Genomic DNA, 220,000 nt, shown 5'->3' with positions numbered 1-220,000 from the left:
GAAGTTGATCCAAGGTCAGAATTAGATTCAAATGACAAACCAAATCCGTGCCACTTTGCACTTTAATGATGAAGTCGGAAAGATATGTAATCCAAACTGTTACATGAATACTGCATGTCCTTTCATGAGACATCCTCGTCCACGATATTCTCTCTCTCTCTCTCTCTCTCTCTCTCTCTCCTCTCTCTCTCTCTCTCTCTCTCTCTCTCTCTCTCTCTCTCTCTCTCTCTCTCCTCTCTCTCATCTCGCTCTCTCTCTCTTCTCTCTCTCTCTCTCTCTCTCTCTCTCTCTCTCTCTCTCTCTCTCTCACATAAATCGTACTGTCATAAATTATACTAGTAATACTGATGAAAAGTTTAATACCCGATGAATTCTCGGTAATTACAGAGACAAGGTCGATCTTTTTAGTTGTTTTATAAATTTTGTTTGATATAAAAAGTAGTTAATTCTGTTTGATTTCTTGGAACACACTGAAATATTGTCAACTGTGCACAACCTCAACTTTGATAGAAGCAAGACAAGAAAACACATTCAGTGAAGCATCTTACAGTCTGCACCAAGAAATCAAGTTCCGTTCACAAGTGTCACCATGCATGATGGAACATTCATTGCTACATAAGTTTTGACCCCATGCAAGCTTTTGTAATGAAATTAATTGATGGTGCCTTTTATGTAGATTAGAATGAAAGCTTTCCCTTACATCTCAGCAATGTTTATTTGTCATAGGAAAGCATCGGAAGATAGGAAAATCCATTTTGTCTAGAGGTTGAAACGAAATCATTAATTTGCAGTCATTAAATAGCTAATTTTTGATACGTTTGCGGTTATGTACAGTCGTCATTTTGTACAGTGACTTTTATGCCAGTACTCCATGTTTTCTTGATGTCACAAAAAGGTAAAAAAGTAGCGACAACGATCCCTTCCAGGGTAGAATATTAAACCATGACAACAGTGTGTTTCTCTCTGTTAGATGTGGCAAATTTATACGTCAGATACTACAAGCAGAACATAAATAACGTGTAATCGTTTTATATTTTTTAGTTCAATCGCATTGCCGTGTCATTTTGGATCTTTTTTTGGAGAAGTAACAACGCCTAAGAGTCGTGCATTGTTAAGGCTGGAAGTGATCATAAAAACAAAAGAACTATTTGGAATAGTCAACGTCACAGCAGTGTACTTTTATACTTTCCGTTCTTCTTTTCAGGTGATTGTAAAAATCTGCTTGAATATTGCGAACGCATAAAGGAAAAGTACTGGCCTGACTGGAACAATTGCATCATGGGAGACGGTCCCATCAACGCCTTTCCGGCGGTTCCCGAGAACGACCCGACCGTACTGAGACCAGCGAAGGAAGCGGCAAAGAAGGGAGCACCAGCAAACGACACCAAGGCTACGGTGGACGGAGAGCAAGACGAGCAGGCGAAAGAAGCGGACGCCCCCGCCGACGGTGTCGTCAACGGGGATGCGGGAGCGGAAGAGGGCGCAGAGAAGATCGAGGCAAACGCGGAGGAAGACAAAAGTGAAGTTAAAGCGGAAGCGGCTAACGGAGAGAGCGCAAAGGTTGACGAGACTGCAGACGAAAAGGTGGAAGATAAACCGGAAGAAACGGCCACGGAAAACGCCGCCGAGGAGCCCAAGGAGAGCGCAGAAGCGACTGAAGAAAAGAAAGACGAAAAAGTCGAGGAAGAGGCGGAAAAGGCCGAAGACGCACCGGCCCCAACGCCAGAAGAGAAATCTGAGAAACCTGAAGAGAAGCCAGAAGCTACAGGAGAATCCGACACAGTCAATGATGCAGAACCGAAACAGGACGAATCGCAACCACAAGAAAACGGAGACGCCCAACCTGATGAAAAGGCGGAAGAGGAGGCGGCAAAATAAGTCTCCGAAAGATAGTGAGCGTACATCATCAATACTGCAGCATAATTTTTCAAAAACGAAACACTGACAGCTCTCGAAGCAAATTACAGCTTGATGTTATATCATTCCGATGGTGCTTTCCGGGTAGTTCCTCTTTTCCGAGGCTGTACAAAGGCAATAACCAAGAAGTCGAATCATGCTAATCTTTTTGTCGTACATTTTTATTTCGGTGGCACCCCTTAGTTCCATTTAAATTTTTTCAATCAGTCTTATTGGCATGGAGTATTAACACCGGAGGGAAACGCGTAGTTCCCTTTTCCCCCACCACTTCTGTAGATATATCGGTAAAATGGCGTTTTCGCGCCAATTCGCTGGTCAGATCTTCCCGCCAATTTTCATTGCACAGAAAACTATTACAAAGGCGACTGTAATACTTCAGAGTTATTGATGGAATAACCATTGAAACATTGTACAACACAGACATTGCTATTTGCAGTCTGTTTCTATTTATTTTCAATTTCGATGAATAACTATCGTCGGAAAAAAAGAAAAATAAGTATGATATGAAAACCCTTGTTACGTTTGCTTTCTATTTTGTCATTTTTATAAAGGAAACTTCTTTGAATTGTAATCGGCTGTAGAGAAAGAAAAGTGAGAGATATTTACCAGATTGAATATATATATAGTTCCATTTATGGTCCTCTAACAACTGGTGTCGATAGAACCTGCTGTTTGTTAAATTAGTGTTTCATATGTCACTGGCGAAAAGGTTATATTTTTGTCATTCCGTTCAAAATGAAGGTAGGACGCATCCTACAGCGCCGCCAAGGGCTTTGCTCGGAAACTCCACTGGCAGTGCTGTACCCGTTACTGAGGCGACAAATGCTCCACTTCGTGGAACTGAAATATTTCTTTATACGGAGCAAGATGTTTGCTGATTTCATAATCATAAGGATTCGCACTATCTTTTATTTGTTGCCTCGTATAACATGGGTACACTATATATATATATATATATATATATATATATTATATATATATATATATATATATATATATAATATATATATTATATATATGAGTTTTTCCTTTGGAATATTTCGGTCTGTTTGAGTATACGAAGAGAATGTATGTTAAGTTGACAAGAACTATGTTTGTAAGGGAAGTTAAGGGAAGACAGGAAATTGAATAACATAAGATAGACAAAGTTGGAGTATTGTATTTCAAGAAACACACGTGGCAATTCCGTACTTCAAGGAACACAGATTGTTTCTTATATTTAGAATATTAAAGTGGCGTTTTATGACACAATTGTAAGACAAACGTAGGTAGAATTATCTCTTTCCGTTAAGTATGACAGTTTAGACTCGTAGAAATTGTGGATATAGGTTTAAGCATCACACGGATATGTACACAGAACCTCTGTCTCATAAGCTTGTGTTCAATGAACTATATTGTCTGCTTGTTGTGTCACACGGTCGTGACATCACTGCCTCTCGTCTCTGACAGCAAAATGCAGTTCAGTTTAGACGGGAGTTTATGAAATTAGGCTGAGATAATTTTCAGTGTATGATTGTTACGATTAAAGTCCTTATGAGTATGTCATTACAATTTCTTTTTGAAGTTTATCACACGACAATGTGAACGGTTACGTTGTATGATTCTAGTTGACCTCCCATCATACCGCAGCGAAGAACACTCTTCCTTCAAAGTCCTGCGGCCTTTTTTTCTAATTTCAACATATTATGTACTATTCCTTATGTCAAATACCGATGCAGGATACTAACTTTGATGACTCAAAAATGAGCCGTTATGTAAATTATGAAATAAAAATTTACATAAAACGAAGGTGTTGGTTTCATTTTGGAATGAGCGTACTCGACATGATGGTTACCTAATGACGGGGATGTGTATGTGAAAGAGTAAAATTATGTATCAAACAAGTCCGTATTTTGTTTCACCTCGTTTGTTTAGTATTTCAACTTTAAACTGACACTGTTTGGCATGTCAAAGATGTTTATTGACTGGCTGACATACCAGCGCCCTCTACGTTTGGAACAAAGTATCCTATAAGGGATACCATCACTACGGGAAAAGGAGTCTGGGCAAATTTTCGCTATAGTCTACACATTTTTTTCAAAATCTTTCATTTCATATAATGGTTGAGGTACACTGCTGCAATCCACGTGTCACGTGACGGCAGGTTCACCGATCAGTTGCATATAATTTATCCAATATTCATGAATCTCATATCTTCAAAGCACCGACGAAGAAAGCCTGGATAAAACAAACGTTTCAAAATGACATTTCTACGTCTGCTTGACCCTTGAAAGACGTGGTGTCAACATCAGAAAATTCGCTGGAGAACAGTGTGTTGATGTCAAGGACTGTGATACGTCTGCCGTGTCCAGCTGCCGTGGACATCAGTCGTGCGCCCTCTACGACAATACAGACCACATCTGCAAAGACTTTCTTTTTGAAATGCATGTGTCACCGGAACATTTTGGTCTTCGGTTTACGTTCAATACCCGACAATTCACTGAATTCATATCGGAAACAAAAGCAACATTTCGATATGTGATGATAAGTATATACATCTTTAGGTAGGATTCAATTCGTACCAACAAGGGTATTGGGCAAAGTTGCGCGGCTTCTGTTTGACCTAATTTTCAGTAAAAAAGACTCAAAAAACCAGTGATATCCTCTCACACCAAACTTTTGATTCCACGTTTACCTGGAAACGATCATGTGTACTGGAGTGCCATAGAAACCAAAGACTATCACGACCAGACTTTCAGGAATATCCCATGTCAGCAAACTCGCTGTCCATATTGTATCTCATAATTCGAGTTCGCAGTGATTATTTTCAGAAAATCTACAAGTAGACTGCTAGATGTGTTTGTGTGCGTGCCTCTTTCTTATCAATGCTAAAAAAGTATGATTTTGTAGATGTGACATCTTCTTGAAAGAGTTGTCTGCATACTGTCGCGTCTAGTGTACTGGTTGTGGCTCCCCGTGTGATTAGTGCCAGTCTGACAGCGGATTGAGGCGGAACGCACCTTGGGGACACAAATTTGGACTCTTAAACTTTTGCAATTCTCTTCTGATCTACCACTTGTGGGGGTTCATTTTAAAGCTCTTGGTGTAAGAAAACTTTTCACAGGCTTAGTATTTTGAAATTCAAAAAATTTCGTTTTTCTCCATAAAGAAAACACAGGGATGGCGGCCATGTTGAACTTTGAATATCGTTAAATCTTGAGCTGTTTCCCTAGTACCAATATTTCCACCTTGACCACCAATTTTCGTTTTTGATTATGAAAGAGAATGGTTGAAAGATTCATCAAAAAAAGTTTAAGTAAAAGTTTAAGTTTCACTTTCGAGGCGAGAACTACCTTGAACACAGAGAACAAAGTAGAAGGGACGCTCACAGTAAGCTTAGGCCAGATCAAAAAATATTCCTCGGACTTTTTTTTTTTTTTTTTTTTTTTTTTTTTGGCAAAGCCAGAGAGCTAGAGGCGACGAGTAAAAAGTCTTTTTGTTATTTTTTTTTATTAGCCAGCAAAATCTGCAAAGTACTTATATTGTTACTGATGACTTTGAGTTCAGATTTTGCAAACTGTCCACAATACTAAAGGCTTTACATAGACAGGCAGCATCAATAGAACAAATTCTGAGTATTTCCTCGTGCTCCCAGAAGAAAACAAAACTATAAGAAAATGCACGACAAAAATGCCTTAACAATTGCAATACGGATGTTTATATTTGTGCCTCAATGTCGAAAAAAGATCAGAATTTGCTAGAGTCGTTGCGGCGATTCCGAGGAACAATTTATTAATTTTCATAAGCTTAAGTCAAAAAGTATTTGATGAATGGGGAAGACATTCCAAGCATTATGAATTCAAAGAACTGTGCAATTTTCCGTGCTTGGTAACTAAACGAAAGAATGTTCAACTTGCCGGGTGGCTCTTAATTGCTGCCGGAGATCAAGATGGCGTCTGTATGTCATGCATGAATATAATATTGCACTGGTATGTATTTCCTTGTGACTGCGTGTCTACAATGCAGTTTATACAGTAACATCGACGAAGGCACCGAGCAGCAAGAATTCAAACGTGACCAAGTAACGCTTCATATTGCAGAATTTCACTTCTTTTCAAATGGTTGAGCACATTATTTGGGGGTTGATTGCACACAAGTATCTCTGATACTCATGAAAGAGATATCTCTATTTCATCTTAATTTTTTATCTGCGACCACCCTGAATTCATTCTATGCTGGGTATACGGTACTGTACACGTCAGAATAATTGTTGTTACTCAGTTTGACAAATCAAAGCAGTTTCCATAAATAAAACCTTGTCTGGTTGCCGTGAAATTATTTAACCACATTTGAACTTTGTTCTCAATTAAAATTTTCCATCGCTTTTGCTGCTGTTTGGTTTTAATGAACTTCAACTTGTTTAGATTTACTTTTAAAATCCATTATACCAAGATGACAATCGCTTCTTCCTATTCTAATCGTTCTTTTTATTTCTTTTCCTTTCAATTTTTATTTCGTAAGTGTTTTGTTTTCTTGTACCATGATGCCGAGTGCAAGAAGAAAGTCACTTTAATATTTTACCCTGGGGACACATGATTCGCTGACAATGCAGTGTTTGCACAGATATAATATGTGTGGTCAATCTTGACTCGGCTAGTTCAGCTGGCGTAGTGGAATTCACCAATTCATACCGTGCTGCACACCTAACACCGGATTATGGCGTGCTTTTTCGCAGACGGGGTCAGCTGGAGTCAAGGTCGTGAAAGAGGACATCTGTGTCAATTTATGAAGTGGGCTTTGAGAAAAAAAGTGTCTCAAGACGATAAATCTTAGAGAAAGTTAGCCTTTCTCACAAGAATTCAAGCAACTGGAGTAAGGATGAACACTTATACGAGCTATATGGTAATTCGCGATCCGCGTTAAGCACTTCAGGACGCTCACAATCATACTCGGGCATATGTGTTTGATCCACATCGGCTCGTGCCTTTTCATGAGCACACTTTGAAATCATTCTAACTTGTACAAATTACATGTCAGAATTCTTTAAAGTGAATTACTTTAAATAACTGACGGTAGGAAAATTAAGTACTCGCGTTCCAAGTTTAATAGAGGCATTCGTTCTGACGTGAAGTGGAGGTCACGATCTGCTATTTTCCCTTCAAACTGTCGAGCTGTAAACTAGATTTAATGAGAAGGCCATTTCCATAGTAACTTCTCTGTTCTTTTCCTCACAAGCGTTTGATGACAGTCCTACTCGTGGAGATTAGTTGCCGGGATAAAGTCACAGGGTTTCGATTTATTTGAATTGATAGTGGTCGAAAGACCTCTCTCTAATTTCGTACAACTGATTCTTGTAATTTTCTTGCATCTGTGGGTCTTATTTTTGACTGACCGATTATAATAGCGTATTTATTTTACATGGCTTACTGCCCAAGGTAAAGCTGTTGCTATGTAACCCCTCCACAAAAAATAATAATAGTCGCAGTTATCGTAGGATTCAATAAAACAAATGATAACGAACAATCGGCCGTTTTTGCAAGAACTCCGAAAAAGTTACTGCTCTAGAAGAAAAAGGAAATGTATCAAATGTAATACAAATCTATCTTTAGACTTCTTTTCCGCCATTTCCTAAGTATTTGATTCATGACAATATGATCTTCAAATCAATTACGTCAGAGATTACGTCTAATATGTGGTGACCAATCACCGGTATACCTTTTTTGTGCACATACTGTAGATTTTCCACGGTCTTTGTGCTTGTATGTTCTCAACTAATGTATTGTTCCTGTTTCGTCTCAGCAACTCGACGGCACAGTAATATCACCGGAATTCGGATTGTTCATGTCTTCAAGTCGAATCATGGCGCAACAAAATTTAACTGCATTTTTGCGAGATAAGATCTGGGTGCGCAGTACTAGTTTAAGCGGCGTTTGCAAAATTGTTCAACGTATGACCTCTACTGAGAGAAGCGATTGGCTGGGTGTACTTAAGTTTTAGTAGAGAGGACACGGATGTACAAATTTCTTTCGAAGAAAACAGAATTATAACGAGCCATTATCCATTTATGATGTTGCAAAGATATTTTCATATATTATCACCTATCTATAACTTATGCAACGATGAAAATGTTCACAATACCCTCGCTTTGTTGTGCAATATTGCCCGACACACATTATACCGGTACGTGGTCATCAGTGTATACGTAACTTGCCTGTCCTTCGTTTTCTGTTCAAATTACTCCAATTCCCATTATCAGGACAGAGTGAAAAACATTTACCCATAATATTTTCAGTTATTGGACATCAATGAACGCATTTTAACTTTTTCGTCCACTGCCATGGTCACATTCAATCTTTAAAAAATGTTGGAGAGAACCTAAATTACAAAAATGGTTTTAATGTCATTTACCTTCTGAAAATTGTGCAAGGGTATGTGTCAAGAATTATTAGCGCTCTGAAAGTCAAAGGACAAAAATAATAGGCAATTTTGAGTAGTTCCCTTTTTTTTATTAGATCTTGGAATGTCAATTCTATAATCGGACAATCGGACAGTGTGCAAAATCTGCGTAGACCGTCGAGAAAGTTCTCGAAACTCGACAGAAGCTGACTCTGATGGTTTAAACATTCAAGTTTTAGTGGAAATTTATCCACAAAGTGCTGTGATTCATTGACTGCATTCGACCATCTGAATTCACTATGGGTCTGAGATACCTTTCCGGATAAAAACAGCTGTAATTAAGCCAGTCTAATTCCACAGGCTTGTCACGTGTCTGATAAGAAATGAACGACGAGCATTCCTTTCAAACTATACGAGCCCGAGGCGCTTTACTTACAATCATCCAACTTGAACCAACCTGCATTTCTCTTCTCTATCTCTGATAAAGGCACTTTAAAGTGATTTTATTGGGTCGATAACTTCATAGTCAATTGTCTGTTTCGGCCTGGTCGGGTAGTTGTTTTAATTCCGTCACATTCTGTGAACACCTGGTACAGAATGTCCGTTAACGCTATTTAAAACACACTGAAAATAAAATATTATAAATAGCATCATTCTGGTAGACAAACAGATGTTGAATGGTTTGCAAGTACACGTAAGACTGATAAAACGATGAATGCATGGATTGGCAGGAGGCTGGAGGGAGGAATGAGCGGTGCGGTGGTCAGGTCGGTGGATGTGAGTTAGGTCATCTGTGTGCGTACCTACGGAAAATATAACTGTCAGACAAATATTGCATGCACTTCTTGAAAGTCTTATTTTCACACACAGCCGATGTATTGTTTGACCCGTTCGTGTTCACTGCAATATTGTTCCGTAAAAAATTGATCTTGTTAAGTTTAATCAGCGATGCTAAACTGTCAACTTGCATCTTTTAAACTGGAATGAAATGAAGCAAAAAATGGGAAAATACAGTGTACAGATATAACGCAGAGGTTGTTGGCAGTCATTGCGTAGTAGTATACAGGATATGAGTTCCAGTACAAGGTCATTCCATATCTATTCACGATCCTCTCAGTATAAAACTAGTACTTGCTTTCCTTCCACACCGACTGATTCTTTGCATCCGGGACATGCATGATACTGTGGCAGTGATTTCACCCTCTTGCGTTTTTTAATTTGCCGGTGCACAGACGCACAAAATCGAACCTTACGGGAACGACGATGTGAAGCACATAAAAGATTCAGCGAGCATTGCGAGCGATGCTGCATGATACTTTCGTTAAAGTTTATGACAACCGGCTTTCCTCATTCTACATAGCCTAATATGAATATCGATTTACTACGCTGGACGATAGTTGCTAAAATAATTCAAATCTGCACTCTATACAAAGAATGTAAACAGAAATATTATGCTACGCAACTTATATTTATAGTTATAGATCAGTTGAGGACGTCACTTTCTCAATTGCAAGTACAATGCTAAATATTTTCTTTATAAATTATGTATCCATTTCAAATGCCCAATCAAGTAATCACGTGTATGTTTGATAAGGTTAGTATCTCCTCTCGATTGTTAATGTTTCTTTTAACATTCTTCAGGAGAAATGATTGTATGCTTGACCCATTGTACCGTCGAGCAAAGTTGGTCAATAATTGTTTTTCGATTCAATTTTTTTGAAACAAGATACCCGTCAGATCCGTTTTAAAGGTCGCCTTTTCAGTCCTACGGGCGATATCAAACTACATTCGCGTAAAATTTCCAAATAAGCTGAGAATAATTTATTTATATTCATGAAACGGATGGCGACCAAGTCACGAATGTATTTCTGACTAAATTTTATTCACAGTGAGACAAGTTCGGCAGAGTCACCAAGCGTACGTATCTTCAAGCTTCTATGACATATCGCGGCATATTGTGCGTCCGATTGACATCATATAATGACTTGAAAAATGGCTCGGAATGGGACGAAACATTTTGGGGTAATTGGAAATTAAATCAAACACGGGGTGTCTCATAAATGACACAGCGTTTGGCAAAGGCGAGGGCCCAGCGCTTACAAGTAATATATCCTGGAATTTCGTCATTATTGACAAGAATGTCGCATCACCTCTGCACCATTAAGGGACGGACCGGGATTTCCATGGAGAGATGGAGGGCTGGGATGTCTCTTTTTGTGACAAATTCTTTTCATGGAGTCATCGTCTACACAGTTCTTTCACTTCTACAGATGACGGCGGTTTTAACTGATCACAATTGTGTTTGCTTACACTTTTTGTCAGTCCAAAACAAGTGTAAAAACACGAGGTCAATTGATAGAATAATATCAAGAAGTTCTTCAACAACGATAAAATTTGAGTGTGTCAATGCAAAATGTCGTATTATTTTCAGAGCAATTTAGCATTGGACTTACCCTCAAATTTGTCGCACTCGTCATCATTGCATCAGCTAAATTTGATGGAAAAATCTGACAATATTGGTAAAGCTTGTTTGTAAAAGAACTTGCAAAGTATTTGGTTTCGATTTCGAGGAATGAATGAAACCATTTTTTCCAGAATTTCGCTGTGGCAATAACCCTATGGAGAATTCTGCAAGGACTTTTTTGGTAAGGCTGTACGTTGTCTCTCCGGATTTTTGTTCAAGATAACATTCATTTTAAATAAAGCTTGTGCTATCAGAGAGGTCATCAAACTGTCCCCTTAAGGTGCATTAAAATTAGTACATGAGTCACTTTCTGATGTTCCTGTTTCAAAATTTCTGTGTCTGCGTCGCAGCATCTTTCAATTCTCCAATTCTTACGTCCCACAGACTGCATCTTGATTCAGTTGAGAGGAGTCCATTAATTTTTCAATATATATTTTGGGGAGGGGGGTTGTTCCAAAATCTTCAAAGCCCACACTTGGATATCCTATGCCCCATCCCTTTAATGCGACGTGCTTGTTATTTATAGAAATACTGAGTTTGTCACCATGACAGGCATTGGCAGGTTAATGCGTACTGTGTCACAATCCCAAAAATTTGAAAGTGATTGAATCTGTCACTCTTGTCTGCCAAGTATGAGATCTCGCGAGAAAGCAGCCTAACCCGTTAGCTGCGCTAAGCTGTGATATCGTGTCGACGATCATCGACATGGCAATCGACATGTAAAAAGCCTTGACTTCAAATAGTTATCATAAAATCTAAGAGAGACTCTTGCATGGTATTCTGGGAACATGCAACGTGCACAACTATTGCTGCAGATACATCCATAGCTTCTCTACCAATAAACGGTTACCATGACATTTATTTCCATTTGATAAATGCTTTTCATGAACGCTCGAACATTGGCCAGAGTGAAAAATGTCTGTTATGCCGCTTGTGGTTTAAAAGGTCAATAGTCACTCATCGAGGGACACAACCAGGTTAAATGTCAAGCGACGGCATCTCTCTCTCTCTCTCTCTCTCTCTCTCTCTCTCTCTCTCTCTCTCTCTCTCTCTCTCTCTCTCTCTCTCTCTCTCTCTCTCTCTCTCTCTCTCTCTCTCGTCCTTGCGCTCAGCTCATCTTTTGTCAGGAAGCCAACGACTGATTGCCCAGCAAATGCACTAGTGACCTTTTTGTTTTCGTTTAAAGGCATTCTTAGTTCGTAGATTGAAATTGAACGTAAAACTGAAGGCTCTTACATGGAGCACTTTAACAGACAGATCAGGGTGAGAAAACTACCGACTATCTTGCTCTTACGGGTAGCTAAAGACAATAATTCTATTTGAGGTAGTTGGCAGAACAAGTGGCTTCAATCAGCCAATGATATCGTCACATTACAAGGCTTTACAATTTTTGTCCTCTTCTAGTCTCAATGCTCTGTTTCCCAAATAGATATGTTCATTCTTACAAAGTGTGGGAATGAGCAGTGCTTGAGTATGAAAATGAACTGAGAATTATTTATTTGAAATGAAGGATTGTGATTGTCAAGCTGTGTGGTTTCCATTTTGCCTGGATGTATGGCTCAAATCATATACTGTACTTTATTATGATTGAACGTTGCTATGAAATAATTGCGCTGCCGACGACTTGCCAGACAAGGTAAGAGTGTTTGTTTGGGGGATCATGCTAGTTTCATCGTCTTAAAAGTCTGGTCAACATTCTTAGTGGTTTGAGGCGCACTAACTTTGACGGGGTGCAAGATATTAATAACCAGCCATAATAATTGAACACTCCCCGATGATAGAGTTGATGACAGAGTTGTCAGTAGCAGTGACAGTTCGTAGGCTTAACGCAGACCTCGATGTCAGTGCTCATACAGCTTTCGTCTGTCAGCGAATGTCGCTCTTCACTTGTCCATATGCCTGTCATGTTTCGTGTATTTTTCCTTCACTCCGGCTGTATGTCTCTTCCTGCTTGCCTGTCAGTTTGTCTGTCACTATGCATGGCTCTATTTATCCATCCATGTTTCCGTTTGTCCTCTCTCTCTCTCTCTCTCTCTCTCTCTCTCTCTCTCTCTCTCTCTCTCTCTCTCTCTCTCTCTCTCTCTTTCTCTCTCTCTCTCTCTCTCTCTCTCAATCCCGCTGGCATGTCAGCAATTCCATCATCGAAAAGCGATATCTTGACAAATAATAACTACTAACAATATAACAATCTGGCAGATATGAGTGACCTCAGACTCTTGGACTTTGGTTCAAGAACATCAAATGAATGTCATTATCCGTTACATGCATTACAAGCATCTCTGCAAAAATGTTAATGTATCATACTGAAGGTCATTAACTGATTTTTACTGTCATACAATGAAACATTAAACGTTTTAAACATTTTCCCCAATGCTATGTCACCATTGATGATGATCTCTCTGGAGATACCGTTCAGGCATATGTCAAGTCACAGTAGAAATAAATTGTGTCATGTAAGTTCACTGTCGGAATGTCAAATGACAGCACTGAAAATTACCTCCGAGTGACCTTGAATTCTTTTTTACCCGAGGCGCAAGATAATACATAATTGAGCTGGAGACGTTGCATCGCTGTGACGTTCCTGTCATTCTGTAGCAGCCGTTCACGTGACGTCATCACCTCCTTCAACACTTTTCACGGTATGTGGACAGCTGTTACGCCCGCTCTAGTTGAAGTTGGTGCCTGTGTGCGGACGAGTACAATTCTGATGACGTCGCCGTTCACGATTCTGGGTCGATATTTCTATTACGTTCGGCGTTGACTATCACATTGATGGATGACGTTGACCTAATTGAACTCCTCTTGCCGCGCTCCGTCGAGATTGGCTTTACCCGAAGAGAATCGAACCACAGCGCGCACTTCTCCGAGAGCGTCGGGACTGTACATGTTGCCTCGCAGTGATAGGTCAGACTTTAGCTCTGATAAAAACACATCTCTCAGGTCTTTCGACACGTCCACTTGACTCAGGCAATCTTCTCCAGTGAAAACATTTTTACAATTGCAAGACTGTTCCTAATCTCGGACCTACGTCGTAAAGTGCGTTTGTGGAAGAGCGTATATTTTTATTAGTTCGCTGGTGGCATGATCACTCGCTTCCTGCTGAAAACGGGTACCTTGGTTGCGGAAAACAAAACCAAGCTTGTCAACGATTCAGCAGTGCGTCATCTACGGCAACGAAAGTCTAAGTTCAAGGTGAATCTCGCAACGATCCCCTCATCACCACCACAGATAAAGTCGGAGAGGTTAATTTCTGCTTTACGTATTGCTTGAAGTGATTCTATTTGTAAACCGACGTGTGACGCTGACTAACGGTTGGATCAATCTGGTGATGAAAACGTTGCAAGGAGACGCTCTCTCTTCGTAGGCGAGTATCCAAAGCTTGGCGTTCAGACTCGAACCCACACGGGTGGTGTTGAACACCGACGGTGCTGTGGTGTGGGAAAGGGGGCAAAGACCTTACACGTTGATCGACTGCGATGACTATACGAACTCGGTGACCGACAGAGTGGCACAATCATGGCTAGTTTGTGGTTGGAAATCATACTAAACGCCGCCCTGGTGATTGTATATTCCACTCAAGGTGAGGTCTCTATCACTTCAATTTATTTCACTTCGCTTATCATAGATTTGTCTTAAATCCAACAGCCAGCCGTCACCCGCTAGAACGTGTGCGGTGGCTTTAAAGCCTTCTGTGCGACAATCGTGCTAATGGGTTTGATTCTTGCCGCTTGAAGTGTGGTGTGTTAAAGTCGTCCAGTCGCGAAGACTGACATGCCCATCCAGAGGGTCAAGATGCACGGCTTCTACAATGACACGATGAAAACAAGAGTGCAAAATTATGGGAATACTTTCTACGTGACTTGGAAGGGATATGCCTTTCTTGCAATCTGACTCTCACCAGAAAAAACATGATCACTCGTGATAACCTAGTCCTTGCTAAACAGCTGTTTCTCTAATCATATTAACGAAGCTGCCAGTGAAGCACACATAACAAAAGAAATTAGATTTTTTAAGATGAAACAGTCTGTGCATATATATATATATATATATATATATATATATATATATATATATATAAAATATATATATAAATCTGAAGATTGAAGGATGCATGAAACTTAAGTAACATATTATTATTACTTTGTACTTGAAGTAATTGGTGTTATTATTTATAACGTTCTGCTTTTGGCATCGAACACTGTAATTTCCCACGAGATATATTATATATATATATATATATATATATATATATATATATATATATATATATATATATATATATATATATCAAATATATATCATGAAATTAGAAAATTATACGCTTTCTTTCTGGTATGCCTTTGACTGACAAAGAATCGTAAAAATGTTGAGATTCCGAATCTAAATATCTGGCCCGCAGGGCCTATTCTGTCTTGTCATATCGTAAACAAGTGACATGGTCAGTTTCAAAAGATAGTTGGTGGCTACAACAATCGATTTGACAAAAAGTAGAAATGGAGAAAAGGCATTGCCATTGTAATGAAATTTTTATCTGTCGGAGTATTAAAAGACCACATTATATTCCTGAAGTCTGTGTACAAGACAGGATTGAAATGAGACTGACTTGGAAACAGAAATCGAAAGTCGGTGGAAGTTCACCTGTCATTGTATGTTATCTTTGTAAAGTCTTCAACTAAAAGTGATAAGGGAGCCAGACAAGTTGCAGGGTTTGTTTTGTTTCTCATAAACCCTTTGTGTAAAATTCATAATGAAATAAAGTTTACAGATAAATCATATGAGTAAAACTGCTCGTTATACCACTGTGAGAATTACGGTAATATTGTTCTATAGAAGGACGTAAATAGTAATTTGGAGTGTTCCCATATTGTACAAGTTCATCGGTCTCCTTTACATCATGATACTGTAATCGACAAAATCATTGCTCCTGCGGCCCCTGTGAAATTATATTGTCCATATTTATGTTCTGAATCCGAGAGTAGCATTTCCACTGCTTGAAGATGGAGGAAATTTATATTCAGAGTTGATTAATAAGGTCTGGTTAATCATGAATGACAAAACACGTCCATGGATGCCGCTTAGTGCACTAACTCGGACCAAAGTTCAAACAAAAATCTACTTGGAAATCTACCACTTTTACATGATCGCCAAAATATTTTGTAGGATCATATAAATAGTTCAGTCGCAGAATGCCGCCCTGCTTCCTCATCGGGTTACAAGATCATAGTCAAATTCGACGATGCAAGTTATCAAAAACTGGCAGAAATGTGTGACATACCGTGGTTCTCACGTTGAATACTGATGAAGCCTTTATAAGCCTACTCGCAAAATGTTATCGAAACGCTTTCATCAGGGAACCAGTTTTTCATCAAAAGTTTTATTCGCGCTCATCTCCATGCAGTTGCGAGGCACATATTACTCAAATAGAAATATGTCATAGGAAATTGTAAAAACTGAATTGCGCTGCTTATATCTCTACTTCAAAACTACTGGTATGTGTGTGTAAATTTTTCGCATATTAATGTTGGTAATGTCAATATAATAAAAACCAGAATCTTTTAAATCAGACTGGCACTTAACTATACCACTGCACTTCAGAGCTGAACATACAGCCGCGACGAAAGCTCTATTTTCTAATGATTTATTGTCTTAATGTCCATAACCATTAGGCCTGTTTAGTTATTCGAGATAGTATCTCTGTGATTCGCTTTGGAGGTACATGCCAATAACAAAAACAAACATATTTGACCCTTTTGAAATTAACAGTTGAGATTAAGATAAGTGAACAGAAACTGTAAGGAAACTAACACATGTCAGGACCCCTTGACCCATTTTTTAAAGATTTATCAATCAGGCAAAATGTATCGTTGAAGTGCATGCATAGTAGACGGGCACCATGTCGTTTCTGTAATTACCTTGAATGCGTTTGTCGATTTCGTGATCGAAATGATAATTTATGTCAAACTCAATTTGTAAACTCTAATACCACGGCTATGACCAGATCACCTTGGTGAAGCGGACTTTGAGACACTACGTCTGCTGAACTGTCTGACGAGTCCGTTTGAAGTGTCCGCCGGGAAAATGTGCCACGAACTGTAATTAAGTCTTGAGTCACATTGGCGCTGGGCGAGAGGGCGGCTTGTGTTGTGTTGTGCTCAAAAATACCAGGTGGTTGATTTCGAGTCACCCACGCTCTCTTTTACAAAAACGGCGTAACACGACGGGGGAAAACATATATACCAATGCACTTCAAGGCTCGGGTTCTTATGATTGTATAATACACACGTGTGCCCAGGTAACTACCACACGCCTCAGCACGGGCCTCCTCATGAGTGTCTCTGTTCAGGTCCGTTACAATATCAACAGCATTTATTTGAAAATGGACAGTACGTTATAATACTGTGATTCGTTGTAATTTTGAACAATCTCTGAATGATATAGACATTTACAACGCAAACACACTTTGATGTTCACATTATGAGAGGAACAATTTTCAATCATAGAAATTGATATATCAATCTCTCAAAGATTCCCTTTTAACTTAATGCTCAAGTCGAAAGTGCTTTTGTGATAATAAGTATCGTATATGTAGACTGAGGACGTGACTTTTTGACAGATTGCCTCTTTAAGAAACACGAGATAAACCTCAATGACCCTTTCATAACGTTACACGGGCCGTATAAAGTAAATTCTTTATCTGAGATCCACTTAATACTCTTTCTCAGCTCGCAAAAGCTAAAAATACCGAGAGTAGACGAGACGAGCAGACTAGCAAGGATTTCACTGCTCTAATCTGCTGTCATGGAGCTGGGTGAGATGATGCATGGCTGGTAAAATCGCCAACGTGCTCAGTTATCAGCGTGCCTCCTTTCATTTTCCCCTCTTCACGTACCAACACAACCACTCTATCAACGGTAACCATCATCATCATCATCATCATCATCATCATCATCATCATCATCATCATCATCATCATCATCATCATCAACAACAACAACAACAACAACAACAGCAGCAGCAACATCATCATCATCATCATCATCATCACCATTAAAGTAACAACAACAAAAACAACAGGCGAAATTATTCTTGACACGTGCCGCCTTACATTCGACATAGATTGATTGTAATTTTCCAAGCCGCCCGTGTAATTTATAACGGTTTATGCAGTAAGTCATAATGGGGATTAAAAAGTAAGGAAAAAATCGTAATCCCACGCATGACAGCTTAAATCTCATTAATTAACTGTGGGAAAATTGATAACAGGAAAATGCTCATTTAAGCGTAGATGCGACGTAAAACCGCAATGCCAAAACTGACGTGTCAATTTCCACCATCAAAATCTCGGTGTACGATGATTTGGAATCATACAACGGCACTAACCGTTCCGGGTGTGGTTGCACATGCAGCCGGGAGGTAGGAAGAGACGTTTTTACTGGTTTCCTTTCATTGTAAAAGAAATCCAGTTCAACGAGGAAACTATGCCATGCTGTTTGTATGTAACTCATGCGTGTAATTATTCGTAGTTAACGTTCCATGTCAAACCAATCCCCGTGCATCAGTGAGCTTACGTACAGCCCTACAATCTAAAAAAAAAAGATGTTGTTTAATGATCATTAGCGTAGAACACCTGCATACGCCTTTAAAGCAATCTATTTTGTAGGATGAAGCACAGATAGAGAAAATATCCAAATTGCAGATTAAAAATTATGAATTTGTATCTTTCAATATATGTTTGTATGTACTTACCTGCATAAAATAATTATATTTATTTATTTATTTATTTATTTATTTATTTATTTAATTATTTGATTGTTTGCTTGTCTGTTTATTTATTTGTTTGTTTATTGATAATTCATACATTCGCTATTTCATTCGAAATCGCCAATTCTGCATTTTACGCTTTGTTTTTCATTTGGATTTGTGTTTGTATGTCGATAGTGTATTGACATCGACCAAAGCAATGTGCTCAGTATCTGTATGTTCCTACTGTCGAGGAATCCTCTCAACAAACACATCACCTTGCTAATACACGAGACAGATTCATTGAAATACATCGTGAATTTCAATATCTCACTCTCTAGTTTGTTCATCCACAAATCCTTCCGAGATAGTAATCACTCTCAGTTTCCTACTTTTAGTGTGCGGCAGTTATATGTCATGAATCCGATGGTCTGATGGTCTTGTAGGTGGGTAAGGGAGGAAGGGGGGAGAGAGAGAGAGAGAGAGAGAGAGAGAGAGAGAGAGAGAGAGAGGAGAAGAGAGAGAGAGAGAGAGAGAGAGAGAGAGAGAGAGAGAAGAGAGAGAGAGAGAGAGAGAGAGAGAGAGAGAGAGAGAGAGAGACAGACAGACAGACGACAGACAGACAGACAGACAGACAGACAGACAGACAGACAGACAGACAGACAGAGATAGACAGACAGACAGGTGACAGAGATAGAGAGAGACAAGACAGGCGGACAGAGATAGAGAGACACAGACAGAAAAGACAGACAGACAGACAGACAGACAGACAGACAGACAGACAGACAGACAGACAAAGATAGAGAGACATAGACAGAACAGAGACACAGGCCGATGCAGTTCTCCGGAAATTGGCAGTATGCCCACATCGTTAATGTACGTTAGTGTTTCAAGTGAGCGATTGAACCTTAAATATCACTGACCGTAAAACGGAATTGCAAATAACAGGTTTGTCATATTTTACGCTGATATAATAAGCTTAAGCGATTACCATACCAGCGTAAACTGCCCTGAAATGACAGTGTTAAGTAATATTCCCTCCATTGTGACGTTCACATCGACTGAACCATCAAATGTAGCTTAGATTTGCCGGTCCATTCTTTACCCTTCAGTTGACATCCTGTTTTCCATCTCGTGCATACCCACAATTCCTTGCGGTTTTAATCTTCCCGGTTGCAAAGTGTCTTTTTTTCTAACTAACAAAGCTACCTCTTGCTATGTTATTTCCGAAGTACAGGAAATTAATGTTCGTGCCTAAGGCGAACCTTGTGAAGTGTGATTTGTTCAGGCATTCTTTCCAGATTCTGAGCATATAAACGTGGACAAGACCGGCTAATGTAGAGGTGGTATAAATGATAGCCGTTGACCATAAGGTGTACCCTGTACATTAAAATCACACCGCTTGTTATAACGTTGTCTTTTAGAATTACGGTCAATTTCTCTGGACACAAATATCCGTGTTTGACGCACGTAAATTTAGTCTCTCGCTTCTCACAGGCGAAATTTTAACACTTAGTATTACAGAAATCTGTGACAGCTGTGAGAAAATGAGGCCATTTTTTCTGTCTAATATCGGTTTCTTGACAATCCCGAGATGTTACATTCACATGACAACTTCCTTTCCTTTAAGCTTTCCGGTGATTGCGATAGGTGTAGTCACATTTGTACCCACTCCACTTAGCTAACATGTATGTCAAATGGTCAAGAACCTTTTCCAAAGTTTCGGCGTATGCTAACTTACGTTTTGGGGTAACTTTAATAGAAACATGTATGCCGAAACTTCGGAAACTTCCAGACTTCATTTGAAAGGGCAAGAAAACCCAAAGTTACTGTAAGAGCAGACTTTCGTGCTTACCAGTTGGAAACTGCTCAATATAATGAAATGCTCATTTTGTTGTGTCAACATGACATTAACCACTGGAAAATTGCATTATTTCTGAAATGTTCCTGACAATGCTCCAAATTACGCAAGTGTCAACATTATTGATCCATTTCGGAGTCGACGAAAAAGAATCAGTTAAGAATTCGTAACATACGCTATGTTAACCAACATATACAAGTCAGGATGTAATTAACACATTTTCTTAAGACAACACACATCAGAACAGAAACCAAAATATACAAGACACTACGCAATTAATGAATGTTTCTTAAGATAACAAAAAATCCAAACAGAACTCAATCACCAAGACTCGTTCTGGAGGTCGTTAAGTTATGTGTTGCCAGAGCAAGTGTTTGGCAAAGTTTGAAAAGTAAAGCGACTAATAACGAAAGTTCTTTACATACGCAAACTGTTAATAAAACGTCGAATTGGCGTCCATTTCATACAGACACCACCATTCAAGTCGACTTTCACCACCTAAATCACCCGCCCAATAAGGATATATAAACATGGTTCAGAAGCAATACCGGCGAGGACACCGTACAGTCAGAAATTTATGACATTCCGATAGGTGTGTCTCAGATTCCACCTCGTTCGAATATATTTGCAGATAAGATATCTGCCTTTCGAGGATAGCAGTACAACTACTTGAGTATACTCACTGTCGTATGGTTACAGTGTTACCAAAGCCGAATATTTGGAATGAACTACTGATGAAATTGACATTGTGGACTGAAACTTGGTTTAATTATGTTCATGATAAAATGACATGTCTGTCCGTTTTGAGATATATGTTGATTAAATTTTCCAAATTGGCATATTTTGTAGTCTGCTATTCACATGTAAGCTCTTTAATAGTGCCAATGCGTATCTTCGAACGGTTACGATTAATTTTTTTTGTCCAATCTTACTAAACTTTAGTGAAAATTGAAATAGTGTCTTTTTTCAAAACCTTTACTTAGGCCAGCAGCGTAACAGTGCAAACTTTTGTCCAAAATCATTCATTTTTATCCGATTCGTCTGAGCACTAAATTTTACCATTTTATTTTAATCTTAGCCACTTATTAAAAACTATGACAGACAAACATAGACAGAAAGCGACTAATTCTGTCGTGAACACCTTAGCTAAAAATAAAGCATAGTTCAATATGTTACTCAAGATGGATGTGTGGACATTAAAGGTATACAGTCACCTGTAATCTACCCATATATGGTCAAAGGGGTGTTCCTTGCCATTCAAAATGCCTGTGTGAGGGCGCTGTTTTTAAAAAGTGGCTACCCGCTTAAAATCTGTGATTGGTTAGATTTTCTCTTTCCGTGGTAACTGTGGCAAAATTGGAATAGGTGACAGTATACCTTTAAAGTTGATAGGACATAGCAATTACATTTTATTTTCAACAAAGGGAGCTGGTCGATGTTTAGCACCGGAGGTAATAAGATAACAAACACTTGTACACACAGACACAGACACACACCCATACATATATATATATATATATATATATATATATATATATATATATATATATATATATATATATATATATATATATATATATATATATATATATTCAACTTACACATATATTAGTACGGATAAAGGGTGGAAATAACAGCATACCAAGTTTTGAATGTAAAAAGCGCAAATAGATTTATTTTGGTTATCTTTGCAATAAAACTTCTCTAACAACAACTGAGATAACAATTTAATATCTATATGTGTACAAGTAACTTATCTAGATTCGATGCGTAGACATGGTCTCCACGTCTTTAATATACACCCAACACTCTGAAACAACACGGAGGTCAAGACGAATTCACAAGTGTCGTTCTGTTCCACGTTACAAGCTATTTACGTTCCGTTGATAGCCGTCACTGTTCATGTTACAAGCTTTGTCAGAGAGAGAGAGAGAGAGAGAGAGAGAGAGAGAGAGAGAGAGAGAGAGAGAGAGAGAGAGAGAGAGAGAGAGAGAGAGAGAGATTTATGTAGGAATCTATGATTGAACTCGAACGGATGTAAAATCTTCCTCAAATAAAGACCACATTGAACGAAACATAAAATGATATAATTTATTGTACGTATAATTATGTTGCGACAGTTAATTTTTTAAAAAAAGGTTTATCACGCACACAACCACTGGTCTTATAGTCCACGAAACCAAGCTAGGTTATTCATTTCAAATATCGATGTTTAATTATTAAAACGCCTCGGGAGATTTACGTGTTGCAGCTTCCATTCCTTTGGATTGGACAACCAAATGTATGCCATTTGCTTGACTCATTCCGTAGGAAAGGGCAGGAGTTCAAAATCGTGCGATGAGCATTGATTTTTAATCTTGTTAAAAGGTGGCTTTGGATCAATGGCGCTCTTAGAGTGGAAGTCAGCTACACAAACCTTGAAGTCAAAGTATCAATATTGGTTTCCGACTAAGAGATGGTGTGAATTCTCTCGGTCTTCTCAAAGGTGATGACTCAATATGCCGTTTTATTGGCACTTCTACTAAACTTTCTCAAACGATTCTGTACAAATTGACGTGTTATTTGTCATTCAAACAATTAAGAGAATCCAATACAGTACCCTTTAAAAGACGAAGCGTTGTCACGTTTTTGCGACACAGAAAGCACAGGTGCGAATTTCTTGTCTGCAGAAAAATTTTAACTCATCTTTCCCGCCCAAACAAATGCTGACGTTGTGAAGCGAACTGAGCAACCGTAGTCAGAATGGCAAACAGAATACAAGGCGTTCAGTGCTGTCGGTCAGAAGATCTGAGGGAGAATGGGTAGTTCATACAAAATAAACAGGTCAACTTGAAATATGTTTAGTTATGCACCAGACTGTCATGATGATGGCAGGCGATATTTTGCTCGGCCTGAGGACCTACAGTCTGGTGTCGTCCTTGAATTTATTTTAGGATGATAAATTTGAAAGAGTAGTCGTCGGTTTTATAGCTTTTGCAGGACATGTTGACAGTCGTCGGTTGCGTTGACAGTGTCGGGATTAGTGGTGTGGCGGTACAGAGAGAAGGCAAAAGCTTTTATTAGGCCTCGAATCCACTTAGGAATAAAATGTTCCATAGCAAAAGAAAGAAACATTAATACTCAGAAGAGGCTGGTACAAGAAGTGTAAAGTTACTAATGGACCAGTTTAACTTCGGTCTGTCATCCCCGCGTTAAAAAGCGCATCTAAAGACAAACCGTAAGCAGACAGGATGTCACCGACGAATGCATGGTATCTTTCGTTTTTTTTATAAATCACAAAAAATTGTTGAGTCGACAAGTGCGTGTCGCTTTGCAAATGTACAGTGCTCCACTGGCATTATGGTAGAATAATGAAGCTGTCTTCGGCGTCAAAACTAACGACAACAACGATGATGATGGTGGCGGTGGTGGTGGTGGTGATGATGATGGTGATGATGATGATGATGGGGATGATGATAATATTGATGATGATGATGATGATGATGATGATGATGATGATGATGATGATGATGATATTTGTGATGGTTGTGGTTGTGGTTGTTGTTGTGGTGGTGGTGGTGGTGGTTGTGGTGATGATGATGATGATGATGATGATGATGATGATGATGATGATGATGATGATGATGATGATGATGATGATGATGATAGTGGTGTTGGTGGTGTTGGTGTTGGTGGTGGTGATGATGATGACAATGATGATGATGATGATGATGATGATGATGATGATGATGATGATGATGATGATGATTGATTTTGATGGTGGTGGTGGTGGTGGTGGCGATGGTGGTGGTGGTGGTGGTGGTGAGGTTGGTGGCTGTGGCGATGGTGTAAGAGATAGCCACGACATTGCACTTTCTAAGCTAAGCATCTATGATTTCGTCAAGTTGGAAGAGCTACATCTTAATTGTTTCACGATCTCTGCTTCCTGTAACTTTGACGACGGAAATGTCAAAGGTTTGTTCATATTGACGACTAATTGCAGAGCAGTTGCTCATCAGTGTTGCAGGTGTCCATGGCAACGTGACATGCGCGAATCGCGACCCATACATCTGCGCGAGTCCGTTATACCCATTCTTTGTGTATGACGGCGTTGATCTCTCGATAGATTTATCTTCAGTGACGTAACCATATTCGATTTTTCCCGTTCAATGGGAAAAGCGTGATCACAACAAAGAAAGGATAAAAGTTAATTGCACGGTGGTGTTTACTCAGTTATTCGCTTTGCAGATACCTGTTTATCATGTCCCTTCTTGCATTAAATGCCGCCTTTGTTTTCAGCGAGTCGGCTTCATTGACTTTCAGCTTACCCTTTATTAATATTTTCACTGATTGATCATGAGAATGTCAATATCCTCGCACAAATAACTCTCACCCGTTAATTGGTTATTAATTGAGTGACGTCACCAGAGTCCATCGACCTTCGAGAAGAAGGTTGAAAAGTCAATATCGATTTTTGTCACTTTGAGAACTACTTTCTTCTTAACTTTTTCTTGTTCTCAAAATGATTAGGAGCGCAAACTGTAAAAGTGGCATCTTCGCGTTCCGTTATACGCAGCTGCTTCATCTGGTACGATGAAGCCGGAAATTCCATCGCTTTGATCCGTGCTGCCGGGTCACTAAATCCAGCTATCTCGTCAGGCGGCTCTCACTTGCCCGTGCTATTTGCAATTACCGAAAAACTATTTCAGTAATCGAGATGGGGATCGTTGAGGCGGGTTTTATGCGTTTGAGCCATGGCGCAGCTATGGTTACCCTCTTTAAAGTTGAATTAATACAGTAATATCTTCCTAGCGATGATGGTTAGACAGATTCCTTCTCGGTTAAACACGCTTACTGTCTTGTCAGCATGGAGGTAACGGCAAAAATTCGTAGTTACGATTAAAAAGCTGCAGAGATGTGTAGTTGCATTAACGCTTCACCCTATTTTATTTTTTCTCTTTCTTCCTGTTCTCAAATAAAGGCTTTAAAGATTTATCCTAAAACATGGCTCGGTCCCCTTTCGCATCCATTACTGGTTAATGCAGCCATCACTCATAGCAGACCCAAGCTCTATTTCGCCGTTTCACGATGCCCTAACACGCTGAGCATAGAGCACACGCGTATTTTATTCCATCGCAATATTGACAAATTTTAACTGGCCATATCGTGCGGTTTACAGCGATAACGATTAAATATTGTCGACCGCGTGCGATAACTGATAAATATCACCGACTGCGTCAAAAGTCGGCCATCTGTGTAGCAACCAATATGTATGCGTGGTACGTGCGTGGAATGAATACATGCGAAGTGGAAGCCGTCCCACCAATTGAGACGTATTATACCAACGTGCTGGTAATATCTAATACCGAAGATAAAACTTGACGAGTGGACAGATCATACCATTTGTATTACAGCCAGTTTATTTAAATAAAAAAAAATCATCAGACCAAGCCGCAAATGAAGTTGGAAAACAATCTTTCCGAGGAAAGTACGCGGGCTTCTACCCTTGGGGAAAAAGAACGTGAAGAAGCCATGTCAAAGAAGTAATTAGGGCAAGTGATGTGAAGATAAAATCTTATCCGATCACTCTTAATGGTGTTATTAATCATTGATTTCGCTAATTGGAAACGGCTAATTTGAATTAACATCTTTACAAACAGAATGGAATGCTCGACGTGACGTCGGTAATTGACGTGTCGCCTTGGTTCAGTTGCACATTTTAAAACCTGTATGCAATTCTTTCACCGATCATGACGCGATGGTTGAACAGAAAAAACTGTTTTCAACCTCCAACTACTCATCTGATTGTTATTCAAGTCGCGTACAGTTGAAAGACCAACGAGCTTAAGGGAAATTCGAGTTATTAAGTCACATTTTTCGCTTACGGAAGAAATAAGCCCTGCATATTGATGGAGATAAACCGCACTCCTTTACGGATCTCCTGTTTGTCTTGAATAACACGGTTCTTGCCAAAAGGGGAACGACTTTCTGCACGATCTAAGCGATGAGAAGTTTTACCGATTTTTGACTTCTGTATGAATCTCGTATATTTGTCGATAGGCTATACTCGATGGCGTCCCCCACTCTCTCATCGAGAACAACCTGTCCTTCAAGTTTTACCGAAAGGGGACAAATGTCACACCACTGCATGCAATACTGTACATAATATCTTACAATTGCAGTAGACATCTTTGATTACGTCTTCGGCAGAGAAAACAACCGTGAAAATTAATCCTAAAACAGTATCTCTGAATATATGATTCTGTTCGGAAACGTCCTACAATTGGCTACAAGTAAGGTTATCTACAGCAGTGAGCTGACTAAGATGAGCGAAGCGGGAACTTGCGTTTTCATATCAAAGCATGATTGTTTTAGTGGCTTTCCCTGGGGTCCCTTATTATCCTCGCGACAGGTAGCTACATGTACACTTCTGTACAAATTAATGTCGTAGAAAGGTGGATTTTCAAATTCATGGCAGCAGAGTTGTTCATCTCTCTCTCTCTCTCTCTCTCTCTCTCTCTCTCTCTCTCTCTCTCTCTCTCTCTCTCTCTCTCTCTCTCTCTCTCTCTCTCTCTCTCTCTCTCTCTCTCTCATATATGCAGTTCTGCATGCGCAAACAACATTAACGTTGATACATTTGCATCGTTAGACAGTATGTTCAAGATAATTAACCTACCATGGGTCTCATTACAATCGCAGAATTGTCAAATGGCGGTTTTTTTTCTGTTGCCAAGTTTATGCTGTGATTGAAATTTGAAGCGACACAAAATGAGGTGAAATGTCAAGTGCAACTGCTAGACGTAAACTCCAAGGGTTGCTCTGTTTTGTTTCTTTGTTTTTATTGTGATTGCAAGTTGTTATTGTTGTTGTTGCTTTGTTGTCATAAAATGTTGAAATTGCGGTCATATGTGATTGCAACTACAGTTATGTAGTAGAGTTGCTTAAAAGTTGAAAGTTAGTCCAACCATCTCTTCTGTTTTTGAAAAGGAGTTTTCTGGCCAATACACCAATATCAAATTAAAGCACAAGAAACATAATCTTTCTATTGGGAATTATTCTGAATTTTGATATCCAATTGATACTGCTACCGCCCTGTGTGTCGATCGATACACTACTGCCGCGCGTGCCGATAATCTTCACCAAGTGTTTATCCTGTGTACACCACGCGTGACAACCCGCGTGACATCGGTCTTTAAGAATTGAAATGCGCTCGCATTCAACATTTCTCCGGAACCTCTCAGCAACACTTATTGTGCATATGGCGACAGTTGTTATTAAGTCCAAAAGGTGCACGGACGACAGATATACAATGCATCGTGGCGTATTAATTACAGCCGACAGACTGCGATGGCCACCCAAACAAAAGTCGGTCCAGCTGTTTGCGTCGGCTGCGAGTCGGTTTCTGTGACTTCCTTTTCACAAAGACAACGTAATCGCTCCCCATCAACAATGATGAATGCCCGGATGCGATATGATATTATTGACATTTATCTTTCATATGACAGTTATTGTGTTCTCAATTGTTCTACTCGCCATTCATTCAAATTTAAGCGTAGCCACAAGCGACAACACGGAACAGTTACTGGCGTTTTTTGATTCGAGACACTGTATAATTTTGCCCGCTACAAGGCTAATAGACACCTTTTCGTCCTGCATCTGTGCGATAGCGGACCCCTTGGCATCTTCTTGTTGGTAAATTGTACGGGAATGTTCATTTGCTAAATTGCGTAGGGGAAGGGATAAAAACAATATCAAGCGGAAGCAGTAAAAAAAGAGTATTATTGTACATCCCTGCTGGGAATTTGGCAGTTACATATTTTTAAAATGTGTAATATTGATTGAATGGTTGTTTGAGCACAGGCTTCGAGAGGTTGTATACTGAGGTTGCATCATGTGACGTGCAGCTTGTAATGCGTCTTGTTGCTGCTGTGCAAAACAAATGTACTACAACTCCTTACAGCGTAAACCATTGGTTGTAGCTTTGTCGTAAAGCAGGGAATGTTGTAGCCCGTGATCAAGCGGCGTACCCAATCAAGGTTTACTCTTGATTGATCGTGTTCATCTCGAGCAATTGCGCCAGTGCTACTAAACTGGAAAAGGGACGCAGGGCAACGCTGACTTCGGCAAATAGCCCCAAACATGTGACACTCCATTGACATTTTGAAATGAAGTTGACACTTCTACTTACAACGGGGCCCCGTCAGACAAGGCAAATATTGGTCGATGTAGAAGCAAGTTTGGAACAGCCCCAATAAAATTCTGAGGAATATCAAGGTATTGGAAAGATAATGATAAAAGTGAATGAAATTGGTCAAGGAATAAACAGAACGGTTGGCTTTATATTACTGACACGACTCTCTCGTCTGCCAGATGATCATTTCGCGCCAGCAAACTCGAAAGACACCGTTCATTGCAAACAACACACGTATAGTAAAGTACCAACTTGATAGAACAACCCCGGTTAATCTAATTCGTTTTGCTCCAACAACTTGCTGAGTAATTGTCTCCCAATATCGTGATATATACTGCATGTAGTCTCTCGAACCTTTCCGGAGCATGGCCTTGTCGTTTAATTTATGTTGGCATTTAGTTTACCGATATCTGCATGCAAAACGTGTCGTTGAACGTTATCGGATCGAACACGTAATTTCTTTATTCACATACCGTATAATTTATGTCATCTCCGCTCTGAACGAAGATAAAATTTAGTACCATTCTTTTGCTATGACATAACAACCTTTGAAAAAATCCTGAACTCCTTATTATTTACGAGAAATTTATTGCCAAGTATGTTAGGTGATTATTTCTTCAAGAGTAAGTGTTACAGGAGTAACATTTGAAAAAAGCGTAAAAGTAAACTATATCTGACAAATGTCATTACACAGTGAGACTAGGATATTGGCTGCGGCACTGAAGCGACTGAACCTTTGTGTAGACTCGCTGAAATGTTTGATAATTGATTACTCGACAGATCGCTATGGCAAACGCGCTGCAAACTCGTAAATTTTGAGAACAATTAATTAAAAGTAAACGACACGTTTTTGTGCTGGGTTAATCCGCCTGTGCCAAGAATAGCCAAATATTGCCGAACCCGCTTTGAGTCGAAAATTTGGGACTTTCTCCCGCTGCCAGCTCAGCTAGTATCAAGACGAAGCAGCTTTACGTTGAGGACCATGAATACTGGTGTAGAGAGCGATATATGTTACGCACGTACTTGTAAAGTGCACTGAAATCCTTGCTAGTTAATCGTTTTCCGCACTGTCTAAATGCACTTCAGCCTCTTTTCATAACTCAGACTCCGATCGTCTGGCGGTGACATAACTGGAACAGTGGCCTCCATTCTAATGTCAAAAATACTGTACATTCGCCCTTTAATATTTTAGAATGCCCTGGTCATCATTTTTTATTGATGGCAACTTGGCCTAAAGCTTTTTTCCATGTTCACTTTGCTAGGTGCTGACTCTGTAGACCTTGGTTTGACTCCTGGTGTTGATTATCCTGAGGAGCAGGGTAGTACATGATTTATCAACATCATAAGATGGTGATATTAGTTAAGATCAACTTGAAACTGCCATTTTGAGGTTTCTTCAGTGTTACAGAATGTGTAAACGTAAAGGCCCTTGATTACGAAATAAGTCTGACATACTTTCATATCTACCTTTTCTTGCGGACAGCCATGACGTTTGACATGACCAGTGTATTCACAACGACCGTGACGCCATTGAGAGTGACCAACTTCATCATCACACAATATCAACTTCTCTCGAACATTGTACTCAAGAAAATAAACACCGTACGTGATAAAACGTTCTCCAAACAGAAAGTTGCAAAATAATCAGAGAAACAAACAGTGAGTCTGTTAGACGATGTTATAGTACAGAAGTGACAGGTGGTGAATGCGACTTTGAACGCAATAGTGAACATTGCAACTCTGTCCAATGAAGTCTCATATTACACCGTCAACCTTTCCTTGCCATCAAATTGAAATCGCTGCTGTAGCCTTTCTGTCATTAATTCAATTACCCTCCTTTTCGATCTTAAAATTTGTAGATCGCATTATTGTGTCTAGCCAGGGTACGTACCAATAATCAGATATTTTCGCTGTATTAGCTCCATCCATATTGAGATCTTTACAAACCTTCAATCACAGTCAATGTTGTATGTTCGCAAAAGCGGATGCCTGATAGGTTTTTCTGTTCTACATTTGTGCCCAGTCAATTTATCTTATCGCCAACAATCTCCCGATTTATCTTGTCCACCTGATCAACTCCCTATGGTCACTTAACCGTTCCATTATCGTCATAATTTGTTTTGCTCTGCAGAAGTCACTATAACTTATTTTTTCTGAGCTACACTGTCCATTCGAGTAAAATACGTCACATTGTAACGTGATAGCGCGGTTCAGTTACATTTCAAAGGGGTCCGTGAATCGGGCTCGCTTCTGGTAATCTTGCACCTGTATGATCACATTCTCTTCTCGAAATCGGGCCATATTTTATTCTGAATAGGCTGAAATGCTGGTATTTTTTGCCATAACAGTTGGATAACATGTGTGTATTTTATGTTAGCTATTTATTCGTAAGACAGCAGTATATCACACGTCACGGTGATCCGGGGAATCGAAGCTGGCTCTCCAGCTTGAACACAGCAGAGGAAATTCTTTGCAAGGGTAATATTCGCTGACATAACCCCCCAAACATGACAATATGCTATTTACATTTTCAAGAGACTGAACACCATGCCAAGCGTGATATATAGTGTGATAATTGAAAATAAGATTGCATACATGCTTGATGCGTCAAACAAGATTATAAATTTATACTGATGCCCAGTTGCCGCGCCTGTTTCTACCAAGAACGACAGAGCAATGAAGCCGGAGAGATACGTGTTTGTAAACTTGACATAGGGTTTCTTCGCTGGGATTGTTCCCAGAATCAGGCTTTTCCTTCATGGGAATGCACCAGAATCCCACCAAGTTGTTCCCTAGTGATTTTGTGTGAAGGATGTTCCTTGGACCGTGCCGTGTCTACAGTTTGAGGTATATTCGGGATCAGGATTCATCTGTAAATACCATCCCATACCGAGGGTAATACCATCGGAGCCCCAGAGCTCCCTTAGGTTGCAACGCAAACGGGAATCCCCACGATCAGATCCAAGTGTAGGGTTTACATTACGGCAGCCTGAGGATTCATCCATAAGGATTTGCACGTGTTAGGGTTTTGCCACAAAAATGTCCCTTGGGTGGGTTTCCTAACGGACGGGATGTCTGAGGTGATCTGGGGTATTGACAATAGGTTAAGTAAGTATTTCGAATCGCTCGTATCATTGTTGATTTCTCTCAGGTAGAGATTCCTCTCATTTTTTAGCCTGGTACATAATCCGGCTTCCTTGCAAGCGACACAAATTAAACGTCTCTGTCCGGTGTTCTGAAATGAATGCTACAAGTATAAATATTTAAATCTGGCAAGTACTTCATCCAACCTCACAAAGCCTCTCCTGCTCAAGATAGTAAGCCCTTTACGGGAACTCCGGGTGATTGCACAATACAACATTTATGTTTTCATATTTCTTTCCAGTTGAGAAAATACCATTTTTGTTATGTTACTGACAGCATATAATCAGATAATTGCGTTTCACGATTTAAATGATACTGAAAGTTGCAAAGTGTGTCTCAGACAGGCATACGAACGTCCGGGGTACAAATCACAGGACCAAAGTCAAACCCATCCAAGGAAGTTATGTGCGTCCTACTCAGTTAGTGATGGCATGCATATGATTCAGCACGCCTTACCCCCTACCCACGAGTTAGTAACCTCAGAACAATAAGTAAACATAATGGCAACATCTTTCTACCACCTAACCTCTAAATAAGTTAATGCGGGGAGCAAGAATTTGCAGAATGGGTTGATTCTTGGCGTAGATGTGTACAACTTCATCTCGCTGTATCGATGACGTCGATGTTGTATCGCTTCTCAAAATCCTAAAGTTCAGCGACTCAGAAAGCCTAGAATGCAGTGCCGTTATTTCCTCATCGATGCATAAAAGCGTACTTCCGATGTGTTTTCACGCCAGCTGTGTTCGATGTTCGCCTGACCAAGGTTTTCAAGAGCCACTTGAGATTGCCGAATAGGCATTCTTGTATGCATAGTTTTGACGTTGGCATGACAACAGTGTCATTTGTAGTGGATCTGTCGTCCCTCAGTCGCTAACGAGGAAATGTCTGTCAGACTACTTTTGGCGTCACTTTTCCTGATCTCTCTGACAGTTGGTACGACACACTCAAATAATATACTGGTCCAAGGGTAAGTTATTAAGGTGGCTGGAACTTCTGCCTTTAGCTCCAACGTAAACGTGTGAACACGAAAGCTAATGATATACCTTATATATATGTATGTCTGTTTAAATAACTTTTTACTACGTTTAACGTGTGTCTGTCTGTTGGTTCGATATTTTATGAACGGTTGATCAGATTGAAATGAAATGAGTTGCCCTAGTGCATTCTGGGAATTACTAGAAGTTATACATTGGCTTGCATAGCAATGAATTTTTTGAAATATTTTTGTACAAGAGTGTATGATAATAATGGCCGATGAACTGTAGCACCTTGCGGATAATTTCTTCCGTAAATGAAGGAATCTGGTTTATAGAGAGTTCATGCAATCTAATTAAAGGCCTGTGTTGGCACCAGATTGTCTCATCAGAAATTTACCCACAAGATTACAATTTTAATGGAAAACGAAAGGCTATCACACCTCTTTAATCCTCTTACAGACTAGAACAAAGGCTATCCAGTGCCTTTAAAATGAGATTGTGGAGATTGTACCATTCCACCTTGCTTCTTCTTTTCTTTTCTTTCCCTATCTACACGTGACCAACTATTGTATTAGGTCCTGTTTTAATCTGACACTTCGGAGGAGTCAATCAGGTTGTACTTTTAAGTACGTTTGCCATCCTTGGGGAACAAAAAATGGAGTGCCATAGTTAAATTCTTCAACACTTTGTAGTTTGTTAATTGACTTGCAGCAGATGCATTTTGAACATGTGCGATATGTTTCGGGCAGCCAGGAAGAGGGCTATTGCAATAGTCTAACCGAGATAGGACTAAAGCAATGACGAGAGCCTGACCGATGTTTTGGATTTAAGCCAGGTCTTATATACATATATAGTTTCGGCCAGATTGAACGCCATTCTCAACATCTGATTTGAATCAGATCTAGCACGTACGTGTGATGTGTTGTTATTCCGCATGGTTGTTCATGATTCAACCCATTTTGTTACATATTTTGATGGCTGTAATCATTTAGATTCTTGTCTGATCTAATTATGTTCAAAGCGGCACAAGAACAAAACATGGCACACATAATTATACTCACCAATTTGATTGGAGATACGAACCTATTCGGCCGCAAGGCGATCAGTTTGTTACAATTTTTTCCATGTTTCGAGTCACTAGACATCTCCAAGTAGGTTCGTTAAACTTTTTACAAGGACGCCGATTTGCTTCATTTTTCCTTGAGAACTGGAGTTATTACTCAGACATACCTTACCTGATTTCGTTCAAATGTGTCATGATACAGTGACAACATATTTATGCACATGGGCCACCAGATGTCATTGTTACAATTTCGTGTCTGATTAGAAAACAATTCTTTCGGGTGAAAATCCGACTGGTGTGCTTGTTTATACCAAAACACGGGAGCGCACCAGCTCAAATCTGGTCCGTCTATTCTGTGATATACACGCTGCCTAAAGCGATTCGATGTCGTCAATCTCAGTAGAAGCACGCTGTTGCCAGCAAATATTTGTCAAATAAACTTGCCACTGATGTTACGTCTTTAATTATAACCTGTCATTTGCAATTGTCAAGTTGGTTAATGCGGTCAACAGAGGCAGAACATCTTCAAATTACCACGTAATTAGGTATCAAGGTAGCATTTATAGTACTTGCTACTCGCCCGCCCTTTTAGTGCATTCACCGATGTGGAAAATTTGTGTTCAAGTAGGCTGTGAAAACGAGCGCTTTCCAATAAGCTTATGAAACGGAGAAATGCGAAAAAGGGCAAGAGAGAGCCGTGGCTTGAAATTTTGTACTACACTTTTTAGCCGGATAATTTAAGCTTGATTCATTGTAGTGGTGTTGGTGGTGGTTGTCGTTGCTCATTGCGCAATACCTCAAGCCCACAGAAGATGAAAATTCATGGTGTCTTTGTAACACGCTGTTTGTCACTGCCGTCGCATCTTTTTCGGTGTGATAAATTTGGAGCCATTTCAAAATGATGGATGTGCCCCGTACTTGTGTATCCAGTCTGCTGCGAGCTCTCTGTTTCATCAGTGATGTGTATTTTCACCTGGAGAAGTGCCACTGTACGTTAACGTGTTCTTGTTGTAGACGTGGTCTTCGGGTTGTTCGTGAGTCATGAGAGGGATGATTCTTGTGTATCGTCGTTACGAGAAATCCGCCCCTGGTGAAGAAATCGGAAAGCAAATTAATGGAATAGTCTGTGATAGGAAAGTCAAATTTTACTAAATGCAACAGTATAACAAGTGAATAAAAATTTCAATGAAACTGACCGACAACGGACAAATGTCCATAAATGACCATAATTATAATATAAGAGGCAGTGTGTTATTCATATTTTTATCAAATAAAATTTATTTTATTCAAAACCGCAGTTTGAAAAGTAATTTTGGTCAGTGCATTGCACATATGGTGTGACTAGGGAATATAGATGACATACGAAAATATAGAACTGTCGATGAGATGTACAACAGATGACACGTTCACACACGGTTCAGTTTGAATCAATGATTGATTATAATATCATTGACATTAGGAAAAACGCCCGGTGCGGTAAACGCAAATATTGCTCGATCGGAACATGGAATAACACAAATATCGCCTTAGAAATGGTGTTCCCATTTGTCTTTCTGGGATAATATCGTACATACACTGTGTATACACTGTGTACACTTAGTCACGGAAGGAGTATAATCATATGAATTATGGTATACTATACGTATATCGACCCTCGACTAGCAAGCAACAAATTTGGGAGCATGGCGTTAAATTTTCATGACCGAGAACAGGTATCCACTGAAATATCGATGCAAATACGGTTCCTGCGTGAAGTGCAGACTATATTGCGTAAAACATTATATGGCGGGGTTGAGGAAAAATGCAAAATTAAGCTTAATGTAGAAGGCGCCTCAGGGACAAATATTCGGACTGTCAAACTTTACTAATTCTTTTCTGATCTACCACTTGTGGGGATAATTTTAAAGCTCTTGGTGTAAGAAAAATGTTCACCGTGCACCGTCCTCGTTAAATCCTTAGGGTTAATACAGGGATGGCAGCAATTTTGAATTTCAAACATCGGTAAATCTTTGGTAATTTGTTCTAGTACGAAAATTTGCACGGTGACCCCCGATTTTCATTTTTGATTCTCAAAGAGTATAGTTGAAAGATTGCTTGGGGAAAGGTTGGAGCAAAAGTTTAAGTCTTTCGCTTTTGAGGCTCATGGTATGATGCTCATCTTAGCTGTACACGTTGTGTCGTTGAAGATCTGGGCGACGAAAGTGCCTACGGTAAGCTCGAGCTTGTGGCCGAGGCACGTCAGTAAGGGCAATGAACTCTTTAAGTTTTGATTAGTACGTTCATATTGGACAAAAGAAAGTGGTCTCGGACATGTCTGACGCTTCAAGTTGATGATTCCATCCTACAAATGTGAGTTCTTGGATGATGACAATTTGCAAATGGCACTTATGTTGCACGTCACCTTTAAATGTTTTATCCGATTAAATCTTTAATTTGATGGTGCTTTGTCACAGCTATATGTGTCAAAAACAGATATTTATTATTTATTTGACTTGAACACTAGCAAATATTCTATCTGTTATGACTTCCAACCGACAACGTCCGTGAGCTTTGAAATGTGCAGACGAACTGTGGCTATATGAACCAAATGGAAGACATGCTAACTCTCAAGCGGAATTCGAAATAGGGATGTCTTCGGTGACGACTTCGTGTTCATGCATCTCTGTGCTACACGGCGACGAGGTGAAAGTGTTTACCCACATGAGCGATATTGGCAATCGTCTCAAATTCATCGAGCGTTCAATCGGCATAAATGGAAAATGCCTTTTTGAATTTGAGAACGGAGACTCGACATAACATGGATACTATCCCGCCGTCGAAATTGGATCAAAGTTCTGCAGGATGGTTGATTGCCCAGTGTCATACTGTGTAACATTTGAAACTGACTCATATTTCTTCATTTGCATAGCAGATATGAAGTGCACTGAAGCGATACATCGCTTGAATCTGCCTCAGATGATATTCAAATGTCACGTAAGCAATATCAGAGTTACATAGCATCTTCATCAAACTTTCAATCCTGCAAATTAAGGCGTTTGACATTTAATCGACTCGGCTAATGCCTTCATAATTGCAACAGTAAGCGATGTTCAGCCACCGAGTTGCCTTCATTCTTTCACTTTTACTACTTTCCACTGGGTCCTCTGAACTCGATGAGCACTTTGCCATTCAAATTTCAAATTTTATCGTGAATGGACATCTGCTGTTAGCAAAACAATGATATTCACCTATATTCTGTGTTATCGCGGTACAGATATCGGATTTCACACTGATTAAAATAAAGATTCGCTGTGTAGTTAGTGATAGAGGTCTGTGTACACAACAACAACATAATAATAATAATAATAATAACAAGGCAGTATTGCTGAAGGCAATGAGTACTTGGGCCGTGATAGAGTAATTTTGAGGACAATATATACTACTATTCAAATATGGTCTTGAATTTCCTCCTGTCAATTAGGCATTTGATTAACTGGTTATTAAACGAAGCAATGGCATGACAACGGCAAAATATGTCTAGCAACTTTTGTGGAGTTTGAGGCAGGGGTTCTTTATTTATAGTGGAAATTGCTTAAACTCCTTAAATATTCAAATTACAGCAAATTTCTTTTGTTCTCGATGGTAGATGTCTAATATTTAGATGGGCATATTTAGATTTCTACCCTATTGTTATCCCTATATACCAAAAATCGGACATCAAGCTCTATTGGCTTGCTCAGAATTAGATATGCACATAATTAATGAGGTACAATATGTGGTGTCATAAGGTGTCCCATCATACCAAATATGAAGGGTGTAGCACTTGTGGTTACTGAGTTGTGGACAAATATATATATTTGAGGTCAAAGGTCATTGAGGTCACGTGACATTTTGTCAAAATAATTGTATTGCTAAGTTATTCCTATATACCAAAAATCAGACCTGTAGCTCTATTGGCTTGCTCAAAATTAGATATGCACATAATTAAGAGGTACAATATGTGGCGTCATAAGGTGTCCCATCATACAGAATATGAAAGGTTTAGCACTTGTGGTTACTGAGTTATGGACAATAATGTATATTTGAGGTCAAAGGTCACCAAGGTCACATGATATTTTGTCAAAATGTCTGAGATATCTGCGTGAACTGATGGACTCACTGATGGACTCACGGACGGATATGACCCAATCTATAAGCCCCCTGGACTTTATCCGTGGGGACAAAAAACTGTGTCACTGCATCCTTTAGGCAATATGAATACGATGAGAAACCAAATATTTATTTTTCTTGGCCTTATACATGGGATTCTATGGAGAACTGCTTTATACATGGGAGTCTATGGAGGTGTTAACTAAAAAGTCCTCTAACACGGCCAAATTCAATCGCATTGTGAAACAAATCGACGTGCATCTGTATGGGGTTGGGTACTATTCTTGTGCAAAGTTTGAAAGAAATTGACCAGGGCATGTCTGGGGTATCTGCGTGAACGGACGGACGGACGGACGGACTGACATGACCAAACCTATAACTCCCCCAGGACTTCGTCCGTGGGCACTAAAAACAACGCAACAGTTATTACAGCTACACCGGCGGTAGGTTCATATCCAGAGCCCCGTACGGTCTGCCGCCGTCGCTTGAAAACAATCTCATAAACCTGGCCATATGGGCTAGACATAGACGGTTATTTACGAGAAGTGAATAAAAGACTGTCATTTTTGGAAGCGATCGAGTAGCTGAGGTAGGCTGGGATACGACTTGGGCCCAAGAACGCTGAATTTCGGCAGTAATTTGGCTTTTTACGTCAAGTCCCAAAATGGACTTGAAGTCACCGACCCTACGTGTCTTTGCAGGGCTGTGGTGAGCGGGGCGATTAGCTGTAGCGGAACACTCAGCATCATACGCAGGGCTAGTTGACCCCAAGTGAAAATGTGTTCGCGATCAAATCTTCCTATATTTTTTTCAGAATTTTCGACAAAATCATTGCTTCTTAAATCTTTTGTAAAGCATAAAATACTAAAATAAAAATGCGATGTGCCATGTCTCCAGATTTCTAAAATATCGTTCGTTGACCGTTCGACGGAATACTGATCATTTCGCAAACTTGTGACGCAGTTGAAATTCAATGCTGACCGCCAAATAATCTTAATGAGACGAGATCATTCTAGACATCCTCCAAATTATCCAACCATTCGCGTTAGAGTTCAGCTCGCTTAGAGTATCATAACATTCTTCGGCCTTCGTTAGATCGACCCTAATCTCTCCCATTTAGGAAATAAATACACAAGCTACCTCGACAAAACTTCGTGCACCATCCAGGACCAAACGCACTACAAATCTGTCTTGACGTCATCATCTCCTTACATGGTAATCGGCATACCGTATTTTTTAGCAAAGGAGACACAGAATACGTCGGAGTATTCAGTTTCAAAACGTATTATATTGTGTGATGTTGTCAAAAAAAGGTAATGTTACTGCAGTGGTATAAATTACAAAACACAAAAGTTCAAATCAGTTTATTTTGGACTGGCTTTACCCAACATTTCATATTGTTTCTTATGCCAGATTTGACCACGTGCTTACTGGCGACCCCTTTACATGCAAATTTTGTGTCAAATGGTGTGTTCTCCTGGAAAAACAAACGTACGATTTCTATATGAAGGAGGCGAAATTTGCACTCAAAACTCGAAACCACCCCTTATGGGGTGTACCTAGCTATTTTGAACGAGCTACTCGAATCTGCAACTCTATTTCGAAATGATGGTCTGGTTTTCTCAGCTCAAGGATAAGTGTTCTCCATCGCTGTGGGCATTACTATTCTCAACTGGGGGTACACTTTCCAGTCGTAATGTTTTTCATTGTGTCCGGGATATAAAACCTTTCCTATTCACAATTTTACTTTGATTAACACTAGTCCACATATTGTCAGCGATTAAACATGTTTCAAGTTTAAATGTTAAATTCTGGTCTCGAGCCCTCTTGTTCGACCAAACTGAAATTACCCCTCCCACTTTGGCTCGTCCAGTGGGTGTAGCAAGGGTCGTGCCATCGCCTAGGAAAGGAGGGTGCATTAATTGTTGCATTTCGATGCACATTTTGATTATATTCAGAAGATTTTGTGGCAAAAACTCAGATAGAGAAGCATTAATATTCACATCTCTCTTATTCAAGACTGGCTGAGAGCAGCACTTCCATTCAGTTAACATCATTACGCCATTTATTATGCCAAGAAAGATGAAGCCAAGACATTTTGCCCTCCCTGGTCTCAGCCAGAAATGGTTATACCTTACAGAGTTTTTTCCCACGGAATGAAAACAAATGCACTTGGGCTGAGGCCCAAGTACAATAATAATAATAATAATAACATTTATTTCTTATAGAGTGCATTACATTTTTAAAAATCTCAACACGCTTTACACCACATAACTTGATCACTTGGTGAATGAACAGGCTTACGTGATCATGCAATCTCCATGGCAACGACAGGCGTATTATAAAAATGTTTGTAACTTAAGCAGCTTCAGACATCTTAGGACGTCAGCATATAACGTTAATGTATTGAGAGATGGATGGATGGATGGATAGATGGATGGATGATTGGTTTGGTAGCTGTAGATTTGATGGATCGATCGATCGATAGCTGGAGGGGTCGATGCATTGATAGGTCAGCAGATGGACAGAGACATAAACAGAGACAGATGGGCCGACGGATAGATAGATAGATAGATAGGTAGATAGATAGATAAGTTAAGTAGTTAGACAGGTAGTTAGAAATTTAAGAGACCGTATGTGATATCTGCAAATTAGTAATATGTTCACTTTAATCGATATGTAGTGTTTAATGGGTTAATGTGTTCATGAGATTGGTGAAAACGACCAGTACAGCTTTAACGTATTCTTTACATGTAATCGTATCAATTATCCAATCTTGCGCTGAGTTGACAGACTATCTTTACCACTTGTCGTGACTGGCACGCAGAAAATAGCTTCAGCTGCAGTAAGCGAACAGCTGAGGGATACTCGCAAACGACATAACCAGAATGACAAATGGCGTTAACTTCTATCACAGGTTAAGTGTGGTATCACAAACACATTATATGACCACTTGTCTCTTCCAGTCTTCGATCAGTTTTAACGTATGACAGCCAACAAGGTATCATGGCCAGGCAAGCTCTCATGATGCGAGATATGTCCTCAGGCCAGCCAGCCTGGCGTCACGTTTTGGTCGAAAAGGCGAAGCCTAATTCTATGTACTTAATATTCAAACGCAATTGATGTAAATGGTCGACGTCATCAGATTTCGTGTGATCACGACATAACTTTTGTTTCTGTGGTTCTAAAAATGGCTCCTTGTTTTCATGATTCTCTTATTTTTCGATTGCAAACGTGGAAATAAAATAACTCCACAACCAAGCTATATCGCTTAAGATTTAGCGACTCGCACTTCTTCTACTCCCAAGATATACACTATACGTAATAAATAGACAATGCATCTGAGTCTATATAAGGCCAAGAAATATAAAAACTTTTAAGTTTGTTTCTCATCCTAGTCATATTGCAAAAATGATGCGTTTTTTTACGCTTCTCATTTTTTTTTTATTCTTCAACCAACAAGAACGCGCAGAAAACCATGAAAACAACATAGAAATGCATGCAGAGATAAATGCACAGCAGTGTTGCTTTAGTATTTTTGTATAGCAACAGTTCTGTGGTTTGACTTTTAGTGCAGCAATGCACAGTTTTGACAGCTTAACATAACAATGACATATGTGTACAGTTCTGAATGGAATGTTAGTGTCAGTTATTTTGTTTACAGTTCTGTTTATACAGCCCTGTGTTATGCCCTATCGTCGCGTATTTTTGCTGTTTTTTTATAAATTTGATTTCGTCATGAGCACACAAAAAGGGTGACGCGGCGGGTCTGAATTGACGCGCGCGAGGATGAGAAACAATTTTTTTCATTTTTCTTGGCCTAAATGGCAGTTTGTTTGACTTTTGATAATACTAACTATATAAAAGGACCATTTCAGAATAAGATAGAAGATTGCTAATTTGGCGTATTATCAACACAAGTGGAACTAACTTGGGATAATTAATGTCAGTAATGTCAGTAATGCCAGTTTAATCTGCAAATGTAAGCTCATCTGCTTAAAGTTATTCACTTGTTTTTATGAGTAATTTGTAACATTGCAACATTCAGCTATAAGACATCTAACACTTTTTAGAAATTTAAAAAATACAAAGATCCAATTCTCCCAAATTAGTTCCAATCGCGTTTACTATACCCCATTAAAGCGCGGCCAGATTTCATCGCCATCTGTTTAATACTACTCCGCGCTATTTCACATGCATTTCCCAGTCACAATCTCGGACTTGATGTGACGGCTTACCGCTGCTTGATAGAATAGCCCTGAAAGCTGGCGAAAACTACACCAGACAACGCTACATCGCAGATAGGGAAAGTTGAAAGGGTCATGATCAATTGCCATTGAATTTTCTGGATTACACCCACCGTATATGTTTGTACATCGAAGACAGAATAAACAGCTGTGTATTTCTTTCAGTGCGAGACTTTATCCAAGTGAACTGTACCTCTTACGGTATCAACTTACCTTTTTGTAAGTGATCGTCTCAGGTCCTTCTGCACATTTTCACAGCGAGACCAAACAGTAGCGCAGATGATACTTTTTTTACGCGTCCGTCGATTTAGCTTATTTGACCCGTCAGAACGTTAACTATCATAGAAGCTATCATTTACACCTACCATGCCGCTATGTTTACGATTCATGATAAAAAAAATCGGCATAATCGTAAAATTCCGAATATTACAAAATTGAGCAATGGAGCGTACCTGTACTAGAAATACTTTAATACGAACTAAGCAGAATACATAGGTTACGGGAACTATGATTATTACTAGTAAGGGTCTTTGCACTTTTTACGATCACTCTATCTTGATTATATAGCCAGTGGTTGAAAGTCTTGAACATATTCAGATGACCTTTTGGGTCCCTGTGCTCAATTCTGTAATACTCTGAATTTTTTGTCTTGCGAAAGAATGCGAGAGAATCGGTAAACTATGCGTATGACTCTCTGATAAACCGTACCCTCGTACCGACGATCTCAAGTGCCAGATGATCAAGAGAGCCCATCTGACCTGCATTTGTCAGGGTGATTTGTCTCGTTGAAATGCGCGGTTTTTAAGGAAAGACCGGTGCAGAACGATAACAGTTCATGATATTTCACTATGCACAAAGGGGAAGCCAACCAATTACAAATCAGTGTCTGCTGAAATCTAGCGGATTTAGATTAAAATCTACTTCCCAACGACACTGGCCGCAAAAACACCCTCTTGGGATTAATGACTTCTTTCGTTGGTTCGTAAAAGCACTGGCTATCCAATGCAATTAATACCTGTGTCATCGAGTCATCTGTCCAGAGTAGGTTCAGCTTGGCATATTTATGACAAACTACGTATTTGCACTAAGATATATTACAGTTTCGGCAATTTCTTACAAACAGCAACGTTTAGGTGAAACGCTCTGTCGTCAGTAAAGCAGCTCAGTGGGCCATTTTACCCATCGAAAAATGAATATCCAGTCGCTGGTATGGGGATTGCTTTACTTGATCTGTCATGAGCTCGTGACGTTCCTAAAAGACTTGCTCAATCAATAAAAGTGAATACAAAGTGCAAATGGCTGCACTTTTTTCCAACTCGGTAACGCATCACAGTATTATAGCACATAATCTGTCCGATAACCATCAGTGAATCAAGATTTTAAACCTTGGTAAACACCTAGTCTCTGGGTCTTCAGAAAGAGCCAGCAAGTCAGATACATAACGCAATTACAGCAACTTTGCCAACAAATACACTTCCACCGGGTTTCACATAGCTATCACTGAAATTGCGCAAAGATGTCTGGACCTTTCCAAAATTGCGAATCGCTCAGTATAGGTAATCTAATGCGGTTTCAGGGGATCTAGTAAAACCATGTTAATCATCCAACGTTTATCATGAACTTGAAACCAAGGTCAGAAGGTGACTTCATGCAATAATAGTACCTTGGCCGCTTTGCTGATCTTGTGATTGTATTATCTGTAATAGAAACGAATTGCTTCTTTCTGTGTCCATACCTTTCATGAAGATTGAAATCAAACTGTAACGATAGTTTCTGTGAGAATACAGGCACTATGTGGCTACATTGCATAAATGGTTACCCTTTTATATTATTTTGATTAGTTTATTGAATTCCATGTGAAATGTTTTTGATCTACTGACTAAAATACAAATAATAATCGGTCATCAAATTCTCCTCCATTTCATTACCAGTCATTCTTCAATGTATTCATTCATTCATTCATTCACTCACTCATTCATTCATTCATTCATTCATTCATTCATTCATTCATTCATTCATTCATTCATTCATCCATCCATCCATCCATCCGTCCATCCATCCATCCGTCCATCCATTTCTCCTTCGTTCCGTTCGGAGGCAGCAATTACGCATGCCTCTCAATATTTCATTCCTACATGTACAGTATGTTGTAGAAGAACATTTTACGGTCACCGTAGCATTACACATTAGCCTGTTTTGCGATACAATCGAATACGGTGGCAAGGCAGTCATATCTTTTGGGGCTATTTTTCCATAACTACATATGCTCATTGCAACTTTCATAGTTGTCAGGATTCAATATACATTCGACCGTCCGTGCGGCCTTTTTGCTTTGATGTTTTAAATATCCAGAGAAATTTATTTTGTCCAATCTTGGCTCAAGGATAATATGTTACACCATGGAGGGTCTATGGTTACACATGTTCAATGTCTTGTTTATGGATTTTACCATTACCCAAATGCCAACATTTCGCAAATTGCTACATTATCCAGAGCCATTACTTTGTCGTGCCTTCTATAATTTTATTCAAACTGTGACGTAGTCGTAGGTCTAATGTCACATAGCACACATCGTACCAATTTTTCATCCCTTTCCTACGGCAAAGAATTTGACTTCCTGGTGGTTGCTTTAATATATCACTTGTCGTTAGTCATTACTAGTGCATTCACCGACCAATTTTGCACAAACTTTGTAAAATTGCATTGCATATATTGCATAACACGTACAGTGATTTTGTTCCTCGACACATGAAATTATGACCGCCAGGTACCGGAGCAGAGGACGATAATATTCATGGGCTCTTGGTTTGTTTGTTTGTTCGTTTGTCCGTTTGTTTATTCGCTTGTTTGTTTATTGGCTGGTTGGTTGGTTGGTTGGTTGGATGGATGGTTGGTTTGTTTGTTTGTTTGTTTGTTTGTTTGTTTGTTTTGTCATGACACATGTAATTATGTCCATTCCATCTTTATTCGTGTATGTCCAGAGTTATTATTCAGACATCGATGAACTTAACCCGATTATACTGAGTAAAAGCACCTATAATTGTTACATGAGCATAAATGTTATGTTTTATCAAGCAAGTTGAAAGGACATGGACAAAAACATTCATTCAAAACTTTGTCGTCTCTGGATAAAGTCGTGTTTGAATACCAGTGTTGAATAAAAGCATTAACAGTGGGCTAATATTTGCCTGAACGGTGTCAAGGTAAAACATGTCAATGAATAAATGTTTAAAAAACATTGTTGTACATCGCAAAGTATACCTCCTAATATTCGCCGTCTATTTCCGTATCTTTTTCTTTCAATCAAAGTTGCGGGCTGCCGGAGGATTTTTGCGGCTACCTCCATCAAGTAAAGAAAGACGATATTGCGTCGTAATCGCACGAAAATCGCAGGCACCATTTTCAAACAGTTACATGTAATGGCAGCTGTAAATCAAACAGACTTCGGCCAAACATCTACCCGATAGTGATGACGTATAGGTAATGGTGACTACTTCCTGGAAAGACTTGTAAAATAAACCCACTCTCGGATGAATACAACAAATACATTCACGGTCCATAAAATATCTGAACATTAACAAATACAAATTACAGGGACTTCTGGGGCACGTTTCCTATAACACTGTATGAGCTATGCCTTGATAATTTAGATTGGCTGATCGCAACAAACACAGTGTGCATAAACATACTTGATATAGACCACAAGTCCCACATGACATTCTTTCTGGATCAGGAGTTTAAAAGTAAAACAAAATATCACACCGCTGCACCATATGAAATCTCGTCATTAATACATCATTTCTGTAGCATTTCAAATTAAAGAAGGATGACTTTAACGATAGTGAAATAAAACTTTAAAAAGTACGCACGCCTCCTTCGGCTGTCTGCTATGAATTAAACCTTCGACAATCTGCTCTGGATGACACAACATGATCAGCTCCGGACGCATCATACAGCTTCCAGCGAATCAAATTCCAACGTCAACATGAGTTCACTGTACTTACTCGTCTGTTGACTGGACATATTGAAACCAGTTTGTCAACTTCTAGTTTCTCTGCTCATGTTCTGTGAGACAGCATCATAAAACCTATAAATTAATCAAGCTATCGACAAATTTTACTTTCATGCCGTTACATTGTTCTATGCAATTGATAAATAGAATAACATGTTGAATCTGTGACGACATTTCCCCCTCCCCTCTCTCTCTCTCTCTCTCTCTCTCTCTCTCTCTCTCTCTCTCTCTCTCTCTCTCTCTCTCTCTGCGCTCAATATATCGGCTTCAACCACTCACACATTGATATATTCAACATACGAGTGAGCCTACTGCCTGACATACTGACATTGATGTGCGCATAGCCTTTTTATTAACATCCCTATCTCGTCGAGCCATCTATTTACACAGCTTGTGGACTTGTGAAATACAGCGCTAAAATGCTCAACTGTGATGAACTCCATAATGGAAAAAATAGCATCTCTTCACCAAAAACAAATTTACAGAATTAATAGGCGTCACGTTGATAGGAGCGCAATGTCATCTCCGTAGCGCTATTAAATTTTAAGTGTGCCTTATTTCATCGCGATTGGTAATGCTGCGAGTTTCCTTGTGCCATCGACCTGCTTCAGTGACACACACCTTGATATTCCCAAGTTTGCAACCTAGAAAAAGGGAATATTACTGTATGCACACATAGCGCATAAATGTGTAATTGTGTATGTATGTGTATGTATGTATGTATGTATGTATGTATGTATGTATGTATGTATGTATGTATGTATGTATGTATGTATGTATGTATGTATGTATGTATGTATGTATGTATGTATGTATGTATGTATGTATGTATGTGTGTGTGTGTGTGTGTGTGTGTGTGTATGTATGTATGTATGTATGTATGTATGTATGTATGTATGTATGTATGTATGTATGTATATGTGTGCGTGTGTGTATGTATGTATGTATGTATGTATGTATGTATGTATGTATGTATGTATGTATGTATGTATGTATGTATGTATGTATGTATGTATGTATGTATGTATGTATGTATGTATGTATGTATGTATGTATGTATGTATGTATTCATGTGTCTATCTATGTATCTATTTATTCGTATGTATGTATGTTTTTCTTTAAGTATTTCTGTATGTATGTTTGGATGGATGAATGAATACATATGACGTATGTATAGTAACTGCATGCATATATTTTCAAAGACTTCAAAATATAAAGTGTAAACAATCGTCAATCGTATTCCTCTAGGGCATAATGGTGGGACAGATTAAGCTGACATTTTGGTGAAATATTTCACATTACAATGCAAAAATGAAATGTGTTAGGAGTGCGCTCACTGATGGTGGTTCGCTCGAGGAGAGAACAACGTTAGCCATGAAAAAATAAAAAATGGCCACCACACAGCCGCCATTTTGAAAGATGGCCGCGGGAGTAGGAATGGAACATTCGTTTAGGCTTGTAAAAACCCAAATTCGGTTACCAATTAATTTAATTTTGTTTTCAACTCTAATGTGCTTTACTTTTAAAATCTGATTGTGATAGTTTTTTGGTTTTTATTTTGTCATTTTATGTAATTTATTATGGAGAACACGCGAAACCTGTTAACTATTAGCGCCTTTTTCATTTATTATCCCATGCAAAACAAAAATGATAGATGTTGTCAATTCATCTACGTAAGAAATATTCTTACATCACAGTATTTCGGTAGTTCACAAATCGGGTCTATTTTTGTCAGTGATACGATGTTATCAATCACACTGGTCAAGGGTTATTTTTCGGCGTTTTAAGAATCCATGTCTTGTCGGAAGTCATTGTGTGAAGATCTTATAGAATCCAAGAGGTGAAAGGTTATCGCTGATAGATGGTTGACTTGATCGCCATGACTTTTTATCAATATGGACAATGACGTAAACACTTGAACACTGGCCTGGCGCGATGGGTTCAAGGAACAGCGAAAAATATTTTTCTGTTTGTTTATATGGTTATTGGATCTATGTAAGGATTACAAATTTACACCTACGAATATTTTGAGATTCGTATATGTATGGTTGCATCTGCCTCTCCGGCATTCTACTCCATCATCCATCGCCGACTTTGAATGTAGGGATGAGAGCAATCTCTTGTAAATGAACGTTTGAAACAAGCTTAAGCCGTGGTTTATTGAGATTTTCGTCAGCACGGTTCAAACCACGAGGCTATTGGAAGTCCGTTCACGAACACGCCAAATCTGTTAGCTGGTATGTCATCTGATTGAAACCAACATTTTCCGTAGCATACATGCAGGACACATTAACGTTAACTCAATCATCAGTCTCCACGGACACATTTAACATCTAATTTCCCTTCTCCTAAGCGCCAAAGTGACCCGGAAGACGATCTTTGTGTGCAAGTTTGAGACAAGATAAACTGTGATACCAATCGGAACTTGGACATTACTCTTCGCTTTATGATTACTAACCCAGTAAAGTACTTGGATTCCATTCCGTTCCTCTGATAAATTTCTATAAATAAAAAAACATGAAATCAAATGCTGGATGGACTGCGCCCTCGAAACTGACAAAAGACGTGGTTTTAGAAAACTTTCTTCGAAAATCCCATAGCGGTCTGTGCCAGTGGATCAGTAATCTGGTGCCTTTGCGTCGCTTTTAATTGAACATATCAATTCAGTGCAATAATGCACCATAATTTAACGACATTTCTTGAAAGCCAATATGGACGGGAGCAATTCCTGCAGCGTATTTTTTGAGAAATGCATGACTATAATTCATCGCCAGAGTTTGTCTTTTTTCATGCTTACGCCAACATTGAAACGTTTGAGGCCTTTGACGACGCATTGATCCGTACTATGTATAAAGGATTGGTCAACTTTGTATCGTTTACGTCATCCGGTCGATGCGACTTTGCTGTTGATGATAATAATGACCGTGTAACAAAAACAAGCTAACGACCGCTTTTTTCCGTTAGCTGTACATTCATACGACAATATTCTTCACATTTTCACAAGCTGAGTTCCCAGTCACGGCCGTACTTCTGTTTATTTAACTCTTGGCACTTCGAGTGTTTCACCACAGACAAAGAATGAAAAGAGAGATATGAAAAGGCTATAGTGTACCGAGACGACCATGGAACAAAAGGCATGCCGCGTTGCTAGTCTGTTTCTCTATTTGTCTGTGGTTTCACACATACGGGTACTTTTGACACTCCCTGCAGTGACAAAGCGGGGTAGTATTAAAATAGGGCTTTACCGGAAAACAAACACTGTATTGACTTCCATTTAAGAAATGTATTGACGTAATCGTTTTGAAATTATTCAGTACATTATGACAATTTGCTTGCCTTGAGGCAAGTATTAATTTGTCGGAAGCAGATTGCAGACGATTATTTTTCCCCTCTTATTAGAAATCTACATTATCGTTTTGTCAGCAAAATGATACTTTGAAAAGTAATATAATGCCGATATCAAAATTTCATCCCTGACATCAACAATTAATTATTGTCTAGTACAAAATATCTTATCTGTCAGCCTGTTTGCCAGTCTCTGTCTCTCTCAATCTCTCTGTGTCTGTCTGTCTGTCTGTCTGTCTGTCTGTCTGTCTCTCTCTCTCTCTCTCTCTCTCTCTCTCTCTCTCTCTCTCTCTCTCTCTCTCTCTCTCTCTCTCTCCTCTCTCTCTCTCTCTCTCTCTCTCTCTCTCTCTCAGTGTGTGTGCGCGACCAAACGAAAACCCAGTTTTAGATCTGTAAATTACATTTGAACATCTTGATTCAGTGTTTCGTGGTTTCAAAAACTCTTGTTGTAACAGAGATACTACTTCTTCTTGTTCTGTAGCATCTAGTGATGATCGATGGAGATATTGATTTGGAAAATATTTGTTGAGTCGACTTCTACGGACACATTTCTCGGATAATGCACCAAAGTCTTGTCCATGCGAATATTTTGACTATTAACCTTTTATTTATATCGCGAGGACTAAGTTGTCAGAATTTTAGATATTCGCCCAATATATTTGAATGTCCGTAAAATTAATCGAAGCAAATGACATTTCTGACATCGAAACTTTCCCAAGTATTGACAAGGTCGCGACCCGATGGTCGTTGAAAATAGTTTAAATGTCCCCCACAAACTCCATAGTGGATGTCATACTGGCTAAAAGTCTGCACAGCGTGGAAGGTGCATGCGTCTCTCTGCTGCAAAATCAAATTTTCATGGGACGTTGTCAGCGTAGCCGACGGCCATCGTAATGTCGTGAAGCCGATGCGTTGGGAAAGTGTAATTGAAGTCAACCTGCAACGATTTCCGATATTGGAGTGATAAAACTCATACACCAATATAACATAGCAAATCTCGATTGAGGGAGACACGATAAATTTTATTTGCATTCCGTTACTGCCGAGTTCGATATCACTATTATCATTTCATAAAGCGACAGACGCATGCGCAGTGCATGTACGGCGGCTTGGCCTGAAGCTGTGCCCTTCAATATTTGCCGATGGCACAACGAGAGCTTGATCGAGTTGCCATAGTATACTGACGTAACAACATCTCTTACACGTTGTTGATGGTGAAATTACCGTGTCGTCGCCTTGGTAACTACCATCGTCAACGTCATCATATATCAACACCTTAATCTCCGTCTTAATCCACATCAATCATCATTTAAAAGTATAATTATCCTATCTCAAGGTCAAATTCATTATGATATCCCCAAGTATTGTATACTTATGATGTTCTAAAAATCATGCACCTGATTACATAGACAGAGTTTGAACAGTTGGGAGCTGTTCTCATTTGTACGCATGACAATATTCGTGACCCGCAAAGCCCCGTCACATCCCGTACTGTAAATTAAAGCAAACCTTTTCTCATCCAAGTGAACAGTGATATGTTTCATTCGAAGTTTAGTCAATATCTCCTGACAGAAATGGATGGCAAAGGAATGGGCAAACATTTGTCGGGACTAGAGTCATATTTCAAAGCTGCTGCTCTTCCGCCTTTTTGAAGTAGCGCGTACTTTGTGGACAAATTCCGAAATACTTCGGAATTTTTAGAGCCGAATCTCACTTGCAAAGGCATGTCATTGTCGCCCTTCGATTGCATACATTGCTCCCGAACTTTTCTCCAGATCTCTAGTTCCCTTCTTTCGGCGGAAAAAAATACAATTTGTAGATACATCAACACAGAGACAGAACATCCTTTCGTTATTGCTTGCAATGTGCCGTCCTGAGGATTTTTCATGGCGTACCGAACACCGTTCCTTCATAAACGGTACACCAATAAGACTCACACATCTAGAAATGTTTACAGATGACAGAATAATTTACAGCTTAATGAGGGCGCTCTTCCCTCGTAAACTTGTAAAACATCATGTTCCCATCGACATTGCTGGTTCTTCCTAGTGAATAGCGCTCGTTTCCGTTAATGCGACGACGAGATTTCATCCCCTAACGGCCGTTCGAATAATGCTTTGGATGCATGCCTGACATCAGCCAGTAGAAAGGAAACCTCCAACCGGAATACGACACCTCACTGAATGCCATCACTTCAACAGTCAGCATACGCGCCACCAACGACGGTCCGCTCGGGATGACAAACAGGTTCGGAGGTGTTTGTTTTCTGTTTGTTTCCCTGCTTTTCTGACTGTCGCTATGATTTTTTGGCAACTTCGCTTTTGGCCTGTCATTTATTTTGAGCGATTGAATTTCATCTGTACACCGCTACTTCCTTGAATAAACTGTTCCTGTCGCATCACCCTGTCCGAGTCTTGTCGTTATTTTCGCTTTTCATCAGCTAATAACCTCACCTCTTGCGAATAAGTTTGTGAATTGGTGTCCTTGGACAACTCTTAGGGTAGTATGCGCCTCGAAAGTGAAAGACTTCAACATTTGCCCAAACTTTCCTCAGGGAATTTTTCAACCATTCTCTTTCAAAATCGAGAGTAAAAATCAGGGGTCAGCATGCAAATTTTGGTATTAGAGAAACAAATAACAAATGATAAGATTTACCGATATTTGAAATTCAAAATGGCCGCCATTCCTGTATTAACTCTATAGAGAAAAATAAAATTTTCGAATTTTAAATTTCAAAAAAAAAATAAGACGGTGAAAAAATTTTCTTTCACCAAGTGCTTTAAAATGAACCCCCACAAGTGGTAGATCAGAAAAGAATTGTAAAAGTTTGGGAGTCCAAATATCTGTGCCCGAGCTCGAGGCGCGTTCTACCTTAATGGAAAATAATTGACATGTAACCTTTAACTCGCTGCAGCACGTGAAAAGTGATGTGTATTCTTAGTTGTCTTCATTGTGCATGGCATAACCCGAAGCAGTCCCCAGCTAGATCTAGAGTTGACATGATTTGCGCTTTTGTCTCCACTGTGTGTTTTAGATATTTACTTGTGAGATGATATATTATTCTGTGCGATGATAGACGGTGTACATTACGAAAACCCTCACCTACCTGTAGAAAACATCCAATGTGAGTCTTTCTAACAATGCAAAAAAGATGAGGTTGGAAAAGGGACAACAATTGCCTTTAATGTGAACATGCAACTCCCGTTGAGGACTTTTACCACCCCCCCCCCCTTCCCCAATACCGCACAATTCTGACTCTGTTTCCTTAAATGCAAAGCCGAGGACACAATTTTCGTACCTGTAAAGCATATAACTAACAGAATTACATATATAAAAAAAACCAAGAGAACTCGATCACTCGATGTTTGACAGACATGGAACGTTGATTTTAATTCATTATTTGTGCCTGATATTCAATCAAACGTTACCCCACTAGAATTACCAACAACATGTTTACGACCCAGCGATTGAGCGGGTCGCCGTCTACAAACTTTCCGATCGTCTGTACTCCCCGTACCGCTGATAAAAATATTACTTAGAAAACTTGTCAGGTAAAATACGATGTTCCTGATCCTTTGCCCCCGTTTTGAACAGCCTGCCACAAAGCCTTTCAGTAAATTGTTCCAATCTGTCACGCAATTATACTTGCAGGCAAGGTTTCGAACCCCATATTGTCAAATGATTAACACATTACTTTACATGACGTAGCAACAAATATCATTGATAAAAGTGACTCGCGACAAATCGTCACCTACAGTTTATTAAAATGGTTGCTTCTTAATCATATAAAGCAATATTTAAACATCTTTCACAGGAAAACTGAATTTGCCATTAATCATTGAGACAGTGTATCTGTTCTTTTCACAGATTCTTTTGCTACCATGGACCATTCACGGCTGAGGGAGAGTTTATTTCGTAACCAGACGTACGATAAATCTGTGAGGCCCGTGTATGACCCAAGCACCACAACAAGACTCGAACTCCAATTATTTCTCGCTCAAGTGCTTAACGTGGTATGTGTCCGATGCACATAATATCTACATCGTTTTGGTTGCCCACTTTCTACTCTGGGGTGGACAAAGAGAATGTCTACAGTTGAGAAATTGAAACAGATGAATATGACAATATGAAAATTCATCAGATTTATTTTACTCTGAGAGAGAGAGAGAGAGAGAGAGAGAGAGAGAGAGAGAGAGAGAGAGAGAGAGAGAGAGAGAGAGAGGCTTTGAAAAAAGTGATCTAACGTATACGGTTCGTCGTGACATGACGTCATTTTTATTTTGCAAAAAAGAAATTTTACCAGTGATGTTAGATTCATCGGACGACTCCGCGGAGTTCTGTGCACGTTACTCACATATGAATGCTGTATTGGACATCCTAATCGTTTAGGGAGTTTGGTTAAGAATATATAGTTGATTTGCGTTCAACAAAACTTGCTTAATGGGTTCCAGCCAATACATTACGAATGCAGAAAAATTTGCAAATATCCCCATCAACATTTATAAAACATTTGACCCTTTTTTTTATCTTTGACATGATGGATGTTGTAAGCATTGTATCGGTACCTCTAAGAATATTAATTATATTTGCGTTATTTTCCTGACAGGATGAGCGATTACAGACGTTGAAAATGAATGTATGGCTGACAATTGTAAGTCAAGTCGACATTGTTGAACCTCTTTCATTCAAAAGCGTTTTACCGTACAACGATATTGAACGCTATCCAAGGGGTTAATTGTCAATTAACGAGGTAGACCCCGAGTGTTTGCTCCTGGCTTATCCTTCATGTTAACGTTCTTTTATCTGTTTGTTGTCATTGATTTTTCATGTGAACATTAATTATCTGAACCGTAAACCATACATTGCGATATGCTCTATTATAATTCAAATGTAACAAACGTGGAAAGGGGAAAATGTATCTGAGAGGGATAACGATCTGTTAGGGTATATTCTATTCTTTGTCTACGAGCATGTTATTTTTTAGCCATAAATTAAAGCGTAATTCACACCCCACCTTAAAGATCACGCCAAAACACCGAAACAAATAATTCCAAACTTCTGCATAGAAACGTATGTCGTATGGTAACTTAGATCATTGGGCGAAAGAACTCTCTTCTTCTCCCGATGAGCTTCATCTGATTATGAATTCTCGATGACTTTTCGCAGAGGTGGACAGACGAATTTTTAATGTGGGATCCAGCTGATTATGGAGGCATTGAAAACTTCAAGATCGATAAAGAATTCATTTGGATGCCGGACGTGTGGCTCTACCAAAAGTAGGTGACAATCATATTTGCACCCTGTGAACTCAATTCATTTCTATGGATAACAAGTAACGTCAGTATACTTTTGGATGTTATAATTTCCATAGATTCGATCCTTGTTTTGTTGAACGTCCATGGACATACCCTCTTTCCTCAACGTAAAGACTTGTAAGTTTTAGAACGCTAACACTCATTACCGGCGATCATAGTTTGCTAACAAACACTTTATTGCGAACAATTATGTGAAACAACAGAGAGGTCTGAATGTAAAGTAAGTTTTCCGTCCACTTTGGCAGTGCCGATAACAAGTACGAAGACTTTACACTGAACTCGCAATGCGTCGTTCGAAGCAATGGTCAGGTGTTGTGGGCCGCCCCGGCAATTATCAAGTCACACTGCAAAATGGATGTGTGGAATTTCCCCTTCGATAAGCAATCTTGCAATGTGACCTTTGGACCTTGGTTGCACAACGCTTCGGAAATATATGTCCAAGGAACAGGTAAGTATGGAAGGAGATAGACCAGATGATATTGGAATAAGTTCAAGTAAAAGAAGTGATGGTTTGTAACCCGTGTATACGCACATCATCAAAGGCAAGTTCAAAAGTCTTCAATAGAATACATCTTTTGGTAGAGGTTACGGAACAAGTAAGGATGCCTTTATTAAACAAAGAATATTCCGTCTTTAAGGGAGTTTACAGACCCTATGATTCATGGTGTTAGCAATAGTAGTGATCAGAAACACCAAAAGGCACATAATTTGTCGTCTTTATTTACACAAAAATCACTCAGTAGAAGGTGCACAGAAGCTGTAGTTAAAAAACCCAGTAATTTGATGACTGCTTTCGAAACACTGAAATTTATAGTTGAAATTTGCGCTAAGTGAACTACCGATATATATGTGCTTTTGAAAGAGTAATAGGGATTCGTATCGGCCTAGAGCAATCAGTACTCTTTTTTGCAGAGAAAATGATCGTCGAAAGTCATTGAACCAAATCTTACTCACGAAAAATGACCAATAAAATCGCAAATGCTGTCGCTGTTGCTACCATTACGCTTAAGAGAATATAGAACAATAACATGAAAGCATGTGAAGTTTGTATAACGAACATGTCTTACCGATAATCACTACCTAAATATGGTTTTCGAGTGGCTTACATAGTCCACTGTGGACAGAAAATACTCGAAAATTACAACACGTTCTGCAGAACTGTAGCATTCGCATCCTCTGCATGACAAATCTCTACCGACCCTTTCCTAAAAAATTGCAAAATTAAACACACCCCATTCGCTATTCTCAATCAGGTGACCAATCCTTTTTCGAAGGAGACACCGAATGGCAACTCTGGGAACTAACCACTTTGAACGAGAACGAATCCATACGCTACTACCCGGACTACCCGTACGAAGACTTCTCCAAAGTCATTTATGTCGTCTACCTGAAACGACTTCCCACCTATTATGTCTTCTACCTCATCATGCCCTGCTCGCTCATCTCGGCGTCCACCATTTTGAGTTTTTTCCTCCCGGTCGAATCGGGAGAGAAAGTTGGCCTAGGAATCACTGTCTTGCTGTCTCTGACGGTGTATTTGCTGCTGTTAGCCGAAACACTCCCACCTATGAAGAACAACGTACCTATATTAGGTAAGACCTGACAAAGCTACACTAATTAGCAATGTTTTATGTTGGTCCTCCTACCAACTTTCACTGACCCCATTTGTCTTTCATTGTCTTCGTTTCTTGGTGAAAGCTGTACATTTATATTTAACAGATGCATTATCTTGTTGATAAGGCAGGCACTTGACATGGAAGAATGTCCGAAGTCCAAGTATTACAACTCATGAAAATTACTTTGGCAAACTTTCGACGAACGTTGAACTGAGAGGTGATGATGATGATGATGACGATGTTGTTGTTGTTGTTGTTGTTGTTGTTGTTGTTGTTGTTGTTGTTGTTGATGATGATGATTGTGATGATGATCGTGATCATGATCATGATGATTATGATGATGATGATGACGACGACGACGATGATGACGATGACGACAAATACGACAAAAACGACGAAAAAGAATGACAGCACCGGCTTTGTGAACCCCAAGTTGTAAACATTACCTGTGAATCAACTTCAATCTGCTTTGAACTTGGCTTTGCATATCTTTGAATTTCATTGAAGAACGTTCTCTCTTCTCTCTTTCTCACTGTCAGGTCAATACTATGCAGCCGTCATGTTCTTGGTTTCACTGTCAATTATGATGTCGGTGATTGTTCTCAATCTCCATCACCGAGGACCTGAGAGTCGACCGGTGCCGCCATGGTTACGGCGTCTCGTCCTCGGCAAAGTCGCTCGCTTCGTCCTGATCAGACAGGTCTCGGCCAACACCGATAATAGGAAAATAAACAAACGTGACCAGGCGAGAATTCGCAAGAAACTCGAATTCCACCCGATGATCGATTTCTCCGACTCCTCCGACGGGTCCTTTCGGGTCGGCGTGAACGGGTTTCAACAGGCGAGGCGTCTTGCTAACCACTCTCCGAAGCCAAGGCTCCGGAAGAGTATGCAAGCCTCGGGCCCTGGGGGAGCGGCCAATTCAAAGCCGTTCATCGAAGAGAACATATACTTTTTGAGAGAAATTATTCAAGAGGTGAAGCTTCTCAGGGAGATGTTTGAAGAAAGACAAAAGGAGGACGAATCGAGCTGTGAATGGAAACAGGTGGCGCTTGTCGTGGACAGAATTCTTCTTTTCATCTACGTTCTCAGCACCATCGGATGTATGCTTGTAATCTTCTTACAAATCGAATACGATGATGGGCCGAGTCCATTCAGAAGCAGTATGAACTACATATGGCCCAGCAAGCCATGGCCGACCTCGGCCTGTAATCGCCTATCGCCCTCTAGAGGGCTTATGACGCACAGGAGGTAGATTTTCCGGGTGAAAACGTCTAGTTTTCCTCATGTTGACGGAAATCGTGGGAGGTTCACTTTGCGATGATGGCATGATAATTATATATGAACATCGATTACCTCAACCAAGGAATTGCGTGAAAAAACGGTGACCTACGCAAAATTTGTGCTGTTGAAACTTTCTGACGCGGACATCTGAAAAACAAAATCTGGTTTGACATTCTACCATTATCCAGAGCTGAATATGCAATGCACTTTATCGGTGAATGCCACAAGTGACGCAGTTCATTAAAATAAAATGAAGACAGCCTCGTAATACCCTTTATACGCTATTAAACTTCGAATATTTCAAGGGCGATGATACTAAATTACCAACATGTATCAGAGATATTTACTCATACTTCTAACTTAAAAAATGACATCGAAGCGTTAGATTTCTGAATATGAACACATTAAATTTCACGGAATGTGCCATGACTTCAGTAAAGACACTTCCGACAGCATTACCAAGATTAGTTTCCAGGATAATCGACGTACAATACCGCCCTCTAGTGAAATATATGCAAGAATGTGCTCATTCCTTTACATATAGAAATCATTGCAATACCCTTAGATTAATTACTAAGCTGACTGTTTGAAATCACTGTAAATCGTATACTGAAAGAATACAAAGCAAATAATATTTGAATGCGTTTTCTAATGATTATTATTTAACGACGTATACATGTATCGCTATCAAAAAGACAAGTTTCGTTACATTTAGATTTACTACAGCAGTGGACATGATACTGCATACTACCCTCACCAATTCCCGCGGCGTGTTAGAAATTTCTCCAATGTACGATGTAAAACCGTAAAAGCTCTGAGGCATCACAATCTGCGGCTCGAGAGTACAAAAGAAGAACAGCTCGATATGTCTGCTTGAAATGCCTATTCGTGAAAGTTTCATTTGTAGTGGAAAAGGATTTCGTATTCAAGATACACGCGAACATGTCTGCGAGTGTACATCCCCACGTCCGATGTACATGAAAAATAGCTTCGCATTTGTTATCTGAAAAATCAAACGGATGTTCATTTCCGCACTTTACTTATTCGGAGCGCATTCATTAAATTTATTAGGGTTTTTTTTCTGCAGCCTTCTAAACTTTCACAGTGGAGGGATGTTGAAACAAATGACCGGGGCCTCTTTCGAACGTTTTCACGGTAGTAGATTATATTTATAAAATGCTTTCTAAAAATAACCCTGCATTTTTTTTCAGTAGATCGCCAATACAGTTAAAGTTTACATTTTCCTTCCCTCGTATAAGTATATAATGAAGTATACGTTGCCTAGACAACAAATCTCCCCTTTCTCTTCATGAAACGTACACTGCATGGTTAATCACAAGTAGTTTAGAGTCTAGTATCTCGCAGCAACGGCCATTTCACAAAGGACAATGCCAATTTCTCCTAACACGAAACTTTATATCAAAGTTTTACGACATTTTGCAGGATCGTAGAATTTGAATATGTCTATAACTCTGCGTTAATAAATACTAATATCAGATTAGTCAAAAGTAACTTTATTAAGCGAAGCCTATCCTGTCGGTTGAGGTGAATTTACGAAAAAAAATGAAATGGACAAGTTAACAGTTTAATCATAGACCCTCGAGAAAAACGCCCGTTCATGACCTCAGTATAATATTGCAGCAGTCAACTCTTTTTTTCTAATGTAATACGAAATTCGAAGCTCTTTCATAGTCTCAACAATTTCAACCCGCTTTCTTTAGGAAACTAGGCAGGTTTCTTTCTGCGATACGTATTGAAAATATTGTATCCTGTCAGAGGTCATGACCCCTAGACGTAGAGGTTAAAATAACAAAACAATAACATCGAAAAATAGTTTGCCTTTCTTGTCCCCCCCCCACTTCAATAAATTACTCTGTTGTAAGAACAAATGAACAAATTCAATTCTCAGTGTTGAAAGGGTATGAGTGATCATTCTCCCATACTGTTCAATGAACAAAATATTCTAATAAATAATTTTTAAGCATCGGATATGTATATATTTAAGCGATAGGATGTGAATGGCGTCCCTAACCCTGAGTACAGGTAAGGAGCCGATACGTTTGCTCGGTAAAGATTAATCTTGAATATACAATGCTCTCAAAATTTACATCCTTGTGATAAGTTATATTCAGGGAGCAGAATGTGAATTATTATTTATTTAGACCTGGCAGTGATAGCTCAGATTTACTGTAACCCACTGTGCATATGGTCTCTTAAAATGATGTGAAAATGTCTAACTTTTTGTCAATCTCTCTGTGTTTTTTTTGCTGTTTACCGATACTTGTCAAATGTTCTCAATAAAAGTTGGTTTTATGACTATAAATACCGGTTGGGTCATTTGTGTCATTTTGTGCGTCACTGTATATCTAAGGACCAAACCTGTCCATAACTTGTGTCCAAAGTGTGTCACTTTAACCGGGAATGGTCAGGCGGGGAACTTTTGGCCCTCAGTGAACCCACTGAGCTTGAGGCTAATGAGAGTTGAAAAGACGAAGGCAGAGGGCTAGAAAGGGGTGACGACAATGAAGGGCAAGGGAAAGGCATGAAAACGGGAAGGCATCCAAACAGACAGGCTGGCGGACAGGCAATGCCATGCAGATGGACAAAACAATAACAGGCGTGTACACAAGGGACAACACAAAGGGCAAATCATGACATTATCAGTGCAGTTCAGTTTCAGAAAATAAAGCGGATCCTTGACCTAAGGTTGAGACGAAGAGAGAAGCGTCAGTTAGCGTGTGCCCATCGACGTTTGGTTTCTATTTTCGTTTCATGAAGTATAAGTTATCTGTTTATGTCGTCGTTACAAGTTAGCTGGCCTTCGTTAAATACATTTGAGAGCACCATCCAAAGTTCATAAATGCCAACAATAAAGGAAAACGACATACTTCACAAATCATATGCAAATCATCAATAGCGCCCTCTATGACATGATGACCACGACTCCGATTACATCAAAATGAACTCTTTTTCTCGCGCTGTCCTGAGATTGTAAGGACGACTAGTTAATGCAAGCATTTTGACTGATGTTGCTGAACTTTTCAGGTATGACGTTGAGTTATATTTGCATTTTAAAAGACATGTCTCGTAGTCCCGCTCCCGAGTAGATGAAGGTTCCCTTACATATTTATGGCACTGAAATAAGATATTTTTACATACAGTTAGCATTTATTATGTAGATGGTGCAGTTGATCCAAATACCAAGTAATTAATTGTCTAAATGCCTATCTTGAGTTACCATCTCGATATGTTGTTCATGACAGCTGTATATGTTACACCGTACCATTTTTCTTATCATACAAATTAAACGATCGCAAGAGGCTCGTGTGTAATAGATTCGAAGTGCCTCCGCTTCTATTAACGGGCATAAAGTGATATCTTTAGCACTTTTCTTTGCTTGTTTCTTAAATTGCTCGCTGTCTTTTAAATTCATATAGAAGTACAAAACTACAACTTTCAGGTTAGATAGTAGCTGATTGATAGATAAATGGTTTAACAAGTATCTAACCTATGTAAGAATCATAACATTGTGTAATTTATTCCTGTTTGTAAATAGTGTTGTGATTACGTGTTTGATTTGTTGTGCATTTTAGTCCCCACGGACACCGTCCGGGGGGACTTATAGGTTTGGTCATGTCCGTCCGTGTGTGCGTCCGTCCGTGCGTCCGTCGTCCGTCCGTTCACGCAGATATCTCAGACATGCCCAAGTCAATTTCTTTCAAACTTTGCACAAGGATAGTACCCTACCCCATACAGATGCACGTCGATTTGTTTCACAATGCGATCAAATTTGGCCGTGTTAGAGGACTTTTTAGTTTTCATCTCCATAGACTCCTATGTATAAGGCAGTCTCCATAGACTCCCATGTATAAGGCAGACCATAGACTCCCATGTATAAGGCAGTCCATAGACTCCCATGTATAAGGCAGTCCATAGACTCCCATGTATAAGGCCAAGAAAAATAAAAATTTAGTTTCTCATCGTATTCATATTGCAAAAAGGATGCAGTGACACAGTTTTTAGTCCCCATGGATGAAGTCCAGGGGCTTATAGATTGGGTCATGTCCGTCCGTGAGTCCATCCGTTCACGCAGATATCTCAGATATTTTGACAAAATGTCACGTGACCTTGGTGACCTTTGACCTCAAATATATATATTTGTCCATAACTCAGTAACCACAAGTGCTACACCCTTCATATATGGTATGATGGGACAGCTTATGACGCCACATATTGTACCTCATTAATTATGCACATATCTAATTTTGAGCAAGCCAATCGAGCTAGAGGTCTGATTTTTGGTATATAGGGATAATTTAGCAATACAATTTTTTTGACAAAATGTCACATGACCTTGGTGACCTTTGACCTCAAATATACATATTTGTCCATAGCTCAGTAACCACAAGTGCTACACCCTTCTTATTGTATGGTATGATGGGACAGCTTATGACGCCACATATTGTACCTCATTCATTATGCACATATCTAATTTTGAGCAAGCCAATCGAGCTAAAGGTCTGATTTTTGGTATATAGGGATAACTTTGCAATACAATTTTTTTGACAAAATGTCACGTGACCTCGGTGATCTTGGACCTCAAATATACATATTTGTCCATAACTCAGTAACCACAAGTGCTACACCCTTCATGTATGGTATGATGGGACACTTTATGACGCCACATATTGTACCTCATTAATTATGCACATATCTAATTTTGAGCGAGCCAATAGAGCTAGAGGTCTGATTTTTGGTATATAGGGATAACTTAGCAATACAATTTTTTTTCAAAATGTCATGTGACCTTGGTGACCTTTGACCTCAAATATACATATTTGTCCACAACTCAGTAACCACAAGTGCCAAACCTTTCATATATGGTATGATGGGACACCTTATGACGCCACATATTGTACCTCATCAATTATGTGCATATCTAATTTTGAGCGAGCCAATAGAGCTAGAGGTCTGATTTTTGGTATATAGGGATAACTTAGCAATACAATTTTTTTTCAAAATGTCACGTGACCTTGATGACCTTAGACCTTGATTATACATATATATGCATAACTCAGTAACCACAAGTTCTATAAGCTTCAATTTTGATAGGATATTAGACCTTCAGATTTCACATCTCGTACCTCATTTATTATGCACATATGTATTTCTTGGCTGGCCAACACAGCTAGAGGTCTGATCTTTTTTCCCGATTTAGAACCATAACTTAGACATGCCTCTTGTTATAAATTGGGAAAAATGACATAAACCTATGTGCCCATAGATGTGAACTTATACACTCCAGCGATACTTTTTAATGACCACATTTCCCTGCCCCATCAAGACTAATACTCTTTTACTAGTGGGGACTATGTCATTGACAATGACTTGTTTTTTGTGTGTTGTAAGAGGTTTTGATAAAGCTCCAGTATACTTGAACTGTGTATGTATTTACCATTATTTTCGTTCCGTTTGTTAAAGAAACACTTCATGTTCAACGTACGAACAAAGCCTGTACGTGTGTAATGTTCGATGTTGCCGTTGACAGTTGAATTCAAGTCTGGACCAGAATTAATTCTCTAACAATATAATTGCATATTTACTCGATCCATTATGCTTCGAAAAATAACAATTAGTAGTTTAAAGTTAACGTAAGGAGTATTTGGTTGCCACAACAAATATTGTTGATTATAAATGTTAAATAATTTCAGATAAAGAGACATAGTTTCCTGTATGAGATGATACCGTCACATGCTAAAATGTGTGGCTTTGCATGTTTTTAAGCTTCGATATAGTGCTAGTATGAATATTAAGTTTTGCAAAACCAACATGCAGAAAGTATACTTTCCCTTCATTTCTTTCTTTCGTTGTCCTATAGTTATAAGACGTGTTTGTCTCTGTGATTTACATTTTGGCAAGACTGAGAAACACTCAGATCACACTCCAAAATGTTGCAAATCAAAATAATTCTAGGGGGTATATTTGCTTTATAAAGCTTTTCGGGAGCCCCTAAGAAAACGAATGTCTTCACATGGGTATAGGTTGGTGCAAGTGCTAAACAGATGATGTGCCATTATAGCAGCTACAAAATTGTCTGTTATGTTCGTTTCGACATCTTAAAATCTAAGATACCTCTATTTAAGAATGCTGGGTAGTTTGAGAAAATAAGCTCACGTTTTGTCATACGAGATGCAAAGTTGCCCCGTTAGGCGTGTTTCTCGTCAGAACAGGAGAGTCTATGTGTGTTTTCAATTTCAGGGCTCGCATGGGTGATACCACATTATAGAGAACTTTCAATAATCAGAAACAGACAGCGGGATTCTTGTTCATTTCGTCGGTCAAAGTATCGGTATGTTGAATTGAATCGTTTTCTATTGCTGCCCTGATAGCACTTACAAATGAACTGAATTTTCGTTATTTAAGAGAAGCACTTTAAACTATACACCTCTGGCTCTGAACGCTGCGGTATTATTTGCCAAGAAACAGCGGTTCGGCCGTCCGTAACAAGATGTTCATCTATTTCTCAAACAAGATGTTAGCAGTGAGAGAAACATGGCGTACCAGAGTTGACAACATATCGACCCAACCTTTGCCCCTCGGTACAAGAGATTTAATTTCTTCATAATGTTCAACGACGATCTCATCGTTGGAAGTTATGATCAAGCCATACCTCCCACCTCTGTCAACCCAGAGTCGAATTTCGAAATGCTATTTTTAAGAGGGAATGTAAATTACAAACACCGGTATTTTACGAACATGTGTCACACTGAAGCCTTTTCGTTGTGCCTTGAGAGCTTTGTGCCGATTCTTCGAGTACGTGAAATATGGACCATGACGAATTTAGTCTCTGGCTGACTCTCTGTTCCACGTCTTGCATTTTTATTCGGGAAGCACATGAGCGTTTTACAAACGCTTGTATATTTGCATTAAGTCACGAAAGACGTAGCTCACAGAATATTTCTGATACAGGATTAGAGGAAATGTGCTGGTTCTCTTAAGTAGGTGCCAGTTTTCTTAAGAATAAACTTGGAAAATAACAGAAATGCCACCATTAAGGTGGTTTGAGCATCGAGAATGAAGAACTTAAACTATTGCTCAAACTTTCCGTATGGAAGATTTAAATCCTTCCATTCAGAAATAAAAAATAACAATAAGTAATCACAATGCAAAAGTTGGTACTAGAGAAACAAATTACCCGATATTTACCGACACACGAAATCCAAAATGGCCGCCATCCCTGTGTTAACTCTGTCGGGGAAAATTAAATATTCGATTTTCACAAAAGGTAAGCCGATGAAAGATTTAGTTACTCCATGAAATTCATAATTAACACCCACAAGTGGTAGAGAGAAAACAAAATAGGTGTAAAAATTTGAGTGTCTGAATATCTGTCCTCGGGGCGCATTAATTTGATTCATAGGCAAAGCTAAACATATGCTGAATACTATGTGTGTATGGCTTTAGTATAAAAACACCCTGGCCAGCTTGAATCCGAAATGAAAATTGAAAACTAAATGAGCTTTGACGTATCCATTTCAGGATTCCGTCTTGATGACAGACTAATTATCTTAACGTAGGGTTTGAACTTGCTAGGTGGAGTGTTAATTCTGATACCGTGTTAAACCAGTCAGAGGAATGACAAGGAGAGAACAGTTTAAGCCCAGTCCATGAGAAAACAAATGATTGACCGATATAATCGTTTCTCCTGATGCCATAGTTGAATATGCATATCATGTGTTTCGGGGATGTATTTCAAAGCACATCTTGTAACCAAATTTGCTTGCCAAGGGTGTTTACTCAGGCAGGAATCGTCCCTCCTTTGGTTTTGGGGACTATGCTACGCTCACCTAATAAAGCCATGCGGACCGTGACTTGTCACATGAAGAAATGCCGATATACACTGAAACCTTCACCTGTCGAAATTAAACAATATGTTTCCGGTCAGTGCGCTCTTGAGAGTCTGAAGTTAGAGCAGGCATTTTGTGATAATAAACAGTCATTTCATTACCGCCATCGTCCGACAGTTCCAACGAATTGTAAATGGACATTTTGGAGACTCGTGATGTGATGTGATGTGATGTGATGTGATGTGATGTGATGTGATGTGATGTGATGTGATGTGATGTGACGTGATGTGATGTGATGTGATGTGATGTGATGTGATGTGGCGTGGTGTGATATGATGTGATGTGATGTGATGACCGAAGGTATTGTACTTTCCATATAAGTCCTTGAGGCAGTACCTGCCTTTTGAAAGCCTTAAATTATGCTACAACTTTCAACCATTGATTTCCGTAATCAATAAAAATTCATGGGTTGGTCATGTGCAAAATTTGATATTAGAAAAACAAATCAACCAAGTATATCTACCGACACTTGAAATTCAAAATAGTCGCCATCCCTGCGTTAGCTCTGCGGGTTGTTCACAAAAATAACCCGGTAAAACTTTATTTACTCTATGAGCTCCAAAATGAGCCCCAATGAGTGGTAGATAAGACGAGTATTGAAAAGGTTTATATGTCCCCGAGGCGCATTCTACCTTAAAGGTATACAGTCACCTGTAATCTAAATATGCCCATATATGGTCAACGTTCCTTTGTATTCAAAATACCCATGTGAGGGCGCTGTTTTTAAAAAGCGGCCACCCGCTTAAAATCTGTGATTGGTTAGATTTCCTCTTTCCATGGTAACTGTGGCAAAATTAGAACAGGTGACAGTATACCTTTAACACAACATACTGAGCGACAGCCATTGGGAATTGACAACGTGAATAACACAGCGCGGTGACAATGAGTTCAGTAGACCACGCGTCACGCCATTTTGAAAACTCAGTATCGACTTTCCGAGTCATTAGAGGATCTCAGCATGCCCGGCACTATACCCTCTGAATTCTCTCCTTGCGTACGTCATTTTCGACCTGAGCGTAGATTTACTTTTCAATAATGTCTTTCGGCAGCTTGCAATGACCGCCAGGAAACAAGCAATGTTTCGCAAACAAAACGGCGAACGCACCTGCGCACCACTGGCGTGACGTTGTAGTAACTATCTGCGTACCCGGACGATATACTACGTGTGGTTTACACATTCAAAGATGTACTACTGCGCGTTCTGTTTTGCACTCACAACTCAATGTTAATAAATAACGTACTTCCATTGTATTCAGTTGTTTTACACATTTCTATATCAACATTAATTTGCTTTCATTTTCCCATAACGAGACACGTGAGAATATCTTCAATGTGCATGAACCTAAAAGGAAACAGACAAAACAAAGGGGAAAAAAGACTTTTCAAAAGTGTTTTTTTTTTCACTTGTGCGCCATAGTCTAACCATTACTCGTTTCAACTCCTTTGTATTACTTTTTTGTTGGGAGCTTTCAGGTAAACGGCATTCCAGAGTCTGGTTGCGATACTTTGCCATGGTCGATGACTCGAATAAAACAAAATACTAAATATGCACTGCAAATTATACTGTGCTCTCGACTATCGAATAAATTCCATTGGTCGTGTCTGTGTATTCATCTATGTATGTATCCGTTTACTTTATGTAGCTATCTCTTTTATTTTATATATCCATGCACACATTAAAACTTTTAAAACATACCAGTTCTCGGGATCCGAGTCTATTACTTACAAAAACAGACATCCACATATTTAGCTAGCTACCGAGATAGCTAGCTAGCTATGCGTCTGTCTATTGTCTGGTAAGCTAATCGGTTGCCGGTCTGTCAGTCTGTTTTTCTGCTTGTTCGTTCCTCTTTCTATGCGAAGATTTCTCTCTGTACATATGTGTGTCCATCATTTTCGGTTTTAAAATTCTCCTATATTCGACATAGTGCATGCGTGCCAACTGGAATTTTCGTTGGATGGCAATATTTGCTGCCGTGGTATGATAAATACTTGTCCAACGTGTTGGTCTCTGTTGATGATAGTTGTTGCGCCCACTATGTGGAACCACCATGATCTGAACTATGTAATGACGCCAACAGAGCGCGACAGTATCTCCAGCTAATATTTTCATTTTGTTTAGCGTTGTTATTGTGCGTTAGCTTTGTCGCACCTCGGCGTATGCTATGCAAGCCTGCACACCCATCTCCTCATCGCTTCCATGTAGTTTATAAATTATGTTTCAAATTCTAGAGATAGCAAAACTTTAGAAACAGTCCTTGATGAACGATAAACCGACGTGCATGTTAAAGTGGAAACTTGGCGTCGTAAAATGCCAACATGTAGGCGTTTGCGCCCACGATAGTCACTATATATTCTGTGACTGTAGCATGTTATACTGTCTCCTTAAATATGACGTTTCTTGCCAGGTGCCCTTATCTAATGTCCTGATGCGTGCTTTCTATCATTTGTGAAATATTTTTGAACACCAACCGCTGTGACAAGTGTATGTCTTCACAGATAAAGTTGCCAAACAACGATACGATTAACTACAAAATCTTAATAACTTATTTGATACATATTGCCATAAATTAAACTCTAAAATACCGGTATGATACCATTGAATTGGCAATCCTGGGTATGGTGACAATGGTGCAAAATGTATCGAAATTGGATAAGAATAAACATTTCTGACGTGCGACATAAGTGAATGTTTACAAACGATAACTTTCCAATCAAATGACAAAATCGTTCTTTCCTCAGAGAGTCAGGAATACGAATATTGCATCTGCAAAAGGATACGTGCCGCACAGTCCGGTGATTGCTCAAAGAACGTTGAACTTTTACAGTTTGAATAATATGTATGGTGCAGCTGTCGATGACATAACTTTCTCTCTTGTAGAGAGAAAGATTGGTACATATCAAGTTGACAACAGTTATCGAATGTTTTGATGATTAACGTGCATGTATACCACAAATTGATCTATGGTTGACGCGTGCAAGTACTTTAACCACAATGAAACCGCAATTCTGTAAATGTGAGTCAGCATCATACGTGTATGTATGTATGTATGTATGTATGTATGTATGTATGTATGTATGTATGTATGTATGTATGTATGTATGTATGTATGTATGTATGTATTATGTATGTATGTATGTATGTATGTATGTATGTATGTATGTATGTATGTATGTATGTATGTATGTATGTATGTATGTATGTATGTATGTATGTATGTATGTATGTATGTATGTATGTATGTATGTATGTATGTATGTTGATGAATAGATCGAGGCAAATGGATGGAAGGATTAATAGTTGGATCATGGATGGGTAGGTCGGTAGGTAGGTAGGTAGATAACTAGGTAGGTCGATAGGCAGGCAGGTAGGTAGGTATATGTGTTGGAGAAATGATTGATAGATTTTTGTAAATCTATGATATGTTTCGGTATAGATGTGCATATCGATGCATAGATTATCGCATAGAAATACTGGTATATTTAATAAAAGAATCGATGGACGGATTTATCTATATGTAGCATATTACCTTTGATGTAATCCTCATCTGAATGTATGCGACAGTATCTTCCTTTGGATTTTAGTATGACCCGAGTTTCTACAATATAGTACATACACGTTTATTCGCAATACTTCTCTAAAACTGAATCACAAACTGCAAGTTCTCCCTTTTTCAGAATAGTGAAATCATAATGAATATGGCTACTGTCAATCATTGAACTTTTGATCTCAACACGTTAGATTTTAGTCACTGAAATTTTCGGTTGCACCACTACAACCTTCGTCAGCAGAATAACCAGAATAAATTGCCAAAAGTCTACGACCTGATTTTGATGTCACCTGTCCGAAAGGTCAAGGCATTGAGATCGAGTTATTCTGCTGACGAAGGTTGTAGTGCTGCAACTGAAAATTTCAGTGACTAAAATCGAGCGTGTTGAGATCAAAAGTTCAATTGACAGTAATCAGCTACCAACACAGATGAATTTCCATGCAAAAACGAATATGGTTGTGTGATGATTTTATATCTCATATTTCAGGAAAGGCATGGATCCTTCCGATGATGATGAAAATTAAAAGTACTGATGTTTTCGAAACAGAAATTACAACATTTGAACTAGGCCTCGGCGCTCTACAAACAATAAGTTCAGTAAAGGGGAGAGACAGGCTTACACATACGTTATATTTTTAAAACAGTCAAGTTGACAACAGTGAACCGTGCAACAGTCTGCAAAAATGAGATACTTTATATCGATGGTCCAGCTGCCTTTAGAGCTTGCCAAGCAGATGGAAATGAAAGGATTTGAACCTCTGTAGAATACTGAGAATGTAAGCACTCTTCATCTACATCTGGACAGCATCCCATGGCTATTGGAACTTATTTGCCTTTGAAACGTGAGCGAAAACCCAAGTGATAGTCTTGTTGATTCACAAATGCACTCGTCTCTGACAAAGTGACAAGACGTAATAATATTTGGTGCTTTGCAAATACAATCAATCTATTTTATACAAACGTTTGTCGTAATTACCAGGCAGGAGCAAAATCCTTGGCTATCGATTTTCCTTCACTTGGCATGCGTACAGTGGTTAGTTTTGTAAACGTTGAAAGACATGCTATTTATAACACCATCTTAAGATTCTTGCAAGAGGACTTGGCGAATTGATACATTACACCATTAACGTTAAATAACGTTCCTGTTTGCTTTTACTCGACACCATAATTGTTGGATCAATTACAGCAGATCAATTAACATCATCTTAATTGGAAATGGCTTCTTCATATCTTGAAGCTGACTGTAAGAATTACCTGTTGAGGATAGAAAAACAGTAATCTGCAGACGTATCCAAGAAATTGCCCGAGGGAAGCCAATATTTGCAATAGTAGTATTGTAAATCTATGGCTCTATCCTGAATAAAAGTTACATGCAGTATTGGCTACCGTAGTATTCACAAAATAAACAAAATGTATAACCAGATTTGCTGGTTGTGCTTCGAAAAACAACAATTTGCATGAATGAACACTAAATTAAGTCTAACTCAGGATATTTACGATGTCAACAGCTTGAAATGAAATGAAGCCGTTATTCGTTTTGTTTACGAAATCTAAACGTGAAAAAACTTGAACCGACAGAGATAAGGGGAAGACAAAGTCTTTTTGTTCTATCATAAGACATTGGAGTATCTTTACTCTGAAAAGAAAAGCTGGATCAATCACTTTCCATCAAAGATTGATGTTACGGTCTGTCTATCAATGCAGAATTTTTTTCTTTCACGTCGATTGTGAATATTCCGCTCTACAAGCCAGTATACATCTCCCTCTTTATGCCATTACTTACGTCATATGTCACGTGAGACATGATGCCATAGACGTCTGCTCCCACACTTGGCTGTTGTATTAGATGATTAGGCTATTAGGTAATACCATCGGTGCAGTATGGAGTCTATGCATGAACCGTACAGAAATGGCCTAAACTTAATTGCGTAGGTAATTCGACGGAGAAAGATTCCAGTGAATTCGTATGTCTGGTATTACAGACCACTCGTCAATCGCTCTCAATGGCGTACTTATCAGTGGTGAGCGTCGATTGTCGCTAACGATTACGGCTTCGATTTGAAGTACATGTCATCATCGATCTCATCATCGTCGTCATGGGAACGATTTCCCTCATTGTCATTTGATAAGCTACCAATCATTGCTTATGCAAACATATAGTTTGTATTCATTATGGTGCCGACAAGTCATTAGCGTGATACCCAGAATTGCTTATGAGCAGTATATTGCAGAAAATAACAATATGTAAACTTTAAAAATGTCCATTGCATTGCTGATCAGTGAGTTCATTCTTTAGATATTATATCTAGTTTACAGCAAAAACTATTTTAGAAATTGGCATTTCTCTTCTTACATCATATCCATGCATACAGTAAATTAATGCATTCTAAATCAGGTATTTACTTCTCATTTTGTTTGATTGTTTGTGTGTTGTTGTTGTTGTTGTTGTTGTTTTCCTTGATGTTCCTCTCAGCCCTGCCCTTTTTCCCTCTCAAGAACTTCAACAATGTGAAAGACGATCCTTTGACGAGCACTGGCAATTATCAATTCTGTAATTTATAGACGGTCATGAGAGCCGATCGAAACAACTTTTCTGCTAACGGTCACACACTTAAAAGTCAAGAATAGATTTAAACATATAATAATTTGTATCCGTTGCGCCCAGTTGATACTTTAAAGACCCTGACAGTATCTGCTTACAGCCTTTATTTAATATTCAAGCTGCAGTTTTCTGTGCAGGCGGTTTATACATGTACGTGACTCAAAAGCTATAAGGGTCTCTGATTGTTCAAGGTGGATAGATTTGAAGAAATCGCTCTATTTCGTCAAACAATCGAAAACGAATATAAACTGATAGGCTAGAGCTTTGGTTACTTAATACTCCAACCCAACCATGCCCATTCCCGTCTTGAGGGTGAAACCAAACAATGGAAGACAACTGGGTTAAATCAAAGTTTGGAGAAAACAGATTCATTAAACAGATTCATTAATCAAGGTTAAAATTAGTTTTGCCATTGTTTTGATATTTTACATCGTGTGAGTGATGACATCTACAAATATCGAATCACTATCAAATCTTCTTCATTCGTACACGTGTGTCGTGCGTCACAGAGTAAACGGAGGAAGACGCTGAAAGATACAACACTTCAAATTGGTATAAAAAAATCAAGTTGCACGAAAATGAAAAAAAACTCATTTGCATTGATCACTATTGTCACTTGACCAATTGCATTACCATAAAGCGATCTTTACCGCGCAGTAACAAACCTGACGTTGGCAACGTAAATCAATTCTTTACAACTCTTTTTAGGTCGATGTTCCCAATCACTTGCTTCTCTTATTTCACGTTTTGATTACTAAACCAACGAGATAGATTCAAAATTATATTAAAGAAGAGCGTAGACTCACATAAAACAAGGTCAAGGCAAAAGTTAGGACTGCCATAAAAACTGCAACAAGGTTGTATCAGTTCCCACAAGACAAGGCTTGCTTCGTGATGCCAGTCTATGTATAGTTTCTATGTCGCAGAATGTTTGGCAAGCTATACTCGGCGGCGGCCTCGGACTGCCTGTAGCCAGTGGCGAAGTCACGATGTTAATTACATACCTTGATTGAATTGTTATGGTGTTGCCAGGACGTTTCTTTGAAACTCGCCGTGGTTCCGTTACACATCAACAGAGAGTTGTAAAGTTCAACGTCACAAAGGTATAAACTAACTGACAGGAAATGGACAAAATCGTTTCACTGTGGATGACCGCACATTACTTTCCAATCTCTTGATTGGTTGAGCAAACACTTCCATCTATCGACAGTCAATGAAGATCGATCGGTGAAAATTTCTCTTTTGAAAAAAAAACACAACTACAACAAACTCGCACGAAAATAACTTTTAATAAACAATAATCCACTTTCGGTTTATCAATCAATGATCCACGTCAGTAGATAGGGATATTTTCTTGGGGAATAATAATGCCTCTGGCGTGAAATTGAAAAAATACCTTTGAATGTTCCGAGTTTCTTTCAGGACCAATAGCTGTCTTCTTCCGGCATTGCAGAATGTAACGCTGATAAAATTGTCAATTAAAAACCTGTAATAATTGTTAAAAAAGTGGAAATGTTTTCCTTTCATTCGCATTTCGCCCAAGTGATTTGTATTAATTACAGGGTTAAAGGTCAAGAAAGTCACGTCATTTTATTTTCGCTGAACGGAAACTGGCGTTAGGGATGAGTGTGGTGATTTATTGAATTCCGCGAGGACGGATAGTTGAGGCTTAAAACTCTTTGCAGGAAATCGCCAAGACACTTTCGAACTTTGGCAAGGGACTGACGCGAATTAATCAACACGAAAAAAATGAGCGTGGCGACTGGCCTTGCATATTTTGAACAAGTCAGGTGCTTTAAGGAGTGAGCTAATTGTTTTAAAAATTACATCTACCTCCAAAGGAAGGAAAAGTCTTCGATACAGAGTTACAGCTTCGTCTAAGATTAACCATAACTGTTTGTAAATTTGACGTTTCTCCCGCTTATGATCATTATCATTGCTCAGCTCGAAATTTCAAATTACGAACATTTGCAGTCTGCAATTGAAACTAATCGAAAATATCTCCTTTCTTGAACTATGGCTCTTTTTTATAATAAACTTAAATACAGATGATTTTTCGGAAAAGGACAGCATACAACAAACGCAGTATAAAAAGGCACAACACAAATTACTTCAAGTACAAAGTAATAATTTCTGTTACTTAAGTTCCATGCATCTCGCAATCTTCAGTCTGACGATTGCACTCAAGTAACAGATATTATTACTCTGTACTTGAAGTAATTTGTGTTTTTATTATTAGCTCTGCTTTTAGCATCGAGCACTGTAAAATTAACAGATATTATTACTTTATACTTGAAGTAATTTGTGTTATTATTTTTGACGCGCTGCTTTTAGCATTGCGCAATGTAATTTTCCACGAGGACATTTGCATACTGTGACATATATAATTTATATAATTGTAATAATATAGATATATATATATATATATATATATATATATATATATATATATATATATATATAATGTATGTATGTATGTATGTATGTATGTATGTATGTATGTATGTATGTAATGGCTGCATGGAAGCAAAGGTTTTAAGTATATAATAGAAATAAGAACTGCAAGGGTAAATGTAAGTTAATTGCTATGACTTCTGTCTTTCTTAAACAGTGAAATCTGCATTAAGGTAAATCATCAATGTGAAGGACAGATCACTTAGCAAAAATTTAGCGGGAACTTAATAATGACATAAAGATTAAGGGCAGTCAAACAGGTCAAGGTACGCAGGCTGTAATTAATTTGCAGAGCTAGATACAGTACGATGAATTGCGCAAAAATATCACGAGCACCATTTGTAACAGATGCGGCAAACACGAGCCTGCAATTAAATTATAGAATGCCTACATGTTTTCAACGCCCACAGAAAACCATCGATGGCAGACACCTTGCGTTTCAATTATGGGTAAACAGAACACGTAATATTCGAGATGTCGTTTTTTTAGCGCTGACGGCAAACACGATTCCTTTTCGCAAAGTAGCTCAAAACCCGTCACTGGACATTAACTTCAAAAGTGATGGAGGTCGAAAGTGTATGCAGAGCAATCAATGCGTAGGCTTATATATATCGTTCAACGCCGTGAGTTATTTGTTTGCTTGTTGGACCTTTGTGTATCCGGCATGAGGAGTTTGGATAACGAAAGAGCGTCTAACGACACGTTATTGACTTCACTGCATGTAAATTGGCATAGCTGAAGAAAAAACAACGAAATACAACGGGCCTGAAAGATCAAATTTCTGAGTTTTTAACAGTCTGTAGGTGAATGCCTTTCTTTTAAATAAATTTTCGCTTTTCTTCTATATCTCATTTCAAAGATCAGATTTTCCGTTGCACAGCGTATGGCTTCAATATCATTTTATATGTATTAAAATGTAAATTTATCCACCGCTCACCCTCTTGCACTGTATAATCAATCCGTCATTTAAATTTTGGAGGAGGCTGAGGAAGTTGGATCAGGAAGTTATGTTGGGGAGAGAGAGAGAGAGAGAGAGAGAGAGAGAGAGAGGAGAGAGAGAGAGAGAGAGAGAGAGAGAGAGAGAGAGAGAGAGAGAGAGAGAGAGAGAGAGACAGACAGACAGACAGACAGACAGACAGACAGACAGACAGACAGACAGACAGACAGACAGACAGAGAGAGAGAGAGAGTAGCTCATGCTATATAACTTTTCTCAATTATAGTGGTTTCAGGATGGAACCACTGAGAAAACACCTCTACATACAAACTTACAGCTTGGCATCTGTCGCGACATTGAAGCTTTCTAACAGCGGTTGTATCCAACCTGAGTATATTCGGTTGCTGCGCACGAAGATGTTGCAGAACAGTATCATCTTACGTTATTATGTGGATACCATAACCGGCCCCTTGTACGTGAGGTGTGTAAAAACGTTACCTAATCTAAATGAAAAACATCGGTGTAGAAAGGTTAGTTTACCCTAATTTCAAAGAAGGTTCAGGGATGGTATTATTGCTTTAAAAATATTATGTTACTTTCAAAAATATTTTTTCTGGTCGGTATTTAAAAACACATTACATAAACATCAATAGCTTCTACTGTTCATAAAGTCAACTAAATTCTCAGGCTGTTGAAGGATACATTATACAGTAACTAAATCAGACCTTTGTAGAACACGGACAGTAAGTACAGTAAGAATGGCTATTCACTGAGACAATAGGAAGATTCAATAACGTTTCAAGCATAACCAAATAAAAACTAAATTTAAGCACCTTATAAAGATGATTAGACACGAACACGTTCCTCGATATTGATCATCCATTTTAACTAATGCACACTTTCTATTTGTCAATTGACAAAACTGATGAAAACTATCCACTTCATTTAATTCTCATGAATAATGGTATGGTATCTTATTTCTCATTGAATATTCATGATCGATACAAACGATGTTATGTGCTGGACTCCTGTGAGATGACCTTAGCGGAGACACTTGAACATCACGCGTTTAAAGAGATGTTCTTGTCTGTAAGATTTAAGCTTATGCTGTGTTATTTTTCAGAATTAAATTATTGCATACACAGCCGGTTTGATGCGGACGGAGTCTACAACTTTGTGCTGGCATTTTATCAAATGGGAGCTTCTGTGCACGTAATTTACCGCGTCATTGTAAAGTGCGCATGCACTGTCGTCTGAAATGTTCCCTTTCTGTTCACACGCGGACACTCATGTTTTACATTTTCGGTCAGTCTCAGAAAGCCATGGTTTGAAATTTGATACAGTTTGTCAAATTAATTAATTTGGTGTAGAGTATTCAGACTCACATAATTCAAAGCAATTGGAGTAGGGATAGTACAATTTAATTTGATTCACATTTCTTGATTTTTTTCCTGGATCTCTCAAAAGCCTCGCAGCGTGCAGATATGTGTACATCACATTGGTGCATTTCTGGGTGTTGCAGGTCTATCATAATGTGAATGATGTCGTTCTAAATGCAGATTTCAATCAGGGGGTATTTTCAATTAGGCGTCTTGTTAAACCGAATAGTTTTGTGCTTATATAAGTCCGGAATTCTATATATGGAAGAAATTGTGCTCCAAGTCACACTTGTATTTCCAATATTCCCGAGTTTTTCATGATGCATCTTGCCGATCACTGTTTGAAAGAGACAGATACGACGTTGGTGATAGCATTGTACTGTTCTTGTCAGTCGCATTGTTGAACTCTGGAGAGTTTAGTCGGCTTTTTTTAACCAACAACGTTCAAGAAGTCTTATAGGCACAGAGTGATGACGTAACAAGCGAGTGTGTTTCTATCAAGATCGAATGAATCCAGAGACGGCGCGTTTTGAATTGGACTACAGCGTGGTTAGGAAAAGATTTCTTAATGTAAGGGGTTATAAATCTCTGAGGAAAATTCTTGAAAAGTTCCTCTGAATCATAACTTTCAGACTTTCTCCTCTGGTTTATCAATTCACGCTTTGCTTATTCCTTTACACCCGCAGTGAAACTTGTTAGTCTACGAGGAGGGAATAACAAAATCGTGTGACTATCCTAGGTATTCAAAAACCAGGCACTAGCAGCATTTAAAAAAATTGTCTCTGAACGTTCGGCAACAGAACAAGTTAGTAGGCAAGGGCTCGTGGGTAATATAATACGGACTGTACTGGCATATTAATTAAGAGATAACTGTCAGAGACTATCAAGAAACAGAGTAAGTTTTGTATACTTTTCACGTATTAGAAAGTTTGTGTGTGTGTATGTGTGTGTGTGTGTTCTTATTGAGTTGACGCATTGTAGTCCTTTTGTTATGTTATAGGACATCTTGTCGTTTGATTCTTAACTCAGTATTTCTTCCTTCTCTCATTGAAGGGCTTCCTACCTTTTATTACTGCATTAACCCTTTGAGCACCAAAGTCAATTTCTGTCGCCTTTATAACATATACCCAAGTTATTTTTTTCAGATTTTTGCCTAAACTTTGATAAAAAATTGTAGCCAATAATACGGGTTTTTTTTCCATTTGGTCTAAAATTATCAAACAAACTACAGAAAATTCATAAAAATTGGTAAAATGTTGCACTAAAATTTCGGTGGGAAAAATTATAGCACTCAAATGATTAATGACATCGAAGATCTTTCCTTTTCGCTTTCTTTTGTGTGTGTGTGTGTGTGTGTTTTGACTAAATATGATTGCACTTCTATTAAAAGTTTATTACCTGTAAGTGTAATAAATTATTGAAAATGCGAGTCTTGCGTTCGTCGTTAGTGAAGTGATCAACATGTAGCTACACAGAATCTTTAACTTAAACTTGCCTCTAAATCAGTCTTTAATAGTTTCGTACAATTTTACGAAAACCCTCTGAAACTTGGGTTGGGTCTATTTTTGGATATTATGCTAACTCCATATGCAATGGAAATTGTTCTATAGATAAAAGCTAAGATTACTGACGACGCCACAATTCTGCGCGTCGCAAAAAGGTTGGAATGGCAGGTCACGGGGTCAATCGTGCCATGATCGTGGCATCAGTCGATGGGAAAGGGCTGTTCATCGTATTAAACTGCAACTCTTGTATATGAAACATCTATGGTACAATTTACAAAGAGAAATCCTCGAGATTGGTTTACCATGAAGTCAAAGGAGATCCTGCTCGCGTAAGTTGGAAAGGCGAGTTCGCAAGGATACAGTAGTTCTCATCTGCGATGGAACCGTTGACACTGAGACATTTCTGGAAGTTTGAATTCGTATACCGCAAACTGATGTCGACGATATCATGAATAATGACCAAATCCTTCATTCTCTAAAACAATGCAAGGGGAATGTTCAGATAAACCACCGAGTTGTTTTGCGCTCTGGCAAAGACGCCCCTGATTGGCAAATAATTCCGCGCGAGGTAAATGTAAGTTTTAAAACAGGTGCACACCGTATGGGTGATATCATAGATAAGGTTTGACGTTCCGAAAACCGCTTCACGTCTTCCCTCGTATTACTCCGCCGACCTAAAGTGGCATTTGAAGCATGCCGCCCATTAACATGAAGATACGAACTGTGTTGCCTCTACTACATGGTTTTATTTAGTAGTTCAATTAACTGTTGGATTGGGACTTGCTCTGAATAATCTGCTACGTTTTGATGTTCAAATTGTGTGCCATCAATTTTAGAACCAGTTGCACTGTGTGCGTAGGAGTAAGGATATCATTTCACAGATTCAAGTGGTGAGGCAAAGAATCAATCGTAGTCACCCTTCCACAGACCAATGTAAGTCAGCTTACGTAAGGTAAGATATCCAAGCTCCTGTAACGGACGTCCCATCGCGAAATGTTTGATGGCAATGCTTAGATTTGAGAATGGAAAAGTGTAATTTGGTTCCCGAAAAAGCAAGGTCAATTAAAAACAGCGCGTATAACCAGAGAGATGACATACTTATCCATTATTGGTCACCATGGCATGGCAACCACCCGTCAAATGTTAATGAAATGACACCTGCAAATGAACTGACTCTTTGTATCGAGCGTGTTTGTCTGTTTGTGTGTTCATAGCCTCCTCTCCTACAAGATTAATCGACAAGTATGGCTATGCAATGAACGGTGTCCACTGCCGGGGTTATTTATCACAGCGAGTCGCCTCCGTAATTGTATCTTCTAGACAATTTATCGCAGTGAAATTCAAAGCATGATTAAAAAATATCTGCCTGGTTTATTTCGGTTTGTGAAATTTGAGCAAATGCTCACGGTCGGATGATGATAATGATATCAACGTGACAAAAGTTTTGGTGGCAATAAAAAGCGACTTTATTTGTTTTTGCCACGAATTTGACAACTAGATCTAACGCTTTTTCGCATCTCATATAATACTATAAAATATTCAAGATTGTTCGTTGTACGTCTATCGAGTGAAACGCGGACGAGTTATCGAAAGAACGGTTTGTAGTGTGTTTCTCGGGTCATGAAGTCACGTGATAAGTATGAGAGCCAATTAAAGGGTTGTAAAATTTGTTTTTCAGTCAATAGTTAATACAAATGCGAAAAATTTACAGCGGAAATATGAGCAATGTATGTGAGGCAAACTTCATGATTGTCAGTAATGAATAACAGAATGCATCATTTATTGGACATGTTACACATCACACAATTTTTCCTGTTCTGAAAAGACATTTTTTAAGAAAATGAAGATTTCAGATATTTAACTATCAACCGTTGGTTTTACGCGTTCAACAAATTACACAACACTCGACCTTGTGTCGTTTGGAAACCTTGATCATAGCGAGAACGGCGAGACAGATGAGTTTATCATCCGGAATATACGAGACTTCACGGGATCTTGAGTGGTCGTTGGTGTCGAACAGGATGTTCTTTCGTCATACAATATCAGCGACACGTCATCAACATTTGTTAGACTACACAACTTTCTATGCGAGTCTGAGATTATGCTTGGTATTGTGATGACTACCGTCTGACACATTTTAGAACCAAACCTCGCGAGATCTCGTAGGCTCAGCGGAAACAAAGTCCATGAAATACACGTATCTTATCTAACAGTTATTTCCTTATCGAAATATTGTACCCTGCGTGCTTAACTTTGTGTGAGGCAGGCAATGAAGACAAGTTCATGAGACAGACAGTCGTGGCGTGGCTTGGCGGGAAACTGCTCCTCCTTCTGTCACTCCAATTTGCAGAATTGGTTTATGTTATTATTACTGGCAATAATCAGATTCGACTTAGACGATTGGGACTCTTTGTATTTTGCTGTTTTAATGAGAGTGATCTCATTTTCACCGTAGGCGCCGTAAGTTGCGACAGTACTCGTCACTGATTCGTTGAAAGTGATCTTCTGATAATGCACGTCACAGCAAGGGAATGTTGTTTGGCGGACTTGTGACCAAAACTAACAAAAGTACATTCATGTCGTGTATATCTCGTTAATCAATTGAAAACGTGATTTTTTACGCTCGATATGGCTTTTATATATATATATATATATATATATATATATATATATATATATATATATATATATATATATATATATATATATATATATATGTAATATATATATATATATATATATATATATATATATATATATATATATATATATATATATATATATATATATATATATATATATATATATAGTTGGTTTAAATTTGAAATTTGATTAAAAAAGAAGTTTTAAGATATAAAAAGATGGAAGGATGGGAGAAACACGAATGCTGAGAAAAAGTATGTTCAAAAGTATTGGAGTCGCAAATCTTACAGCCCTTTCTCAATATTTCTCGGTGAGAGTTTGCTTGAGTTAGAGCATATCTGATCATTTGACCTTTATTACGTCATCTTTTCACGATCCGATTGCTCGTGAAATAATTGGTTGTCATCATGAATGCTTGCAGTCACTAAATAGAGACACTGAGGGAGCGAATTTCACCCTGCTGGATAGAAGGGCTGGCGCGGGAAAGCTATCACAAACTTTATGTCATAGTTGAAATGGTAATTAATCAAAGATAAGTGAATTAAACCAATATACCTGAAAGAATTTAATTACATAGACACACCTTGGTAACCTTTCAGTTTACTTTGAATCAATGAATCTTTGCACCGTTTGCCAATATCACCGGCGATTCCTGACATGATAATATGCAAATCAATTCATTCTCACGTGACTCTAGTGCGTATTTTATGTTTGTGTTGAAGTGAATCCGGAACGTTTTTACGTTTGACGCATGCATGCAAGGCAAGGCCAGTACTATGCCACAGGGAAGACTTGGAGAATTTCGCATTCAGTCGACGGAAGGCTGAAAGTAATTACCGCATCCATAAAACGATCAGGACAAATTTTAAATGCCAAATTTGACATGGTCTTGGGGTTTTATAGCGCAAGTCGCTAATCCGATCGGAGATAGCAGACGCCATTAATGCGGGATAAGCCAGGCCGATATCTCCATTTCAAGAGCACGAGGTAGTGTAAGTGAAATTCTTCAAAGTCGATTTAAGCTATAACCTCACAGACCTTAGTAAAAATTACACATCACAGCACATAGTCTGTTGGCTATATTCCTGGATGAAACGTCGTAAATATTTGCACGAGAGCGAGAGAAAAAAGTAAATTCCTTTGTCGAAATTTAAGTTCGGTGACTAGTATTCTCTGTGTTTTTGCAGGTTGAACACAACTGTTCTGTAAGAAGTGGTTGCATTTTGACCCTAACATTGACGTCGCAGCTGAGTCCATGAATTCCCTCCGACGCGACTTCTGCCAAATCTCGTATCGGGTTGCGTTGTCTGTCTCTCTCTCCATCCGCGTTAGTTGATTAGTAACAGTTCATTTACCAGCCTCGTCTTGGTTACGGCGGATTCCTGTCGCTGCAAGCTTTACGTGTGCACACGCCCATCTATGCAGGCAGAGAGATCACTCAGAGAAAACATCGAAGGTAAAACAGGAATATTTTCTGGAAAGTGTGGACGGCGTTCGCGACTGGGAAACTTACACGCACAGCCATTGGAGCTACGGAGATTCGAGAAATTGGAGGCGGAATACGCCACCATTGTCCGCTTTGGAGCAATTTTGCTCTGCGCATTTTTTTTCCAGAAGCATTTTGCCCAGCGACGGATTTACACCTCCCTTCGCTGTGATGGCATAGAGCAGCTGCTCGAATCGCCCGAGGACGACAAGTCTCCCGTGAATTTTTCTCCCTTTTTAACAGTCGCCACTAAGGAAAGTTATGACAGATATTTCAAGGAAAGTAACGCGAGGCTGGCAATTTCTGATCACTGAATACAAAACATCCACGGTTCTCCATCATCACAACGGAGTGTCTCTATACAGCTGTGGTGTTGGTGTCACGGGAGCCAACGACCAACTTTGGGGGATCTCTGTGATACTCAATGCATGCGGTGCTTCAATCTGCGAAGTAATCGAATCATCCCGGATTTGTTTGTATTAGAAAACCCCGGCAACAATCGATCACACGCGAAGGTTGCTCTTCGTCTCTTTCGTCTTGTACTTCTCTCACCCGTCGGATTACGGAGCAAGCGGGAATCCTGTCGCTAGATAGTCGCTCTTGCCATTTCTGAAGCCAAATTGACGACTCGCTAATCTCGGAACCTGCAGACGGAATTTACACTGACGAGATATTTTTTGATATCGCACCACCAGGATTTTTTCAGATGAAATAATGATTTGTTTTTGCAGTGGCAGATGTGATTGCACTAGTGTGACACTGACAAGGTCTTACAGACGACAAGACTAGGAGGAATTATCAAGACTTTGTAAAAACGTGAATAGAAGCAATCAGAAGCCTTCAAGGAGCCGCTACGATAAGTCATGGCAGGATTCGCGGGCATTGTTACACTCATCCAGTTTGTTATTGTTCTACTTCCTTCAGGTAAAACACGTTTTGTGTATGCATGTCTTTGCAGGTTTCGGTTTGGATCTTTTCGCACATGTGTAAAATATCAGGGTTATTTTTTGAACTGGATGAAATCGGTTCATTTATGGATAATGAAGTGCGTATCCATGAATTATGCGACCTTTGACTGTAGATAGATGTACACTTTTGCAAATATTTTCATCAGCGTTTGTGTATGTATGTATGTATGTATGTATGTATGTATGTATGTATGTATGTATGTATGTATGTATGTATGTATGTATGTATGTATGTATGTATGTATGTATGTATGTATGTATGTATGTATGTATGTATGTATGTATGTATGTATGTATGTATGTATGTATGTACGTACGTACGTACGTATGTATGCTATGTATGTATGTATGTATGTATGTATGTATGTATGTTAGAATTGTGCGATGTTTGTATCAAAAATATTTACTATTTTAGCCCATAAAACAATTTTACAGAACATCATAGAAGGGTTTTGAACAACATCAACATTAACTTGGTATGTATTGTAGCCGGTTACCTTAGTGTTATGTCTGCTAACAAGGCAGAACCAACCATCAAAGTCTCCGGGGGACATACTGAGAAATGAATCTGCTCGGCAAACCTCTTCATGCGTACGTTTTTCCGGTCTTATCTATAACCACCGGTGCTTCTACTGCCATTTGGAAGAGAAAGGGGTTACAAACACGGACTAAAAGCCTCGTTTACGTCACCTCAGGTACTCCAGACTACTGCTGCATTGCTCACCCTGGGTCTGTTGAGTTGATTTTTATACAAGTATTGGAGCAAAGCGTAGATGTGTGGATTCGTCTGAGAAATCAGGGATTGTTGAACTTATAAATTAACCAATAAATTAGACAGGTGATTTATTTTTATTGACACTGCATTTGTACGAGACGCCGAATGTAAAATAATTCATTTTCACATCACAATTTGACGCTCATGAATATAAATATATATATATATATATATATATATATATATATATATATATATATATATCTAGTATACATAGACATGCATACATACATACATACATACATACATACATACATACATACATACATACATACATACATACATACATACATACATACATACATACATACATACATACATACATACAAACATACAAAAATTGTCAACGAATACATCTCATTTGTCCCCTGAAACGTGTATAGTTAAAGACGTCGTCCAATTTCATTAGAAGCTACGTGGAATCCTGTGACAGGGCAATTACATTGAAGTGCAGCATAAAAAGGCGAAGACCCTTAATGTGGCAGATAGTACAAGTGATAATCAAGTCTATTACGCTTGTGACACTTGGGCAAGAAGGCGAAAAAGAAAGAAAACTCGAGGCCCTGTTAGACCGAATCAGGTTCGAGATTCTCCGTGTGTCACTACAGAAATGTCAAAGTGTACCGTTCTAGAGTGGTATCGACGATGCTGTATCTGGTTGCGTCTGCCAGCGGCATCGCCATTTCTCTTCTACATAAGCGGATTATTACACGCGTGTAAGTCGACATACTGACACTGATGTTTTGAGTTCTGGTAAAAGTTCGCAAAAGCCTGTAAGCATTAATAAACGAGCAAACGCATTGTAAATCCCTCCGGGGCTGTGAAGGTATATTACAATACTCAATTAAACATCAATTACGACCAACACAGCCTGTCACAGTATTCACCATGGTGTGAGATCCGATGTGGAATATGATGCGTTTGTCTTGTTCAGCATGGTTTGTCGCAAGATATTCGCATAATTGTCAGTAACTAATTAGTGAACGCAGGGGAACGCAATCGCAATTGTCACACCATTGTGCTTAATCTAATTGGTCAATAATGAGGTAGAAGGCACAAATTGATAAAGCAATTCATATGTTTATATGATTATGCAATATCAATTGCGGGAGAATGGTTATTACGTGTTGCCGCGCAATGCCCTTCAACCGCACTGTATCATTCTGGCACATGTGGGAAAAATTACTGATGAAACTGCTGGGCGGCATAAGGAGTACTTAACATAACATGGTCTTACTTTAGTTGGAATAAAAAATCAGATCAAAATTATGACCAATGTAATATAATTAAATATCTTTATCGAACACGCGTGGACTAGTTCGACCGTATATTAGCATAACATTCAATGACGTCATATTTAAGTTCAAGTACCGTTGTACTCATGTAGAGACACACTTAAGATTGCATCTTGTCGTCGTTGATTATTTTTCAGACAGGATAATTGTAAAATGTATTTTTTGCATAATTCGTTTAATGTATTACAGTTTTCTTTTCATGGCAAGTCAGTATAGTTGCTTTAGGACGGAATTCTGCAATTCATTGAAAGAAAGGCACACGCCTAAGGTAGAAAGACTGAAAGATAACAGAAGATTGAAGTGTTTGAAAGTTAATTTTCCTGACTGACTCTAAGGTCATTGACTCAGCTACCATGTGTATGAGTTACCCTTGACATCTAAAATGTATCTTAGCTGTGTGTAAAAAGCTACTTTTCAGTAAAACAAAACTTAATATCATTTCTATCGCAATGATATGGCATTTAAATTTTGGCCGATAAACATGTAAAAATCTGCAGAGACTGACATTCAAGTTAACCTACGAAAGCACCAAAGCCAATCGGAATTTATCAGTCATGAAGCATCATAAAGTGGACTATTAGACCGCAAAAATGCTGGGAAACAGCTCCCAAGAGTGCCACTACAAAATTACCATCATCGGGTTACCTCGATAAGGACTTTGGACGTAAATTATTGAATCCAAATTTCTGAAAGCGCTAAGTTATATAGTTACAGATTTTAGGTGTCCTCGGAAGAATTCCTGCTCAGCTAAATTGCACAGGAGGCGAATGTATGCACGTTTGATGTCAGGTATGCACACAGCAGTTGAACCCTGACCTTTAAGTACGCAAGCATTTCTGATTTTTCGTCGAGTATTTCAGAACTCGCACTTTGGCGAAACGTTAGTGATTTTTTACTCGTTGATGCATATTCATCGCTGTTATCAGTAAATTTGTTGGAGCTTTTCTGGTGACCTCAGTTTAAATAGCTGACATCCATCAGCATAAATGTATATTTTAGATTCAACTGAATCAAACTAGAGCTAGATAAATACCGTGTTATTTTTACTATCTCTTGGCACAATCTTTCCCGAGAACGGCGATGCACGTACTCAACGCAGGGAATTCAATTGGATGGAAAACAGCGCACCTGGCGGAACGCTGCCTTCTCACTGCCTGTACTGAGGAAACTTAATTTTATTCTGTCCGACAGCTCACGCACTAGCGGTGAATGTGATAAATGGTAGACAGAAATTTAATCAGCCAGGAGTATGCTTTCACCGGAAAGTGTATCATAGATACGAGGAAATAGAAATTATTGGGTCTGATTATCAAATTCCATTAAACGTAATATCTACATTTTTCTTTTTCCCCTCAAAAACCTCAAGCGTTGTTGCTTCATATCAAAACCCATAGCGCTTAAAGACGAACAAAAATAATTTTCAATTTTGATTTTACTCTGACAGTTAACCGAGCATTGCGGTTGACTTTCAAATTAAACAGGAAGTTAGCTTTGCCTTTAGGAAGAGTAAAAACCTATTTTATGTTGTCTTTTTAATCAGTTTCTTCGCTCAGCCTTCTGGTTTTTACAACCATGGTACATTTTATGGAACTATGATCTAACATTACCGCGTTAGTTTTAATCTGTGGTTTAAAACATCAACATGTAATTGCGCTCTCCGGAGACGCGTCATCGAGATCCACGGTCAGGACAGCGTGACTCTGCATCGGTTCAAATGGCACGTCCTGTCTTTCAATGAAGGACGCGTGTGTGCGGTTAATGACAAGCTGTTACTTTGAATTGAATTTCACGGATATTTCTCGCAGACAAAGTGACAATTGTAACACCTTTTTTTTACCGGGAATCCTGCATAGAGGAAAATCGACAGTTTTTATGCACTCAGTGGATTATAAAATTAATCATGTTAATTGGCATGAAAAATGATGTACTAAGTAGTTATTTTTCAATTGCCCTTCTGAATTGTATGCAAATTGATCTGCGCCCTCTTGATCTCGTAAGTTCACATCTGCTCATCTTTGGAAATCAATTCGAATTATATTAATTTAGGTGTCAACTACAGCATGTGCTGAGGGTCAGAGGTCAAGAGGAATGTACATAAAAATAACTATTGGAATGGCGTAGCGTAGGATGTCACTATTTGTCTTCCAAGCTATTCATCTGTAGAGCGTAATTACTTCCTTACCGTTCTGAGTGCAAAATTAAGAACGTCTACAGCATAAGACTAAATAGCCCGAACCTTGGGTGTCTCAGACCATCTGCACATATGCGTAAGCGAGGGATATATATCAAATGATAAAATAATTGCTAACCACACATTTATTGACCTTACATAAGCACCCTGAGATCCTGTACTGACGATGGGGCAATAAAAAGACATCTTGGGGCAACATTTGTGAAAGAGAGGTGCATGGCTTGTTGGCATGGCAACATTTTCGTCACAGTCCCTACACGGCTTGAGAATATTTCCAATCAACGAATTATTGTTGCGATTTTCTTTTCTGCGAAACAATATAGCGTAGATTATACTACACGTGTACATGAAGCTGACGCGAGAGTGGCTAAAGGGTAGCGCAATGAGTCAGTATGACCATTCAATGTATTGAAACATCCTCTCTTATTGCTTTACTCTGTCACGTTCTATACATAAGTTTCCTTGCATTGTAACATGTTTTTTTCGTTATTAGTGCGAATGGGACTACTTGCTCTCAGATAAGTACCCTGGAATATTTTCCAATCAGTCAAATTTTTTATAGCAATTTTCAAACGACAGAAACGTGACTTAAGCTTGGTAATTTTAAGATAGGCAAACTTTCAAGTTGGATTGCTGAGTGATCTTAAAAATGTACCAAAAATGCAACATTTTGCTAGTTTGATTCGATACTTTGGAAAGCGTTTTACGGAATCGGAATACCAACTTCGCGCCCTTGACTTTAAGTGTTTTGCACGCAACTGTATCGCATCTGTCATATAACGATTGTCAGTACATACATTGTCGCATATTTCAGTCTTCATCGAATCGTTTTTCTTTTGTTTTGTTATTTTCTTTCACCCTTAACACAGCCTCTACTTGATGAATTTCTCAGCCGTGCATCGAATCTACCCTGTGACTTAACATTATCATGCTCCATTTGACACAGCCGAGGTACATCAGTCGCTACACATTCCCAGGTTACCGTCCGCTCTTTCACCTTATCAGTATTAGGGAGTATTCGGTCAGGTTCGTTGGTGTATCTCTTTTGTCGCATAGACATTAGATCGCTCATAGACAGTAGAGGGGGTACTGTCTATGGATCTCTTGTAATAGTTGTCACAACTCTGTGTGTGTGGTCTTGTACGTTTCTGGTCGAATCATTACTCTGCCTAGCTCACCGAAAATAATCACCGAAGAATTTGCTAGGTTTCATTTTGCCATGACTACGCTCAGGGGCACGTTGTTTATCAGGTTTATCTAAAATGGCATTCACCAATCTGAGAAAAGTTTCAATGGGAAACTAAGGGCTAACACCATGTGAATACTCAATGTCAACAAGAACTAATGCGAGAACCAGGGATTGAGGACTGTCCCTTTAAAATACTGTTAGATTGAATAAAAATGAAATTGTAACAGCGAATTTAATACCAAACATGTTAAACAATACTCGTACTTTTGAAATTGCGCCAAAATTTTTACTGAATGAATGATAAAGTTCAATTACTGTTAATGTCTATATGGTACAAAAAGGGCAAATTGAATCCATTGTCCGTATCCGACGTATATAGTCTAGTCGGAAGGTAGGGTTCCCATGCACCCCATGGATGTATTTTTTTAACCTACTTTTTGTAATCCTTAGGGTCTATATTTAATGAATTTTGATGTTCCCAAAATCAAATCGTGTCCCATGGGGTTCATTTGGCGCCATCTTTGCCGCCATCTTGGCCGCATCTTGGATTTCAACAATGGGGTAGGGGTCACGTATCTACCGCTCGACGGAAACAGAAACAATAAATACTATAAACGTTACATTTTTAGAAAGCCAAGATCATGGCCTTTTCATTGATATATAACTTAATAGGGATTAATTAATATTCGAACGTCGATTAGACTTTATATCGGCCATTGGCCGTAAATCGTAAAATTTGCTAAATTTCACACCCAATAATTAAGTTCCCGTTCCTCCAAACAATTTTTCATAAGGTATTTATATATTTTTTGAAAGAACTCAGTGCAATAAACAAGAAAAACAACATTAAAAGTATGTGTCTTGAGATTTAGTGGGTGTATGAGCTTGTTTTCTTATTACGCGGTATGCCACATATCCGTGTGTAACATAAGGGGTAGGGGTAATGTTTCCTTTCTGTTTCGAATCATGAATGATGAAAACATAAAAATGTTACATTTTTGAAAGTGCTGCATCAGACCTTTCTAAAAATATATAGTTTATGGGGAAAGTTGCATAGTTAAAAGTTACAAAGCTTAAACCTTTCGGTTTGTGTCGATTTCAAGTAATTTTTAAGAACGAAATTACAACATATGGGGTAGGGTAATGTTTCCCTTTCTGCCTCGAATCATGAATTACGAAACCATATAAATGTTACACTGTTTGAAATCTTTGAAATTGGCCTTTCCAAACATGTATAGTTTTATTGGGAAAAGTCCATATTTTAAACTTACAAAGCTTATGCCTTTCAGCTTGTGTCAATTTTAAGTGATTTTTTAAGAACGAAATTACAACATATGGGGTAGGGGTAATGTTTCCCTTTCTGCCTCGAATCATGAATTATGAAACCATATAAATGTTATACTGTTTAAAAGCTCTGAAATTGGCCTTTCCAAACATGTATAGTTTTATTGGGAAAAGTCCATATTTTAAAGTTACAAAGCTTAAACCTTTCAGTTTGTGTCAATTTTAAGTCATTTTTAAGAACGAAATTACAACATATGGGGTAGGGGTAATGTTTCCCTTTCTGCCTCGAATTATGAATTATGAAACCATATAAATGTTATACTGTTTGAAAGCTCTGAAATTGGCCTTTCCAAACATGTATAGTTTTATTGGGAAAAGTCCATATTTTAAACTTACAAAGCTTATGCCTTTCAGCTTGTGTCAATTTTAAGTGATTTTTTAAACAAAATTTAATATAAGGGGTAGGGGTAATGTTTCCCGTTCTGCCTTGAACCATGAATTATGAAACCATATAAATGTTATACCGTTTGAAAGCTCTGAAATTGGCCTTTCCAAACATGTATAGTTTCATTGGAGAAATTGCATATTTTAAAGTTACAAAGCTTAAGCCGTCCAGTTTGTGTCAATTTTAAGTGATTTTTTGAACAATATGCACAAAACAGTTAGTCCGTTGGCCAGGTATCGAAATCATCCCCTTTAAGGCATTTTACCCACTATGATTTTCTGTTAGCTAGTATTCTCAGCTGTCATAATCTGCTTATTTTGCATTTAACTGATGGTGTGTGAGAGTGTAACGACTTGTTTGTGAAGGGCTGTCATGCCCTCCGTAGTAAAATAGGAATGGGTTAGGGGTAACATATTTACCGCTAGTCCGAAACAAAAACAAAAAATACCATAAACAATACATTCTTAGAAAGCCCAGATAATCCCCTTACCATTGGTATACAACTAAATGGGGATAAATCGATATTCAAAAATCGATTAGATTTTATATCGGACATGAAATGTAAATTGTAAAATTTGCTTAATTTCAAACCCAATAATTAAGTTCATGTTCCTCCAAACAATTTTTACAAGGTATTTATATATCATTTGAAAGAACTTAATGCAATAGAGAAGTCAAATCATTAAAAGAGTGTATCTTCTTGAGACTTATGGGGTGCGTCGATTGTTTACCTAATATATGGTATGCCGTACATCCCTCTATAATATACATTTAAGGGATAGGGGTATGGGTAATGTTTCCTCTCCTACCAAACGCAGCGAATAAGGAAGCCACATAAATATCATATCTCTTAAACACTAACGCAGTTGTTTTTCCAACAAGATATGGCTTGATGGGGTAAACTCAAAAATGATGCAGTGACAATGCCTAAACTCAAAAGTTTGTGTTACTTTACTGACATTTACTTGTTAAAAGGAACATAGAAAAATACTCTATGAGCATTGAATAGCACTAAAAAGCTAAAATAGTGGTTAATAAAGACGTTTCACTCATTTCAATAACTCAAATTAGGGAAAGAAAGTTAACAGCTATAATATGTCAAAACTTATATATTCCAAACCCACAAACACTAAATTGGATGTCATAGTCGTCATGCAAAGTTGATATGACAGCAGCAACAATCAATCCCTTTTCTTTAATTGTATCGCGAGAGATATATAAGCAATAAAGCACCACTTTGAAAGGATACCACACGGTTTCGACCGGTAAACAACATATACGCACGAACTTCAGTCGTGTGTATAAGGAGTGAAATGGTCAAAACCGAGCTCGAGTGGTGTACCCAACTTATAGGGTTGTTTATCGCTATATTATATCAGTATATTGAAACTTGTGATGAAAATACAAACAATGTGAAAGAAACCCACTTTGGAGATAGGAATTGCCAACTTACAGTATATCGTAAATACATGCACAGTCACGTGACCGTCTGGGCAAATCAGAGCTCACTATTAATAGTGTTACTTTTAATACCACACGGGAACACGAGAGAATCTTTTATCGCTGAAAACCAATCACCATTAATCCACAATATAGCTTCTCCATAATAAGATAAGATGGATCGACAACACTTTACCTTCCTTACCAGAAAACAAGAGATCATAACCAATTTTCGAAATTATTTTACAACGCAGAACACTATATACTCCCAAGGGGGATTACATTTTCGACTAGGTACTAAAATTCAATAGCAAAATAATTCTGGAACTAAAACCCGAAAAGCCAAATGTCACAGAACGCATTCAAATTACGCAACTAAATAGTAAACAGAAGGCGAACAAACACTCTCTACACCAAGCAATAAGAAGGCGAGACAAACCTCAGAAAATGACTAAAAAGGCTTATATTCCCATTGACACCTCAATGTTTAAAATGCCTTGTGAGTGAATCTATCATTAGTTTCTTATCATGGATGACATTTAACAAATGTTAGACCCTGACAGATTTGAAGAAAGACCCTAAAAATGGACGTTTTATTGTCAATGCTTGAAGATACCATTCCTACCAGCATGATCGAATCAGAGAGACTAGATTGATCTAACTTTCGAGTTAGATCAGCCACCAGCAGCTGAGAAAAAAGAAGTCAACATAATCATCAGAGTCAAGCGAGCTAGACAACGGCTTCACAAATTATACTCAACAGAGAGGACATTCTTACACAATTCACAAAAAGCGTTCAAAAGCTTCGTTAAAGGCATTGTTCGCGATCCCAGGGACGGGCATGGCTGGTTGCGTGGCAAATGCAAAGTATTAGTCATGCTGAATCAAGGTGTAATCAAGTAATAGCTTATTTATAGATTGGGAAAATCCTAATCCTGATAGTAATGATGGAATATAAACTTTGTGAAAAGTGAGAAAATTTGCCACTTCTTTGATTTGTATGTTTACATTCCATGTTGTACTAGCCTGTACTATACATGAACAGTCAACACATCCGGCAAGTGTTCTGTGCTGTTCTTTTATAGTTAGGTCCCCGCAATCCGAGATAAGTCTTTCTATAGTGTCAACCATTCTCTTCGATTACTGTAATCTACTCAAATAAATTCCCATTTAACTCATTTGTATGATTACAGGGAAGCCTAAGCCTATCTCTTACAATCTAAGATTTGAGATATTTGACAACAATATATATGCAATTTTCATATTTTTCATAGGCCTAAATAACACACAGAAGAAAGTCATACTCAATGTTTTGTCCAATTGAAAGTCAAATTTTCACCGAAACAAGTAGAGGTGGCCATCTGTAAGCCAAACGAGAATTAATTAGCAAAGATGGATATTAATTAAGCCTTTCCCATTTCCGATCCCAGTTACTCATACAACGGGGTATAAGCGAAAGCCAAGAATATCGAATGTGTTGAAACCTAAGTGGCCCCCATTCAGTACCACGTAGCCTACAGGTACACCTTAAAGAATACTTACCAGGCCAAAATACCGAGTGTTGAATTCCTTCAAAAGTGGCAACACCTGGAAAGACACTGCGGCAACCAATTTATCACCCTGATCTCTAACTATTTACCTCTACACCCAATAAAGCACCGGGACTCAAGACAGTTGTACATCACAAACTTAAGAGAGCGATCGAAACACTCGCTACACAGAACGCAGGATGGAAGGCTGCAAAGACGATTCTTCAAATAGGCAATAAAAGAGGCTAAAAAACAACACAAACATTCACAGCAACGACGACAGGTCGGGTTTTCTTCCTATACTACGGTACAAAACCAAACCAAAGGGTCTTTCAAAGGCCACTGCACTTCCCTTAAAGCCCGGCTCGAAATGGACTGGGATCATGATTAGTGCCAAGTATGGTTGGGCGTTTTGGGGCGTGGCTCTGCATAATGAGTCTGTTGGTAACGGTTGCGATCGTTCGCATTATCTGCGGATCTGTTTGCTCTCAGATCACGCTCAGGCTCGGACTAATATAGATACGTACAGCCTTCGTTTCAAGGTTCGTTTCAGTCATGCCTGGCAAATACTCGAAATAAAAAAGAAAGGAAAACTATCAACTTAATCAAACAAGATTTGCTTGAATGAATTTACCGAAGTTTCAGGCCATATCAACGTTTGTTATGTGAATGATTCAGCTGCTGACCGCCATGTACATACGGAATATTGGCGCCATCTAAAGTCGAATAATTATCAAAAAGTAAAAAGCTTATATCTGGACTTTCTAAGAATGTATTGTTTATGGTACTTTTTTGTTTTTGTTTCGGACTAGCGGTAAATATGTTACCCCTAACCCATTCCTATTTTATGTACTTTTTGTTGTTGTTTCCGACTAGCGGTAAAAAATATTTACCCCCTAACGCATTCCTATTGACTACTGAGGGCGTGACAGACTTCACAAACAAGTCGTTACACTCTCACACACCATCAGTTAAATGGAAAATAAGCAGATTATGACAGCTGAGAATACTAGCTAACAGAAAATTATAGTGGGTAAAATGCCTTAGAGGGGATGATTTCGATACCTGGCCAACGGACTAACTGTTTTGTGCATATTGTTCAAAAAAATCACTTAAAAGTGACACAAACTGGACGGCTTAAGCTTTGTAACTTTAAAATATGCAACTTTCCCCAATGAAACTATACATGTTTGGAAAGGCCAATTTCAGAGCTTTCAAACAGTATAACATTTATATGGTTTCATAATTCATGGTTCAAGGCAGAACGGGAAACATTACCCCTACCCCTTATATTAAAATTTTGTTTAAAAAATCACTTAAAATTGACACAAACTGAAAGGCATAAGCTTTGTAACTTTAAAATATGGACTTTTCCCAATAAAACTATACATGTTTGGAAAGGCCAATTTCAGAGCTTTCAAACAGTATAACATTTATATGGTTTCATAATTCATGGTTCAAGGCAGAACGGGAAACATTACCCCTACCCCTTATATTATAATTTTGTTTAAAAAAATGACTTAAAATTGACACAAACCGAAAGGTTTAAGCTTTGTAACTTTAAAATATGGACTTTTCCCAATAAAACTATACATGTTTGGAAAGGCCAATTTCAGAGCTTTCAAACAGTATAACATTTATATGGTTTCATAATTCATGCTTCGAGGCAGAAAGGGAAACATTACCCCTATCCTATATGTTGTAATTTCGTTCTTAAAAAAATCACTGAAAATTTACACAAATTGAAAGGCATAAGCTTTGTAACTTTAAAATATGGACTTTTCCCATAAAACTGTACATGTTTGGAAAGGCCAATTTCAGAGCTTTTAAACAGTATAACATTTATATGGTTTCGTAATTCATGGTCGAGGCAGAAAGGGAAAACATTACCCCTACACCATATGTTGTAATTTCGTTCTTAAAAAATCACTTAAAATTGACACAAACCGAAAGGTTTAAGCTTTGTAACTTTTAATATGCAATTTTTCCCCATAAATCTATATATTTTTAGAAAGGTCTGATGCAGCACTTTCAAAAAATGTAACATTTTTATGGTTTCATCATTCATGATTCGAAACAGAAAGGGAAACATTACCCCTACCCCTTATGTTACACACGGATATGTGGCATACCGCGTAATAAGAAAACAAGCTCATACACCCACTAAATCTCAAGACACATACTTTTAATGTTGTTTTTCTTGTTTATTGCACTGAGTTCTTCCAAAAAATATTTAAATACCTTATGAAAAATTGTTTTGAGGAACGGGAACTTAATTATTGCGTGTGAAATTTCGCAAATTTTACGATTTATGGCCAATGACCGATATAAAGTCTAATTGACGTTCGAATATTAATTAATCCCTATTAAGTTATATATCAATGAAAAGGCCATGATCTTGGCTTTCTAAAAATGTAACGTTTATAGTATTTTATTGTTTCTGTTTCCGTCGAGCGGTAGATACGTGACCCCTACCCCATCGTTGAAATCCAAGATGGCGGCCAAGATGGCGGCAAAGATGGCGCCAAATGAACCCCATGGGACACGATTTGATTTTGGGAACATCAAAATTCATTAAATATAGACCCTAAGGATTACAAAAATGTAGGTTAAAAAAATACATCCATGGGTGCATGGGAACCCTACCTTCCGACCCGACGCATAAGGCAACTTTATGGTAGAGAGAGCTTATGATACAACACTGAGCTTTCGTCAGTCGCGTCTTCACAAGGACATTTTTGGTAATTTACGGGATATTTACGATGCGGATTTTTCACAGGTTTTGGAGTTTTTTTCGTCTGAACTATCAAAATTTATTGTTCTCGTCTAAGCGATAAAAAGCTGAAGGTTTGTTCAGTGACAAAGAAATAATCTATTTCCGCCAGACTGGTAAAACATGTCGATTCAGATTTACGTGTTTTATGGCTGCTCAAGTCTTTGATATTGTTTCAGGGTTGTTTACATGGTGCCAGTTGTTCCGAGTGTCGTTTGCGCAGAATCACAGATGAAACAGCTAGCTGTGCTGGCTTACCTACAAAACCCGGGATTAAACATCAGACACTTATAGCTGTCGTCCAGGCGTTACTCACTTAGTGAATTACGTGTCCAAGAGAAGCTGAAACTTTTTAATTATTTATTTCCATGCGCGTTATTTTATTACAATGTAAAGTCGTCCGATATTAATTCCATTTAGAAATATTGTATTCTTTAGATTTCTGTAATAGTTTGTTGTTTTTATCCAAGATAATCTCTAACCTGAACAAATAGGAGATTATACAGCGTGCAACACCATCATTCTCTGAATTTAAGTTTCTGCAAGGTTTCTGATATATTGTCTGAATACGATTTTAGTTAAGACATGGAAGTCACTGTCAAGGTAGTATGCGCCTCGAAAGTGAAAGACTTAAACTTTTGCTCAAACTTTCCTCAAAGAATATTTCAACTATTCTCTCTCAAAATGAAGAATAAAAACCGGGGTTTCACCGTACAAATTTTGGTACTTAAGAAACACATTACCCAAGATTTACTGATATTTGAAATTCAAAATGGTTGCCATCCCTATGTTAACTCTATGGGGAAAATTTCAAATTTCGAAAAACTAAGTCATTGAAAAGTTTTCTTATACCAGGAGGTTTAAAATGAACCCCTACAAGTGGTAGATCAGAAAAGAATAGAAAAAGTTTGAGAGTCCGAATTTCTGTCCCCAAGGCGCGTTCTACCTTAAAGCATTGATTTCCAGTCAATTTCCTTGCTCATGTAAGGAACAGTTTGATCCACTCCTGCAGGACATTTGTGTGATGTCAACACTTGACATGCCGAGCGGTTCGAAATGGACTAGGAGGTGGCTGTATTGCGAAGTGTAACGGGTGTATTCGTTTGCACCATTCAATACCAAAAGAGCCATGACCTTGGTGACGTATGATATCGTAGAGATGACAAGTGCAGGTTTCATATGTGGCGATTACCATGGTGATTGGTGTCGTCAAAAGTCGATCGATCACCTCACGAGACAGCGCCATTCATTGTCTAGTACCACCCACTTCGTAAGGTTCAAAACTGACTTTGGCTGAATGTTCAATTATCAGTAGGTCACACGGGGAATATGTTTTGAATCAATCCGTTCACACGCCTTCAAATTGTTCAAAAGTGTTTCTCGAGTTTCGTGATGTCTTCCCCACGGTCGTGAACTCGGACGAGATTGTTTTATACCTCTATTCAAAGTACGGTGATCTTCTTCAGTGATCACCCTGGTTTGTGTCGTCGCAGTAGTCATGGTGATCGCATCGATTAAGCAGTATAGCTGAAGCTGAAGATCCATTGTACATTTTACCTCAGACAGTCGATAGCGATTGCTTTGCGATGATTGCACAGATATGCTACGGAAAAGCTCAGTGAACATAGTTTTGTACAATTACTGGATCAGCGTAACACGACTATTTCCATTTCGACTAATCTCAGAATATTGGATTTGCATTTTTCGGTCTGAGACTTTCAGAAGTGTGTCCTAAGTTTACGAGAGCGATTCACCACAAACCAAAAGCACAAGAAACACAAGATTTCTAATCTAAGTTCTAGTGTTCATACACAACTTCAAATACCCACTAATTGAAATTTGGTGGCAACGATTACTAAAATCGACGAATCCTCCTAAAAACGCTGGTATATGTTCGTATCAGACATTCGGTTATGAGTAGCAAAAGTAGGCAGCTCATTCAATAACACTTTATTAAAAGATCGTAGTGGTCGACATAACACGCTCACATTCTACATTTTTCGACACCCGAGCATCCTAGCTGTGTTGTTTCTAACATAAGAAGAACAACAGTAAATGTCAAACGGACCATTGTGCCGAGAAAGTGGCTATTGTATACCCATCATGCGTCTATCGAAAAGCAAAGCAAAACGGGAGAAACATGTTTGCCATCAGCTTTCTGTCCATCAACCGTATCATCAGTCAATTGTTCATAAGCAGAAGAACATACAAATGACAGCTGACAGCGGCGTCACGCCGAGTCCAGAGTATTTATCGGAACCGAACGCAAATACGACCAGGGTGTTGCACTGTGGCGCATCTAATGTATTGTTTGTCTTCTTCCCATGACGAAAAGGCTACACAACATTAGGCCTGTATGGCTAGCAGTTGTTCCGCTTGTGCGTTCCAAAGGACTCTGCCAATCTTCCAAAACACATACCTATAACCTCGATGCTACGTTCGTCCTTACTGTATGCGCCGCATGTACATATACAGGGCTGTTTTGACTTTGGGACAACCTAGCAGTCAGTGATACATTTACGTTCAATAGATATGTGTGCGCACGCACAAATTGAAATTTTGTGCCTCCGGTATAAAATTGAAGCCCGTGATAGTGCGCTACTCAGTTATGCTGCCATGGCAACCGGCAGAAGATTGATATAAAATCGATTTATTCTCTGTCACTTATGTCGAGACGAGTGTTTTATGTTCAGTTTGATTCAGTGGGATTTCCCTTCCACTTCAAGCTGGGTATTAAGGGTACATGCTCTCAGCAGTGTAAGTGGTATTACTCCAAACATGCACATACATGTATATGCTATACTTCATAGTTTGGATGTAAGTGGATGATGCATGGTTACTAAAAGTGAAACGGTAGTTACTTTTCTGAGGTGTGCTTAAGCTACTAATATTTATTACGACTTAACTATTTCACAGTTCGTTGAACTCAACATATGAATACTCATTAGAGGATCTCCATCTGGGTTTTTTTTTCACTTTTTTATCGTAGTGATCTTCATGACGCATTGACATAAAGGTGCAATTCCGATGGCAATTTTGCAAAAGATGTGTGATTTGCGACCGCTATTTTGCACGACCAAAAAGTGAACGACATCAAAGTTTCGTTGGCAAATTGACCTTACCCCATAAACACATAGAAATGCCATGACTTGCTCACATAAATACCAGCTTGCTCTGAGTTACACGTAAATACGCTCGTTAAACTTATTAACGATTATATAATATTTAAAGCATAATTTGAACGTTGGTGATTTTGAATAAACACCCCTTCACAAAATGTCACAAACTCTTGTGCATGCCTTCAGAGGACTCAATGACGTAAAAGAGACGATTTGTTTCGTCCTTGCATACAGCAGGATATGGTTACGTTTTGAACGTTCCATGTCCAACTCACATTGATTTCCTACTTTCGACTCTAAAATTTGGAAAAATTGTAATGTAGATAAATTACTTAAGATAAGGAAGGGGTTATCAACATTTTCCCACCATAAGACCAATACCATTCCCGTAAACTAAATATGTACATAAAAGAGGATATTATGTGCAAATCCCAAACTCAGAACACTGATCTACCGTCGGCAACTGCCAGTTTTCGCGAACCTCACATAGCAAAAGAATGGGGCACAAACACCACAAATAAATTATCTGTCATGTGGTGGCAAATATATTGTAAGTAGAAGTCCCATTGGTAATTGATACACTCTGTATGCATCCTTAAATCCCTAAATAAATTGTGATTTCCAAATTTAGTGCTTAGTGACCATGAACTATCGACACATCTGCTGTCGCATATTGCCTTCAGCAAATATTCCGTATATAGCGAGCGTCTTGTGACTTTGTCGAAAACCTCCAACATTGCAAGGGGCGTCGTGCAGCTATTACAGAAGTTCGAAAGCATTCATCGTAAAATTTGTAATTACTATATAATAAATTGAAGCATCTCTGAAATGTATGCGGCGAGCACAGCATGGTGTCACACAAGCCAGGAGTTGAGTAGCGTGATTGGAATTCACCGATGTCAGCCATTCGGCGTTTATTGTGTTCATACATGTTGGTGCATAAAACCTAACGACTCTGCCATCCGAAATCCACCACCAGGGAACCGTGCCATCATTTGTCGCCAACAAAAAAGCTAATGTCATAGCGGTTCTTTAGACCTACATTATCGTCGGAATAGTTGCAAGGGGTCGTTCAGTCTTCGGTGAGACTTCGCTGCATTTTTCCGAGTAGGCTTTCATCGCACGCATTTGTAGTGTAGTCACGAGCAACGACAATTGGCAGTATTAGCCGTGAATGCTGTCTGATGGTAACCACGTAGGTCGGAACACACGCAATCAACACCGATCGACTGTGAGCTCATCAATCAATCTAAAACCCAATAAGAAAGATATACATGTGTATTCTGCCTATAAAATCCACCATTGAAAATGCTGAAATTCCTTTGGGCTCGTTCACTTAGTGTGTAAAGCCGTAACCGTCCGTTTCCAATACTAATGGAATGGGATAGAAAGCGTTACATCCATTATTTCAATAATCCGTGCGCAACTGTATTATCGCTCTAATAAAGGCTTTTCCACGTTATACCCCATGCCCGAGAACAGAATACCAGTTGCATTTTTCAGATTATTATCATTGATAGTGGAAATTAAAAGCCTTTTCGCAGATTTGAACAGAACTGAGCATTTCATTTTTATACCGATTACCTCGTTGCCGGCGTGATAAATTCTAACCTTTGCTCATAAAATTCTGATAGAGAAACTAAATCCGATGAACTGACACGCTGTTGAGGGGTTTCTCAAAGTTACAAAGTGAATCGAAAGGGAAAAAGTTGCTTCCTGAAGACATTATCTTCTCAACCTTGTAATTTGTTTGTCTTTTTATCATTATTTTGTCAAGGTCATTTTATCTAACCAATGCATCTCATGACATGATCAAGCCGTGATTAAACCATCTACTCCAATGGCATGAGAATAGATAAAGCAAGCAGTGACCTGTGACGTAATTTCTTGTCCGGACTTATACGGTAATGAGTATTTGCCACTGTACGGAACTGAAAGCGAACATTACGATAGGGACTGATATCTTCGAAATGATCACGGCTAAATCCAAACTACTATACTGTACTTGAATTACGACAGGTTTGAGTAAGTGGTTTACCATTCGTTTGCTTGATTCAAAGTCAAGCAAAAAAGAGCGACTTTAGTTGACCCTTTGAGGTACCTCATGTATCATGAAATTCAAGTGCAATTAAATCACAAATTTTCCAATTATTAGGCACGGTAGAGGGCGGTACCTGTTTTATTAAAATGACAGGGCGTAAAGTAATAGTCAGAAGTCAATATGTATAACAAGATTACCGAACAGAGAAATGGTGTTTACTTAAATAATCTGCCTGTAGTAGCGCTATGTTTAACAAAACAGTTTACATGTACGCTTTCAAATGAGAGTTGCTATATCAAGTTGTGACCAGAAAGTTTCGCCACTGGACAGTAACTGTAAAACAAAGCAAACTGGCAGAACGACGAGTAAAACTCGCTAAATGTTACTATTCTCACTTTTTTCAGTCAATTTACGCGTATTTTGTCGAAGTGTTTACTTTTTTCATTTCCAAAATAGACGCCAGATGAGAGCAAAAATTATATGTAATTGCGAAAATATTCATTAGTGAGTCGCTGTATCTCTCTGTGTCATGACCTGATTTTAATAACAAATAATTTTCACCATAATCGAGTAGAGAGACTATTCCTTTTCTCGATAAGGACAGTCTATTTGACGAATCCCTGGATTACCGTCAAGCGCGTTATTGACATCATGAAAAGCATTGGCGTTTTTCCATGAATTGATGGCTAATTATGAAGAAATGGAGGGAGAAAGGCTAGTCGTTAAGTCCATCGGATTCCCATTCTGTTGCCTGGCAACCAACCTGGGAGCACAATGTTGTCGATTCTGTAATGTCTCTGTCCTTTTATGGAGACATTTTGGTGGAAATTCGCCATTTAGTATGACAGACAGAGCATTTTCGAAAGACCTCCATGAAAACTAGATTTGTTTTTGGAAATTGATATTAGCCGGCATTTGGTTCTTCCAGTTTATAATGCTACTTAACATGGCGTCGACGCGGACTCCTCGCCGAAAATTCATGGGTTGGTCGTTTCAGTAAGGTTTTTAAAATTACAGAGACCAGACAGACTGGCTTAGCTCTTTATCAGCACGAAGGGGAAATACTCACGAGGCACACTCTTTAAGCCTACGTGTGATTTGTTATTCCTCCGGAGTTCGAAACCTGGTGGAAATGTGTTTCCAGGGCTAAGTCGAACTACGATGATATTTCTAGCCCCCGGCGGCAAGATTAACGTAAGCTGCCAGGCACTTGGAAGAGACTTGCTTGGAAGCAGGTTCGACCGCTGAACACCTGTCCAGTAATTGATTTCTTATCTTCAGTTTGTAACCGCTTAAACCATCACAGAACTGAACTGAGAAAAGTAAACGGCAAATCTCACAATATTGGAATATTGGCAATGGAGAGAGAGAGAGAGAGAGAGAGAGAGAGAGAGAGAGAGAGAGAGAGAGAGAGAGAGAGAGAGAGAGAGAGAGAGAGAGAGAGAGAGAGAGAGAGAGAGAGAGAGAGAGAGAGAGAATAACGAAAACAAAAAAGCGATGCCCGCAACCTCTGTTGATAATTGATTCATATCGGAAGCTTAAATCAACGGCATGGAAATCGTAAATTTCCGTTTCACATCTCATGAATCAGAAGCCTAAGGGAGCATTGGACATTTAATTTCGTTTGAATAATTTTCCCATTAAAAATTGTGACAGAATACAATCACAGCATGGCGATGATATTCTCATTAGTTTTTTAGTTTGGTGAAACTCGAGGTCATCCCTTGGCTAATATTTCACCATAGATGGGACACCCTCATTTGAGTGAGTTATTACTGACGGCAAAAAGGGATCGGGCACTGTCTTCGAGCGACTTCGATGATAAATTTGACACCGTGGGCAATAAGTCGTGGTGTACAGTTACGCAGTATAACAAGTTGAATGTATAACGTCGCACTTACGAGACAATGTTCACACTCGTATTACGACGATTTCTGTGCTCCGTCTGCGAAATATGTGATAAATCTTCTCTGACGAATGCAAAATTTCTTCATCCTCAGCCATACATCTTAACATCACGTGACCCTCTAATGTTTTGGAATGTCGCGGTGGAAATACAGAAGCCACGAGTTAATATTTGAAAACGGTTGCAATACAAAGATCCGCACTGACCGCGAGTTTTGTTTAAATATGCTGGATTTAACTTCACTACATTAATTGATTGAGTGTAAACATACCTGCGCGAACAGATTCATTGCTTGATGTGATATTGCTATTCAATTTCCCACCTCACTACCCTCCCTCCCCCCGCCCCCCAAAGTTTGAATATGATGTTGCGGGGGTTATTTTCGGTAATAGGAAACGTCCTTAACATAATTTGAGTTTAGTGTCTGCCGATAGGGTTTTCATTATTTCATTGGAATGTTTTCATGAGCTATGGTATTACTTACTGACTTCAGCACGGTAATTGTATTACTTAAGAATTGTTTCGATAAAGCAAGAAATGAAATCCTTTTTTACTGCAATATATGAAAACCTTTATATCAAACAATTTGATATGAATTACCAAGGTTTAAGAGAACCAATTATTTTTAGACTAACATTCTCATTATGACATGTTTACTTGCTTTTAAAATCGCTTTCTTGACATCAAGTCCTAGATAAGTCAGTTAACTTGGCCTAATGGCGCAAATTCCTTATCCATCTTAATCTCTGTTGGCGTACATGGAACAATTGACAGTGGTAATTGTGAAAATTGTGACAACGTCGCCATCAGTGATTCTCCTTACGGGAAACATCGCTCTCTTGATGGGATACCTGTCAAAGCTTTACACGAAACTCTTAAATTCAAAGTCGTTGGATGACTTTTAGCAGAACGCCGATTGGGAAGGGATTTGCTCGGATGTGAAGTCAAATTATTTCAAGCTAATTATCGCTGAAAATCTGTCATGTACGAGTGGTTTCTTCGGTCGCGCCAATTTAAAGAACCCCTTTGACAGCTTCGGTCTGATCATGCATCGTATTTTGTATCGACGGAACTCTCATTTCAAATTAACTCCTAAATTAACATCAAGGGTTCAAGAAAGCGTTGTGACAGGTGAGTCGTCGATTTCAGACCAGACTTTACGGTCAACGCCGGGAAGGGATTGCCCGGAAAATCAAGTTTGACGCGTTCAGTATTGCATGGGTGACCTTCAGCGTCTCTGCCCTGGATAAGTCTGTCATTCAGTGTCGGGTCATTAACTCGATGACATCTTGCAGAGGAGTCAAGTCGAGTCTGTGGCTCTCCCTGAGCAACATTTTCAAAGACGTGATGATCCTAGCTTCAAGCTCCATTAGCTGCGAGTACTGACGTATTTTCTACTATAACTCTTCTCTTCGTAAAATACTGTTTTCCTGTTGAACTCCGAAGATATTCAAATTTTCAGTACAGCCTGCATTCTAGCCTGAATTAGAATTCATTTGTTAACGATAACAGTACATCGAACGCATATATATGCCGGCGAAGCTACTACTTTGTATCACAACACACTTTATGGAAAGGAAAACGATAAATGCTTGTTTTATGGAACAAAAAAGATGAAAGTATTATCAAATTTACAGCTATTATCCCTCCAAGATGATTGCAGAACTGATGTGAAACATTCTTGATCATAACTTAAATTCCTGGCACACACCCATGCTTTTTATGATGGGGTAGCAATTAATAACTACTATGAAAGATCACTTCCAGTATAATAACGTAGAAAAACGATTAATTCTAAACCAATAGAATTTCTCCACACAATTTGTCCAATTTTCCCAAATGATACTTCCGACACAGTATGATGTCTAATTTCTATCACGCGTGTTTAACTCATTTTCCCAGTGTGCGCTTTGCTCTTTCGTCATTTATCGGAACCGTTGATGTATGGAATGTATATTTTAAGCTCCATCGCTGATGAATGATAATTCCTTTTTTTCTGAGTGACTGCATCGTGAGATTGGAAACGAAATTAAATGTTTGCTGAAGCACAACGTGTTTTATTCGGATTCCGAGATCCTCCAATTAACAACGCGGGATATGTAGATGTTGGGCAACAGCTGTATTCACGGGCGAATAAAAGTTTACCTTTCAGGGAAGATTGCACTCCGCATCATGTCGACTGACTATGATCAAACAAATCACACCTGGCGTCAAGTTCGCATACATTTTCAAATACGAAAGCGAACAAAGGTTGGCCTTTTGAGCAGAGTCCTACCTACGGCCGCTGCATTTTCAAAAGAGAAGTCAAACGCGGTCTTCTCGTATGAGAACTATCATAACCTGTCCACAAGATATTGTCTTGTCTTTTGGAGGGTCTATGTCTAGACGACAAAATAGAAAAAAATAGTTATGGAAAACTATATAAATGACGTTTAAAGGAGTATCTTGGAAAACAACCGACAAAAGATGTCTTTGCTGCCGTGATATCATATGTCAACAGTCAAACCGATTAGTATCTTTTGTCCGTGTTCTATTCGACACGTTGACTTCAGCGACTATTCAGCCAAAATGAATGAAAAGACAGCTGCAAAAAGAAATTTGCTTGCCCTTTTTAGTACTAATATCACAGCCGAAGAACATAGCGAGTCTGCTCTTTTTGGATGATATTCATAAGTTTACGATGCGCGAAACCGAACTGAAAGGTTTAAATTTGCTCTGGAAATATTTACACACTTTTGTGTAGGCGACACAGAGCTTTGCATAGAGAGTGAAATTCAGCAGCTTTAGGAACTGACCTTTATTTGTAACATTTCACTAGTAGCCTGAGTTCTTAAATGTTTCAGCTGATAGCTTTATCTTACTTATCGATAAGACGGACGTGACCATAGAATGGCTATTCCGAACACTTTGTAGTGTGTGTTTTTGAGCATGCGTCGATCAAATATATTAGACCTGAATGCTAACAATTCTGTGGTACACATCTGAATGTAGACGAGCCCAAAAATTAAAATGTTTATGACATTTGCCCATGCAGAGCAAAGTAATACCATCACGGTGATCTACTACGACTGTATATTGTCGATAATTAAATTTATTACCTAGATATCTAAGAGATGGATCACAAATAGATTATGTAACGCTGTATGCATTATTATGCTGGTACACGTTGACACATATTATTCTGTTAAATCTAATTTTTTATGGAACTTCTAGTCTGTTGTCACGATGAAATACGCATCTTAGATAGCCGAGGCACATTCATGGCCTTGCCAAGCATCTTTTAAACATGGCGTAAAAAGTGAAATTGTATGTTGACGACGAACTTGCGACATATAAGGAAACAATATCGAAAGCAAGACCACCTTAGTGAATTAAATGTGTTGCATCTTTAGTGTGAATGCCAAATACAGTTGAAATTCGGATACAGCTTGGTTGTCAAAATATGGTATCTCTCCAAATCAACAGAAAACGACACTGAACTAATAATCGTATTCAATCGCCAACCAGATACACAGACTTCCGTAAATTATCCGGGCGGGGGCAATTTGTATCTTTCATTCAGATTTGTGGCCGGTTGAGTGGCCGCCCGCCAGCACTACAGAACTATGCAAGCACAGTTGCCTAATAAGTAGGTCTTTATTAAGTGCCTTTCCGAATCTGACAACGGTCTTCTGGTTTGCTCTCTCTTGGAACTAACATGGCGCTCTAATGACGGTATTTTCAAGTCATAAGTAGGGAAGGCCCTGACGAAACGATAATATTTAGGTATTTCGCTCACATGCTGCGTGTCTCTGAAAGCCAACAGTACGAAAGTAGATGAACATCGAATCGACATGGCAAGCTGCCAAGCCATTCCACACAACTTTACTAATCAATATTTTCTAGGAAAAAACTTACAACAGCTACTTTCAACGTAGGAAGGAGAGACACTTCGCCTCCACTGATTTAAAGATGACCGTTTAGTAAATAGGCACAGTCAAATTATTATATTTCGTCAGGCAGTGAGCTTGCAAGGTTTTCTCGATTTTTGAAATATCATTGACAGTGATCATTTCAGTAAGGCTCGCTGATCAAGATCAATATTTCGACATCGTCACGGATATGAAATACTTTGAAATGAACATATATATGTATGTATGTATGTATACATAAAGTGAGGTTTAAAACTATGAAACAAAATATGTAAGGTTGTCAAAGATATACTGACTCCTCCGTGTGTTTAAGGCCCGTTTTCACTAACCTCTTCACTCTCTGTCAAAGAAAATTTGCATTATGTCAGACTCTACGTACATATTGCATATCATTGCCTGCATGTTTCTGGTATGGTCAAGGCATAAAATTATATCACGAGTTTACCTACAAGTATACATAATTTATTTGTCTTAGTAAATAATGTGTAAGTACAAATTACCTTCATTTGCGCATAGTTTACAGCGACTTGCCAATTCGGACTAGAATTTTGTCTTGCCAGCATGAAACATGAGTTCGAAGGTCAGTAGCCTGCATATACACTTTTTCGTAGGTCTGTGAAAATGTTTTGCTATTGCTCGGTGAAATAGTGAATTATTTCTTTGACCGTGGAATGAGTAAATCGCAACACCAGATGCTGGTTAGGCCAATCAAGAAAATATAAAAGAATGTCACATCTGCTCTGAAAGCAGGACCGTGAATGCAGGTAGAATACAGAAAACGTATGAGGGTGCACACAAAGGCAATTTGGGGTCAAGAATACCTAGTATTTCAACAAAATGCATTATTCCATTAAAAGGCAGATAAAGTCCAGAATACAGTTTTTTCAACAAAATTCATTATTCAAGTGAACCTATCGCTTCATTTGCCAGTTTAAAGTTATACAGGCAATAAGCCATTACACTGGGTATTTTAGCCGGTCCCACTGACTCGATGAAAGCAGCGTCGTATGGCAATCATATCTGACATGTAGGAGTCCTTTAGTTTTGCTCTGAGAAATGAGACGTGTATCATTGCAGTAAAAATGAATGAAAAGCTCTGTTTTTTAATTACTTCAAATGAATTGTGAAATCAGGGCGTGCTCATCAGTTTTGCGATGGGAGGATCCGCATGCTGGCGTTTGCACGTTGAAACATAATCGAGTACAGAAGTGTCTCTACAGTGTACGTCAATGGGAATTTTTAACGGTTTGGAACCTACCAATGAACCTTAATTTGCCACATAAGCCGTTCACTAAACTGAAAGTCGTTCCGTAAAATCAACAACCCGCTGTGCTGTCACGTGCCAAATTAAAAATTTTATGGAAAGCATGTTTTTGATACGAGAACTTCAGGTAAATCATAATGTGTGTCATTATTGTATAAATTTTATAAGAAAGGTATACGAGGGGAACGCGTGCCTGATTTGAATGAAAACTCGATATATCGAAGAGATGGCAAGAGAACTCATTCTGCGTGTTCAAAAGTGTGATGTATGTAGCGACAGTTGTTCGGTTGAAAATATTCAGGAACAATAATAACGCTGTGGTTGATGTGAACATACATGAATGGACACCATATGGTACACTTAATCTCAGGGATATTTATGTTGACGATAAGCGTATAGGATAATTTTAATTTTAATTCAATACCAATGACAGCTTACAATATGATGCATTCAGACTGGCAGCTTTGTCCATCGGCAGCGTCATAATTCATGTTCCAGAATCTTTCCCCGGGGAAATTGTATAAATATACGGAATGATCGGTTTTTATTACATTATTATTTTATTCGCTCTCTCTATCGTCACAGAATTCAATACGTTCACATAGTAGAGGGAGAACGAACTTTGTCCCACAACGTCACGTATGCTGAATGGCATTGTTGCCTCGAAGGAAGTGGTGGTTTTGCAAGATATCATCGATTATAATGGCAGCTAACTGCCTCAAACATTTCTCCGACAGACTAGCTTGCTTTAGACGCTTTTTATGAATTGGTATCATTTAAGAAGGTTATTTGCACGACTTCACAAGAGAACGGCATTTCGTATGGCAATTCCTAAATATTTACCTGGAGGATGTAACAAAATTCCATAAGGATAATCTCTCCAGAACATTTCATAAAGGGGCGACCTTCATATCGAATGTGAGGGACAAGTTACCCGTTACGTCATCAAGAACAGAATTCTTTGACAGCAAGAGTGACATACGGTATGATGTCGTCGACACTGTTGAGTGCGTGTACTCATCACACGATACAGCATTAAAAAAGGGATAGTGCTTTGCAAAGATACATGGATTCGTTACCCTATTCAAACTCCACTTTCCCAATTGCCTAAAAAGAGTATGTTTTGTGCACATTCAGTCCCTCCACCGTGTCGGAAGAACTGTCTTTATACCAGTATTGTCCGAAATGGCAAGCATTTAAGAGCGAGAAGATAGTTCAGATCACTTTGCTTAAGTGATTTCACACCATGTCTGCAGTTATTCAATATGTACGTTGGCTGACCTTTGTATCGTAGCATAGTGGACAACAAACTGCGGTGATAAATGCGTCCAGCATACAGGAAAATATTCAGCGATACTGCAGCCCATTCACATAATTCATGAGCCAGGCCATAAGAATAATACATTCCATCGAACTCATGCTGACGCAATCAGCCTCTGTTGTCTTCTTTTGATATCGACTAAATGATTAAATATTGACACTTGAAACAATTTATCATGCACAAGGCATCTCAGCAATGACACTGTGGTAATTTATCGTCTGAAGTTAATTGTTGTTTCATATGCTCAAAGTTTTACATCATCGGAAAACTGGAGAAGTTTCCACTGTTAGATAGGATTACTGTGGGCGATAAATCATATTTCGGGTGAAGAAGGGTTAATTGGACGGACACAGCTGTTGAAATGCACGGAGAAATAGCATCACGTTTGCCTGATAATGGCACACAGAGAATTTTCGAGAAAGATCAGGCGATTCGTTTGGACTTAAAATGGTTACGTCTCGCGCACCTAGAAAACGGCGATGGCACAAATAGTCGCAGGAAAAATTGGCGAATGTGCGCAATTTGGCTGATTTGACGCATACTGATTACGCACAAGATTGAAATCACCAGTGATTTATTTTCCACACTAGAAATACCACGATTTTGTTATCGTTGATGGACATGCATCCGTGGCTAGGTGATTGTCATCTTTTGATAAATTTCGCAAAAAGATTACAATCTCCATCACTCTGATCGCCTTCAGAGTGCTTTCATAGTGTGTACGAGTGGCAATGCCGTCAGTTAACTAGAAATGCTTATCAGAAATGTTACTGTATTTTTAGTCGAGCTTTTGCAAGGACATCTGATTGGTGACGTAATACAACAAGTCGTAATAACAAATACTAGCATCACGCAATCACCCTAGGTATTTTAGCTTGATGCTAACACTTTTTGAGAAAAGGGACTGTTATATCTTCAAACAGTCAATAAAAGAAGCGACATCTGGCGTTGCGCTTTTTCTTTTTGCAAAAATAAACCTTGCGTTCATCGATCGCATTTGAAACAGCAAGCCAACAATGATATCTGACCTTAACTGTTGGTGTTTAGCTTTACCATCCAATATTCACTTACCCTAGACTTTCATATAATATGATATACTATTTAATATAGTGGTCTTGCAAACACGCCAAGCGTGGCTGGTAGGTTCTGACCAGCCTAATACATAAAATGTTTGTGGTGAAGATTCATTAACATGTCATCATGCAGACCTATTTACATCTTGATGATAAAGGTCCTCTCATACCGGCCGTATTGCTTCCCTACACACAACAAATTACTTAGCATTGTAATGCTGATTTTTTAACCTCCTGCCGAGGCCAGAATACCGGCAATGGTTGCCATGGTGTTATATCTGTGTGAAAATTACCGTTCTCGTGCTCATCATTCACAGCTACGTTAATTATTTCTTTGTGACACCATTTCTTCACACTATTTCGAAGAACATGCTGTGAAAGGTATCGTGCGTTTTAGTGTATCTCGAGGTTGTGTTACAAATGTTTGCATTAGTTTGAATGAAATATTGCGCAACGTTTCCTAGCACAAAAACGAATGTCTCCTTTTACAGCCCTGAGCTTGTCTAGACAGCTCTTAGATGAGAGCAAACAGAGAAAGTACATTTACTTCCGTTTCAAGGAGACTTATAGGATTGAGTCAGTCTCAAACTAGGATAATCGACTTATTCTAAAAATGTAAGTCATAGACGTTGACAAAGTAACTGTTGAGAACTGAAAATACCCAAATTGAAGACATGTCATTTGACGGTCACTAGTTTTGTAAAGCCTAAATGAATGGTATGGGCATGAGCAAATAAAATGAACTTATTTGATAAGGCAATGGCACACAATGATGGGCAGGAAAGTTATATAATTAGCATAATATCTATGCATAGTATAATACCATGTCTGCGTGCTAAGTTTGAACGAAACATTTTCCTGGATTTTCTGATAGACATAGCTCTTGACTAATCAACAATTTAGGTCAGGATGAATTATAAAGCTATTTCTCGCCTCTACTTTAGCCAATTTGGGTTCTTTTCTTAAAAGTGAGGCAAATGTGTACATCTGTATTGCAATTTTAGGGCATTTTTGTCATGCATATTTTTTTTTGTTTTCTTCTAGGAGCATGTGGAAATGCTCAGCACTTTTGTTCTGCCAACACTGTATGTATGTAAGGCTTGTATTGTTGTGGATAGTTTGTAAAGTGTGACTCAAAGTCATCAGTAACATTGTAATTGACGGAAGATTTTTCTTGATGTTCGTAAAAAACTAAGTCATTCGCTGTATATACAGCTTAAAGCAAAATGGATATATGGCAACAAAATTTGATCTGGTAATGAGACAAACTGACCTGCCTTTGAATAACATAATACTATAATCATAACATCATGATACCATCACCCAGTTCATGCCAAGAGGGGCCGGTAATATCTTTTCCGGACCTACGTAACAAAAATTATATATAGTGACAGGCTCATCAGTATGCAAATATTTCAAACCTTCTGACATCTTGACTACGATCTACTCCACCCAGTTTCCTTTCCCCTGAGATGATGCAAACACAACAAATAATCGGCATCATAATGTTATTTTTCTACCTCCATCAAAGACCGCACATACTCTACCAACAGTGTTTCTCGTGTTCGTAAAATGTTGAAACAATATTAGTACAGGTATCAGTTCTTATTCGCTCCAGGCATGTTACAACGCAACGCAAAGGCTAGCGCTAGTTCACGTGAATATGCAGCACATTAATGACCATGCACAGATCATGGTACACAAATTTTGTTCAAGGCTCGAACTTCTGTTCGGCCACATTAACGATTCTGGACAATTGTATCGGATCCCAAACAAAATAAGCATTGTGTAATTTTTTTGTTCACAACTCTTCCGGTAAGCCTGAATAAATTATTTTAGCTCAGTTATATATGTAGGATTGTGCTCTAAACATGCCTAAAATGAAATAAAGTGGCTTAGTTGCTGAATCGCCAAACATTTAATTCTATGCGAATACAATCCTGCCAAGTTTAAGTAAAATCCATACAGATATTTCATATTGTTGGATCTGGACATGTTCGTAATTCAAATTAGATCTCCATGACACAAGGTTGCAAAATAATGACTAGAGATCGTATTGACTGTATATTTTATTTAACCAATAGTTCTTCCACCACTACAATTGACCCGCCGACCCCGATCGGGAAACTCCCTCCCTTCAAGTGAAAAATATTGCAGTAAAACGTCAATATTTTCGTAAGTGTAGAAACTTCACATTTCAAAATCTCGTGTGATCAGGAAATAAGGACTAAAACCTTCGGCTGAATTTCATGATGAAGACAGCAGCTGTTGTTAATATATATCATTCGACACAAACCAATCTGATTTACCACATGCACCCAGACATACAAACACACATCTGCAGTGGTTATAGGCTGACGCTAACGTGTACCAATAAAGACTATAGGCGTCTTCATGTACAGCATGATAGATTATGCTCTCTGCGTGTTTAATATAAGGGTATAGAGGCCAAAAATTTGAGTGACATATCTATTTGTAAAGACGTCACCGGTTATTTAATATCTGGCGGCAAGGACGCAAAATGTCGTAAATGTTTAGGTCGCCTTGAATCATCAGCCGCCCAATTACCAGTATTTTTTGACAGTTCAATAGAAAAGAATGCGCTAACCTTGACTATTGGCACGCGTTCTTAACTGAACTTTACGATACAACTAGATATCTCTCTCCTTCTATGTTGTCTTATTTGTGAATGCCTCGGCTGTTGTGTGCTCTTAACTTTTTCCTCTGCGCCATGAAAGCCTAGTACCCAATATTTCAATTTATCTATTCAAGAATCCCCGTTCGCTATCCTTGATAATTTAGCCCAACTTTTCGTATCTGTACTTTAGATTATGTGTCAGTATCAGCCTGTCTTTCTACGATATCTCTCCAGCTGCCTGTTGATAACTACCTGACCGATCATTACTCTTTGTCTCATGCATCTGGCATGCCAAATCAACTAAAATCAACTGATTGTACATGACTTGGCTCGGCGCTTGTCTTTCTATAGCAGTGTGGAGCTAGTTTGGAGATCAGATGATCAGATATTTACAATTAGAAACGTGTTTATATATATATATATATATATATATATATATATATATATATATATATATATATATATATATTATATTTACATATATCTTTATACACAATTGTTCATGTATGTAGATAGACAGACAGACAGGTAGACAGGTAGGTTGACAGGTAGGTATAGACATAGATATTCTCTTCCAATAAGATTGTGATTTACCATTGATATAGTGAAACCATTCCCATCCGAATAATCCTAAATACACTTATTTTTTGATTTAAAACAGTCCATAACTGGGCGAACCATTTCAATGTGATGTGCAACAGAGGCATAGAGTCAATGACAATGACCATTTTATATCACGCGCCTTATCGATTGGCGATTTGATCAAGGAGGTATTGCGCTCCTGGGCCACAAAACAACATCAAAAGAAGCAAATCGTGTTAGTATTACCCCTAAATACGTTCGCACATTGGAAAAAGTAACGCTCTAAGAATCTGAGCTTTCTTCACAGCTGGCTGTCACGCCCGTGTAAGGCAATTCCCAAAAGCTGTAATTCGCTCCTGTAACATAAAAAACGCGGGAACAAATGACACCGCCCGCTATCAACATTTCATAGCCATATACTCAATAAAAGCAGAATGGGCCAAGCGCATGCAACTTTAGAGCGGCAACGTGCGCGAGGATATTGAGATAAAGTATTCATTGATATAGATGGGGCTTACAGCGAGGTAAAAATTCGAGGACTTCTTTGACAAGGCATGACTGTGAATGAATGTTAGTGAATACAACGGTGGCAAAGAACGACACATGGCCATGTTGTCGCGCAGAAATACGTGACTCAACCAGTCATTCATTTCAAGCACCAGTAGTGCGCATATTGGCTCAGTGAGTCAAAATACTGTCTCAACTTGCAATCGGAATTTAAAGCGAGTGTTATCGTAAAGTATATTTTTGCTGGGTGCGACAAACCAACAACTAGACTGCCTCTGTTCAGAGAATTACGATTAATTTTCGAGAGTGTGACTAATTGAACCGTTCTGTCCGTGAACCCGATGACGTCACGGTGGTGTAAAAAATATACATGAATGAATGAAATGAAAAATTTTACTTAGACCTACAGTCGTGAATAAACAGTAGAATTGAAAATTACAGTTTGTCTAGACTTGTCAATAATGTTAAGGCCGAACACAGATACCTTTTATTGATACTTGTGCCCAGACCAAATATCTAGACAACAGAAGACAAATATAGAAAGAAAACAAAAATTAATGAAAAAAAATTACTAAACGTTGCAGAACGTTGTAAGGATAGTTCTGCAGAATGACGTCACATGTAGAACGCACTCCAAGTACTCAAGTACAGTTAACGTCTTATCTTCACCTAATACTACGAAACACGAATTTGCTGTGTTACATTTCTTACGTCAGCATCTACCTACTCTTGAACCTTTTCACAGTGTAAATCACCTTGGACGGAGATTGCGTTTCACCATCAGCCAATGCTTGTGTACACATTGCCCTGAAATATTGATATCTATTACCGATGGGTTACCTGATACCAAACGCTCCGAGGCAATTTTTCATGGTACAACACTTGCAAGGACATGTTTTACAATTGTGCAATACCCCAGGAGCAAATTCCATTGCGCATTTAATGTCGTTGTGTGTTTAAGATACTTCTTAATTTGTGACGCTTCACAACTCCAACAAATCGTATATTGGTATCAATGCGCCACTTTGCTGAAAAGAAACACAGTTCTGTGTAGACATTCAAATATCGTAAGAACATGTTTACGCTTAGTTATTTCGTATTGCAAACGCTTAGAAATCCAATCTGATGTGTTCCGAAGACTTAGGCCTGAACACCCATTGTAAAATGAACAGGGTCCAATACTGTACGAACGATGTCTGTAAAATATGCAGATGCTCGCGGACTCATCTATCACGATCCGTTGACATTCTGTTCAAATATGACCTCGTGACTAGAAATGAAAAAACTCTTTCAAACTTGTAATGCTTAGGTGCTCCGGTTGTACAGATACTTCACGGTACTAATCCTGCAAAAACTTTTTTCTAGTAGTTTAAATGTTCATTCCGAAATTTAAGCCATTTGGTCGAGAGAAACATACCATAAAGTTACGTCATAATTTGTAAGTTCCCGCTTCAAATTCGAAGACTTTGAGCAGATAATAAGTGATTTTACGTTTGTCGGGCAAAGTTGGCGACAATGTTTGTAGTATTTACTCGGACATTGCAGAAGAAGGGCTATATATCCTGCGGTATTTAAAACATCTTTTCGAATCCTCTTGGTGCAATTAATAACAAAGTCGCTAGTGTAGCTGCTTAAACAGACTATTTAGGTTTTGATGCGACCTGCTTGCTTACATGATAGTCTGTTTAAGTTTGAACATGGCCAATCACAAGTTAAAATATACGCCTGATGTATCTTAATTATTTGCAGGATGTTAGTTTGTGTTTTTCTTATGCATTTCCTCGGTCAATGAGGCACAGTGCAGGAGTAAGAGCACGTATATGATGAAAGAGGGATTCACAAAGGCTTGATAAGCAATGAGTCCAATTATGTAAGTGTCAAATTTGATGAATCGGCCTTTTTTAATTCCAAACAAACGCTATATTTAGCTAATAATATTCAATCCTTCAGAGGCAGAATCTCACTGAGCTGTGGATATTTCTGCTGTGTCTGCTGGAGATTGAAGCATTGAGAGACCAGCAGGGTTTTCATTTACGTTGAGATGTCACTGCATGCCACTGGCTACTCAGTTGATATGCTCAATAGTTTGAAAAATGGCATAATTTGCCAGACACTGAAAATACATAGCCTCTAAATAGGGCATTAGTCCCTCTACCGTCTGACTTGTCAATGGTCTAACTTCCCATAATCTACATGGAAACTCCTACTGTAGATGTGCAATTCTTTGATATGCTTTCAACTTTGAATAAACCAAACGCTTGCGTGAGATTGTATGATTAAGTAGATAGCTGCTTGAACCGAAAGGTGATTGAGTATCAGCGGTTTTTGAGAAAAATGATTTCATAAATTGTGTAATCGCCAATTTCCTCATCAAAGTCATCGTGACTATACGAGGGTGTCGAAATGTTTCCTGCGCCAGAAATACGTCATAGAGTCAAACAGGACTTGAATGTGTGGTCGCCATTGCCTACTTCTCAATTTAATGTTTCCATGGAAACTTCTGTCAGTCAACATCTCTTTCCGCCAAAATAACCCTGAATAGTCTGTCTGTCTGTCTGTCTGTCTCTCTCTCTCTCTCTCTCCCTCCCCCCCCTCTCTCTCTCTCTCTCTCTCTCTCTCTCTCTCTCTCTCTCTCTCTCTCTCTCTCTCTCTCTCTGAAGATATTCCCTTTGTATCAAATTTCAGAACAGGTAATATGCTTTGCACAGTACAGTACAGTGCAGTGCAGTGCAGTACAGTGCACAACACTACAGTGCAGTACATTACAGTACAGTACAGTACAGTACAGTACAGTGCAGTGCAATACAGTACAGTACAGTACAGTACAGTACAGTACAGTACAGTACAGTACAGTACAGTACAGTACAGTACAGTACAGAACAGTGCAGTACAGTACAGTACAGTGCAGTGCAGTACAGTACAGTGCAGTGCAGTGCAGTACAGTACAGTACAGTACAGTACAGTACAGTACAATACAGTACAGTACAGTACAGTACAGTACAGTACAGTACAGTACAGTACAGTACAGTACAGTACAGTACAGTACAGTACAGTACAGTACAGTACAGTACAGTACAGTACAGCGCAGTGAAGACAGCACAGTTGTATTTTACATGTGCCGAGACATTATTTTTGGTCGTACTGATGATAGGAAGATCTTCATTCCTTGTTTACGTAAAAGATACTAAACAACATATTTTGCAATTCTATTCTGTTCTTTCCGTAAGTGCGACTGTTGGCCTTGTTTCTGTATTCCTATGTGTTTCATCTGCCTCCGGAAGGGTCTATATAACTTTGCTTATCTGTCTGTCACAACTCCTTTGTTCTCAGCCGAAACGAATTGGTTTGAACAAATAATGATCAGTCCTCAATTAAACTGGGCTTTTAAATTCCTTGAGCGAGCCTTTTGAAAGCCTGATTAAAATCGAGTGTCTGTGGTCAGCCTTAGAGTGCAAATCACAAACCAAACTGCGTGTCTAGAATTGGCAGATGCAATTGAACATTGCTACACTTATTTTAAGATGCTTTGCTTCACCCTTGTGTATTTTCTTCATTAAACAAAAAGTCATGCGGTCCTTGATGTTAAATATGCAAACACACTGGTGATCACTTACTTTAATAGAACACGTTTTACTCAATCCGACAGCCGTTTTCGTTGTCGCCATTCAAATGTTGCATGCTCGATAAAACATGGAGTATTACTGTCATCGTGCTGTCCTTGCAAATGGTCCGGTGTAAATTCCCTAAATATGTAAGGCTTCGTATTTTGTCGATGATGATGATGATGATGATGATGATGATGATGATGATGAAGGTGATGATGATGATGATGATGATGATGATGATGATGATGATGAAAATGATGATGATGATGATGATGATGATGATGATGATGATGATGATGATGATGATGATGGTGGTGGTGGTGGTGGTGGTGGTGGTGGTGGTGGCGGTGGTATAAAAAAAGAGTCGTATGCGCCCCTTAAAGTAAGAATATATTTTAGCACAAGGTGTCCAAAGTGTACTTTGAATCCATTTTCTTTAAGTCCAAAGGATTGAAAACTTAACATTTCCGAATAATGAAATGGATTTTATCGCGACATTCAATATTCTGACGTCTTTCATAGCTACATGATTGAAGAGTTAGCCTATATGAAAATGTCTGACCCCTATTAATCCCAACAGAAATGTACGGCGATAAGTGTGCAAATGCCCCATTATCCCAATGCGAAGACCATTTTGTCGATAACGAAAAGTTGCTCTTAACTTCATCACACGTGCTGCATAGTTTGTCATCATGAAAGTATATGTCCATATCTGGAGTTAATATGATACCATTGATTTTCCATTCCCTCCCGAGTGTCAGTTTGAGACGGTTATGTTCCGTTAATCTCGTGAAATATTGTTCAAGGCCATGAAAGGTGTCAGCTGTCACAGTCTCTTATTAGAACATCGCTAGCTTGTCAGCCAGTAACATTATCTGTAACATCAGAGGCAGAAGCGTCTTCAATGACAAGTATAATCCCTCCATTTTGATTTGATAGCTTATATTTAATCCAAGCAAAAGCAAAGCAAAATGGGTTTTAGACGGCGAAAATCCTTCTTGAAAGGAAAGTGCTCTTTTTAGCCTATGATTGATGTACTGAAAAAAGGAAGATTTCAGCAAGGAAATCGCAACTAAGACGTTATAATTGAAGCTTGCTTGCATAGGGAAGATCGTGTGACATCAATGAATGCATGTAGATATTAGATTCAGACCAAAATACATATTTTAATTATTTAACATGTACCAGTTTCCGATATGACGTACGACACGATTGTGTAAGTTAAACAGGTACGTCCGGTAAATCAATTCCGTAGTCACAGCGGCGTGTTCGCAGAATTCACTTTGCGGGGCATATCGAATATTTCGAGTGTGAGATTCCAGACGTAATCTAACACTTTTGACACCACCATGACCATTTCGTGTATGGATGTAGAAGATTGTTATGAAATGAATGAGAGAAACGTAAATTGTGTTTAGGTTTCCCTGTATGCTTTGTTGATAGGGCATAAACGACGATACACTATACTTTTCTCTACATAATATTTGTTCCTATATTGACAAATTTGAATACGAAGTCGAAAATTTACTAACTGTACGTTAAGAATATTTAAAATCAATTTAACATAGTGTGATTGACATGTTTCCACTCGATGTCGACAGTTTTACTTGAAAAAAAATCAAGTACCTTTGAAAGATTTATCCACAAAGCGCTGAAGTATTTACTAGCTCACGAAAAATGGATTTCTGTCATTTGAGTAAAAGTAGAATGAATAAGAAATAGAGATGTCCAGACTGTGTCGCATATAAACGATAAAACACAAGGTGGGACACTGAGATAAATCATTTTCTTTGAGTTTAGCTTCGCGGCATAAATGATGCACAGACGGGTGTCGGTTGTTCCTTTGAAGGCTCAATTGGCTTCGGAATAAAATCCAAGACTTTAGTTATTTATTTGAACAGTCTTTGTCTCTTCAAAATAATTATAAAAAACGGCAAGATAAGACCCAGCCTAGACTAATTTAAGTACCTAAACTTGACATATCTCTCGTTAACAGACATAGCTATGAACAATGATCGATGATTGGTGTTTATGTTGATTGCAATGTATGTGATATCAAATCAGGAAGGGCTCACTCTCTTCGAAACATCTGACATCATTGATTTGTAATGTGCGCTAAATAGAACCATTTGGGCGGGATTTTTTGTACTGCACAAACGAGCATGTTACTTGTCAATCGACTAAACCAGGAATTTGAATGGGCCATTGTACAAAGAACCACGTGTACAAACGCGCATACAAATGCGTGCCATTCCACACACGTTTTACACACATGGGTTTGTTTGTACCGTCATCACGCAATCTGTTCGACGTACTGAGTCTATAGAACGTCCATTTTTATTGTCTTCTTACGGGTTTCATGATGCTTTTTCTCGCCTGGATGAGTAACTAATGGCATTTGCGGTTGATGATGCTACCCTCGGCGATACATTTGTCGCCAATCGAAATACAAGGCATCAAACTGCTTTTAGCATTATGGATGATATTATTGGACAAATGTGATATAACATTTATACAACAAACAACATCAAGTTTCGTTTTAAGTCCATAAAAACGTTTAAACCGTCACAGCAAATGCATTGTGGAATAATCGGAAAATGGCCAAATCCCAGAGAATAACCATTGTGTTTCGGTGTTGTGCCACTAAACGTGTAAATATTACGGGATGCTGGGTTGTCTCGTGGACAAGCGAGTCCTACTGGACCTCGACCTGTAACTATTATGGGATGTTGACTTGCCTCTGGGAATGGCGAGTACTACTTGACTTGTGAGTGTTATAAGATGTTGACTTGCCACTTTGACTGACGAGTGTTACAACATGTAACTATTAACGGATTGGTAGAAACCATGCCAATCCTTTATCCAAAAATCATGGGTCAAAGGTCGTATTACACAGTTATTGTATAGTACAATCACAGCACGGAACAGCAAGACAATGGACAAGCACCTGAACATATAACAAAGTCAAAGTCGTGAAAGAAAGATATTTAGACCTCTGATAAACCAACCGATATCAGGCGTTTCGAAAGGGAAATCTCATCCTGTCACACATGTGGCACCCGCCATATACAAATCTGTCAAAATAAGTCAAAGTAGGAAGCACATGTTGGGATCTTGACATGCTCCTTTGACTTATGAGTATTACTGGACTTGTAACTATTATGGGATGCTGACTTTCTTTTGGACTGGCGAGCGATATTTGTAACGACTATGTAACAAGTATGGAATTGTGGGATGCTGACTCGTTTCTTGGACTGGGTTATGTTGTTTATTTTGTTCTTAAATAGTTGTTAACTTGGAATTTTATGCAAATATTTATTTGGGAAACTATTGTGTACGCCTCAATATCCAGTTTTTTAAAACTTAGTTCTCGTCCGGCATTGGATTCGTCTAAAGTTCCAGTCATGCACAACACCTTTTGAGTTCATAGGCATTACAATGTACAAAGTAAAACAGTAAAGTGTAATTTTTACACTGAACAAAATTCTCGAAAACTAGATCAACAGCCAAGCTGTTTCCTGGCGTGGTGCGCCAAGGTCCGACTTTAAAGTCGAAATCAATGAATCATACTTCACTGCTGGAGTGGAATGAATGAAAACGGAAACGCAATAGGATAGCAAAAAATGGTGGTTGTGATGTTTGATAACATACTTGACGTGGTTTCAGTATCCCCTTCTGTATTTGTACGTCCCCATGATTTGAATTCGCACTCCTTATGATTAACACCCCTCAATTATCCTGGCCGTTTGTTACCCTTGATGTGAATGCAGCCAGACTCCGTGTCAACACTGACTGATGTATGAGTGTTTTCTGACAGTTCTTCAAAAAAAGTATCGACATTGTCCAGCGCGTTTTAAATTCCCCGGATATGTACATCTGCTGCAAGTCAGTAAATACTAACAGTATCACGACCATCATTTCAAAAATCACTAACAACACATTTCGATCTTTCTTTCTATTTTACATGTATCAGAGTCCCCCCAAAAGTATAACGGCCCGTCCCTGGCATAAGTGCAATATCAAATAAAACCATTTCCCTGCACACAATTTGATAACTTCGTTTTATTTAAACCAACTCAATAAACCTTTCGACACTACCAAGTGATAAATTATAACATTCCGTCACGGGGCATGCCGAGACACCATAAAACTAACACTGAACAAACAATATTAGTTTTATGTTCATTTGGGGAAATTTTTCTGAAGAAAAAGATAACGAACGTTATTCATATTCACATGGCCCGACTTTATGCGATAAAATCTATGAAAGGGACGAGTGTAAAGATTGATACAGGGTCAGAAAAAATGAGAGAGATGCTGCTGTTGATTGAGAAACGGAAACTATATTTAAATGCAATCCAAAAAATTTGAAGAAATCACGGATCAGCGATCGCGAAAATCTTAATCAGAGAAGTAAAAATACGGTAGATTGCCGGCGCAAAGGTTTATTAGCAAAAGCTCTTGCTCATTGAGACGTATAATATGACAGGTTCAGCACTTATGTGCCGTGGCTGAATATATCAAGATTGAACTTTTTTATTATACTTGCTGGAGAGAAATTACTTGAATAATGTGGTGTGAAAAAAAATGTAGTCAGTGTCTCGGAAAAGTTCATTTTAAATTCTAAGACGGCAAGTAGATACTTTGCGGTACCTGTTTTCGAATACCCAGTTACGTTAGACCATGCAGTCAATACAGGGACGTCGACAGAAATCATATTTTTATTTCGTAAAGTACATTCAGTATTTATTTCATATTGTAATATATGTGCATCGAATGCGTCCGTTTAATCTTCTTAGTGAGTAGATTGTGGTCCGGCTTTAAAATTCAAGATGGACCGAAGAATGGCAATGTTTTAAAACTATATTTATTATAATCTGACTTGATTGTAAGGATTTTGTGCAATGTATCAAATCATTGAAGCCACCCTGAGACTATCGATTTACTATCAGAAGAAGAAGATATTGCTAAATATGCTACAGGTATACCACTGTTCGTTTCGACAAAGTTTTTACAAAATATTATGGATGCACATCTACAGACTGTACGAAACCATGGAGACATGCCAGTGCTTTAGCAAGTAGAATACAATATTGAGTTGATGAGTAGGGGTAGCATTTATCCAGGAAGATTTTATTGACGCCGTCCATTTCTTCAAAGGAAGCGGTGTGAATTCCGCACAAAGCTATCTTCGGTCGGACAGATCGGCTGGGTAGTTCTCCATCATGAAAATAACCCCTTCGGTAGCTGATCGGCCAATTTTGAGAAAGCATTATCAAAGATGTCTTCATGTCAACATGTCATTCTAATGTATTTTAACAACATTTCAATTTGGAAGGAAGAGTGAAAGCTGTTCGCAACTGTCTCTTGCGCATGCTATGTTTTGAATCACTTCCCTTCCGACCTTTATTTTTCCCTGTTCCCATTCTACTGCCTCTCCATATGACAAATCCCAGAACTGTCCTCTCTTTCTCCCACATATCTCTGTCCTCCTAATCGTCAAATTCTCGAAAACAAACGAATCATGTTCTCTTCCCTCACTTTTGGACTTTTTGACACATTCCCTTCGTTTCAAAGGGAAAGCTTGACCGCCCTCAGCTCTCGCGGCTTCCTGCTCTTTGTTACGAGAAACAATTTACCCTTTGCTCGCCAAGAAATCGCTTGCAAACACATTTTTTGTACGAACAAATTTTTTGATTGCCTCTATTAAGTTTAGAAATGTCCAGTTGAAAACTTTTAATACAGTTTACTTCTTCACATTAGACAAGAACGAGATTTTCTAGGGCGGTAATAATTGACGATTTCCACAGCCATTGGAGTGTTTTGTTAACCTGTACACCCCCATTCCCTGTAAACAGGACCACAGTCACCATTGATAACAATCCGTGTGGGCTAAACCATGATGGTGAAAAGGTTAAAACAGTTTGTTATAAAGTCTGGAGTGTCTAACGCTCAATGCCCCACTTTAACTCCTCAGTTTGTGCCGAGAGTACAGTTTCTTTCTTCCGTAAATCTTCAAAAAGAGGCAACAGTCAGACTGTACTTGTTTCGAATTTCTGTTTCATTACAAAGTCGATACTCGCTGAAATCTTTGTAATTGTAAATCCAAAATGCCTAATTTCAGTCATCCCCGATAATGGTCAATTTGATTAAGCTTTTTACCCCCAAGTTAACAATTGTTCCGGGTTCAAAATTACGACAATGTACTGCCAAGTTCTCTAAAAATGTTTTTGCGAAAACTTTTGGTGATCAACGCAGAAGGAATTCCAAGTACGTGTACTGCGATGAGAAATGATCGCGACTGTGTTGTCCCAACTGATTCATTATCTTTTGAAAAACAATTCAAACGTTCCGGCCTTCTATCGGAATTCTTTATCTTTCGCTGTTCAAGAGAAGTAGAAAATGGCTCTAGGGTACGGTTAAGTCATCGTTGAATGAGAAAAAAACAAAAAGTTTTAAGAGATATGTATTGAATTCTATGTTTCGCCGTCCAGATTAAGCAAGCTTTCATCAATTCTCCCCGCTTCGCAACAGCAAATTTGTTTACAGCAAATATTTGGTTGCCTTTAACCCTTTGAATGCTGTACACAGTACTTTTCCCACCAAAATTTTAGTGCAACATTTTGCTAATTTTATGAATTTTTCTGTATTTTGTAGCTACTATAGACTATAGTCTATAGAAGCTATTGGGATGGGTATCCGTCCGGCGTCCGTCGTCAGTCTGTATGTATGTATGTATGTATGTATGTATGTATGTATGTATGTATGTATGTATGTATGTATGTATGTATGTATGTATGTCTGTCTGTCTGTCTGTCTGTCTGTCTGTCTGTCTGTCTGTCCGTCCGTTTGTGAGGCGTCCGTCCACTCAAATATCTTGAGAACTGCAGTACTTACTGATTTGATATTTGTTGTGTGGATAAAATATATGATTTTGAGAAACTCTTTTTATGAATTTTTGATATTGTTGAAAATATGCAAATTAGCGCCAAAAAGGCGATTTTGGTAAAAAATCTTCTTCTTCATAACCACTGGTCAGACAGCTTTGTTATTTGGTATACAGGTCCCTAGGGATAACCCAACTTAGATTTGTTCAAATTGTGATGAAATATGCAAATCTGTATTTTAGGCCAAAAAAAAAAAGAAATGTTTCTGGTCAGCGCGCGCGTCACTTGAACAACAGCGCGTCACCCTTTTTTTTTCCTGGTTTGAGGCCGGCGGCTGTGGCAAACTACATACTGATTACTATAACCATGGATCTCTACTCCCGGGATCTCTACTACCTCCATGCTATAACACCAAACCAAAACGGCTGAAGAGAAAGAAAATTCTTTGGGGCACATGATCAGTGACTGCATGAACAGTTTAAATGTTACTATATTGATAAAACTACAAAACTTAGTGTTATCCCCAGGCCATAGCGGTCCCGCTACGATTTCGCCTCCCCCCCCCCCCGCTACGCTTTGATTCTCCCCGCTACGCTTTAAAATATTCCCGCCATCCTGAGTTCACACGCTCTGCGTAGCTACCAGCTGATGCCTGCATTGTCTACACATAAGCGCTCACTGCAACTTTTAACCTGGTGAAAGAGTGGAAGGTGTGAAGTATGGTATGCATCAGATAAGTTGTCCGGAAGTGTTGAGAGGAACGTTAAAACAATAGAAGAATCGGCTGGGTTGTTCACAAATTTTCATTCCAGAACGACTATTACGACCAACAAAGACAGTATACATCGCGGACAAGTGTTCACAGAGGTAGGCGGTGTAGCACTAGCAGGGCCTTTGATCACATTACCATGCTTTGATCAACGAAATGGACCGCAAAAGAAACAAGAGTTGACTGGTGAGGTTGATTATGATTGTACAACGATGAGTTTTGTCTGAGTACGATCACGATCGCGATCGAGTTCACATTGCATAAATTTCAATATGGCGGCGGCCATGTTGGTCGACAGGTTCATAACGTGTTGACATTGATCCTGGCGTCGCGTGTGGTTCCTCTCTGACACGTTCTCTGAAAGATTTTACACCTGATTTTCGAGGGATTCTAGTTGTACTTAGTTCATGTCTTGTGATCATCTTGTTGGTATTTTTAAAATCAAGAATCGAACGACGATGTTCAGTGGAAGTAGAAGTTATGCGGGGAGGGGGGCCGGGGGGGGGGGGGCCGCTGGTTGAAATCTATCCCCGTGATGAAAAATTATTCGCGGTGTTTGTCGTTCAAAAATGATATAAAATTCAATTGCATTTGAATCGTGTAAAGCTTAAACTTGTGAATTTTCCTCTTTGTTGGCAAGTTTTGACAATTTATAGCAATATATGTATTAATGAAACTCCAATGAGACGAACCATTTCTTGCTCTCAAAGTTTCAATCTGAATCTTCTGTTTTAATTGCAATTGTAATTACAATACTGTGATGATTTATTTAAGTGTAATAAAGAGTTTCCATGATGTTCAAACTGCACACTTTTGTGTTACCATTGCATTTTGTTGTGAGTGTACATGTATGTGTGGATGCATGTGCAAGCTTACATCCATATGCAAATATAAATTAATGATATGCAAATGATTATGCAAATTAGCCGCTAAGCTTTGGCGCTTTAACTGACCCTGCTCCCTCCCTTGAGGAGGAGGAAAAAAAAGAAAAAAAAAGCCGCGTCGCCGCACCATTTTTTAAAGAAAGGCCTGACCAGAAACATTTCTTTTTTTTTTTTTGGCCTTAGAATGGAATTTTTTTTTTCCATTTTTGGTCAGGCCATCCTGAAATGAGCTATCAAAGATATCCACCTTCTTCATCAATACATGTGTCACAAAAGGTTATTCTCTACATAACACAGCAGAGCTCTGTCAACTGTTGAGTCGCTTGTTTTTTCAAAACTGCTGGTCAGACAGCTTTAATATTTGGTTTACAGGTCCCTAGGATGACCTTAGTGAGATAATTTCATACAGTCAGGAAATACTTAATTTTGTATCCATGTCTATAGTAGCTTCAGGGACTTTGGCCCTATGTTTTTGATAATTTTGGGCCAAATGGATATCATATTTTATTGGCTATAGGTTTTTATCAAAATGTTGGCAAAAATCTGAAAAAATTGACTGGTGAATATTTTAGGAAGGCGACAAAACTTTGACTTTGGCGCTCAAAGGGTTAATTCACGTTTATCCTAATTTACATGGCTTCCCAACTACGGCAGTAACCAAGCACGTTCACCAGGGTCATGCTGTTAACGACTGATAGGCGTCCCTATTCGCAGTGAGATAATTCAACGGCACCATTGCTTGTACGCTAACCCGCATCCGTCATGTACGGCAAAGAACGTCAGTGCGTGTACTGCATAATCTGTGCATTGAAACAGCTCTACTGCATTTAATCTATTCAGACATGAAATGGCACGGTAATTGATAGAAATGTTGACGCCATGGAGGGGCAATGCTAAGGAAAAAAACACCCCAATTAAAAACGACGTAAAGCTGTCCATCGCATGATGACCTCAATGAAAACAGGTTGAAGGTGCTCAGTTGTCTGTCTGGCGTGATTGAAATGTCATAAAAATGCTGACAGTAAAGTTTCTGTAATCCTTAGTGATTTAAGTCCCTAGAGCTGATGACCCTGGCTTCAACCTTGCACTTTGTATTCCTAACACAGCAACGACACAATGACTCGTCACAACAGCTTCAAATCGTTTTAAAATTTTGTTTTTATACCGGTAAATACACAGCAACCCTCATAATTATCTTGGCGTGTTTACAAATGTACAGAATATTTTCACATCGGACTCATCCCTTATCAAAAGAATGGAAACCTATCCGAAATAGCTGTCCTAATTTTCTGGTTTTATAGCAGTAATTGAACGGTTTTGTTCCATTATCTGCCACTTCTTTGTGTAATTTTATCAAAATTGTACCGCGGCATGTCGCTCGCCTGTTTCGTTTAGAGATAGTCTTTATTTAGATCACTGCTGACAAAATAAAGTAGGACCATCACGGTCCGAAAGGAGTTAAATAGCCCTGTCCAATAGGAACATGATGTCTGTGCTAGATTTTCTGCTTCGAAACCTAAAACTTCTTAATAATCTCCAGTCTTCCATGTGTTTGATGGGAAGCTGGAAAGATGCGTTTTTGGGGTTTTGGGGTTTTTTTGTTTTTTTCACGGGCCTTGCAAGGTTGCTGTGAAAACGACAACGATCGGATGGTATGATGCATCCAGTCTGCAGAAATATTTATTTTGCCAACGTATCAAGTCACAATATCATGCAATCAATAATTAGGGATTAAGTTGTTGACATCCCCTCTCTCAGTCTGCCTAAAAGTTCTCAATTTCTGTTTACATTTGCCATGCGATTATTTGCAGATGGAAATCGTATTCATCATCTTCTTGGCAGACATTCGGCAGCCTTTGAAGCCACGCCATAAGGGGTCATCTTCATTGGAGACACGTCTGTCATCAAACATTATATGTCAGTGTACTTTGAAATTAACTCAATTTTCGCGTCTAGGGTGTACGCGAGAGGTAGTGAGTGTTCATAATCATGTATCTGCCTCTTGTCACAAAGCAATATCTGCAAGAGAGATAACTGGTGTAATTTCTTTTTTAAAGATATATGCTTAGTTCTCCCCCCCCCCCTCGATATTATTTAAAACAGGACGACACTTACAATAAGTAGGCGCAACCTAATTATGCACGGACTCTTTCTAAGTCTGTTCTTGCAGTAATGTAGCGAAATCGACACTTCAATGTGTGTGCGAAATCTTGCAGCCATGACTCTAACCATTTGCTGGTTCAAAGTGCAGCTGCAACAGAGAAGTAATAGGAAGCAATCTTAGCTGACCACGTGTGACACAATCTAATCGTAACTTTGAGAAAACAAATTGACAAAGATACAGCTGTTGCCATATTTTGTCCTTAAATCAGAAAGACTAATTGCTGTGTGTAGCGGTAGTCACTATTCATCATAGTCAATATAGGCCATGATTGACAGACCGAGATTTTATCGGGAATATTTACAAAATAATCATAAGTTCGCTGACAAATAAAGTTGTATTGGTTTAGATTTGTCATCAGGCAAATTTCACAATATGGCTTCCCGTATATGGCAGAATTAGCTCGCAGTAAAAGCGAAGTTTTGCTCATTGTGTGCATGATGCCGTGCAAAGAATGTGTACCCTAGACGAACATTCAGATATATAGCTGCGTCCTGTTTCTTGGTGCCGAGTGTTACAAAGCCTACGATGGAGGCACGACAGGTATCTCATATATTTTCGTTATCACATAATTAATTTGTGTCAGTGCGCAACAGTGATGATACATTTCGACGGTTGTGGTATCGAAGACTTTTGTTGTAAAACTGTTTGGTGTGAAAGTATGCCAGACAGCTGTCCCAGCTATACAAAGGGTGTCAATTACACGGCAGATGGTACCATTAGTCAACGTGTCACCGAGAACGGTGATGGGGTGGTGACCGTTGCTCCCATTGGAAAGGAGAGAGAGTGTGTATTTGTCCGCGCTGGATTCCGCGCTGGTTTATCAACTATGAAATTTGCAGCGCTGTCCTGTCCTCTCTTGTCTACATGAACACTTGATTGACATATCACTCGCGAAATAGCATGTCTGTAGTTGGCATCCATTTCCTTGCGATACATATTTTTATAAGTCTTCATCCTGAGAAGTTAAATCTGAAATATCTCCCTCGATATTATTTTGTCGTTCGTGAAATACCACGTCACATATTGGATTCCTATCTGCACGCTGTGTTTTTCTTCTGTTGCTATTTCCCGATCGCTATTTGCTAAGAATCAAATTTCCTTGTCTGTTATTTGCTTAGATACATTTTTATCTTTCTATATTTATTTGATATTGTAAGGCTTCAAAAAATGTTAGAAATGCCCTAGTCGTCTGAAGAGAACCGTAGATTACAGAGCCCCCAACGTAGTCAATTTTTCAATCAATCGCGTAAGTTCTTACGTCCAGGCTTTACCCTTCTGAGAACTTTTAAGCCGAATTGAAAAGGCAAAGGGTATATGAGTGTATAGAGGAAATTACACTGATGTGCGAGACAACATTTTCAATGTACTATGTCAACGTAAAGCACGGTGCATTAATATCTCGGCAGGATGTACTTTCAACCCCGTAAATATCTCCCCGTTGAACCTTTCTTAGCTCTCATCCGATTTGATGGTCGAACACAGATTTTCTATTAACGGGTATCCGGGTCTCCGTAGGTTTCGCTGTTCTGCGAGCTAGCGCCGGAATCCGCAGCGATATGCTCTTCAACATCCCTACTTTAAAAAGACGCGTTCCCAGAAGCCCGCCAGTATTGCAGAGCACATTATGTTGAATGGCTGTACGGCTATACGGTTGTGGCCATTGAAAAACCGAACGTCTACTTCACAGTACATCTCCAGTTAGAAAAAAAATGTTTTGACAGTTTTGAGATTTAAAATAAAATTTAACGGATTCATATATTTAATTGCTGTGCCCTTAATGTCCTCTAATGGAGATATCTGATAGTTTGACAAGATAAACCTATTTTGATGTCGTACTTAATTCAATCCCGCAAGCCTTTACAGATACCGCAATTGATAGGCGTATATGAAATTGACATGAATATACGGTTCTTACGCACATGCGTCGATATACACGTCACAGTATCTACTAACTGGGGTCTTAACGAGAATCTTCTGCCGTTCATTATGCATGTTTGTTCTTCGAATGATTCATTCAAAATTATTTGTAGTAATTTTTAGGTTCCGTTTCACCATCAACTGTCCGTAAGGTCGTTTAAATGTACATATTAAAGTAGTGTTTAAACCCAACGGCTTAATTAAATCTACTGAGAGTTTTTATTTATTTATTTATTTATTTATTTATTTATTTATTTATTTATTTATTTATTTGAAGAGTCAATAGGCGTATGACAAGGCCTAATTACAAATTCCTACAAATACACAATATACAAACAAGCAAAGCATAAACATAAGATTATACAACTAATGAAAATAATAGTAACCGATGCGACGCACATGAATATATTTAGTCGTTAATGAGTCATTTCATAAAATTTGCATATAAAGCAATACTGATTAATAACCCTGCATAAAAAATGATTCTATGTCTTAGTAAAAGCATAGCTTAAACGTACATAGACTCTCTTGGAATTTCCCAAATTACCACTATACTAGGAACAGACAGACTTTTTCCTATCAATTTCTTCTCAATAGCGCTCGTGACGTACTTTCGTCGGGGAGTGTGGATCTAACACAATGTTTGACATGGAACTTGCGTCACAGAATTTCAAAGAAAATTTGAATTTTTTTACTTTGATGCTCCTAACAGTTTTATAAATATCGACAACACGACGGTTTTCGTGACTTCTTGGCCGAACACATCAAGATGGCCAAAAATGGCCGAATATCGTCAAACTGGCGTTTGCCGGAGTAAAGCCTCAGGCCTACAATAGAAGAGGTTTTCTATCATTACAACGTATCGACTGTAATATCTACCGTATCGGTGTGTTACACCCTCTATGGTTGACAGAAATCAGCGTACTCTTTCAGCATGGACGTTTGGTTTTGCTGGTGATGTTTACTCCGAGTCACGGTCAACACACCTGTTTTTTTTGCGTGATATTGTAGTATGTGCATAGCAACGATCCCAAAAACTCGTCTTACACGCTAGAACTCAATTGCAGATCTGATGAAATTCACACCCGCCCAATTTCCCGCTCGACAAAATAAATATCGAATCAGCTGTTCTATGAATTAAACAGTATCAACAATAACAGCGGATTTATAGGTATTTTTTCCGTCATGAAATGGGATTGTGGTCCTGGAAAATTGAAATTTTGAAGTTAAAATCCCTGTACATTCAATTATGACCTGGGATCGTACGGGTTCTATATAGGGTTGCATTCTTCAAACGTTACTTTTACCTAGGAGTGGTGTAGGTGCGGCAAAGCTAATCATTCTTTCAACGCTAACAACAACTCAGCAAGGTAGAGTGAATAACTCTTTCATTTCTGGGTAATTACTGGCAAGGCGTGGCCATCAATATTTGCCAATTACTACTCCCATCGCGTGTAATTATTTGCCAACTGTCATACGATACCTTTTGTGACCTTGTGCATGGTCTGTATCTAATCTCGTGGTAATTCAAAATCCTTGCATTATATATTCCCACGAGATTAAAATTATCAAAATAACAAGACGCATGGTGAAGGTATTAACCTAGACGGACCTATAGTTGCTGTGGCCCGGCTCTAGAACAGTGCGACAGTCTTCACATGGAGGACGAAAAAACCGCCCACGTGAAGACGTACTCAATTGAATCACAATTCATGCCGTGCAGACGACAGCTCGATCAGGATGTCTTATTCGTCTATAGCTGAGAGCACTGGAAACTAATTCTTAGCCAACATTTGCCCTCTTGTTATCTCTTCGTCGACTGAGGGCAGCTCATCCTTCAGAAGGCAGCTACTTTGAATTTTCATTTTTGCGATAGGCAGCTCCAACCGTTATGAGTAAAATTTTATTGCAAAGTTCCGAAATGTTCACGTTGTTTTCCAGTTGAATGTCCAACGCGATAAAAATACATTTTGTCGTCTAAGAATTTCGTTCAAAATTTGCATGATATTTGCAAACTGCACTTCTTCTTAATTGTTTCTGACGGGAAATTTCACATCCTACGGGCGCTCAACAAAATTTGAGATTTTTCATGCTGTCTTCTGATGTCATTGATCTTAAATATCATCATCAATTCGTCCTGTGTAAGGGATAATCTTTTGTATTCAAATGTTATCTATTTTTTGCAATGGGTAGAGTGCAAATGATACATCAGGTATACAAAAGACAAACCGGTTTAGTTCGTAAACAGTAAACATGGCGTGTGTTTACATGCTAGCTTGTCATCTCGAATATCAAAGCAGTCACGGTAAGAGTCACTACAGAAATATTGACCGCCGTAAAAGGGTGGGCTCTTAACAAGTTCTTCCGGTTTGGCAAGGAAGTTGTTTCAACTGAATACCTACAGTGTTTTTGTCAATGTCTAAAATGATGCCGTTAAAAGAAATTCAACTATGTCGCAATTTACGACACGTTTTGATTTCAAATCATCCATGAATTTAAATCTTTTATGAGACATTTTACTTTTAAATCAATAATGAAGATGAGCAGACAGCCCTCTTCACAAAACAAGCTATAGGTTGTAAACGTAATATTCATCAGTGCATTGACACTGCAACCCAGCTGGATGTTTACCCTTAGATTGATATCGTCGGTAACGTTTGATTTGTGGATGTTATTGAGCGCGGTAAACACGTATAGGCAGTCAAGTGGGGGCTGCTGTGCAGTCGTGCGTTTAATTGAAGAAAATATCGCCGATCGGAGGTCGTAAATACTGTAGCGATGTTGATAGTGAGGCCAAGGAGAAAAATCAGTGAGTTACTCGTCGGAATTGTCGTATCTACTTTTGACGATATACTTCCGCGTCGCGTTGTTTTTAGTGCAACATCAGCGACAATGATCTTTTTGTTTTACTACATGGTGATTTAATTTGTTGGAAAATATTTAGGCTTTTTACTATGTTCAAGCTGAAAATATGCCAAAACAACTGAAAATAGCTCTTTGCTTTTTGTGTTTTAAAAATGAAACCTCCAAGGCAAATGATCCCTCTCCCGCTGATCTGAGGAATTAATCAGACGATGTGATTTGAGCTGCAATCATTTATATTCATCTACGGTGTGAAACATGGACACGACGTTTGAAACTATCCGCTTTATGTCGTCTACCCGCTCCCGTTTTGTGAACATGTCAAGTGCGATGTAGCTCTGTCGAGACAGCGTCCTAAATAACATTCCTCAAGGTTGCAGAAAATGAAGCAAACTGGTGTTTAGTCTTATTATACCGAAGTTAGATCAAGACGGAGGGATTAGACATGGAGTATTATAGGTCTTCAATATTTATGAACTAACTTAAAGTGAGCATAACGAACCAGCTCTGAGCGATGTATATTCATCAAATCTACCCTTGTATTTAAAGTGACTCAGTAGTGCACTTCTACGGTTATAATTTAATTGAGCTGTCCCTTTTACGGCACACTGTTTTACCATCCTCTTTACGACATTTCTCTTTGAGTTGCTGTGTTGCGTCTTGAAATTTCAAGGTAATTTAAGTGTTTGGTAAAATCCCCATGGTTAAAGTTTGCATTGTATACGTTCTTACTGCTTTTGTCGGAACAGATATTCCCCATGTTGTACATGCTTAAAGACTTTGATTCTAGGAATGATAGTGAAAAGGGTAAACTCGGTGATACATAGCAGTGTCCCGTATAAAATCAATAGCATGATATAACAATATTACAATATCTATTACGTAAGTTTCCCTCCCTGACCAGCAAATTACCTCAGGTACTTGCTGTAAGCATGTGTTTATATAATTCTGCGTTTATCATCGAGCACTTCAGTTTCGTGTGAAAATATCTGTAGTGAGTTTTGATGCGTACATACATACATACATACATACATACATACATACATACATACATACATACATACAGACAGACAGACAGACAGACAGACAGACAGACAGACAGACAGACAGACAGACAGACAGACAGACAGACAGACAGACTGACTGACTGACTGACAGACAGACATGCTTACATACATACATACATATATACAGACAGACAGACAGACAGACAGACAGCAGACAGACAGACAGACAGACAGACAGACAGACAGACAGACAGACAGACAGACAGACATACATACATACATACATGCTGTAGGATTCTGCATGTTTGTAATGCATTTCGTAATGATTTACGATGGTCTAATTAAAGGCACATGAGCTAAAACTTTTGCATTATTTTCGTGATTTTATATTTAGATTAAAATTAGTTCATAGAAATGTTCTTACTCAGAGATGTTTACTCAAGTATAAATTATCCACTTAGTGGGAATGCATGGGGAGGTTTCAGTAAGACAAATAATAAACGCGTGCAGCACCAAAATATGGCCGCCTCCATACAACTACATGATAAACAGCGTAAATGGTGCATGTACACATTTGAATCTTTACAAATACAACATGATGCAACCCACTGAAAGGACGGGAAAGGGATTCACTCCACTTTGACAAAAATTATCTGCTTTCACATAACATGGCAAGATTATGAAAATGGCGGGAAATTTAAAATACACAAAAATCTGTTCAATTTCTTGCCTATTCTGCCACAAGCAAACGTTTTTGAGGTATAGATAATGACAAATATGTCGTTCAATTTACAGATTGCAATGAATATCTGAGGAAATTGGAAGTACCTTTAGGTTGGACAAATTTCGCAGAGTTGCAGCTCATGGGCCTTTAAACAGATTCGATCTAACTGGCACGATAGACTGCTCCATGTATGTCAAGTGATATTGAAGTGTAAATATAGTGTGAAGGTCATAGGTTTTTTCCTAGAAAAAAATACCGTGTATTTTACCAGGTGGTGAAAAGGGCACACGAGAAAGTGTCGTTAATGTGTGAATTTTTTCCCGAAGTGAAATTTTATCAAGATTTATTGGAATGACGTGAAAATCGTATTCGGCTCATTATAATGTATCGCCATTAGTGCAGGTTTTGCTGCACTATACCGTGTTGTTTTTCAAAGTTCGAGTCCAGGTGATCATCAATCTTGTATGAGACTCAGACAGCCACTCACTTGAATGTGTTATTTACCCGCCAGCATCTGTCTCAACCTTCGTTTCCAAATAATATGTTTGTGTTTCTGCAGATCAGTGGCAATATCGGAACCCAGACGGATGTTTGCCTAGCAGACTGAGTAACTTTCACAGACTTGTGACAATTCCTTGACTAGAACGAGCCCCGGGGACAGATATTTAGAGGCTATAAACGACAAGCGTGAATGATCACCTCGCCCCTCTCGGTGATTTCTTGCCGCCAAATATGCTAATGTTCCCCGTGAGGTCTTTATATCCGCTACCAAAGACCCAAGCGTACCGTTAATAACCTCACTGAAATATGACAAAGTGTGATAAAAGTTGGGTAAAAGTGGTTTTTTTTCAAACGCGATGTTTTCGAAGGATATATCATACAAGTTCTGGAACCTTCTGTTTTGGAGCATGTCTGTAAGAGCCGCGCACACTTGTGCGCTCTCTCTTTCCCCTCTTTGATGTCGAAGCTGGTCGCTGCTTTATCGCCCTCTATACGAGCTCACCATGGTTAGGTTCATCGACCGGGTGTAAACTTATGAAAGCGGATCTGAGTTTTAATGCTTAAGTTTTGTGATTTAGAAATTATGCACTTGTGATCATGCCACAGCTAATCCGATGCTTAGATTTTCAGTTGTAGTTGGTAATTCACCACTCAGGGTCTGACACTTCTAATTGATAACATCATAGAGAAACATAGATAGAGTGGCAACGGGTATTGTTTAAGGAGTGAAGCGGTTACGTAACCCATCCATGTTCGCCTCGCCTCAGGTTGCTCTCGCCTCTCTTTTCCAAAGAGTGCCGACCATGAATCCTTCGGTAATTTTCGGATTTTCGCCAATTGTTAAGCGAAAGTATGTTCGGCAAAGTTTGTGTCGTTGTTGTCGTGTGGTGCTGAGCAGAATTGACGTGCTGGACGTGCGGGAGTGTTTTGAGCTTCAGGAAAATGACTTTTACCGTTTTAAAAATTCCTTTTATATTTTTATGAATATATAATGAGTGTGTTTGATCCAAATTTGAAAGTCTTTTATCGATACTGTCTGGTTTTACTCAATGGTTTACGGTCAGTCATACCCTCTTTACACGTGCGTCAAGGAAGGACATGTTTATGAAACTGCTAGCGTGTTATGTTTTGATTGGCGTGAAGCAGTGTTTCTGGCCTGAGAGCTCACAAAGTAACTATGGTTGCTACGCGACTGGCAGTACGATGCCATCTCGTCGTATTTTTCGCATAATCTCGTGTAATTATCAACCACAAACAAAGCCTCCAGAAAGTTTAACACCCTTGGAGCTCATTTTAATATGAAAAGCCAATAGTCTACCGAGACGACCATGAAACAAAAGGCATGCAAGCGTTGCGACTCTGCCCATGTTACTCTGTGATAACATTAATCTTTGCACAGGTGACCAGGTGACCCCTCACTTTTATACTTCGTTATGAAAGAGAGTGGCTAAGGAAAGTTTGAGCAAAAGCGAATCTTTCAGTTAAGAGGCGCCGCATTATCTTACGTTTACGGACGGCTACTATGACTCTTGCTAAATCAACAAGTGTCAAAATCCCTACCGAGATATTGAAACGTCCAGGGGAATATTGGATAACACGATATGCGTAGGATGTAAAAGGGCATTGGTCGAGGAATTTTACGTCCAGCATCTTTCAACTTTATGCCCGAACGTATCTGTGTATTCGATGACGCAATATTCAAGGTGCCGGGCGATCCGCCAAGTTTCCTGAGATAGTCCGATTATACTTTCTTAAGGTAGTCTGCGCTCGAAACTAAAAACGCTTAAACTTTTGTTTAAAATTTTCATCAAAGAAACTTCAAACCTTTCAAACCGTATTATGTTCCTGAGAGACAGCAAATGACAATAACATTACTCTAAAATGAGTATATTACCCGGCCATATTTACCAGCTCCTTTGCTTCTTTTCGGGGACAGACGCATTATAAAAGTGCAGCTCGGGCAAAATCGCGGACTTGATGTTGTAGTGGCACTAAACAATGTTGAGTGCGTAACACTGACACGCGTCATAAGTGAAAGGTCAATCGATGCCTCGGCGCTGAAGATAAGTTTAACATAGTAAATAGATTCGAAACCGCGGACGGTGTCTTCTGATAAGAAATGGCCTCGGGTCTCAAGGATGAACGAGGTAGAAAAAAAAAGACGAGCAACATTCTATCTCGTAATGCAATTGCATTTCCTAGATTAATCGCTGGAGCCAGTAACTGCTTAATTCTCTTCCGGAATTGTGATTGACGATAAATTTTACGGAGAAAAGCGTCGTCAGGATGCGGCGTGTTACACTTCGAGGTAACATCTTTTCGACTCTAATGCGCGTTGGTTGTTCACCCTGAGGCGCAATAACAACGGATATCGTCGATAATGCTACAAGAATGTTAAAGTTGTACTTACGGTGTCTTCCTTTCGCGTCTTTTTCTCAAACAACGACTTGGAATCGATTGTGAATTCTAAATGAACTTTTTTGTCGTGAAAGTATGTCAGTGTCATCGACCCCCTCAGTTTAATTCATGGACGTGATATTTTTTTCGACCTATCAAAGGCAGCTGGTATGCCTCAGTCAACTGCACGAGTTGGCTGAATTCTTTTACCACCCTTTTGCAATAATTGATTTACTTTATAAATACTCCTGTTTTCGTCATCCTTTTTCAACTTTACATAACCATTGCATGTATCGAGCAGTACAGATACCCTGTGCATATCAATGGTATCTGCCTCTGTACCTCATATTCTCTTAATTTCTAAGTGACGCAAGTAAATGCATTTGTCTCTGTTTATGTCTGTGATCCGAATTACTTTCCTACAAGTACACGTTTTGATGCATATCTTCAATGTCGAATCGTCTACTTACCAACGTTTCTGAGGATCTTTGTTCTGTTGTCCTGACAGCCGCACTGTTTAACTCGAGTACTGACGTGTCTGCATGCTCACTCGTGCATCTATTTTCCATCCATGTCGGTACTTACTGACTCCGTACCCAGTCGTCAAGTCTATACTCTCTTTTTTATCTCTGCCAACGGATTACCTTTACAGAGAAAAAAAAACTGTTACAGGTAGCTCAGAAATGAGGTTGGAGAAGTAGCACTTTAATTCAACAGAGACCGATATAATAAAAGATAGGAAATACTTTGAGCTTGATCTACGGACTTTTTGAACTCTATTTGTTCAGGCCGTAGAATGATGAACGTCGAAACGTCTAAATGTGTTCAGTTAGTTGACTGCACGGAAAATGTGAAAGTTCACAAATTCACTGTTGGCTTAGACAGAGATGGATTCCCTAATACTGGTGCTTCTAATCAGTGAATATTCGTAAAGTGGCACTTTAGCCGATGGGTTGATAAATGCCTCCCATAACGTCACGAATGCATACCTAGATTGGAGAAATCTTCATTACGCCAACCTTCGGTAAAACTCAAAATTACACAGTATAAAAGTGCCTAAAATCAATCACAATGAGAGAAGGCTCCTTCCGTGTATAAGGTAGTGTACGCCTCAATATTGAAAGACTAAATAAACTTTTGCTGACTCAGATTTTTGACGAGGAAACCTTCAACAAATGTTCAAAATCAAGAGTAAAAATCAGGGTCGCCGAGCAAATTTTGTCGAGCGGGGAAGACAGTCTATTCGCTCTGTCACATAAATATCTTTGACTGCATCCAATCACCTGATACAGTAAATTTGACCCTCTTTAATAATTTCAAACTAGACGCTGCGAATGCATTTCTCACTGCGGAGAAAATTGCAAACCACAAGATTCACTCGTTGGTTCTCGAATGAATTCATAACGAATTCATAGCTCCGTTACAGAACTATGCGATTGCTCGTGTTAAATTTCCGTCTACAATTATACTGTTCTGCAATGCTTTGTTTCAGGAAAGAAATAAACCAAGCCGTTAGCTCGCTCGCTTCTAGGGCAATATGTCATTTGATCTTGGGGGCGCAATTTGCCAGATTGTTTTTGTTTTGTTTTGCTTTTGGTTTTGTTTTTTGAAAGACCAGAAACTGTTCCTCACGTTAACTAATAAGAATTGCAGTAATCTCTTATTGAAATACTTTTTAATGTCGCCATATGAATTAACACAATTCAGAAGGAAGACAATTTGTAAGACATCAACATAATCCTGATGTAAATCAAAACGATATTACCATGGCTAGATAGTGGCAAGTTCAATGTTTTCAATTTCAAAAACATTGGCCATCACAAAGTCTAATTTTCTGAAGTTTGTTCGTCTTGTCGAAACCGTTAATCCAAGCAGATTTATGTTTGTCCCAATCATTGCCTAAATTTCCCATAATTTTTATCGGCTTACACTTTAATAAGTATTATGGAGAAAAAATTATTCACAGATTTTGCATCGCTATGTCGGGACGGCATTATATACACGTGAAACTATCATACTTATCCTGACGCCGCAAAAGGGTAAACGGGGTTCTCTTTAATGGATTGAAGCAAAGGGTGTATGCGTATGGACTTGCGACAACAACGTATTCATTCAAGTGCATGGGAACCAAATAGTAATAAAGTCATAAGGAATCCAAAAGGCCTAACAAAATAAACATCATGCGTATTAAAATATGATCACAATTGTTTGATGATAGCAATTAAACCAGGCCAGTCGTCGCCGCTTGAGGCGTGCTTCATCTATCAGCTCAGACATTTCTCACCGTTTTGAAGAACTGTGACCGGAGCGAAACGTTCTAAATGTTGTTTGAAAGTAACAACTTTATTGTGTGCTTCACACCTTGACCTAAGACGAAGTCATCTGGGCCCAGACTTAAAGAAGATGTGAGCCAGATTTGGGCCAGAGAGCAATATTAGACTTATTCACTTCTGACAAGCTTTCCGAAAGACTGCTCAAAACTGAGTCACAACTATCCGGGTATGACAGTCTGTAATACTTCGCGCCATTTTACCATTGAACCATGTACACAGACTATTGCTGTCGCTCTTAACGTGACATTATTATGACTTTTCATCCTGCAGGGGTGGTCGGGACATTAGATAACATTCGACTGCGACGATATCTCTTCGAAAACAGGACGTATGACGTCACGGTACGACCAGTGTATAACACATCCACCAAGACGGTACTGGAGTTACAGTATTTTCTATCACAAGTCCTGGACGTGGTAAGTTCCGCATATTTAGAGACGCATGCGTAATGCATGCATACAGCCACGCACTGCTGCAACTTACTAAGGCAATGGGCGCCTCGAAATTGAAAGACAAATAAAACCTTTGCTTACTTTAAAAAAGCATAACAATCGGGTTCACCGCAAATTCTGTTACTGAAGACACAAATCACCTAAGATTTAGAAATTCAAAATGGCCGCCATGCCTGTCCTATCTTTATGGCAAAATTAAAATTTTCGATATTCGAAAAAATAAGACGGTGAAAACTTTACTTACCCCAAAAGCTTCAAAATGACCCCCGCAAGCGGTCGACCAGAAAAATTGTACAAATTGAGAGTCTGAAAATCTGTCCCCTGAGCGGATTCCAAGCTTTAATTTGTTTTCGATGCCCACTGCCTCCGGTGGTGGCGTCAATCGCATATGAAAAATGATCAAAACTTTGCTGGAACGGAAAACAGGCACCTTGTGATACCCATCTGACGATAATTTTATTCGGTCATTCCTTTCATTTTAACCAGTCAAGTAGTCCCATGTGTACCGGCACGGATCTAGTGCGATTAAAATCATAATCTAGAAATCCTTATCGGATAACATTTCCAGTTAATTAATCCAGATTACAAGCCATGGGCAACCACATTCCGTCGTTATCAGAAACAATTTGAAACACGTTTCCATTGAAAACAACCAATTAAAGTATCCGGTAATTTTATTTTGTTTACACTTTCGTGTATTGGTGTCTATGTATACGCAAGTACTGTATATCTATGTGCACATAGATATGCAGTACTTGCGTATATACATAGACACAATACACGAAAGTATGTGTGTATGTACGTTCATGTACGTATACGTGGGTGCATGCACGTAATTATGTGTGCCTTAATGTGAACCCTGTGCCGACACAAATTTGACGTTTTGGTCACTTTAAAGCTTGATATAAACAGTCATATGTTCTTGGATATTTCTTTATATAGTATCTGTACCTTTGTTTTAATGATGTATGTTGAGTATGGTTGAAAAATCGCACACAAGTTTAATCCTCATAAAATTAAAGTTTTCTTTTGTCTGTTTTTTTGTCTCTGAATGCTAGGGACAAGTCTTGTCAGGAAGTGAAATCAGATCAAATCATGAAAACACCCCTGATGAGCCTTCCAAGTAATAAGATGAATGTTGTCTGATAATACCAGTTTCGATAAATGTTAATGAGATAATGTGTCAGATGGGGTACATGGTTAAATTGTTATTTCATAAAAAAGCAATGGTGATAACTGTACAACCATAGTCGTTTATGGCGTTTGAAATTGCATGTGCACATGGTAGCGTAGGCAAACCCGCGGAATTTGACAGGCTAGACCAACTTTTAAGCGCTTTTAACGGCTTCGAAAGCAATTATCCATATAACTGCTGCATCTGACGATACAAAATATAGATTAGGTAGTGAATAAAGATTAATGCAGTCTATTTATATACCGAATGTAGTAGGAATATTTACTTGCATATCGTTCACGCTGGCGCCCGGATGCGAAATACATATTGAGAGCAAAATTCAGGTTACCATAGCGACTGTAATGTTATAATTGGTTTGTGTGTTAACTTACATAACAACTGTCTATATATTCAAATTAACGTACTTGCGCCCCACTGAATTCTTCGTATTCTTTCATTTTTAAACGACCACACATACCAAATGAACACAATATGAAATGCTAAATGTTGCCTTTGCTTGTTAAATCTGGTGAAGAGCAAGTCAGTTTATCAGCTGTTTCGTTTACATTATCCAAAATGAAGATTGTGTCCTAGTTATATGACTTGTCTTTCACTGTAAGCATATCGAGGAAGACTGCCCAATCCAATGTTCACTGCGGTCAGCCATTTCGTCCTGCGTATCGATTTAAGTGTTTCCGTTGTCTACTGTCAAATCATAACATCATAGCTCCGATGATCTGTTATTATCTAGTTCTGAGTGTAGAAGTCGAAATAGATTTTTTTTCAAACGACTATTTTCCAACTAAATTTGCACTAAATAATTTAATCTTTATTTATATAGAATAAACAATTATTATTAAATTTATAATTACAGAATTATCGTTGTCATAAAAAACTATGTTTGGCAAGGTGATGTGCCCCTTAATAGGCGATGAAAACTTTGTTATAACCTGGGAGCACTTGGCGAGATTACGACTTGAAATTAAATGACATTATCGCGCTGCATCCGGTGATTATACAGAATATCTAAATATGTAAAACGTCCTGGCTGAATGCCTTACCATGATCCCTTCTTCAGTTTATTTTCACCCTGGAGAGATTTCAGACAACTTCAAACTTTGATGACAACTAAGTGCAGAAATTGTAGATCGGTCGGGAGTAGATAAATGAGTCCGCATTACAGGCGGATCGTTTCAAGGCTGTATGTGCAAACGTTTTTGACTTGTTCATGCGACCTTACGGTTAATCACCAATTTTATGAATGGAAGTTCGTTCCCTCGAGTACATTTTGCTCACTAGTGGCCAAATTAAGAGGATGTTTTGCATCTCAGGGGAAACACTCTGTTTGTTGTCATGAAGGTAAAGTGTCCTGGAAAAGGGTTTTTGTATGCTTATATTGCCGAGAGGAAATTAAGTGAAAAACCACATAACACGTCGCTTGGCTAAAGCTAATCGGACCTTGAGCGTTATGTCCGAATGCAATTTGTATTGATCTATATTGCATTGTAAAAAATTCTATCCTACTAACATCATGTAATACTCTTTGGCTATTCTAAACTTTGCTCAAACTTCGCATCAATTAATATCATTTCGAGATTTGACGAGGAATACTGTAAACAGGTCAATCCGCAGTAGGCTCACTTATCATACTTCTTCATTTCTCAAGAGGGCGCACTAGTAATAGTTGGAAATCACAACGAATGGCCAACTGGCCCCGTTGCATCCACCATGTGTACAATAAACTGAAGGAATAATTCGCTGAATTGCATTGCCCTGACATTCTTTGACATTGACTCTACCAATAAAGAATATCTGAAACAAAGGCCGTAACACATTTCTAATACTTTGCTTCTACAGGACGAGCGACTTCAGACGCTTAGGATGAACGTGTGGTTGACGTTGGTAAGTAAGCACGGAAAATCCTTCAGTAAAAAACGTGTTTTCCATTTCCCAAAATAGGTATGAAACGTCCAAAATAACGAGACAGTGGGTCTCGGGTATGTGTCTGGATATTAATTCAGAAAGAATAAACTAGTAACTTACACTAATAAGAATTACGTGACAATGTACTCTCTAAAAGTGTGACTCAACCCACCGTCCCTTCACCCGTCCCTCCACCCATTCCTCCACCCATCTCTCCGACCATCGTGCTCTTCTAGAGACGAGAAATGTTACCCTCTGAAATTCAAGGAAAAGGTCATTTGAACTAAAACTATGTGTTGCTTGCAATATTCACATTATTTGCACTCTGAAGTTGATGTTTTAATTTTTCTCAAACTTAATAAATTAAAATTAGCGAAAACGTATATATCTTTGATAAACTTTTTAAGAATATGTACAACGAACGTTTCCGATCGCGTTCTGGTTTCCAACCTCAGTGAGCACCCTTTACTCTTGCCTCTCCAGAGATGGTATGACGAATTCTTGACTTGGAATCCGAAGGACTTCGGAGGAATAACAAACTTCAAGGTGCCGAAATCAAAACTGTGGATGCCAGACATCTGGTTGTACGAAAAGTAAGTACCGTACGTTTGCTTTCGAAAATGTATGTACTTGAAGGGGCATCATTAAAAGCAAGCATATTTGGCCAGCATTCATTTGATAACCGGCGCTTAGATTGGCTTCTTTATTCATAGCGCTCAGATGAAAATAATCTTCGATTTAATATTGATAATGAACATAAGAAAGCACATTTTGGCACATGTTACCTTGTTTACCATTTTCAATGCATTTCCTAGTTTAGATTCGTGAAATATCAGACATCTTTCTCGCTATTAATATGAGCTGGCTCGTGGTGACTTCTAAATGCTGTCAATATCAAGCTTTGTAAACGGAAACTACACATGAAATATATTTTACTTTGTTTGTAATGAGACAATAGGGCTCTGGGCATGCTTAGTCTGAGGAAGAGAGACATTGAGATAGACAGACAGACAGACAGGTAGACAGACAGAGCCAGGCAGAGAGAGACAGAGACAGAGTTTCCCTTAGAATTGTTAAGTCTATAAATCAGAATGTTCTTCAAACAAGTACTTATTGTGTCGCTTTTTTTAAAAACTCTCAGGAGTTGGCACTTTTATATTCACGGACATTGTGTAACCACTTTCCAAATGTTGCAGTGCCGATATAAAATACGAGGACTGGACATCAAACACACAGTGTGTTGTCAATCATAACGGACAGATCATGTGGGCGGCTCCTAGTATTATCAAGTCCCACTGCAAGATGGATGTCAAGAACTTTCCCTTCGACAGGCAGACTTGTAATATCACCTTCGGACCCTGGCTGCACAACGCGTCAGAAATCACGGTCAACGGTACAGGTAAGTTGATTTCGCCGTTGCGTAACTGTCGTTGCCCAGCGGATAGTATACGTAATTAAATTTGTCGTAAACCACTTGACTAGCAAGTTCGGCCACCCTATAAAAAGAGTCATTGTGGTATGGATGAAGATTGGTGGACGCAAACCTTTAGTTACTGAATGGATTTTCCAGTGTTCTGTAGCTGATGACTCACTGGGTTCCTATTGCTTATTATATATAAGGTAGTATGTGCCTCCGAAGTGAAATACTTAAACTTTTGCTCATCTCCATTCTCTTTCAAAATGAACAATAAAAATCGGGGGTCACAGCGCGAATGTTGGTGCTAGAGAAACAAATCGCTTAAGATTTAACGATTTGTCTCCGAGGCGCATTCTACCGTAATCCAAAAGTCAGTCTTGGCCTACATATATCGTTGATGATATATCATGATATCAAATACAATCCATAATAACGTGACTAATAGAGAGGGTATTTTTCATTTGAACGAAATTTCAAAAATTTTATGCAAAAAATAAGAAAGGAAATACAACCTATTTGCATCACTTTTCTGCCCTTAAAACATCGCCGATGGTATTGTTCCCAGTGGTGGACAGATATTTCAAAGAGCAAAGGCATAGCCGGCTGTTTCTAAAATAATTAAAACAATACTTAAGAATAAAACATTGTTCAAAAATAATTCAGAAAATATAAATCATGATGAACATCAAAACGTTCCTGTGACACTGTTATGCTAATTCTAAATGTTATACTTGCAACAGGTGCCAATGACTACTTCGAGGGAGACACGGAGTGGGACCTAACGGGCTTCTCCTGCCGCGATGACGTCATCGAAGTGCAATACTACCCGGACTATCCGTTCGAGAAGTTCTCCAAAGTGATCTACTCTGTGTACTTAAAGAGACTTCCAATGTACTATGTCTTCTATTTGGTGATGCCCTGTTCTCTGATCTCGGCCACTACGCTGCTGAGTTTCTTCCTGCCTGTAGAATCCGGAGAGAAAGTGGGACTGGGAATCACCGTCCTCCTGTCGCTCACTGTCTTCCTTCTGTTGTTGGCAGAGACCCTGCCACCGATGCAAAATAGTGTACCCATTCTGGGTGAGCCTTGATATATTTATTTTAGGCTGCCTTTTCCTGTCAGGTTCATCTTTCCGCTACCAGCTCAAGACCATTCAAGCATAACACAACACAACTTCCCATTTTCATAGAACACAAGTTGAAAGTTAACATTTTTCAGTTGAAGAGACAAATGACCCATTCATATGAAGTATGTACGATACAAAAATGTCAAGAATGTGTGATCAAATCAAATTACGGGCATACGTCGTAGTTAGCATCTGGAAGTATTTATATAATAACATTTATGTTCGATGGTAAACAAATGATATCTCACAGCAATTAGGATAGATGAGCTCCTTTAAAATCAAGGATAACGAGTGACGTAAAGTCTTCAAGGTCACGATAACTTTATCTTGTTAGCACATGAAACGCATGCAATCGTTTTATACCTCCTGAGAAGGAAGTTCACTTATTTTAACTGAAGCAAAGTACATTTTCTTACCCTCTTTTTATCTTTCTCCGATAGGCCAATACTATGCAGGTGTCATGGTGCTCGTATCGCTTTCCATATCCATGTCGGTGGCCGTGCTCAATCTGCATTTCCGTGGGCCGGAGAGCAACCCCGTGCCGCACTGGGTGCGCAAGCTTCTTCTGGGTAGGGTGGCCAGGTTCGTGTTGATTCGCCAGGTGACGTCAACACAGGTCGCGCGGACGAAACGGAAACCTAGCTTCGTCAGGCCGACAAGAAAGCTGGAGCTACTGCCAATGATGGACCTGCACGAGGAGCTGGACAGACCGAATGGCGTCCAGGGAAAGAGACTGGCTCACCACTGTCCCAAGAAGAAAACGGGCTCGACCAAGCAAGGAGGGACAAATGCTAACAAAGTCTTCGATGAGCATCTGTTTATACTTCGGGACCTGCTCGGGGAATTTCGTAGCGTGCGGCAACTCTTCGATGGTAGAACCAAAGAGGGAAAAACGAGTTGTGAATGGAAACAGGTTGCCATGGTCATGGACCGCGTATTTTTGATAATTTATGTCGCGGGGACGTTAATAACCATGCTTATTATTTTCATTCAGATTGATCTTGACTCGAAATTTACCCCGACGCCGTGCACGCAGTGAACATCCAAGAGTACTAGTTTGTATTTGTCTCTCTGTACAACTCAACCACCGTTGATGGCGCTCTGTACGATTTCCCACAGCAATCTCTACGAATGTTCGGGGAGATGCGCATCCTCAAGAAGTTATCGTGTGTGAGGTCGCTTTGAAATTGAGCCCGATCTTCCGATTTTCTGATTGACAGTTAAGAACTGGGTAATAAATGATATGAAAGAGACATTATTCCACTTGGAATAACGGTTAGCGTGACAGGCAACACGTTTTTCTAATTCTGCTCATGACTCAACTGTCATCGTCAACCTCACGGTCAACGAGCAGTGATGAATCCACCGACCCATTCAGGAAATCCATCCAAAATTGAACTATATCGCTTTTGAGCGGGTTATTTGGGTTTCAATCTGAATGTAATCCAGACAGTGCGCGATATTGGCAACTTTTGGCCTAAGAAGGATTTACTTAGCCAATCCGAAAGCCTGGAAATGGCTTAAAGACGTAAAATCGTCAACATCTAACGGTTCACTTGCACGTTCGTGATTTTGTTCTCCCGTGACCTTCAATGTAACCTTTGAACCCCGACCCCCGTGTGACCTATGACATCATGCGGGGTTTCGCTCCGCACATCGAAAGGGTTCGATAAGGGCGGGAAACATAAATATTGTTCAACGTGCTTGACATAGTTTACGAAATACTAAAAAGCAATATTGATTAATCATTTTTTAGAAATTTAAATTCAGTATCGTTGCATCTCAGGGTATAATCCTGAAATGCAATTTGAAATTATACACGACTATTTTTTCTGAATCGAAAAGTGTTCTTAGAGTCTTATATATTTCAGTAACTTTTTTTGAATTTTGGCATGTCAAGTGCACATTTTAATTAAATCACTGTAAAAGTGGCTCTTCAAGGCTACCAGGTTTTGTGTAATAGTAGAGTGAATGTAGGTAATTTTCTGTTTTATGGCAAAATGGGTCACGTAACCATGACATCTACTGAATCTATTTGAAGAATGGCTTTCAAAAAGCGCCCTCACGCGAAGAAAAACAATAAATTACAGTACCGTCATATACAGTACATCAACGGAAACAGTCTATCGGTAAAATATTAACCTTCGTAAAAAAATTGTCGGGGTGATTAATTGCAGTTTTCCTCTCAAGAGTTTTTGTGTAGAATTTGACTGATCTGTTCTTCATAGGACATAGTCCGTTAAAGCCCAGATTTAAAGAAAAACATGGTGAAAGTAGAATTCCTTGCTCAGGTTAAAGTTAAAGCTTAAAGATGGAATGTGATCCATTTAATGTCACATTTAAGCATTGATGTCAAAAAATTGATAGCCTTCAGATGGAGCACGCCACCATTGTCATCATAACATGGAATCTTCCAAAATAATGTTCGAATTATTGAGCGCAATATCTGCACCCTTAGAAATGTTTACAATATCATCCGATTTTGATATTTTTATTTTAATAAGTTTTGGAAGCGAACTTAATTTGGTAAAAAAATTGTCAATTGTTTTGTTGTTGCTTTGAAATTTTATCCGATTATGGAAAACAACACGCTGTGCCGCGACTATCTAGAATGCAAGACATTTACACATGACTCTCGTTTAGAAATGCACTAGAGTGAGATATCACGTGAATTGTAGGTATTTGCATACTGATTTTGTTGCTTATATCCCTTTTCTACGATTCTGTCGTTCTGTATATTCTAAGTGTTGTTTGTTTGAGATTTCACGTATTCATGGAAACGTATATTTTGATGATTCAATTTTTTTTCTCATGAACATTGAGTGTACAGAATAACTTTCAAAATTATAACTCTTTTGATGAAGCATACTTATAACACAATGTGGAATTCGTCTTTGCGGACACGAAATGGAGCAATGAAAGAATATGTGTATTGCTTGAAATCGTTCTAACATTGGTATATATAAAAAGGCAAAAGGCACGGCAGTGCTTATCAAGACGCACTGCCTTTTTACATGTTGGCAAAGTGCCAATTTCGTCTTTATTTTCCATGACATGAAGTATTTTTGAACTGTTACAATAATCATTTACAAGGTCCTACGAGACTAATTCAGAATTCAATATACAGTTTGGATGAAGAAGAGCCTTGAGCGATGTCAGTGAGCACAACTCAAAGTTGACGACAAAGAATGCATCAATGACAGTTTCTCCAAATCTAGACAAATAAAGTGATCAATAAAATGATTTATAAAATGATTTTCTATCACTGGTGAATATCAAAACTATTTCAAGCTTAAGTTGCTTTGTGATATCGTAGATTTTTATTAGTAATTTTGAAATGTGAAACGTTATCGTTTGACTCTAAGATTAAGGTAGAACGCGCCCAGGGGCCAGATATTCGGACTTTCAACTTTCAAACTTTGTCAATTCTTTCCTGGTCTATCATTTGTGGGAGTTCATTTTAAAGCTCATGGTGTAACAACACTTTTCACCGTCTTAGTTTTTCGAACATCGAAAAGTTCATTTTTCTCCATAGAGTTAACACAGGGATGGCGGCCATTTTGAATTTCAGAGTTGGAAAATGTTAGGTAATTGGTTTCTCTAGAACCAAAATTTGCACGGTGACCCCCGTTTTTTATTCTTGATTTGAAAGAGAATTGTTGAAAGATTCCTTGACGAAAGTTTGAGCAAAAGTTTATTTTTTTCCCTTTTGAGGCGCATACTACCTTAAATCATTCTATCTGGATGCGCGATTTTTTTCCGTTTTTGATTATCATGATTGTAATAATTTCACGACATGCAAAGAAGCGATTACTATTGATAAAGTGTGCGAGGAGATCAGATGTTTTGACAAATCAAATAAAACCCGACGATGAAACTTATTCTGACTGTAATATTTGCCGTAAGAATGAGTTTACTCGAATTACCTGTGTGTTTACATCTATTGTGTACCTGTGTATGTATGTATGTATGTATGTATGTATGTATGTATGTATGTATGTATGTATGTATGTATGTATGTATGTATGTATGTATGTATGTATGTATGTATGTATGTATGTATGTATGTATGTATCTATGTATGTATGTATGTATGTATGTATGTATGTATGTATGTATGTATTTATGTATGTATGTATGTATGTATGTATGTATGTATGTAGTATGTATGTATGTATGTATGTATGTGTGTATGTATGTATGTATGTATTACGTACGTACGTACGTATGTATGCAGATTTGGAGTTATGATCGATGGATAACTGTAACTCACCAATTTTTTACATTTTCTCAGTAAAAATTAAAGGGACATTAGCTGTAACTGTTGACTAATTTTTCACTACTCTGTTTCAATGTATTGACTACAGAATTTTAATATAATCCGATCATCATGACCAATGACCGGTGTCTTGCTCGCCAACACAGCCTGTATGCGTGAAATGACCATTGTTATTGTTGATAAATGTATTATAGTCCGGACCTGAATAAAAAAATTAAACAATAACAATGCAGATCTTACTCATGTAGGGTAGATTTATGAGCCAAATATTAGGAATGTCTCCATGGTTCAGGGATCCACACCAGAAACTGGAGATGATACACAGAACAAACAAAATTTTTAAAAAATGACCAAAGTTACAGCTAATGGATCTTTAAAGTAACATAATGAAACTACATTACTTACGCTCATTGCCGTATCTCGAGTAATAGCGAAACCGTGGGCTCATCATCTGCACTCGGACAGGTAGGGATACCATTCTTTGCTGTGCCTGTATTTGCATGCAGCACGAATCACACAGGTGTTTGAAACAGTGTCAAATTTTACACAGCGGGTCAGGTTTCTCGTTTTGACATAATAGAGACAGCCATGATCATCTATATGCCTAAAATAACTCTTAACATAACGACAGATTCCAAAGCGACATCATTTCTGATGTTTTCAACTGGTATACATCATTTTTACTGATATAAAGTGTTCTATGGTTCTGAAAAATTTACACGTTCAGAAATAGTATAAAAGGTGATTTGATGTGTTATTTCTGCGACAGAACATATTAAATTTAAGGTTTTAATCTGAAATACTAGGTCAAGGACACACTAGTTTAATAGTTAAACTAAGCTGGGGCATATTGTGTGACGTTTTCTTTTCAAGTTATGTTAATGCGCACTCAGCGCGGGATCTCTAAAGAAAAAATTGGTGAGTCAGAGCTTAAAATAGCATCCTGAAGAGTATCACGACTGCGTATGCGCTGTTTGGTGTAAGCCTGTCATCCTGGCTGCAAATAAGGTAAAGTCACACTTAAAATTTCGAATTTTTCTGTTGCGCGGTTCACGTACGCTCATTTGTCAATCAGCTGTCTGAGGTTATTGCGGAACGGTCACGATATGTCCTAACCACCAGTGCTCGCGCCAGACGTTTGCACCGGTGTCGACACCTCTAAATTTGGCATAAACAAGCTGTCAATATCCGTGCTATAATTTTGCATTCTGTGAAATACCAGCCGACCTTCGCGCAGTGGAACTTACTAGCAGCAGAACTTGCCTTTAATTGGTAGGAATCTACCTCTTTCTTGATGACCACTAGTCCTTCAAGTTGAAGTAGCTGTCCATGATAGGTAGTATTGTGTAGGTGAGTTGTATCTAATTCAAGCCGATTACGACAATAGCCGGCGCTTAAGTAGGTCATTCGGTTGACGGCTCCATGACATTCACCTTACTTCAACCATAAATATTATCACAATATTTAGTATCAGTCAAAACCTACTGCTCAACATTTATCGTGCGACGTTCAAAAAAGACAATTATTGCAGTTCTTTTAACAATATCCTTTTATTTTGCGGTATACAATGATATTCATATGCCGCTTGATTGTGCCAATAAATACTGCGTCATGGCGGTTTTAGCTACTACTCATTGTTGCTTGACTTAGGGTCAGGTGCCCTCTCGTTGGCGGGGAACAGCTATTGCATAAAGAATGTTGACAAGATTAAGAGGGCATAAGAGGCGGGAGCGCGTGTTGCTGGCTTTTAAATAAGATGAATTATATTTGGCTGTTGTTTTAATATGTAGTTAATACCATAATTCAGACATGGTTGCCCGTGAGACAAGACTGTACAGTCTCCAGTCCTAAAGTTAAGAGTTTTCTTCCGTAACCCAAGCATTATCGTAGGGTCAATAAATATAACAACTGTTTAGAAGTTAGCAATGGTACAATTAATGGCGGCTGCTCAACACAACCCAATAGTCTCGAAAACTACCCCACATACGTACACGTAAGCGGTGTTGGATACCTTCCGAAAAGAAAATGTACGCATGTCTGAAAATTGGTGAGGCAGAAGCCAACGCTCTCGGGAGTGTCCGAAAGCAACTGTTGCGATGCACTTGCAAAATTGCCATAATGTATAACTTTACATAGGTAAAACTGAGTGAGAATTTTCAAAGTGAGAGAGCATAACAAGAAACTATTCCCGACGATTGAGTCACTTTTTTGCCTTCCTGATGGTTGACGTTGTCAAAACGTGGAATCACGATCATATTTTGCCTTCAAAATTATTATTTATTCTAGGAGTGGAGTTGGTAGAGTATGTCTTACTTCTTCAGAATTTCACACCCTTTTCTATCATGTGGACTTTTTTTTTCAAATGGGCAGGTCTGAACTTCTTAAATAATTTTTTTTTGTCATATTCATTTCTTTTTTGTCTATCCTTTTGGATGAATACTTTACAGAAACGTTTTAACTGGAAGTTGACTCTATGGCGCTGTTACCTCTACTTGTTGTGGAGTGTTTGGCACTTTCATTGTTTACTGTGTTCCCATGATATTTGCTCTTTGTTCCTAGATGACAAGCTGATGGCAGCCTGACAGACGTTTCCGCTGCAGGATTCCTAAAGCTTTTAGCTGCATTTGTTGTACCCTGATATTACAAATGTCGCGTAGCAGGGGAAACTTAAGCGTAAGTGTGTTAACAACTCAACTCTGTTTATAGAGTGTAGTTATCATTTAAAAACAAATATTGTAAAATTCGACTGATAATCTTTGTGCTTTATTTTTTTCTTCATTGTCGTCATGTAATAATTTTTGAAAGTATTTCTGACTGCTTGCAAAGTTACCACAGGGTATAGAGTGAGAGGGATTTAATTCTTTTCCATCTTGCCTTGATGTAGGTCAATGTGACATTACCCATGTCCACTAGCGAATACTGGTCAAGCCCTTGTGAAGGTGAAAATTTCACAAACATGAAAAAGATCGATGACCTCGTCGCCAGGGGACTTCACCTGACGCCCGACGAGTATGGAAATGTCGATGACCTTAAAAAGACCCTTGAAAGGCGCACCAACATACCAGCACACAGCTGGCAGGTTAGGGACGAACATGGAAGAAAAGTCAAGAAAACAACACCTGGAGGGCGCTACTCAGCGTCACCCGTCAATCCAAACGAGGGTACGTTTCGTGATCAGATCACTAATTGACAAAGAAAGGGCGACCTCCCATTTGTATTAAGGTATAATATAATGTACCTTGGGGAGACATATTCGGACTGTCAAATTTTTACAATTCTTTTCTGATCTACCACTTGTGGGGCTCATTTTAAAGCTCTTAGAGTAAGAAAAATTTCCATCGTCTTAGGTGTTTGAAAATCGAAAATTTTATTCTCCTCATATATTTAACACAGGGTTGGCGGCCATTTTGAATTTCATATATTGAGTTCAAAATGTTGACAATTTGTTTCCATTGTACCAAACTTTGCATGGTGACCCCTCAATTTTATTCTTGATTTGGTGAAAGAATGGTTGAAAGTTTCATTGTGGAAAATTTTAGCAAAAGTTAAAGTCTTTCACTTTCGAGAAGCATACTACCTTAAAATACTGCCGATCCAAAAGACATGAGCATAAAAGAAGTGTTCTCCGAGGCGGGTAAAACTTTTCCCAGATTTCGAACCATTACAACCTGCAAAATAACATAAAAACTACACGATGCATGTAACTGGTTACTAGAGGCCATGCTACATTTTAAAGAAAAACACATTTGTGTATATTTTTTCGTAATTTGTGATCATGCCGATCTTCCACAAACATAAATATAACTCAGCATTGATCATATATTCTTGGTTCAGATACAGATTCTCAAGACGAAGACAGCGATGCAGAGGCAAAGGCTTTATGTCACATGTATGAAGATTCACTTCGACTTCAAGATTCAAGTCATGAAGACCTTGCAACTTGTGAAGATTAGACGTCAGCTTTCCGAAAGTCGGTGCGCCTGTCAGCTGAAAACGATTTTGGAACAGCGACGTTCAAAAAACTACCAACGTTTTTGTTCAAATTGCCCTTTCAATATTTTGCGGATAAAACAGGGCATATGCTTTTAAAGCATGCCACTTTTGCAGCTTAGAAGTGGTCTATACTCGGTATCAAACCGTTTTCATAAATCAATTCTCCTTGTTTCATGTGTTTGTTTTGTTCTGATTTCTTCATGACGAAGGACGCCCTCTGCCGCTGGTCAACAAAAGATATGTTGATTTGATATGACACTGTTTATCGCTTATATTATTTACATTTAACTTCCGTCCAAGACAATATTTACAAGTCTGACATTTTATTTCATTGCTACAATTGCTGATGGAGATGTGCCACAAAATATTCACACGTTTCTGTTTCATATAAACGCTGAACACGGACATCTTAGAGTTGTGCGGAAACACCAAAGATTTAAATTTTAGTGTCGAGATGTTTATATAAACTAATTTACGATATGTAATCTGGTATTACATTATTGTATTTTTTTGTACGTTAAGTTCTATATGTTTGAGTGTGTTGATTTTTTTCTGTCAGAAAATTCCTTTTTGTCCAGGAATTTTCCATGTTTGTTGTAGAAATCCGTCCATATTCAAGCCGTCGATAAAATCTTGAAAGAAATAGTGAGTTGAAGTGTGTGTTAAACTTATATTGCAACATTTTACAAGTGGTATGGCCACAAACTGATGACGTCAAAGATGTGTGTGCGTATGGTAATGAGGTCAAAGGTTACGTTCTAAAAGGTGATAGATTATTTTTCGGGGTAAGAGTTAGGAATTGGGGCTTGGAAACGTAGGGGAAATGATTGAAAAGAAGGGACCCAATTTTCACTATCTTAACTCAAAATTGTCGGAACAGAACGAGAGTAAGCCTTCGCTCTGTTCCGACAATGTGGTCAGTTAACCTCAATTCCTTGCTCCTACTGTGCTTCACCCGACACAAAATGTAAGCAGTCAAAAATTCTGAAAGCGATTGGAAGGAAGTGGAAATTTATTTCATTTTAACATTATATGTTAGTCAGTGCCGTAATCACAAGGCATCTATGTTTTGTGTACGGCGATTTTGACATCATCAGTTTGTGGCAATACCACTTGTAAAATAGTGCCTCAAGTTTACCACCAGACATGGTGCCACGCTTGTTCATAAATAGCGTGTGTTACGTGAAACTGACAGCTGGTAAACAGGATGACTATATATATATATATATATATATATATATATATATATATATATATATATATATATATATATATATATATATATATATATATATATATATACATATATATATATATATATATATATATATATATATATATATATATATATATATATATATATATGTAATTTATAAGCAAGAATTGTCTTCTGTATTTCAAAAATCAGTGTATAATGTACAAGAGTGTACTTTGCCTTTTTTGTAACGTATCTGTGTTGTAAATAATAAAGTTATAAGATATATTGATCGCACTATGTTCTTAAGTATCCATAGAAAAAAGTGCACTCATATATATATATATATATATATATATATATATATATATATATATATATATATATATATATATATATATATATATATATATTGTGTATACAGAATATACATAGGCAGACACAGACAGACCGACAGACCTACAGGGACACTGACAGGGAAAGAAGGGCAGACAGACAGACAGACAGACAGACAGACAGACAGACAGACAGACAGACAGCATGCAGCAGATAGATAGACACATTGATAGGTGGATGGATGAACAGGAAAGGTAATAGAAGATTAGTTGTATATGTGAAAAAATATGATAAATGTCGAACTGACTGCCAATCGCTCTCAATGTTCAGACCTGGAGTTACCGCACAGCGCCCCAACGCTGAATTTAAAAGATTCACGTTACAGCCCCTGTCCGCGACTAAAATAATCGGATATATGACAGTTCTTAGATTGCGTCTACTCAAAATTAGAAATATGGTCATTTTCTTCTTATTTTTCATATTTGGGATCTGATGAATTATGACAACAAAAATAAACAGGAAAAGGTGTTCCCGTCCAACTTTTTGAGTTATAAACTGAGGGTTCCGAACTACCCCTAACCCAGATTTTTTTCAATTACAAACAGGCACTCATTTCGAACGATTTAAGCAAATAGCATGCCCAAAACTTGTCAAGGAATATTGTCATTTTTCTGATTTTAGTATATACTGAGTTTTTTAATGTTTATTCTAATGACAAAAATAAACAGGATAGGGAGTTCTCCTCTTACTTTTAGAGTTAGGGGGTCATGAAGTACCCATACCCCGTGCTTTTTCAACTGCAGCCGGGCTGACGATTTAGTAATTTTTCTTTAATTTCAGCAAAACAAACGGCTAAAGGTTGTTAGGGAACATAGTCCTTTTTATGATTTTTGAATATGATGTTTAGGTAAGTGAATAAACAAGAAAAAAAAAGACGAGAAAGGGTAGTGTTCCATCCTGCTTTTGAGATACATCAAAACTGCTGACTCAGCATTTTGTTTACAGGTTCTTTTGTACAGAAAGGAATAATCTTTGCATTTTATCTTTCAATGTAGCACAGTGACACAACATTTTGAATATAATTTTCAAAAAGATTTCTTATTCCGAGTCTTTTGTAAATGTTTCAAGCCAACATTGTAAGGATGTTTTCTTGCACTTCGACATGAACACGAATGGAATGGACTTGATTGCGCTATCCATGGGTAGTCCCCTTAGTACCTTAAAATAGCGCCTGACGAATATGTTTTGCACATGCGCAGAAATATGCTCTAATGTGATGATTGAGCGGGACATCCTTGCTGCAAATGAGGTAAAATAATCCGTAAGTTCTGATTTTTTTGTGCATTAATTTTCAATAACTGTGAAGAAACGTCACGAGACGTTCACCCAGGATACTGAATCCGCCACGCCCGCTTGTTGCGTTGCTCACCGTCGTATGCGCGTACCCTCAATATTATTGCGAAACTTCTCGCTCGCAACTCGCTAATGCACACGTTGACGTCACGCGCTATATTATTGTGTTCGGTGAAATACCAACTAATTTTTCGCATCAGTAGACTCCACTCAGAACTTATAGTAGCAGAGCCTAGTGTGAAATCAGCTTCTGTTTTGGTGACAAACGTCATAGAATTTGCCGTCCATGTGATGTTTTTATATTATTATAGACGAGTTCTACACATTTCAAACCGGCTGTATGTCCGCAGCCAGCGCTTAAATAACTAGGTCAATCTCTGTCGACGTTTGTGTGTATATTCAACTGACTTCAACCATGAACTTTAAAGTGTGAGTCAAAAGAAACTGCACAATATTTCTCGACGTGAAAAAAATTTAATTTTGCGTTTCCTTTGACATTAGTTTGTTTCTTTAGAGTTGTGTCACGATGTTAAATGCTACTTATGCGAATAACAACTGCGTCATAGCTATTGTCCTGTTCAGTCTTGCGTGAATTGGGGTCAGGTGTCTTCTTGGTCCCTGAGAACACCTATTGTCTATGTTGAATAGATTAAGAAGGCAAAAGGTACTACAGCACGTGTTTCGGGCGTTTGAAAAACGGTAAATATTTGAGTAGGATTCGCTTCATTAAGTAGTAAATACCGTAATTCACACAGCGGCGTCCGCGAGACAGAATTATACAGTCTGCAGCCTTTAGGTATAATCCACCTCGGTGACAGATATTTTGAGTGTCAGCTTTTTAGCGTTAACACAGGGATGGCGGCCATTTTGAATTTCAAATATCGGTGAATGTTAGGGACCGTTCAGTTTTTACGGCCGGGGGGCGGCAAAATCTAGGGGGGGGGGTCATCGTAATTTTGGAATCCGCGAAGGGGGTCATCGCTTTTTCACTGGTAGGAAAGGGGGGTCACCACATTTTCAAAAACATAATACTTACAATAAAGTTCACTTTATGCCATGGTCAGACCGCCTTCGGCGGCCCACTACAATAAATATACTTTATGTGGCGGCCCACTACAATAAATTGACTTTATGTATATACCGGCGGGCCACCTGTGGTGGCCCACTAGAATAAAGTTGACTTTACGTAATGGCCCATGACCCTCTTAACCGGAGGGCTGCCTTTGGCGAACCACTCCAATAAATTTTACTATATACAATGTCCATGGACATGAGTTGTATGAGGAAATGAAGTTAAAAATTGCCTTACAGTCGTCCTAGTTAACAGACGTTTGCATGGATTTGGCTGAGAAGTTTTTGCACTGGAATCTCTGTTACAAGAATAAAGTGCGCCGCGTACCGGAGTTCAAATCCAAACCGTGCTGGTAAATTTGACATATAGGTTTTGGTTATTTTTCAGCAGGGGGGGTCATCAAATATTTTCGTCTGACAAAGGGGGGGGGTCATCTTTTTTTCACGAAAAATGCAGGGGGTCTATATTTTTTGAACACCGGCGACAAGCTTTTGCCGCCATCCCCCGGCCGTAAAACTGAACGGTCCCTTAGGTAATCTGTTTCTTTAGGACTTAACTTTGCACTGTGACCCTGATTTTTATTCTTGATTTGGTGAGAGATTGGTTGAAAGTTTCACTGTGAGGAAAGTTTGACTTAGGAAAGTCTACAACTTTCGAGGCACATATTACCTTAAACTATAGAGTTATTTCATAATCTAAAATATTCAAATCAATGTTAAAACGGGTATGATAAACAAAAGAAATGTTCAGAAACACAACTTATCCCCAATTAATAATGCAGTAATGAGTGCCATCCACAAAACGCAAGTGCGCATGTCTGAAAACGGGAGGGGGTATGTGAACTCCCTCTGGTAGTCAGAAAAGCTGCATTTGAAATTACACGTCATTTTAGTTCGCATTGGCGAAATTCCAAATCTGTAATACTTTACATGGGAAAATTTGGCTGAGACATTTGAAAGGAGAGGAGATGGACTACCGTTTTCCATCGTCGCCTCTGAAATCTCATTTTCTGTCCAAATTGATGACCATTGGATCATGAGAGAGATGTTGAGGAGGAAAAATTCCTTTTAGCTTCTAATCTTTGATTTATTTTTGGCGAGGAAAGTACATGTAGGGTACGCCATAGTTTTCCGAAATTTCTCACGTTTTCCTGCTATGTGATCTATCCACAAAACGAGCAGGTCTAAACTTCTGAAACAATCTTGATTCCATACTTTTCCTCGTTTTCACTACTTGCACCTGTACTGTGAGTCACCCCTAATCAAGAGAGTCACCAGAAGTTCGCTGTATCCTGTTGTGTTTATTATATGCTAACATCAGTGGAATACTTGGTATTCTGTCGTTTGCTTTGTTTATGATATTTGTTCTTTATTTTCATTTTAGCTGACAGGCTGATTGCGAGCGGACAGACATCTCCGTTGCGGTTTTTGTGTTGTCAAAACGCTGCATTGGTGCTGTTCTGCCCTGAAATTACAGATGTCTTGCAGCGAGCGTAACGTTTATGTAAGTGTGCCATGGAGTGATTTATTCAACGAATAAAACTGTACAAAATATCAATTGATATTTTGGATTTGGAGCAGTCCAAACAAATTTCTCGGGTTAATTAATTATCAGAGTGACACAATCGATAGGTGAACTTTGACATAATTGGTCGAAACTTTGTGATTGAATTACAATGATGAAAACGTCAATATAGGGACTGTGACCTTTGAAATTAGTAACCATTTATTTGTAAATATTTGTCCCTCACAGCGCCATCTACGTTCAATATGTGATTGAACGCATGATCTCACAATAAAGTATTACGCTAATGTCTAGCGTCTGGCATGAAGAAAGTAATACAGACACTGGCCAATCTATTGTGGGTCTAGCTCATTTAATTGTAACTGAGTCATTCACTGTTAGAGTTAAAGTATATATCCCTGTTAAAGTTTAACAGGGATATATACTTTCGTGTACTATAGATGAATCCGTAGAAATCGTAATTTTCGTTTTCTTTATGAAATCAAATTTCGACAATGAATACTCGGCAAACGTAAACGTGCAATCAAAAATAGGTAAGCGAGTATTTCAGTAACCTTTGAATGTGATCGTCTGTCATCTTTATGATTTATCAGGTTTTTATTGACATAATTTATTTTCTTAAAGTACTTCTGCAAGCTTCTTAAGTGATTACGAGATAAACTGAGAGGAATTCAAACATTTCTCTGTCTCTCTTCGGTGTAGCTCAATGTGACACTACCAATGTCCACTTTGGAATACTGGTCGAGACCTTGTGGAGGTGAGAATTTCACAAACATGGAAGGAGTCGATGACCTCAGGGCTAAGGGACTCCTCCTTACATCCGACGAGTACAAAAATGTCTATGACCTGAAAAAGACCCTTGAAAGGCGCACCGCTATACCAGCAGACAGGTGGCAGGTTAGAGACGAACATGGAAGAAGAGTCAAGAAAACAACACCCGGAGGGCGCTATTCAGCATCACCTGTACAACCGGGCGAAGGTACGTCTCATGATAGTCGGAGAGCGGGCACACAACTCTTTATATTGAATATTGTTGATCTAACGCTTTTGTGTATACAGGAAAGATCTTTCGAAGCTGCTCTGTTCATCGTCTAAATTGCTCATTGAAGCTCTGCCATGGGAAACACACATTTGTGTTCATTTTAGGGTTATTATATAATAACGATTATCCACACCATGACACAAAAAGTTGACTGAGGATTGATGTATTCTTATACCAATTTCAGAAACGAGTTCGGATACGGATTCCCCGGACGAAGCAGAGGAGGGTGGTTCATACAAAAAATATGAGGAGTTTCTGCGACTTAAAGATTCAAGTTGTGAAAACTAGACGTAGGATTTCTCAGTAGACAATGTTGGTTAGACTAGCCGCCAGTCGCCTGGCTTTTTCTGGCAGCTGAGTTAATGGCTGTGGGTCAAGGCGTTCATCCAACGATATATAAAACAGCCTACCACTTAGTGAGACAGTCTGCTGAAGTTTAGTCCTTCAATTTATTCTGTTTTTGATAAATTAATATGCCCACAGACTTGAAGCAAGTGTAACTGTTGGTTTAAAAAGTTTCGTATCAAGAACGCTCGAAGACAAGTATTTTTTGTCCAATGGCCTCCAAAGTATTTTCCGATTAAACGAGTCATGTGTGCTCAGTCAACGTACCATATAGTATTACATTTAGACTTTAACATTAGACTTTTCGTCTATCTCTTTACAAAAAAAAATGCGGGAGCTTCTGTGATTTCATTTTAGAGAATGGCGCCCTCTACCCCTGGTTAGACGCGACACTTTACACTATTTACATTATTTACATTTGACTTCCGTCCTGGTTAGCATTTACAGTTTTTGACCTTTCATTGCCGCCGTTGTTTGAGGAGATGTGTTATGCAGTATTTACAAATCTATATTTTTCAAGTGCACGCTGTACGCAGATATTTATGAATTGTATGAATGCAGCGAAGATTTTTTTTATTTTATGATCAAGATGTATCTATATTTAGATAAATTATTCAAACATGTTTTGCTTGCCATGGCGTGATTGATTTTTCTTCTCGAAACATACTTTTGTGACATCTGATTTGAATTTGTTTATTTTTAAGGTTTTTGAGGATAACGCTTTTCGTGAAGGTACTTTTCATGTTAGTTGTGGAAGTCCGTCCATATTGAAACTGCCAATGAAAGTATTCAAAGAAACAATGAGGTTGGAAGCATGTGACAGGCTGACTTTGTATTTATATATGGTGTGATTTTGTGAAAAGTTCACCCATTGTATCGTGTCCAAAATTTTCAATCTATTGTAATGTACAGTATATATCTTGTATACGATAAAATCTATTGATTTATTGACAAATTGTGTTCTTATGTATACATAGATATTTCAATATTCAATTCGAACGAGTTTGCACACACACACACAATATATATATATATATATATATATATATATATATATATATATATATATATATATATATGATATATGTCCGTTTGTCCATGTGTCCGTGTCTGTCTGCGTCTGTCTGCGTGTATGTGTCTGTGTTTAGAGAGATCGATTGATTGATATATAATATAAATACTTTGATTGACAGATATGGATAGTACAGAAAAGGTACTAGAACACAAATTCAAATGTCGAACACACGAGCTGCTCGATAATCGCTCCGAAGGATTATCCCAGGAGTTATCGCACAGCGCCCCCAACGCCGAAAGTCAAACACTCGCTTTACAACCCCGTGGGCCTGGCCGAGACGAACAATAATCATATTTATGACAGTTCTTAGATTGCGTCCCTTTCTACTTGAAATAATCCAACATTATTAAGTCATAGACAGAACGGAAACCCCTACGGCCCGGTCTTTCTCTGTGTTGTAATTGTGACTTGATAGAGCAAATAGACCTTTAATAGACCTTGTCTGTCACTAAGATGACACTTCGTTTCTCGGTGGCACTCAGGTCCACATAACCACGCGTCTCTAAGATATCAACCCTCCCCCTCTAAAGTAAACGCCAAACCCATACACAATCATATGGGGACACAACACAACCAACTCACATCACAAACAAGGTTTTTGTTAAAATAGTCACTGGTGCTTCCTCATCATGCACTGATTATGAATCAGTTACAAATAGCAAATACTTGTAATTAAATTTTTAAAAGAGTCAACGATAAATTATCAATATTTATAATTTAAGTAATAGTTTCATTTGTTATGTCATAAACATACAAGCAATTATCTGCTGTATACATATTCGCACCTAAATTAAATGTAAATAATCTTTGTCTTAAAATTTCAATTTGCAAAAATTCATTTCTATCATTATGATTCTGTAACGCCTCATAAAAGTATTCTGATAGTCACTAAGATAGTCCTGCGTTAGTCGTTCTAGTTTTGGCGGGAAACCAAAATCATATTTTTTCTGACGGAGAATTACCTACAAGCTGCAGTAAAGAAGGGACAACAATCGATTGCCGCCACGAACAATATTTCAGTAGTTCACGGAGAAAGGTAGAAAGAAAAGCTTAAATATGATAGCAAGGTAATAGAAATGTCATGCTATTACTACCATGCTGTTTTCTAGACTTGCTCGCCTCAGGCTTCTCTACATCTCCTCTATGCTGTCTGAAATTCAATTTCCTGACTGTTCAAAAGAGACCTCGTCACCTTTGCATCATGGCCTATCCAATTTCAAAATATGATCTTTCTCTCTTGAAGACGTATTGGCGATGAGCTGCCCCCGGGGCAGATTCTCTTGTTGGTCTAATTCTTGCTTGGTTTGGATAAGTGGCCCGCCATCTATTTATTTTTCACGGCTGTCATTACCGTTGAGTATACACGCGGACACTTTCGCCTGGCAATAACGAAGGGCCACAAGAGGCGCACTATATTTCAATCAGTTATATTTTCACGACCTTTGATTCTCAAAGACTGCGGTGTGAGGACAATTAGAGTACTGACGTCGTCAACCTGACCTTCAAAACGATAAGCACCATAAGGACAGTTTAACGACTCGTGTAAGCATGCTGTATTTCTTGAGTATTTTACTTCGCATAAACAACTTTTAGGAGCGACAAAAGTACAAATACACTTTGCAGATCATTAGCGGTAGCTGTCAATGTATTTCGATCATTTTTCTTCATAAAAAAATTAAATAAAATGCCATGCATGTTGTAACGCCTGATCTTCAATTTGCAAATCAAACTACGTATAATGTCCAATATTATTGTTGGCAGCGGAAATCTATCGTGGGTAGTATTCAAAATTATATATCAACAATAATATTATATATTGTACACATTCGTTGATTGCAAATCTTATAATGTTTGATTCAATCTCCTTTCAGGGAGAGAAGGAGAAATGTACTTTATATTATAGCATAGAAATTTTATCAAAATTTATAGGTATTGTCTCTTTATGAAGTCTGAATGATAACTTTCAATATGGTCATTTAATATTTCAGGTGTGTATTGCCGAATAATAGTATTTTGAAGTAAACTTTGCCATGACGTAAAAACATCGCTTCGCGAACGAAATGGACTTACTCGACCACGTCATAGAGAAGAGGGCCCTCATTTGACAAACTGCATTGGCGTCCAATGTCAAGGTGAGTTTACTTGACTTTTGTTATATGAGGTGATTTGAAAATCATCAGCCAATTATATTTCAAGTTCCTAATTGTAAAAGCCATCATAGCCAATCAAAAAGAGGCAAACACATCTATCTGAGAATCCATAAAGCTGAGGGCTCTTCCAACCTTGCATATAAAGCACAAACAACAAATATTAAAACCAACAACACGAACTTTAAGGTGGAGGTAGGGTTGTGACGGTGGAAGTGAATATGGCAGTATCTGCATAATTACTCTGTATTACGCCAGAAATAATTTTTGCATATTTGTAAACAACAGCAAAACAAAACCCAACTCTTTGACCTTTCATCTGTTGAACACAGTTTTCTCGTTGAATGTTTGTTAGGAGCTAGATGATAGCAAGTAGCGCGTCTCTCCTGTGAACGCAGAGATATTTATACCGAAGCGTTTTATTCTAATTGTGATGGGGCAACATGATATTTTTTAATTATTGATTACACTATCGCATAACCCTGGGTGTTAAGCGGCAGATTTTCCTAATACTAATAATCAAGAGCAATATACACCAAAGGATGGATAATGTCTTTTCCCATCGCGATACCCGTGTATTTGCTACGCTGAGAGAATCTCTCAAGCTCTGCTGTTGAGAATTTTTCAAACCCGTGACCTTTGAACTGCGGGAGTTTTAATCGCGAACGCGAAAAATGAGACGCGTCCCTTGAAATGTGTTCGGTGGTAAAAAGGCAGTAAATATCACTTATAGTTCATTCCAAGTTTGTCAAATATTAATTGGATTGTTACCTTTTTGTTGTTGGCATTCAGCGTCGCCGAATAGATTGCCGTAAACGATAGATTGAATATCGCCCGTTTGACACTTAATCAAAGCAGAGCACAACGGCAAGCGTTAAATAGTGTAATTGGAAAAACTTTGACTAGACAATCGTAACATTTCATTGCCGGCAGCTGATGGAAACAGCGTGCTGAAACTTTGATGTCGATTTCGCTCCACACTCCCCTGCTATCAATTATTCAAACCATGAGCCTTTTTCGCGGATTAATTATGGATGACTTCAGGACGAGTTAATTATATCGGCATTCTAGGGTCATCCTGTGCGCGCCAATGATAACAGACACTCATCCTGAAATTGCTGGGCGATACAATCGCCTCCCCTTCGTCCCATCCGAACAAACTACCCGCAGTATGTTTCTATGGTCTGTGTAGCTACTCAGTAAAAATGACCGAAATTAACTCTAGTTTTAATGTCTTAATACATGTGGTATGAACGTTGCTACCGATGGCTTACTGCTGGTGGTCTTTGATGCAGCACGCAACTCGCATTGTCTTCTTTAAAATTCAATTTCCCTGGTGTTCCACAAAGCGACAAGAAAGAAAGCAAACAGCCACATCTTCGATGAAACGTCTCTCTTCCGAAGTCTGTAATTCGATAACTCCCCCACCTTGAAGCCACCATGAAACGAGCGGCCACCTCCAGAGCCACTCCTCGCAGGGTTGCGTTGGAAAAGGCTACACTTTCCGTCTTTCTCGGGGCGGGACATCATTTTGACGTGTTTTGTGCAATTTTGTAAATTGAGAAGGGGCATTATTCGTCATTTTCTTTTTAAGAAGAAGGCTGGCGGCTCTTCTTAACCACCATGAATAATTGAGAGTTTTCCTATTTCAATTGGGACGACTTTTTTTCCTCTTAAGCAATCGCATCTGTCAGAGTACTAAGCAAGGCGAAGTGAACTAAAAGGTTTAAAGAGGCTCCGCTAATTCCGAACGTAAAATATCTGAAGATCAAAGGTTAACCTCGTGCTCTTTGTTTCTCAATTTCTGACACAAATTTCAACCTTTTACTTCAAGGACTGAGATCATGAAACAGAGATTTGTCGGCAGAAATGTCGCGTTTGATTTTAATTCAGGATTTGATGTTCTCCCACACACACAGAAATAGAGATGTACACAGACACACAGACAAATCTACACTCACACAGACACATACAGATACAGTCACAGGCATATATATATATATATATATATATATATATATATATATATATATATATATATATATATATATATATATATATATATATATATATATATATATGCTTTCTTTGTACTTATTATAGTAATTTTATATTATTATTTATAACGCTCTGCTTCGGCATCGAGCACTCTAATTTCCCACGAGGACACCTGTATACTTCGATATATATATATATATATATATATATATATATATATATATATATATATATATATATATATATATATATATATATATATATATATATATATATATATATAACCGGTAATTATGCATCTTCCGTTTAGTTTGGCATCTCATGTGCCGATATCTTGCCCTATTCATTAACAAAGATGTCTGTGTACTTTTATATTGATACTCAGCAAAGCCTTATGCTACTTGTAACTTCACGCCGATATTTGAACTGTCCTCACTCCGAGAGCAACCTACTTGTATCGTATCAATAGTGTAGATGATTTTTGAAGTGGAGGTGTAGGCGCGCTCGTTTTACACATGCCTTAGTCGTGAATGAAGGGCTCCAAATCAGGATTACGGTGCACTCCTTGTAAATTCAAATTAAAAATTAATTTCCATTAACTCGCACCCATTAAGATACGTATCCAAATTAATAAACCATATGCATTTCTGTGCTAAATGTGAGTATGAATAATTGATAGCAGATGAAAACATGTCATGGCAAGGTCGATGAATATTCGATAATTCCGGCGTGAGGGCTCTCAATCTAATTGATGGATTTTGAATCTTTTTTTAGTAATTCTGAGATGTTAGTTATTATTTTTGTCGCGTTTGAGTCGCAATAATGGGAACTGGTAGGATGGTTCACCTCCAGCATTACGTGTGTTTGTATCTCCTGTGTGCCATAGTGGATTTAGATGACAATTTTATGTCGAAAACGGTTTGTCTAGATGGCAGTGTCTGACTCTCAGCTCTTATATTTGTTTGTCAGTTTGTCCTTCATATATATATATATATATATATATATATATATATATATATATATATATATATATATATATATATATATATATATATATATATATATATATATATAAATTCACACTTGCAAGCGGTCGTAATATCAGGCATATTGAAGACGCTATGCATTGACACATGCATACTGCTGTACCGGTAGTGTTAAGGGAATGTATAAGTGACGAATCATAGATAGGCATACAAACTAAAATCGATAATTCAATTTGTGACATACATGACACGCGAGATAGCTTAATTTACTGCCAGTCATCCGGGGTTATCGCTGATCACGGCGTTTGCTATTCAGCTAAGACCTTGGACATTATAGCTTTCAAATCGCTTGTACGCAGAGACTAAGAGCTCCCTGCGGTGCGTGCACCGAACATTTCAACTCCAAACAAGATCATTGGCGTCATTGTCTGCAAGGTATTAAAAGTGACTCGTGATGATGGATGAATAGGATAGCTTGTTACATGCTCTTACTTTGGATTATTACCTCCTTATGCCATGTCCCTTAATCGACCTCCCTCCTTTCCTCCTCCTAGTTTTTTTGTCCCTCTACCTGCAAACATCGCGTCTTCCTTTCTCTCTTTTCATAACACTTTATGTTTGTCTTTCTGTCTATTTCTTTGTCTAACTTTGTCTCTGTCTGTCTGTCTGTGTCTGTCTCTCTTTCTCTCTCTGTCTCTGTCTGTCTCTATCTGTCTGTCTGTCTGTCTGTCTGTCTGTCTCTCTCTCTCTGTCTGTCTGTCTGTCTGTCTGTCTGTCTGTCTGTCTCTCTCTCTCTCTCTCTCTCTCTCTCTCTCTCTCTCTCTCTCTCTCTCTCTCTCTCTCTCTCTCTCTCTCTCTCTCTCCATTTTTTTATTGATGATACAAGGTTAAAACACTGACGATCCAAGAAATTTAAATAAAAAATAGAATTTAAAACTCCATATGGAGTCTACTAATAACACGAATGAATCAAAATAATGTATTTCGATTTTATTTCATTTATCAATGTACTTTTAGTCTGTAAAATGTTGTAAAATCATAAAATGATTCAAGGAATTGTTGAATACGTATGAAGACTTCGTCATAGAGTTTTCTTTCACTTCCCGCTATAAATCTTTCTACTTTGAAATAATAGTTGATACAGCAACAAATGATCATAACATCGAAGAATTCGCATAAAATTGGCCAAAGAAGATGAAACTATCGGTAAAGTGTTTCCGGCGATCCACGCAATTTTATTAATATCATAATTTTTTTCTAGCAAGACTTCATCACGCCTGCAGTTGTATGACTGACGAAACAATAATATCATCATATTTTCAAAGTCATTTGGTCAAAAATTAAGAGAAATTATAGGAAGTTATCGTTATTCGCGGTATACTGACTCAAATATTTTCGTTGATAACTAAAAGTCAAAACATAACAGTATAAAAATAGATGCTGGATTTAAAGTCACGCAATTCTGACAAAAGCATCGTCAAAGTCCTTTCATCACATAGTTTACAGGTTGCTAATCAGTGGGAGTGACAATCTCGTAGCGTAGACGTCATCATTAAAAGGAATAGTACAGCGCCAACAACGACCGGTCCTTGTGAATAATTGGAGTGAATTTTATTCGCTATCTTAAAATTAGCTCTTCTATTTCTTAGAAATGACATACGCACCACAAGTTTGTGTCAGAGTTCCTGCCAAAATGGCGTGAGCGCCATGTATGGTACTTGTCTGGACGGTGTCATCGCCTTCCGGTATTATGTCCGTGTCACAGTAAAACCACTGACCCTGACGATATTTAATAATCAGGCATTCTATCTTGATCGTCGTTTGAAACATTAGATATGGCCTCTTGATTGACAGCATTGAAGAGCTTCCTTGGTCTTCATGTTCTCTCATCGGGGTCAGTTTGAACCGGTCAAAACTGGTCAAAACCGGGATCGTTACGAATTGTTCATCAAATGTCATGAAGTCTTACAACTTACCTTTTGAATATCCGGAAATGTTGACCAATGTATGCAGAAATAGCATATATAATGGCATCAAATCATCTCCGCATGAACAATAAGGAGCAAGCACTAGACGCCGTATGTTATGCTATTTGCATCGTTTCTGTATTTTCCCTGGTTTCGCTTGTTTTGCTTAAAATGTGTAAAAGTTATTGTTTGCGATACAGGATCTTTCACATTGTCTCATTTTAGCCTTTACCCAGCTGTCGGGCAGACACACTCGACGATGAACTAATAATGACGTTGGTGTTGTCTGTCCGCATAGTAGGATATAGACACACCGATTACAAGGCTGCTAGAAACTCCGAACGTAATTCAGTAGCAATTCGTCGGATTTTATTTGATTAGTGAAAAACAGAAGCATTTTATAGCAATGAGTCAATTAATGAGTATTGATGTATCAGCTGTGAGAAAGCGTTAACGTTTTAAAGGCAACCGAGATATTTTGGAGAGGCCGTAACCTCACGATACCATTGCTCTCGGCAAACGGAAAATCACATCTTTCTCATTGACTTCTTTCTGGTCAAATTAACGACGGTCTCCCACACATAATTTTGGCAAAATTCACACTATACCACGACTTATGCTAGGCATTGATGAAGACGTCATGCATGTAGCATCTACCAACTACCGTAAAAATAATCATATTGTTTTGCATTTTTGTTTCGTGTTGGTCGTGTCGGATGTTGTGATTTTAAAACGCAAGGGATCAATCCTAAGAAAACGGGAGACACAAAAATAAAGATTACAAATTGTGAATTCCTATCGGATGTATGTATGTATGTATGTATGTATGTATGTATGTATGTATGTATGTATGTATGTATGTATGTATGTACGTACGTACGTACGTACGTACGTACGTACGTACGTACGTACGTACGTACGTATGTATGTATGTATGTATGTATGTATGTATGTATGTATGTATGTATGTATGTATGTATGTATGTATGTATGTACGTATGTATGTATGTATGTATGTTGTATGTATGCATCTATCTATCTATCTATCTATCTGTCTGTCTGTCTATCTATCTATCTATCTATCTATCTATCTATCTATCTATCTACAATATGTATATGTATCTGTATATCTATCTATGTATCTAATGTATTATCTATGTATTCATTTATCTACGTCTCTGTTAATGTATGTACAGTAACTCTACACATACTTGACGTATTTGTATCACATAAAGCTAAGGGTCGTCACATCGACTGTCGATCATCTGTCTGTGCTTTTAGAATCAGACGTCGATCTTTATATGCTACGACAATACGCGATGAAAGGTGTTTGAAAAGAGGCATCCCAATCTACTTGAAATGACAGTAAAGTCTTTCGTTCGACGAAGATGGCAGTCGCTGTAGCGACAGCATAACAAGCTTGCTCCCTACTGAAAGCCCTATATCGCCACGCATAATTATATTGTAGAAACGCAAAGATGTGCGAGTCTTTCTTTTATGAACAACACTGTTAGCCATTTTCTGAAGTGTAATCCAGCCATATCAGACAATTCTCCCTTTCCTGGCTTCAAATTCCCTTTCCAATTTTACGTTTTTGTGTTCCATTTTGTCTGTTGATTGTTGGGTTTAAAAAGGAGTGGCCGTGAGCTACCTCCTGTGATGAGCTCGTTGCAAATTAAAGCGAGACTCTCGCAAAGTTTCATTCCCGCTTCAGGACAGAACTGAATCTATCAGCGAGGAGTGTGGAGACTTCCAACTGTTCCAGAAAACGATTGGGCTTGAATGCTCGCGGACAAAGAAATTAATAATTTGCTCTGAAATTGTTGTCTCAAAGCCAGGGCAGTCATGGAGAAAATTCCATATTCTCTTATTCGTCAAGGATTGAGGTGACTGAACACTGTAAACTAATTATCGCTTTCCGTGATTTGTTGCCCTCGGGTCAACTTTTGCTAATGTTTTCTGAAGTTCTAACTTATCTTCGAGTAATTTGCGCAATTCATCAGGAAAGCCACGGGTAACGAGAAAGGGGATCGCGCGAAACGGCATCGTTTCGGCCTGAGCGATCGATATCGTGTTGATTTTGTCCTGAAATGTGTACTCACTGGAGTATATTTTGGGGTATCCAAATGTCTTGGAGAAGGTATTGCATTTTAATGAGTTTCTGTGGTTGTCAGTCGATTCAGCTGTGTGATTTGGATCAACCACAAAACCCGCCATCTGTACTGAAAGTCGCCAGCTCAATGAAAAATTCGCCTGCGACGTTCGCTTGCGAGTCGCGTGTAGTCACCTCGTGACTGAAACTTATCAAAAAGTGTTCCTACACTGAATGTATTAATCGGCAGATTAACATATAATACGTAGCATATTAACTGAGGAATTGTATGTATAAATATTGAAATTAAAACGGAATGAAATCGTTCACAAGGAATGCGGCGCCGTTTGTTTGATTTCTTGGCTTTATACGGCGCGCCAAATGTTTCAAAAATATTTATCGATTCAGTGCAAAAATAAACTGTCTTTCTCGATTGAAATAAAAATTCGGTGTCATTAGGAAGAAAATAAGTAAGAAAAGTATAATTAAAAAACAAAAGACAGAAATGTCATTTAATACTTCATTTTAACTTGAGAAAAAATCTTTAAAGCGTAAACAATTTTCAATGATTTGAAAAAAACATACATCCATACTTATCGACATACATACACGTATAATAGTTCGCGTAAAAGGTGCAATGAGTGCTGATTTTACAAAAAAGAGTAAAATATGTTATACAGTGGTACGTCCACAAAATTCACAAGAAAATCACTAAAAACCACTACTACCACACGGAAAAAATATTACAAAAAATGAAAATGTGAACCACATACAGAAAATCATTATAAAAGAATCAGACAAAAAAAGAGTCATGCATACATAAAATTATTTATGTACTTAAGAAAATTAAAAAGCGCTACGTCTCATAATAAAGTATTATAGATAATCAAAAATATAATATGAACCACCAGCCGCTTTGACAGTAAAGAGAGAAAATCAGAGAAAAATTCGGCAGTGATGGCTCTATACAAAAGTGGACATCATCTACAAAAAATAAAATAAAATAAAATAAAATAAAATAAGATAAAAATAAAAAAATAAAAAATGCCATGAACACAGGAAATACAAAAAAAACGCGTGGGCCTGTGGAAAAAGAAAACAAGTGAGCACTCGCCACAGCCAAAAAAAAAGAAAAAAAGGAAGAAAAAAAACGAGCACTCGCCACAGAAAAAACGCGCGAAATTACAATTAATTTATTCAAAAAACTCATGGTTCACGTTTCCTTCGATCGATGAATCCCAAACAGCCGGGAATCCGATCACCACATACTCCAATGTTTGACGAATATTAAATGAGCATTTCAGTGATAACTTTGACATCTTAAAACCTAGCTCTGTTTGGCTGGGCCCTGCCACGCATAGCTACTTGAAACCGTACTTGATGAAGTGAAGTGGGCAATATCACCTAAAGAACGTCCAGGTTAACAGTGAATAGTTCCAGAGAGTCAAGTTAACTGAGCCAATTTTAGGCAGTCCACAGGTCAGATCACGAGCGAGACGTACAAACCCATGACCTTTCATAGCAACACTGCGAACATAAGCTTATCTATGCCTTAAGCGCGGTATGGCAGGGGCCCACTGCAGGCCTTCCACCGAGCCGCACTGTCATCGCCGTTACATGATTTCTACACAGTCTAGTATACGTGTGGTTCGATACATCGGGTTCCAATACCATAATAATAAACCACCTCGTTGTTTGGTAATTCCTCGTCTATCCTCAAAGATCACCCAAATCATGATAAATTGAATAGTTTGAAGAAATCTGCCTCGTGTTGGGAGAACGTCCATCTTTTTCCGTGTTCGACAAGATGAGTGACGCAACTGCCCCTACAAGCCTTACGAGTATGAGAGTACTTAGTTACACGTAATTACGTTCGATCAGTACGCGTAGCGTCTTTGTCACGTGATAACCAGACGTCGCGTACGTGAAGCACAGACGTTCAGAACGTCAAACAACACTTCTACACGTTGTCATAATGACGTGTAGTATTTTTGAGATTTGCTCAATGATTTCCACGAATTTAGACAAGCAAACTCAAAAGGTATCATTGTAAATTAGCAAACATCTTTGATATCAGAATATTTCGTAGAGTTTGCAACTGTACAAGGAGTACTTGCCATAATTTCCTTACATGAACGAAATGTTGTAGTCGCATTCCACTTTTTGTCTGACGCCGTCTAAAAGAATTCTCTAAACCACATAAATAACTGTATCAAAGAAAATCGGCCGATTTAAGGTAGTTCGAGGGTACAACGAGCTACTATAAGAGTGGTCCTCACTTATCGAAATTCATGTTTCTTAAAAATTACACGAATTTTGCATGTTTCTGAGAAAAATATGCAGCAAAATAATCGGGAACGCACAACTAAACCTCTCTATTCACACGTGAGCACGGATACGCGTACGCCACTGCGCGCCGTCAGACGTACAGGTAATTACGTGTAACTAAACCTCTCTAATGTCCGGCCTTCGCAACGCCAGACACTCTCACTATACTCGCAGGGCTACCCAGCTAGACCGGCACATACAAGACATGTCGATCCCCATTGCAGAAAGCTTTATATCCACACAGTCCAATATATGGAGCTACGATATTTGTGCAGTAGCCTATATACACAGCGCTGGGTGGCAGGGCTGTGAGTTACCGGCGTGCGTTATACGGCCAGGCCGTATAACGCCGGTAACTCACAGCCCTGCCTCCCAGAGCTACAGAGAAATAGCGGCTGCTTGATCAGTGTTTGTCAAGACGGGCGCGTTCGCGTTTTAAATGTACAAGTGAAAACGTTGCCTCGAATTTAAACGGAGTGTTTTAGCCTGACTATTTTTGCCTAGCTTTGCCACACTCCATTTAGAGGATAAACCCAAGGGATACGTGTGTGGTTCGATACATAGCGGCCGCTGCGCTGCGTGGTAGGCCTATGCAATTTTACTATGCATACCCACACGACGGCCGCTATGTATCGAACCAGACGTAACCGTGGGCTAGCAGCAGCCATCGTTTTGTTGGGGTAGGACTCCATGGTTTGGGCACAGACTGTCTATGGTTTGGGAGAGGCGGCCCTACACTTTACAGCGAGGGGATCGCTGGTTGCCGGCGTGTACTGTACTAGCGACGGGACCGCCGGCTGCTAGCTTACCATCTCAAAGGGTACATTGAGGCACGCCATGAGCGAGGGGACCGCTGGCAGCCGACGAACCACCACGAATGTTTTGTCCACTTGTAACTGTTTAATATAGAATGGGACGTGTCGGTAACTTGGACGTCCATGAGATGATATTGAAGACTAGAAGCTGAGAGTTATCGCTGAAATACCCAAAATATCTTGTCCAACATCCGAGTGTGATGGTCCAAAACCCTCTGGCACTAAACTCTAACAATCAGATTGAGAATTATTTAATTTACATGTTGGGCTTTTTCTGCGGGGTGTCCCACTCTAAATTCTTTTCTCGAACGGGCCTCTTTTTTTCTACTTTTTTTTTTTTTTTTTTTTTTTTGGTAACCTCGTTTTCGTTTTTTTTTTTTTTTTTTTTTTTTGTAACCTCGTTTTCGTTTTTTTTTTCAAGCTGACCTCGTTTTGGTTTCTTTTCAGCTTCAACGCCAGCGCGATCTCGGTCGACTTTTCAGTTGTGATTTTCTTTCTTTTTTTAGTCAGACCTGATGGTGGTTCGCTTTGTTTTTTTGTAGTAGTGAAAGTACTATTTTTGGTTTTGTTTTTAAGCAGTTCAATATTTTTTTGTGTGCGTGCTTGATTTTTTTTTTTGCTTTTTCCCTTATAATCAGCATTCATTGCACCTTTATATCAAATACACGTGTATGTACGTCAATAAGTATGGGATTGTGGTATTTTCAAATTTTTGCAAACAGTTTATCTTCTCATTACGGTTTAAAGGGTATTTTACAATTAAGTATTACATAACATTCTCCCCTTTTTTGCAATAATACTTTTCTCGTTTATTTTCTTCCGTAATTCCATCGAATTTTTATTTCAATCAAGAACGACGGTTGCACGTCATCTTTATCTGTACAGACACATTTTAATATTTAATGACACATATTTTCAAATGAATGTTATTTTTGTGAAAAAGTACATTAATAAAATAAAATGATATGGACGAAAGAATTTTTTTCTTTGTTATTCATACACGTTTAAGACTTTATTTAGAAGGAAAAATTGACAGTGTATTTTACTCTATGACAATAAATATTTTTGAAACATTTGGCGCGCCGTAGCTTTATCCAAAGTGAAATATTGTATAGTGGTCTAACTTTTCAAAAATGCTCAGTCCGCTAATGTTCGAAGCGGCTCTCAACAAAATGCACAAAAAACATACCCGTTCATGGCATCCAAATCTTGATATATATACATGTAGTTCCTATAGTAAGAAGGGCTACATGAAATTTTAACAGTGTTGATATACAGAGAAAAGATGTCTCTCAGAAATGTCACATTCCTTCTAAGTATGTCAAAAGAACATCTTAATTCTAAAAGCCAATTATATCCATATAGACAGTGCAAGTGGTATTGCACCAAGAATTGTGTGTATAGTTAACTAGTATTATCACAGGGAAAAGCACGAAATTCATACATTGTTTTTGATGATATACGTGATATTTCCAATAAAGACATATACTTTCTGTCAAATGTCCACTCTCTCTCTTTGATGATCACATGACCACACATTTCTGTTAGTCCACAAACATTGCCGAGTCGGCTACAGCCTTGACGAGCACGTTATTGGTATATCGCGAGATTTTGACCAACTGGTTTAATGCCCTGATGAGACCATCACCATATGCGATAAGGAAATGTTTGTTGACTAACAAACGGGCCATTTGACTGACAGCAGTATGTGGTCACGTGATTAGAGGTTGCAATTAATATATTCAGTAAAGGGAGTAGACAATGCAAGATGCAAGGTACATTATTCCACATTGAAAAAGAATCATTTGCATAAAATTTCCAATCCTAAACAACGCTCATTGATATAATTTGCATAAATGAATACCAATCCATATCATAACTTGCTCCAAGAGAAAGGAAGATGAAACTGTCTTTACTAGAAATGTCGCAGACATCATCAAAACGATGAATGAATTCGAACTTCATGCTTTTCCCTGTGGTATTATGCAGTATCTTACAACTATCTGTCAATGAGAGGACTTCAACTCCCATAAATTGTCCTGCTGACACCAACTTTGTCAGAAATGTAATATTCTGCTGTAAATGATTTTGCTATATTTTGTGCTTTGACCGTAGTAACGTTTAACCCATATGAAGCACAGTGGTTTGAATTATGGTAAATATGCATGTCAGGGACGGTTGATACATGATAAAAAAATTGACTCAATACCTGGAGAGGTTTGAGGAATCACTGAGTTAGACTTGTAGAATGCTAACCCTAAAAGTGAATAGAAAACGAGTTTTTCTCAGTGCGTTACTCCGTCATCTTGTCGTATATGCCAGTCAGACAACCGCCGACTCGGCTGAACATTCAATAAGTTCCCCGAACCGAAACAGTACCTCCACTATTGTACAACTATTTTTCATCAAGGGCATTCACTGGCAAACCGCTGTACAGTATAACGTCTAGTCGCGTTGCGTTTCAGCGTAATTAACCGCCTCGAGCAGAGGGTGACTACCGTCGAATCTCGCACAATGCGCAGCCATAGAATACCTCGGCCTGCATTGTCCAAAGCCGATTTGTTGTCCATTTCGGTGCCTTTAATTTTCCCTCATTGAGGTATTCGCTTGTCAGTAATTCGTAATATGTAAAACGCCGCCAAAATCAACTCCGGAATAGCGGAGAAACGGACCCCCGAGTGAAAGTCTATATTCCCCTCTCTCTCAAGAGCAATCAATTTGAAATGATTGTGTGCCTTCTTTTTCTCTACATGATACCGCGGTCGAATTCATACCATTCCCGTCAGCGTTGAAGATTAGAACGGACAAGAAAGAGAACTCAACCTCTCGCACAGTCCCTAATCTTCAGTTGATCTTATTGCATAGAGCTTCATGCTACTCAATAATATCATAACTAGTCTTGCCAGGAGACAGGTTTTCTTCGGTGTGACATTACAAAAAATGCAGAGTTATAACCCTTGAGCGTGTTTTTTCTCGGTTTAATTTAAATTGTTCGTGTACGTGCTGTGTCGAATGTGACATATATCTACGCGAGGATCGTTATTATTATATTCCCGTCAACGATGAACTTATAAAATTGTGCAATTTCTCTTTCCACGGTGACCTCTTTCTTGCGTTGGTTTTCTTTGCTTGTTTTGGGCGAGGGGGTTTGCTTTTCTTGCATCTTACTTTCAATCAATTTTTGCTGTTTTAGTATTGAAGTTACTCTCTGTTTCGACGTACTTCTTTGTTTTCCAATCTTTACTCTCTCCCCTTCTCTGTCTGTCTGTCTGTCTGTCTGTCTGTCTGTCTATATCTCCCCTCCCCCCCCTCTCTCTCTCTCTCTCTCTCTCTCTCTCTCTCTCTCTCTCTCTCTCTCTCTCTCTCTTCAAAATAACTTCCTCATCAAACTTCCACAACCCTGACCAATTTATGCCCTCTTCATTTCTTCGGCATACTCCTCCAAAATACATATCACGGAATTGATAATACAGTGCAAGATGCCAGGTAGACGAACATTCCGCACTGATGAAGAATCATTAGCAAAAAAAATTAATACGAAACAATGTTCATTAATACAATTTGCTCAAATGAATGCAAAGTGACTTCGCATCTTACACTAATTGTACGACATGGCCTCAACATCTACTTACCGTCAACAGTGTTACTTTATTAATTTGGGGTGATTTTTGAACGCCGTTAGTCTCATACTAATAGGGCACGACAACTTCCACAAAGCCCATATTCTGCTTTTGTTGTAGCCATCCCCTTATTTGTCGGTAACCTTTGACAATATTTTCATATCATAAAACAAATACATCTTCTTGTTCTTCTTCCTAAAGCACCTTGACATATGAAGTATTAGCCTGGCCAACAGTGTATCATGGACAATACGCCATATCGTTGTTCACAAGAGAATTCTGGCACGGGGCAGACTTGTCAACAATAATATTGGGCACTACAGACGTAAGGCTATGTTGAAAAGGTGAATAAATGGGATTTCCTCATAATCTGGGATTATAAAAGGAAATATTTTCAGGCAAAAACAAAAACAAAAACAGTGGAAATGCTAATGGAACTTAAATGATCCCTGTCTGCCAATTGATACATCAAGCAATTTAACAAATCACAATTTACCGACACTCAATACAGCCAACCCTGCACTTCTCTAAGCATTTCTGATTATTAATCCTACTACCTATCAAAAGGTCTGCCCTCTATCTAGCTAGCCAACAGTCTGGCTAGCGAGCTGTCAGTCTGTCTAGCTAGCTATCGATCTGTCTAGCTAGCTAACGGTCTGTCTAGCTAATTATCGGTCTGTTTAGCTAGTTATCGGTGTGTCTAGGTAGCTATCAGTTCGTTTAGCTTGCTATCTGTTTGATAAAGCTGTCCTTACCCGCTTCTGCCTTTTGTTTATATCAAAACGTCCTGCAATCGTGATGACAACATTGGTTTGTCGAGCAAGTTGTTTCAAGAACAATAAGTGACCTGATGTAGGGTATAATACCTACATACCTACTCACTACCTACCCGAAGATCTACCTTCATGCCTATTTCACCTAATTACAATTCTACCTTAATATCTATCTATCTACTACCTACATACCTACTCACCCGCCCACCTAACTACCGACCTACCTACTTGTCCCTCCGTCCATCCATCCATCAATCCATCCATCTGTCTGTCTGTCTGCCTATCTATCTGCCTATCTATCTGCCTATCTATCTATCTATCTATCTATCTATCTATCTATCTATCTATCTATCTATCTATCTATCTATCTATAATCTATCTATCTATCTATCTATAATCTATCTATCTATCTATCTATCTATCTATCTATCTATCTATCTATCTATAATCTATCTATCTGCCTAGGGATCTACCTACATGCCTATTTAACCTACCTAACTAATCAATACTTATCATGCATACTTAACCTAACCACACACCTATCTATACCTGCACACGTAGTGATCACAAAAACCATTATGTATCACCAGCTGACTGGAAAAGTCATGATTTCAACCGTATTTCATAAAGGCAGAGTTAGCCTGGAAGTTGAACGGACAACACGACCAAAACTGTTGGTTCAAAAACGCAATTTTTACTATTGTTGCTTCATCAATAACAAGCAATTCCTCGTATCTAACCTTAAGTTTGTTAAGATTGTGTGGCACATAACACAGAATATTTTGCTAATAATCATATTTTGGCAAAGATTAATTCAATTGTCATTAATTTGTTAACCCAAGATTAAAATATTGGTTTGGTTCACCTTTTAGCAGTCGTAAGTTTGGGGAGAAAGAAATGTAAATTTATGCAAATTTATGCAAATCAACCGATTTCGTGGCTTCTTTTTTTATTGTCAACATTTCAAAAGAACTTAAAACCACTGTGGTAAAGTTAAATTTTGTGAAATTTTCTCAGCATGTTCTTTAAATACTATATAACAAAATGTCGATTATTTTGGCAATTAAGTTCCTTTGAATAAGAGTCATTGCAATTTTGCTTATCGTGATTTTAATCACTTTTGGTGAATGTCAGTCTTTCAAGCCCTGCCATGTGAGAATAATAAGATATAATGCAAAACAAAATATTACTGTTGTTTATTTCTACAGATACTGTAGTTTCAAATCAGATATTAAGATTCATAAAGTACTATCGTTTTTTTTACTTAAATTAATTATCAATAATACCAAAATTTATATTTTCTACCCAAAATATGTATCCTTCATCCCTCGAGTGAACTATTGCTACCATAGTAAACTTTAGATTTTCTGCTTTTTGAAAATATATAGTATGAAGGGATTTCCATTTCATCTTTGATGAGAAATATTGCTTTGAAAAAATGTGTTAGTCAAGTACAACGCCATCTTAAAGTACATGAAATCAAGTGTGCTTGCTGTTCCGTTTCCCTCGTAACACTGATGGACTCTAAGACTTCTTGTCATTTGCCGATATCACGTTTTCCTTTGCCTTAACCTTCTGAACTTCAAAACCGCAAACTTAACGTTTTCGTTAGCCTTCATCTTCTGAACTTCAAGACCGTGAACTTAATTAGTAAAGGGAAGGAATGCCAAAAATGGCAATGGGAAGTGACCTTTCTCTTGTTGCTGAAGCACAATTTGTGTCACTTTGAATTAGTCATCAATGATAGCGACAGCAACACTGTCCAAGGTCAATTTGTCAAAAGATTTTGGTAGTACATTAAGTTACTTGGTCAACCGAAGTAATAAATAAATGATGTGTTATTTAATCGCATATGTCAGCTTTTCGACTGCACTGTTTTTGTTTGGTTAGAACACTTGTTATACCCTATATTGTCATGAAGGATGCATGAAATATGCCGCTTAGTCATCATTTCCGGTAAACAACTTTGTTCAAAGGTTCTTATATCAGAGTAAACGTTTATTGTAATACATGGTTGGCAAGACAACCAACAATGCAAACGTGTCTTTCTGAATACCCTTTTAAGGTTTCTTGTTGTGATATTTGCACATGCGCTGTTCTCTGAAAATGATCTCACGCGCTTTAAAAAACTGCCGGGGACATTTGAGGTCTGTGTGAGTTGGAGTTTTCCCGTTATACTGTATATTCTCAGAGTTTAGTTCACAGGGATAATACAATCAACTGTATCAGCGACAGCAGTTCGACTGCTTGCTGATTCCTCCGAAGTTTCCTGCAGTTAGAATGACTAGATTGACAGTTATGTCAGTATTTGAACACTACCCATAGCTTTTACGCAAACTTACGAATTGTTTGCATTCTAAGACCTTGATGAATGAAGGACAGGTTGTGGTTAAATGTGATATTGACCCTGGTGAAAAGTGGGATAGACTGTGGTAAGATTAAGCAATAACCCCGCCGCAGGCAGGTACACACGAGAATTTGGTACAATTCACTCCATAAGGCCCAAGCCGATTATGATATCAACGATGTGTACCTCTGTCTTCTCATTGGGTTATTCTCGTCACTTTCAGACCCTGGCAAAATATGGAATAGACCATCAATATGAATTGTGGGGTGGACTTTGGAGAAATGTTCTACAGTCTAGGATAAGGTGCAGTGTGGATAGGCTGTGGTTACACGGGGTTTTTTTTCAATACTTTGGTGACATGATTTGTGTCTAGTACAAGCAGAGCGTTCGATTGACCATTGTGCAACGTGACGAACAACATGACATACATGATTAACTGATAATCTGGAATCTTGGTTAAGTTTCACACAAATGAAAGTGAAATGATAGTAGTATGAACGATGAAGTAATATGGGATAGCGGCCACTTGTGATCAAATTTCTTAGAGTAAGTAAGAGTTTCAAAGATTGTCGGGACAACTGTACAAATATTTCCCCTTTATTTTGTTCTTCGAGAATATTCCCAGGTACGTTGTATTCTGCTTGTAGTGCGCACTTAAAATTTTGCTCAAACTTTCCTTTTCCTCGAGGAAAATTTCAACAATTCTCTTGCAAAGTCAATAATAGAAATCAAGGGTCAACAAGCAAAGTTTGGTACTGGGGCAACAAATTACCAAATACTTTCCAGCTCTCGAAATTCAAAATGGCCGCCATCCCTGTGTTAACTTTATCGGGAAAATTTAATTTCCATTTTCGCGGAAATAAGCCGGTGAAAACTTAAGTCACCAATTAGCTTCAAGACGAATCCCAAAATGTGGTAGATCATTATCGTAAAAGTTTGAGATTCCGAATATCCGTTCCCGAGGTGCATTCTTACCAGGACGCAAACAAGCAATTGTACGAGCTTTTAGGCGTCTTGTGTGTTTTATACATGGTTATGAATCGGTCTTTCTATAATTTGAGGAATTTGGGCAAGCAACTGGTCATTTATTTTCGTCACCGTAGATGGGGTCAGTAGGATTAATCGAGTTAATCTGTTCTTTTCTCGTTGTTCACACTGGAGATATAATTGGGCGGGGAGCATTTATGTTAAGGTTTGCACCAGATCAAAAACTTTCTAAATCCCGAAACGTAATTTCGTCATCACCTCCCTAACATTAACTGCTTCACCGTCTCGTTTCTCTTGTCTCCTCAAGACATCGTCCAATCTAGACGCAATTATAAATGTGAAAGAGCTCGTGTATAGGTCGAGGAAAGGTCATCAGGGAGACGCCATGTCAAACGGTTTGAGGTTTCTTCATCCTCGTGTGTGTTCCTCGACATCTTTCACGAGTGACTGTCACACTGTAGACTAAAACAAACATAGTTAACCTGGATGTCTGACCTGGACATCGACCCTGAAGAGAAAGCTGACGTGTTATTACCTTAATGCTGTATTTTGCCTATAAACCATCATAGATGTAGGAAAACATCTTCTTAGTGATCACTCTGACTTCTGTCATCGTTGACCAACATAAAGATGTCGCGGGTTGACCGCTTCCAAAATGCACTAGTTGATGCAAACATAGCTCTGCTACAGCTCTGTACTGTAGCTTGAAATTGCCTTGACTTATGATTTGTCTAGTCAAATGCATGCATCCCTGTAGCCATGCTATAGCCAAGTCTCAATATACAAACCAAACCGTGTATGTAAGTATGTATGTATGTATGTATGTATGTATGTATGTATGTATGTATGTATGCATGTATGTATGTATGTATGTATGTATGTATGTATGTATGTATGTATGTATGTATGTATGTATGTATGTATGTATGTATGTATGTATGTATGTATGTATGTATCTATGTATCTATGTATGTATCTATGTATGTATCTATGTATGTATCTATGTATCTATGTATCTATCTATATATCTATCTATACATCTATGAATTTAGGAAGATAGGTACCAAGCAATGTGTGTATGTTTGTGTAAAGGTTTATGTTTCCTTGTTTGTCTATCTGTTGGTCTGTCTGCTGTTCAGTCTAGAAGCGTCTGTCTGCTTGATGTTTGATGAACCGTAGCATTGCGTCCCGATAGTAGGCTTGGTTCAACTTGACAATTCGTAAACTTGTCTGAGTGTGACGATGGCCCAGCCCGTCAAATAGCACTTTAGTCGCCATTTAGGTATCGTCCATTTACTCTATTATTGTTTAATCATTTATGACCATTGAAACCGGGAGACTCATTAAAACCTTATAACTCGGCTCTGCGTGCATTTGCCTTTCCAATGACATGTAATTGACAACTTATCCTTCTTAATAGTGCTCGTTAACAATAGTCGTCAGCATATTTCGCCTGTTCTTACTGAAGCTTGTGCTGAATTTTTTGCAAACATTTTTTACTCTCAGCCTTTTTCTTAGATATTCTCTCTCACTGCTATGCAATTACGATATTTCTTCTCCCGTTTCATAGCAAGAGGTGTTTATGCATGGCGTACAATGGACTGTGTCAGTGTTTCACATATAGGCGCCCTCTCGAGGATTGTGAGACTTTCGACCGCTGGAGGCGCTTTCTATAATATGCATCGCCAGCTGCGATTTTCTCTTCTTCGTAGTGTCTGTTGTCCTCATAGAGTTTCACTATATTTCAAGGTTCATAAGCAAGTCAGTCGATCAGCCCACTTTGATGAGGAGAAAATCTCTTGAACTATACGGATAATTCCCATTACACTGAGTTACATAAGAACAGGGATCCCAACCAAGGAAGCTTGTCTCCCTACCACGGCCAATCTTGACGCCTCTCCGAACAAACACTCGTGGAGAGATATATCACAGAAAATAGTGCGTCTGCTGCCAAACAGGCCCAAAGTTCCTAGACTGGTAAAAAAAGATTCTATCATTCATCTTGTCACTAAATGATGTAATCTCCTTTAAGGGGGAGGGCGATCGGGAGATAAGCGGTTTTTTGTTGATTCAGTCGTGAACATCAGAATCCATTACGGATACATTGTCCACTGCACGGGTCTTATCGCCTCCCCGAATTTAAAAAAAATGGATCTCATTGAAGTACGATTAAACCCATTTTGACGGTGTCATTATAAATTTTGTACCGTGCTGCCCTAAGATGACCCGTTCGATAGCACGTAGTCAAATATCGGGTGGCATTACCCACGAAAATCTACTCAGATAAGGGGGGAAGTGGCGGTATTTGTGCACATTTTAAGGTCCCCTATTAAAAATACAAACAGTTTGATTTCAACTTCTGCAAACACGGAGCACGAGATGTGCCTATGATCCGATCCGGCAAGGTACTTTGAAGATAGACAGACTGATAGGGTAGACTTGGCACTCCCAGTTTACTTTGCTTTTTGTTTCAAGAGATGTTGACTTCGGCTTAATCTGACAGAGGACGGGTTTTCTCTGATATGAATAACATAATGAAATAATACATTTTTCCGCGTTTGTGGTGTAGTATTACATGTATGCCTTCCTTTCCCCCAAGAGATTTCGGCTTAACTCACTTACGGTTTAAAGGATTATCCATGTGTATCATGGGACGACAAGGAAGCCGGGATTGTAAAATCTTGAAAACGACAATTGATACCTTGTTATTTGAAGAAAGGGTCGATTAACATCTTTTGGCGCAACAACTTGTCATGGCATAGTCCTTCTCTCAGCAAAGACATGAAGAGGGGACGTGACCATCCCTTTCGCTAAGCAGGACTCGTGGGGACATACAACTGAAAACCCAGTAGTGTTTTCCCATGTTTACACTTATTTTTCACAGACATATTGGACTCTTCATATTTAGGATTAACCAAAACTTGAGGCGCGGGAGGCATTTCACTGTACATCGGAGTTGCCGTGTGCTAGAGGTATTATGTTTGGGTGAATTCAACCAAACGTTTATTGAACGCGCGCTGTATTGTCAGGCTACCGACATCAGAGAACGGCTCAAGAAACATGTACACATTACGCAATGATAGAGTCGTACTGATATGAGAGAAAAGAGGACCTGTTACATTGCATCCTTCGCGAGCGAAGAAAAATATCCGGTGATACAGTTACGTTTGTATGACCGACTACAATGGGCTTAGGAAGGCAATGGATGTAACACAAACTTTTAAAAGGACCCCTGGTAAGAGTTTGCGGGAGGATGGTGATACGCCCGTACCTCCTCATTAAAAAGTCCCGTACTTGAATTTGGAGTCCCGATGCCACACACTCTTCTCGGGATTGCCTGATTCGTGATGTGCTACCGTGTATCAGGGTCGCATCAAACTCATAGAATTTTACTATTTGGCAATTACGCTCCCCTCTGGTAATTACACGTCTTTTTAGCGTCTATTGCCGTCGGCATCGAATAAAAGTCGAAGACAACACCGTACACGCTGCAGCATAAATTCGACTAATTTGCATGGAAGTTATTCAGACTTTCTTCTTTTAAGTCGTCAAATTATATAACGATGGAAACGTAGAACGCGTGATCGATTCGAGTCGGCTAAATTACAACCCTGCGTAAGTATTCTGTTTGCGGTCGAATGCGTGACTTTTCCGTTCTCGTCGACATGATTAAAAACCTCATGAAACGTGCATCATGTCAAAAATCGAACGCGAACGTCATTTGCAGAAGAATAAGACGTACTCTAAATACACAAGGAAACAAATCAAAGAAAAACGCGGCTTTCGATTAAAAAGCACTGTTTGCTCCTCGGGACAAGACTAACTCTTAATTATGCTCTCAAATCGTGTCAATTTTGGAAAATACAGCCTAAATGGGGACTTCGTTTGAATGCAGATTTACCTCTCAAAGGCTCTTTTTGATGTTCAAAAGGCACTTCTCCGTTCAAAAGTGAGATATTCTCCATAAGTCTAATAAAGCACTCTCGCCTCTTCCGCGGGCAAAATGAGATTGTTTAGAAGCGAGATCCACTCCGTGGCGCAGTTTTGGTCACGAATCGCAAAAGCTTGTGAATAAAAAAACGAGAGATACCAAAGTTGCATTCTTACTCGTCCTTTGTTCAAGTGAATATTGAAAGATTAGATGCTCAATGACCGACTTGGTCTTTTTTCTCAGACTTCCACTTTGCAAATGCACAAATTTAAACAGATTCGTCCGTTTTAGTCCATGCTTTCCATTTCATAATGAACGTCTTTCAAATTTCTTTTACCGTATTGACTGATTTAACTCACCTTTCTCTCATTTGGAGTGAGACGTTTCATTTCAATGCCATCAGTCTATTCCTAATCCTACCAACTCATCTTCGACACACAAGTTGGCTTTCTTACATTTTGCTTTTTTTAATATTTACATAATGCAAGCAAGTCAAATTTAACGTGTGTACAATATTTATATGTCTACATAATGACAATTTTTGTTATGCTTGTTTCTTCATTGGCCTTGTACATTATTACGATCTCTTACTCAATGCAGCAACCTATGAGCTTTTAGAATAAGTTTTAAGCCAATCAGTGAATATCTGACCTTGACTCGTGATTACGAATAATCGTCAATATGCAACAAATGATAGAAAATCGCCAGTCTGCCCTACAACGTTTCTCCAAACTGTCTCTGTCTCTTCATTTCTATCGGTCTCTCCCTATCTCTCTGTGTTTCTGCGTCTGTCTGTCTGTCTGTCTGTCTGTCTGTCTGTCTGTCTGTCTGTCTGTCTCTCTTTCTCTCTCTGTCTCTGTCTGTCTGTCTGTCTGTCTGTCTGTCTGTCTCTCTCTCTCTCTCTCTCTCTCTCTCTCTCTCTCTCTCTCTCTCTCTCTCTCTCTCTCTCTCTCTCTCTCTCTCTCTCTCTCTCTCTCTCTCTCTCTCTCTCTCTCTCTCTCTCTCTCTCTCTCTCCCCCCAAGGATGCAACAGGAAGCACAGAATCCTAATCTTCCGTGTCATTCAGAGGGTGATTTTAGTGCTCTGTCGACTGACAATACTGCATGTATTGTTTATTCAACCGATTTTCCCCAAGCAAAAGTTCAGCAAACTAACGCCCACTGATCAAGAATGCTGACCTTAGCTTATTTGTCCCGCTGATTTGATCCTCGAGACAGCCCTGTGACAAAATCAAATCAATAAGGAGTTTTAGTGCACTGAACAAGGCCAAGTAAATTTTTATTAAATTTTCATGCACTGTATTATAGTAATTAAGGATCGATGCCGGGTCATGCTTTTTCCTCGGGGCGAGTGCTTGGTTGTAAGTATAAGTGTGGAGAAAAGACTATTAAAATTTTAAAAATCTTGATTAGTGTTTTTCTCTGGAAGATAGGCACTTCTTTCTTACCACGTGACCGTCGGCAAAAAAGTGAACGTATAATTTATTCACATTACGCTTGTGGATGGTAATCCACCCTGCACAGTTTCCATGTCTAGATCATTCCAAGAAGAATAATTCCATAAACTCTCTTCTTATTTCTCCTATTTTAATGTTCACTCACAATAAATAAGCGGTCATATTCGAAGGGAGCAGCGACATCAAGGAGAGAGAGAGAGAGAGAGAGAGAGAGAGAGAGAGAGAGAGAGAGAGAGAGAGAGAGAGAGAGAGAAAGAGCTTAAAATTTTAAACAATATTTTCTGTCTCTCTGGCTTAAAAACATTATAAAGTCTCTCTAACATGAAACAATGCCTTGTTCATTCTTGAATTAAACTACAACAGCAAGTCATTGTATGTACAAGAAAACTGACATTACATACTAGAGTGCACGTTATGTATTCTCTTTTCGATTTTTTTTATTAATCGATCTTTTATTTGTAGTGTATTATATGCTTTATTTCGCGCCAACCTCGACAGACCAACTTGAGTTTGTCTGCATGAAAAATATGAACAGTCTTAATTTTCATAATATTACTTCCTAGTATAAAACCATGCCAATCCTTTTAGTAAGGCTTCTAAAACCGACATAATGGCCAAGGCCGTCTTCAGCTAAAACGAAGCCGAATTGGTGATATCTGTTTGGTTGGCCAAATGAAACGCGCAGAATCAAGCGTAATGGTTAATGTGAAAGCAAATGAAATCGACTACTTGATTGAGGAAGATATTCTTAAACTTCAGAAAATAATTGCTTAAGGACAAACCGCACAACCTTACTGGTGATTTTAGCCCAGACAAATATTAATGCAATGACTTTGAATACATGACTGAACCTTCTTTGATGTTTACAAATAAGGCTCCATTGCTGTAAAACAGATATTGACATCCGAGATGGATACAGTGATGAGGTATGTTTGTTTCAAAAACCATCCGTTTCATTCACTTTGTTTCTGTCGCGCCCTTACTTACTGTTTCTGTCAGCGCATTTACTGGGCAAGTATCACCCATGTAAAGAATGTCACAAATTTCTGAAGAATACACGTAGACTGTTACTTAAATTGACAATGACAAAAATCGGTCCGTTTTCTCGATCCTTAATACCGAGACGTTTAAGAAATGACATTTGTGATTGACTGGTTTTTTCGATGGCCTTGACGTCTCCTGTTATTCTAGCGAGTGGTTCTACCTACCCACGAGCGACCTCTTATCTGCCAGTCTTTGTGTCGCGGCACAGAAAGAGAGAAACAAGGCAACCACAGTCGCTACCGTGTTCGATCCAGAGAACACTGACTCCAGACACCCTTCGCTACTCGCCAGACAAATCTATATATTCAATTATGGAGAGGATCGCGGCTCACAAGGATGGCAACATTCGTATCGAGACGGCATTCAATCGTCAATTGTTGATGACTGCGAAAGGCAGTCACCGAATGCACGCGTTAACATCATCCGTATGTTTAATGTCTTTAGTCGGATGAACATGGCGCGAACAAAGGCGATTGCAACGAATTTGTAAACTTTATTCAGGGATTATCGCTTCGACTTAATCTCATTTCAAATGCGAATTTCCTTTGTTCATGCGAGGTTTTTCCTCAGTCCCTGACATTAAAGGGCTTTTCAGAAGAAGCTCGTCGATAATAAGTAAAAAGCTGTGAATTATGCACTGTGTGACTGTTTAAGATTTTGAATTTCAAACGCGATTTATCTAAGATTGTCTTCTACCTTCGCTGTGGCTCATCGATAATTTTTGATAGACTTTTTTCAAAATATTACCGTAGCCCTTCGGTACTAGCCACGCAACCTTGCCTATGTATAGGGGTATATTATAAACCTACATGTAAGATTGCCAATAATTTCTTTGAAAACTCTCTCTCTCTCTCTCTCTCTCTCTCTCTCTCTCCCTCTCTCTCTCTCTCTCTCTCTCTCTCTCTCTCTCTCTCTCTCTCTCTCTCTCTCTCTCTCTCTCTCTCTCTCTCTCATGTAAAAGGCTCACGATATTTTGCATTTGTACGAGTTTATTATTTGTGATAACGATTAAAACGTTGCTTTTCGAATATTTGACCCCGTGAAAGAGTTCACAGCTATATAGTCTTACACTTTCAGTAACTGGGTGCTCTTTGTACCAAAGGGGCTTATTTCCATTGTCTCTATTTGGGTAAATAGTCGAGAATATCGTTACAGTTATGCAAACAGCCTTCTGTCAATTGCTGTCGAGTCAACAAAATGCACGGTGAAATCGATCAAACCGGGTCCATCCTCATGTTTGTTATGTACACAGACCTCTGTTGTTCCGTATTACATGCTGATATGGTACAAGCAGAAATCAAACACAGGGGGTTTGTGTATGAAATCAGCTTTTCACCGATTATTATGACTACTTGATGTCGCGTGTCCCTTTGTAATCGACATCGTATGAATGTGAAATGAACAGGCGGGACAATGGGGTCGCAAGCGCGAAAAATGCTCGCGCGAAATTGTGTGCCATCGACAAAGAACTCACCAGTGTTCACAATGGTGAGAATAATGAGAGGCGGCCGGTTGGGGCTTTGCTGTTTAAAAAGTGGCGGATGAGCGGACGCAAGGAAACATTGCAGATTAAAAAAAACTATACTTATACCGAAATATTGTGATCGGAATGGCCAAATGATGTGCCGTCTTTTTTTCCGTGATTCTCGTTATTAAGAAATATTGTGTTTAAAAGCCCTCGATACGTTCTTATCAGACCATTTAGACTTAATGGCTTGTACCAATTTCCGCCGTTTGCAGCAAATCGCCATGTAATGTGCCGGAGAGAGCCCCGTAATTGGGTACGCTCTTTCTTTCCAACCATGGCAGATCAACGTCTAGAATACGTGAAATCTGATCCCGCGCTGATCGTTTAAGATTGTGAGTGCATGCCGTTTTTCAAGGAATATTTTCGCTTATTCATAGATCTTAATAACGGTATTAGTATTGAGAACCTGATCGCTGGAGAAGAAAAAAAAAATTCTAATAATTTCTTTTTTTCTTCCTCAAATCCAGGTTAGTTTGATGCCTCAAGTGGACGAGCTATAACGTCGACATTCGAACCAATCAGTTCGACAAAAAAAAGATGACCGGAAAATTAGTAGAATCGGCAATTTAATGAGAACGACCGGCAATCACTAAAATGTTGTCCTTGCCAATCACAGATCACGTTTCAAGGTGTAGATAAAAGGTTGCCAATTAGTCGGATTGAAAGCTCTCCGAACCGATCCCGTGGGACGAGAAGCTTTCGTGCGTGTCCCTATTGTTAATTTCGTCTCAAAAGTTGCCGAGCAGTCCGAGGTATCTAGTTACCGGGCTGTTAGTTATTGACTCTGGGACACCGACGAATGAGGTGTTATTTTGCAAGAAGACCCTTCACCGACCAATTATTGCCGGGCCTCTGAGCTAATTAGCAAGGAGTGAGAACTTACCATTGAAAAAAAAACTTTCCCGTAGACCTTTGCGCCATGATATGTTACATCGCCAATCTAAGGTAAACAAACTATCGATGGCGCGTTGAATAAAGGAAGAAATATACACGGACGTTTTGCAAACATACAAACATGGAATGAATATGGAATGGAAGGGAAAGGGAACTGGGAATGATAGCAATCGCCATATTGAGTTACATATGTTCATAACGTGTACCATTACGATTGAACAGGATCTGGCAACCTTCAGGAACATTTCGACGAAACCAGTTGTAATGTGATTGTTAAATGTTCAACATACTTTTCTAATTGTTTACGTGCGATCGAATTGTTATGTCATGTTCTGTGAACCGCCGTAAAATGTGTTCCCATGAATTATGAATGTCTGATTAAAATTGTCCCCTTGCCGTCAAACTTTGGGCCATAGCAAAATTAAATTAATATTTGCACTTTGGGTGTAACAGCGCAGTGAGAAGGAGGTGGAGTGAATCTTTAATTGATAATGATGATGAGGTTGATGATGCTCATGATGATGATGATGATGATGATGATGATGATGATGATGATGATGATGATGATGATGATGATGATGATGATGATGATGATGATGATGATGATGATGATGATGATGCAGCTGACGACGACGACGATTACGACGATTTAGACAACTTTCAGCTCGGTGAAGAAAAGATTGCTTAAAACGCAACCTGCTGTTTTCTTTACTTTGATTTTGCGTGTCAGATGTCAGGTGTTTAGATGTGCCTTTTTTAAGTTCAATCCTTTCACCGCCTTTTTGTTCCATATGTAAAGCCGCAGCCATTAGGAGATGGCAGGTTGGGGCTGTAGTTTGTCGATGGAAGGGATATATGAGGTATAGTAAATTGGGCTTTATTTTATTGCTTGTGAATGAAGGCACAAGTCGGATATATCTGCATTGTTGTGTACATGTCTTTTGCCTAAGGCGGAACGATTGGTAGGGTTTCATGCCGGGCATAGCCCGTGGCATCTGACAAGACGGACGATGTGTAATTGGTTTTGTTTACGTGAGTCCCAGTAATGATCCCTGTGTAACTGTTTTCGTCTCTTGCACATTTCTAAGTCGACGATAAAAGGAAACCGGGACGCATGCTCACAGCTTCGAAAGAATTGGATGTGATCTGTGTGAGTCTCGCAGAGCGATCGGCTGAATTCTAAACTGACAACGGTTCTGGCCTGGAGATGTGGGAATTTGTAGCCGTTGCTGTCCAGAACAGACAGCGCTTTTACCCAAAACAAATCCGCAAAATTGAGTTAGGAACGATGCACGACAAAACAGGCGATTTTCTCACTCGATTCATCCGACGTGACGCAGAGGCAATCAATTTTACCTCGTAATGAAATTGTACCCGGAATCGAATTTGGTCAACTCTTGACAGAATAGGCTCGCTGTTGAGAAATTGCTAGGTTTAACGAGGTCGATATTGTTCGGATGTTTTGGGGCGTTATGGAGACACCTCGGAGTCTGTTATTTCTATTTCCCATCTCCGATTGCTTCCATCTGTTTCCATAACAGTCATATTCTCAGCGTTTATTCCCTTGTTTCACATTTACCATTTCAAAACCATGTCAACGGAAATTCTTTTACCTTTTTCCATCGTGTCTGCTGACCCGTCCAAGTCTGACTCGAATTTCAAGGACTCGTATTTCTGTACCATTCCCCACTAAGTCATAATGTACGCTCTCTCAGACTGGGGACTTGGAATCAGTGTACACAAATCGTTCTTCGGTTATATACCATATTCTGGTATTTTTAAATTGTTTTCAATATCCTCCTATTCTGCTCTTTGTTTTGTTTTGTTTTGTTAGAAATTCAGTTGGCTTTTTAATTTACATAGGATTCACAAAACCCTTATAACCACGCAGTCACTCATCGCCCTACATTTGTCATTTTCTCTGCATAACCCTTGCTGCATTCATTCCTATCATGCCCGTATTTTATTTGTTCGTCCTCTATCAGTGTTCACTTTTTGCCTTTCGTCGGTCTCTATGTATGTATGTATGTATGTATGTATGTATGTATGTATGTATGTATGTATGTATGTATGTATGTATGTATGTATGTATGTATGTATGTATGTATGTATGTATGTATGTATGTATGTATGTATGTATGTATGTATGTATGTATGTATGTATGTATGTATGTATGTATGTATGTATGTATGTATGTATCTATGTATCTATGTATCTATGTATCTATGTATCTATGTATCTATGTATCTATGTATGTATGTATGTATGTATGTATGTATGTATGTATGTATGTATGTATGTATGTATGTATGTATGTATGTATGTATGTATGTATGTATGTATGTATGTATGTATGTATGTATGTATGTATGTATGTATGTATGTATGTATGTATGTATGTATGTATGTATGTATGTATGTATGTATATGCAAGCGTGCGTGCATACATGCATGCATGCAAGCAGGCAGGCAGGCAGGTAGGTAGGTAGGTAAGAGGGCAGGTAGATAGGTAAGTAGGTAGGTAGGTAGGTAGGTAGGTAGGTAGGTGGGTAGGTAGATAGGTATAGGTAGGTAGGTATATAGGTAGGTAGGTAGGTATAAGTAGGCATGCATACATGCATGTATGCATGCATGTATGTATCTATGTATCTAAGTAGCTATCTACGTATCTATGCATCTATGCATGTATCTATGTATCTATGCATCTATGTATGTATCCGTATCTATGTGTATGTACCTATGTATGCAAGTGTTTGTGTATATGTTATTATCCACATAGATATTTATCAATTTTCCTCTTTCTTTATTTATTATTTATTCAGATTACATGAATGTCCTTAAATGGACTCAACTTGAGTATGATTCAAATATGCGCGCCAGTCCATTGTGTCCAGAGAAAGTAGAGACATGAAGAAGATGATATGAAGTTCTCTAAAAACACGTGTACTTCCACAGAAGCTACATTGAAACATCAAAAATGATTTGTAACCTGCCCAGCAATGCTCTCTTCGCTCGCTATAAACGTAACATGAATATTTCAAAAGTCATCTTACGAAGCATTACGTCATCCTAAAACTTTTCACCAGAGTCTGACTGTGCTTGCACGTCATGCTTCAAAGTAGGACTGCGGCTATGCCCAGACTGCCGACTATGTACCTTATCAACAAACATAATAGCAAATATGACTTCCTTTATATCCAAATATAATGATCCGGTCCGACAGGTGATGTGCTTACCGACTATCATTAAATGTAAATAACAAAAAGTCGCTCGCGACGAAATGAGCCCAGCATGCAGAAGGTGGACTACTGGATAAACCACAGGAATTCACCATGCACCAATTAAGGCTTTAAAAGCCCAATATACAGGTATATAATTTGTCGTACAAATAATCTCTAAAAGCAATCTATTTTCATAAGACATTGCAAATACTCTTAACCAGGGGCCAAGAAGGCAGAAAACGTGAGAATTGAATTCATACATCGCCGTTGTTACGGCCTACGGAAATCGACAAAGCGTAAAAGCCCTGTCGCAGTAATATTTGGCATAGTTAATTAACTTTTCAGAACGGTCAGGCAACTTTGATTGAAGTTAACGTGGTTTTGCACAAATTTCGAATTACCCAGAGTGTAATACTTTGCCTAATGCGAGCAATTGATTTCTGAACTACCTAGACGGAAACTCTGGAAATTGCTTGTCGGCGGACATTTTACGTTTGAGTCGTTGGAATAATGGCAGACGCAACCATGTGGTTCTCTGATTTCATGGTTTGTTGACGTTTTGTTGATTCGAATCAGGAGACTAAGTCGAGGTGAGGGGGGTTATTATTACATTTCAAGAGCTACTTACCGACTGATTGAACTCCGTGTTTGTAATTGTTACCACAGCAACGGCGAGCCTTCGCACTGAACCGCATTGGAAGTCAGATATGAAACCATGGACCGCGGGCCAAGAGGAGGTCGTGGCGTGAGCACGTGTGTGTTACTCGCTGATATTATTTGAACTTAAAAAGGTATTAGCCCATAACATCTGCTTATTCTATATAAGATCTGTGTAAGGTAGTTTGGTTCGGCCTCAAAGGTAGAAGAATGTGTCCGCTTTTATTCTCTTTACTCTCAATTATGAACAATGAAGTGCACAGCCATGTTTGGGTTCACATCTCAAATTGTATGGATCCCCTTCGAACAATGCCTCACTCTCTTTGCCTCAGTCTCGGCGATAGAACCCAAAATTCCCCCATCTATTTATTTTAATCGCTCAAATTTCCCGTCCCCCCTGCATTAAATTCCTGTTTTTATCCTCAAAATATCATCTTCCTGCCTGTTGCTTCTCCGCTGAGCGTACTGCTACATCCTTCTGTGGTGTATCCAGCAATTAGCGTGGTAACCTTTGTAAAAACAAAAGTAACGTCCCCTGATTTCGGGATCAGAAGTCGCCGGATAGCTCGCAGTCAAATCCGACTACTCAATTAAATTACAAGAATCGCTAGTAATTTTGGTACATGTATATTCAGTCAAATGACTGCAATTGATATTAATTTCTCCGCTCGTTCTTTCTTCCGTACCTTTAATGTATAGCGCCTCGGGTTTCCAGGCGCTACAAGGCACCATTCGTGATAGCTTCTATCCTTAATCAGAACCGTGGCCTTCCCCTACTCAGACATCCCCCTTGGAATTAAAATCTTATTTCATTTCGTGGGATAAAGAAGGGGAAAATAAATAACTGGAACCGAATTCTGCGCGTGGCGGCTTTTCATTAGGACGGGAGTTCACTGATACGAAAGTGATATTATAGTGGTCTCGCTTTCATAAGAACAACTGCCTACTCAGGGGGAGCCGGGGAAAGACAGAAAGACATAGAGTCGTACAGAGAGACATAGATAGATGCCGGGTGGTGGTGGAGTCGATATAGTACAGACAGACAGACAGACAGACAGACAGACAGACAGACAGACAGACAGACAGACAGACAGACAAAAAAGCAACGAAATAAGATATATTTCTCCTCGAGATACTGAACTTCTTCAATGACGCAAAATCTCTCCAACGGTTTTAAGAAACAAGTTGGGGTTTTCAGTGATAAGGGAATGTAACACGAAATGTGGGCTCGACATACCATGACATGAAACAGCACGTGACAGTGTACAGGGTGGTGCAACGTGGCGTGACGTGTAACAACGGGTATGCAAGATCATGACGTTTTCGCACAAGAGTAAAGAACGGAGGAAATTAGGTGAGACTACCTGGCTTTGAAAAGTACAGAAAAGCTAAATTCGAATCAGCGCACACAGATATTTGTATTTTATTCTATTATATCCTTTAATGTTTTGGTTTGTCGTTGCTGTCAGTGTGTATTCTGTATAGCTATGGAACATTCAGAAAAATCAGATTTCGTTCGCCACTTTAATTTTTAATATTGGATTTTATGAAAGTTGGTCTTTGGTTGGCATGTGTGTCTGGCAAGCGAACATCACCGGCATCGTTGTGTGTTTTCTTTGTGACTTGTATTGCTTACTCACGTACGTCATCCAATTTGACCGTCATACCTTTGGGATGTAACCGCATGTTGTTAAGATCTGGTTGAAAATTTGACCGTATTTAGGGGAACGCATGTAGCGACATACGAACGGCGCCACCTGTATGCATCTGACAGAAACCCGTTCATGGCGAATTGTAAAAGTTTTATGGTTCATTTTGGTTCAAAATTCACTACTTCATCTCAAATATAGACATATGCTGTGCTGTGTTTCAAGCGGTGTGACAAGCGACACTAAAATATCAAGGCACATTCTTAAGTTGTCAATCCTACAAGCTGTAATGCACAGTGATCGAACAGATGCCTTGTTAATATAATATTTGCTTTAAAAACCGGCACAGATAAAACTTTTGATGTTCATTCTCAAACGGCATTACCCTCGTTCGCGAAGATTTTGTCACTAAGTTAGCATACAACCTTAAAGAACCGTGTTTCTCAACGACAAACTTCAACTTTCATTATTTCAACGGTTCCATTTCTAAAGAAATCGCATGAATAAAAAAAATGAAGGCAGAGAGAAAAGCATTCTCCGCAACGCCGACCGCAAAACACAATACAGCCTAACAAATAGATTTTACGTGTTTTCTTTTCCCTCTTTAATACTCTCTAACTCTCTTTCCAAGTTATTCAACTAAATCGACACGGTATCGCGGTCCCTCTTGTCTTCTCGGAAAAGACTCGATGCCGGTGGTGTGGTGCGAGCGGCTCTCGGCGCTGCGGGAATTTATTACACGGCGACGTCTTGAATACACTCTGGTAAAGTCTCCGCTATGTAAATGGGGTTTGTTTTCGTGACGAGATCACCTTCCACTGTACAGAAATCTTCGATTTCAAAGGACACCACAAAAATAAAAGAGTGCGTACCAGCTGCGCCATTACAGCTACACCTAAGGGTGCAATGGATTGCCGCTATATAGTATACAATTATCCTAAAAAATCCCCCTGTCATCAGTTATTTTCGGCGATTTGTCTCGTATCTCGGCGGTTCTTTCCTATTCATATCGGTATAATTTTGTAATACGATACTTTCATCTCGTCTCTTTCCTCTTGTTTGAGTTTTTTTTTTCATTTTTCTTCCTCGGTAAGAGCGATTACATGATTGGTTCAGACCAATCGGAATCTTGTTTTCTCCGTTTAATGTTTGCTCGACGTACTAAAATGTATACGCTGTGCGTTCAGAATTACTTCCGTCTTTTCCCAGTGAGCCAACAACAATTTCTATCCACAATTATTTTTTTTTATTTCAATTGAAGTCCAGATGATGAACAATCTCGGCGTCTCTCCGTATGCCCGAAGTAAGCCGACCTGCGCACATCAATGCGCAAACTTTTTTTTTCCCTTTCTTCTGAAACGGTTGTCAGGTAAGAAATGTGAAAGTTGTTTCAGAAATGATCGGCCTGTATTTGGGGCTTTGCGTTGGTACAACAGGAGGGTACAATGAGAGAGCAACAATTGTGGTTAGTGATTCACAACACACGGCCGTTTATGTAAACGTTACTGATAGTAGTTTGAAAACATTATAAATGCCATTTGTTGAGTTATACCTGTGTGTATTTCTGTTTCTTTTTCAGAAAAAGAACACTGAGCGTTGAACCTGAATACCGGGACTGAATCGAGCCTCACTCTTTTAATATCATATCCATGACTTCACCGCTGATAGTTATAAAGTTATATTTCTCAGTTTGTCGAGGTTGAGGCATAATCTGCGATCTCTCAATTCTCTTCATATAAGCATTTGCAATATCCCAGTTCAACTTCGCCCTCAAAAAAAAATAAAAAACACGCGCGTATACGAATTCTAAGAGAACAACACATGGCTGTAGGGACACAGTTTGGCCCCGACTCTGCACAATGTATGGTGGCGCCTAGCCTTGGCGAACGGTTCAATACATTACCATTTCATAGGAAATCGATGACCGTAGTTTTTAATGTTTTGTTCGTACTGAACATTTGAATCGATGGCGAAGGAAGATTTCAAGGGCTGTTGACATTTATGAAAGCCACTTAATCATGCTCTTTTGTGAGACCAGTGTTATATTGCATCAAACTTTGCCGTCTTGACACTTATGCCCCCTTAAGATAAAGCACAATCATGTGGTTTCTGTCTCAGGGGGAGGTCGGTTCAAAATCCCTATCGCTGTTGCTGATCGGGCAAAATGGTTCGAAACTCAGAATAATAATGAAAGTCCTACACCTCTTTAGTCTATTAAATGCTGTAGATGATTCTGCCAGCATGGAAACAACTTAGTGATGATGATGATGATGATGATGATGATGATGATGATGATGATGATGATGATGATGATGATGATATGATGATGATGATGATGATGATAATGATGACGATCATCATCATCATCATCATCATCATCATCATCATCATCATCATCATCATCATCGTCGTCGTCGTCGTCGTCGTCGTCGTCGTCATCGTCATCGTCGTCGTCGTCGTTGTTGTTATGATAATGATCATCATGAAGACTGAAGATGAAGATGTGTTATTAATTTTTAATCAGTTTCATAACATATCAATTTTCATTTACGTCAACCTGTCGTTCGAAGCGTTGAAATTCCAATTAATTAATTCACGGAAGACCCATCAACATCCATTTGTTGTACGCCTAAAAAGTATCTGAATTTTGTTAATACTACAAATTTATTATTCATTAATTGCAGAAATATAAAAGTTCGAATCGCATAGAAGATTACATTTTTTTTCTCTTTCGCCATTAAATATTTTACCAACTTATACTGAACATTCAGAATATACTAGTAAACGAAGAAAGTGAGAAGTAGTTAGACCCGACGCAGTTCCAACACCAAAAAGGAGACATGTTTGGAAAGAAAAAACCGAGTTCGTGCAATTTGGGATACTTTAATTCAGTGTGGCTTTATCCATTAGATACTTAAATAAAACTAATCGCTGACAGATTTGAGAGCTGAGAGTATGGATTCTATCGTAGACGTACGGGTACTGGTTCGTAGATCAGCGGCTTATCACAGTGCTGCTTTCTGGATGATACACATTACAGACACAGACGCTGAAAGGCGAAAAAAAGAATCTGAACGCCTTCAACAGTTTTCAACTCACTGCACAAAGAATCTTTTACAGTTTACAGCGAGAATACTCTCTCTCCGTGTGGTTGCGGTGGCGTTAAAATATGCGATGTATGTGTAGAGCGGGCGATGACAGAAGATGAAAGGCGATTCGACCATGATAATGCTCTCCATGGGAAGCGTGCAACAAATGGAATACAACGATGAGCATCCGGGGATCCTGGCCAATTCCCTTCACTGTGTTGGTGAGAAGTTTTTGTGTGAAACAGCAATGGCTATGCCGGGTTTTTTTGAGCGTAATTCCTTAAATAAGTTACCATTCACGTCGGGTTTTTTTTTCGCACTTCGTCGGCTTGCTTACCACCATTTGCCGAAATAGTGTCGCCGTGATTACATACCATTAAACACGTTTTTAATCAATATATTTGTAAGGTTCGGCCGTCTGTCGTTGTTTGCCTTTTTACCATCTTTTTCGCTGCGTATTCCATTTACAGCGGCATTTCAGCGTAATGAAATGCCCGAAGACTGGATGAGTTTCAATTTTTTCGCAATCAATTTGAGACGAGATGCCAATTCAAGGAGATGGCCGACTTATTGTACAAAGCCCGACTGTTGTCAATTTCGGTGTCCTCCCTTTGTTGCCCGCATGCTTTCAACTATTGTCGATGTACGAAATGCCGCCAGCAATCGACATGGAAATCGACATCACTGTTAGAAATATACATTTCAAGTTGATTACGTTTTTTCCCGCGACGTTCTTTACGGCAATTGAAATGATTTCGTATCTACTGTTTATTAAGCCTAAAAGCCCGGCTTACATTGTGCCACAAATGTAGAGAAGTGATTGAAAAAAACTTGACCATATGCAGCCCGCTTTTGTTTAATCCACCATTTGTTGGTGGTACCGACATTTTGATATTGTTCTCATACAAAAATATCGCACCTAAGGCCATTGAAATTGAGATGGTATCACATCGTACCTCTACAGAAGGCAGAGAAAAGTTATTTTTTAGTCTTTACAGAGGTTGAAACAAAATTAACATAACGTCGACATGTGTCTGACAAATGCTCACAAATTTTCTCAGTGTCGCTGAATCTTTTAATGTTTTATAGAACAACTTAAATAATTCGATAACACGATCCTCGTGCAATTACAATTCCAACAGTGATAGATAGATAGATAGATAGATAGATACATAGAGAGATACATACATACATACATACATACATACATACATACATACATACATACATACATACATACATACATACATACATACATACATACAGACAGACAGACAGACAGACAGACAGACAGACAGACAGACAGACAGACAGACAGACAGACAGACAATCCACAGCAAGGCTTGCATTCATTATTATCATCCCCAGAGAATATACACATCTTGAAAACTTCAACAATTATGAGGATGACACCGCAAATTTTGATGTAGTGGTCATGGCCAGTAAAAATTGAAATTGCTTTGCCAACTGCCCTCTGGACTTGGAGAGTCCTATTGCAAAGTTGTGGCTTTACGTCAGCCAAGAAATCACTATTGTTATCACGTTGCATTGTGTCTATTGCCCTCATGAGTAATCACCATTAAGGTTGACCTTTGACACGTAGAAATAGCCCTTTCATTGTCCGTCTGTGCCGATAGCAATATTGCAGTGCAAAATTATCCGAGTATGTAGCAGCTCTAAAATCACTTTGATATAAACAAATAGACAGGAAATTAATTTTAAATACCTATTTAGTGATTTATTTGCTTTCTTGTGAACTTTGAGAGACGCCGGCGACACTTTACAATAAGAGTTCAGTAAGAAAGAAAATGCAATATTGATAAGCTCCCTCCTATTTGACCTTTCAACAAGTACCAAGCCTATTTCCCGCCTCGCCACTCCCTTCTCAAAGCTCTATTCCCTCCCCTTCCCTCCCCCACGCCTTTGTCCCTCTGGTGCCTCAGACAATTGTCGATTCCTCTCACGGGAATAGCCACTGCAATTCACTGTCGCCTTTTCCGGTTGACTTGCTTTTATGTGCACTGATGTCTGTACGCCACTAAGGTAAGCTTTTAAACCACTCAATCTGAACTATTAACATTTAAAAGCCAAAAACTTTCAACTATCAACATTTGACATAAAATGTCACATTCACACTCGTCAGTCATGGAGAAAGGTGTGTGTGTGCATCTGCTTTTACAACTTAAACACCTTTGCCAAGATACTGACATTGCATACTGTCCGTGTTGTGTAAATGTAAGACAGTAGTTTTCTGGTAAAGATATATATATATATATATATATATATATATATATATATATATATATATATATATATATATATATATATATATATATATATATATACTCATTAGTTTATACTATAAATTTCCTCGATACACAATACTGGGGAACATGTCATTTTACTAACGTTTATAGTTACTCAAATCACGGTTCCTACAAACAACTCCTTCGGGAGAATAAGGAGTATGGATCTTTCAGGGGAAGAGAAAAATACCTACAGAACAGCGAACGTAAAAAACGTCAAACCAAGTCGAACTACTTCAGTTGGTAGATCATCCAACCTGAATTCGAGGCACAAGGGTGCGCATTCTACATTGTTCATTTTTTCAAGCCCAGTGTAGAGACAAGCAGATGTAGTTGTGGGATTCTTCTCATTGGTTTATAGTATATTGTATATATATATATATATATATATATATATATATATATATATACGTTTGTGTTTTAACATGTGTTTGTTTATTTATAAATATACATAATATTATGTATACATACATACGTATACATACATACATACATACATACACACATACGTACATACATACATACACATACACACATACATACATACATACATACATACATACATACATACATACATACATACATACATACATACATACATACATACATACATACATACATACATACATACATACATACATACATACATAGTTTGTACACAAACGGTGAGAGAGAGAGAGAGAGAGAGAGAGAGAGAGAGAGAGAGAGAGAGAGAGAGAGAGAGAGAGAGAGAGAGAGAGAGAATAGCATATATTTATACACCTGAACAGTCACGTGTTCGAATACAGACATTTAATACCTGTATTCAATTGTGACAGACACTGAAAATCCTTAGATGACTGACATTTTACATTGTATTATTTGACACAGATGTCCATAACTTGTGTACTCCTTGATCTATCTATTCTGTACTGTCAACAGACAGTTGACATGTCTTTCGAGGAGCGGAAGCGTTGCTTCGAGAAAAAAACACAAAATAGAACTTGACCTAAGCCCTGTTTTCCACAGAGCTTTCACTTGACACAAAACCTTCTTCTGGTAAGTTTCCAATAGAGAGGCGGGAGTTATTAACAAGGAGATTGGGATGAAAGGATTAAGGGATCTAACTTGAAAGATAGGAATCTGTTTGATACATTATGTCCGGATTCGGTCGCCGACGATTCCATCAAAGTTTCAGTTCCCGATCCGATATAGGAATTGATAGCAGAGGCGTATAACGACAATTGATCTTGCAGAAGGGGTGGGGTATGACAGGCACCGACCATCAAAAAGGGTAGTACCTGGGTGAACGTGACATTTTGAATTTGCATGTAAAGCCGACTCAACAGGTGGCCAAGTTATCGATTTTAGGGGATTTATATTTGATGGGAGATGTGTAAAACGGGAATGGAACATATCAAATAGACACTCACGACATCAAAATACGTCAGAAACCCTGTTTCTCTTAGTCTTAACCTCCTGAAAGAAGGTAAAAACGCACACCCGCGACTTCCTGTTCGACATGAGAATCCGGCACCGCAAAATCTGCTGCCAGTTCCGCGCATTGATGCCCCTGCCTGTCCCACCTGGCACAATCCGACGCGCCTATAAGCCAGGCATCTGAAACGAGCGCCATTTATCTCCGAAATCACAGGAAAATAGCGCCATGCATATAAGACATACCAAGGGAAGATCACTCATGTTTTGTCAATTTCACTGCACCACGGAGAAAATCCCTCGCTAACGAGAAACAGTAAACGAACGCCGATTTATCACCATCCATTGCCCTGCGTAAAAAAAGACGGCCACGCCGTAATATATCACCGTCTTCATTTGTTTTTACTCAAGGGGAATTGCAGTCGTAAAGATACCCCTATTGAGTCTACGTGTTTGTCGAATGGCAGTCCTTTAACACGAGAGACCCACAGTCTAATTAATATAGCCTTAGCAGTTTCAAAAAGTCAGCGCGCAATCGTGCAACTTTACGACGACAGGCCCTGGAGGACATATGTGTCAGAGCCGAGCCGTATATCACAGATTAAAGTCGTCATTTATTTTCACTTCTTTCTTGTTAATTTCCGAATAGAATTCTCTCCGCTATCGCTTCAATTTCCCAGTCTTCCGTAATCTGTAATACTCTTGGTACGTTTCTGCCTTTCAATAGATGAATTTGCGAAATCACACGCGGGGCCAAGAAATATAAGTACATAAAATATGAACAATCGCTATTTGGGAAAAGTCAATTTGCAGTAATTGCGGTGCCACATATTGTACCTCAGGGAAATCATTATTCCAAAATAACGCAAATTACCGAGATTACGGTTGTATTATACATGTCACTGATTTAAAAGACTTGTGTTCATATCTATGTCCCGGGTAATGAAAAATAAATCAAGATACGTTTTAAGAGGATTTCTCATAAAATATTGCACACTTTAAGTTCCTGCCTTAGCAATAACTAGCGATACGCATTTTATCTTATCAAGATATTTGAATGGTGATCGAAATAGTTCGACTGGGCCCTCTATTGGAGTTTATTGCTACGATTCAACCGGAGAGCGTAAAAGTTTTATGTTGATTTGATCTCCGGCTCCTGTGTTATCTATAATTGAAGGGAAATGTTTTGCAAATGAAAAATTAATGACCGGTATTAGTGTTAATGCTTTCTGATAATCCGTAGTTCCGTACGTGTGTGTGTTTGCCCCGTGTGCCACTGCGATTTGGCATCATATACGCAAGATGTACGTGAACGTGGTCGGTCGGTTTGAGTGAGCCAGGACTGCTGACAAAAATGAAACGGGACAAAGAGGCGACTTGTCCTTATGAATAAGATATATGGCCCGTTCTTTCTGGCTCCGGGTTACAGAAATTCGTGCAATCTTCCCTACTCCCCGCAAAAAAATTAAGGCAGAGCCTTCCTTCCCCGTGTCATCTCATTGAAATTTTGTATCTATATTCAGAGTCATTCGTTAGTGTTTTCTTAAAATTCGGTATTTATAAAGTGTCCATGTGTTTGTGTGTATATATTTATGAAATAGGGTGAAGTTATTCTGAAGTCTCGCGCTGTAATAAACAGCAGACTGACTCATGTCAGCTCTGGCAGTCATAGTGATGTCGCGTTGCGATGGCAACGGAGTGGTCCCGGTTTGGACTATCATTATCAAATGCCGTAATATCTTACAGGGAGAACACCTTACTCCAAGAACATCCTCATGCCAAAGAAAGAATGGCTTTTTAATTTAAATCGAAGGCGATGAATCAAACTTTCCCCTTCACCCAATCGGTATTTAGGGAACCCTTTGAAACTGTAACTTTTTAAAAAACGGTATTTTTTCAGTATCATTTCTCGCTGGATTGACTTCTCGCCTTTCAGCCAAGTCCCTGAACCACGTCAAATACCCGACATTCAATGCGTCAACAGGACGCACGTTGTTATTGTTGATTGCGGGTCTAGATTATCGATTCATTTCTCAACAATAACAAAGTTGGCTATTACAACATGCTCTGTCAAGTAGAACAATAAGCTGTGGTCGATTCAAAGGACTGATATACCACAAAATTATTAAAATCCTGCAGTCATTTTGGCATATACAAATCTTTCAGATTAATATAGTGTAACTATTTTGTAATTTCTCAAGTGTATTTTTGTTGATAAGAATCAGCCACACGTAAGTCAACCACACCACATATTCGCTCTGTAAGCAAATACACAATTCCTTTATTTGCTGTCATTATTTTATCTTTTATTGTTTCAAGGGATCACTCAAAATTAAAATATGAAGTAAGTGCTGATTGCCGAGTCCTTGTCTTATAGTTTTTACTATAATAAGCGAAACTTAAAAAAAGTGATGTAAAACATTGGCAGTGATGGAACTAAACCGGTACATGATCGCTCTTTTATCAGTGGAATATCACTCGTCGAAATGCACCATATCTTCAGACAAACTTACATTCCATGGATTTGGCATTTGAAAGTACAAGCACGACAGATTTTCAAAGCTGTTCTAAATACTTTTTGTTCCTTTTCCACACGCCGAAAGGAACGATGGCTGTGACTTTGTTCGTTTTTCTTCGGAAAAACTAAAATATATTGCTGTATTCTTCACTTTAAACGTTTGTTAACACATGAAATGCAAGTGTAAATGCAAGTCCAACATACAATGACATTGGGCACACAGACTGAAAGGCTGTGCATTTAAACATGATTGGTGGGTGTAGCAATGAACTGTATTGCTCAAAAAAGAACAAAATTGTAAAGGGCGAGCAAAGCAACTAACGGTACTATAACCAACAGTATACGTTCAGAAAGGAGCAAAAGGTGTATTTAAATTGAAGTGATGCTAGTAATTCCGACTAAAAACAAACTATTGGTAAGAATTGATCTCAACTGGTAAAGAATGCTATTTACCAAGTAACGTGCGTTTTTTTGTAGATTTTCTTCTCCCAGGGGTAACGATTTTCACGATTCAAATGCATACAGTTGGAATTATATCCAAGAGAGTAACAACACTCAAAGAAAACGTGAAAAGAAGTGGTTCCAGTATTTGCAAACGAAGTGAATGTCAGTTTGAGGTGAAAGGTCAAAGGGTCAAAGTTTATCTGCCATTTTTTCATTATTTTGATGACGGAAAGGCATCTTGTTCTATCGTTCATACTCCATTCAGGTGAGTAGTTTCGTCCGAAGAAATTTGTACAGGTAGAGCGATAGACTAAGGCACATGTTTTGCGGTCAAAGGTCGTATTTACCTTCAAGTTTGTAAAGCGATGAGGATCATGATGTCGTCTGCCATATTTTTTTTTCTTCGACATAGAACGTGTGCAACAACTTTTTGCCGCCGTTTCTATTTGCTACTGCGATCGAAGCAGCTGTGATTTTGAGATCGTTTCGAGCAATAATCGGGTTTAAAAGAGCTATATAGTCCATAATAGTCGAAATGGGGAAAATCTAGAAACCACTTTAATAAATTCCCTTTCAGGATGATCTAAAACCCCGATGTTCCTCGTCTTTGTTTCTTAATTTATTGATAATAAGTACAAACCTCGGAGCCAGATTACAACCGGGACTACTTCACTTAACACAGTAAAACAGAAAATTAAATTTAATAATTGATGACCGCGCGCTGTCACGGAAAACCTATACAACGATGAGTGGGGAATTCTCCTAATCTCTCAGCGTCTTTTCGGTGGACTTTCGATCGGGTAGGATTCCATCTGCTCGCACTGATCGCCTTATTTTTCTCGTTGTCATCCTCTTTCGATCAATCCGGTGTACTATTTGATGCGATAACTGATCTGAGCTCGGGGAAATTTCTGTTTAGTCTCCATCAACTTTCTATCCAGTAGGGTCTCAGCCAAGTTCGCCGATGGCGGTAATTATGTAGCCAGTCGTCAATACACATGCATTGATATTGCTTTTTATTCTTGTCTGTTCAGGTTAAAACATATCTCTCTCACTGATTCAAATCTGATTAATTTTTAACCAAAGCACTCCTTTTGAACTGCTACAATTATATACACACGTACACAGACAGACAGATTGAAACACACAATATATATATATATATATGTGTGTGTGTGTTTGTGTGTATGTATGTATACACACACATTTACATATATATATATATATATATATTATATATATATATATATATATATATATGCGCAATATATTCGTACACATAATATGCAATGTATTTGTCTGATATTTACATGTGTATCATACATAGAGGATGAAATATACTTAACACAGAGTTTTTTGATTTCATGGTGACTTTTATTTTGTATTGTTACTGCTTTTTAATCATATGATAAAACGTTTAATCTCATATTTGCTTTTTACACTAGTGTTTTGATAAGAATAAAGAAATCATGCGATTATGTTAATCATCTTATCATGTACAATATTAAATCACGTCGAAGTACATGTACCTGGAGTCGACTTGCAACAAGTCCTGTTTCGCAGAGATTGGCTAAGTAATGGCAAAGTAAAGCATATTACTGAGTCTTTAAAGCAAATCGTTTGGCAATTACATACATACATACATACATACATACATACATACATACATACATACATACATACATACATACATACATACATACATACATACATACATACATACATACGTACGTACGTACGTACGTACGTACGTACGTACGTACGTACGTACATACATACATACATACATACATACATACATACATACATACATACATACATACATACATACATACATACATACATACATACATACATACATACATACATACATACATACATACATACATACATAAAGTGCGATGCAATCATGTAGACAATTCCGCGGACGCTTCTTGTCATTATGTAGAAAGTTTTAACATTGTTGTAAATATTGCATGCAAAAATGACGGTGCAAATGCTTCCTATTGAATGCTATCGATTAACGCTGACATTTCCCACGATTCTATCGATTTCTGTCATTTTCCATCTGGTAACGGCAGTGAGAAATTGACTGCCTGTAAGAGTATATTTACCCGGGGTCAACGCCAACTAGACGAGGTCGATTCGGTCGTAATTGTAGAGAGATCGAGTGCAAAATGAATAAAGGATAAACTGAAACTGTAGCCATCACAAATAATCTTGGCAATTTTTGAGATCTTGTACGTACTAGGTAATTATGAATTTTGGGCCTTGTAAATGATAATAATGAAATCTAGGGAGGACCACACCACGTGTCAGTGAACATGTATTTGTAAACTTAGCCTTTCTAGGTACACCTTCAATGCCATATTTAAATCACGCACGGCTACCCGTTCGTCGGACCACATCTGGAATAGGAGATGAACAAACTTTAATGTTGCACAGGATGGAAGACACCCTCGTTCTGATCCGTCGCTGTGTCATTATAGTAATTAGAAGATATTGAAATGAAATATGTGCGAATGAAGTCAATTATCAATCCAAGTCATGAATTATGGTCATTTCCTTCGCCGTCATATCTGAACACATTTTTCATTTTTTATAGAGTGGGTACTGTAATGACACTTTTAAAATTATTATAATGCGAATGCATTGTAAGTGTGTTCTAATAAAGTGAAAGAAATCACGAGGATCCATTTTTATGACCATTCGTTCATTTCGCAGATTTCACTGATAGGTTCTTGTAAGTGGACTTTGCAATTAAGAGTTGTATTCAATGTAAAACGAACTAGATTTTCTTATCACCTTGTAATTATAGAAATATAACTTACTCCCGTCTCTGTCTCTATCGGCGATGTATGTTCAATGGTGTCTCCGTGAAACATCGAAGAAAAGTTTTTGTAAAACGGTCGATCAATCTAGAAATGAGGCTATCGTGTGAATATATTGTTACAGAACATCTTTTGTCACCATAAATACGTGGCTTTGGAGCAGACACTTGTAGTCGGACTCTCAAACTTCTACAATATTTTTTATGGCCTGCCACTTGTGGGGACTGATTTTGAAGCTTATGGAGTCAATAAAGTTTTTTTTACTGGCTTAGATTTGCCCAAACCGGGAATTTTTTTTTCATAAGGTAACACAAGGATTGCGGCCATTTCCAATTTCATATGTTGGTAAATGTTGGGAATTTGTTGCTCTTGTACCAAAAATTTTGTACGGTGACCCCCCCCCCCCTGCGATTTTTAATCTTGATTTTAAAGAGAATGGTTGAAACTTTGCTTAAGAAAAAGTTTGAGCAAAAATTTAAGTCTTTCATTTTCAAGGCGTGAACTAACTTAAGGGGTTATTCATTCACATTTTTGCCGCCTTAGGAAACGTTGATACATTATACCGACGAAATTTGCTCCCTTGCGCGCCGATTATAAAGAGTTTAAGTTGTATAATTGAAAAAACCTTTGCGAAGATGCTATCTTTTGTCATGTTCTATTCGAATTATGACGTAAACAAACACAAACTAATACGAAGAAAAAATTGTCAACGAACTACTCCGGATATCAGGAAATGAAGAAGGGGTTCGGCGACGCACGCATGGAACTCTAAGATTTGAGGAACGCGCCCATGGAACTCTAAGATTTGAGAAATAAAGTAAACGTTGTTCAGATTGCAAAAGAGGAAACCCCAACATATAATGAGAAGAGCGCATGCGCCCCGAGCGTATCATCCCGAACAGTATGGGAAGTGAAGTGGCCTCTCTCCAGTCCCTTCGGGCATGAAGTCTGTTCAGAACAAAACGCTCTTCAAGTTCAAAATTATGGCACCGCCGAGGACGAGGCGACGGTGAAAATCGATGCTGACGCCGCACACGGGCAGTAAGACAAAGCCCAACCTCGCATTAATCACTGACCATGCTGGTACCAAGTCTAGACGACGTGGGTATAAAAGTTAGCCTTACAAATAAGAAAACACAAAAGGCTGGTGCGTGCGTTGATCCTCCTCTCGATGTATGGATTGTGATTTTTTTTCCGAAAGTTTATTGCTAAATACCTCACAGAATGTTACAAAACTGTCGTTTTGATAAACGTCGACTTACTTGTAAACTAATACCTATGCGCGGCTCTATCAATTTCTTATTAGGCGGATACACTGGTCCCACCCCTAATGAAATGCGTTATCCGTGACAAGACGGGCGTTGCAGCTTACCATGGTTGACATTGACGTAACGGTGACAAACTGCTACGCGTTCAGAAAGCTATCTGCAGATAATTAGATCGAGAAAAGCTGCTACTAGGGGAAATGACAAATTTTCACCCCATCTAACGGATTAGACGGCGTAATCTGCTGAGAGATCACTAATTAATTCGCAGTGAAGTGTGCCAGGGATGATACAAGTCTCCTAATGGCTCATTTGTCCATTTCTTGAGTGAATTTCCTTTTGCAACAATGGCGCGATGATGACCCGTCTCATCAAACCCCATCAGCATCATCGTGGTTACTATGGCAATGCGAGATCTCGGGTGAAAAAAAGCACAATCGGGGCACGTGTGATCGGGAGCATGCAAAAGCGGATGTGTACTTTTCATTTTGGTCAAAAGAACAACAAATATGAAACAAAAATAAAACGATAACAGTCGAATGATTACAAGGACTGAAAACGTGAACCAAAGATAACATAAATAAAATGGGAATGAAATAATGTTTAACTAAATGAATTATAGACACATCCGTCTGTTTCCGATGTAATATTAATCCTGCTATACCTCTACCATTTTGCTAAATTACATTACAGGCTGATGGTCTCTTTTGAACAGAAAACTCAGAAATGCCGAAAAGTACCGAACACACACCATACCTGCCAAGTGTGTTTCAATGTGCGTTGAATGTAAGCCGATCCCTGGGTCTTAGTCGGTGTGTCGGTGTTGTGCTCAAACTAAAAAAACAAAAGAAACAATTTGAAAGAAAACGCAACCCTCTATACCAGTGTACAACGGTCCTTCCCTGGCGCTTTCAGCAGCAATTTGTGAAAGCCGTTACCGATGCGATGTGCGAGACTGCTTTCCGAGGAGATTTTGTGTCGACAGCAGCGCTGTTCTCATCCGTTGAGAGGGCAAAGAACGGAGGGTGACTTGCAGACGCCAATTAGGATTTTGCGAACCCAGCTGAAGGGTGTGAAAAGGCTGTCCATGCAGGTTCAATGGGTGATAATTATTGTATTGGGATCCCTCTGCACAATTATTTAAGACGCCACGAAGACACGATGCCCCTGGGTATTAATTTATTTCGGCTATTCAGAGATTTTCAAGTTTATTTCTAGTGATCTTTGCTTAGGGAGGTTACTACAACAAACTCAGAAAAGCATCATTTGTTCGCAGCTATCCATGTTTAGTTCTACCCTGAAATAAAAAGTTATTTTCGATTTCGAGATTATGGTTGGATTAACCTAGGGTTGCCAAGACGGTGAACGGTTTCTTTATTTCTATGAACTGAACTAAGTATAGTTCACGTTTGCATTATTTTCGCATTGCATCATGGGAAGTCAAAGACGTACTAAATTATTGTTTGCCTGGATCACCAATACAACGAATGTGTTTTTTACTAGTCACTTATGTGAACCACAAGTGCATCGAAGTACACATATGGTCTATTTAGAGTTTTGAGCCTTTTTTGCTTTCAAAAAACACGGAGGATTTTATGGAGACAGGTTTGATAACATACTGTAAAACGAACAGCTATCTCGGTATATTGAGTTTTCATTTTATTAAGCCAGTGTCATTCAAGTTGCCAAAATTTAATTTCAATGTCGTAATTTCGCAAGATGTTTTGTTTTAGCTTCTAACTTGAGGATTTTCGACAGCTGGGCATAGCATGGCGCTGCCCCCAGGCCCACCAGCTCATCATGTATCTCTTTGTCTATCTGCCGTCCTATGGTGGGCCCAGTCACAAACGTAGACGAAGAGAGAAACTTGTTGAAGAGAGCGAGAGAGATGTCCTGGTTATTCAAACAAGACGCCCTCTTCATTTCCTTCGTTATGGCCACGCGCGCTGATTGGGGAGGGAGACGCGAGTTCCTGACTGTGACGGTATCAACTGTCCAATCATGCATTTACTTGTAAAATTACTTGTCAAAGGAATTGCCCGGTATTGTCTGTTCTGTTGAAGTTTGTTTCATTCTCCTTGTCTACTCTCTCAAATGGTCTATTCCACTTTCTTTGTCCACTATGTTACTCAATCACCGTCTCCGTTTATCTACGGCACTGTCTCTATCTCTTCATTTCAACTTTCTCCTTCAATGGTTCTGTCTTTCTGTCCTTGTGTCGGCCTGTCTGTCTGTCTATCTGTGTGTCTGTCTCTTCTCCTCTCCCCATCTACATTGGTCACTGTCTTGAATGAATTTCTGGTCCCCATTCTCTGCATGTGTTGTCCGACTTCGGAATCTATCTATCTATCTCCATCTATCTATCTATCTATCTATCTATCTATCTATCTATCTATCTATCTATCTATCTATCTATCTCCATAGAACCATCAATCTACAATACATGTCATTTTGTCTTTCTCCGTCGATAATTTCACGATTACTGTTTACATTTGGAAGTCCGTCTTGCTGTTTCTGCTTTAATTGAAGATATCTTTATCAACCTCTGTACTAGAGTATATATCTCTCCTTGCCTGTTTATCCAAACGCTGATGTGTGTCTATCTGTACGCCTCCCAGTCCTCTGTCTCTCTGTCTCTCTGTCTCTGTCTCTGTCTCTCTGTCTCTGTCTGTCTCTCTGTCTCTGTCTCTCTGTCTGTCTATCTCTGTCTCTCGCTTTCTCTGTCTCTGTCTGTCTGTCTGTCTCTCTCTCTCTCTCTCTCTCTCTCTCTCTCTCTCTCTCTCTCTCTCTCTCTCTCTCTCTCTCTCTCTCTCTCTCTCTCTCTCTCTCTCTCTCTTCGGTCACATGGACGTGTAACAAACATCCTTGTTCGTATTGCCTATAAATAAACTTTGCCTGCACTCGTCTTTTTAGGTCACAATTGCGGATCCAACACAAAGACATTTATCCTTCCGAACCATTACTATACTTCAAGTCAAGTACCCCTGAGAAGGTAATGGGCCATGCTAACAATTGTTGTTTTACTAAGCGTCCCAAAGTCTCGGAGCTTACGTTTTAATTGCTCAAAGCTTCTCAATTAGTTCTATTGAAAACACTACTTCAGGATGAGTTCTTCTATTTTAATTTTTATCCCACTTTCTTGCTTTGTCTTCCTCAAAGGGTGGTCACTTCAAAATACTGGTTGTCATCAGAAATTTTCCCGCTTGTCAGTTGCTATCATGGCTGGGGCGTTCTTCAAAAGAATAAGTTGAAAAAATGAAACAAGCTTGTGGTATGTGAAACGAGCGGGGACAAAGCGCTCGAGGCTTAAGGCAGGCACTTTATAGGTTTTGTGTTTGTATCTCGTGCAGATACTCTGAGGAGGTACAGAGAAACGATTGCAGTCCCCTGCCCGATACTGGCTCGTTCTTAGACACCTTGGAATAAATCGACTCCGCAAATTGTACAATGGAGGAAATCAACTTTTTTCCTGGGCTGAACGCGAGCACGTGGCCGGCTCAACGATTTGAGGGGGCAATTGACAACAGCGTGGGAATTCTCCGCTTTTATTGGCATATTTCGATGTATTTGTCGTCGGCAGATGAGGTGGAAACGGCAGTAGAATGGAAGTTGTGTAAGCCGGTCGATGAGATTGTCTCGGCATTGGCTACTTAGCGAGATGGGTGGTGCCTTACTTCATCCCTCTGCTTGGAAAAAGCTACAGTGTTCTTTATTCCCAATTCGCTTCAAAATTCTTCTGCTAAAATTATATATTTCTACTTTTGTACACGTGTCATTTAACGGGACTGTAAAGGGATTATGACTGTAACTTTGATAGTATTTTTACTATTTTTGATATCTTGGAAACAACTACTGGTAAAGTTTCTTGTTCTTGCTGTAAAAAAGTAAGTTGAAATATTAACGACGCATTGCGGAAAAAGGGGCAATGTTTTTACGGACTGGAATTTAGTTTTCAATAATAACATGTGACGTCACACATTTACAGACTGGATTGACATGTTGAACACTAGGATTCTGGACATGATTGTCAGAGTAGACTGCTATTTAATAAACACAAAAAAGTAAAGACTTTATACTTATTCTGCGGTTCAGTCTCAATGTTTCTGCAAAAGTATGCATTTCTATATCTGTGTTGAAATGCACTGTATTGCCAGTGGTCTCAAGTTGCAAACACAGGCCATTGGATGCTATATGCAATCTTTTTTGTTGACAAAGGAATCTTGGTCCGGACTAGAAAACAAAAATCGCCTACATTAACCAGTTGACATTTTGGAGAAGAAAAAAAAAGAACTGTAGTTTACAAACAGAATGGTCAACGGAACTCTAATCATAACTGATCAAAGGTACATTAATTTTCCACCGATCAAAATGAAAACCTTGCATGATTCATTGAGATATTAACTTATTTATGCAAAATAATTTGTGGTATTGCTAAATTATAACCGATGATATACTTTGTAGCCACCAATAATGATTCTATCGGGAGTACTCTGAGGTGAAACAAAAAAGCAACTTGAAATTATTGAGTGAAAATGTGCCGTTTTCACCGCTCCAGCAATTCTCGGGGTCCGACGGCGACTGACATTAATAGCCTTTAAGTTTGTTCCCGAAGGACTCGGGATAGCCCGGTAACAATCGAAATAACTACCTTTTGGTTCTCCATTAAAAGCGATTGGTTATCGATGGCTTTGATTAGTGTCACTTGCAGCCCCTTATCAACACAACACTTAGACATTTTGTCTGTGCGGTAAACAACAAACAGCCGAGCGATTCAACCATAATCGAGGGGAAGTATTCTTTTCTTCGAATGGGCAAGGTACTCTAGGTCTTTTTGTGCGAAAACGCCGAATCTGGCATACACCCGGCGTGTTCAGCCATAGGGAAAAGCAAAACATTTTGCTCCGCCAGACTTCAACTTAACAGCTAGTGAGTGATCACCAATCTATTAGACAATTATTTGGCGACTTTGGGGAGACCGTGGTGACAGTCCTGATGGGGGGATATACTTTACCGCGTCTGTGGCGAGGGACATTGTGCCGTAATTACAGGTTTTGCCTCATCACGTTTTGATATATCGCAGGCCACAGCCGAGCTCATTTGCATATGGTCCGTAATGACAGGTCCCGTTCGCGGAGACAAATGCTAGCCAGTCAGTCGGTTCCGTTTTCGGGCGCCTCCACACATCTACCGGTGAAGGCAGACACTCGAATTACAAAGCATTCTCAGGTCTAATTAATACTTGCCTTTTTTCTTCGACCACAGTGCTCCTTCAAGAAATTGATCCATCCTTGGATAAAATTGATAAGAGCCCAATGGTTTGAATATTTTAAGTATAGGTTGAGTGGTAACACTTTGCGAGTCAATAGTTCTTTAAAACGGAGAAAGAGAAAGATGGTCATTGATACGGCCTACAAATGCAAGAGCCGATACAAGGGGAATTGTGGCTTATACAGCCTTAATGGACGCACTGAACAATGCACGCAGCTTGTTTTGTGGGTACTTTTTAACATAAAAAGAGCAAAACATGACTTGTATGATTTCAAAGCTTTCCGATCGCTCTCCGGAAGTTTATTCCTTGAACCCCCCCCCCCCCCCCCCCCCCTCCCCCCCCCCCCCGTTCTGGATGGCTTCCTTGTACTACACTTATTGATTTCGGACCGGCTGTTTTGTTTGGGTTGTTTCATTTTATCAAACGAGGGGAAACAAACAAACGCGCCCGTTGCTTGGTGTGTGGATTATGTGGAGAACAGTGTGAATTAGATGAAGCGGAAGGCCAACGGTGACGTATTTCGCGACCGCCCTGGTACACATTCTCGAGGAAGTAGAATGAGACTCATACAGCACAAATTTCCCCCAAATCGATTCCTTTGGTATTTTATATGGCAATAGCAATTTTGATTTAAACCTTTTTAGTTGAGTCGACTCTCGATGAAATGGGAATCCATTAAACCCCAAGGGCTCCAAAAAACAGGGAATCGAAAAAGGCGACTATAGCTACATGTTGTTTTTAGGCTTGTTGGAGACGGTCTCGTCAAATCATTGCGCCGGTAACCGAAGGGAAACCACACGGAGTTTAGAAGGGAACCGCGCTAATACCGCCGTGTTGGCAGTATTGAGTGGTATTAGTTGAAGGGGTGACGCTTTGACCTCTGCGTAATAGAGGGGTCAGGGAAGGTTTCTCAAACTTTTTATCTCTTTTTCCGTGCACCATTTTGGCGTCATTTCGCAAGATCATCGATTGTAACAACCGACTCTAAAATCCTTTCGGAGACAGGCAGCTGCTCGCCCATGCTGAGTAACTGAATCCGCAAACGATTTTTTTGTTTTATTTTTTGCTTTCTTCATATTTCAAGCCTACTTAATCATTATTAAACAGCCCTCAGCCAAGTGTTCACTTAGCAGTCAAATGCCACGAGCGTTGTGTATTTGCCAATGAAATAAACATGCAACTGTTAAAATCGCGCTCGGTCTTTGGTAATCTCTTGTTTAAAAATGAAATAGAAATTCGACTCCATACACATGCTCTCTGCTCTCATCATTAATCCGCATTCACGGATTCTTGTTAACGAAAATAATCTGAAGGAATATAGTGTCTGGTGATCGGGTTGAGAGGAACAAAAACCACGGACTTAGCTCTTTGTCTCGCACGCTGTTGCCGATCGCTTTATATTTGACGTCAAGTGTGTTATTTCAGTAAAATACTATTTTAACGGAGTGTGTTCAGAAGATGACGCGCCTTTTAAGCGATATCGCTTATTCCACTCTCATATGCACCATAATTAAAGAGCGTTTTTGACGTGGACATATGTAGATTCAGGATATTTTAACACTAATCGCTCTTTACAAACAGCATAAATTCTTAAAATACGAATTTCCGTCATAATAAACTTATAAATGGATAGTGGAGATCTCTTTCCTGTGTATCAGGACATATGATTGTTTATCCAACGCAATCATTCGTCACTGTTCGCAATGCTTACGTTTTACAGTGAGTTCGCAACTGACTTTCTCTTCTTGTGTGAAAAATACCATTTAAAAATACTCCAGCCTTTGAGGCCAAGTCCCCCGACTGGGCTTAACCCCAAATATGAAGGCGTCATCTATGTAGTTCCAGTGCATGGCGTATTTTGGAAAGCGAATTTTGATAACGAGTGAACGCAAAAGCCAATTTAAACGACAGACGGCTAATTTCAACAGCTTACACTTCCTTATAAGTTATAAATGCGATTCCACTCTGAGAATACAGGTACAATTACTGAAAGCACCAGTGTGTTTTGGATAATGGGGGAAATTATTTTGACGAAAAAAAGTAGACTTTTAACGGTATGAGGGTCCTATTATTTTGGTTCTTATTCATGACTTTCCCGCTATGTAATCTCCTAAATTTGAGTCTTATGTTCGGTAGATTACGATAAAGGCACACCGGAGAGCCGTGTTCACTGACAGCGTTGTTCGTTGTATTATTTCAAGAATAAAACCACATTTTCGTATTACAGTAATACGCCGGCAAAATAGCCGCCAATATTTTCGTGCGAAATCGCCGCGGCTGGAACGTTTACACAGGCGAACATAAGATGTTATTAGAGTCGGGTCTTGTCTCGTTCTTCTGCGCTTATTTTAATCTTCGAGTCGGGCCATCAGTAAAATGAATGAGGGCACATACGTTGAGTCTTCGCTGTTTGTGTTACCCCGTGTAAACTGCCAAGCGGTCCACACTTCAAAAGCGCGTTTCTTCAGCTCCCCCACTTAATAAATGTAATTCGGACATCGAGCCAGTTTCCTTGAACTCGATGTTTAGTAACGAAGAAAAAAAGTGGTGTAATCATTTTAATGGTTGCACATGACAATGATAACCGATTCTGCAGTTATTAATATCATTTTTCTTTGTAAGCCACACGGTGGCAATCCAGTACGCAGGCGCGAGCACCAAACCCGTGTCTAGGATTGAAACTGTTTCCATTTTGCTGTGTGGCAACCCCGCGCCATTTTATTCCGCCTCATCCAATATACTACATTAACTATAACACCGCATGCGGAGATTTCTCTCTCTGGTCAGCCTCCGGCAGATGGAACTAGGGGCTTTATATTACAGCGGCGGATAACAATATAGAACAATTGTGCCCGCTACTGATGCCAAGCAGTTAGAGTTTAAATTTGCTGCCGATTAACTATTGATTCGCGCAATCATTTCAATGGTACAATTCATTCGGTTCGGTAAATTGGTGTAATATGAGAACGCCGAGATCGTGCCTATTTGGGCATCCTTATATATGAGGGGACGGGGGTGCGAGTGGGAGACAAAACAGGGGCCTGAATAATACTTGCCCTTTGTGGTCTGGTTCTACTGTTGCCCCCGCTGCAATTACCACGGGAAAAAATCGCCAATTCAAAGACCGACTTCAAACCAGTATGTCGGATTTTTCCCTGTGTCTTCAATACGTTTTCTGTTACCCCTGGCGTTTTTGTGGCGAATATAATGTCTGTAACCGCTCGGAATATTCTGCTTGGTGCACTAGTGCTGGAAAAAACCCTGAAGTCTTGGAAATTGACTACAGCACGCTTTCTCCCTCGACATCGCTTCTATCAGTATATCATCTTTTCCCTCTTGTTCAAAACCATCATTTTTTACCCTCGGAAACTTCTTATCGCCGTGAATTAGAATTAAACTCTCACACAGGCGCAATAAATATCCAACATTTTCATATTTTGAACAATTAATTTGGTTCAATCAAACTTCTTTATCTATGGCTTTTAGTTACGACCAATTTCAGAGCTTTTCTTGTTGTTATCGCTGTTGCCGTATCGTGTTTTATTTTTAAAAGTGGTCGTATAACGATAATTAATGTCCTTATGTTTCGAAATCACTCGGGTACCTTTTTCAAATTATCTGTCGCTGCGGTACAGTGATATCAGAACGAGGCCCGACACCAAAAATCTGTTTGTGTACAGATTTTCTTCAAC

At 38.8% G+C, this 220,000-nt stretch overlaps 5 protein-coding genes across 9 annotated transcripts in view; all 5 read left to right on the top strand.

The window, feature by feature from the left end:
* LOC139120416 (failed axon connections homolog) overlaps window positions 1-2,500 on the top strand; it is a 12,673-nt gene extending 10,173 nt beyond the window's left edge. The window contains exons 5-6 of the mRNA XM_070684816.1: window positions 1-14; window positions 1,205-2,500. The exon at window positions 1-14 is cut by the window's left edge and continues 103 nt beyond it. Coding sequence (XP_070540917.1) covers window positions 1-14; window positions 1,205-1,878 — 688 coding nt within the window. The 3' untranslated portion in view covers window positions 1,879-2,500. The remainder of the gene's footprint in view (window positions 15-1,204) is intronic.
* A 10,923-nt stretch (window positions 2,501-13,423) lies between these two features.
* On the top strand, window positions 13,424-59,978 carry LOC139120415 (neuronal acetylcholine receptor subunit alpha-10-like). The gene is made up of 7 exons (XM_070684815.1): window positions 13,424-14,336; window positions 53,311-53,456; window positions 54,050-54,094; window positions 54,610-54,719; window positions 55,004-55,206; window positions 56,012-56,350; window positions 56,914-59,978. Exons 1-7 carry the CDS (start codon window positions 14,273-14,275, stop codon window positions 57,627-57,629), a joined length of 1,623 nt encoding a protein of 540 aa, XP_070540916.1. The 5' UTR covers window positions 13,424-14,272; the 3' UTR covers window positions 57,630-59,978.
* Window positions 59,979-60,641: 663 nt separating this feature from the next.
* LOC139120414 (neuronal acetylcholine receptor subunit alpha-10-like) lies at window positions 60,642-150,436 on the top strand. 2 transcript variants are annotated; one of them, XM_070684813.1, is made up of 8 exons: window positions 60,642-60,703; window positions 81,823-83,045; window positions 140,693-140,838; window positions 143,906-143,950; window positions 144,455-144,564; window positions 145,168-145,370; window positions 146,129-146,467; window positions 146,955-150,436. In XM_070684813.1, exons 2-8 carry the CDS (start codon window positions 82,985-82,987, stop codon window positions 147,551-147,553), a joined length of 1,503 nt encoding a protein of 500 aa, XP_070540914.1. In that variant the 5' UTR covers window positions 60,642-60,703; window positions 81,823-82,984; the 3' UTR covers window positions 147,554-150,436. The 2 variants fall into 2 exon arrangements, with proteins under 2 accessions (XP_070540914.1, XP_070540915.1); XM_070684814.1 differs by lacking the exon at window positions 60,642-60,703 and adding an exon at window positions 81,355-81,622.
* Window positions 150,437-151,670: 1,234 nt separating this feature from the next.
* LOC139120413 (uncharacterized) lies at window positions 151,671-156,017 on the top strand. 3 transcript variants are annotated; one of them, XM_070684812.1, is made up of 4 exons: window positions 151,671-151,801; window positions 153,353-153,466; window positions 153,678-153,954; window positions 154,634-156,017. In XM_070684812.1, the coding sequence occupies exons 2-4, from the start codon at window positions 153,440-153,442 to the stop codon at window positions 154,744-154,746; spliced, it is 417 nt and encodes a 138-aa protein (XP_070540913.1). In that variant the 5' UTR covers window positions 151,671-151,801; window positions 153,353-153,439; the 3' UTR covers window positions 154,747-156,017. The 3 variants fall into 3 exon arrangements, with proteins under 3 accessions (XP_070540913.1, XP_070540911.1, XP_070540912.1); XM_070684810.1 differs by having other exon boundaries at window positions 154,628-156,017; XM_070684811.1 differs by lacking the exon at window positions 151,671-151,801 and adding an exon at window positions 151,830-152,143 and having other exon boundaries at window positions 154,628-156,017.
* A 1,549-nt stretch (window positions 156,018-157,566) lies between these two features.
* On the top strand, window positions 157,567-162,608 carry LOC139120412 (uncharacterized). Of its 2 annotated transcripts, none has more exons than XM_070684807.1 (4): window positions 157,567-157,626; window positions 160,126-160,245; window positions 160,969-161,245; window positions 161,493-162,608. In XM_070684807.1, exons 2-4 carry the CDS (start codon window positions 160,219-160,221, stop codon window positions 161,594-161,596), a joined length of 408 nt encoding a protein of 135 aa, XP_070540908.1. In that variant the 5' UTR covers window positions 157,567-157,626; window positions 160,126-160,218; the 3' UTR covers window positions 161,597-162,608. The 2 variants fall into 2 exon arrangements, with proteins under 2 accessions (XP_070540908.1, XP_070540910.1); XM_070684809.1 differs by having other exon boundaries at window positions 157,569-157,638.
* The last annotated feature ends 57,392 nt before the right edge of the window (window positions 162,609-220,000 follow it).

The sequence above is a fragment of the Ptychodera flava genome, chromosome 20 (genome assembly GCF_041260155.1).
Source record: "Ptychodera flava strain L36383 chromosome 20, AS_Pfla_20210202, whole genome shotgun sequence".
Taxonomy (NCBI): Eukaryota; Metazoa; Hemichordata; class Enteropneusta; family Ptychoderidae; genus Ptychodera; species Ptychodera flava.
This window is presented reverse-complemented; position numbering and strand designations above follow the sequence as displayed.

Coding starts and splice junctions, on each gene's coding strand:
- LOC139120415 (XM_070684815.1), top strand. CDS start 14,273: ATGGCTAGTTTGTGGTTGGAAATCATACTAAACGCCGCCCTGGTGATT. Junction 54,095..54,609: donor TGAATGTATGGCTGACAATT/GTAAGTCAAGTC, acceptor GACTTTTCGCAG/AGGTGGACAGACGAATTTTT. Junction 56,351..56,913: donor GAACAACGTACCTATATTAG/GTAAGACCTGAC, acceptor TCTCACTGTCAG/GTCAATACTATGCAGCCGTC.
- LOC139120414 (XM_070684813.1), top strand. CDS start 82,985: ATGGCAGGATTCGCGGGCATTGTTACACTCATCCAGTTTGTTATTGTT. Junction 83,046..140,692: donor TATTGTTCTACTTCCTTCAG/GTAAAACACGTT, acceptor TTCATCCTGCAG/GGGTGGTCGGGACATTAGAT. Junction 144,565..145,167: donor GACATCTGGTTGTACGAAAA/GTAAGTACCGTA, acceptor CAAATGTTGCAG/TGCCGATATAAAATACGAGG.
- LOC139120413 (XM_070684810.1), top strand. CDS start 153,440: ATGTCGCGTAGCAGGGGAAACTTAAGC. Junction 153,467..153,677: donor GTAGCAGGGGAAACTTAAGC/GTAAGTGTGTTA, acceptor GCCTTGATGTAG/GTCAATGTGACATTACCCAT. Junction 153,955..154,627: donor ACCCGTCAATCCAAACGAGG/GTACGTTTCGTG, acceptor TTCTTGGTTCAG/ATACAGATTCTCAAGACGAA.
- LOC139120412 (XM_070684807.1), top strand. CDS start 160,219: ATGTCTTGCAGCGAGCGTAACGTTTAT. Junction 160,246..160,968: donor GCAGCGAGCGTAACGTTTAT/GTAAGTGTGCCA, acceptor TCTTCGGTGTAG/CTCAATGTGACACTACCAAT. Junction 161,246..161,492: donor ACCTGTACAACCGGGCGAAG/GTACGTCTCATG, acceptor TACCAATTTCAG/AAACGAGTTCGGATACGGAT.